Source organism: Capricornis sumatraensis, chromosome 4 (assembly GCF_032405125.1).
Source record: "Capricornis sumatraensis isolate serow.1 chromosome 4, serow.2, whole genome shotgun sequence".
Classification (NCBI taxonomy): domain Eukaryota; kingdom Metazoa; phylum Chordata; class Mammalia; order Artiodactyla; family Bovidae; genus Capricornis; species Capricornis sumatraensis.
Window position 1 is genome coordinate 146,845,385 of NC_091072.1, and position 229,622 is coordinate 147,075,006.

At 42.5% G+C, this 229,622-nt stretch overlaps 3 protein-coding genes across 3 annotated transcripts; all 3 read right to left on the reverse strand.

Moving 5' to 3' along the window:
• Positions 1-11,175: 11,175 nt before the first annotated feature.
• On the reverse strand, positions 11,176-81,569 carry LOC138077654 (antigen WC1.1-like). Its single transcript, XM_068969761.1, has 20 exons — positions 81,497-81,569; positions 77,431-77,751; positions 67,681-67,989; positions 67,270-67,587; positions 63,024-63,116; positions 62,632-62,946; positions 61,209-61,523; positions 55,404-55,718; positions 37,385-37,693; positions 36,983-37,291; positions 27,321-27,413; positions 26,930-27,244; positions 25,494-25,808; positions 17,121-17,162; positions 16,719-17,033; positions 16,438-16,470; positions 15,754-15,891; positions 15,278-15,367; positions 14,273-14,410; positions 11,176-11,321 (listed from the first exon to the last, which is right to left on the reverse strand). The coding sequence occupies exons 1-20, from the start codon at positions 81,567-81,569 to the stop codon at positions 11,176-11,178; spliced, it is 4,302 nt and encodes a 1,433-aa protein (XP_068825862.1).
• A 13,274-nt stretch (positions 81,570-94,843) lies between these two features.
• LOC138077655 (antigen WC1.1-like) lies at positions 94,844-154,423 on the reverse strand. Its single transcript, XM_068969763.1, has 20 exons — positions 154,351-154,423; positions 150,268-150,588; positions 138,266-138,574; positions 137,855-138,172; positions 130,954-131,046; positions 130,562-130,876; positions 129,141-129,455; positions 123,316-123,630; positions 118,692-119,000; positions 118,290-118,598; positions 106,173-106,265; positions 105,783-106,097; positions 104,350-104,664; positions 101,228-101,269; positions 100,825-101,139; positions 100,542-100,574; positions 99,869-99,997; positions 99,392-99,481; positions 98,379-98,516; positions 94,844-94,989 (listed from the first exon to the last, which is right to left on the reverse strand). Exons 1-20 carry the CDS (start codon positions 154,421-154,423, stop codon positions 94,844-94,846), a joined length of 4,293 nt encoding a protein of 1,430 aa, XP_068825864.1.
• A 12,576-nt stretch (positions 154,424-166,999) lies between these two features.
• Positions 167,000-221,349, reverse strand: LOC138077656 (antigen WC1.1-like). The gene is made up of 20 exons (XM_068969764.1): positions 221,277-221,349; positions 216,053-216,373; positions 210,523-210,831; positions 210,112-210,429; positions 206,332-206,424; positions 205,941-206,255; positions 204,411-204,725; positions 194,641-194,955; positions 187,970-188,278; positions 187,569-187,877; positions 178,452-178,541; positions 178,061-178,375; positions 176,659-176,964; positions 172,524-172,565; positions 172,120-172,434; positions 171,836-171,868; positions 171,150-171,287; positions 170,682-170,771; positions 169,682-169,819; positions 167,000-167,145 (listed from the first exon to the last, which is right to left on the reverse strand). The coding sequence occupies exons 1-20, from the start codon at positions 221,347-221,349 to the stop codon at positions 167,000-167,002; spliced, it is 4,290 nt and encodes a 1,429-aa protein (XP_068825865.1).
• Between the last annotated feature and the right edge of the window lie 8,273 nt (positions 221,350-229,622).

Consider the following 229,622-nt stretch of genomic DNA (forward strand, 5'->3'; position numbering starts at 1 on the left):
TGGATTCAATCCCTGGGTCGGGAAGATCCCCTGGAGAAGGAAATGGCAACCCACTCCAGTACTCTTGCCTGGAGAATTCCATGGACTGAATGGCCTGGCCAGCTACAGTCCACCGTGTCGAAATGAGTTGGGCATGACTAAGTGACTAAACAATGAAAACAAGAAAATTATACTTTAGAAAGACTAAAGTTTTCTAAACCCCACATGTACCCCCTTTATATGCTGAGAGTATGGTTTGATAAGATTCAGGATACATTTGTATTTTAAACCATAACTAAAGAAGACGCAAAATATAATTTAAGGGAACAGCTCCTGAGAGATGGCGAAATAGAAAGTGTGCTACATGATAGCTCCAGGCACAGGGCAAAGAAGGGGTGAGTGAAGCAGAGAAGAGAAAGGGGTTCATGCTGCCTGAAACCACCAATGAACCCACCTCCTCTGTTCTGCATTTAAGAGGAAAGGTGGTGGCAACAATGGAAGCCCAGGTGGGCTGAGGGGACAGATCCAAGCAGAAGGGATGGTGTCCAGTGTAGCCATTGCTGCCTTGTTCTGTTTCCACTCATCAGAGAAGCTCCCAGATGCTCCCCCAGAAGGTACCCCAGGGATGAATAGAGAGACTGAGAAGGGCCATAAGGGATGCAAGACAGAGCTCCCCCATCGAAATTCAAGGTCACTAATGTGCTGCCCCCTTTGCTCATGCCCCCTCAGGTTCAAGATTTCCATGATGCAGCCCTGTGGTCCACACAAGCCCACCTTGAGGGCCCCTCACCCTGACTCCATCTTTTCAGCACAGACGTGGAAGGAAACATCTGTGACACACAGGCCCCAGAGTCCCCACCAGAGCTCAGAGACAGCTTCAAGAGCCACCCACGGCCCCCCTTAAGGTCTCAGTAGGGCCAACACTGAGGGCAGCTGCAGGTTAGTCCACAGCCCTGCCACATGCCCCACCAGAGGGACCCCTCATCCCAGTCAGGAGACACAACTTCTCTATCCCGCCATGCCTGTCCTTCCTACTTAAGACTTGGGAGAAAAGACAGTTGAACACATGCTTTTCTTCCTCTAAATAGGCTAATATGTACCCATCATTGATGCAAGAATCACTTCCTTGTCATCTGGTCCTCTCACTCTCAAGCCCCATGACTGTACCTGACCCCACCTCCTTCTATATCTGGACCTTTAACAGATTAATCATAAAAACTGATTATAAATATCAAAATCAAAATTTAAACTCAGTTGCTGAAGTAAGACCAGGATCTGCTTAGTCACTTGGAATTGATGCTGTACTCCCTCTGGCCCCAGAGTCATCATTCCTTACCCAGTTATGGACTCCACACCATCACCAGAAACCATCAGACAGACACCTAGAACACAGGACATGCTTCCTGGGGTCCAGTATCCCTCCCACAGGATGACACAGGTTTGTGTTTAGTGAACCAGGTACACATGGTCTCAATTTGGGATGGAGATCTCACAGGTGAGATGCTGTTAGCAGCTCCAGACACTTTATAGAAAGAGGTGGGCTATAAGGAATGGCAAACTCAGGGCTGGCAGCCTGCCCACAGCACCCTCTGCCCCAGAGCTGGGGGTGCAGGGTCAACATGGACCGACTCCCCCTTGGATGAAGCTACATCTTTATGACACAGAAAGGAATCTCAGTATCCAATCTCATCAAAGATTTGAAGGAGGAAAGTTTTAGGGAGGACATTAACCCAGCTGTGTCCACAATGAACATGAGAGAGTGCAGTACAGGGGTCAGGAAAACAGGCTCGAGAGACAGACTGCCTGGTCTTGACTCACAGTTTAGCCACATGCCAAGTGTGGGCCTTGAACAGTGTTCTTACACTCTCTGATTAGTAAAAGGAGGGTTATGATCCTACCAAGATGACTGATTATGGTGAGAATTAAGTGAGTTGGCATTAGTATGTGATATGACAACACTAGTTAACAGTAGTGCATGTGCTTATGCTGATGTGTTCACTCGTGGCCAACACCTTGTGAACCCATGCCAGGTTCCTTTGTCCATGGAACTTTCCAGGCAATAGCAGTAGCACATAGTAGTAGTATTATGTACTACTGTTAACCTGCTTTCCTGATGGCTCAGATGATAAAGAATCTGCCTGCAATGCAGGAGATCTGAGTTCGATCCCTGGGTCAGGGAGATTCTCTGGAGAAGGAAATGACAACCCACTTCGGTATTCTTTCTGGGGAAATCCCATGGACAGAGGAGCCTGGAGGGGACACAGTCCATGGAGTCACAATGAGTTGGTCACAGCTGAGCGACTAACACACACACACACACACACACACACACACACACACACATAGTAGTAGGGAAGCAGTGTTAGGGCATCTCCACCATCCCATCCCGGGAATCCCAGGACTCTAGACCAGGAATTCCATTCTGTTACCTGGAGCCTTGACCGAGGCTGTCAGAGCTCTCCCAGGAGCCACATGCTGTGATGATCATTGGTGCCATTCAGAGTTGTGAGTCTTCCACACGTCACCCCTTCTCTCTGTGTCCCATGTAACTGCTCAAGAACCTCAACCTTACCATTGGTGAGCTTTTGTGAATTAAGTTGTTTACTTAATCATTTTACTTTATAAACTCAAATGTACTTGGTAAAACATTTTGTGTCTAATTCACCTCCACATCCCCAGTGCTTGGCTAAATAAAAATTGTAATGATGTCTCTTGTATACCTGAATGAATGAATATCAGCCTGGTATTTTACACAAATCATTTCAATCAAAAAGAAATCTTTTCAGAAATAATTTAACTTGTTGTGAGGATGCAACAGCACAATGCAAGCTGCATCATTCATTTGAATGATATTTCCATACTGTTAAATGGTATGAGCTATATGTGGTTCACTTCAACACCTTTCTACAATGAATGCAGTAAGTTGCAATAAGTAGAAATAACCTAGCCCCAGCACAAGAGCAGTGCTGAGAGAGCCAACTCTAAACATGCATAAACGCTGCAAATTTCTCACTCTATCTGGAGATAAAGAAGACAAACCACAGCACACTGACAGGTGAGGACCATGAAGCCTCCTGTTCTGTGTTAATCAGATACGGCCGAGTGGTCAGGATGTTTATGTATTTATCATCTGGCATATTTTCAATTCAAACCACACACAACTGTAACAGGAAGAAATTTTGTTGTGAAAAAATTTAAACATCTTCCATGTTGAATTAGAAGCACAGAAGTAAAGAGCAGAAAAAATCTTGTTCTTTTACTTAGGCTAACTATTTGTCCTTATGGATTCTAAACACAACATATAGCATTATTATTCCCAAATCACCATGAGAAAATGGTGGTCAGAGGTTCAGTAATCTCTTTGCCAGGAAAGTTAATAATTAAACCTGCTTGCTTGAGGAAAATTTCCTCAGGACCAATCAGACAGACTAAAATACAAAATATTTTTAAATTAAAAAAGAGGTATACATGTTTCAATGCCATTCTCCCAAATCATTACTGGGAGGGATGAGGGAGAGGGGTTCAGGATGGGGAACACGTATATACCTGTGGCGGATTCATGTTGATGTATGGCAAAACCAATACAATATTGTAAAGTAATTAACCTCCAATTAAAATAAATAAATTTATATTTTAAAAAAGAGGCAAAACAATACAATATTGTAAAGTAAAAAATAATGATAATAGTAAAATAAAATCTGAAAAAAAAAGAGGTATACAACTCTAAAGGAAAATTATTAACTGAGTTGTTACACCAAAGCGCTGGAGACCTCCTTCACCATCTGCGTTCCTTGCATGGATGGGACCAAGGTTAGCAAACACTCCTTTACCAAAGACCACCTCATCAGAAGAGCATGAGGGAAAGAGCAAGGTCATGAGCTGGCTGAGGTCCAGCCCATCATCTCTGTTCAGCCCTTTACAGTCTATAACCAGAAACATCAAACAAAGAGTGTGCCACTGAACTGGCCTCATTCATTCCTCCATAGTGCAACATCAGATACCCAAAGACAGAGCAGATCAAAGCTGCTAAATCAAAAACAAGCAGATTCTAAGTGGAGAGCATGCAGACAAAGGGGCCTTCCCTGCTGCTATTGGAAAGGAAGAAGCCCTCCCACCCCAGACATCATCTGTGGGAGGAGAGACAAGAAGACGCCTCCTGAAATAGAGGAAAACCAGTCTCAGCAGGGAGCTTGAACTAGAAATGACAAGACAGTTATTACCATGAACCTGAACTAAGTTGAGGTATAAATTTTAAAGGAGAGAGTCTGTGTTAACTTTATGGAACTTTCAATCCACACATACATGCCTTGCTAGTGCACAAGATGAAATCAGTGATAAAAATAGAGAATATTACATTTATGTTATTTCAATTCTAGAGGACACATTTTTAAGCCCACTACAGAAAGAAAATTCATAAATCTTGTTTTTAAAAGCACAGAGTTGTCACATCTGTGAATTCCTTCTAATACCTCCAGCTCAAAATTACTGCTGTGTTTATTTAATCTGTAAAACCTTGCTCACTGTCTCTAAAGTAGGGGCTTCTTGAGAGGAAGTATTGTGTCTTACTCTTCAATATCTCTTTAAAGTCAAGTAAAGACACAGAGAGAGAGCTTAACAAATAGTGGATAAATAAAGAAATGAATGCATAAACAAATGCTGAAAATCACCCTGCAGTTAGTGATGCTGAGTGGGGAGGGTGCTGGCGGCAGGGGAGACACGAATCTGACTACTACCACTCAGCACACAGAAGTCGAGTAAGGAGTCAAAGACCCACCAGACGAAGGAACCAGATACAGAAGGTCTTCATATCCCATTCTGGGCGTGGTCTAATGACTTTTACTTTCTGCACAAAATTGTACCTCAGAAACTTCACCAAGGCAAGGAAAAAAAAACACTGACAGCATTGCTACCAAGGATGTGACATCAATAGTAATATTTATCAAATAGCAGTTTTTCTATCTCCCAGTGACTCATTCTGGCCAAGGAAACGTGGGTGTTGGCACCTGTGTCACTTCTGAGCAGAGGCATGGAAACCCCATGCAACTCTCTAGTTTCTCTCTTTCCTGCCCCAGCAGCTGTGTGTTCCACGTGGTACACGTGTGAGCCTATGGAGCCTCACTGCCCACAGCACATTTGCAGGTTGGTCATGAATGTGTGTATGCATGTGTGTGTTCCTTCTGAGACTTGGGAGTCAGTTGTTCCAGCCTCAGATCAGAGCCTATTCTGAAGACTTGAAAGGAAGACAGAATCTGTCCCGTGAAGCAGGTCCTTTCCTGGATCTCCTCTTCCTTCTGTGTCTTCACCCCAAGCTGCTCCCTCAGGTCCCACCTTGATTCCTCTTGGGGGCTTGGTTGATTCCTAGCCACCAACTGACTGACCAACAACTAGATCTAAACTTCCGTTTAAGAGCGTCCACAGCTGGTGCAGCCCCTCTTCCCTTTACATCAGTCTGTGCTGACAGCTGTGCTTCCATTTCCCCATTTTTGTCTCTGAGCATCTTGACCTTCATCCTGAAACAGCTCTCCTTTGCTCTGAGTTAGTCAGTTCATCATCTTTGATCTTATTTTTACACTCCACCAATCCTGTACTAGTGAAAAAGCAGCATGTACTTTGCAAACCTCTTCTGTTTCTTGATTTCCGGAACAAATCTGATTCCTGGATTTAGTTCGCCATGTAGTTAATTAAATTCTTCACCTTTGGGTAAGAAATAATTTTGCTGAGGTATTTTTTCCCTCACTGAACAAAATGGCACATTCAAAATCTATCTCCTTGTGACCATGTAACCGAAAGTTATGTGTGGGGGGTCTGACTGCTAACCGCTCAAAAGCCGTATACAGGCCAGGTTGGTGGAAAGGAAAGTGTTTTATTTCAGATGCCAGCAACTGGCGGGGAGGGTGGTGGACATCTGAACAGGGCCGACTCTGCCCACCCCATGACAAGAAGAGGGTGAGAGCTTCTATAGACAGAGCTGGGGTGGGAGGAGGTTATATGCAGAAACAGCACAGTCATCTCTAACAGGCACCTTCTAATTGGTCATCAGTGGTCTGATTAGCATCATCTCGGTTGTTTTCAGTTCAGTTCAGTCACTCAGTCGAGTCCGACTCTTTGCGACCCCATGGGCTGCAGCACACCAGGCTTCCCGGTCCATCACCAACTCCTAGAGCTTGCTCATACTCCATCCAAAACATCCACTGATTGTTTTAGGTACAGTTAATCTTTTGCTCCCATTTCTTTGCGGTCAGTTCTCAGGACTGTGGATGCTCAAGTCCTGGGTACAGTGTGGTCATCATGTAGTCACTGCTCCACCTGGTGTTCTGTATCTATAAGAAGCTCCCAGGACATGGCTCAGAATATCATGCATAACCCTTGAGAAAGAACTAAAGGTCCTTACTGTGCTTAATGACTACATTATTATTATTTAGACTCCTCTGAATGTTTTCCTTTGTTTCCAGGTTTCTCGCTTCTCCAATTAAACATATCCTTTGACTAAAGTTTTCCACAGGCAAAAGGCAGGCAGAAGACACAGTGAAGGGCAGGGATCATAGAGTCTTCTCAGTTTCAACCACAGCCCTGGGGCCCCCTTGGGACTTGGAGGGGGCTGGAGCAAGGAGAGGCTCTAAATAACATGCTTCATTAACTTCATGATTCACCCACCTCTGCTCAGAGCTGATGTAATTACCAACTGCAGAGCTATTGAGCTCTTGTAGGTGGTGATTCTTAAACCACTGCAACCTAAGGTTAGTGCCTCTGGGGTGGCACTCAGAGTTCAAAGCCTGAGTGATTGCTCAGACTCAAAGTCTATGAACTGAAGCTCTGTTGCATGTGGAGCTTTGGTGCAGCTGAGTCCTGCCTGCAGACCAGCCTAAGAACACTGGAAATACAGCAAAATGTCTTCTTCCTTTAACATCAAAGACTCTGTGAACAGATCTCTTTTCCTTGTCATCGAATGCTTCCCAATCTGCGCATGCTAACCAAGGTGCCCTCAGTCTGCAGGCATTGTCTGAGGCCTTGCCAGGGCCCAGGATTGGAGTAAGACCTGTGCCTGTGTATATGCTCTGTATTTCCCCTCTCTATAACTTAACAGATGCTCACCTATTATTTATTGAATGGCTGAGTGGCACTGTACTAAATGTTGAAGAGAAACTGTCTTAAATATAAAGAAATGTTTCTGAGAACATCATTTAGCTAATATTTTTTAAAGCATTTGTTTCTTGCAATAAGCAAGGAAAGATTTGATTTTCAAAAACAAGCAGCTTATCACCAACAAATATGTCACAACGAACACTGCAAATCTCTATCTCTGAGGATACACAAGACAAACCACAAAGTACCTACATGTGGCTTCTTAATGTCTTAATCAAACCCAGCTGAGGAGACAGGATATTCATATGGCTTATCATTGGCAGTTTTTTTCATTAAAATCACACAGCAATATCAGAGGAAGAAAATTTGCGATTAAAAAAGTACAGCTGCACCATCGATATGACATAAGGAAGGAGATGAGGGGCCAGATGATATGGGGTGGGAGGTGGGAGGGGTGTTCAGGACTGGGAATTCATGTACACCCATGGCAGATTCATGTCAATGTATGGCAAAACCAATACAGTATTGTAAAGTAAAATAAAGTAAAAATAAATATTTAAAATAACAGACAGCTTAATTAGTCTTTCACTTTTTGAAGGAGAGTCCTCTTGGGCTGATCTTGAAAGATGATGTGGAGACCAGGACAACTCAACTGTTCTGCACAGCAGTTAGAACTGTGAACTGATAATTTTGGATAATGTTGCACTTTGAGTCCCTTCTTGTTACTTTCTGTGAATCTACTGTAGGTTTTTACATTTTTGTTGCCACGTGGCTCACATAAAACATCTTAGAGGGACAACGGTATATACTACACTGATATCAAGTTAATTCCAATGACATGCAAAAGCTCTACCTTTTATCCCGTTCTATGCATTTTGTTTTTGATGTCAATTTACCTCTCTCTATATTGTGTATCCACTAGCAAAATATTTTCCTCTATAGCTATTTTAATGCTTTCTTTAGACTAAAGCTAACTGGTTAGCACACTACCATATTTCAGCGTTAGAGTGTGCGGAATTGGGTTCAGTATTTACATTTACAAGTCTGTTGCATATTTCTACTTCTTTCATATAAAAATCAGCATCCTTCATTTAGTTTGGAGAATTGCCCTCAGCAATCTTGTAAGACAAACCTAATGTTGGTGAATTCCCTCAACTGTTATTTCCCTCAACAGGATATTCATGATTTGACTTTATATCGGGAAAGTCTTTATATCATCTTCACTTATGAAAAACAACTTTCCTGAGAAAATTATTCTTGGTTGGTAGGTTTTGTTTTTTTTTTTTCATAAGATTGAATATATCATCCTTTCTCTCATGGACTGTCAGGTTTCTATTCAGAAGTCCACTGATATTTTTAAGGGAATTTCTCTTTTGTGAGCATTTACTTTTCTCTTGCTGCTTACAGAATTCTCTCTTTTTCTTGATTACAAGTAATGTGTCTTGGGGATGATCATTTTGAATGACCTCTGAGGAGTGACCTATTAGCTACATGAACTTGGATGTCTAAATCTCATCAGATTTGGGACTTTTCTGGTATTATTTCTTGAAGTACAATCTCTGTCCCTTTCTCCCTCTCTTCTCCTTCCAGGACTCCAATACTGTGCAGGTTGTTTCTGTGAATGTTGCCCCACAGTTCGCACAGGTTCTTCCACACTTGGTCATTCCTCTTTTCCTTTGTCCCCTGGCTGGGTAGCCTCAGCGGTCCTTCCTTCTGAGTTACAGGGTCTTCTGCTGTTGTTGATGCTCTAGGTAGCATTTTTCATTTTGTTGCATGTCATTCATTGCAGCCTTAAGCAACTGATCCAACCAGTTTACCCAAAAGGAAGTCAGTCCTGAATATTCATTGGAGGACTGATGCTGAAGCTGAAACTCCAATATTTTGACAACCTGATGCGAAAAACTGACTCATTAGGAAAGACCCTAATGCTGCGAAAGATTGAGGGCAGGAGGAGAAGGGGACAACCGGAGATGAAATGGTTGGATGATGGCATCACCGACAATGGACATGAGTTTGGGCAAGCTCTAGGAGTTGGTGATGGACAGGGAAGACTGGCATGCTGCAGTCAGTCCATGGGGTCGCAAAGAGCTGGACACGACTGAACCACTGAACTGAACTGAATCTTAAGCATCTGAATTTCTGACTGGTTCATTTTTCGGTTTTGTTCCTTCTATTATTCTCTTTGTCTCACTGCAAAGCTTGAGGGATCTCAGTTCCCCTACTGGCATTGAATCCAGACCATAGCAGCAAATTCATCGAATCCTAACCACGAAACCATCAGCAAACTCCCTGTTTACTTCCTTTTTTATGATTTCTATCTCTGTTAAAAAAATATGAATTTATTCTGTGAAGTAACACCCTAGCTCAACAATTACTGAGCCCTAGCTCAACAATTACTGAGCCTGAGCTCTAGGACCCGCAAATCACAAGTAGGAGGCGATGCTGCAATCCCTGAAGCCTGGGTGCCTAGACCCTGTTCACAATAAGAGAAGCCCTTGCACAGAGAAACCTGCTGCCCAAAAAGAAGAGTAGTGCCTGCTTGCTGCATTCAGAGAAAGCCCATGTGCAGCAACAAAGACTCAGTGCAACCAAAAATTAAAAACAATAATAATGATGATGATAATTTTTAATCTTATTTTCTTCATATAGTGTCTTCCTGAATTTAATCGTTTATCTGTGTTTTCTTGGAGTTCACTGAGCTTCTTGCATGTGTGCCTTATTTCATCATATATCATCTATTTCATCACTTCCCAAGTGAATAGCCATGTGAGCTGCCCTGGAAGAAGCCCTGGGCATCTTCCCATCCCCAAGCACAGCCTAGAACTATGAAGAGTGCAAGCGTGAGTGGAGGTTGGAGCCCTAGAAATCATCCAGAGTCATCAACCAAGAAACTGCGTGGGTCCAGCTCACAATCAGGCCAGCACTCTCAGGTTTTGTCTTAGTTCAGCAGCTTCTCCAGATGTCCACAACGGAATTGGCCGGGGGGTGGGGGTTGCAGGGGTTTGCGGGGGTAGTGCTGTGTAAACATAATCTTTACTTTGTCACTTCTTCATGACAGCTCTCTCTACCCTGAGGAGTCACAGCAGGATCACAATTACATTTTCAGTAGTAACCAGATTAAAGCAACCTTGAAACACTCTTGAAACATCTGAATAATAGATGTTTTCAAAGAAGCCCCTTGGTCTGAAATTCTTCCTCTAAGAGATCAGTCATGTCAGATGCCTCCATCCATATCTCTGAAACATAAATAGCCAAATGTTCCTGATCTTTCTATCTACATCCATTCCTCCGGATCCCCTCTGCCTAGGTCTCCACTTTCTTGCCCTCTTGTCCCACCTGAATACAGGGTGTGGGTGAGAACCAAGTTGCCTTCCATCAACGTGAAGATGTATATGAACTGATATAATTCACTTAGAAGGAGAGATCCTTGGAGAGACAAGAAATAGCAGCATCCTGAAGAAACAGAAGGAAGAGATGGAGAAGAAAGAATGGATTTATAAGGATTGGATAATCAAATAGACATGGGAGACGAGCAAAGAGGTGTTTGTAAAGGAATAAATGAGAGATGAAAAAGGAAGAGGTAGTTATGTACAGTTAGAGTTTTAATTGGCCTGTGAATATTGAGGCAGGATAAGGAAAGCTATATCCATTCTTTCCCACCAGCCAACCTTCCACTTTGAAGCTCACACCCAGTCTGGTGTTCAAGAACAAGTTACAAACTCAGAGATGTTTAGAACTGTTATTTTTTTTTTTCCCCCATGAGTTCCTCTTGTTAGGAAGGGGTGTGTGAATGTAGACCAAGTTTACATCCTTTTCTAAATAAGAGTGACCTGGAGCACTTTTGATCATGCCCTCATTAGCCTCTAAGATAGGTGAGAAAGTAGGTCAGCTCACTCATCTTGCCTTTCCTTTGAGGAAGATGGCATTTGAGGACCAATCCTCTAAAAGCATTTCGCATGGAGCTTGCTAAATTAACAGCACAGCAAAAAGTTAATTCACTCAGAATATTTCATTTTGAGCAATTTTCATATGACACAATTACAGGTCAGCACTACTCTATTGAAATACAGGCAATTAGAATATCTGAGGCTTCATCTCATATTTAATACAGCATCACGAGAAAGTCACTGGGGATGTTCCCAGGGCACTGAGTTCAACATCATCGTACCCAGCGTTCCCTTTCTTCCCCTGGAGCAGCCAGAGGCTCTCTTCTCCTTCCCCAGGATCAGCAGCCTCTCTGGAGAAGTTCAGACAAGAGCCTGAAATAGAAAAGAGAAGTTTGATTAGAACTGAGACACGAGGATGGGACAGAATCCTCTGGTGGAAGGGAGTCAAGCAAGTGCTTATGACAAAGCATCCCTGGGACCCAGGTGTGGGGAGGGAGGCTCAGGCTATTTCACATGAGTCCCAGTGAGGATGGATCCCAGCTGTGCTCTCAGATCAAGTTCATGTCGTCTCCTGGGCCTCAGTGCATGTGGAAATCCTGCATCACAGGAGACCTGTGCTCAGGAGCTCTGGGAGACCTGCTTCCAGGCAACACAGTAGCAAGGAGATGCCCAGCAATGGTAAGAATCATAAAAAGGAATTTAAATGTTATCCTTTCACAGGTGATAGATGCTAACTCACAATAAGAGGGAGACTGGAAACAGGAAAAATCTGAATTCCTCACTCACAACCCAAGTCTGCTCTTAGCTGACTTGACTCCTGTTCCCAAATGTCCACTGATAGTATCACAGGTGCAGCCACAGATATCTCCTCCCCAGAAACTACACAGGCCTTCAGATGGAGAACTACTCTTTTCTAGAGAATGAGTGTCTTCTCGCAGCCACTGAAATATCAGTTTGTTGTGATACACACAGTCAAAGGCTTTGGCATAGTTAATAAAGCAGAAATAGATGTTTCTCTGGAACTCTCTTGCTTTTTCGATGATCCAGCAAATTTTGGCAATTTGATCTCTGATTTCTTTGCCTTTTCTAAGTCCAGCTTGAACATCTAGAATTTCATGGTTCATGCCCTGTTGAAGCCTGACTTGGAGAATATTGAGCATTACTTTGCTAGCGTGTGAGATGAGTGCAATTGTGCAGTAGTTTGAACAATCTTTGGCATTGCCTTTCTTTGGGATTGGAATGAAAACTGACCTTTTCCAGTCCTGTGGCCACTGCTGAGTTGTCCAAATTTGCTGGCATATTGAGTGCAGCACTTTCACAGCACCATCTTTTAGGATTTGAAAGAACTCAACTGGTATTCCAACACCTCCACTAGCTTTGTTCATAGTGATGCTTCCTGAGGCCCACTTGACTTCACATTCCAGGATATCTGGCTCTACGTGAGTGATCACAGCTTCATGATTATCTGGGTATTAAGATTTTTTTGTATAATTCTTCTATGTATTCTTGCCACCTCTTCTTAGTATCTTCTGCTTCTGTTAGGTCCACAACATTTCTGTCCTTTATTGAGCCCATCTTTGCATGAAACATTCCCTTGGTATCTGTAATTTTCTTGACAAGATCTCTAGTTTTTCCCATTCCATTGTTCCTTCTGTTTCTTTGTATTGATCAGTGAGGAAGGCTTTCTTATCTCTCCTTGCTATTCTTTGGAACTCTGTATTCAAATGGATATATCTTTCCTTTCTCCTTTGGTTTCACTTCTCCTGTTTTCTCAGATATTTGTAAGGCCTCCTCAGACAGCCATTTTGCCTTTTTGCGTTTCTTTTTCTTGGGGATGGTCTTGATCCCTGTCTCCTGAACAATGCCACAAACCTCCATCCATAATTCATCAGACACTCTGCCCATCAGATGTAATCCCCTGAATCTCTTTGTCACTTCTACTGTATAATCATAAGGAATTTGATTTAGGTCATACCTGAATGGTCTAGTGGGTTTCTTTACTTTCTTCAATTTAAGTCTGAATTTGGCAATAAGGAGTTCATGATCTGAGCCACATCAACTCCTGGTCTTGTTTTTGCTGACTGTATAGAGCGTCTCCATCTTTGGCTGCAAAGAATATAATCAATCTGATTTTGGTACTAACCATCTGATGATGTCCACATGTAGAGTCCTCTCTTGTGTTCTTGGAAGAGGGTGTTTGTTATGACCAGTACATTCTCTTGGCAAAACGCTATTAGCCTTTGCCTTGCCTCACTTTGTACTCCATGGCCAAATTTGGCTGTTACTCCAGGTATCTCTTGACTTCCTACTTTTGCATTCCAGTCCCTTATAATGAAAAGGACATCTTTTTTAGGTCATAGTTCTAAAAGGTCATGTAGGTCTTCCTAGAATGGCAACTTCAGCTTCTTCAGCATTACTGATTCAGCATAGACCTGGATTATTGTGATAATGAATAGTTTGCCTTCATGTATGTGACAGTGCAAAGATATTATTAAAACACTTGTTCCACCTTTGAATTTGGTTCAGTTCAGTTCAGTCGCTCAGTCATCCCTGACTCTCTGTGACCCCATGGACTGCAGCACACCAGACTTCCCTGTCTATCAACAACTCCCAGAGCTTCCTCAAACTCATATCGATTGAGTCAGTGATGCCATCCAACCATCTCATCCTCTGTCATGTCCTTCTCCTCCTGCCTTCAATCTTTCCCAGCATCAGGGTCTTTTCTAAGAATCAGTTCTTCTCATCAGTTGGCCAAAGTATTGGAGCTTCTACTTCAGCTCAGTCCTAGCAATGACTATTCAAGATTGATTTCCTTTAAATTGACTGAGTTGATCTCCTTGGCATCCAAGGGTCTCTGAAGTGTCTTCTCAAACATTACAGTTCAAAAGCATCAATTCTTCAGCACTTAGCTTTCTTTTAAATATGCTCAATTAATCGATAAGCTTCTCTTTTGGCCATGACACAATGCTTGCTGGATATTAGTTCCTTGACTAGGGTTGAACCTAGGCCCTAGCAGTGAAAGTGCAGAATCCTAACCTCTGGACCACCAGGAAATTCCCTAATCTATAAATCTTCATGCAAGTATATCACATATAAAGTGATAAGTTTATGTCACATTATGGAGGCATAAATGCCAAAAGCAGAGTGATTCCTCACTCCTTGCAAGGAGTCTGACAGCATTAAATATGGCATATGGTCAAGAGATGCTACCAAATGTATGAGATTACTTATATTTTGAGTCTCTAGGGAGGCTGGGCATTGAGGAGCACAAATTCACTCTTTCCAGATGGAAAGATTGCTGGAGATCAACTGACCCCACTCACCTGTCTGAGAGAACCTCACCCCATCCTCCTTCTCTGGGGGCACTTCCTCCTCGCTCCCCTGAGAGGCAGGAGGAGTTCCAGGCACTGGTACTTCTTCAGCATCATCATAATTTTCAGCAGGGACATCAGTCCTCTGATCTGGGGGTTCCAAGAGCAGACAAGGGAGTGTATGAAACCCCAGTAAGTGGGTTGTTCTGGGGAATACCTAAGGTACCTTCTGACCGAGAGTTTCTGAGTTTCTGAATAGAGGCACCAGTCACTCCGTGTTTCAAAAGACTTTTTTCTCTAAGACCATGTTTCATTTTGATGTGTCTTTAAGCCAAAACATGATTTTACATATCTTAATATTTTCTGGTGGAAACTACAGATCTCAAAGCAACTTTTTCACCCTTGAGCATTGCTAAAGGACTTTGACAAATTGTGCTTTACAGATGTTATTTTTTAAAAACATTGTGTGCCTGTGGTGATTTTGGACCCAGAGAGACCAGCGCCGACATGAGACATCACAGAACAGCCAGAGAAGGAGAAGAATGAACCCCATCTGGACACAAGGGATGCCTCTGGTCCGTCAAAGGAAAACCATCCCCCTTAAGTCTCCTCTGAGAAAAACTCTCCTCCCCAAAACCCAGCTGAGGCAAGTCCATCTCTCTTTCCTGGAGCGGATCTGTAGTCACTGTTGTCCTCACCATCTCTGGTGTAATATGGCAGTTTAGTCAGTGAGAAATCTGACGGGAAAGCCTCATGCGGAGACAAACATCACACAACACACCGAATGCCCCTCCCGACACCCACGACCTGTGTTAAGGCTGAGAAGGGACAGGCCTGGCTTCTGCAGTGCAGACAGAGGCTGGGAGATCACGGGGCTCTGAGAGGCCATCCTGCCTCTCTCGAGGAGCCGTCTCTGTGAGCCTGGGGCACACATGGTGTCTGCAGATGCTGAGAAGATGTGCACAGCCAGGGGGTGGTGACAACAAGAGATCCCAGGAGGGCAGATGAGACACTCACCTGGGCCGCCCAGACCTTCCTTCTGTGTCAGAAGGTAATCGAGCTCCTCATACTCAGCTTCAGCAAGAGCATCTTCATAGCTAGATAAGGCTGAGAGATCACCCAGCAGGTCAGAGAAGCTCCCCCAGATACCCCGATCCAGCCAGCCCACCTTCATCTCCCTGGTGCTCACATGGGGGCTGCCAGGACCTCAGCGTCGTCTCCTATCCCATGCACCATGTCAGCACCTTCTCCCCTCGTCTGACCCTGATTACAGCTCAGCACCAACTCTGTCTGGTCTCACAGGAGAGGCCATGACTCATGAGAGTTCACAGCCCAGTCCTAAGAACTTCTGTCTACTCAGCCCTTAGAGCTCAGCACGGAGCACATGGAGTCTGCAACTCAGAACAGTACCTGGCCCAGGTTCCCTCCTCACACCTGCCCCATCTCCTGCCTCCACACACTCTCCCTGGTCCCCAGGTCCCCCTGCAGCCCACCTCTGCGCTCTGCTCTCCATCTGAGCAGCTGAGTCACCAGGATGATGAGGACCAGGAAGAGAAGGGACCCCAGGATGAGGCAGAGGACCCCAGGCAGGGAGAAGATGCCAGGGAGAGAATTCGAGGTTGTTCTGGTCCCTAAGGAGAACAGGGAAAAGGGCTGGAGATAGTCTTGGGCACAGAAAAATCTCCTGTGTCAGCATTTTCAGGAGCTCCGCACAATGGCATCTCAGCCTCAGACAGTGTCAGGGCTCCCTGGGGTCTCGTCCTGAGACAAGTCAACTCCACTCTGGCCAGTGGGGCCCCGAGGCAGAGATGGGGATTGTCAGGGAGCTGCCCTGCCGAGACAGCCTCTGAGGACCCAGCTCATCCCCTCTCCTTGGGCTTCAGGAGACAGAGCATCAAACATCCAGGGACCTGCACCCCACAGATGAGGAGCAACACTCAAGGGCAGGAGGGAGTTCCTCAGATTCTCCAACATGGGAACCAGACGTCCTTGGCCCCGGGCATGAGAACATTTGACCCAGGACATCAAGGCAGGGGATTGCCCCAGTGTAATGCCCTGGCTGCTCCCCAACAGCCATGGCTCCTCAGACTCTTTCCTCTTCTGAGCTGTCAGAGAGCCCGAAGAACAGGTTCCCAGTATTTGAGTATTCTCCCCTGCCCGTGGATGGATCACAGTACCTGCTATAGTCGTGGGCAATGTTGTCCTTACACCTAAAGAGAAAAACAGTAGTGTGGGGAGGAAGAATTGGCCAGAACGCAGGCAAACCTTTTCCTTCCTGAACCTGAAATCACCCCTCAGTCTCCGCAACATCAGTGTCCAGTCCTCCCAGCTCCCCCATCCTAGATCAGAGCCCCAGCACCCGGGATGTCTGAACACAAACTCCTCACCTTGCCCGGCCCAGCCCACTGCCCCTGCACTGCCCCAGCTCACCCAGGGTGGACCCGATCCCATCGCTCACCAGAGCACCTCACACCAGCATCCTCCTCGTGCTTGCAGTCGCTCTGCCCCCAGGGCTCCGCAGCACAGTCCCACAGGGAGGACTCCCGGCCCCCGCAGCGCACCTCATCCAGCCAGATGCTCCCATTTCCAGGGCCGAATGTCGCGGCCCGCACGGCTTCTAGGGCCTGGCCACAGCCCAGCTGCTGACACACCACCTCGGCCTCTGCCAGGCTCCAGGAGTCATCGCACACGGTGCCCCAGGAGCCGCTGTGCCAGACCTCCACCCGCCCTGAGCACTCGCTGTCTCCTCCCCTGAGCCGGAGCTTCTCCCTGTCTGAAAAGGCGTCAGCCCCTCCTGTGACTCCCCTGGAGAGAGGAAGGAGACCCTGGGAGCCACAGGGGAAGGGCAGGGCTGATGTACCTGTGCAGGGGAGAGCAGTTGGACAGCTCTTTGGTCTTCTTCCTGCAAACAACAGGGAAACAGTGGATCGGGAACAGCTGAGGGTGTTCCTGTCCCCACATAAGATTATCTAAGGTCCACGGCACCCCACTCCAGTACTCTTGCCTGGAAAATCCCATGGACGGAGGAGCCTGGTAGGCCGCAGTCCATGGGGTCGCTAAGAGTCAGGCACGACTGAACGACTTCACTTTCGCTTTTCACTTTCATACATTGAAGAAGGAAACGGCAACCCACTCCAGTGTTCTTGCGTGGAGAATCCCAAAGACAGAGGAGCCTAGTGGGCTGCTGTCTATGGGGTCACACAGAGTTGGACACGACTGAAGCCACTTAGCATCAGGGGCATGGCTCAGTGCAAATGAGATGTGAAAACACAGGCTTATTATCTCCTGGGCTGAAACATTCACTGCATCTGATCACCAGCTGAAATTACTTTAAATATTTACTTGTTTATCAGTCTTCACACCCCACACCAAATATAAACACAGACATCTACAAATGTTCACACACTCCTCTGAGAGAAAGGTCCATTAGAAGAAGGACCTTGTATATCTTATATGTGCCTTGTTTCTGCTATTAGGACAGTGCCTGCACATTGTATGCACTCATTCAACAAATATCTATGGAAAACCATTTCTAAATACCTAGATAGAGGCTTGATAAATATTTATTAAATGAATGAATAGACAAATAAAATTCAGTGAAATAAAATATCTTTTTTTTAATTCATACTAATCAGTGAAATAGTAAACCAAATATAAATTAATGGTAGCAGTCTATGATAATAGTTCACATTAAAAATAATCAGTCCAGAAGCACAGAGTCAATTTAAATTCAAAATCCCATGTACATAATTTTAATGGAAAATTATTGGATAGATTATAAACTACTCTTACCTATTATTCAGTGTGACAGTGGGCAAGTGAAGACTACTGTTGTGAAAGGGAACCCTCTTTTCAAATTTATTTTTAATTGGGAGATAATTGCTCCACAATGTAGTGTTGGTTACGTGTGTGTCTGTTAGTCGCTCAGTCATGTCCAACTCTTTGTGACCCTGTGGACTGCAGCCCACCAGGCTCCTCTGTCCATAGGATTTTCCAGACAAACATACTGGAGTGGATTGCTATTCACTTCTCCACTGGATCTTCCCTACCCAGGGATCAAACCCAGGTCTCCTGCACTGCAGGCAGTTTCTTTGCTGTGTGAGCCACCAGAAAAGCCCATAGTGTTGGTTAGGAATCTCTCAAAAAGGAAATATACAGGAAAGACTTAGTAGAATTCTGAGAAGACATATGGACACATATATGTACACACTGAGTAAGCCAGAAATTTTTGCAATAGTTGAAAAAAGCCTACTGAGAAAAATTTGTATTGAGAAGATGCAGAAATAATAAACAAAAGACTGAAAATATATATAAAATAATTGAAGCTGACAGAAATAAATGTAAATTCAAAAAAACCAGAAGGGTAAATAGTACCTGTCATAAAGTATCAATATTTCCATATTCTTTACAGATCATCCTATCAAAACTCCTACCTACTCTATGCAGAGAACCTCTGAGAAAATGATGGCAGGACCTCTGTGAGCAGGTTGCTCATTTTCATGGTCAAAGACTTTACCATCTCTCAATTCACAGGGTTTAATTGTAGGAAAAACATCATCAATAAAAGGTCTCACATACAGATGGCTAACAAACACATGAAAAGATGCTCAACATCACTCATTATCAGAGAAATGCAAATCAAAACCACAATGAGGTACCATTTTACACCAGTCAAAATGGCTACAATCCAAAAGTCTACAAGCAATAAATGCTGGAGAGGGTGTGGAGAAAAGGGAACACTCTAACACTGTTGGTGGGAATGCAAACTAGTACAGCCACTATGGAGAACAGTGTGGAGATTCTTTAAAAAATTGCAAATAGAACTGCCATATGACCCAGCAATCCCACTGCTGGGCATACACACCGAGGAAACCAGAATTGAAAGAGACACATGTACCCCAATGTTCATCGCAGCACTGTTTATAATAGCCAGGACATGGAAACAACCTAGATGTCCATCAGCAGATGAATGGATAAGAAAGCTGTGGTACATACACACAATGGAGTATTACTCAGCCGTTAAAAAGAATTCATTTGAATCAGTTCTGATAACATGGATGAAACTGGAGCCAATTATACAGAGTGAAGCAAGCCAGAAAGAAAAACACCAATACAGTATACTAACACATATATATGGAATTTAGAAAGATGGTAATGATAACCCTGTATGCAAGACAGCAAAAGAGACACAGATGTATAGAATGGACTTTTGGACTCTGAGGGAGAAGGAGAGGGTGGGATGATTTGGGAGAATGGCACTGAAACATGTATACTCTCATGTAAGAAACTAGTCGCCAGTCTATGTTCGATGCAGGATACAGGATGCTTGGGCTGGTGCATGGGGATGATCCAGAGAGATGATATGGGGTGGGAGGTGGGAGGGGGGTTCAGGATTGGGAACTCATGTACACCCATGGTGGATTCATGTCAATGTATGGCAAAACCAATACAGTATTGTAAAGTAAAATAAAGTAAAAATAAAAATTAAAAAATAAATAAATAAAAAATAAAAGGTCTCATAGTTTAATGCCTCTTTGGCCTTCAAATCAAAAAGACAAAGAGATGAGCAAAGAGAGAAAAGGAGGGGAGTGAGCCTCTGCTTTTGAAGTATCTGATCCCACATTCTCTTAGCTTTGGGTTCAGGCAACATCCAGCATACCATTCAAGGTTTACCTGAATGGGGTGTGTGTGTGTGTGTGTATGTGGAAGGGGAGGGAAGGAGAAAGAAACAGAGAGAGAAATGTTGAAGGAATAAGGTGCTATAGTTTGACTATTTGTCGCCCTTGCCAAAATTATTTATTTCATTCAAAATTTATTGCTGAAATCTCAATTTCCAATGTAACAGTATTTAGTGGGGGAGCCTTCTCAAATTCTTCCAAAAACAGAAGAAAAGAACACTTCCAAATTCATTTTCTGAAGTCAACATTAGTCTGATACCAAAGCCAGACAAGGACACCATGAGAAAAGAAAATTACGGGCTAATACTCTGATAAATACAGGTGCAAAAATAATCAACAAAATATTAGAAAACTGAATTTGACAATACACTAAAAGAATCATACATGATGATGAAGTGATATTTGTCCCAAGGATACAAGGATAGTTCAACATTCATAAATTAATCAATGTGATAAACCAAATAATAAAATGAAGGTAAAAATAAAATCCTCAAAGGATGCAGAAAAAGTGTTTGACAAATTCAACATCCACTTACAGTAAAAACTCTTTTACAAAGTAGGTATGGAAGGATTGCATCTCAACATAATTAAGGCCATATGAAAAGTACACAGCTAACATCATCAGTTCAGTTCAGTTCAGTCGCTCAGTCATGTCCGACTCTTTGTGACCCCATGAATCACAGCACACCAGGCCTCCCTGTCCATCACCATCTCCCAGTGTTCACTCAGACTCATGTCCATCGAGTCCGTGATGCCATCCAGCCATCCCATCCTCTGTCGTCCCCTTCTCCTACTGCCCCCAATCCCTCCCAGCATCAGAGTCTTTTCCAATGAGTCAACTCATCATACTTGACTGTAAAAAACCAAAAGCTTTTCCTCTGAAATCAGACACAAGACAAAAATGTCTACTCTCACCACTTTTATTCAACTTAGTTTTGGTAGTTCTGTCCAGATCCTTCAGGCAATAAAAAGAAAATCAAGATATCCAAATCTGAAAGGAAGAGGCAAAATTGACACTATTTGCAGACTGAAAAGTGAAAGTGTTAGTCACTCAGTCGTGTCTGACTCTTTACAACCCCAAGGACTGCAGCCTGCCAGGCTCCTCTGTCTACTGGGATTCTCCAGGCAAGAATACTGGAGTGGGTTGCCATTCCTTCCTCCAGGGAATCATCCTGACCCAGGGACTGAACCTGGATCTCTTGCATTGCAGACAGATTTTCTACCATCAGAGCCATGAGGAAAGAAACCCCCTTACATGATATTATATGCAGAAAACACTAAAGACTTCAGCAAAAATATGAGAACCAATACACTCAGTAAAGTTGTAGAAGAAACATCTGTATACAAAAATCAGTTGCATTTCTTTACACTAACAACAAACTGCTATAGGGAGAAACTGATAAAACAATTCTATTTACATTTGTATGAAAATGAATAAAATACCTAGGAATAAATTTAACCAAGGAGGTGAAAGCCCTGTACACTGAAAACTATAAACACAGTGATGACAGAAACTGAAGATGACTCAAATAAATGGAAAGATATTCTGTGCTCATGGATTGGAAGATCTAACATTATTAACATGCCCATACTACCCAAAGCAATCTACAGATTCTCTGCAATCCTTATCAAAATTCCAATGGAAATTTTCACAGATACAGAAGAAACAATCCTAAAATTTGCATGGAACCACAAAAGATGCTCAATACCAAAGCAATCTTCAGAAAGATAAACAAAGCTAGAGGTGTCATGCTTCTTGTTTTCAAATTATATTACAAAGCTATATTAATCAAAACAGTATGTGGTTGGTATAAAAATGAACATGGAGATCAATGGAACAGAACAGAGAGTCCATAAATAAACCCACATTTCTATGGTCAATTAATTTTTGACAAAGAAGCCAAGAATATACAGTGGGAAAAGGACAGTTTTTTTCAGTAAATGGCATTGGGAAAACTGGACAGCCACGTGCAAAAAATGAAACTGGACCACTAGCTTACACCATTCACAAAAATTAACTCAAAATAAATTAAAGACTTGATCACAAGTCCTGAAGCCATAAAATTTCTACAGGAAAACACAGAAAATAAAATCCTTGACACCAGTCTTTGTGATGATTTTTTGGATTTGGCACCAAAAGCAAAGGGAACAAGAGTGAAAACAAGCAGTTGTGATGAAAAAGGCTAAAAAGCTTCTGCCCAATTAAGGAAACCATCAACAAAGTGAAAAAGCAACCTATGGAATTGGAGAAAATACTTGCATATTATATTTCTGGTGAGGATTATTATCCAAAATACACAAGGAACTCATACAACTCAGTAGCGAAAAACAATCTGATTTTTTAAAATTGGGCAGAGAACCTGAACAGACTTTTTTTTTAAGAATACATACAACTTGCCAATATGCATGAAAACATACTCAACACTATTACTCATTAGAAAATACAAATCAAAACCACAATGAGATATCACCTCATATCCTCTAGAAAGGCTTTTATCCAAAAGAAGAAATAACAGGAGTTGAGGAGAATGTGAAGAGACAGGAAAGCTTTTGCACACTTAGAGGGAATGTAAGTTGATACAGCCCCTATGGAAACAGTATTGAGGTGCATCAAAAATTAAAAATAGAACTGCCATATGATTTAGCAATTTCACTTTGGAGTATTTATCTGAAGGAAACAAAAACACTAACTTGAAAACCCAGTGTTTACTGCAGCAACATATCTCCAGTTGCTAGGTTGTATCAGACTCTTTGCAACCCCATGGACTGCAGCACGCCAGGCTCCTCTGTCCTTCACTATCTCCCAAAGTTTGCTCAAATTCATGTCCACTGAACTGGTGATGCTATCTATCTCATCCTCTGTGGCCCTCTTCTTCTTTTGCCTTCAATATTTCCCATCATCAGGGTCTTTTCCAATGAGTCAGCTCTTCTCATCAGGTGGCGAAAGTATTGGAGCTTCAGCTTCAGCATCAGTCCTTCCAATGAATATTCAGTGTTGATTTTCTTTAGGATTGATTGGTTTGATCTCCTTTCTGCCCAAAGTACTCTCAATTCAACTGTGGCATCCAAGCACCACAATTCAAAAGAATCAACTCAAAAAATTGCAAATAGAACTGCCTTATGACCCAGCAATCCCACTGCTGGGCATACACACCGAGGAAACCAGAATTGAAAGAGACACATGTACTCCAATGTTCATCGCAGCACTGTTTATAATAGCCAGGACATGGAAACAACCTAGATGTCCATCAGCAGATGAATGGATAAGAAAGCTGTGGTACATATACACAACGGAGTATTACTCAGCCATTAAAAAGAATACATTTGAATCAGTTCTGATGACATGGATGAAACTGGAGCCGATTATACAGAGTGAAGTAAGCCAGAAAGAAAAACACCAATACAGTATACTAACACATATATATGGAATTTAGAAAGATGGCAATGACGACCCTGTATGCAAGACAGCAAAAAAGACACAGATGTGTATAACGGACTTTTGGACTCAGAGGGAGAGGGAGAGGGTGGGATGATTTGGGAGAATGGCATTGAAACATGTATACTATCATGTAAGAATCGAATCGCCAGTCTATGTCCGATGCAAGACACAGGATGCTTGGGGCTGGTGCACAGTGATGACACAGAGAGATGTTATGGGGAGGGAGGTGGGAGGGCAGTTCATGTTTGGGAACGCATGTACACCCATGGTGGATTCATGTCAATGTATGGCAAAACCAATACAGTATTGTAAAGTAAAATAAAGTAAAAATAAAAATTTTTTAAAAATCAAAAAAAAAAAAAAAAAGAATCAACTCTTTTTAGCTTCTCCTATAACCCGGCTCTCACATCCAGAGATGACTACTAGAAAAAATATAGCTTTGACCATATGGACCTTTGTCAGCAATGCAGTGTCTTTTTCTAATACCCTGTCTAGGTTTGTCACAGAGAAGCAAGCCTCCTTTAATCTTGTGGCTGCAGTCACTGTCAGCAGTGATTTGGGAGTCCAAGAAAAGAAAATCTGTCACTGTTTCCACTTTCACCCCTTTTATTTGCCATGAAGTGCTGATGATCTTAGTTTTTAGAATGTAAATGTTTAGCTGTAAGCCAGCTTTTTCACTCTCCTCTTCCACCCTCAATGAGAGGCTCTTTAGTTCCTCTTTGCTTTCTGCCATTAGAGTGGTAGCATCTGTGTATCTGAAGTTGTTGATATTTCTCACAGTAATCTTGATTCCAGCTTGTGATTCATCCATCCTGGCATTTCCTATGATGTTCTCTGCATATACGTTAAATAAACAGGGTGACAATATACGACCTTGACGAACTCTTTCCCCAATGTAGAACTAGTCGGTTGTTTCATGTCCAGTTCCAACTGCTGCTTTTTGATCTTCATACAGGTTTCTCAGGAAGCAGGTAAGGTGCTCTGGCATTCTCATCTCTTCAAGAATTTTTCACAGTTCATTGCGATCCACATGGTCAAAGGCTTTATGTAGTCAATGAAGAAGATGTTTTTCTGGAATTCTCTGGCTTACTCTAGGATCCAACAAGTGTTGGCAATTTGATCTCTGGTTTCTCTGCCTTTTCTAAACCCAGCTTATACATCTCGGAAGTTCTCAGTTCACTTACTCCTGAAGCCTAGCTTGAAAGACTTTGAGCATAACCTTGCTAGCATGTGAAATGAGCACAACTGTGAGGTGGTCTGACCATTCATTGACACTGCTCTTCTTTGAGATTGAAATGAAAACAGACCTTCTCCATTCCTATGGCCACTGATGAATCTTCCAAATTTGCTGACGTATTGACTGCAGCACTTTAACAGTATTACCTTTTAGTATTTTATAGCAATATATATGAGTCAAACAATGTAAGTCTTCACTGATGAATGGATAAAGAAAATGTAATATAGACTTATATTCACCCATAAAAAAGAAAAAATCTTGCCAGTTTCAACAACATGGATGGACCTCGAGGGCATTATGTTAAGTGAAATAAATCAGACAGAGAAGGAAAAATACCATGTAATCTCATTTATATGTGTAATATTAAAACAAAAAGCAAGTTCAGAGATGCTGAGTCATTGGTGGCTGCCAGAGGTGGGGGATTGGTGCAGGCAAAGGTAATCAAAAGGTATAAATTTGAATTATAAAATTAATAGGTGAAGAGATATAACATACAGCATGTTGACTATAGTGAATACTGCATTGTCTATTTGAAAGATGGCAAGAAAATACATCTTAAACATTCTCATCTTGTAAGAAAAATATTTAACTATATATATGGATCCATATAGAGAGATATAACTAGACTTACTGTAGTGATCATTTATCAATACACACAAACATATAAGCATTATGTTGTACACAACAAAAAATATAATGTTGTATCAGTTATATCAATTAAAAACTTTTAAAAAGAAAGTGGGAACATGTAGATTAAATTAGCTCCATCCAAACTTCATTTTATAAACTCAACTTAAACACATCACTTAGATTTTAAAATATCAAATCTCACTAACTTTCTACAGAATTGGGAAAGACACAGAAACAGACATAAGTCACCTGCACAGGAGATGTAGGCTTCCTCCTTTGAAGAACATGAACTGTATTTCCATGGGCCAGAAGGACACTGCCAGAGAGAGGTATCAGTTTTCCGACACTGAATTAAATCTACCCACCGGGGTCTAGAACCTTCCCTGAGACCAACAGAGGTGTTGACACTTCCACTGTCCCCACAGCCAAGCTGACTGCAGATGATGGACACGGTGACATCATCCATGGGGCTGCGGCAGACACTGCCCCAGGTCCCGTTGTAGAAAACTTCCAGCCACCCAGCACACTGCTGGTCCTCGCTGACCATCCTGAGGGCCAGGAACTCTGAGATTGAAAAGGAGGAGACAGGACACAGTGAGCACCCCACTCAGTGCTCTGGATTTTCCTCTCTCCCCAAAATTGTGAACATTCATTCTGTGACCCAGGTGAGGAAGCAAATTCATTAGATGACCAGAGGGAAACCTGTCTCCTTTTCACCTGACTTTGTCCATTTGTGTCTATCTTTCTAAATACTTCTACCACCATGATGTAGTGGATATGAACTGAGAGGAAGACCAACCTGGACACCTGCAGGGAGAGGGAGCTGACACCTGCTTCCTGACAAAACATCTAAGAGAGTGTATGAAAGGGATGTGATGTGGACAGTGTGGAGGCAGATAGAATAATGGACCCACAGATGTCTACATGGAAGCTGTGTCTGTGTTTCCTTATCTGGCAAAAGGGACTTTACATATGTGATTAAGTTATGGTCCTTGGGATGGTAAGAGTAACCTGAAAGATGACAGATTAACCACCTGAGCACAGTCTAATCACATTCTTAGACTCACTATCCTTTAAAGTGGAACCTTTTCCTGATTCCGGTTAGAGGGAGATGTGAATATGGATAATGGTCAGAGAGGTGGAGCGTTGCTGGTCTGATGATGAACAGAAGGGGGTTATGAGTGAAGGCAGGCAGGCAGCTTCTAGAAGCTTGAAAAGACAGGAAACAGATTCTTTCCTAGGGGCTCAGAAGTGACGTGGCCCTGCTGAAACTTTTATCGCAGTCCAGTGAGATCCCTGCTGGACATCTAGGGTAGAGAAGTGTAAGGAAATAAATATGTTGTTTTAAACCACTAACAATGTAGCAACTTGTTATAGAACAAACAAAAACTAGCACAGTGGCTTGAAGACTTCTCTACCCTATGCACCAGAAGGCTGAGCCCTGATTTCAAGAAAAACTGTGAGAAAAGGCTCTTCCAGGAAACACTACTGAGAAGAAAGGACCAGAATCTCAGCTGCTGCAGGAGGCAGTGAAAGCACCTCGTCTTCACGTCTGCTGGAAAGACAGGCTCCATGCGAGGAAGACTCCTTCTCTGGTCCTTTCAGCATCTCTCCCTCAGGGCTCATAGCCTCGTCCTCCAGGGCCCCACCCCTCCTCCAGCCTGTGGACAGTGTGGAGTGCTGACCTGAGCAGATGACCCCAGCGTCCTCCTTGTGTCTGCAGTCGTGCTGCCCCCAGCCCCGGGAAGGGCACCTCCACACCTGGGACTCATTTCCAGCACAGTTCAGGTCGTCCAGCCAGATGGGCCCTGATCCCGCCCCAAAGTGAGCAGACCCCATGGCACTGAGGGCTTCTCCACAGCCCAGCTGCCTGCACACCACACGGGCATCTTCCAGGTCCCAGCCGTCATCACAGATGGTGCCCCAGGAGCCCTGGTCAAGGATCTCCACTCTCCCGGCGCAGGGACCGCCCCCGTCCACCAGGCGGAGCTGCCTGCTGTCTGAGGAGACAGAAATGGGACAATGGGGTGTGGACCTGGGGAATGAGAAGGGTCTTCTGCCCTGTGGGACCCTCACCTGAGCAGTAGGGGGCGCTCTCCTCTGAGGCTGCAGAGTCTGCTGGTTCAGACACAAAGTAGTCGCACTGGGGCAGCATTTGGGTCTGGTTTCCTGAAGAAAAACCGATGATTTGAGGGTTGGGAGGGTTGAAGAACAGGAACATCAGTTAAATAATTTTTAGGAAGGGAGGGAATTTTGGAGGGAAATGGATCCATGTATACAAATGGCCGAGTCCCTGGCCGTTCACCTGAAACTATAACAACATTGTTAATCAGCTAAACCCCAATACTAAATAGAAAGTTCAAAAGAAAAAAAAACAATGACCTAGTGATGGAGCTGAGATGAAAGCTGAAATGTACTGGTAAAGTTACCAGAATCTTAGTGTTCCCTTTCTCCATGAAGAGCCCTGGTCCTGACAATGGCATGATTCCTGTTTTAAGCCAAGCTTTGCCCTAAAAATGAGTTAAACAAGTTGTTCTATCCTTAATCCACCCCTAAATAGAAGAAGAAAAACAAAGGTCTTTCTGAAGTTGTACAATTATTTATCAACAAAGTTGTGGTTTTAATAATACTGATGTAAAAGAGATCTCATGGAACACCAGAGCAAAAAGAAACATTAAAAAAATTCCCAGGGTATTTGGCTCTTAAATTTACCTGACAGATAATTTGTTTTATTTAATTTTATTTGAGCATAATTTCTTTACAATATTGTGGTAGCCTGTGCTGTTCAACAAATTTAGTAAGTTATACATATACATAAGGGCTTCCCAGGTGACTCAGTGGTAAAGAATCTGTCTGCCAAACATGAGAGTGGGGTTCCATCCCTGGGCTGGGAAGAGCCTTTGGAGAAAAAAATCGCAATCCACTCCAGTATTCTTGCCTAGAATTCCTATGGACAAAGGAGCATGGCAGTCCATGAGGTCACAAAAGAGTCAGACACAACTCAGCGACTAAAGAACAACAACTACATCTATCTGTCTCTCTCTCTCTCTCTCTCTCTCTCTATATATATATATATATATATATATATATATATATATATATATATATATATATATATATGTATGTATGTATGTATGTCAATCTAATCACACTAGGACCACAGCCTTGTCTAACTCAATGAAACTAAGCCATGCCTGTGGGGCAACCCAAGACGGGTGGGTCATGGTGGAGAGGTCTGACAGAATGTGGTCCACTGGAGAAGGGAATGGCAAACCACTTCAGTATTCTTGCCTTGAGAATCCCATGAACAGTATGAAAACACAAAATGATATGATAATGAAAGACGGACTCCCCAGGTCAGTAGGTGCCCAATATGTTATTGGAGGTCAGTGGAGAAATAACTCCAGAAAGAATGAAGGGATGGAGCCAAAGCAAAAACAACACCCAGCTGTGGAGGTGACTGGTGATAGAAGCAAGGTCTGATGCTGTAAAGAGCAATATTGCATAGGAATCTGGAATGTCAGGTCCATGAATCAAGGCAAATTGGAAATGGTCAAACAAGAGATGGAAAGAGTGAATGTCGATGTTCTAGGAATCAGCGAACTAAAATGGACTGGAATGGGTGAATTTAACTGAGATGACCATTATATCTACTACTGCGGGCAGGAATTCCTCAGAAGAAATGGAGTAGCCATTATGGTCAACAGAAGAGTCTGAAATGCAGTACTTGGATGAAATCTCAAAAACGACAGAATGATCTCTGTTCCTTTCCAAGGGAAACTGTTCAATATCACAGTTATCCAAGTCTATGCCCCAACCAGTAACGCTGAAGAAGCTGAAGTTGAATGGTTCTATGAAGACCTACAAGACATTTTAGAACTAACACCCAAAAAAGACGTCCTTTTCATTATAGGGGACTGGAATGCAAAAGTAGGAAGTCAAGAAACACCTGGAGTAACAGGCAAATTTGGCCTTGGAATGTGGAATTAAGCAGGGCAAAGACTAATGGAGTTTTGCCAAGAAAATGCACTGGTCATAGCAAACACCCTCTTCCCACAACACAAGAGAAGACTCTACACATGGACATCACCAGATGGTCAACACCGAAATCAGATTGATTATATTCTCTGCAGCAAAAGATGGAGAAACTCTATACAGCCAACAAAAACAAGACCGGGGGCTGACTGTGGCTCAAATCATGAACTCCTTATTACCAAATTCAGACTGAAATTGAAGAAAGCAGGGAAAACCGCTAGACCATACAGGTATGACCTAAATCAAATCCCTTATGATTATACAGTGGAAGTGAGAAATGATTTAAGGACCTAGATCTGATCAATAGAGTGCCTGATGAACTATGAAATGAGGTTCGTGACACTGTACAGGAGACAGGGATCAAGACCATCCCCATGGAAAAGAAATGCAAAAAAGCAAAATGGCTGTCTGGGGAAGCCTTACAAATAGCTCTGAAAAGAAGAGAAGCGAAAAGCCAAGGAGAAAAGGAAAGATATAAGCATTTGAATGCAGAGTTCCAAAGAATAGCAAGAAGAGATAAGAAAGCCTTTTTCAGTGATCAATGCTAAGAAATAGAGGAAAACAACAGAATGGGAAGGCCTAGAGATCTAATCAAGAAAATTACAGATACCAAGGGAACATTTCATGCAAAGATGGGCTCGATCAAGGACAGAAATGGTATGGACCTAACAGAAGCAGAAGATATTATGAAGAGGTGGCAAGAATACACAGAAGAACTGTACAAAGAAGATCTTCACGACCCAGATAATCATGATGGTGTGATCACTCATCTAGAGCCAGACATCCTGGAATGTGAAGTCAAGTGGGCCTTAGAAAGCATCACTATGAACAAAGCTAGTGGAGGTGATGGAATTCCAGTAGAGCTATTTCAAATCCTGAAAGATGATGCTGTGAAAGTGCTGCATTCAATATGCCAGCAAATCTGGAAAACTCAGCAGTGGCACAAGACTGGAGAAGGTCAATTTTCATTCCAATCCCTAAGAAAGGCAACGCCAAAGAATGCTCAAACTACCGTACAATTGCATTCATCTCACATGCTAGTAAGGTAATGCTCAAAATTCTCCAAGCCAGGCTTCAGCAATACGTGAACCATGTACTTCCAGATGTTCAAGCTGGTTTTAGAAAAGGCAGAGGAACCAGAGATCAAATTGCCAACATCCGCTCTATCATGAAAAAAGCAAGAGAGTTCCAGAAAAACATCTATTTCTGCTTTATTGACTATGCCAAAGCCTTTGACTGTGTGGATCACAATAAACTGTGGAAAATTCTGAGAGAGATGGGAATGCCAGACCACCTGACCTGCCTCTTGACAAACCTGTATGCAGATCAGGAAGCAACGGTTAGAATCAGACATGGAACAAAAGACTGGTTCCAAATAGGAAAAGGAGTACATCAAGGCTGTATACTGTCACCCTGATTATTTAACTTATATGCCGAGTACATCATAAGAAATGCTGGACTGGAAGAAACAGAAGCGGGAATCAAGATTGCTGGGAGAAATATCAATAACCTCAGATATGCAGACGACACCACCCTTATGGCAGAAAGTGAAGAGGAACCAAAAAGCCTCTTGATGAAAGTGAAGGAGGAAAGTGAAAAAGTTGGCTTAAAGCTCAACATTCAGAAAACAAAGATCATGGCATCCGGTCCCATCATTCCATGGGAAATAGATGGGAAACAGTGGAAATAGTGTCAGACTTTATTTTTTTGGGCTCCAAAATCACTGCAGATGGTGACTGCAGCCATGAAATTAAAAGACACTTACTCCTTGGAAGAAAAGTTATGACCAACCTAGATAGCATATTCAAAAGCAGAGATATTACTTTGCCGACTAAGGTCCGTCTAGTCAAGGCTATGGTTTTTCCAGTAGTCATGTATGGATGTGAGAGTTGGACTGTGAAGAAGGCTGAGAGCCAAAGAATTGATACTTTTGAACTGTGATGTTGGAGAAGACTCTTGAGAGTCCCTTGGACTGCAAGGAGATCCAACCAGTCCATTCTGAAGGAGATCAACCCTGGGATTTCTTTGGAAGGAATGATGCTAAAGCTGAAACTCCAGTACTTTGGCCACCTCATGGAAAGAGTTGACTCATTGGAAAAGACTCTGATGCGGGAGGGATTGGGGGCAGGAGGAGAAAGGGAGGACAGAGGATGAGATGGCTGAATGGCATCACTGACTCGATGGACATGAGTCTGAGTGAACTCCGGGAGTTGGTGATGGACAGGGAGGCCTGGCGTGCTATGATTCATGGGGTCGCAAAGAGTCAGACATGACTGAGCGACTGAACCGAACTGAACTGAACTGATACATGTCCCCTCTTTCTTGGATTTACTTCCTATTTAGTCACCACAGAACACTGAGTAGAGTTCCCTGTGCTATAAAGAAGTTATTATTTGTCTATTTCTGTGTGCATGCATGCTAAGACACTTCAGTGGTGTCTGAATCTGTGACACTATGGATTGTAGCCCATCAGGTCCATGTCTATGGGATTCTCTAAGCAATATCTATTTTATAGTTAGTATCAATAGTGTAGGGCTTCTGAGTCTGGTGGCTCAGACAGTAAAGAATCCGCCTGCAATGTGGGAGACCTGGATTTGATCCTTGGGTTGGAATGTCCCCTGGAGGAGGGCATGGCAACCCACAGTAGTTGTACCAATTTACATCCTCATATGTAGGAGGATTCCCTTTTCTCCACATCCTCTCCAGCATTTATTTGTGGATTTTTTCATGAAAGACATTCTAACTGATGTGAAATATTACCTGACTGTACTTTTGACTTGCGTCTTTCTAATAATTCGTGATGTTGTATTTGTTAGCCATCTGTATGTCTGGAAAAAATGTCTGTTTAGGTCTTTTTCCCATTTTTTCATTGGATTGTTTGCTTTGTTGATTGAGTTGTTTGTGTATTTTGAAGATTAGCCCTTGTTAATTACTTCATTTGCAAATATTTACTCCCATTCTGAGAGTTGTCTTTTTGTTCTGTTTATGGTTTCCTTTGATATGTAAAAGGTTTAAGTTTAATTAGATCCTATTTTTTTTTTGGCTTTTATTTTCTTTAGGAATTTGATCAAAAAAGATCTTGTTGCAATTTATGTCAAAGAATATTCTGCCTATGTTTTCCTGTAAGAGTTTTATAGTCTGAAAGAGAATTTAAATAACCATGAATAAAGTGCACAAAGAATTAATTAACATGATGTGTATCTTGGCAGAGGAATGAAAACAAAAACAAATGAAAATAGTGTTTATTATTTTTCTCTAATAATAGTGGGGTATGCATAGGATTAAATTTTGAAAAATAGAGACAAACAAATAAAAGAAAACTGCCTGTTAAAAAAAAGAAAGAAAGAAAGAAAAAAAGAAAATTATACAGCAGAAAAAGTTAACAGCTGAAATTAAGAACTAGAGAATGAGTGTATCAGCACATTAGATCAACATAAAGTAGAAATAGTAAAATGAAAAATCAGAGGATAAATTTTCCTCTATTTAGAAATGCTGGTCCTATGGTAAGTGCCTGGTTAATAATGCTATATAACAAAATTTCCCCCAAAACTTAGTAGTTGAAGGAATTTATTTTTAAATTTTGCTCATGATTTCCCAGGTGAATAAGTTGGGAAAGACTCAACTTGGCAGTTCTATCTTTGGGGTTTCTCATGTGGTTGCATTTAGATGTCATCAGGGACTGACATCTCTAAAGGTTTAATTGAACTGTGGTTATGTAAGGAAATTTCCAGAAGTACTTTTGATGTTGTTGGGAGGGAGGGATAAAGGAGCATCATGTCTGCAACCTAATCCAGAAAGATTTTACAGACTCAGGGAGAAACAGGGCAGGAGAGGGACAAATAAGGAGAGAAAGGGAAAGCTAGAGCAAGAGAGAGAGAGAAAAGAAAGGAAGAAGGATTAAAGCAAAATACTAATCCAACATTTGGGGAATCCAGGTAAAGTTCAGAGAGAATTCATTCCTAGAAAACCTTCACTAAAGGAAATACTAATAACATCAAACCAATAAAATGCCTAGGAGAAACCCTAGTTAAAGATGTGCAAAACATCTGAGAGAAAGTCAAGACCTAACTGAATGAAGGGATATATTTTGTCAGTGAATTGGGAAACTCAATGTTGTCAAAGTCAGTCATTCTCAAATTTATATACAGATTAAATCTAACCTCAATCAAATTCCCTTGTGCTTTTGTATGTCTGAAACATGACAAACTGATTCAAAATTTACATTGCTGTTCAGTCACTTAGTCATGTCTGACTCTTTGTGACCTCAAGGACTGCAGCACACCAGGCTTCCCTGTCCATCATTGACTCCTGGAACTTGTTCAAACTCATTTCCTTTGAGTCAGTGATGCCATCCAACCATCTCATCCTCTGTCATCCTCTTCTCCTCCTGCCTTCAGTCTTTCCTAGCATCAGGGTCTTTTCTAGTGAGTCAGCTCTTCGCATCAGGTGGCCAAAGTATTGGAGCTTCAGCTCAATAATATATACAAAATAAAAAAATAAAAAAAAAACAACCAAGACTGACCAAAGCCGTTGGCAAGAAAAGCAGCAACATAACTTCTTTAAATTAAAGTTACCCAGAATTACTATGTGTGCTTAGTCACTCAGTCCTGTCCAACTCTTTGTGACCCCATAGACTGTAGCATGCCAGGCTCCTCTGTCCACGGGGATTCTCCAGGCAAGAATACTGGAGTGGGTTGCCATGCCCTTCTCCAGGGGATCTTCCCAACCCAGGGATCAAACCCAGGTCTCCCACCTTGCAGGCAAATTCTTTACTCTCTGAGACACCAGGGAAGGTTCAAGACTTACTATAAAATTACAATAATTAAGGAAATGTGGTACAGGGGCAAGGAGAGACAAAGGATACAGTGGAACAGAACAGAGGGTCTAAACAATGCGTTCAGACATATGTGCCCTTTCGCTTATCACACAGGTGGCACTGCAGTGGGGAATAGTCTTTTCAGAAAAAGATTTTGAGTCAACTGGATACCCATATGAAAACAGGACACTTGACCCTTATCCTACACAGATGTCAATCCTAGAAGCAATGTACAATTATATGCAAAAAAAGTAATTATACTTCTGTGAGATACTCTCAGAGAACATTTTTGTAATTTTTGAGTAGACAAAGTTCATTTTAGAGGAATATAAGGAGTTCTAGGGACTGGATCAATGGACTAGTTCAAAACTGAGACAGAAGTACGTCAAGGCTGTATATTGTCACTCTGCTTATATAACATATGCAGAGTACATCATGTGAAATACTGGCCTGGATGAAGCACAAACTGGAGTCAAGATTGGTGGGAGAAATATCAATAACCTCAGATACGCAGATGACACCACCCTTATGGCAGAAAGTGAGGAGAAATTAAAGAGCCTCTTGATGAAACTGAAAGAGGAGAGTGAAAATGTTGGCTTAAAACTCAACATTCAAAAAACTAATATCATGGTACCTGGTCCCATCACTTTATGGCAAAAAGATGGGGAAACAGGGACAGACTTTATTTTCTTGGGCTCCAAAATCACTACAGATTATGTCTACAGCCATGAAATTGAAAGATGCCTGATGCTTGGAAGAAAAGCTATGACCAACCTAGTCAACATATTAAAAAGCAGAGACATTACTGACAAAGGCCCATCTAGTCAAAGGTATGATTTTTCCAGTAATCATGTATGGATGTGAGAGTTGGACCTTAAAGAAAGCTGAATGCTGAATAATTGATGCTTTTGAACTGTGGTGTTGGAGAAGACTCTTGACAGTCCCTTGGATGGCAAGGAGGTCCAATCAGTCAATCCTAAAGGAAATCAGTCCTGAATATTCATTGGAAGAACTGATGCTGAAGCTGAAGCTCCAATACTTTGTTACATGATGAGAAGAACTGACTCATTGGAAAAGACCCTGAAGCAGAGAAAGATTGAAGGCAGGAGGAGAAGGGGATGACAGAGAATCAGATGACTGGATGGTTTCACCAACTCAATGGATATGAGCTTGAGCAAGGTCCAGGAGATGGTGAAGGACAGGAAAGCTTGGCATGCTGCAGTCCATGGGGTTGCAAAGAGTCAGACATGGCTGAGTGATTGAATGGAACTGACTGACTGAAAGAGAACTACATGGACAGAAAAAATGTTGATAAGTCAAACCTAAGATGAGTTACTTGGCTCACTGAAGTACAGCATACCATTAAAAAAATAAAAATATAAGACCAAGAATTAAACACACAAAAATCATAATAAATACTTTTGCCAAAGGCCATCGTCATAGTAATTTGCCCCATTGTATTTGTAATAGTCAAGAACTGGAAATAAACTCACAACTCTGCCATTAGTTGAATGGTTCAATGCATGGTGATGTGATCATCCAAAGGCATACTCTATAATAAGAAAAATGAATGAAATGTTGCCATAAACAACATCATGAGTGAATCTCAACACAGTTTGGAGTCAAAGAAATTAGACACAAAGAAAACATACTGTATGATTTTACATAAAGTTCAAAAACTGAGAAAATATTCTATGGCAGTACAAGTCTTAGGTAAGCAGTCTTCCCTGGAGAGGAGGAGGACACGGCTATTGGGAGGCAATAGTGATTCTGTGGTGCTGTGAATGTTCTCTTTGTAGATCTAGGTTGGAGAACATGACCTAGATATACACTTACTGTTTGTACATTGTTCTCTATTATTATCCTTAAATAATAATGTTTCATAAAAATATTATTCATCTAAGCATTTCTTTCCCTGACATAGCACTTCTTAGCATTTCTTAGCACTTATTTCCCCTGAAAAAAATGAGTGAACAATGAGAATGCTATGGAGCAGGACCTTACAGAGCCTTCTCAGGAGAGACCACCCTCATTTCCTCCACCTGCCTCTGTTTGTAGAAAAACCTAGCTAAAGAATAAATTTGATCACAGAAATGAAAAAAAAATCAGAAACAAAGGAAAACAGTCAGATAGGACAAAATAATAATAGTTTGCCCTAAACAAATTCAAGGACCTTTAGTTCCTTCTCATGGGCTATAGATAACATTCTGAGCCAAATCTTTTGAGCTATTTTGCAGATATTGAAATCCCAAACAGGTGGTTGAAATCAATTACATGATGACCAGACTAGTGGGATGCCATTCCCTTCTCCAGGAGATCTTCCCAAACCAGGGATCAAACCCGAGACTGTTGCATTGCAGGCAGGTTCTATACCATCTGAGCCAACAGGGAAGTTCATAATCTTCATCTTACACAATTCCAAGATTGGTCTCAAGGAAATGGGAACAGACCAACACTAGAACTGATGATTAACTGTAATTCAAACAATAAAAGTGACACTGATCAGACCTATTTCAAGATGATTATCGGAGCTAGCTGTGCTATTCTGCAGGTAAACTGTCCCCAACTTCCACCTGTGCACTCCTGAAATTCCCATTTAAAACACTCACCACTGATCAGCAAGGAGGAGCTGGTTCTTTGGTACATTAGTTCTCTATCTCCCCAGAACTGCTGGTTTCCTCAACAAAGCTGTCTTTAATTTTACCCCACACTTGTCTCTCAGTATTGGATTCTTGAGTAATGAGCAGCTGAAACCCGAGTTCAGTAACAAGATTAAACATTCACTACAGAATATCTTTCTTTTTAAGCCTGTTTTCCCTTACTCTCTGCTCTGGGGAAATTTCACTCCAGGAGCATCCTAAGTATAGTAGCCCTTTCCCTGTCTTACCTGAGCAGATCACAGAGGCCGTGTTGCCATGGGAACAGTCAGGAACACCCAGGGCAGTCACAGGGCATTTCCATAGGAAGGACTCAGTCCCTGAGCAGTGAAATCGGGCTTTCCAGAGTTGATCACTTCCTTCTGCTCCGTTTGGGGTGGAGATGGCGACTCCACAGCCGAGCTGACGACAGACAACATTGGCATTGGCCAGACTCCAGTGGGAGGCACAGAGCGCTCTCCATCGTCCAGAAATGTTCATCTCCACCTGCCCCTCACACTGAGAGGAGCCGTTTGTCACAAGCCGGACATCTGTGTACACTGATAGAAACAGACAGGATTTCAGAAAAATCTTATTTCTTGTTTAGCTTGAAGTGAGTGTACACAGAGGCTAAATCCTGACGTGCATCTCACCTGAACAGACAACCTGAACAGCTCCACTGTGGTGACAAGTGCCCCCTGGACAGGACACTCTGGGGCAGACCCAGAGCTCAGGCTCCTCCCCCTCACACCTGAACTCTTCAGCCCAGACCCGGCCATCGGACTCTCTGAAGGGTACTTGTCCCAGGACAGACACAGCCTTGCCACACCCCAGCTCTGCACAGATGACCTGGGCAGTGGGGAGTGTGAAGTTTCCATCAGACACTGGGATCCAGGCTTCTCCAGAATACACTTCTACTCGCCCTGAGCAGGGTCCATCCCCTCCAGCCAGACGCACAAATCCTAAGAGAAACAAAGAACAACAAACCCAGTGAGTGTTCATGAACCTGGCTTGACGATTGTAGACAACATCTCACAGGCAATGGTGTGAAAGGTTTTCTTTTCACAGTGGAATAAGACGGGATACGAAGAGAGAATTTGACTGTCGTTGTCAAATTGCATTTTCATGAGCAAGTTTCTGCAGAGATATTCAGAAGGATTGCAGGGTCAGTTTGGAATGGCTGGATCCTGAGAATACATATTGGTTAGGAATGTTAATTCTTATCTGTGGGCCTGGAAACTACAAGGCCCAAAGAAACTGCACAGTCGTAAACATTCAAACTTGAGTGCAGAGTTTAACTAACTGAGAGTGAAAAAAGATCGTGGGATTTGAGAGGTTAGAGGCCTAAGAGCCAGCGAAGTTTAGAAGGTCATCCTGAAATTTCTGGGGCTAGAATTTTGGGCAGTTTTCTCTAAGCCAATTTTCAAGTCACTGGGTATGGGAACATCATGCGGGCTGGATCTGAGTGCAGGCATTAGGTCACAATTAGGTAACCTAATTGTGAAAGAAGTTGTTCACAGATAAGTTTGAAAATGATGAAAGTTCAGATAGTCATAGGAGAGGGAGGGAATGATCCTAGCCATCTTTTTAAAAACCTAGGATTTATGGAGAAGGAAATGACAACCCACTCCAGTGTTCTTGCCTGGAGAATCCCAGGAATGGGGGAACCTGGTGGGCTGCCGTCTATGGGGTCCAACAGAGTCGGACACGACAAAAGCTACTTAGCAGCCTGAACACACCTGAGAGAAAGTGGAGTCTCAGTGGGGTTATGCAAGACAACTGAGTTAGTTGATTATTTCACCCTAGACATGAGATTCTTAGCAAATGTGAAGGAGTGATGATAATTTAATATATTCTAACTCCAGGTCAGTAGGTGCCCAATATGCTATTGGAGATCAGTGGAGAAATAACTCCAGAAAGAATGCAGGGATGGAGCCAAAGCAAAAACAATACCCAGCTTGGATGTGACTGGTGATAGAGGCAAGGTCTGATGTTGTAAAGAGCAATATTGCATAGTGACCTGGAATGTCAGATCCATGAATCAAGGCAAATTGGAAGTGGTCAAACAAGAGATGGCAAGAGTGAACATCGACATTCTTGGAGTCAGCGAACTAAAATGGACTGGAATGGGTGAATTTAACTCAGATGACTATTATATCTACTACTGCGGGCAGGAATTCCTCAGAAGAGATGGAGTAGCCATCATGGTTAACAAAAGAGTCCAAAATGCAGTACTTGGATGCAATCTCAGAAACGACAGAATGATCTCTGTTCCTTTCCAGGGAAAACCATTCAATATCACAGTTATCCAAGTCTATGCCCCAACCAGTAATACTGAAGAAGCTGAAGTTGAACGGTTCTAAGAAGACCTACAAGACCTTTTAAAACTAACACCCAAAAAAGATGTCCTTTTCATTATAGGGGACTGGAATGGCAAAGTAGGAAGTCAAGAAACACCTGGAGTAACAGGCAAATTTGGCCTTGGAATGGGAATGAAGCAGGGCAAAGTCTAATGGAGTTTTGCCAAGAAAATGCACAGGTCATAGCAAACACCCTCTTCCCACAACACAAGAGAAGACTCTACACATGGACATCACCATACTTTCAACAGTGAAATCAGACTGATTATATTCTTTGCAGCCAAAGATGGAGAAACTCTACACAGTCAACAAAAACAAGACCAGGAGCTGACTGTGGCTCAGATCATGAACACCTTATTCTCAAATTCAGACTCAAATTGAAGAAAGTAGGGAAAACCGCTAGACCATTCAGGTATAATCTAAATCAAATCCCTTTTTATTATGCAGTGGAAGTGAGAAATAGATTTAAGGGCCTAGATCTGATAGATAGAGTGTCTAATGAACTATGGAATGAGGTTCGTGACATTGTACAGGAGACAGGGATCAAGACCATCCCCATGGAAAAGAAATGCAAAAAAGCAAAATGGCTGTCTGGGGAGGCCTTACAAATAGCTGTGAAAAGAAGAGAGGTGAAAAGCAAAGGAGAAAAGGAAAGATATACGCATCTGAATGCAGAGTTCCAAAGAATAGCAAGAACAGATAAGAAAGCCTTCCTCACTGATCAATGCAAAGAAATAGAGGAAAACAACAGAATGGAAAAGACTAGAGATCTCTTCAAGAAAATTAGAGATACCAAGGGAATATTTCATGCAAAGATAGGCTCGATCAAGGACAGAAATGGTATGGACCTAACAGAAGCAGAAGATATTAAGAAGAGGTGGCAAGAATACAGAGGAACTGTACAAAAAAGATCTTCATGACCTGGATAATCATGACGGTGTGATCACTCATCTAAAGCCAGACATCATGGAATGTGAACTCAAGTGGGCCTTAGAAAGCATCACCACAAAAAAAGCTAGTGGAGGTGATGGAATTCCAGTTGAGCTATTTCAAATCCTGAAAGATGGATCTGTGAAAGTGCTGCAATCAATATGCCACCAATTTGGAAAACTCAGCTGTGGCCACAAGACTGGAAAAGGTCAGTTTTCATTCCATTCCGAAAGAAAGGCATTGCCGTAGAACGCTCAAACTACCACACAATTGCACTCTTCTCACATGCTAGCAAAGTAATGCTCAAAATTCTCCAAGCCAGGATTCAGCAATACATGAACCGTGAACTCCCTGATGTTCAAGCTGGTTTTAGAAAAGGCAGAGGAACCAGAGATCAAATTGCCAATATCTGCTGGATCATCGAAAAAGCAAGAGAGTTCCAGAAAAACATCTATTTCTGTTTTATTGACTATGCCAAAGCCTTTGACTGTGTGGATCACAATAAACTGTGGAAAATTCTGAGAGAGATGGGAATGCCAGACCACCTGACCTGCCTCTTGAGAAATCTATATGCAGGTCAGGAAGCAACTGTTAGAACTCGACATGGAACAACAGACTGGTTCCAAATAGGAGGAGTCCGTCAAGGCTGTATATTGTCACCCTGCTTATTTAACTTATATGCAGAGTATATCATGAGAAACGCTGGACTGGAAGAAACACAAGCGGGAATCAAGATTGCCAGGAGAAATATCAATAACCTCAGACATGCAGATGACACCACCCTTATGGCAGAAAGTGAAGAAGAACTAAAAAGCCTCTTGATGAAAGTGAAAGAGGAGAGTGAACAAGTTCACTTAAAGCTCAACATTCAGAAAACAAAGATCATGGCATCCGGTGCCACCACTTCATGGGAAACTGATGGGGAAACAGGGGAAACAGTGTCAGACTTTATTTTTTTGGGCTCCAAAATCACTGCAGATGATGACTGCAGCCATGAAACTAAAAGATGCTTTCTCTTTGGAAGAAAAGTTATGACCAACCTAGATGGCATATTCAAAAGCAGAGACATGACTTTGCCGACTAAGGTCCGTCTAGTCAAGGCTATGGTTTTTCCTGTGGTCATGTATGGATGTGAGAGTTGAACTGTGAAGAAGGCTGAGTGCGGAAGAATTGATGCTTTTGAACTGTGGTGTTGGAGAAGACTCTTGAGAGTCCCTTGGACTGCAAGGAGATCCAACCAGTCCATTCTGAAGGAGATCAACCCTGGGATTTCTTTGGAAGGAATGATGCTAAAGCTGAAACTCCAGTACTTTGGCCACCTCATGAGAAGAGTTGACTCATCGGAAAAGACTCTGATGCTGGGAGGGATTGGGGGCGAGAGGAGAAGGGGACGACAGAGGATGAGATGGCTGGATGTCATCACAGACTTGATGCACATGAGTCTGAGTGAACTCCGGGAGTTGGTGATGGACAGGGAGGCCTGGCGTGCTGCGATTCATGGGGTCGCAAAGAGTCGGACACAACTGAGCGACTGAACTGGACTGAACTGAACACTATATGCCAACTGCATATTCCTTTCCTATTTGGATTTCTGAGATAAGAAGCCAGTAAGCTATGATAAAGGGGAGTGAGAGGAAGATAGCAGAGTGCAAACAAGCCGTATATATTTTAGAAATTTCTAAACTGCAAAAGCCTCAATAGTGTTGAAACATAGGTTTGGAAACCAAATACTTGTTCAACAAGATTTTAACACCTTTTATCCCCTGTGCTTCTCCCATTTTCACCTAACACTGCTACCCTTTCCCAATTCCCCCACCAATGCAGAAAAGAAGAAATGATCTCAAGAGCTACAAATAGATGGAAAGGACACTCCACAAGGGAAGAGCTTCTGTGGGGAGTGAGGTGGTGTGAGTGGTAGGTTAAACGGGGAGTGGATGGAGTAAGAGAGAGACCAAGGAAAAGACTCATGATCATGATTTCATCCTTCAGAGACCCTATTTGGACAGAGAAAAGGTAATCCAATGGGAAAAAAAAACCCTACAAATCATAAAGAACACTTTTTAAAATAATTTGCCTGGTTTCTGAGTGTGCTCATGGTTATGTACCTAATGGTGGAATCTGTCCCGGTCAAGGACTCTGAGTGCATAAGTATGTGAACTTTGAAGTCTCAAAAAGAAGGATGTAACAGAATAAAAATCTACTAGAGAGAGCAGGAGAGAACAGAAAAGACACCACAGAAATCAAAGAACTGAAGGATTAGCCTGACCACTGATATAAGAATGAATGATGAGGGAGAGGATGATCTGCTTGCCTTCTATTATTTATCCATTTCCATCTCCCCAGAGAGGCCCAGGTTAGGAGCCCTAGCCTCCCCTGGCTTGGAGTTTGGTTACATGCTATGGATTCTAATTAAAGCATTTTTGTTTAACTGGTTGTTTTTGTTGCTCAGTCACTCAGTCGTGTCCAACTCTTTGTGACCCCATGGACTGCAACCCTCCAGGCTTCCCTGTCCTTCACTATCTCCCTGAGTTTACTCAAACTCATATCCATTGAGTCATTGATGCCATCCAACCATCTCATCCTCTGTCATCCCCTTCTTCTCCGGTCTTCAATCTTTCCCAGCCTCAGGGTCTTTTCCAATGAGTCATTTCTTCTATCATGTGGCCAAAATATTGGAGCTTCAGCTCCAGCGTACATTCTTCCAATGAGTTATTCAGGGTTGATTTCTTTAGGATTGACTGATTTGATCTCCTTGCTGTCCAAGGGACTCTCCAGAGTCTTCTCCAGCACCACAGTTCAAAAGTATCAACTCTTTAGCGCTCAGCCTTCTTTATGATCCAACTCTCACGTCCATACATAACTACTGGGAAAAAAAACTATAGCTTTGAAGATATGGACATTTGTCACAAAGTAATGTCTCTGCTTTTTAATATGCTGTCTAGGTTTGTCAAAGCTTTTCTTCCAAGGAGCAAGCGTCTTTTAATTTCATGGCTGCAGTCACAGTCTACAGTGATTTTGGAGCCCAAGAAAATAAAGTCTATTGCTGTTTCCATTTTTTCCTCATCTCTTTGCCATGAAGTGATGGGACTGGATGCCATGATATTAGTTTTTTGAATGTGGAGTTTCAAGCCAGCTTTTTCACTCTTCTCTTCCACTTTCATCAAGAGGCTCTCCTCTGTTCCTCTTTACTTTCTGCCATTAGGGTGGTGTCATCTGCATATCTGAGGTTACTGATATTGTTATAATAATTCTATGAGATTAAAAATTTAGAAAGAACAAGAAAAAGGTATTTCTTGTATTCTGTTTTATATACCCTGATACCTGTGAAATACTCAAATATATGCTGAATAATCAATAAAGTCTTATACGTATCAGGATAGAGACTTCTGAGATATAGTATATCTTTTTTATTTTCTCCTTGATTTTAAAGTTTACATGGAAGAATAAGTGTGTGATAATTCCAAGAAAATTATTAAATAGAAGGCAGATGTGAGTGAAGATATTAAATATAGTAAAGACATATCCTTGTCTGGTCTCTTGCTGTGTACACATCCTGCGTCCTTAGCCACACGTAGCATCCTTCACACCACACTTGGCCCCTCAGTGCTGCTCAGAGAACCTCACACTTGCCTTCATCAGCTCCCTTTGCGATTCTCCTTCCTCCCAGCTACTATAAAACCTTTTCCAACTTCTTCAAAAATTATATTTGTCCACTTACTCCAAATAAGCCCTCAAATGCAATTCTCTTATATCATTGAAGTCATCAAATATAAACTATATAATCTCTTAACATAAAACACAGAAATTCAAGTTTTATTACCACCACCTTTGACTTGTCAGTGCATGGCTAAGTGTTCCTCCAAAGTTTACACTTATACAGCTATTTTAAAGGAAAAATTTGAGAGAGAGACTTTTCTAGGAACAATGGAAGAATATATGACTCAGACCATTCCATCAGCAATTCTCTACCATCAAAGAACTATGAACATTTATGTCTAAATTTGCAAAGGAATCTTGAAATCTGGCACAAATCCATAAGAATCTCTGATCTGTTAAATGATAACCCCTGTAGGGATACACCCTCTCCACATGTAAATGATATCCTCCTACAGTAGGAGTAGCCTCCACTCATACTGACCTAGTGCAAAATAATGTCTCACACTGTCTGTATAGAAACAACTCCACCCAGGAAAGTACATCCTCATTTTTTGTCCCTCCCACTCATAGCCTTCCCGTGCAAAGGGAGTGTGCATGTGTCTGTTAGCAAATGTTTCACTCTTACAAAAAGTGAATAATGAAAAAAAATGATGAGGATTTATTTAACTGGGAGAATAAGTAAAGCTATTTTAGTGTCAGGTAAGAGCACTGGAGAAGAACAGAATAGCAGAGACTTGTAAGAGGAAAGTATATGAAGCTCATTGCTCACAGCTACAGGGCACTCAGGGAGGATGGGTAGTTGTCTTGGTCCTCTCTAGCTCACCAGTCCGCTATTGTCCCTCTGATCAGACACCAGCTTTCTTGGAACTTTCCATTCTCCTAGCTAGTGGGCATGAACTGACCATACCTGAGCAGATGACTCCTGCATCCTGGCTGTGATCACAGTAGTGCTTTCCCCAGCCCCAGGAAGAGCACCTCCACACGTGGGACTCCTTTCCTGTGCACTTCACGTTGTTCAGCCAAATGGGCCCTGATCCCGCCCCAAAGGAAGAAGAAACAGTGGCTTGGAGGGCTTTTCCACAGCCCAGCTGTCTGCACACCACGCGGGCATCATCCAGGTCCCAGCTGTAATCACAGATGGTGCCCCAGGAGCCCTGGTCAAGGATCTCCACTCTCCCGGCGCAGGGACCGCCCCCGTCCACGAGGCGGAGCTGTCTGCTACCTGAGGAGAGAGAAATGGGACACCGGGCGTTGACATGGAGAATGAGAAGGGTATTCTGTCCTGTGGGACCATCACCTGAGCAGTAGGAGGCGCTCTCCTCTGAGGCTGCAGACTCTGCTGGTTCTGATATGGAGTCTTTGCACTCGTGCAGAAGGCAATGGCAACCCACTCCAGTGCTGCCTGGACAATCCCATAGACAGAGGAGCCTGGTAGGCTGCAGTCCATGAGGTCGCTAAGAGTCTGATAAGACTGAAGGGACTTAGCAGCGGCAGCAGCAGCATTGCACTGGGCAGCAGCTGGGTCTAGTTTCTTATAGCAGTGGCAAGAGAATTAATAAGGTTGAAAAGTAGGAGGAAAGGTTAAAAAAAAAGTAGGTAAAGAAAAGTTAAATAATGTCTATCTGTGCTGCACTTTAAGTAAATAATGAAGTAGAGAATTAAACCTAAAATTTTCCATTTACAGGGAGAATGGAGGAGTTCACAGCAGGCCAATGTGTCTTGCTCGGTCTTTCTAGATACAACTTTAAAAGCTGGAAAATGTTTTCTAAGAAACAGTAAGTGTATTTGACATTTGTTAACACAACATGGACTAAATATGCCAAAATTCTAAAGAGTGGAGATTATTTCAATGTTAGTCCAGGATCTATAGCTTCTTTTTCTCTGTGGGAATTTGCCAGTTCATTGCATAAATTAATGATTCAGAATCTGGGCTCCAACAAGCAGAAGACTACTGTTGTGACAGGAAGCCAGGATAATCTGGGGTTTACCTGGTGCTAGAGAGACAAAATTAGAGTCTTGAGAGCATCTCTCACACAGCAGGTTTTCTCCTCAAATATTTGCCCAGTATATAAGCTGTGAAGGGCAGAAAGCTAGAGAACTATATAAAAAGACTTGGAAAGCTGAGTCTTTCTCATTATTTTGAGTACTTAGCTACCAAAGAATATAGGCTCTGAACTGAAATCTCTGAAAGCCTATGTCATAGGGACAGAGAAATCAGAGGTGGACTGAGTGCTACCAAAACTGCAACCCATACTTGTTACAGCTCAGTTTTAGGTTCTATTTAGATGTTTGGGTGGTACACACCCCTTCCCCCTACCTGCCTAGGAAAACAAAGGGTAAATCCTTTCAGGTGTTAGAAAATGTATCAGGAGTATCTTACTTTTTCATATATAATTTATAGCACTCAATAAAAAGTGACATGACATTTGACAAGCTAGGATAACATGACAAATGACCAAAGTGAAAAAAGATAAGAGAATATAGAGACACACATGATAGAAATGCTGGACTTAGCAGATAAGGGTTTTGACTACAATCAATGTATTTAGGGGAAATGAGAGAAGAAGAGAATAAGCAGGTAAAAAGATGAAAAAAATAACAAATAATTATAAATAAATAAAAATGTTTAAGGAACTATTGCCAACCTAAAATAAAATATCTAGGTTTAAAAAGTGAATGAATAAGTTAAAACAATTTTATATAGAACTTAGAATATAGTGATTAGAGGAGTCCGGTGACTGCAGCCATGAAATTAAAAGACACTTACTCCTTGGAAGGAAAGTTATGACCAACCTAGACAGCATATTCAAAAGCAGAGACATTACTTTGCTGACTAAGGTCCATCTAGTCAAGGCTATGGTTTCCCAGTAGTCATGTACGGATGTGAGAGTTGGACTGTGAAGAAGGCTGAGCGCCAAAGAATTGATGCTTTTGAACTGTGGTGTTGGAGAAGACTCTTGAGAGTCCCTTGGACTGCAAGGAGATCCAACCAGTCCATTCTGAAGGAGATCAACCCTGGGATTTCTTTGGAAGGAATGATGCTAAAGCTGAAACTCCAGTACTTTGGCCACCTCATGAGAAGAGTTGACTCATCGGAAAAGACTCTGATGCTGGGAGGGATTGGGGGCGAGAGGAGAAGGGGACGACAGAGGATGAGATGGCTGGATGTCATCACAGACTTGATGCACATGAGTCTGAGTGAACTCCGGGAGTTGGTGATGGACAGGGAGGCCTGGCGTGCTGCGATTCATGGGGTCGCAAAGAGTCGGACACAACTGAGCGACTGAACTGGACTGAACTGAACACTATATGCCAACTGCATATTCCTTTCCTATTTGGATTTCTGAGATAAGAAGCCAGTAAGCTATGATAAAGGGGAGTGAGAGGAAGATAGCAGAGTGCAAACAAGCCGTATATATTTTAGAAATTTCTAAACTGCAAAAGCCTCAATAGTGTTGAAACATAGGTTTGGAAACCAAATACTTGTTCAACAAGATTTTAACACCTTTTATCCCCTGTGCTTCTCCCATTTTCACCTAACACTGCTACCCTTTCCCAATTCCCCCACCAATGCAGAAAAGAAGAAATGATCTCAAGAGCTACAAATAGATGGAAAGGACACTCCACAAGGGAAGAGCTTCTGTGGGGAGTGAGGTGGTGTGAGTGGTAGGTTAAACGGGGAGTGGATGGAGTAAGAGAGAGACCAAGGAAAAGACTCATGATCATGATTTCATCCTTCAGAGACCCTATTTGGACAGAGAAAAGGTAATCCAATGGGAAAAAAAAACCCTACAAATCATAAAGAACACTTTTTAAAATAATTTGCCTGGTTTCTGAGTGTGCTCATGGTTATGTACCTAATGGTGGAATCTGTCCCGGTCAAGGACTCTGAGTGCATAAGTATGTGAACTTTGAAGTCTCAAAAAGAAGGATGTAACAGAATAAAAATCTACTAGAGAGAGCAGGAGAGAACAGAAAAGACACCACAGAAATCAAAGAACTGAAGGATTAGCCTGACCACTGATATAAGAATGAATGATGAGGGAGAGGATGATCTGCTTGCCTTCTATTATTTATCCATTTCCATCTCCCCAGAGAGGCCCAGGTTAGGAGCCCTAGCCTCCCCTGGCTTGGAGTTTGGTTACATGCTATGGATTCTAATTAAAGCATTTTTGTTTAACTGGTTGTTTTTGTTGCTCAGTCACTCAGTCGTGTCCAACTCTTTGTGACCCCATGGACTGCAACCCTCCAGGCTTCCCTGTCCTTCACTATCTCCCTGAGTTTACTCAAACTCATATCCATTGAGTCATTGATGCCATCCAACCATCTCATCCTCTGTCATCCCCTTCTTCTCCGGTCTTCAATCTTTCCCAGCCTCAGGGTCTTTTCCAATGAGTCATTTCTTCTATCATGTGGCCAAAATATTGGAGCTTCAGCTCCAGCGTACATTCTTCCAATGAGTTATTCAGGGTTGATTTCTTTAGGATTGACTGATTTGATCTCCTTGCTGTCCAAGGGACTCTCCAGAGTCTTCTCCAGCACCACAGTTCAAAAGTATCAACTCTTTAGCGCTCAGCCTTCTTTATGATCCAACTCTCACGTCCATACATAACTACTGGGAAAAAAAACTATAGCTTTGAAGATATGGACATTTGTCACAAAGTAATGTCTCTGCTTTTTAATATGCTGTCTAGGTTTGTCAAAGCTTTTCTTCCAAGGAGCAAGCGTCTTTTAATTTCATGGCTGCAGTCACAGTCTACAGTGATTTTGGAGCCCAAGAAAATAAAGTCTATTGCTGTTTCCATTTTTTCCTCATCTCTTTGCCATGAAGTGATGGGACTGGATGCCATGATATTAGTTTTTTGAATGTGGAGTTTCAAGCCAGCTTTTTCACTCTTCTCTTCCACTTTCATCAAGAGGCTCTCCTCTGTTCCTCTTTACTTTCTGCCATTAGGGTGGTGTCATCTGCATATCTGAGGTTACTGATATTGTTATAATAATTCTATGAGATTAAAAATTTAGAAAGAACAAGAAAAAGGTATTTCTTGTATTCTGTTTTATATACCCTGATACCTGTGAAATACTCAAATATATGCTGAATAATCAATAAAGTCTTATACGTATCAGGATAGAGACTTCTGAGATATAGTATATCTTTTTTATTTTCTCCTTGATTTTAAAGTTTACATGGAAGAATAAGTGTGTGATAATTCCAAGAAAATTATTAAATAGAAGGCAGATGTGAGTGAAGATATTAAATATAGTAAAGACATATCCTTGTCTGGTCTCTTGCTGTGTACACATCCTGCGTCCTTAGCCACACGTAGCATCCTTCACACCACACTTGGCCCCTCAGTGCTGCTCAGAGAACCTCACACTTGCCTTCATCAGCTCCCTTTGCGATTCTCCTTCCTCCCAGCTACTATAAAACCTTTTCCAACTTCTTCAAAAATTATATTTGTCCACTTACTCCAAATAAGCCCTCAAATGCAATTCTCTTATATCATTGAAGTCATCAAATATAAACTATATAATCTCTTAACATAAAACACAGAAATTCAAGTTTTATTACCACCACCTTTGACTTGTCAGTGCATGGCTAAGTGTTCCTCCAAAGTTTACACTTATACAGCTATTTTAAAGGAAAAATTTGAGAGAGAGACTTTTCTAGGAACAATGGAAGAATATATGACTCAGACCATTCCATCAGCAATTCTCTACCATCAAAGAACTATGAACATTTATGTCTAAATTTGCAAAGGAATCTTGAAATCTGGCACAAATCCATAAGAATCTCTGATCTGTTAAATGATAACCCCTGTAGGGATACACCCTCTCCACATGTAAATGATATCCTCCTACAGTAGGAGTAGCCTCCACTCATACTGACCTAGTGCAAAATAATGTCTCACACTGTCTGTATAGAAACAACTCCACCCAGGAAAGTACATCCTCATTTTTTGTCCCTCCCACTCATAGCCTTCCCGTGCAAAGGGAGTGTGCATGTGTCTGTTAGCAAATGTTTCACTCTTACAAAAAGTGAATAATGAAAAAAAATGATGAGGATTTATTTAACTGGGAGAATAAGTAAAGCTATTTTAGTGTCAGGTAAGAGCACTGGAGAAGAACAGAATAGCAGAGACTTGTAAGAGGAAAGTATATGAAGCTCATTGCTCACAGCTACAGGGCACTCAGGGAGGATGGGTAGTTGTCTTGGTCCTCTCTAGCTCACCAGTCCGCTATTGTCCCTCTGATCAGACACCAGCTTTCTTGGAACTTTCCATTCTCCTAGCTAGTGGGCATGAACTGACCATACCTGAGCAGATGACTCCTGCATCCTGGCTGTGATCACAGTAGTGCTTTCCCCAGCCCCAGGAAGAGCACCTCCACACGTGGGACTCCTTTCCTGTGCACTTCACGTTGTTCAGCCAAATGGGCCCTGATCCCGCCCCAAAGGAAGAAGAAACAGTGGCTTGGAGGGCTTTTCCACAGCCCAGCTGTCTGCACACCACGCGGGCATCATCCAGGTCCCAGCTGTAATCACAGATGGTGCCCCAGGAGCCCTGGTCAAGGATCTCCACTCTCCCGGCGCAGGGACCGCCCCCGTCCACGAGGCGGAGCTGTCTGCTACCTGAGGAGAGAGAAATGGGACACCGGGCGTTGACATGGAGAATGAGAAGGGTATTCTGTCCTGTGGGACCATCACCTGAGCAGTAGGAGGCGCTCTCCTCTGAGGCTGCAGACTCTGCTGGTTCTGATATGGAGTCTTTGCACTCGTGCAGAAGGCAATGGCAACCCACTCCAGTGCTGCCTGGACAATCCCATAGACAGAGGAGCCTGGTAGGCTGCAGTCCATGAGGTCGCTAAGAGTCTGATAAGACTGAAGGGACTTAGCAGCGGCAGCAGCAGCATTGCACTGGGCAGCAGCTGGGTCTAGTTTCTTATAGCAGTGGCAAGAGAATTAATAAGGTTGAAAAGTAGGAGGAAAGGTTAAAAAAAAAGTAGGTAAAGAAAAGTTAAATAATGTCTATCTGTGCTGCACTTTAAGTAAATAATGAAGTAGAGAATTAAACCTAAAATTTTCCATTTACAGGGAGAATGGAGGAGTTCACAGCAGGCCAATGTGTCTTGCTCGGTCTTTCTAGATACAACTTTAAAAGCTGGAAAATGTTTTCTAAGAAACAGTAAGTGTATTTGACATTTGTTAACACAACATGGACTAAATATGCCAAAATTCTAAAGAGTGGAGATTATTTCAATGTTAGTCCAGGATCTATAGCTTCTTTTTCTCTGTGGGAATTTGCCAGTTCATTGCATAAATTAATGATTCAGAATCTGGGCTCCAACAAGCAGAAGACTACTGTTGTGACAGGAAGCCAGGATAATCTGGGGTTTACCTGGTGCTAGAGAGACAAAATTAGAGTCTTGAGAGCATCTCTCACACAGCAGGTTTTCTCCTCAAATATTTGCCCAGTATATAAGCTGTGAAGGGCAGAAAGCTAGAGAACTATATAAAAAGACTTGGAAAGCTGAGTCTTTCTCATTATTTTGAGTACTTAGCTACCAAAGAATATAGGCTCTGAACTGAAATCTCTGAAAGCCTATGTCATAGGGACAGAGAAATCAGAGGTGGACTGAGTGCTACCAAAACTGCAACCCATACTTGTTACAGCTCAGTTTTAGGTTCTATTTAGATGTTTGGGTGGTACACACCCCTTCCCCCTACCTGCCTAGGAAAACAAAGGGTAAATCCTTTCAGGTGTTAGAAAATGTATCAGGAGTATCTTACTTTTTCATATATAATTTATAGCACTCAATAAAAAGTGACATGACATTTGACAAGCTAGGATAACATGACAAATGACCAAAGTGAAAAAAGATAAGAGAATATAGAGACACACATGATAGAAATGCTGGACTTAGCAGATAAGGGTTTTGACTACAATCAATGTATTTAGGGGAAATGAGAGAAGAAGAGAATAAGCAGGTAAAAAGATGAAAAAAATAACAAATAATTATAAATAAATAAAAATGTTTAAGGAACTATTGCCAACCTAAAATAAAATATCTAGGTTTAAAAAGTGAATGAATAAGTTAAAACAATTTTATATAGAACTTAGAATATAGTGATTAGAGGAGTCCGGTGACTGCAGCCATGAAATTAAAAGACACTTACTCCTTGGAAGGAAAGTTATGACCAACCTAGACAGCATATTCAAAAGCAGAGACATTACTTTGCTGACTAAGGTCCATCTAGTCAAGGCTATGGTTTCCCAGTAGTCATGTACGGATGTGAGAGTTGGACTGTGAAGAAGGCTGAGCGCCAAAGAATTGATGCTTTTGAACTGTGGTGTTGGAGAAGACTCTTGAGAGTCCCTTGGACTGCAAGGAGATCCAACCAGTCCATTCTGAAGGAGATCAACCCTGGGATTTCTTTGGAAGGAATGATGCTAAAGCTGAAACTCCAGTACTTTGGCCACCTCATGAGAAGAGTTGACTCATCGGAAAAGACTCTGATGCTGGGAGGGATTGGGGGCGAGAGGAGAAGGGGACGACAGAGGATGAGATGGCTGGATGTCATCACAGACTTGATGCACATGAGTCTGAGTGAACTCCGGGAGTTGGTGATGGACAGGGAGGCCTGGCGTGCTGCGATTCATGGGGTCGCAAAGAGTCGGACACAACTGAGCGACTGAACTGGACTGAACTGAACACTATATGCCAACTGCATATTCCTTTCCTATTTGGATTTCTGAGATAAGAAGCCAGTAAGCTATGATAAAGGGGAGTGAGAGGAAGATAGCAGAGTGCAAACAAGCCGTATATATTTTAGAAATTTCTAAACTGCAAAAGCCTCAATAGTGTTGAAACATAGGTTTGGAAACCAAATACTTGTTCAACAAGATTTTAACACCTTTTATCCCCTGTGCTTCTCCCATTTTCACCTAACACTGCTACCCTTTCCCAATTCCCCCACCAATGCAGAAAAGAAGAAATGATCTCAAGAGCTACAAATAGATGGAAAGGACACTCCACAAGGGAAGAGCTTCTGTGGGGAGTGAGGTGGTGTGAGTGGTAGGTTAAACGGGGAGTGGATGGAGTAAGAGAGAGACCAAGGAAAAGACTCATGATCATGATTTCATCCTTCAGAGACCCTATTTGGACAGAGAAAAGGTAATCCAATGGGAAAAAAAAACCCTACAAATCATAAAGAACACTTTTTAAAATAATTTGCCTGGTTTCTGAGTGTGCTCATGGTTATGTACCTAATGGTGGAATCTGTCCCGGTCAAGGACTCTGAGTGCATAAGTATGTGAACTTTGAAGTCTCAAAAAGAAGGATGTAACAGAATAAAAATCTACTAGAGAGAGCAGGAGAGAACAGAAAAGACACCACAGAAATCAAAGAACTGAAGGATTAGCCTGACCACTGATATAAGAATGAATGATGAGGGAGAGGATGATCTGCTTGCCTTCTATTATTTATCCATTTCCATCTCCCCAGAGAGGCCCAGGTTAGGAGCCCTAGCCTCCCCTGGCTTGGAGTTTGGTTACATGCTATGGATTCTAATTAAAGCATTTTTGTTTAACTGGTTGTTTTTGTTGCTCAGTCACTCAGTCGTGTCCAACTCTTTGTGACCCCATGGACTGCAACCCTCCAGGCTTCCCTGTCCTTCACTATCTCCCTGAGTTTACTCAAACTCATATCCATTGAGTCATTGATGCCATCCAACCATCTCATCCTCTGTCATCCCCTTCTTCTCCGGTCTTCAATCTTTCCCAGCCTCAGGGTCTTTTCCAATGAGTCATTTCTTCTATCATGTGGCCAAAATATTGGAGCTTCAGCTCCAGCGTACATTCTTCCAATGAGTTATTCAGGGTTGATTTCTTTAGGATTGACTGATTTGATCTCCTTGCTGTCCAAGGGACTCTCCAGAGTCTTCTCCAGCACCACAGTTCAAAAGTATCAACTCTTTAGCGCTCAGCCTTCTTTATGATCCAACTCTCACGTCCATACATAACTACTGGGAAAAAAAACTATAGCTTTGAAGATATGGACATTTGTCACAAAGTAATGTCTCTGCTTTTTAATATGCTGTCTAGGTTTGTCAAAGCTTTTCTTCCAAGGAGCAAGCGTCTTTTAATTTCATGGCTGCAGTCACAGTCTACAGTGATTTTGGAGCCCAAGAAAATAAAGTCTATTGCTGTTTCCATTTTTTCCTCATCTCTTTGCCATGAAGTGATGGGACTGGATGCCATGATATTAGTTTTTTGAATGTGGAGTTTCAAGCCAGCTTTTTCACTCTTCTCTTCCACTTTCATCAAGAGGCTCTCCTCTGTTCCTCTTTACTTTCTGCCATTAGGGTGGTGTCATCTGCATATCTGAGGTTACTGATATTGTTATAATAATTCTATGAGATTAAAAATTTAGAAAGAACAAGAAAAAGGTATTTCTTGTATTCTGTTTTATATACCCTGATACCTGTGAAATACTCAAATATATGCTGAATAATCAATAAAGTCTTATACGTATCAGGATAGAGACTTCTGAGATATAGTATATCTTTTTTATTTTCTCCTTGATTTTAAAGTTTACATGGAAGAATAAGTGTGTGATAATTCCAAGAAAATTATTAAATAGAAGGCAGATGTGAGTGAAGATATTAAATATAGTAAAGACATATCCTTGTCTGGTCTCTTGCTGTGTACACATCCTGCGTCCTTAGCCACACGTAGCATCCTTCACACCACACTTGGCCCCTCAGTGCTGCTCAGAGAACCTCACACTTGCCTTCATCAGCTCCCTTTGCGATTCTCCTTCCTCCCAGCTACTATAAAACCTTTTCCAACTTCTTCAAAAATTATATTTGTCCACTTACTCCAAATAAGCCCTCAAATGCAATTCTCTTATATCATTGAAGTCATCAAATATAAACTATATAATCTCTTAACATAAAACACAGAAATTCAAGTTTTATTACCACCACCTTTGACTTGTCAGTGCATGGCTAAGTGTTCCTCCAAAGTTTACACTTATACAGCTATTTTAAAGGAAAAATTTGAGAGAGAGACTTTTCTAGGAACAATGGAAGAATATATGACTCAGACCATTCCATCAGCAATTCTCTACCATCAAAGAACTATGAACATTTATGTCTAAATTTGCAAAGGAATCTTGAAATCTGGCACAAATCCATAAGAATCTCTGATCTGTTAAATGATAACCCCTGTAGGGATACACCCTCTCCACATGTAAATGATATCCTCCTACAGTAGGAGTAGCCTCCACTCATACTGACCTAGTGCAAAATAATGTCTCACACTGTCTGTATAGAAACAACTCCACCCAGGAAAGTACATCCTCATTTTTTGTCCCTCCCACTCATAGCCTTCCCGTGCAAAGGGAGTGTGCATGTGTCTGTTAGCAAATGTTTCACTCTTACAAAAAGTGAATAATGAAAAAAAATGATGAGGATTTATTTAACTGGGAGAATAAGTAAAGCTATTTTAGTGTCAGGTAAGAGCACTGGAGAAGAACAGAATAGCAGAGACTTGTAAGAGGAAAGTATATGAAGCTCATTGCTCACAGCTACAGGGCACTCAGGGAGGATGGGTAGTTGTCTTGGTCCTCTCTAGCTCACCAGTCCGCTATTGTCCCTCTGATCAGACACCAGCTTTCTTGGAACTTTCCATTCTCCTAGCTAGTGGGCATGAACTGACCATACCTGAGCAGATGACTCCTGCATCCTGGCTGTGATCACAGTAGTGCTTTCCCCAGCCCCAGGAAGAGCACCTCCACACGTGGGACTCCTTTCCTGTGCACTTCACGTTGTTCAGCCAAATGGGCCCTGATCCCGCCCCAAAGGAAGAAGAAACAGTGGCTTGGAGGGCTTTTCCACAGCCCAGCTGTCTGCACACCACGCGGGCATCATCCAGGTCCCAGCTGTAATCACAGATGGTGCCCCAGGAGCCCTGGTCAAGGATCTCCACTCTCCCGGCGCAGGGACCGCCCCCGTCCACGAGGCGGAGCTGTCTGCTACCTGAGGAGAGAGAAATGGGACACCGGGCGTTGACATGGAGAATGAGAAGGGTATTCTGTCCTGTGGGACCATCACCTGAGCAGTAGGAGGCGCTCTCCTCTGAGGCTGCAGACTCTGCTGGTTCTGATATGGAGTCTTTGCACTCGTGCAGAAGGCAATGGCAACCCACTCCAGTGCTGCCTGGACAATCCCATAGACAGAGGAGCCTGGTAGGCTGCAGTCCATGAGGTCGCTAAGAGTCTGATAAGACTGAAGGGACTTAGCAGCGGCAGCAGCAGCATTGCACTGGGCAGCAGCTGGGTCTAGTTTCTTATAGCAGTGGCAAGAGAATTAATAAGGTTGAAAAGTAGGAGGAAAGGTTAAAAAAAAAGTAGGTAAAGAAAAGTTAAATAATGTCTATCTGTGCTGCACTTTAAGTAAATAATGAAGTAGAGAATTAAACCTAAAATTTTCCATTTACAGGGAGAATGGAGGAGTTCACAGCAGGCCAATGTGTCTTGCTCGGTCTTTCTAGATACAACTTTAAAAGCTGGAAAATGTTTTCTAAGAAACAGTAAGTGTATTTGACATTTGTTAACACAACATGGACTAAATATGCCAAAATTCTAAAGAGTGGAGATTATTTCAATGTTAGTCCAGGATCTATAGCTTCTTTTTCTCTGTGGGAATTTGCCAGTTCATTGCATAAATTAATGATTCAGAATCTGGGCTCCAACAAGCAGAAGACTACTGTTGTGACAGGAAGCCAGGATAATCTGGGGTTTACCTGGTGCTAGAGAGACAAAATTAGAGTCTTGAGAGCATCTCTCACACAGCAGGTTTTCTCCTCAAATATTTGCCCAGTATATAAGCTGTGAAGGGCAGAAAGCTAGAGAACTATATAAAAAGACTTGGAAAGCTGAGTCTTTCTCATTATTTTGAGTACTTAGCTACCAAAGAATATAGGCTCTGAACTGAAATCTCTGAAAGCCTATGTCATAGGGACAGAGAAATCAGAGGTGGACTGAGTGCTACCAAAACTGCAACCCATACTTGTTACAGCTCAGTTTTAGGTTCTATTTAGATGTTTGGGTGGTACACACCCCTTCCCCCTACCTGCCTAGGAAAACAAAGGGTAAATCCTTTCAGGTGTTAGAAAATGTATCAGGAGTATCTTACTTTTTCATATATAATTTATAGCACTCAATAAAAAGTGACATGACATTTGACAAGCTAGGATAACATGACAAATGACCAAAGTGAAAAAAGATAAGAGAATGCAGAGACACACATGATAGAAATGCTGGACTTAGCAGATAAGGGTTTTGACTACAATCAATGTATTTAGGGGAAATGAGAGAAGAAGAGAATAAGCAGGTAAAAAGATGAAAAAAATAACAAATAATTATAAATAAATAAAAATGTTTAAGGAACTATTGCCAACCTAAAATAAAATATCTAGGTTTAAAAAGTGAATGAATAAGTTAAAACAATTTTATATAGAACTTAGAATATAGTGATTAGAGGAGTCCGGTGACTGCAGCCATGAAATTAAAAGACACTTACTCCTTGGAAGGAAAGTTATGACCAACCTAGACAGCATATTCAAAAGCAGAGACATTACTTTGCTGACTAAGGTCCATCTAGTCAAGGCTATGGTTTCCCAGTAGTCATGTACGGATGTGAGAGTTGGACTGTGAAGAAGGCTGAGCGCCAAAGAATTGATGCTTTTGAACTGTGGTGTTGGAGAAGACTCTTGAGAGTCCCTTGGACTGCAAGGAGATCCAATCAGTTCATTCTGAAGGAGATCAGCCCTGGGATTTCTTTGGAAGGAATGATGCTAAAGCTGAAACTCCAGTACGTTGGGCACCTCATGTGAAGAGTTGACTCATTGGAAAAGACTCTGATGCTGGGAGGGATTGGGGGCAGGGGGGAAGGGGACGACAGAGGATGAGATGGCGGGATGGCATCACTGACTCCATGGGCGTGAGTCTGAGTGAGCTCTGGGAGTTGGTGATGGACAGGGTGGCCTGGCGTGCTGCGATTCATGGGGTCACAAAGAGTTGGACATGAGTGAGCGACTGAACTGAACTGAACTGAAAGATGAGAGATGAGAAAGAGAAGAGAGAGGAGGAGGAGAGGGAGAAGAGATACAGAGACAGACAGACAGAACTGCAGAACTAATATCTGAAGATATAACAATAGAGAATATTTTTAAAAATAAATGGAGGAGTATGAAAACCCCCACTCCTAGTAAAGGTGCTGAAAATCAAAAGGAAAAAGGAAAATCTAGAATAATAACAGATTTATTTAATGTAAAAGGAGGGGGGAAAGGAGATAAAAAGGAACATAAAGCATGTGGATCAATTAAAAGCAAATGGCAGATACCAACACATCAATATCAGTAACTGCATTTACAGTGAATGCATTAAGATAAAACAACATTGACACAAATGTTACTTGCAAAATGCCCACCTTATATTATGAAAGCAAAGAATGGCTGAAAGTAAAATGATGGAAAAAATGTACTAACTGTAACAAAACTGGAGTAGCTATATCGATGTCCCAGAAAGTAGACTTTAAGCCAAGATACACTGAATTAAAGAGGGAATTTTCATGATTATAATGAGATGCACCCTTAATAAAGATATTTTAGACAACAAAATTCAAGAAAGGTAACAGAACGTAACTTTGAAACATACTTGACAGAGTGAAAAGAAGAAATAGACAAAATCACAATCAAAATGGGGGATTATTACCAGATCTTTTTCAGTAGCATGCAGACCAAACATACAAAAAACAGAGAAGAATTCAGTAGATGTACAACAACATAGTCAGCACGTTTAGCTAAGTAACACATAGAGCAACACACCCAACAACGCAAGAGTTCACATTACTGTACATGCACTCGGAACTTTTATCAAAGTGACCGTATAATAGGACAAAATCTTTCACTCTTTGAATTCATACAGAATATTTACTCTGACCAAGGTGGAATAAAATTTAAAACTAATAAGGAAATATTTATAGCCACCTCTATTTGGGGAAATTCAGCAAGATCCTTCCCAACAGCACCTGAGTCTAGGAATAAATTTAAAACATAAAATATTGTGAAATAATGACAATAAACACAAAATAAAGGTATGATAAATTCTTCTAATGAAACTCAATTAGTGTCTAAGGGAAGTTTGCTACTGCTGCTAAGTCACTTCAGTCGTGTCTGACTCTGTGCGACCCCATAGACGGCAGCCCACCAGGCTCCCCTGTCCCTATGATTCTCCAGGCAAAAACAGTGGAGTGGGTTGCCATTTCCTTCTCCAAAGGGAAATTTATACCCTGTGCTTACCTTCTTTTCCATTAATTTTTGTTCCTTTTTTTAAAATTAACCCCAACATTCTACATTCTTTAGACATTCTCATCTAGTTTCTTAATTGGAATCTTACTTTTTTCACTTTCAGTCTTTCCTCTTGTCTAAATCAAGGGAAGTTAAAAAAAGTAAGATTCCAATTAAGAAACTAGATGAGAAAGTCTAAAGAATGTAGAATGTTGGGGTTAACATGTGTGAGATGATACCTCTTTGTGGTTTTAATTTACATTTCCCTGATGACTGACAATGTCAAGCATTTTTTCATATACCTATTGCCATTTGTATGTCTTCTTTAGAGAAATGTCTATTCAAGCCCTTGGCCAATTTTTTAATTGAGTTATTAGGTTTTAAGTTTGTTGGGTTTTTTTTTTCCCTTAAGTTATAGGAGTTCCTTATTATGTTTGGAAATTAATACCTTATATAATTGTGCTAGCTTGCTTTTTCATTCTGTTGATCTTTCATTTGGTTTGTGGAAGCTTTTTATTTGATATATTCCCACTTGTCTATTTTTGCTTTGTTGCCTGTACTTTTGATGTCATATCCATGAACTCATGAAACTATGTGCTTTTATTTTGTGATGGAGCTAAGATATCACATATCTAAAATGCAATTCTTACCTGGTGATGATGTTACACCATCTCACATAGTAAAATCAATTCAGATAAATAAATAAATTTGAAATTAGGTTTTGAATATTCTTTAGTGGGACTACAAAATTGTTTGCAGAAAATAAAACGAGCTAAGATATCACATATCTAAAATCCAATTCTTACCTGGTGATGATGTTACACCATCTCACATATTAAAATCAATTCAGATAAATAAATAAATTTGAAATTAGGTTCTGAATATTCTTTAGTGGAACTATAAAGTTGTTTGCAGGAAATAAAACTTGATTCAATGTTATTTTGAGATTAAAAAATGGCATTTGAAACATTGCACTAAAGGCAGCAGTTAAAAAAGTAAAACATTACAGATTTGACCACATAACCAATCCATACACATATACAACCTTTAAAATATATGTAAAATATGGGGAAAATCTTACAAAAATATTTAAGAAAAACAGTTAAGTGATGTTTGTTTTTAAAGAGTTCCTATGAATAAATAAGAAATCTTAAAACATTCTAGAGAAAAAATATTGTCATGAAAGATATCTTAAGACAGTATATAAGAAAGAAGATAATATTTTTGTATACAGTGTTTGTGAAAGTCACTCAGTCATGTCCAACTCTTTGCAATCCCCTGGAGTATAGAGTCCATGGAATTCTCCAGGCGAGAATACTGGAAGGGTAGGCATTCCCTTCTCCAGGAAGTCTTCCCAACCCAGGGATCAAACCCAGGTCTCCCACATTGCAGGCAGATTCTTAACCAGCTGAGTCATAAGGGAAGCATAAGAATACTGTAGTGAGTAGCCTATCCTTCTCCAGCGGATTTTCCCTGCTCAGGTATCAAACCAGGGTCTCCTGCATGGCAGGCAGATTCTTTACCAGTTGACCTACCAGGGAAAACCTTATGTGGGTAAAAAACCATGATGCTATGAAGAAAATAAGACTCTCTTTTAAAATTAACTATTTATTTGGTTGTGCTGGGTTTTAGTTGCAGCATGCAAATTCTTACTTGTGGGATCATAAGAGAAAAAAATTGTAACTGCATGTGGTGATGGATATTACTGTATGTGTGGTGATTTACCAATATGTACAAACACATAAACACTATGTTTTATACTTAGAACTAATATAATGTTATGAGAATTACATCTCAATTAAAAAATTTAACAAACAAGATTGGAATATATGTATTAAATGTTTCATTATTACCTCATTTAAGCTTCTCTGGTGGCTCAGACAGTAAAGAATCTGACTGCAGTATAGGAGACCCGATTTTCATACCTGGGTCAGGATGACCCCTGGAGAAGGGAATGGTAACCCATTCCAGCATTCTTGCCTGGAGAATCCCATGGACAGAGGAGCCTGGCAGGCTACAGTCCATGTGGTCACAAAGAGCACAACTGAGCAATTAACATTTTCACTTTTCATCATTTTGTGGACCCAAATTAAACTCATCACTTAGATTTTAAAATATCAAATCTCACTGCATCCTACAGGGCTGGGACAGACACACAGAAACAGACAGTAAGTCACCTGCACATGAGATATAGGCTTCCTCCTTGGGAGAGCATGAAGTGTAATTCCAAGGGTCAGAAGGACACTGCCAGAGAGAGGCGTCTGTTTTCCGACAGTGGATTCCATCCACCCACCGGGGTCTAGAACCTTCCCTGAGACCAACAGAAGAGTTGAGGGTTCCACTGTCCCCACAGCCAAGCTGTCTGCAGATCACGGACACAGTGATGTCTTCCATGGGGCTGTGGCAGACACTGCCCCAGGTCCCGTTGTAGAAAACTTCCAGCCACCCAGCACACTGCTGGTCCTCGCTCACCATCCTGAGAGTCAGGAACTCTAAGGTTGAAAGGGGAGGAGACAGGACACAGTGAAAACTTGGCTGGATGTTCTAGGTTTTCCTTTCTTCTAGAAATGGTGAACAGTCATCTCTGACCTTGTTCAAGAGACACCCACTAGATGACAAGACTGACATCGCCTCCATTTTAACTGACTTTGTCCATTTGTGTCTGTCTTTCTATTTCTACCACAATGGTGTAGTGGATATGAACTGAGAGGAAGACCAAACTGCATGGGCACTAGTCAGGGAGGGGCAGCTGAATCCTGCTTCCTGATGAAATCTTTAAAGACTATATCAAAGGGATGTGATGTGGATATTAGGGAGATAGGGATAATAATTAATCAAAAATGTCCACATCCCAATCTCTGCAACCTGTGAATATGTTACCATACCTGACAAGAGGGATTTACTGATGTGATTAAGGTAAGGACCTCGGGATGGTGAGATGATATATTAACAATATGAGCCCAGTCTAATCACATCCTTAGACCCACTATGCTTAAACGTGGAATATTTTTCTTAGCACCGGCTAGAAAGAGAGATGTGACTCTGGATAATGGTTGGAGGCCTGCAGCATTGCTGGTCTGATAATGGATGAAGGGTGCTGTGAAGGAAGGAATGTAGGTGGTTTCAAGAACTTAGAAAAGGCAAGAAACAGATTCTCCCCTAGAGTCGCAAAAGTGATGCGGCCCTGCTGAAGCCTTGATCCCAGCCCAGTGAGACCCCTGCTGGACATCTAAGCTAGAGAAGAGTAAGCAAATAAATATATGCTGTTGTAAACCACTAGTTGGTAAATTGTTAGGGAAGCAAACAGAAACTAGTACCGTGGGTTTAAATTTTTTCTATGTAACTGGAGAGAGAGCCCTGCTTTCAAGAAAAACTGTAAGAAACGGCCCTGCCAGGAAACACTGCTGAGAAGAAAGGACCAGAACCTCAGCTGCTGCAGAAGGAAGTGAAAGCACCTTGTTTTCACATCTGCTGGAAAGACAGCTTCATGAGAGGAAGCTTCCTTCTCTGGTCCTTTCAGCATCTCTCCCTCAGGGCTCAGACCCGCGTCCTCAAGGGCCCCACCCCTCCCCCAGCCTGCGGACAGTGTACAGCGCGGACCTGAGCAGATGACCCCCGCGTCCTGCTTGTGTCTGCAGTCGTGCTGCCCCCAGCCCCGGGAAGGGCACTTCCACACGTGGGACTCCTTTCCTGTGCAGTTCAGGTCGTCCAGCCAGATGGGCCCTGATCCTGCCCCAAAGTGAGCAGACCCCGTGGCATTAAGGGCTTCTCCACAGCCCAGCTGCCTGCACACCACGTGGGCATCATCCAGGTCCCAGCCGTCATCACAGATGGTGCCCCAGAAGCCCTGGTCAAGAATCTCCACTCTCCCGGTGCAGGGACCGCCCCCGTCCACCAGGCGGAGCTGTCTTCTGTCTGAAGAGAGAGAAATGGGACAATGGGGCAGTGACCTCAGGGGTTGAGTAGGGTCTTCTGTCCTGTGGGATCCTCACCTGAGCAGTAAGGGGTGCTCACCACTGAGGGCGCAGAGCCTGCTGGTTCAGACACGGAGTCGTTGCACTGGGGCAGCACCTGGGTCTGGTTTCCTGAAGAAACAACAATGATCAGAAGTCTGGAAGGGTTGAAGAACAGGAAACTGAATTAAGGAAAATAATGACCTAAGATGGAGCCTAAGATGAAAGCTGTAACCCAGCAGTAAAGTTATCATACTCTTAGTGCTCACCTTCTCCCTGGAGAGTTCTGTTTCTGACAGTACCACAGTTTCTGTTCTAACCCAAGCGTTTGCTGTAAGAATGAGTTAAGTAAGTTGTATCCCTAAATGTATCCCTGTGCTGTGCTTAGTCGCTCAGTCATGTCCGACTCTTTGTAACCCCTTGGAGTATAGCCCACCAGTATCCTCTGCCCATAGGATTTTTCAGGCAAGATAGTGGAGTGGGTTGCCAAGCCCTCCTCCAGGGGATCTTCCCAACCCAGGGATCACACCCAGGTCTTCCGCACTGCAGGCAGACTTTTTACCATCTGAGGCACCCAAGGAGCCCAAAGCTATCCCTAAGTAAAAGCAAAACAAAATTCTTTCTGAAGGATTTCTACAATTTCTTCAATGTGTATCTTTAGAACAAACACTTATATAAAATAGATTTCATGAAAAACAGAAAGGAAAAAGGAGACATTAGAAAGAATTTCCCAGGGTGTTCAGCTGCTAGAGTTACCTGACGAGAATATATATAGCCACGGTTAAAGTGCTTATGGAATTAATTGACAAAATGTGCATCTTTGCAGAGAAATGATAACAAAAACCAAATACTTCTAGAGCTGAAAAACTTGTTAGCTGCAATTAAGACTAAAGAATAAGTGTAGCCGCACATTAGCTCAGCATAAAGTTGAAACATCAAATGCAAAATCAGAAGATATTCTTCAATTAATTCAGGTCACTTAGCAAGAGTTCTGGTTATATTGTTGTATGGCAGTTTTTCCAAAAAAACTTGGTTCGCTTCAGTTCAGTCCCTCAGTCATGTCCAACTCTTTGTGACTCAATTAACTGCAGCTTGCCTGGCTTCCCTGTTCTTCACCAACTTCTGGAGCTTGCTCAAACTCATGTCCATCAAGTCGGTGATGCCATCCAACCATCTCATGCTCTGTCATCCTCTTTTCCTCCTGCCCTCAAGCTTTCCCACCATCAGGGTCTTTTCCAGTGAGTCAGCTCTTTACATCAGGTGACCAAAGTAGTGAAGATTCAGCTTCAGTATCAATCCTTCCAATGAATATTCAGGACTAATTCCCATTAGGATCCACTGGTTTGATCTCCTTGCAGCCCAGGGGACTCTCAAGAGTCTCCTCCAACACCACAGTTCAAGAGCATCAGTTCTTCGGTGCACAACTTTCCTTATGGTCCAACTCTTACATCCATACATAACTACTGGAAAAATCACAGCTTTGACCAGATGGACCTTTGTCAGCAAAGTAATATGTCTGCTTTTTAATATGCTGTCTAGGTTGGTCATAGCTTTTCTTCCAAGGAGGAAGCATCATTTAATTTCATGGCTGCAGTCACCATCTGCAGTGATTTTGGAGCCCAAGAAAATAGTCTGTCACTGTTTCCATTGTTTCCTCATCTATTTGCAATGAAATGATGGGACCGGATACTATAATTTTTTTTTTTAATGTTAAGCCAGTGTTTTCACTCTCCTCTTTCACGTTTATCAAGAGGCTGTTCAGTTCCTGTTTGCTTTCTGCCATAAGGGTGGTGTCATCAGCATATCTGAGATTATCGATATTTCTCCTGACAATCTTGATTCCAGCTTGTGCTTCATCCAGCCCAGCATTTCACGTGATGTACTCTGCATATAAATTAAACAAGCAGGGTGACTATATACAGTCTTGATGTACTCCTTTCCCAATTTGGAAACAGTCTGTTTTCCATGTCCAATTCTAATTGTTGCTTCTTGACCTGCACACAGATTCATCAGGAGGCAGGTAGGTGGTCTAGTATTTCCATTTCTTTAAGAATTTTCCACAGATTGTTGTGATCCACAAAGTCAAAGCCTTTGGCAGAGTCAATGAAGCAGAAGTAGAGGTTTTTCTGGAACTCTCTTGCTTTTTCTGTGATCGAACAGATGTTGGCAAATTGATCAATATGAAAAGGTAAAACTTAGTAGCTGAAGAAAAAAACATGTACTCAATTTTGCTTATAACTTTGGGTCATTAATCAGGAAAAAACTCAGTTTGGCAGTCTCTCAGTGGGGTCTTTCAGTGCTGCAATTAGATGTCACCTGGAGCTGAAGTCATTTAAAGACTTGACTGAACTCTGGTTCTGTAAGGAAATTCCCAGAACTGGTCTAAGGATAAAGGAACATCATGTCTTCAACTGAATTCAGAAAGAATTTACATATTCAGGAAGAAATGGGGCAGAAGGAGAACAGAGAAGGAAGGACACACACACACACACAGATTAAAGCAAATATTGATACCAACAATTAGAAACCAAGGTAAAGGTCATAAAGGATTTTTTATATTGTTTTCCCAACATTTTTATGTCTCAACATACATTAAAACTGGAAGAATTAAAAGATGAAAACAAGTCAAAGAGAATTCATTGCCAGGACACTTTCACAAAAATACTCATGACATCAAAAATAAAATACCTAGGAGAAGTCCTAGTAGAAGATGGGGAAAATCTCTGAAATTCAGGATGTAACCGAATGGAGGGATGTATTATGGCAATGATTTGGTAAACTCAACATTGTCAATGTCAATCATCCTCAAATTTCTATGTCTACTCTCAAATTTTTAAATCTAATCTCAATGATACCCTTAAGCTTTTCTTTTGGTGAAAATGACAAGCTGACTTCTAAATTCATACAAAGTGTAAGCAACCAATAATGAGCAGCACAGTTGGTAACAAAAGCAATGATATTAGAAGAGTTAATATAAAGTAACTCTTGTAAATTATTCAGACTAACTACAAAGTTTGATATTCAGGGAGATTGTGAAGGACAGGGAAGTCTAGTGTGCTGTAGTCCATGGGGTCACAGAGTCAGACATGACATAGGGATTGAACAACAACAACTATGAAGTTATGATAATTAAGAAATGCAGTATTTGTGCAAGGATAGACAAATGATAACATGGAACAGGATAGAGAGTCTCAAATGAGGCAGACATACTTGCCCTTCTGCTTATAATGAAGGCAGCACTGCAGTGGGGAAGAGTCTTTTCAGAAAAAGATTCTGAGTCAATTGGATGTCCATATGAAACCTGACCCTTATCTTACACAGATATCAATCCCAGAAGGAATGCACAATAATATGCAAGAGAAAATGATAAAACTTCCATAAGATACTCTTAGAGAATGTTTTTAAGATCTTTGAGTAGATGGCAGCCTACCAGGCTCCTCCGTCCATGGGATTTTCCAGGCAAAAATACTGGAGTGGGTTGCCATTTCCTTCTCCTTTACAGGATATAAGAAGCATAAAGTGTACAGAAAAATGTTGGTAAGTTATATTTACATAAGAAATGAGTTCATCAAAGGACACCATTTGAATAAGAAAATGAAAATAAAAGACCAAGGGTTAAACATGGAAAATAAGTAACACATATTTGCGTCCAAAGACATTGTCATGGTAAGTAGTAGTATACCATATTTGTAATAGTCAAGAACTGGAAATAACTCAGATTTACTCTGTCAGTAGAAGTGATCAGTACATGGCCATGTGATCATTCAAAGCATACTCTACACTAATAAAAGAAAGTGCTACAATATACAACATCATGTGTGAATCCCAAACATAATTTTGAGTCTATGAAATTAGATTAAAAAGATGAAACATACGGCATCATTTTATATAAAGTTCAAACATTGATGAAACTCTCTATGTTAGTAGAAGCTAGGTAAGCGCTATTTTCCCTGTCGAGGAGGGAAGACACAGACACTGGGGACGACAGTGACTGTGGTGCTGGGACACTCTCCTTGCTGCTCTGGGCGGGGCTTCATACTGAGGTCTACACTTCCTGCTCCTACAGTGTTCTCTATGATTACATGTGAGCAACAATGGTGCTTAAAAATATATTATTCCCCTTCACACTTCTTGCCCTGACCTGAAAAATGAATGAACAATGAGAAGATCCATATTTCACCACAAAATCTTTGACTTTGAAGCCCATTTAACCTCAGTCTCTACTCTTGGAGACATTTCACTCCAGGAGCATCCTGAGTACCAGTAGCCCCTCCCTCTCTCTTACCTGAGCAGATCACAGAGGCCGTGTTGCCATGGGAACAGTCAGGACCACCCAGGGCAGTCACAGGACAACTCCACAGGAAGGACTCTGCCCCCGAGCAGTGAAATCGGGCTGTTGAGATCTGATCACCTTCTTCCATATAGTGTGGTCCTCCAGGGGTGGAGATGGCAACTCCACAGCTGAGCTGACGACAGACAACATTGGCATTGGCCAGACTCCAGTGGGAGGCACAGAGCGCTCTCCATCGTCCAGAAATGTTCATCTCCACCTGCCCCTCACACTGAGAGGAGCCGTTGGCCATGAGCCGGACTTCTGAGTATGCTGGTAGAAGAAGACAGAGTTTCAGCAAAATCACATGACTTTCTCACCTGAACAGGGTGTTCACAGAGGTGAAAGGCCTGACCTGCATCTCACCTGAACAGACAACCTGAGCAGCTCCACTGTGGTGACAAGTGCTCCCTGGACAGGGCACTCTGGGGCAGACCCGCAGCTCAGGCTCCTCCCCCTCACACCTGAACTCTTCAGTCCAGACCTGGCCATCGGACTCTCTGAAGAGCTCATGTCCCAGGACAGACACAGCCTTGCCACACCCCAACTCTGCACAGATGACCTGTGCAGTGGGGAGTGTGAAGTTCCCATCAGACACTGGGATCCAGGCTTCTCCAGAATACACTTCTACTTGCCCTGAGCAGGGTCCATCCCCTCCAGCCAGACGCACAAATCCTAAGAGGAAACAGCAACAAAACCAGTGAGTGTTCATGGTACTGACTTGGCAACTGGAAACCGCACGTCACAGGCAGTGGAGTGAAAGTTTTTCTTTTTAGGAGTGGAGCATGTAGAGAGTCTTTGACAGTGTCATAGTTGAATTTTCATGAGCAAGTTTCTAAAGAGAAATCCAGGAGGATTACAAAGTCAGTTTGGAGTGGTTGAATCCCAAGAACATACACTTTGAGACTGGTTAGAAATGTGACTTCTTTGGTCTAGGAGCCTGGAAACTACAGAGCCCAATTCAGATCATTGGAATGGCTGAATACTGGGAACACGTGTTTTAGCATTGGTTGGAGAAGTGAATTTCTCACTTAGCAGCCTAGGACCTACATACAGATCCAAGGACACTGTATAATATTTAGGCACTTAAACTTGAACATAGAGATATGCAGACCAGAAGCCACCCAGAGGAAGATGGGCTATGACATGAGAGACCTAGCATCCAGACAAGCTTAGAAAGCTTTCATGGGAATTGTGGGGCTAATATTCTGACCAGCTTTCTCTCCCAGAAGCTAGTCCTCAAGTGACATAGGTTAAGGAAAGTCCTGAGGCTGGATCCATGAGGGGATGCCAACCTGTAGATGAGTGACAGCTCCAGAGAAGAAATATAGACACTATCATTAATTCACATTTATGTCATCACATCTTGTCTTTCTGATACTTTTTGATGCCAAAAAATTCCATGAATTCTTTCAGTGACCTCAGTGGGAAGGAAAATGAGTTAAGAAAACTCAGAGAGTCATAGAGAGAGAGTCCCAGCCATCTCTCTTGAAATCCTAGGATTTGCCAAAGAATCTTGGGGAGAGTGTGATCTCAGTGCGAGTTTACCAGATAGCTGAGTTTCCACATCGTCTCCTATTAAAGGTTTTTTCTCTCAAACAGGACTCATAGAAAATGCTAAGGGCTGATAATAATTGATTTTACTACTATCATTGTACTAATTCTAACCACAGAAAAATATGCATTTTTCTCAAGCACACATGGAATAGTCTCCAGGCTAGGTTACAAATAAGCCGTAACTAATTCAAAAATATTAAAATTATTCCAAGTATCTTACATGACCATAATGGAATGGAACTAAAATTCAATAATGATCAGAAAACAGGAATTCATGAATATATAAAAATTAAACCACACACTCATATTTAAGATTGTTTTCCTATTACTATAAAGAATGGTATTTAGATATAATTGCATTAAATCTATAGAGCACTTTGAGAAGTACAGGCATTTTAACAATACTAATTCTTGCAGGCCAGAAACACAGAAGGACTTTCCATTGATCATATTGTCTTTAATTTCTTTCATGAATGTTTTAGAATTCTAAAAGAAGATGGCATGTTGCCAAAAAGAACGAAGAAGAAGGAGGAGGAAATGAGCAAACAAGCCATAATTTGGAGAGTTCCAAGTTGAAAAAGCCTCAATATGGATAAATATGCAAATATTTGTGGGAAACACTCATTGAGTAGGTTGTTAGCATACTACATCACCCTCTGCTCCTCCCATCCACCGCCTAAACTGCTCTCCTTTCTCATTCCTCCCACTTCAGACAAGCAAACACCATTTTAAAAATTACACATGGATGGAAAAGAAAATCAGAAAGGATAGCTACTGCTGAAGTAGGGTGTAGGTAGGGCATATGGCATGCAAGGTGGGATCAAGGAAGTTTTGAAACTAAAGGAGGAAAACCAAAATAAGAGTTCATCGTTTGGCCATCAAAGGAACACATATGAACTGAGTGAAGAGAACCCAATGAAACAACTTTATTTAATTCATCAAGGACAATTCCCTGATTTCTGGGTGTGTTCTGATTATTTACTTCTGAAGTTCTTCCTGATAAAGGACTGCTTAGTGATGCCCAACATCCAAGCAAACAATTATTAGAATTTCCAAAAGAGAGAAACGTAACCCATAACACATTTTTTAAAAACAATCAGACAGAAAAAGAGACACCAGTGCATAGAACAGTATTTTGGACTCTGTGGGAGAGGGAGAGGGTGGGATGATTTGGGAGAATGGCATTGAAACATGTATAATATCATATAAGAAACAAATTGCCAGTTCAGGTTCTATGCATGGACAGGATGCTTGGGGCTGGTGCACTGGGATGACCCAGAGGAATGGTATGGGGAGGGAGGAGGGTTCAGGATGGGGAATACGTGTATTCCCGTGTGCGGATTCATGTTGATGTATGGCAAAACCAATACAATAAGGAACAGTAATTAACCTCCAATTAAAATAAATAAATTTATATTAAAAAATCATTTAAAGCAGCTTCAGAAATGACAGAAATTATTGAATTGGCTGAAGAGCTCCTTAAAACCCTAATACCAATATGCTTAATGGAGCATAAAAATAAACAGGGAGAAAAACTAGGAAAAATAAACAAATGAGACTTCTGAAACTGAAAAATATAGTACTGGAATGAATAATTATTTGGATAATTACACAAGAGATTAGACATTGCAGAATAAAAGAACTGGAAAGTAAAACACAGCAGTAGAGACTATCTAAACTGAACCAAAGAGAGTAAAAAGGCAGAGAAATATGAATGGAAACACAGTGGCATGTAGGATAATATAAAAATATATAAAATATGTGTATTTGGAGATTCAGATTAAGGGATGTGCAGAAAAATATTAGGAAAAGATAAATGACATTTTCCCAAAGTTATTGAAAACCGTAAACCCACTGATCCAAAAAGCTAAACAAACCCCAAACAAGATAATGAAACCGTTCTCAGAAAACTTGACAATGTAATTACTGAAATTCATTGGTAAAGAAACAAACAAAATATGTTAAGCCAGGGAATTTTGACACATTATATACAGGGAACAAAAGGATAAGTATTACTTACTGACTTTTTGTTGGAGGCAATGAAAGTCAGATGACAATGTAAGAACATATTTAAAGTATAGGGATTGGGCATTTGTTACCCTAAAATTGAATCAGCTATGAAAATACTTTTCAAAACTGAATGAAATTAAAATGATATACCCGTGGCAGATTCATGTTGATGTATAGCAAAACCAATACCATATTGTAAAGTAATTAACCTCCAATTAAAATAAATAAATTTATATTAAAAAAATAAAATAAAATGATTTCAGGTAAATGAGAGATGATAGAATTGGAGGCCACCAGACACACACTACACAAAACTGCCTCAGGAAGTTCTTCAAGCTAAAGGGAGATGACAGCGGATGAAAACATGGATCCTCTCAAAGCTATAGAGACTGTGCTAAATGTTGATTCTCTATTAGAAGATTTAAGGCAAAAATATTAGCAGCAAACTATAAGATTCATAATAAATTTATAAATAGAATGTATGACAATGATAGCACCAATGACAAGAACAGGAATGTGGAAGAAAAGTATAGTGACTGACATTGCATGTTGTGACATAATATCATTTCAAGATGAAATGTAATTGAAGATTAATAATTCAACATTGGGCTTCCCAGGTGGTTTAGTGGTGAAGACTCCACCTGACAATGCAGGAGACGTGGGTTCAATCCGTGGTCTAGGAAAATCCCACATACCACAGAGCCACTAAGCGCGTGCACCACAACTAGCGAGCCTGTGCTCCAGAGCCCAGGGGCCACGCCTACTGAAACGTGCACCATAGAGCCTGTGCACTATAGCAAGAGAGGCCACCGCAATGAGAAAACTCGTGCCTGCAACTAGACATTACCCTCGGATCTCCACAACTAGAGAAAAGCCCATGCAGCAGTAAAGACCCAGCCAGCAAAAAATAAAAATTACTTTAAACTAAAAAAAATTAAACATTATAATCACCTAAAAATCAGATGCGATTAATAAACCAATACAGTATTTAAATTGAAATATAATTTAAACTGGTAAAATATACTCGAAAATTAAAAACAAAGATATAACATATAGCAGCTGCTGCTGCTACTGCTGCAAAGTCACTTCAGTCATTTCCGACTCTGTGCAACCCCATAGACGGCAGCCCACCAAGCTCCCCTGTCCCTGGATCCTCAAGGCAAGAACACTGGAGTGGGTTGCCATTTCCTTCTCCAATGCATAAATGCAAAAAGTGAAAGTGAATCTGCTCAGTTGTGTCTGACTCTTAGTGACCCCATGGACTGCAGCCTACCAAGCTCCTCCATCCATGGGATTCTCCAGGCAAGAGTACTGGAGTGGGTTGCCATTTGCCTTCCGACAAATAGCAGGCAAGTACACTTAAATCCAATTGTGTCAATAATTACATTAAATGTGAATAATTTAAGTACTGCAAATAAAAAACAAGATAATCAGACCAGATAAAATAAGACACAACAATATACTATCTACAAACTTTCATGTGTTTAAATATAAACACAGAAACAAACTAAAGAGGTAAAAATTACATACCATGCAAACACAAATCAGTGAAAACTGTATATAATATCTAAATTAATATCATACAAAGTCAGACGATAAGACAAAGAATTCATTCAGAGAAAAAGAAACATTTTATGATAATAAAATACAAAAGAAATTATATAGTATTGAAACTGGTGGGTTAAAAATAAAGTGATGCTTAGAAGAAAATTTAGAACCTTGATGCTTCCTTGATGATTACGTTAGAATAAAAATAGAAACAGAAGGAAATGATCCAAGACTCCACCTCAAGAATCTACAAAAGCAACCACAATCATAACTGAAAAAGAGAAAAGAAATCTGAGCATAGAAATCAATTAAGAAGAAAGCAAATACACCATCAAGAAAACCAATACAGTCCATTAGTGAGTCTCTTAAAAAGAACATTTACACGGATAATCTTCTAGCAAACCAATTAAGAAAAAAGAGGGAACACATTAGCAGCACCAGTAACAAAAGGAGGAATATCATTGTAGATCTTCCCAACATATACAGGTATGAGATATGACCCAGTGTTACTAATTTGAAAATTTTTTGTAAAATGGACCAAGTCCTTAAAAACACATTACTTGTGAAACACAACTCACCAAAATCTGATACAAAAAAAGAGAAAAATATGAGTAAACTTATTTGTTAAACAAACAGAATCCATATTATAAAAATTCTCCACTAAGAAAACTGCCAGCTACAAATGCTAGCACTTCGACAGAGCTCAGAAATGACTCCCACAGCCAGATAAAGGAAGAGAGGGAGGGAAGGAATGGGGGCAGGGAGGAAGTGTGACACAGAGGCTGTGGTGAATGGACAAGCTGACTGCATCTTTCCAACCCTCCCCTCCTGCAATCCTTGCAGCTTCATCCCCTCACCATTCTGCACTTCAGTACTGTAGTCCCTGGTGGCTCAGAAGATAATCAAGACTCTGCCTGCAATGAGGGAGACCCAGGTTTGATCCCTGGGTGAGGAAGATCCCCTGGAGAAGGAAATGGCAACCCACTCCAGTATTCGTGCCTGGAGAATCCTATGGTCCATGGGGTCACAAAGAGTAGGACAGGACTGAAGCAACCTGGAACGCTTGCACCACAGTCCTTCACAATTTGTGTGTTCCCTCCCAGATCTTCCAGGTGAATTCCATGAAATCTCCTTGTTATTTCAAACAAGCTTCGCTACATTCTCCTCTGGTCATTGTTTCCACTCTAGATTTATCCTAAAGTGGTACTTCACTTCCAGCAATCCACTACTGAGGCTGAAATTTCTCTTCCATACCTGACTCCTAAGGTTGAGCAGAAGAAACTCCAAGAGTTTTGATTAAGATAATGAAAACACATGCTATTCTAATCTTATTTCTGCTATATCACCACCACTTTGACTTATCTTCACACCATTAAAATATGTCTGAAAATACAGAAAAAAACAGACCAGGAGGAGGAAACTAGTGACCAAAAGAGAAATAGGAGGAACCTGGAACCGTTCATAAAAATGTGAGAGTCTAAGTTAGAGCAATGGTAGTCAGAGTGTACAAACCACGGTCAGGGTTTAAATATTAGTTCAGTCAGTTCAGTTCAGTTCAGTTCAGGTGGTCAGTCATGTCTGACTCTTTGCGACCCCATGAATCACAGCATGCCAGGCCTCCCTGTCCATCACCAACTCCCGGAGTTCACCCAAACTCACATCCATCGAGTCGGTGATGCCATCCAGCCATCTCATCCTCTGTCGTCCCCTTCTCCACCTGCCCCCAATCCCTCCCAGCATCAGAGTCTTTTCCTATGAGTCAACTCTTCACATGAGCTAGCCAAAGTATTGGAGTTTCAGCTTTAGCATCAGTCCTTCCAATGAACACCCAGGACTGGTCTCCTTTAGAATGGACTGGTTGGATCTCCTTGCAGTCCAACGGACTCCCAAGAGTCTTCTCCAATACCACACTTCAAAAGCATCAATTCTTTGGTGCTCTGCTTTCTTCACAGTCCAACTCTCACATCCATACATGACCACGGGAAAACCATAGCCTTGACTAGACAGAACTTTGTTAAATATCAGAGCACTTCCAAGTCTCTACTTCTAAGTATATCTTAACTGGAATTAATAACAAGACATCAGTTTTCTTAGGATAACATTGGGAGTTCTAATTTCACACAAAGTTTCAACATCACACACTCCATTTTCACTCAGATGCTGATTTATCAAAATATGGTAGAGACACCTGTAGTATTTCCACAAATTTATCTTCAGGTGGAACCATGATTATGACATTGTGACAGTGAGGAAGGTTACTTGAGATGCCAGAAAACAGGTTTGTTTAAAACAAAAGTTTCTAACTAACATTCAAATTCACCTTCAAAATAATTATTTTTAATAAGAGTGATAAAGAGAATGGAAGAAAACATTTTGAAGAGATGAATAGATTTATGACATAAGTGCTGTAGTGGTTTCACAAATGCATGCTTATCAAGCAGTCTTGTATGTAGGACATACCTCAATAAAGTACTTTTTAAAAAGGAAAATAATTGTTTCCTTAAGGGCATCAGCTAGAATCATCAAAGATCTGCTGAAGGTGAGATTAGAAGAGATCACTTTTCCAATGATCTTCCTGTACATAAACACCCAAGAGCTGATTGGCTGTGGCTGTTAAGGACCTACTGCAGAGGTCTTCAGGGCTCTCCTGTCCCACCATCCCATTAGATGGGGTGATACTATCCTAAGTCCAGCCTTCTGCATTAGGGAATTCACTGTGATAACTGACAATATCTTCCTCCAGTCCAGTTGTTCTGATGTGATTAATAACCTGGACATCCAATCTGCAATTGTGATAACAACTAGAAGCATCTCTGTCAGATACTGTGAGCACCCACTCACACCCTAGTTTCACTGCTGTCTTTCCTGCATGCACTTTGGCATAGGTCGAACACACTTAGGTAGCACTGAGTAATTCTTAGGAGTCACATCAGGTCCTCTTAGCTTCGATTCAGTTCAGTTCAGTTCCTCAGTCATGTCTGACTCTTTGTAACACCATGAACTGCAGCATGCCAGGCCTCCCTGTCCATCACCAACTCCCGGGGTTTACTCTAACTCATGTCTATTCAGTCGGTGATGCCATCCAACCACCTCATCCTGTCATCCCTTGCTCCTGCCACCTTCAATCTTTCCCAGCATCAGGGTCTTTTCCAATGAGTCCGTTCTTCACGTCAGGTGGCCAAAGTACTGGAGTTTCAGCTTCAGCATCAGTCCTTCCAATGAATGTGCAGGACTGATTTCCTTTAGGAGGGACTGGTTGGATCTCCTTGCAGTCCAGGGGACTCTCAAGAGTCTTCTCCAACACCACAGTTCAAAAGCATCAATTCTTCGGTGCTCAGCTTTCTTTATAGTCCAACTCTCACATCCATACAGGACTACTAGGGAAACCATAGCTTTGACTAGACCAGTCTTTGTTGGCAAAGAAATGTCTCTGCTTTTTAATATGCTGTCTAGGTTGGTCATAGCCTTTCTTCCAAGGAGCAAGCGTCTTTTAATTTCACGGCTGCAGTCACCATCTGCAGTAATTTTGGAGCCAAAAAAAAAAAAAAAAGTTGTCACAATTTCCACTGTTTCCCCATCTATTTGCCAGGAAGTGATGGGACCAGATGCTATGATCTTAGTTTCTGAATGCTGAAAGCCAACTTTTTCACTCTCCTCTTTCACTATCATCAAGAGGCTCTTTAGTTCTTGGCCTTTGGCCATAAGTGTGATGTCATCTGCATCTAAGGTTATTGATATTTCTCCCGACAATCTTGATTCCACCTTGTGCTTCATCCAGTCCAACATTTCTCATGATGTACTCTGCAAAGAAGTTAAATAAGCAGGGTGACAACATACAGCCTTGACGTACTCCACCGATTTGGAACCAATCTTTTGTTCCATGTCCAGTTCTAACTGTTGCTTCTTGACCTACATACAGATTACTCAGGATGCAGGTCAGATGGTCTGGTATTCTCATCTCTTGAAGAATTTTCCAGTTTGTTGTAATTCACACAGTTAAAGGCATTGGCATAGTCAATAATGTAGAAGTAGGTGTTTTTCTGGAACTCTTTTGCATTTTCAGTGATCAAACGGATGTTGGCAATTTGACCTCTGGTTCCTCAGTTCTTTCTAAATCCAGCTTGAACATCTGGAAGTTCACAGTTCATAGACCACAGCCTTGTCTAACTCAAGGAAACTGTCAGCCATGCCATGTAGGGCCACCCGAGACAGATGGGTCTTAGTGGAGAGTTCTGACAAGACATGGTCCATGGAGAAGGAAAGGCAAACCACTTCAGTCCTCTTGCCTTGAGAACCCCAGGAACTCCTAGCTTCACTGCCTCTTATACGTGATGTGCTTCAGCTGCTGTGTTGTAAACCTCAAGACTGCATTTCCCGGTTCCCTCAACATCCCTGCAAATATGGTGTGAGCTCTCCATTTGATTCATCAGGTACACCAGTGTAATGAGATTTTCCCTGCCACAAGTCCCGCTTCTGGCCTCCTCTGACTGTGACCTAGGGACATTTAAATGCACCACTGAATTTCTCTCACACCTTTTCCTGTGTAACTGCACCATGACTTCAGGTATGGTCACTTGTCCATGGGTCTTCACATGCCCTTTTGGGGTCACCATTGCTGGGTTGAGGCTGTTCTATTGGCACATCACCCACATACCAACCTGATGGAGTGTGTGACTGACTTTTAGGACCAATGAGGATAATAAACCTTGTTGCCTACAACTCTCTATGACATCCCCCTCCCACAACAATGTAGCCACACCTTACTGAGCATATGTCAAAGAATACAGAACAATTACCATGCTGAGACTGTGTCACAGAGGTCGAATCCAGAAGCTGAATCTGTATGAAACTTTTGACCTCACCTCTGCCTCCTGCAACACATCACAAAGACCCTTCACCCAAGCATGTTCTAAAGGCTGTATCCATAATCTTGAGTCATTCTGGTGATAAGACAGAGGCTTTTCCTGCTAGAGATACCCACACAGACTAGACAGGACTTACCTGAGCAGACTACTCCAGCATCCCAGTCATGGATAAAGCTATCATTACGATAGTCTTTAATATTAGAATGCCTACAGTCACTGACAGTTGACTCCACCCCTTCACATGAAGTATACAAAAGCCAAATGGGGCCAACTCCTGGTCCAAAATAAGCCTGTTTAGGAATACCAACGGCAACTCCACACCCCAGCTGTCTGCACACTACAGATGCATCCTTCCAGCTCCAGTCCGTATCATCCACTGTGCCCCATTCTCCCTGGTGCTTCACTTCCACTCTCCCCTCACAGCGGTGGGCTCCATCCTTCAGCCTCAGCTCCAGTACTGCAAATAAAGACACACGACAGGAAAGATTTTAGGAGACTTAGAGTGGTACAATATTTAAAACATTAGCTCTCTGAGGAGCAAAACAGTGCATGGGATATAGTATTTCCTGACCTCTGTAGTATAAACATTCCCAGCGTGGCCAACTCTAAGCCCCCTATGTGCCATCACTGAACACGGAGCAGGAAGGGAGGCACCAGGTATTTCTCAGGCGCCTGTAGAACCAGCTCCAGAGACACCACCAAGGACAGGCCTTCAGAGACTCTGGATGCAGCCCTCCCTGTAGATGCACCCAAGGCTCCTAGGGCCCAGCTTTCCCATCTCAGTTAAGCTCATGGCCCGGAAAACAGGGAGGAATCCTCCTTCTCCTTCCCTGTCCATAGGAAGACTCTCATCCAGCCTAGGAACAGAGGGCTGGGTAACAGGCTCTAAAATGTCTGGTTATTCCTGCCATCTGGTGTTCATGTCTTTGTGTAATTCCACACTCCAGTGTACCTGTAACACGCATCTAACAAATGGAATTTGACAAAAGTGATCAGATGTCACTTTAGTGATTAAGTCATAAGATGACTCTGGTTTCTGCATATAAAAAGGAGTTCATTAGTAGGAACATCATAGATGGAGACATTACCAGTGTTCAGTTCAGTTAAGTTCAGTTCAGTCACTCAGTCATGTCTCTTTCTTTGAGACCCAATGGACTACAGTATGCCAGGCCTCCCTGTCCATCATCAACTCCCAGAGTTTACTCAGACTCATATCCATTCAGTCAGTGATGCCATGCAAGCATCTCATCCTCTGTTGTCCCCTTCTCTTCCCACGTTCAATCTTTCCCAGCATCAGAAGACTATTTTTTTTTAAGAACTAACCAGATATTTTGTGATTCTCTGATAGCTCAATTGGTAAAGAATCCACCTGCAATGCAGGAGACCCTGGTTCAATTTCTGCGTTGGGAATATCTGCTGGAGACGGAATAGGCTCCCCACTCCAGTATTTTGGTCTTCTCTTGTGGCTCAGCTGGTAAAGAATCAGTCTGCAATACGGGAGACCTGGGTTTGATCCTTGGGTGGGGAACACCCCCTGGAGAAGGGAGAGACTACCCACTCCAGTAAGGCCTGGAGAATTCCATGGACTGTGTACCCATGGGGTCACAAAGAGTCAAGCATGACTGAGTGACTTTCACTTCTTCAATTCTTCAACCAGATATTTTGAAGCTGAATAATAAATGAATGGGCTTCCCAGGTGGCACTAGTGGTAAAGAACCTGTCTGCAAGTTCAGGAAATGTAAGACACTCGGGTTCAATCCCTGGGTCCGGAAGATCCCCTGGAGGAGTGCATGGCAACCCACTTCAGTATTCTTGCCTGGAGAATCCTGTGGACAGAGGAGCCTGGTGGGCTACAGTCCATAGGGTCACAAAGAGTCAGACATGACTGAGGTGACTTAACATGCACAAAACAATGAGTAAACTGAAGAATCCAACACAGAGATTCAACAACAGACTTGACCAAGGGAAAGAAAAAGACAAAAGAATCAATGTGTTAGAAGAAAGATTAGTTGAAAGCATCCAAATCGAGGAGCCAAAAGAGAATGAAAGGAATATAGAAAGCCAGTGGACACCATAAAGAGAAACAATGTACGGACTGGAGTCACGGCAGAAGAAGTGAAGGAGAAAAGAATTAAGGTCTGAGGACTTCCTTGGTGGTGTAGTGGTTAAGAATCCACCTGCCAATGCAGGGGACATGGGTTCAATCCCTGGTCCAGGAAGATGCCACATGCCGCAGAGCAGCTACGCCAGCGTGCGACAGCTGCTGAAACGTGCGCACCCAGAGCCTGTGCTCTGCACCAAGAGAAGCCCCTGCAGTGAGAAGCCTGTGCACTGCAGCGAGGAGCAGCCCCTGCTCACCACAGCTAGAGAAAGCCCGCGGGCAGCAAGGAAACCTAGCACAGCCAAAAGTAAATAATTAAAACAGGAAGACAGGCTGCGAATTTCCAAACCTGGGGAAAGATCTGGACATCCTAGTTAAAGAAGCTAATAAGTCACCCCAAAATTTCAATCCAAAACAACCTTCTACAAGACTCACAGAGTAAACTGTTCAAATGCAAAGGGAAAGAGAGAATTCTAAGTCTAAAGAGAAGAAAAAAGTTCTGTCACCCAAGAGGACTCCCATAAGGAGATCAGCGGATTTGTCCAAAGAAACCCTGCAGACCATGAGGAAGGATTGGTAACATACCCCACCCTCACTCAGGGGAAAGCAGCTCCAGGGAGGGACAGGAGAGGGCACGGAGAAAGGGCTCCCTATAGAGTCACAGCAGATCCTGGGAGGGGAAAGGACCGTCCCAGGCCCCCAGCACATCAGGAAATGAGTCATGGGGACCAGGGCAGGGACTTGGGAACTTATACACGTGGGGCTGCACATCAACTGATCTTTACAGACAGAGGGACAAGTCATTCATTGGAAGGACTGATGTGGAAGCTGAAACTCCAATACTTTGGCCACCTTATGTGAAGAGCTGACACATCTGAAAAGACCCTGAAGCTGGGAAAGAGAGAAGGTGGGAGGAGAAGGGGACAACAGAGGATGAGATGGTTGGATGGCGTCACCGACTCAATGGACATGAGTTTGGGTAGACTCCGGGAGTTGGTGATAGACAGGGAGGCCTGGCGTGCTGCAGTCCATGGGATCACAGAGTCAGACACCAGTGAGCGACTGAACTGAACTGAACCGAACTGAACAGACAAGAGGGCCCCTCTCCTGGATGCGGGCTTCTCTGCTCCCTAATGGAAACCTGGTGGGAACAGGTGAGGCCAGCAGGCAGAGCCTCTCACAGAGCCCAGTGCTAGACAGACATGGCAACAAGCAGAGGGGAGCCCGAGAGGTGGGGCAGAGGAGCCAGAGAGAGGCAGGCAGATGCACGATTATCTCTGATCCAGTTACATGCAGCGGCCGTGACACCCAGCCCTGTGGACACCCTGTGTGCTTCACAGACCAACGGACTCAGTCCCTGCTCAGCAGCTCTGTTCCTTTGACACAGACAGGCTCCACCTCCCCTCACACACACACACAGGCTCACATACTCCCCCCCGTACACACACCCTCACACACCCTCACACACTCCTCACTCACCCTCACTCACCCACACTCACCCACACATACTCCCCATACACCTTAATACATCACTTGCACACTCCTCACACACTCCACAAACACATACACTCTTCACACCCACATACACCCTCACACATACACACCCTCACACACTCACACACACACACTCTTCACACCCTCACACACACACACCCTCACACACACACACCCTCACACACTTCTCACCTGCACACACACACACACACACACACAATCACAGAGCCTACAGGAGCACAGACACAGGAAACACGGGGACCCAGGGGCAGTGCTCACACACCAGGCATGTGGAGCGTGTGGGAACAGCCCAGAGTCCCCGCTGAGCTCAGTCGCTGGACCTTCCACACACTGGGAGCCACTGGGACTCCTAGAAGCTCCCTGAGAACAAGGGAGACAGTGGAGGGGACTCAGGCTGACCCAGCTCAGTCCAGACAAAACCTCACTGCTCTGCAAAATCTGCCGCTATGACAAATGGACCCCCTCCCCAATAGGAGAGGGACCAATATTCACATCAGCATGGTTTTTGTTCAGAAACACTGAGGCTCAGCTCCAGAACTCCAGACACCTGCCTGCTGTGGACCCAGGACAGAGGGGTAGCTCTTACCTTGACCACCCACCACGGTGCCGAGGAGGAGGACACAGAGTCCCCACAGGGAGAGGCGTCTGCCCAGAGCCATCCTGACCCCACGTCCTCAAGGTCACAGTCCCAGCTGCAGGATCAGCCTGCGAGGAGGCGTCAGGGTGCCGACTGGGGTCTATATAGACCACCCCTTACACCCTCCCTCCTGAGAGCCAATAGCGACACCTCTCACCATTTCAGGCACTATCGGAGGCTGCATCAGCCACTTTCTGAAGCTCAGACACCAATGAGCTTCTGAATCTTCAACATCTCCTTATATGAACAACACGGTCCTTGACCTCCTGCTTCCATGGTCCTGAGAGCCGGGTCCCATGACCAGGACTGGGATAGAAAAGGTGCATCAAAAATCATGAGTGTTTTTCTTCTCCCCAGATCACCCTACTCAATATCTGAAGACTGTGAGATCTCACAGGGTCTGGGTGTGGGATCTGTTGACTCGTGGAGAATAACTTTTGTAGAATCAAGTATTGATCTTCCCTGGCACTGAGCTCAGGGTGGAAGCAGAGAACTACAAGAAGTCTATTTTTTTTAAGTTTTTAGCTTTTTAATTTGATGTATAGCATACATACAAAAAAGTGCCCAAAGCATAAATTTTCAGTTCAGTAAATTATTATAAGTTGAAAATCAATATGTGCATAGGTATGTGTATATATGCATGCATATAAATGTTTTTGAGAAGCACAACTTGAAATATGAGTGTATTCATATATATGGAATTTAGAAAGATGGTAAAGATAACCCTGTATGCGAGACAGCAAAAGAGACACAGACGTATAGAACAGACTTTTGGACTCTGAGGGAGAGGGAGAGGGTGGGATGATTTGGGAGAAGGGCATTGAAACATGTATACTATTATGTGGGAAGCGAATCACCAGTCTATGTTCGATGCAGAGTGCAGGATGCTTGGGGCTGGTGTGCGGGGATGATCCAGAGGGGTGGTGTGGGGTGGGAGGTGGGAGGGGGGTTCAGGGTTGGGAGATCATGTACACCCGTCGCGGATTCATGTCAATGTATGGCAAAACCAATACAGTATTGTAAAGTAAAATAAAGTAAAAATAAAAGTTTTTTAAAAATAAAATAAAATAAAACATACACATAATGCAAAAAAAATGAAAATAAAAAATAAAAACAGCTTAGTCTTGTTAATCTTTTAAAATTGTTTTTCTAGTGTTTATTTCTGCTCTTATCTCTATTATTTCCTTCTTTTGGTTCACTTTGGGGTTAGTTTGCTCTTTTCCTAGTTTTTTAATGTGTGTAGCTATTTACTTGAAATATTTTTTCACCTATGTTAATATGTGTTTATCACTATAAAATTCCCTCTTAGAACTGCTTTTTACTACATCTCACAAGTTTTGGTATGTTCAGTTTCCATGTTCATTTGTTTCAAAATTTTTTAAATTTCCATTTTGATTCCTTCTTTGATTCATTGGTTGTTCAAGGGTATGTTTTTTTTAATATAAATTTATTTATTTAATTGGATGTTAATTATTTACAGTATTGTATTGGTTTTGCCATACATTGGCATGAATCCACCACGGGTATACACATGTTCCCAGTCCTGAGCCCCCCTCCCACCTCCCTCCCTGTACCATCTCTCTGGGTCATCCCAGTGCACCGGCCCCAGGCATCCAGTGTCATGCATTGAACCTGGACTGGTGATTCATTTCATATATGATATTATACATGTTTCTGTGCCATTCTAATAGCCAGGACATGGAAGCAACCTAGATGTCCATCAACAGATGAATGGATAAGAAAGCTGTGGTACATATACACAATGGAGTATTACTCAGCCATTAAAAAGAATACATTTGAATTAGTTCTAAAAAAAGAAAAAGAAGAAGAAATATGAGTGTATTTATCAGGTCAGCAGAAAATGAGGACCAGGAGTACAGAAATTCACAGGTGACTGTGAAGGCATGAAGTGAGACCCACCAAGTTGGGGGGATGAGATTGCAGGGTTTTCCCCCGTCTCAGAATGATCTGGAGACTGGGTCCTGGAGCAAGTGCCTGCATGCTCAGTCGTGTCTGACTCTTTGCCACCCATGGACTGTAGCTCGCCAGCCTCCTCTGTCCAATGGATTTCCCAGGCAAGAATACTGGAGGGGGTTGCCATTTCCTTCTAAAAGGATCTTTCTGACTCAAGGATCCAATCTGCTTCTCCAGCATTGGCAGGCGGGTTCCCTATAGGGACATTCAGACGGGTTAAATCCCTTTCCCTTTATTGCATTTCATTTTATGTGAAGTATCTCTTTCAGCTAGTCACTAAATGATGCTGACAGAGAGAAAGAGATTGCTCTTAAAGGAAACAAAGAGAAGGTAGGAGTCGTCATTCAACTCTAGCCCACCAAAATAGGAGCAGGGATCTCTAGAAGAAAACAGGGGTCTTCACTGATGGCTCAGCAGGAAAGAATCCGCCCACAAAGCAAGAGACGTGGATTCAATCCCTGGGTCAGGAAGATCCCCTGGAGAAGGAAATGGCAACCCACTCCAGTACTCTTGCCTGGAGAATTCCATGGACAATATGGCCTGGCCAGCTACAGTCCAACGTGTCTAAATGAGTTGGGCGCAACTAAGTGACTAAACAATGAAAACACGAAAATTCTACTTTAGAAAGACTAAATATTTCTAAACTTCACATGTACCCTCTTTATATGCTGAGAGTATGGTTTGATAAGATTCAGGATACATTTGTATTTTAAACCATAACTAAAGAAGACGCAAAATATAATTTAAGGGAACAGCTCCTGAGAGATGGCGAAATAGAAAGTCTGCTACATGATAGCTCCAGGCGCGGGGCAAAGAAGGGGTGAGTGAAGCAGAGAAGAGAAAGGGGTTCATGCTGCCTGAAACCACCAATGAACCCACCTCCTCTGTTCTGCATTTAAGAGGAAAGGTGGTGGCAACAATGGAAGCCCAGGTGGGTTGAGGGGACAGATCCAAGCAGAAGGGATGGTGTCCAGTGTAGCCATTGCTGCCTTGTTCTGTTTCCACTCATCAGAGAAGCTCCCAGGTTCTCCCCCAGAAGGTACCCCAGGGATGAATAGAGAGACTGAGAAGGGCCATGAGGGATGCAAGACAGAGCTCCCCCATCGAAATTCAAGGTCACTAATGTGCTGCCCCCTTTCCTCATGCCCCCTCAGGCTCAAGATTCCCATGATGCAGCCCTGTGGTCCACACAAGCCCACCCTGAGGCCCCCTCACCCTGACTCCGTCTTTTCAGCACAGATGTGGAAGGAAGCATCTGTGACACACAGGCCCCAGAGTCCCCACCGGAGCTCAGAGACAGCTTCAAGAGCCACCCACGGCCCCCCTTAAGGTCTCAGTAGGGCCAACACTGAGGGCAGCTCTAGGTTAGTCCACAGCCCTGCCACATTCCCCACCAGAGGGACCCCTCATCCCAGTCAGCAGATACAGCTACTCTGTCCCGCCATGCCTGTCCTTCCTACTTGAGACTTGGGAGAAAAGACAGTTGAACACATGCTTTTCTTCCTCTAAATAGGCTAATATGTACCCATCATTAATGCAAGAATCGCTTCCTTGTCATCTGGTCCTCTCACTCTCAAGCCCCATGACTGTACCTGACCCCATCTCCTTCTATATCTGGACCTTTAATAGATTAATCATAAAAAGTGATTATAAATATCAAAATCAAAATTTAAACAGTTGCTGAAGTAAGACCGGGATCTGCTTAGTCACTTGGAATTGATGCTCTACTCCCTCTGGGCCCAGAGTCATCATTCCTTACCCAGTTATGGACTCCACACCATCACCAGAAAACACCAGACAGACAGACACCTAGAACACAGGACATGCTTCCTGGGGTCCAGTATCCCTCCCACAGGATGACACAGGGATGTGTTTAGTGAACCCGGTACACATGGTCTCAATTTGGGATGGAGATCTCACAGGGAAGATGCTGTTAGCAGCTCCAGACACTTTATAGAAAGAGGTAGGCTATAAGGAGTGGCAAACTCAGGGCTGGCAGCCTGTCCCCACAGCACCCTCTGCCCCAGAGCTGGGGGTGCAGGGTCAACATGGACCAACTCCCCCGTGGATGAAGCTACATCTTTCTGACACAGAAAGGAATCTCAGTATCCAATCTCATCAAAGATTTGAAGGAGGAAAGTTTTAGGGAGGACACTAACCCAGCTGTGTCCACAATGAACATGAGAGAGTGCAGTACAGGGGTCAGGAAAACAGGCTCGAGAGACAGACTGCCTGGTCTTGACTCACAGTTTAGCCACATGCCAAGTGTGGGCCTTGAACAGTGTTCTTACACTCTCTGATTAGTAAAAGGACGGTTATGATCCCACCAAGATGACTGATTTTGGTGCGGATTAGGTGAGTTGGCATTAGCATGTGATCTGACAACACCAGTTAACAGTAGTACACGTGCTGATGCTGATGTGCTCAGTAGTGGCCAACACCTTGCGAACCCATGCCAGGTTCCTGTGTCCACGGAACTTTCCAGGCAATAGCAGTAGCACATAGTAGTATTATTATGTACTACTGTTAACCTGCTTTCCTGATGGCTCAGATGATAAAGAATCTGCCTGCAATGCAGGAGATCTGAGTTCGATCCCTGGGTCAGGAAGATTCTCTGGAGGAGGAAATGACAATCCACTTCGGTATTCTTTCCGGGGAAATCCCATGGACAGAGGAGCCTGGAGGGGCCACAGTCCATGGAGTCACAATGAGTTGGTCACAGCTGAGTGACTAACACACACACACACACACACACACACACACACACACACACGTAGTAGTAGTAGAGAAGCAGTGTTAGGGCATCTCCACCATCCCATCCCAGGAATCCCAGGACTCTAGAACAGGAATTCCATTCTGTTACCTGGAGCCTTGACCGAGGCTGTCAGAGCTCTCCCAGGAGCCACATGCTGTGATGGTCATTGGTGCCATTCAGAGTTGCGAGTCTTCCACACGTCACTCCTTCTCTCTGTGCCCCATGTAACTGCTCAAGAACCTCAAGCTTACCATTGGTGAGCTTTTGTGAATTAAGTTGTTTACTTAATCATTTTACTTTATAAACTCAAATGTACTTGGTAAAACATTTTGTGTCTAATTCACCTCCACATCCCCAATGCTTGGCTAAATAAAAATCGTAATGATGTCTCTTGTATACCTGAATGAATGAATGTCAGCCTGGTATTTTACACAAATCATTTCAATCAAAAAGAAATCTTTTGAGAAATAATTTAACTTGTTGTGAGGATGTAACAGCACAATGCACCCTGCATCATTCATTTTAATGATATTTCAATACTGTTAAATGGTATGAGCTATATACGGTTCACTTCAACACCTTTCTGCAGTGAATGCAGTAAATTGCAATAACTAGAAACAACCTAGCCCCAGCACAAGAGCAGTGCTGAGAGAGGCAGCTCTAAACATGGATGAACGCTGCAAATTTCTCTATCTGGAGATAAAGAAGACAAACCACCGAACCCTGACAGGTGAGGACCATGAAGCCTCCTGTTCTGTCTTAATCAGATATGGCCAAGTGGTCAGGATGTTTATGAATTTATCATTTGGCACATTTTCAATTCAAACCACACACAACTGTAACAGGAAGCAATTTTGTTATAAAAAATGTGAACAGCTTCCGTTTGAATTAGAAGTGCAGAAGTAAAAAGCAGAAAAAATCTTGTTCTTTCACTTAGGCTATTTGTCCTTATGGATTCTAAAGCAATACAACATGTAGCATTATTATTCCCAAATCACCATGAGAATATGGTGGTTTCAGAGGCTAATAATTAAACCTGCTTGCTTGAGGAAAATTTCCTCAGGACCAATCAGAGTGACTAAAATACTAAATATTTTTTAATTAAAAAAGAGGCATACAACTCTAACGGAAAATTATTAATGGAGTTGTTATACCAAAGCATTGGAGACCTGCCTCACCATCTGTGTTCCTTGCATGGATGGGACTAAGGTTCGTAAAGACTCCTTTACCAAAGACCACTTTATCACCAGGGCATGAAGGAAAGCAAGGTTATGAGCTGGTGATGTCCAGCCCATCACCTCTGTTCAGCCCTTTACAGTCTATAACCAGAAACATCGAAGAGGGTGGCACAGAATTGGCCTCATTCATTCCTCCATAGTGCAACATCAGATACCAGAGACAAGAGCAGATCAAAGCTAATAAATCAAAGACAAGCAGATTCTAAGTGGAGAGCATGCAGACAAAGGGGCCTTCCCTGCTGCTGTTGGAAAGGAAGAAGCCCTCCCACCCCAGACACCATCTGTGGGAGGAGAGACAAGAAGGTGCCTCCGTAAATAGAGAAAAATCAGTCTGAGCAGGGAGCTTGAACTAGAAATGACAAAACAATTATTACAATGAACCCGAGCTAAGTTGAGGGACAAATTTTAAATGGGAGAGTCTGTGTTAACTTTATGGAACTTTCAGTCCACACAAACATCCCTTGCTAGGGCACAAGATGAAATCAGTGATAAAAAGAGTATATTACATTTATGTATATTTGAATTCTAGAGGGCACATTTTTAAGCCCACTACAGAAAGAAAACTCATAAATCTTCTCATTTTTAAATGCACTCTAATTTCCCCAGCTCAAAATTACCACTGTGCCTATTTAATCTATAAAATCTTGTCCACTGTCTTCAAAGTGGGGGCTTCTTGAGAGCAAGTATTGTGTCTTACTCTTCAATATCTCTTTAAAGTCAAGTAAAGACATAGAAAGATCTTAACAGGGTTATCATTACCAGATTCATGTTGATGTATGGCAAAACCAATACAATATTGTAAAGTAGTTAACCTCCAATTAAAATAAATAAGTTTATATTTTAAAAAATAAAAAAAAGAAAGAGCTTAACAAATAGTGGATAAATAAAGAAATGAATGCATGAACAAATGCTGAAAATCACCCGGAGTTAATGATACTGAGTGAGAAAGGGATAGGGGAGACACGAATCTGACTAATCCCACTCGGCACAGACTGAAGTGGAGTAAGGAGTCAGAGACACACCAGACCAAGGAAGCAGATAGAAAACACTTTCTTCAAATCTCACTCTGGGGAGGGTCCAATCACATTTAATTTCTGCACAAAGCTGTAGCTCAGAAACTTCACCAAGGCAAGGAAAAAACTGACAGCATTGCTACCAAGGATGTGGCATTGACAATAATACTCATCAAACAGCTGTTTTTCTAGCTCCCAGTGACTCATTCTGGCCAATGAAATGTGGGTGGTGCCACATGTGTCTCTTCCGAGTGGAGACATGAAAACCCCGTGTGACTCCCTAGCCTCTCTCTTTTCTGCCCCAGAAGCTGTGTGTTCCCAGGGGTGCACACGCCAGCTGATGCTGCCTCGCTGACCACGGTGCATGTGTAGGTTGGTGATGCATGTGTGTACGCATGTGTGTGTTGCCTCTGCGATTTGGGGGTCAGTTGTTCCAGTAGCAGAACGGAGTCTATTCTGACAGATCCAAAGGGGAAGGAAGACTTGAAAAAAAGACAGAGGCTGTCACATGAGTCAGGTGCTTTCCCGGATCTCCTCTTCCTCTGTGTCCTCATCCCAAGATACTCCCTCAGGTGGTCAGCTTGCATCCTCTCTTGGGCCTGGTTGGTCCTCAGTCACCATTTCTGGTTGACCAACAACTAGATCTCAGTCCTGTTTAAGAGTGCCCGCCCCTGGTGCATCTCCTGTTCCCTCTACATCACTCTGTGCTGACAGTCAGGCTCAGGTTCCCAAATGTGTCTCTTAGCATCTCGACCTTCATCCTTAAACAGCTCTCCTTTGCTCGAGTTAGTCAGCTCATCATGTTTTTACTTTCCACCAATCCTGTACTAATGAAAAGGCAGCATGTACTTTCTAAACCTCTTCAGTTTCTTCTTGATTTCCAGAACAAATCTCATTCCTGGATGTAGTACTCTATGTAGTTAATTAATTTCTTCACCTTTGGGTAAGAAATAATTTTGCTGAATTTTCTTCCCCTCAACTGAAGAAAATGGCACATTCAAAGCCTATCTCTTTGTGACCATGTTACCGAAAGGTATGTGTGTGGGGTCTGGCTGCTCACTGCTTAAAAGCCAGTAAACAGGTCAGGTTGGTGGAAAAGAAAGTTTGCTTTATTTCATATGCCAGCAACTGGCAGGGGCAGTGGCAGACATCTGTTCAAAGGCCAGCGTTCACCCCCCATGACAAGCAGGCTGTGAGAGTTTTATAGACAAAGTGGGAGGGGGGTTACATGCAGAAATAGTACAGTCATCTTCACATTGGTCATGAGTGGTCTGACGAGTGTCATCTTGGTTACTTTCAATTCAGTTCAGTCGCCCAGTCATGTCTGACTCTTTGCTACCCCATGGACTACAGCACACCAGGCTTCCCTGTCCATCACCAACTCTTGGAACTTGCTCAAACTCATGTCCATTGAGTCGGTGATGCCATCCAAAACACCCATGGGTTGTTTTAGGTACAGTTAATCTTGAGTGCTGGGGTGGACTTGTTCCCATGTCTTTGTGGTCAGTTCTCAGAACTGTGGATGCTCAAGTTCTGGGTACAGTGTGGTCATCACGTAGTCACTGCTCCACCTGGTGTTCTGTATCTATAAGAAGCTCCAGGACATGGCTCAGAATATCATCTATAACCCTTGAGAAAGAACTAAAGGTCCTAACTGTGCTTAATGACTAATTTATTATTATTTGGTCTCCTCTGAATGTTTTCCTTTGCTTCCACTTTTCTTGCTTTTCCAATTAAACGTATTCTTTTATTGAAGTTTCCCACAGGCAAAAGGGAGACAGAAGACACAGTGAGGGGCAAGGATCATAGAGTCCTCTCTGTTTCAACCACAGCCCTAGGGCCACTTTGGGACTTGGAAGGGGCTGGTGCAAGGAGAGGCTCTGAAGAACACGCTTCATTAACTTCATTATTAATCCACTTCTGCTCAGAACTGACGTAACTACCAACTGCAGAGCTATTGAGCTCTTGTGGGTGGTGATTCTTAAACCACTGAGACCTAAGGTTAGTGCCTCTGGGGTGGCACTCAGAGTTCAAAGCCTGAGTGACTGCTCAGACTCAAAGTCTATGAACTGAGGCTCTGTCACTTGTGGAGCTTTGGTGCAGCTGAGTCCTGCCTGCAGACCAGCCTAAGAACACTGGAAATACAGCAAAATGTGTTCCTCCTTTAACATCAAAGACTCTGTGAACAGATCTCTTTTCCTTGTCATCGAATGCTTCCCAATCTGGGCATGCTAACCAAGGTGCCTGCAGTCTGAAGGCATTGTGTGAGGCCTTGCCAGGGCCCAGGATTGAAGTGAGGCCTGTACCTGTGTATAAGCTCTGTATCTCCCCTCTCTATAACTTAATAGATGCTCAGCTAATATTTATTGAATGGCTGAATGGCATTGTACTAAATGTTGAAGAGAAATTGTCTTAAATATAAAGAAATGTTTCTGAGAACATCACTTAGCTAATTTTTATGTTTTAAAGGCATATGTTTCTTGCAATTAGCAAGGCAAGATTTGATTTTCACAAACAAGCAGCTTATCACCAACAAATATGTCACAACGAACACTGCAAATCTCTATCTCTGAGGATACACAAGACAAACCACAAAGTACCTACATGTGGCTTCTTAATAAGTCTTAATCAAACCCAGCTGAGGAGACAGGATATTCATATGGCTTATCATTGGCAGTTTTTTCATTAAAATCACACAGCAATATCAGAGGAAGAAAATTTGCGATTAAAAAAGTACAGCTGCACCATCGATATGACATAAGGAAGGAGATGAGGGGCCAAAAGACTTCTTTGGCTTAAAATAACAGACAGCTTAATTAGTCTTTCACTTTTTGAAGGAGAGTCCTCTTGGGCTGATCTTGAAAGATAATGTGGAGACCAGGACAACTCAACTGTTCTGCACAGCAGTTAGAACTGAGAACTGATAATTTTGGATAATGTTGCTCTTTGAGTCCCTTCTTGTTACTTTCTGTGAACCTACTGTAGGTTTTTACATTTTTGTTGCCACATGGCTCACATAAAACATCTTAGAGGGACAACAGCATATACTACACTGATATCAAGTTAATTCCAATGACATGCAAAAGCTCTACCTTTTATCCCCTTCTACGCATTTTGTTTTTGATGTCAATTTACCTCTCTCTGTATTGTGTATCCACTAACAAAATATTTTTCTTTATAGTTATTTTAATACTTTAGACTGAAGCTAACTGGTTAGCACACTACCATATTAATGATAAATTGAATTCAGCATTTACATATACAAGTCTGTTGCATATTTCTATTTCTTTCATATAAAAATCAGCATCCTTCACTTAGTTTGAAGAATTGCTCTCAGCAATATTGTAAGACAAACCTAATGTTGGTGAATTCCCTCAACTGTTATTTCCCTCAACAGGATATTCATGATATGACTTTATATCGGGAAAGTCTTTATATCGTCTCCATTTATGAAAAACAACTTTCCTGAGAAAATTATTCTTGGTTTGTAGGGTGTTTGTTTGTTTGTTTGTTTTTTCCCCCATAAGATTGAATATATCATCCTTTCTCTCCTGGACTGTCAGGTTTCTACTCAGAAGTCCACTGATATTTTTAAGGGAATTTTTTTTTTTGTGAGCATTTACTTTTCTCTTGCTGCTTACAGAATTCTCTCTTTTTCTTCATTACAAGTAATGTGTCTTGGGGGTGATCATTTTGAATGACCTCTGAGAAGTGACCTATCAGCTACATGAACTTGGATGTCTAAATCTCATCAGCTTTGGGACTTTTCTGGTATTATTTCTTGAAGTACAATCTCTGTCCCTTTCTCCCTCTCTTCTCCTTCCGGGACTCCAATAATGTGCAGGTTGTTTCTGTGAATGTTGCCCATAGTTCGCACAGGTTCTTTCACACTTGGTCATTCCTCTTTTCCTTTGTCCCCTGGCTGGGTAATCTCAATGGTCCTGCCTTCTGCCTTCTACCGGGTCTTCTGCTGTTGTTGATGCTCTAGGTAGCATTTTTCATTTTGTTGCATTTCGTTCATTGTAGCCTTAAGCAACTGATCCAACCAGTCCATCCTAAAGGAAATCAGTCCTGAATATTCATTGGAAGGACTGTCGCTGAAGCTGAAACTCCAGTATTTTGACAACCTCATGCAAAAAACTGACTCATTAGGAAAGACCCTAATGCTGTGAAAGATTGAGGGCAGGAGGAGAAGGGGACCACAGGGGATGAAATGGTTGGATGATGGCGTCACCGACTCAATGGACATGAGTCTGGGCAAGCTCTAGAAGTTGGTGATGGACAGGGAAGTCTGGCGTGCTGCAGTCCATGGGGTCGCAGAGTCGGACATGACTGAACCACTGAACTGAACTGAATCTTAAGCATCTGAATTTCTGTTTGGTTCATTTTTCTGTTTTGTTCCTTCTGTTATTCTCTTTGCCTCACTGCAAAGCTTGAGGGATCTCAGTTCCCCTAGTGGGATTGAATCCAGACCACAGCAGCATGTGCATCAAATCCTAACCATGAAACCATAAGCAAACTCCCTGTTTACTTCCTTTTTTATGATCTCTATCTCTGTTAAAAAAAAATCTGAATTTCTTCTGTGAAGTAACACCCTAGCTCAACAATTACTGAGCCCTAGCTCAACAATTACTGAGCTTGAGCTCTAGGACCCGCAAATCACAAATAGGAGGCAATGCTGCAACCCCTGAAGCCTGGATGCCTAGAACCTGTTCACAATAAGAGAAGCCCTCACATAGAGAAACCTGCTTGCTGCATTTAGAGAAAGCCCATGTGTGCAGCAACAAAGACTCAGTGCAACCAAAAATTAAAAACAATTATAATGATGATAATTTTTTTTAAATCTTATTTTCTTCATATAGTGTCTTCCTGAATTTAATCGTTTATCTGTGTTTTCTTGGAGTTCACTGAGCTCCTTGCATGTGTGCCTTATTTCATCATATGTCATCTATTTCATCACTTCCCAAGTGAATAGCCATGTGAGCTGCCCTGGAAGAAGCCCTGGGCATTTTCCCATCCCCAAGCATAGCCTAGAACTATGAAGAGTGCAAGCGTGAATGTAGGTTGGAGCCCTAGAAACCACCCAGAGTCATCAACCAAGTAGCTGGGTGGGTCCAGCTCACAATCAGGCCAGCACTCTCAGGTTTTATAAGAGTTCAGCAGCTTCCCCACATGTCCACAGTGGAATTGGCAAGGTGGGGGAAGGGGGGCGGTGCAGCGGGGGTGGCAGAAGTAGTGCTGTGTAAACGTAATCTTTACTTTGCCACTTCTTCATGACAGCTCTCTCTAGCCTGAGGAGTCACAGCAGGATCACAATTACATTTTCAGCAGTAACCAGATTAAAGCAACCTTGAAACAGTCTTGAAACATCTGAAGAATAGATGTTTTCAAAGAAGCCCCTTGGTCTGAAATTCTTCCTCTAAGAGATCAGTCATGTCAGATGCCTCCATCCATATCTCTGAAACATAAATAGCCAATTGTTCCTGATCTTTCTATCTACATCCATTCCTCCGGATCCCCTCTGCCTAGGTCTCCACTTTCTTGCCCTCTTGTCCCACCTGAATGCAGGGTGTGGGTGAGCACCAAGTTGTCATCCATCAACTTGAAGATGTATATGAACTGATATAATCCTCTTAGAAGGAGAGATCCTTGGAGAGACAAGAAATAGCAGCATCCTGAAGAAACAGTAGGAAGAGATGGAGAAGAAGGAATGGATTCATAAGGATTGGATAATCAAATAGACATGGGAGACGAGCAAAGAGGGGTTTGTAAAGGAATAAATGAGAGATGAAAAAAGAAGAGGCAGTTATGTATAGTTAGATTTTTAATTGGCCTGTGAATATTGAGGCAGGATAAGGAAATCTGTATCCATTCTTTCCCACCAGCCAACCTTCCACTTTGAAGCTCACACCCAGTCTGGTGTTCAAGAACAAGTTACAAACTCAGAGATGTTTAGAATTGTTATTTTTTTCCCCCATGAGTTCCTCTTGTTAGGAAGGGGTGTGTGAATGTAGACCAAGTTTACATCCTTTTCTAAATAAGAGTGACCTGGAGCACTTGTGAGCATGTCCTCGTTAGCCTCTAAGACAGGTGAGAAAGCAGGTGAGCTCACTCATCTTGCATTTCCTTTGAGGAAGATGGCATTTGAGGACCATTTGCCATGGAACTTGCTAAATTAAGAGCACAGAAAAAGTTAATTTATTCAGAATATTTCATTTTGAGCAATTTTCATATGACACAATTACAGGTCAGCACTACTCTACTGAAATACAGGCAATTAGAATATCTGAGGCTTCATCTCATATTTGATACAGCATCATGAGAAAGTCACTGGGGATGTTCCCAGGGCACTGAGTTCAACATCATCGTACCCAGCGTCCCCTTTCTTCCCCTGGAGCAGCCAGAGGCTCTCTTCTCCTTCCCAAGGATCAACAGCCTCTCTGGAGAAGTTCAGACAAGAGCCTGAAATAGAAAAGAGAAGTTTGATTTGAACTGAGACATGAGGATGGGACGGAACCCTCTGGTGGAAAGGAGTCAAGCAAGTGCTTATGACAAAGCATCCCTGGGACCCAGGTGTGGGGAGGGAGGCTCAGGCTATTTCACTTGAGTTCCAGTGAGAATGGATCCCAGCTGTCCTCTCAAATCAAGTTCATGTGGTCTCCTGGGCCTCAGTGCATGTGGAAATCCTGCATTACAGGAGACCTGTGCTCAGGGCTCTGGGAGACCTGCTTCCAAGCAACACAATACCAAGGAGATGCCCAGCAATGGGAAGAATCATAAAAAGGAATCTAAATTGTTCTCCTTTCAAGGTGATAGATGCAAATTCACAATAAGAGGGAGATTGGAAACAGGAAAAATCTGAATTCCTCTCTCACAACCCAAGTCTGTTCTTAGTTGTCTTGACTCTTGTTCCCATATGTCCACAAATAGTATCACAGGTGCAGCCACAGATATCTCCTCCCCAGGAACTACACAGGCCCTCAGATGGAGAAACACTCTTTTCTAGAGAATGAGTATCTTCTTGCAGCTACTGAGATATCAGTTTATTGGGATACACACAGTCAAAGGCTTTGGCATAGTCAATAAAGCAGAAATAGATGTTTCTCTGGAACTCTCTTGCTTTTTCCAAGACCCAGCAGATGTTGGCAATTTGATCTCTGGTTCCTCTGCCTTTTCTAAAACCAGCTTGAACATCAGGAAGTTCATGATTCACATATTGCTGAAGCCTGGCTTGGAGAATTTCGAGCATTACTTTTCTAGTGTGTGAGATGAGTGCAACTGTGTGGTAGTTTGAGCATTCTTTGGCACTGCCTTTCTTTGGGATTGGAATGAAAACTGACCTTTTCCAGTCCTGTGTCCACTGCTAAGTTTTCCAAATTTGCTGGCATATTGAGTGAAGCACTTTCACAGCATCATCTTTCAGGATTTGAAAGAACTCAACTGGTATTCATCACCTCCACTAGCTTCGTTCATGGTGATGCTTCCTAAGGCCCACTGACTTTACAGTCCAGGATATCTGGCTCTAGGTTAGTGATCACACTATCATGATTATCTGGGTCATGAAGATTTTTTTGTATAGGTCTTCTGGGTATTCTTGCCACCTCTTCTTAATATCTTCTGCTTTTGTTAGGTCCATAAAATTCTGTCCTTCATTGTACCCTTCTTTGCATGAAATATTCCCTTGGTATCTGTAATTTTCTTGATGAGATCTCTAGTCTTTCCCATTCCATTGTTTTCCTCTGTTTCTTTGCATTGATCAGTGAGGAAGGCTTTCTTATCTCTCCTTGCTATTCTTTGGAACTCTGTATTCAAATGGATATGTCTTTCCTTTTCTCCTTTGGTTTCACTTCTCATCTTTTCTCAGCTATTTGTAAGGCCTCCTCAGAGGAGGCCTCTGAGGAGGCCATTTTGCCTTTTTGCATTTCTTTTTCTTGGGGATGCTCTTGATCCCTGCCTCCTGTACAATGTCACAAACCTCCGTCCATAATTCATCAGGCACTCTGCCCATTAGACTTCATCCCCTGAATCTATTTGTCACTTCTACTGTATAATCATAAGGAATTTGATTTAGGTCCTACCTGAATGGCCTAGTAGGTTTCTCTATTTTTTTCAGTTTAAGTCTGAATTTGGCAATAAGGAGTTCATGATCTAAGCCACAGTCAGCTCCTGGTCTTGTTTTTGCTGACTGTATAGAGCATCTCCATCTTTGGCTGCAAAGAATATAATCAATCTATTTTGGTACTGACCATCTGATGATGTCCACGTGTAGAGTCCTCTCTTGTGTTCTTGGAAGAGGGTGTTTGTTATGATCAGTGCATTCTCTTGGCAAAACTCTATTAGCCTTTGCCTTGCCTCATTTTGTACTCCATGGCCAAATTTGGCTGTTACTCCAGGTATCTCTTGACTTCCTACTTTTGCATTCCAGTCCCTTATAATGAAAAGGACATCTTTTTTAGGTCATAGTTCTAAAAGGTCATGTAGGTCTTCCTAGAATGGCAACTTCAGCTTCTTCAGCATTACTGATTTGGCGTAGACCTGGATTACTGTGATATTGAATGGTTTGTCTTCATGTATGTGACAGTGCAAAGATATTATTAGAACACTTGTTCTACCTTTGAATTTGGTTCAGTTCAGTTCAGTCAGTCATGCCTGATTCTCTGCGACCCCATGGACTGCAGCACACCAGGCTTCCCTGTCTATCACCAACTCCCAGAGCTTGCTCAAACTCATATCCGTCGAGTTGGTGATGCCATCCAACCATCTCATCCTCTGTCATCTCCTTCTCTTCCTGCCTTCACTCTTTCCCAGCATCAGGGTCTGTTCTAAGGAGTCAGTTTTTCACATCAGTTGGCGAAGGTATTGGAGCTTCTACTTCAGCTCAGTCCTAGCAATGAATATTAAAGATTGATTTCCTTTAATTGACTGGGTTGATCTTGTCATCCAAGGGTTTCTGAAGAGTCTTCTCAAAAACTAAAGTTCAAAAGCATCAACTCTTCAGCACATAGCTTTCTTTTCAGTTCAGTTCAGTCGCTCAGTCGTGTCCGACTCTTTGCGACCCCATGAATCACAGCATGCCAGGCCTCCCTGTCTATCACCAACTCTCGGAGTTCACTTAGACTCATCCATCGAGTCAGTGATGCCATCCAGCCATCTCATACTCTGTCATCCCCTTCTCCTCCTGCCCACAATCCTTCCTAGCATCAGAGTCTTTTCCAATGAGTCAACTCTTTGCATGAATTGGCCAAGTTACTGGAGTTTCAGTTATAGCATCATTCCTTCCAAAGAAATCCCAGGGCTGATCTCCTTCAGAATGGACTGGTTAGATCTCCTTGCAGTCCAAGGGACTCTCAAGAGTCTTCTCCAACACCACAGTTCAAAAGCTTCAGTTCTTCGGCACTCAGCCTTCTTCACAGTCCAACTCTCACATCCATACATGACTACTGGAAAAACATGCTCAATTAATCGACAAGTTTCTCTTTTGGCCATGACACAATGCTTGCTGGATCTTAGTTCCTTGACCAGGGTTGAACCTAGGCCCTAGCAGTGAAAGTGCAGAATCCTAACCTCTGTACAACCAGGAAATTCCCTAATCTATAAACCTTCATGCAAGTATATCACATATAAAGTGATAAGTTTATGTCACATTATGGAGACATAAATGCCAAAAGCAGAGTGATTCCTCACTCCTTGCAAGGAGTCTGACAGCATTAAATATGGCATATGGTCAAGAGATGCTACCAAATGTATGAGATTACCTATGTTTTGAATCTCTAGGGAGGCTGGGCATTGAGGAGCACCAGTTCACTCTTTCCAGATAGAAAGATTGCAGGAGATCAGCTGACCCCACTCACCGGTCTGAGAGGACCTCACCCCATCCTCCTTCTCTGGGGGCATTTCCTCCTCGCTCCCCTGAGGGGCAGGAGGAGTTCCAGGCACTGGTGCTTCTTCAGCATCATCATAATTTTCAGCAGGGACATCAGTCCTCTGATCTGGGGGTTCCAAGAGCAGACAAGGGAGTGTATGAAACCACAGTAAGTGGGTTGGCCTGGGGAATACCTAAGATACCTTCTGACCCAGAGGTTCTGAGTTTCTGAATGAAGACACCAGTCACTCCTTGTTTCAAAAGACTTTTTTCTCTAAGACCATGTTTCATTTTGATGTGTCCATAAGCCAAAACATGATTTTACATATCTTTATACTTTCTGGTGGAAACTACATATCTCAAAGCAACTCTTTTACCCTTGAGCATTGCTAAAGGACTTTGACAAATTGTGCTTTACAGATGTTATTTTTTAAAAACATTGTGTGCCTGTGGTGTTTCTGGACACAGAGATACCATCCCCGACATGAGAATTCACAGATCAGCCAGAGAAGGAGGACGAGCCCCATCTGGACACAAGGGATGCCTCTGGTCCCTTCCAGGTCCATCACTGGAAAACCACTCCCCTTACATCTCCTCTGAGGGAAACTCTCCTCCAAAAGCCCAGCCGAAGCAGCTCCACCTCTCTTTCCTGGAGCGGACCTGTAGTCACTGTTGTCCTCACCATCTCTGGTGTAATACGACAGTTTAGTCAGTGAGAAATCTGACGGGAAGCCTCATGTGGAGACAAACATCACACAACACACAGAATGACCCGCCCCACGCCCACGGGACCTGTGTTAAGGCTGAGAAGGGACAGGCCTGGCTTCTGCAGTGTAGACAGAGGCTGGGAGATCACGGGGCTCTGAGAGGCCATCCTGCCTCTCTCGAGGAGCCATCTCTGTGAGCCTGGGGCACACATGGGGTCTGCAGATGCTGAGAAGATGTGCACAGCCAGGGGGTGGTGACAACCAGAGATCCCAGGAGGGCAGATGAGACACTCACCTGGGCTGCCCAGACCTTCCTTCTGTGTCAGAAGGTAATCGAGCTCCTCATACTCAGCTTCAGCAAGACCATCTTCATAGCTAGATAAGGCTGAGAGATCACCCAGCAGGTCAGAGAAGCTTCCCCAGATACCCTGATCCAGCCAGCCCACTGTCATATCCCTGGTGCTCACATGGGAGCTGCCAGGACCTCAGCATCATCTCCTACCCCGTGCACCATGTCAGCATCTTCTCCCCTCGTCTGACCCTCATTAAAGCTCAGCACCAACTCTGTCTGGACTCACAGGCGAGGCCATGACTCATGAGAGTTCACACCCCAGTCCTAAGAACCTCTGTCTACTCAGCCCTTAGAGCTCAGCACGGAGCACATGGAGTCTGCAGACTCAGAACAGTACCTGGCCCAGGTCCCCTCCTCACACCTGCCCCATCTCCTGCCTGCACACACTCTCCCTGGTCCCCAGGTCCCCCTGCAGCCCACCTCTGCGCTCTGCTCTCCATCTGAGCAGCTGAGTCACCAGGATGATGAGGACCAGGAAGAGAAGGGCTCCCAGGATGAGGCAGAGGACCCCAGGCAGGGAAAAGATACCAGGGAGAGGACTTGAGGTCCCTAAGGAGAACAGGAAAAAGGGCTGGAGACAGTCTTGGGCACAGAAAAATCTCCTGTGTCAGCATTTTCAGGAGCTCCGGACAATGGCGTCTCAGCCTCAGACAGTGTCAGGGCTCCCTGGGGTCTCATCCTGAGACAAGTCAACTCCACTCTGGCCAGTGTGGCCCCGAGGCAGAGCTGGGGATTCTCAGGGAGCTGCCCTGCCGAGACAGCCTCTGAGGACCCAGCTCATCGCCTCTCCATGGGCTTCAGGAGACAGAGCATCAGTCCTGAGACCTGCACCTCACGAATGAGGAGCAACACACAGGGGCAGGTGGGAGTTCCTTAGATTCTATAACATGGGAACCAGACTTCCTTGGACCACGAGCATGAGAACATTTGACCCTGGACATCAAGGCAGGGGATTGCCCCAGTGTAATGCCCTGGCTGCTCCCCAACAGCCACGGCTCCTCAGACTCTTTCCTCTTCTGAGCTGTCAGAGAGCCCACAGAACAGGTCCCCAGTATTTGAGTATTCTCCCCTGCCCATGGATGGATCACAGTACCTGCTGTAGTCGTGGGCAATGTTGTCCTTACACCTAAAGAGAAAAACAGTAGTGTGGGGAAGAAGTATTGGCCAGAATGCAGGGCAAACCTTTTCCCTCCTGAGCCTGAAATCACCACTCAGTCTCCACAACATCAGTGTCCAGTCCTCCCAGCTCCCCTGTCCTAGATCAGAGCCCCAGCACCCGGGATGTCTGAACACAAACTCCCCACCACCCCCGGCCCAGCCCACTGCCCCCACGCTGCCCCTGCTCACCTAGGGTGGACCCCGATCCCCTCGCTCACCAGAGCACCTCACACCAGCGTCCTCCTCGTGCTTGCAGTCGCTCTGCCCCCAGGGCTCCGCAGCACAGTCCCACAGGGAGGACTCCCGGCCCCTGCACCGCACCTCATCCAGCCAGATGCTCCCATTTCCAGGGCCGAATGTCGCAGCCCACACGGCTTCCAGGGCCTGGCCACAGCCCAGCTGCTGACACACCACCTCGGCCTCTGCCAGGCTCCAGGAGTCATCGCACACGGTGCCCCAGGAGCCGCTGTGCCAGACCTCCACCCGCCCTGAGCACTCGCTGTCTCCTCCCCTGAGCCGGAGCTTCTCTCTGTCTGAAAAGGCAGCAGCCCCTCCTGTGACTGCCCTGGTGGGAGGAAGGAGCCCCTGGGAGCCACAGGGGAGGGGGCGGGGCTGATGTACCTGTGCAGGGGGCAGCAGTTGGACAGCTCTTGGGTCTTCTTCCTGCAAACAGCAGGGAAACAGCGGATCAGGACAACAGCTGAGAATGTTCCTTCTCCACATAAGATTATCTAAGGTCCATGGCTCAGTGCAAATGACATGTGAAAACACAGGCTGATTATCTCCTGGGCTGAAACATTCACTGCATCTGATCACCAGCTGAAATTACTTTAAATATTTACTTGTTTATCAGTTTTACACCCCACAGCAAATATAAACACAGACATCTACCAATTTACACACTCTCCTCTGAATGAAAGTTCCATTAGAAGAAGGACCTTGTATATCTTATATGTGCCATATTTCTGCTATTACGACAGTGCCTGCACATTGTATGCACTTATTCAACAAATATCTATGGAAAACCTTTTCTAAATACCTAGATAGGGGCTTGTAAATATTTGTTAAATGAATGAATAGACAAATAAAATTCAGTGAAATAAAATTTCTTTTTTTAAATTCATACTAATCAGTGAAATAATAATCCAAATATAAATTAATGGTAACAGTCTATGATAATAGTTCACATTAAAAAATAACCAGTCCAGAAGCACAGAGTCAATTTATATTCAAAATCTCATGTACATAATTTTAATGGAAAATTATTGGATAGATGATAAACTACTCTTACCTATTATTCGGTGTGGCAGTGGGCAAGTGAAGACTACTGTTGTGAAAGGAAAGTCTCTTTTCAAATTTATTTTTAATTGGAAGATAATTGCTCCACAATGTAGTGTTGGTTGTGTGTGTGTGTGTGTGTGTGTGTGTGTGTGTGTGTGTGCTAGTCACTCAGTCATGTCCAACTCTTTGTGACCCTGTGGACTGCAGCCCACCAGGCTCCTCTGTCCATAGGATTTTCCAGACAAACATACTGGAGTGGATTGCCATTCACTTCTCCACTGGATCTTCCCTACCCAGGGATCAAGCCCAGGTCTCCTGCACTGCAGGCAGTTTCTTTGCTGTGTGAGCCAAAGAAAAGCCCGTAGTGTTAGTTAGGAATCTCTCAAAAAGGAAATATACAGGAAAGACTTAGTAGAATTCTGAGAAGACATATGGACACATATATGTACACACTGAGTAAGCCAGAAATTTTTCCAACAGTTAAAAAATGCCTACTGAGAAAATTTTTTATTGAGAAGATGCAGAAATAATAACCAAAAGACTGAAAATATATATAAAAGAATGGAAGCTGACAGAAATAAATATAAATTAAAAAAACAGAAGGGTAAATAGTACCTGTCGTAAAGTATCAATATTTCTATATTCTTTCCAGATCATCCTATCAAAACTCCTACCCACTCTATGCAGAGAACCTCTGAGAAAACGATGGCAGGACCTCTGTGAGCAGGTTGCTCATTTTCATGGTCAAAGACTTTACCACCTCTCAATTCACAGGGTTTAATTGTAGGAAAAACATCATCAATAAAAGGTCTCATAGTTTAATGCCTCTTTGGCCTCCAAATGAAAAAGACAAAGAGATGAGCAAAGAGAGGCAAGGAAGGGAGTGAGCCTCTGCTTTTGAAGTATCTGATCCCACATTCTCTTAGCTGTGGGTTTCAGGCAACATCCAGCATACCATTCAAGGTGTACCTGAATGGGGTGTGTGTGTGTGTGTGTGTGTGTGTGTGTGTGTGTGTGTGTGTGTAGGGGGAGGGAAAGAAAAAGAGAAACAGAGAGAGAAATGTTGAAGGAATAAGGTGCTATATTTGACCATTTGTTGCCCTCACCAACATTTATTTATTTCATTCAAAATTTATTGCTGAAATTTCACTTCCCAACGTAACAGTATTTATTGGTGGAGCCTTCTCAAATTCTTCCAAAAACAGAAGAAAAGAACACTTTCAAATTCATTTTCTGAAGCCAACATTAGTCTGATATCAAAGCCAGATAAGGACACCATGAGAAAAGAAAATTACGGGCTAATACTCTGATAAATACAGGTGCAAAAATCATCAACAAAATATTAGAAAACTGAATTTGACAATACACTAAAAGAATCATACACCATGATCAAGTGATATTTGCTCCAAGGATACAAGGATAGTTCAACATTCACAAATTAATCAATGTGATACACCAAAGGTAAAAATCACATCCTCAAAGGACGCAGGAAAAGTGTTTGACAAATTCAACATGCACTTACAGTAAAAACTCTTTTACAAAGTAGGTATAGAAGGATTGCATCTCAACATAACAAGGCCATATGAAAAGTACACAGCTAACATCATACTTGACTATAAGAAACCAAATGCTTTTCCTCTGAAATCAGACACAAAACAAAAACGTCTACCCTCACCACTTTTATTCAACTTAGTTTTGGTAGTCCTATCCAGATCCATCCGTATTTTATAGCAATATATTTGAGTCAAACAATGTAAGTCTTCACTGATGAATGAATAAAGATAATGTAATATAGACTTATATCCACCCATAAAAAAGAGGAAAATCTTGCCAGTTTCAACAACATGGATGGACCTCGAGGGCATAATGCTAAGTGAAACAAATCAGATAGAGAAAGAAAAATACCATATAATCTCATTTATATGTGTAATATTAAAACAAAAAGCAAGTTCAGTGATGCTGAGTAGTTGATGATTGCCAGAAGTGGGGGATTTGGTGCAGGCATAGGTAATCAAAAGGTATAAATTTGAATTATAAAATTAATAGCTGAAGAGATATAACATACAGCATGGTGACTATAGTGAATACGGTATTGTCTATTTGAAAGATGGCAAGAAAATACATCTTAAAAATTATCATCATGTAAGAAAAATATTTAATTATATATATGGATCTATATATATGGATCCATATAGAGAGATATAACTAGACTTACTGTAGTGATCATTTAGCAGTACACACAAACATAAGCATTATGTTGTACACAGCAAAAAATATAATGTATCAGTTATATCAATTAAAAAATTTAATAAAGAAAGTTTGGAACATGTAGATTAAATTAGCTCCATCCAAACTTCATTTTATGAACTCAACTTAAACCCATCACTTAGATTTTAAAATATCAAATCTCACTAATAACATCCTACAAAGTTGGGAAAGACACAGAAACAGACATAAGTCACCTGCACAGGAAATGTAGGCTTCCTCCTTTGGAGAGCATGAACTGTATTTCCATGGGCCAGAAGGACACTGCCAGAGAGAGGTATCAGTTTTCCGACACTGAATTAAATCTACCCACCGGGGTCTAGAACCTTCCCTGAGACCAACAGAGGTGTTGACACTTCCACTGTCCCCACAGCCAAGCTGTCTGCAGATGATGGACACGGTGACATCATCCATGGGGCTGCGGCAGACACTGCCCCAGGTCCCGTTGTAGAAAACTTCCAGCCACCCAGCACACTGCTGGTCCTCGCTGACCATCCTGAGGGCCAGGAACTCTAAGATAGGAAAGGAGGAGACAGGACACAGTGAGCACCCCACTCAGTGCTCTGGGTCTTCCTCTCTCCCCAAAATTGTGAACATTCGTCTGTGACCAGGCTGAGGAAGCAAATCCATTAGATGACCAGAGGGAAACTTGTCTCCTTTTCACCTGACTTTGTCCATTTGTGTCTATCTTTCTAAATATTTCTACCACCGTGATGTAGTGGATATGAACTGAAAGGAAGACCAACCTGGACACCTGCAGGGAGAGGGAGCTGACACCTGCTTCCTGACAAAATATCTAAGAGAGGGTATGAAAGGGATGTGATGTGGACAGCGTGGAGGCAGATAGAGTAATGGACCCACAGATGTCTACATGGAAGCTGTGTCTGTGTTTCCTTATCTGGCAAAAGGGACTTTACATATGTGATTAACGTATGGTCCTTGGGATGATAAGTCACCTGAAATATGGTGGATTAACCACCTGAGCACAGTCTAATCACATTCTTAGACTCACTACCCTTTAAAGTGGAATCCTTTTCCTCGTTCTGGTTAGAGGGAGATGTGAGCATGGATAATGGTCAGAGAGGGGGAGCGTTGCTGGTCTGATGATGAACAGAAGGGGGTTATGAGTGAAGGAAGGCAGGCAGCTTCTAGAAGCTTGAAAAGACAGGAAACAGATTCTTTCCTAGAGGCTCAGAAGTGACGTGGCCCTGCTGAAACCTTGATCCCAATCAGTGAGATCCCTGCTGGACATCTAAGCTAGAGAAGTATAAGGAAATAAATATGTCGTTCTAAACCACTAACAATGTAGCAATTTGTTATAGAACAAACAAAAACTAGCACAGTGGCTTGAAGACTTCTCTACTCTATGTACCAGAAGGCTGAGCCCTGATTTCAAGAAAAACTGTGAGAAAAGGCTCTGCCAGGAAACACTGCTGAGAAGAAAGGACCAGAATCTCAGCTGCTGCAGGAGGCAGTTAAAGCACCTCGTCTTCACGTCTACTGGAAAGACAGGCTCCACGGGAGGAAGCCTCCTTCTCTAGTCCTTTCAGCATCTCTCTCTCAGGGCTCAGACCCCCGTCCTCCAGGGCCCCACCCCTCCTCCAGCCTGTGGACAGTGTGGAGTGCTGACCTGAGCAGATGACCCCAGCGTCCTCCTTGTGTCTGCAGTCGTGCCGCCCCCAGCCCCGAGAAGGGCATCTCCACACATGGGACTCATTTCCAGCGCAGTTCAGATCGTCCAGCCAGATGGGCCCTGATCCTGCCCCGAAGTGAGCAGACCCCGTGGCATTGAGGGCTTCGCCACAGCCCAGCTGCCTGCACACCACGCGGGCATCGTCCAGGTCCCAGCCGTCATCACAGATGGTGCCCCAGGAGCCCTGGTCAAGGATCTCCACTCTCCCGGCACAGGGACTGTCCCCGTCCACCAGACGGAGCTGCCTGCTGTCTGAGGGGAGAGAAAAGGGACAATGGGCCCATGACCTGAGAATGAGAAGGGTCTTCTGTCCTGTGGGACCCTCACCTGAGCAGTAGGGGGCGCTCTCCTCTGAGGCCGCAGATCCTGCTGGTTCAAACACAAAGTGGTCGCACTGGGGCAGCACCTGGGTCTGGTTTCCTGAAGAAACAGCGATTATTAGAGAGTTGGGAGGGTTAAAGAACAGGAAAGTCAGTTAAATTAAATAATTTTTAGGAGGGGAGGGAAGTTTTGGGGGAAATGGATACATGTATATGTATGGCCGAATCCCTGGCTGTTCACCTGAAACTATAACAACATTGTTAATCGGCTATACACCAATACAAAGTAGAAAGTTCAAAAGAAAAATAATAATAATAAAAAAAATGAACTAGTGATGGAGCTGAGATGAAAGCTGTAACACACTGGTAAAGTTACCATAATCTTAGTGTTCCCTTTCTCCAGGAAGAACCCTGGTCCTGACAATGGCATGATTCCTGTTTTAAGCCAAGCTTTGCCCTAAGAATGAGTTAAACAAGTTGTTCTATCCTTAATCCACCCCTAAATAGAAGAAGCAAAACAAAGCATTTTCTGAAGGAGTTGTACACTTATTTATCAACAATGTTTGTGGTTTTAAAAATACTTATATAAAAGAGATCTCATGGAACACCAGAGCAAAAAGAAACATTAAAAAATTTCCCAGGGTATTTGGCTCTTAATGTTACCTGACAGAGAATTTATTTTATTTTATTAATTTTTATTTGACTATAATTGCTTTACAGTGTTATGGTAGCTTCTGCTGTTCAGCAAATTTAGTAAGTTATACACATACATATGGGCTTCCCAGGTGACTCAGTGCTAAAGAATCTGCCTGCCAAACAGGAGAGTGGGGTTCCATCCCTGGGTTGGGAAGAGCCTTTGGAGAAAAAAATGGCAATCCACTCCAGTATTCTAGCCTAAGAATTCCTATGGACAAAGGAGCATGGCAGTGCATGAGGTCACAAAAGAGTCAGACACAACTCAGTAACTAAACGACAACAACTATATCTATCTATCTATTTATATTTACAAATACACACACTCACACACATACACACACACACGCACACACACATCTCCCCTCTTTCTTGGATTTACTTCCTATTTAGTCAACACAGAACACTGAGTAGAGTTCCCTGTGCTATAAAAAAGTTATTATTTATCTATTTCTGTGTGCATGCATGCTAAGACACTTCAGTCGTGTCTGACTCTGTGACACTATGGATTGTAGCCCATCAGGCTCCATGGCTATGGGATTCTCCAAGCAAAATCTATTTTATACTTAGTATCAATAGTGTAGGCCTTCTGAGTCTGGTGGCTCAGACAGTAAAGAATCCGCCTGCAATGTGGGAGACCTGGATTTGATCCTTGGGTTGGAATGTCCCCTGGAGGAGGGCATGGAAACCCACAGTAGTTGTACCAATTTACATACTCATATGTAGGAGGATTCCCTTTTCTGGACATCCTCTCCAGGATTTATTTGTAGATTTTTTAATGAAAGACATTCTAACTGGTGTGAACTATTACCAGCCTGAAGTTTTGACTTGCATCTCTCTAATTATTAGTGATGTATTTGTTAGCCATCTGTATGTCTAGAAAAAAATGTCTATTTAGGTCTTTTGCCATTTTTTCATTGGATTGTTTGGTTTGTTGATTGAGTTGTCTGTGTATTTTGAAGATTAACCCCTGTTAATTACTTCATTTGCAAATGTTTTCGCCCTTTCTGAGAGATGTCTTTTTGTTCTGTTTATGGTTTCCTTTGATATGTGAAAGCTTTTAAGTTTAATTAGATCCTGTTTTTTTGTTTTTATTTTCTTTAGGAATTTGATCAAAAAATATCTTGTTGCAACTTATGTCAAAGAATGTTCTGCCTATGTTTTCCTCTAAGAGTTTTATCGTCTGACACAGAATTTAAATAGCCATGATTAAAGTGCACAAAGAATTGATTAACATGACGTGCATCCTGGCAGAAAAAAAGATAACAAAAACAGTGTTTATTATTTTTCTCTAATAATAGTGGGGTATGAATGGTATTAAATTTTGAAAAATAGAAACAAACTTACAGAATAAAAGAAAACTGCCTTTAAAAAAAATTTTCTACAGCTGAAATTAAGAACTAGAGAATGAGTGTAACACCACATTGAGTTCAGTTCAGTTCAGTCACTCAGCCGTGTCCAACTCTTTGTGACACCATGAACTGCAGCACACCAGGCCTCCCTGTCCATCATCAACTCCCAGAGATCACTCAGACTCACGTCCATCGAGTCAGTGATGCCATCCAGCCATCTCATGCTCTGTCGTCCCCTTCTCCTCCTGCCCCCAATCCCTCCCAGCATCAAAGTCTTTTCCAATAAATCAACTCTTTGCATGAGGTGGCCAAATACTGGAGTTTCAGCTTTAGCATCATTCCTTCCAAAGAAAGCCCAGGGCTGATCTCCTTCAGAATGGACTGGTTGGATCTCCTTGCAGTCCAAGGGACTCTCAAGAGTCTTCTTCAACACCACAGTTCAAAAGCATCAATTCTTTGGCACTCAGCCTTCTTCACAGTCCAACTCTCACATACATACATGACCACAGGAAAAACCATAGCCTTGACTAGATGGACCTTAGTTGGCAAAGTAATGTCTCTGCTTTGAATATACTATCTAGGTTGGTCATAACTTTTCTTCCAAGGAATAAGTATCTTTTAATTTCATGGCTTCCGTCACCATCTGCAGTGCTTTTAGAGCCCAAAAAAATAAAGTGTGACACTGTTTCCACTGTTTCCCCATCTATTTGCCATGAAGTGATGGGACCGGATGCCATGATCTTCATTTTCTGAATGTTGAGCTTTAAGCCAACTTTTTCACTCTCCTCTTTCACTTTCATCAAGAGGCTTTTTAGTTCCTCTTCACTTTCTGCCATAAGGGTGGTGTCATCTGCATATCTGAGGTTATTGATATTTCTCCCAGCAATCTTGAGTCCAGCTTCTGTTTCTTCCAGTCCAGCATTTCTCATGATGTTCTCTGCATATAAGTTAAATAAGCAGGGTGACAATATACAGCCTTGACGGACTCCTCTTCTTATTTGGAACCAATCTGTTGTTCCATGTCCAGTTCTAACTGTGGCTTCCTGACCTGCATACAGATTTCTCAAGAGGCAGGTCAGGTGGTCTGGTATTCCCATCTCTTTCAGAATTTTCCACAGTTGATTGTGATCCACACAGTCAAAGGCTTTGGCATAGTCAATAAAGCAGAAATAGATGTTTTTCTGGAACTCTCTTGCTTTTTCCATGATCCAGCAGATGTTGCCAATTTGATCTCTGGTTCCTCTGCCTTTTCTAAAACCAGCTTGAACATCAGGAAATTCACGGTTCATGTCTTGCTGAAGCCTGGCTTGGAGAATATTGAGCATTACTTTAGTAGCATGTGAGAAGAGTGCAATTGTGCGGTAGTTTGAGCATTCTTTGGCATTTTCTTTCTTTGGGATTGGAATGAAAACACCTTTTCCAGTCTTGTGGCCACTGCTGGGTTTTCCAAATTTGCTGGCATATTGAGTGTAGCACTTTCACAGCATCATCTTTCAGGATTTGAAATAGCTCAACTGGAATTCCATCACCTCTGCTAGCTTTGTTCATAGTGATGCTTTCTAAGGCCCACTTAACTTCACATTCCAAGATGTCTGGCTCTAGATGAGTGATCACACCATCATGATTATCTGGGTCATGAAGATCTTTTTTGTACAGTTCTTCCATGTATTCTTGCCACCTCTTCTTAATATCTTCTGCTTCTGTTAGGTCCAGACCATTTCTGTCCTTTATCGAGCCCATCTTTGCATGAAATGTTCCCTTGGTATCTCTAATTTTCTTGAAGAGATCTCTAGTCTTTCCCATTCTGTTTTTTTCCTCTATTTCTTTGCCTTGTTCGCTGAAGAAGGCTTTCTTATCTCTTCTTGCTATTCTCTGGAACTCTGCATTCAGATGCTTATATCTTTCCTTTTCTCCTTTGCTTTTCACCTCTCTTCTCTTTTCACAGCTATTTGTAAGACCTCCCCAGACAGCCATTTTGCTTGTTTGCATTTCTTTTCCATGGGGATGGTCTTGATCCTTGTCTCCTGTTCAGTGTCATGAACCTCATTCCATAGTTCGTCAGGCACTCTATCTATCAGATCTAGGCCCTTAAATCTATTTATCACGTCTATTGTATAATCATAAGGGATTATATTTAGATCATACCTGAACGATCTAGCTGTTTTCCCTAGTTTCTTCAATCTGAGTCTGAATTTGGTAATAAGGAGTTCATGATCTGAGCCACAGTCAGCTCCTGGTCTTGTTTTTGTTGACTGTATACAGCTTCTCCATCTTTGGCTGCAATGAATAATGGTGTTGACCATCTGGTGATGTCCATGTGTAGAGCCACGCACAGGCGGCTGCGACCTGGTGCACTAAGCGCGGCCGAGAGGAGTTACCCCGTGTCTGAGGTCAGGGGCAGCTGCCGAGAGTGCCAGGCTGTGACAGCGCAGGAACGGCCGAGAGGAGCTGCCCAAGTCCAGGGTCAGGGGCGGCGGCCGGGAGGAGCTACCCCGCGTCTCAGGTCAGTGGCAGCTGGGAGGAGACACCCTGTGTCCGAGGTCAGAGGCAGCCAAGAGAAGCCATCTCATGCCCAAGGCCAGGGGCAGTGGCTCTGTGGAGCCACCCCGTGCCCGAGGCCAGGGACAGCAGCCAGGAAGATCCACCCCACGCCCGAGGTCAGGGGCAGCAGCCGGGAGGAGCAACCCGAGGAGTGGTGGCTGCACGGGTGCAGGAGGGCCTAGAGGAGCTCTCCCACGTTGAAGGTCAGGAACAGCGGCAGTAACGAGATACCCCTCATCCAATGTAAGGAGCAGCGGCTGCGCTTTGCTGGAGCAGCTGTGAAGAGATACCCCACGCCCAAGGTAAGAGAAACCGAAGTAAGATTGTAGGTGTTGCAAGAGGGCATCAGAGAGCAGACACACTGAAACCATAATCACAGAAAACTTGTCAATCTAATCACACTAAGACCACAGCCTTCTCTAACTGAATGAAACCAACCCATGCCTGTGGGGCAACCCAAGATGGGCGGGTCATGGTGGAGAGGTCTGACAGAATGTGGTCCACTGGAGAAGGGAATGGCAAACCACTTCAGTATTCTTGCCTTGAGAACCCCATGAACAGTAGGAAAAGGCAAAATGATAGGATACTGAAAGAGGAACTCCCCAGGTTAGTAGGTGCCCAATATGCTACTGGAGATCAGTGGAGAAATAACTCCAGAAAGAATGAAGGGATGGAGCCAAAGCAAAAACAATACCCAGCTGTGGATGTGACTGGTGATAGATGCAAGGTCTGATGTGGTAAAGAGCAATATTGCATAGGAACCTGGAATGTCAGGTCCATGAATCAAGGCAAATTGGAAGTGGTCAAACAAGAGATGGTAAGGGTGAACGTCGACATTCTAGGACTCAGAGAACTAAAATGGACTGGAATGGGTGAATTTAACTCAGATGACCATTATATCTACTACTGTGGGCAGGAATCCCTCAGAAGAAATGGAGTAGCCATCACGGTCAACAAAAGAGTCCGAAATGCAGTACTTGGATGCAATCTCAAAAATGACAGAATGATCTCTGTTCGTCTCCAAGGCAAACCATTCAATATCACAGTTATCCAAGTCTATGCCTCAACCAGTAATGCAGAAGAAGCTGAAGTTGAACGGTTCTATCAAGACCTACAAGACCTTTTAGAACTAACACCCAAAAAAGATGTCCTTTTCATTATAGGGCACTGGAATGCAAAAGTAAGAAATCAAGAAACACCTGGAGTAACAGGCAAATTTGGCCTTGGAATGTGGAATGAAGCAGGGCAAAGACTAATGGAGTTCTGCCAAGAAAATGCACTGGTCATAGCAAACACCCTCTTCCAACAACACAAGAGAAGACTCTACACATGGACATCACCAGATGGTCAACACCGAAATCAGCACATTAGATCAACATAAACTAGAAATAGTAAGATGGAAAATCAGAGGATAAATATTCCTCTATTTAGAAATGCTGGTCCTATGGTAAGTGCCTGGTTAATAATGCTATATAACAAAATTTCCCCCAAAACTTAGTAGTTGAAGAAATTTAGTTTTAAATTTTGCTCATGATTTCTCGGGTCAGTAAGTTGGGAAAGACTAAACTTGGCAGCTCTATCTTTGGGGTTTCTCATGTGGTTGCATTTAGATGTCATCTGGGACTGACATCTCTAAAGGTTTAACTGAACTGTGGTTATGTAAGGAAATTCCCAGAAGTATTTTTGTTGTTGTTGGGAGGGAGGGATAAAGGAACATCATGTCTGTAACCTAATCCAGAAAGATTTTACATACTCAGGGAAAAAGAGGGCAGGAGGGGAACAAATAAGGAGAAAAAGGGAAAGCTAGAGCAAGAGAGAGACAGAAAAGAAAGGAAGAAGGATTAAAGCAAAATACTAATCTAACATTTGGGGAATCCAGGTAAAGTTCAGAGAGAATTCATTCCTAGAAAACCTTCACTAAAGGAAATACTAATAACATCAAACCAACAAAATGCCTAGGAGAAAACCTAGTTAAAGATGTGCAAAACATCTGAGAGAAATTCAAGACCTAACTGAATGAAGGGATATATTTTGTCAGTGAATAGGGAAACTCAACGTTGTCAAAGTCAGTCATTCTCGAATTTATATACAGATTAAATCTAACCTCAATCAAATTCCCTTGTGCTTTTATATGTCTGAAACATGACAAGTTGATTCAAACTTTACGTTGCTGTTCAGTCACTTAGTCATGTCTGACTCTTTGTGACCTCAAGGACTGCAGCACACCAGGCTTCCCTGTCCATCACCAACTCCTGGAGCTTGTTAAAACTCATGTCCTTTGAGTCAGTGATGCCATCCAACCATCTCATCCTCTGTCATCCTCTTCTCCTCCTGCCTTCAGTCTTTCCTAGCATCAGGGTCTTTTCTAGTGAGTCAGCTCTTCGCATCAGGTGGCCAAAGTATTGGAGCTTCAGCTCAATAATGTATACAAAATACAAAAACCAAGACTGACCAAAGCAGTTGGCAAGAAAAGCAGCAACATAACTTCTTTAAATTAAAGTTACCCAGAATTACTATGTGTGCTTAGTCACTCAGTCCTGTCCAACTCTTTGTGACCCCATAGACTGTAGCATGCCAGGCTCCTCTGTCCACGGGGATTCTCCAGGCAAGAATACTGGAGTGGGTTGCCATGCCCTTCTCCAGGGGATCTTCCCAACCCAGGGATCAAACCCAGGTCTCCCACCTTGCAGGCAAATTCTTTACTCTCTGAGACACCAGGGAAGGTTCAAGACTTACTATAAAATTACAATAATTAAGAAAATGTGGTACAGGTGCAAGGAGAGACAAAGGATACAGTGGAACAGAACAGAGAGTCTAAACAATGCGTTCAGACATATGTGCCCTTTCGCTTATCACACAGGTGGCACTGCAGTGGGGAATAGTCTGTTCAGAAAAAGATTTTGAGTCAACTGGATACCCATATGAAAACAGGACACTTGACCCTTATCCTACACAGATGTCAATCCTAGAAGCAATGTACAATTACATGCAAAAAAAAAAGTAATTACACTTCTGTGAGATACTCTCAGAGAATATTTTTGTAATTTTGGAGTAGACAAAGTTCATTTTAGAAGAATATAAGAAGTTCTAGGGACTGGATCAGTGGACTAGTTCAAAACTGAGACAGAAGTACATCAAGGCTGTATATTATCACTCTGCTTATTTAACTTATATGCAGAGTACATCATGTGAAATGCTGGGCTGGATGAAGCACTAACTGGAGTCAAGATTGCTGGGAGAAATATCAATAACCTCAGATATGCAGATGACACCACCCTTATGGCAGAAAGTGGGGGGAAATTAAAGAGCCTCTTGATGAAACTGAAAGAGGAGAGTGGAAATGTTGGCTTAAAACTCAATATTCAAAGAACTAATATCATGGTACCTGGTCCCATCACTTTATAGCAAAAAGATGGGGAAACAGGGACAGACTTTATTTTCTGGGGCTCCAAAATCACTACAGATTATGTCTACAGCCATGAAATTGAAAGATGCCTGATGCTTGGAAGAAAAGCTATGACCAACCCAGTCAACATATTAAAAAGCAGAGACATACTGACAAAGGGCCATCTAGTCAAAGCTATGATTTTTCCAGTAATCATGTATGGATGTGAGAGTTGGACCATAAAGAAAGCTGAATGCTGAATAATTGATGCTTTTGAACTGTGGTGTTGGAGAAGACTCTTGACAGTCCCTTGGATGGCAAGGAGGTCCAATCAGTCAATCCTAAAGGAAATCAGTCCTGAATATTCATTGGAAGAACTGATGCTGAAGCTGAAGCTCCAATACTTTGGTTACACGATGGAAAGAACTGACTCATTGGAAAAGACCCTGAAGCTGAGAAAGATTGAAGGCAGGAGTAGAAGGGGACGACAGAGAATCAGATGACTGGATGGTTTCACCAACTCAATGGATATAGCTTGAGCAAGATCCAGGAGATGGTGAAGGACAGGAAAGCTTGGCATGCTGCAGTCCATGGGGTTGCAAAGAGTCAGACATGGCTGAGCGATTGAATGGAACTGACTGACTGAAAGAGCACTACATGGACAGAAAAAAGTTGATGAGTCAAACCTAAGATGAGTAACTTGGCTCATTGAAGTACAGCATACCATTAAGAAAATAAAAATATAAGGCCAAGAATTAAACACACAAAAATCATAATAAATACTTTTGCCAAAGGCCATCATCATAGTAATTTGCACCATTATATTTGTAATAGTCAAGAACTGGAAATAAACTCAAAGCTCTGCCATTAGTTGAATGGGTCAATGCATGGTCATGTGATCATTCAAAGGAATACTCTATAATAATAAAAATGAATGAAATGTTGCCATAAACAACATCATGAGTGACTCTCAAACACAGTGGAGTCAAAGAAATTAGACACAAAAGAAAACATACTGTATGCTTTTACATAAAGTTCAAAAACTGAGAAAATATTCTATGGCAGTACAAGTCTTAGGTAAGCAGTCTTCCCTGGAGAGGAGGAGGACACAGCTATTGGGAGGCAATAGTGATTCTGTGGTGCTGTGAATGTTCTCTCTGTAGATCTGGGTTGGAGAACATGACCTAGGTATACACTTATTGTTTGTACGTTGTTCTCTATTATTATCCTTAAATAATAATGTTTCATTAAAAAATAGTATTCATCTAGCTGTTTCTTTCCCTGACATAGCACTTCTTAGCATTTCTTAGAACTTCTTTCCCCTGAAAAAATGAGTGAACAATGAGAATGCTATGGAGCAGGACCTTACAGAGCCTTCTCAGGACAGACCACCGTCACGTCCTCCACCTGCCTCTGTTTGTAGGAAAACCTAGCTAAAGAATAAATTTCATTACAGAAATTAAAAAAAAAATCAGAAACAAAGGAAAACAGTCAAATATGACAAAATAATAATAGTTTAGCCCTAAACAAATTCAAGGACCTTTAGTTCCTTCTCATGGGCTATAGACAACATTCTGAGCCATATCTTTTGAGCTATTTTGCAGATACTGAAATCCCAAACAGGTGGTAGCAATAAATTACAAGATGACCAGACTAGTGGGGTGCCATTTCCTTCTGCAGGGGATCTTCCCAACCCAGGGATCAAACCCAAGACTCTTGCATTGCAGGCAGGTTCTTTACCATCTGAGCCAACACGTAAAATCATAATCTTCATCTTTCACAATTCCAAGATCGGCCTCAAGGAAATGGGAACAGACCAACACTAGAACTGATGATTAACTGTAATTCAAACAATAAAGGTGACACTGATCAGACCTATTGCAAGATGATTGTCGGATCTAGCTGTGCTATTCTGCAGGTAACCTATCTCCAACTTCCACCTGTGCACTCCTGAAATTCCCATTTAAATACACTCACCCGTGATCAGCAAAGAGGAGCTGGTTCTTTGGTACATTAGTCCTCTGTCTCCCCAGAACTGCTGGTTTCCTCAACAAGTTCAGTTCAGTTCAGTCGCTCAGTTGTGTCCGACCCTTGAGACCCCATGAATTGCAGCACACCAGGCCTCCCTGTCCATCACCAACTCCCAGAGTTCACTCAAACTCACATTCATCAAGTCGGTGATGCCATCCAGCCATCTCATCCTGTCATCGCCTTCTCCTCCTGCCCCCAATCCCTCCCAGCATCAGAGTCTTTTCCAATGAATCAACTTTTTGCATGAGGTGGCCAAAGTACTGGAGTTTCAGTTTTAGCATCATTCCTTCCAAAGAAATCTCAGGGCTGATCTCCTTCAGAATAGACTGGTTGGATCTCCTTGCAGTCCAAGGGACTCTCAAGAGTCTTCTCCAATACCACAGTTCAAACGCATCAATTCTTCGGTGCTCAGCCTTCTTCACAGTCCAACTCTCACATCCATACATGACCACAGGAAAAAGCATAGCCTTGACTAGACAGACCTTAGTTGGCAAAGTAATGTCTCTGCTTTTGAATATACTATCTAGGTTGGTCATAACCCTTCTTCCAAGGAGTAAGCATCTTTTAATTCCATGGCTGCAATCACCATCTGCAGTGATTTTGGAGCCAAAAAAATAAAGTCTGACACTGTTTCCACTGTTTCCCCATCTATTTGCCATGAAGTGATGGGACCGGATGCCACGATCTTCGTTTTCTGAATGTTGAGCTTTAAGCCAACTTTTTCACTCTCCTCTTTCACTTTCATCAAGAGGCTTTTTAGTTCCTCTTCACTTTCTGCCATAAAGGTGGTGTCATCTGCATATCTGAGGTTATTGATATTTCTACCAGCAATCTTGAGTCCAGCTTCTGTTTCTTCCAGTCCAGTGATTCTCATGATGCACTCTGCATATAAGTTAAATAAGCAGAGTGACAATATACAGCCTTGATGGACTCCTTTTCCTATTTGGAACCAGTCTGTTGTTCCATGTCCAGTTCTAACTGTGGCTTCCTGACCTGCATACAGATTTCTCAAGAGGCAGGTCAGGTGGTCTGGTATTCCCATCTCTTTCAGAATTTTCCACAGTTGATTGTGATCCACACAGTCAAAGGCTTTGGCATAGTCAATAAAGCAGAAATAGATGTTTTTCTGGAACTCTCTTGCTTTTTCCATGATCCAGCAGATGCTGCCAATTTGATCTCTGGTTCCTCTGCCTTTTCTAAAACCAGTTTGATCATCAGGAAGTTCACAGTTCACGTATTGCTGAAGCCTGGCTTGGAGAATATTGAGCATTACTTTAGTAGCATGTGCAATTGTGCGGTAGTTTGAGCATTCTTTGGCATTACCTTTCTTTGGGATTGGAATGAAAACTGACCTTTTCCAGTCCTGTGGATCACTGCTGAGTTTTCCAAATTTGCTGGCATATTGAGTGCAGCACTTTCACAGCATCATCTTTCAGCATTTGAAAGAGCTCAACTGGAATTCCATCACCTCCACAAGCTTGGTTCATAGTGATGCTTTCTAAGGCCCACTTGACTTCACATTCCAAGATTTCTGGTTCTGGATTAGTGATCACATCATCATGATTATCTGGTTCGTGAAGATCTTCTTTGTACAGTTCTTCTGTGTATTCTTTCCACCTCTTCTTACTATCATCTGCTTCTGTTAGGTTCAGATCATTTCTGTCCTTTATCGAGCCCATCTTTGCATGAAATGTTCCCTTGGTTTCTCTAATTTTCTTGAAGAGATCTCTAGTCTTTCCCATTCTGTTGTTTTCCTCTATTTCTTTGCCTTGTTCGCTGAAGAAGGCTTTCTTATCTCTTCTTGCTATCCTTTGGGACTCTGAATTCGATGCTTATATCTTTCCTTTTCTCCTTTGTTTTTCACCTCTCTTCTTTTCACAACTACTTGTAAGGCCTCCCCAGACAAAACTTTCCTCAACAAAGCTGTCTTTAATTTTACCCCACACTTGTCTCTCAGTGTTGGATTCTTGAGTAATGAGCAGCTGAAAACCGAGTTCAGTAACAAGATTAAACATTTCACTACAGAATATCTTTCTTTTTAAGCCTGTTTTCCCTTACTCTCTCCTCTGGGGACATTTCACTCCAGGAGCATCCTAAGTACAGTAGCCCTTCCCTCTCTTACCTGAGCAGATCACAGAGGCCGTGTTGCCATGGGAACAGTCAGGAACACCCAGGGCAGTCACAGGGCATTTCCACAGGAAGGACTCTGTCCCTGAGCAGTGAAATCGGGCTTTCCAGAGTTGATCACTTCCTTCTGCTCCATTTGGGGTGGAGATGACGACTCCACAGCCGAGCTGATGACAGACAACATTGGCATTGGCCAGACTCCAGTGGGAGGCACAGAGCGCTCTCCATCGTCCAGAAATGTTCATCTCCACCTGCCCCTCACACTGAGAGGAGCCGTTTGTCACGAGCCGGACATCTGTGTACACTGATAGAAACAGACAGGATTTCAGAAAAATCTTATTTCCTTTTTAGCTTGAAGTGAGTGTACACAGAGGCTAAATCCTGACGTGCATCTCACCTGAACAGACAACCTGAACAGCTCCACTGTGGTGACAAGTGCCCCCTGGACAGGGCACTCTGGGGCAGACCCGGAGCTCAGGCTCCTCCCCCTCACACCTGAACTCTTCAGCCCAGACCCGGCCATCGGACTCTCTGAAGGGTACTTGTCCCAGGACAGACACAGCCTTGCCACACCCCAGCTCTGCACAGATGACCTGGGCAGTGGGGAGTGTGAAGTTTCCATCAGACACTGGGATCCAGGCTTCTCCAGAATGCACTTCTACTCGCCCTGAGCAGGGATCATCCCCTCCAGCCAGATGCACAAATCCTAAGAGAAACAAAGAACAACAAACCCAGTGAGTGTTCATGAACCTGGCTTGGCATTGGAAACAACATCTCACCAGCAACGGTGGGAAAGTTTTTCTTTCCATAGTGGAATAAGACGGGATACGAAGAGAGAATTTGACTGTCATTGTCAAATTGCATTTTCATGAGCAAGTTTCTGAAGAGATATCCAGAAGGATTGCAGGGTTAGTTCGGAAGGGCTGAATCCAAGAATATATACTGGTTAGGAATGTTAATTCTTCTCTGGGGGCCAGGTAACTTCAAGGCCCAAAGAAACTGCACAGTGGAAAACATTCAAACTTGAGTGCATAGCTGAACTAAATGAGAGTGAAAAAAGATCATGGGATTCGAGAGGTTAGAGGCCTAAGAGCCAGAGAAGTTTAGAAGGTCATCCTGAAATTTCTGGGGCTAGAATTTTGGGCAGTTTTCTCTGAGCCAATATTCAAGTCACTGGGGGTGGGAACATCATGCGGGCTGGATCTGAGTACAGGCTTAGGTCACAATTAGGTAACCTAATTGTGAAAGAACTTGTTCACAGATAAGTTTGGAAATGATGAAAACTCAGAGAGTCATAGAAGAGGGAGGGAATGATCCTAGCCATCTTTCTTAAAAACCTAGGATTTATGAACGCACCTGAGAGAAAGTGAAGTCTCAATGGGATTATGCAAGACAACTGAGTTAGTTGATTACTTCATCCTAGACATGAGATTCTTAGCAAATGTGAAGGAGTGATGAGAATTTAATGTATTCAGAGGAAAACAACAGAATGGGAAAGACTCGAGATCTCTTCAAGAAAATTAGAGATACCAAGGGAACACTTCATGCAAAGATGGGCTCGATAAAGGACAGAAATGGTATGGACCTAACAGAAGCAGAAGAGGTGGCAAGAATACACAGAAGAACTGATGCTTTTGAGCTGTGGTGTTGGAGAAGACTCTTGAGAGTCCCTTGGACTGTAAGGAGGTCCAACCAGTCCATTCTGAAGGAGATCAGCCCTGGGTGTTCTTTGGAAGAAATGATGCTAAAGCTGAAACTCCAGTACTTTGGCCACCTGATGCGAAGAGTTGACTCATTGGAAAAGACTCTGATGCTGGGAGGGATTGGGGGCAGGAGGATAAGGGGACGACAGAGGAAGTTGGATGGCATCACTGACTCGATGAACGTGAGTTTGGGTGAATTCCGGGAGTTGGTGATGGACACGGAAGCCTGGTGTGCTACGATTCATGGGGCCGCAAAGAGTCGGACACAACTGAGCGACTGAACTGGACTGAACTGAACCGAACTGAACCCTATCTATATGCCAAATGCATATTCCTTTCCTATTTGGATTTCTGAGATAAGAAGCCAGTAAGCTACAAAAAAAGAGAGTGAGGGGAAGATAGCAGAGAGCAAACAAGTCGTATATATTTTAGAGATTTCTAAATTGCAAAAACTTCAATAGTGATGAAACATAGACTTGGAAACAAAATACTTGTTCAACAAGATTTTAACACCTTTTATCCCCTGTGCTTCTCCCATTTGCCACCTAACACTGCTACCCTTTCCCAACTCCCCCAATGCAGAAAAGAAGAAATGATCTCAAGAGCTACAAATAGACGGAAAGGACACTCCACAAGGGAAGAGCTTCTGTGGCGAGTGAGGTGGGGTGAGTGGTAGGTTAAACGGGGAGTGGATGGAGTATGATAGAGACCAAGGAAAAGACTCATGACCATGATTTCATCCTTCAGAGACCATATTTGGACAGAGAAAAGGTAATCCAATGGGGAAAAAAAAAAACCCTGCACATCATAAAGAATAATTTTTAAAATAATTCGCCTGGTTTCTCAGTGTGCTCATGGTTATGTACGTAATGGTGGAATCTGTCCTGGTCAAGGACTCTGAGTGCATAAGTATGTGAACTTTGAAGTCTCAAAAAGAAGGATGTAACAGAATAAAAATCTACTAGAGAGAGCAGGAGAGAACAGAAAAGACACCACAGAAATCAAAGAATTGAAGGATTAGCTTGACCACTGATACAAGAATGAATGATGAGGGAGAGGATGATCTGCTTGCCTCTTATTATTTATCCACTTTCATCGCCCCAGAGAGGCCCAGGTCAGGACCCCCAGCCTCCTCTGACTGGGAGTTTGGTCACAGGCTACACATTCTGATTAAAACATTTTTGTTTAACTGGTTGTTTTTGTTGCTCAGTCACTCAGTCGTGTTCGACTCTTTGTGACCCCATGGACTGCAACCCTCCAGGCTTCCCTGTCCTTCACTATCTCCCTGAGTTTACTCAAACTCATGTCCATTGAGTCAGTGATGCCATCCAACCATCTCATCCTCTGCCATCCCCTTCTTCTCTGGTCTTCAATCTTTCCCAGCCTCAGGGTCTTTTCCAATGGGTCATTTCTTCTTATCATGTGGCCAAAGTATTGGAGCTTCAGCTCCAGCATACATCCTTCCAATGAGTTACTCAGGGTTAATTTCCTTTAGGATTGACTGACTTGATCTCCTTGCTGTCCAAGGGACTCTCCAGAGTCTTCAAGCACCACAGTTCAAAAGCATCAATTCTTCAGCACTCAGCCATCTTTATGATCCAACTCTCACGTCCATACATAACTACTGGAAAAAAAGCATAGCTTTGACTATATGGACATTTGTCACAAAGCAGTGTCTCTGCTTTTTAACATGCTGTCTAGGTTTGTTATAGCTTTTCTTCCAAGGAGCAAGTGTCTTTTAATTTCATGGCTGCAGTCACAGTCTGCAGTGATTTTGGAGCCCAAGAAAATAAAATCTGTTGCTGTTTCCATTTTTCCCTCATCTCGTTGCCATGAAGTGATGGGACTGGATGCCATGATATTAGTTTTTTGAATGTGGAGTTTCAAGCCAGCTTTTTCACTCTTCTCTTCCACTTTCATCAAGAGTCTCTCCTCTGTTCCTCTTTACTTTCTGCTACTAGGGTGGTGTCATCTGCATATCAGGGGTTATTGATATTGTTATATTAATTCTGAGATTAAAAATTTAGAAAGAACAAGAAAAAGGTATTTCTTGTGTTCTGTTTTATATACCCTGATACCTGTGAAATATTCAAATATATGCTGAATAATCAATAAAGTCTTATGCATACCAGATAGAGACTTCTGAGATATAGTATATCTTTTTTATTTTCTACTTGATTTTAAAATTTACATGGAAGAATAAGTGTGTGATAATTCCAAGAAAATTATTAACTAGAAGGCAGATGTGAGTAAAGATATTAAACATAGTAAAGACATATCCTTGTCTGGTCTCTTGCTGTGTACACATCCTGCGTCCTTAGGCACACGTAGCATCCTTCACACCACACCTGGTCCCTCAGTGCTGCTCAGAGAACCTCACGCTTGCCTTCATCAGCTCCCATTACCATTCTCCTTCCTCCCAGCTACTATAAAATCTTTTCCACCTTCTTCAAAAATTATATTTGTCCACTTACTCCAAATAAGCCCCCAAATGCAATTCTCTTATATCATTGAAGTCATCAAATATAAACTATATAATCTCTTAACATAAAACACAGAAATTCAAGTTTTATTATCTCCACCTTGGACTTGTCAGTACATGGCTAAGTGTTCCTCCAAAGTTTGCGTTTATACAGATATTTTAAAGGAAAAATTTGAGAGAGAGACTTTTCTAGTAACAATGGAAGAATATAAGACTCAGAGCATTCCATCAGCAATTCTCTACCATCAAAGAACAATGAACATTTATGTCTAAATTTGCAAAGGAAACTTGAAATCTGGCACAAATCCATTAGAATCTCTGACCTGTTAAATGATATCCTCTGTAGGGATACCCTCTATACCTCTAAATGATATCCTGCTATTGTAGGAGTAGCCTCCACTCATACTAACCTAGTGCAAAATAATGTCTCACACTGTCTGTATAGAAACAATTCCATCCAGGAAAGTACATCCTCATTTTTTGTCCCTGCCTCTCATAGTCTTCCTGTGCAAAGGGAGTGTGCATGTGGCTGTTAGCAAATGTTTCACTCTTACAAATAGTGAATTATGAAAAAAAATGATGAGGATTTATTTAACTGCGAGAATAAGTAAAGCTATTTTAGTGTCAGGTAAGAGCACTGGAGAAGAAAAGAATAGCAGAGACTTGTAAGAGGAAAATATATGAAGCTCATTGCTCACAGCTACAGGGCACTCAGGGAGGATGGGTAGTTGTCTCAGTCCTCTCTAGCCCACCCGTCCCCTACTGTCCCTCTGATCAGACACCAGCTTTCTTGGAACTTTCCATTCTCCCCGCTGGTGGGCATGAACTGACCATACCTGAGCAGATGACTCCTGCATCCTGGCTGTGACCGCAGTAGTGCTTTCCCCAGCCCCAGGAAGGGCACCTCCACACATGGGACTCCTTTCCTGTGCACTTCACGTTGCCCAGCCAAATAGGCCCTGATGCCGCCCCAAAGGAAGAAGAGAGAGTGGCTTGGAGGGCTTTTCCACAGCCCAGCTGTCTGCACACCACGCGGGCATCATCCAGGTCCCAGTTGTAATCACAGATGGTGCCCCAGGAGCCCTGGTCAAGGATCTCCACTCTCCCGGCGCAGGGACCACCTCCGTCCACCAGGCGGAGCTGTCTGCTACCTGAGGAGAGAGAATTTGGACACGGGGCGTTGACCTGGAGAATGAGAAGGGTCGTCTGTCCTGTGGGACCCTCACCTGAGCAGTAGGAGGCGCTCTCCTCTGAGGCTGCAGACTCTGCTGGTTCTGATATGGAGTCTTTGCACTCGTGCAGAAGGCAATGGCAACCCACTCAGTACTCTTGCCTGGACAATCCCATGGACAGAGGAGCCTGGTAGGCTGCAGTCCATGGGGTCGCTAAGAGTCGGACACGATTGAAGCGACTTAGCAGCAGCAGCAGCAGCATTGCACTGGGCAGCAGCCGGGTCTGGTTTCTGATAGCAGTGGCAAGAGAATTAATAAGGTTGAAAAGTAGGAGGAAAGGTTTAAAAAAAAACAAGTAGGTTAAGAAAAGTTAAATAATGTCTACCAGTGCTGCACTTTAAGTAAATAATGAAGTAGAGAATTAAACCTAAAATTTTTCACTTCCAGGGAGAATGGAGTTCACAGCAGGCCAATGTGTCTTGCTGGCTCTTTCTAGATACAACTTTAAAAGCTGGAAAATGTGTTTTAAGAAACAGTAAATGTATTCGACATTTGTTAACACAACATGGACTAAAGATGCTAAAATTCTAAAGAGTGGAGATTATTTCAATGTTAGTCCAAGATCTATAGCTTCTTTTTCTCTGTGGGAATTTGCCAATTCATTGCATAATTTAATGATGCAGAATCTGGGCTCAGACAAGCAGAGGACTACTGTTGTGACAGGAAGCCAGCATAATCTGGGGGTTACCTGGAGAGACAAAATTAGACTTTTGAGAGCCTCTCTCACACAGCAGGTTTTCTCCTCAAATATTTGCCCAGTATATAAGCTGTGAAGGGCAGAAAGCTAGAGAACTATATAAAAAGACTTGGAAAGCAGTCTTTTTCATTATTTTGGGTACTTACCTACCAAAGAATATAGGCTCTGAACTGAAATCTCTGAAAGCCTATGTCATAGGGACAGAGAAATCAGAGGTGGACTGAGCGCTACCAAAACTGCAATCCATACTTGTTACAGCTCAGTTTTAGGTTATATTTAGATGTTTGGGTGATACACACCCCCTCCCCCTACCTGCCTAGGAAAACAAAGGGCAAATCCTTTCAGGTGTTAGAAAATGTATCAGGAGTATCTTACTTTTTCATATATAATTTATAGCATCCAATAAAAAATGACATGACATTTGAGAAGCTAAGATAACATGACAAATGACCAAAGTGAAAAAAGATAAGAGAATGCAGAGACACACATGATAGAAATGCTGGACTTAGCAGATAAGGATTTTAAGTACAATCAATGTATTTAGGGGAAAAGGGAGAAGAAGAGAATAAGCAGGTAAAAAGATGAAAAAAATAACAAATAATCATTAATAAATAAATTATGTCTAGGAACTATTGCCAACCTAAAATAAAATATCTAGGTTTAAAAAGTGAATGAATAAGTTAAAACAATTTTATATAGAACTTAGAATATAGTGATTTAGAGGAGTCCGGTGACTGCAGCCATGAAATTTAAAGATGCTTGCTCCTTGGAAGAAAAGTTATGACCAACCTAGACAGCATATTCAAAAGCAGACATTACTTTGCCAACTAAGGTCCGTCTAGTCAAGGGTATGGTTTTTCCTGTGGTCATGTATGGATGTGAGAGTTGGACTGTGAAGAAGGCTGAGCGCCAAATAATTGATGCTTTTGAACTGTGGTGTTGGAGAAGACTCTTGAGAGTCCCTTGGACTGCAAGGAGATCCAACCAGTCCATTCTGAGGGAGATCAGCCCTGGGATTTCTTTGGAAGGAATGATGCTAAAGCTCAAACTCCAGTACATTGGCCACCTCATGTGAAGAGTTGACTCATTGGAAAAAACTTTGATGCTGGGAGGGATTGGGGGCAGGAGGAGAAGGGGACGACAGTGGATGAGATGGCTGGATGGCATCACTGACTCGATGGACATGAATCTGAGAGAACTCCGTGAGATGGTGATGGACAGAGAGGCCTGGCGTGCTGCGATTCATAGGGTTGCAAAGAGTCAGATTCAATTGAGCAACTGAAATGAACTGAACTGAACTGAAAGATGAGAGATGAGAAAGAGAAGAAAGAGGAGGGGGGGGAGAAGAGATACAGAGACAGAGAGACTGAACTGCAGAAGTAATATCTGAAGATATAACAACAGAGAACTTTTTAAAAAAATAAATGGAGGAGTATGAAAACCCCCGCTCCTAGTAAAGCTGCTGAAAATCAAACGGAAAAAGGAAAATCTGGAATAATAACAGATTTATTTAATACAAAAGGAGGGGGAAAAAAGGAGACAAAAAGGAACATAAAGCATGTGGATTAATTAAAAGCAAATGGCAGATACCAACACATCAATATCAGTAGTTGCATTCACAGTGAATGGATTAAGATAAAACAAAACTGACACAAATGTTACTTGCAAAATGCCCACCTTATATTATGAAAGCAAAGAATGGTTGAAAGTAAAATGATGGAAAAAATGTACTAACTGTAACAAAACTGGAGTAGCTATATCGATGTCCCAGATAGTAGACTTTAAGCCAAGATACACTGAATTAAAGAGGGAATTTTCATGATTATAATGAGATGCACCCTTAATAAAGATATTTTAGACAACAAAATTCAAGATAACGGGACATAACTTAGAAACATACTTGACAGAGTCAAAAGAAGAAATAGACAAAATCACAATCAAAATGAGGGATTATTACCAGATCTTTTTCAATAGCATGCAGACCAAACATACAAAACACAAAGAAGAATTCAGTAGATGTACAACAACATAGTCAGCACGTTTAGCTAAGTAACACATAGAGCAACGCACCCAACAACGCAAGAGTTCACATTACTGTACATGCACTCGGAACTTTTACCTAAACGACCACATAATACGACAAAATCTTTCACTCTTTGAATTCATACTTCGAATATTCGGATTCATACAGAATATTTGCTCTAACCACAGTGGAATAAAATTAAGAATTAATAAGGAAATATTTATAGCCACCTCTATTTGGGGAAATTCAGCAAGATCCTTCCAAACACCACCTGAGTCTGGAAATAAATTTAAAACTTACAAAATATTGTGAAATATTGATAATAAACACAAAATAATGGTATGATAAATTCTTCTAATAAAACTCAAGTAGTGCCTAAGGGAAGTTTATAGCCTAGATTTAGAGAAGAGGAAAGACTGAAAGTGAAAAAAAGTAAGATTTCAATTAAGAAACTAGATGAGAAAGTCTAAAGAATGTAGAATGTTGGGGTTAATTTAAAAAGGAACAAAAATTAATGGAAAAGAAAGTAAGCATAAGATAGAAAATATGGAAGAAAACCCTTTAAACGTGGCTCATTGAAAATTGATGAACACTGAGCAATACTAATGCAGAGCAGAGAGAAAATGCAGCTAACAATACGAAGAATGAACAGGGACATCAGTATAGATCAGACAGATGTTTTGGTCATAGTTTTTGTGCTGTTGTTTGTTTGTTTGTTGGCTGTGCTGTTGCTCATGGGCTCATAGTTCCCAGGTCAGGGTTGAACCTGGACCCATGACAGTGAAAGCCCAGAGATTTAACCCCTGGATTACATAGTTTTATTAGTACATTTTATACATTTAATGTGGATAAGTACAGATAGAGTGTCAATTTCTCCATAGCCTTGCCAACACTAAGTGTCTTTAAAAAAAAAAAAAAACAGTCATTCTGACATGTGTGAGATGATATCTCTTTGTGGTTTTAATTTAAATTTCCCTGATGACTGACAATGTCAAGCATATTTTCATATACCTATTGCCATTTGTATGTCTTCTTTAGAGAAATGTCTATTCAAGCCCTTGGCCAATTTTTTAATTGAGTTATTAGGTTTTAAGTTTGTTGGGTTTTTTTTTTCTCTTAAGTTATCGGAGTTCCTTACTATTTTTGGAAATTAAAACCTTATATAATTTGTGCTAGCTTGCTTTTTCACTCTGTGGATCTTTCATTTGGTTTGTGGAAGCTTTTTAGTTTGATATATTCCCACTTGTCTATTTTTGCTTTGTTGCCTGTACTTTTGATGTCATATCCATGAACTGATGAAACCATGTGCTTTTATTTTGTGATGGAGCTAACATATCACATATCTAAAATGCAATTCTTACCTTGTGATAATGTTACACCATCACAAATAATAAAATAAATTCAGATAAATAAATAATTTGAAATTAGGTTTTGAATATTCTTTAGTGGAGCTATAAAATTGTTTGCAGAAAATAAAACAATTCAATGTTATTTTGAGATAAAAAATGGCATTTGAAACATTACACTAAAGGCAGACGTCAAAAAAGTAAAGCATTACAGATTTGACCATATAACCCACCAATACACATATACAACCTTAAAAATATATGTAAAATATGGGGGAAATCTTACAAAAATATTTAAGAAAAACAGTAAGTGATGTTTGTTTATAAAGAGTTCCTATGAATAAATAAGAAATTTTAAAACATTCTAGAGAAAAACTATTGTCATGAAAGATATAAGACAGTATATAGAAGATAATACTTTTGTACATAGTGTTTGTGAAAGTCACTCAGTCATGTCCAACTCTTTGCAACCCCATGGAGTATAGAGTCCATGGAATTCTCCAGGCGAGAATACTGGAGTGGGTAGCTATTCCCTTCACCAGGGAGTCTTCCCAACCCAGGGATCAAACCCAGGTCTCCCACATTGCAGGCAGATTCTTTACCAGCTGAGTCACAAGGGAAGCCCAAGAATACTGTAGTGAGTAGCTTCTCCTTCTCCAGCAGATTTTCCAGACTCAGGAATCAAACCAGGGTCTGCTGCATGGCAGGCGGATTCTTTACCAGTTGACCTACCACGGAAGCCCTTATGTGGATAAAAAATCATGATGTTATGAAGAAAACTATACTCTCTTTTAAAATTAAGTATTTATTTGGTTGTGCTGGGTTTTAGTTTCAGCATGCAAATTCTTACTTATGGGATCATCAGAGAAAAAAATTGTAACTGCATGTGGTCATGAATATTACTGTATGTGTAGTGATTTTATACATAAACACTATGTTTTACACTTAGAACTAATATAATGTTACGAGAATTACGTCTCAATTAAAAATTTTAATAAACAAGGTTGGAATATGTGGATTAAATTAGTTTCATTCTTACCTCATTTAAGCTTCTCTGGTGGCTCAGACAGTAAAGAATCTGACTGCAGTATAGGAGACCTGATTTCATACCTGGGTCAGGATGACCCCCTGGAGAAGGGAATGGTAACCCATTCCAGCATTCTTGCCTGGAGAATCCCATGGACAGAGGAGCCTGGCAGGCTACAGTCCATGTGGTCACAAAGAGCACAGCTGAGCAATTAACATTTTCACTTTTTATCATTTTGTGAACCCAAATTAAACTCATCACTTAGATTTTAAAATATCAAATCTCACTGCATCCTACAGGGCTGGGACAGACACACAGAAACAGACAGTAAGTCACCTTCACACGAGATATAGGCTTCCTCCTTGGGAGAGCATGAAGTGTAATTCCAAGGGTCAGAAGGACACTGCCAGAGAGAAGTGTCTGTTTTCCGACAGAGGATTCCATCCACCCACCGGGGTCTAGAACCTTCCCTGAGACCAACAGAAGAGTTGAGGGTTCCACTGTCCCCACAGCCAAGCTGTCTGCAGATCACAGACACAGTGATGTCTTCCATGGGGCTGCGGCAGACACTGCCCCAAGTCCCGTTGTAGAAAACTTCCAGCCACCCAGCACACTGCTGGTCCTCGCTCACCATCCTGAGGGCCAGGAACTCTAAGGTTGAAAGGGGAGGAGACAGGACACAGTGAAAACTTGGCTGGATGTTCTAGGTTTTCCTTTCTTCTAGAAATGGTGAACAGTCATCTCTGACCTTGTTCAAGAGATACCCACTAGAGGACAAGACTGACATCGCCTCCCTTTTAACTGACTTTGTCCATTTGTGTCTGTCTTTCTATTTCTACCACAATGGCATAGTGGATATGAAATGAGAGGAAGACCAACCTACATGGGTGCTATTCAGGGAGGGGCAGCTAAATCCTGCTTCCTGATGAAATCTTTAAAGAGTATGTCAAAGGGATGTGATGTGCATATTAGGGAGATAGGGATAATCATTAATCCAAAAATGTCCACATCCCAATCTATGCAACCTGTGAATATGTTACCATACCTGACAAGAGGGATTTACAGATGTGATTAAGGTAAGGACCTCGGGATGGTGAGATGATGTATTAACAATATTAGCCCAGTCTAATCACATCCTTAGACCCACTATCCTTAAATGTGGAATACTTTTCTTAGCTCCAGCTAGAGAGATGTGACTCTGGATAATGGTTGGAGGCCTGCAGCATTGCTGGTCTGATAACGGATGAAGGGTGCTGTGAAGGAAGGAATGTAGGTGGTTTCAAGAACTTAGAAAAGGCAAGAAACAGATTCTCCCCTAGAGTCGCAAAAGTGATGCGGCCCTGCTGAAGCCTTGATCCCAGCCCAGTGAGACCCCTGCTGGACATCTAAGCTAGAGAAGAGTAAGGAAATAAATATATGCTGTTGTAAACCACTAGTTGGTGAATTGTTAGGGAAGCAAACAGAAACTAGTACCATAGGTTGAAATTTTTTGTATGTAACTGGAGAGAGAGCCATGCTTTCAAGAAAAACTGTGAGAAAAGGCTCTACCAGGAAACACTACTGAGAAGAAAAGATCAGAACCTCAGCTGCTGCAGGAGGAAGTGAAAGCACCTTGTCTTCACATCTGCTGGAAAGACAAGCTTCATGGGAGGAAGCTTCCTTCTCTGGTCCTTTCAGCATCTCTCCCTCAGGGCTCAGACCCGCGTCCTCCAGGACCCCACCCCTCCCCCAGCCTGCGGACAGTGTACAGCGCGGACCTGAGCAGATGACCCCCGCGTCCTGCTTGTGTCTGCAGTCGTGCTGCCCCCAGCCCCGGGAAGGGCACCTCCACACGTGGGACTCCTTTCCTGTACAGTTCAAGTCGTCCAGCCAGATGGGCCCTGATCCTGCCCCGAAGTGAGCAGACCCCATGGCACTGAGGGCTTCTCCACAGCCCAGCTGCCTGCACACCACGTGGGCATCGTCCAGGTCCCAGCCATCATCACAGATGGTGCCCCAGGAGCCCTGGTCAAGGATCTCCACTCTCCCGGCGCAGGGACCGTCCCCGTCCACCAGGCGGAGCTGTCTGTTTTCTGAGGAGAGAGAAATGCGACAATGGGGCAGTGACCCCAGGGGTTGAGAAGGGTCGTCTGTCTTGTGGGACCCTCACCTGAGCAGTAGGGGGCGCTCTCCTCTGAGGCCGCAGAGCCTGCTGATTCTGCCATAGAGTCGTTGCACTGGGGCAGCACCTGGCTCTGGTTTCCTGAAGAAACAACAATGGTCAGAAGTCTGGAAGGGTTGAAGAACAGGAAACTGAATTAAGGAAAATAATGACCTACTGATGGAGCCTATAATGAGAGCTGTGACCCAGCAGTAAAGTTATCATACTCTTAGTGCTCACCTTCTCCCTGGAGAGTTCTGCTTCTGACAGTACCACAATTTCTGTTTTAACCCAAGTGTTGCTGTAAGAATGAGTTAAGTAAGTTGTATCCCTAAATGTATCCCTGTGCTGTGCTTAGTCGCTCAGTCATGTCCGACTCTTTGTAACCCCTTGGACTATAGCCCAAAGTATCCTCTGCCATAGGATTTTTCAAGCAAAAATATTGGAGTGGGTTGCCAAGCCGTCCTCCAGGGGATCTTCCCAACCCAGGGATCAAACCCAGGTCTTCCGCACTGCAGGCAGATTTTTTACCCTCTGAGCCACCAGGGAAGCCCAAAGCTATCCCTAAGTAAGTAAGTAAAGTTGCTCAGTCATGTCCGACTCTTTGTGACCCTGTGGACTGCAGCCCACCAGGCTCCTCAGTCCATGGGATTCTCCAGGCAAGAATACTGGAGTGGGTTACCATTTCCTCTCCAGGGGATCTTCCCGACCCAGGGAACAAACCCAGGTCTCCTGCATTGGAAGAAGATGCTTTAACCTCTGAGCCACCAGGGAAGCCCTAAAAGAATCTATCCCTAAGTAAAAGCAATACAAAATTCTTTCTGAAGGATCTCTACAATTTCTTCAATGTGTATCTTTAGAACAAACACTTATATAAAATAGATCTCATGAAAAACACAAAGGAAAAAGGAGACATTAGAAAGAATTTCCCAGGGTGTTCAGCTGCTAGAGTTACCTGACGAGAATATATGTAGCCACGGTTAAAGTGCTTATGGAATTAATTGACAAAATGTGCATCTTTGCAGAGAAATGATACCAAAAACCAAATACTTCTAGAGCTGAAAAACTTGTTAGCTGCAATTAAGAACTAAAGAATAAGTGTAGCCTCACATTAGCTCAGCATAAAGTTGAAACATCAAAATGCAAAATCAGAGGATATTCTTCAATTAATTCAGGTCACACAGCAAGAGTTCTGGTTATATTGTTGTATGGCAGTTTTTCCAAAAAACTTGTTTCACTTCAATTCAGTCCCTCAGTCATGCCCAACTCTTTGTGACCCAATTAACTGCAGCTTGCCTGGCTTCGCTGTTCTTCACCAACTTCTGAAGCTTGCTCAAACTTATGTCCATCAAGTCGGTGATGCCATCCAACCATCTCATGCTCTGTCATCCTCTTTTCCTCCTGCCCTCAAGCTTTCCCACCATCAGGGTCTTTTCCAATGAGTCAGCTCTTCTCACCAGGTGGCCAAAGCAGTGAAGATTCAGCTTCAGCATCAGTTCTTCCAATGAATATTCAGGACTAATTCCCATTAGGATCCACTGCTTTGATCTCCTTGCAGTCCAGGGGACTCTGAAGAGTCTCCTCCAACACCACAGTTCAAAAGCATCAGTTCTTCGGTGCACAACTTTCCTTATGGTCCAACTCTTACATCCATACATAACTACTGGAAAAATCACAGCTTTGACTAGATAGACCTTTGTCAGCAAAGTGATGTCTCTGCTTTTTAATATGCTGTCTGAGTTGGTCATAGCTTTTCTTCCAAGGAGCAAGCATCATTTAATTTCATGGCTGCAGTCACCATCTGCAGTGATTTTGGAACCCAAGAAAATAGTCTGAGGAACCCATTGTTTCCTCATCTATTTGCAGTGAAATGATGGGACCAGAAACCATGATCTTTGTTTTTTGAATGTTGAGTTTTAAGCCAGTGTTTTCACTCTCCTCTTTCACTTTCATCAAGAGTGAAATTTCAGTTCCTGTTTGCTTTCTGCCATAAGGGTGGTGTCATCAGCATATCTGAGATTATTGATATTTCTCCTGACAATCTTGATCCCAGCTTGTGCTTCATCCAGCCCAGCATTTCACCTGATGTACTCTGCATATAAGTTAAATAAGCAGAGTGACTATATACAGTCTTGACGTACTCCTTTCCCAATTTGGAAACAGTCTGTTGTTCCATGTCCAATTCTAACTGTTGCTTCTTGACCTGCACACAGATTTATCAGGAGGCAGGTAGGTGGTCTAGTATTTCCATTTCTCTAAGAATTTTCCATAGATTGTTGTGATCCACAAAGTCAAAGCCTTTGGCATAGTCAAAGAAGCAGAAGTAGAGGTTTTTCTGGAACTCTTTTTTGCTTTTTCTGTGATCCAACAGATGTTGGCAATTTGATCAATATAAAAAGGTAAAACTTAGCAGATGAAGAAAAAAATATGTACTTAATTTTGCTTATGACTTGGGGTCATTAATCAGGAAAAAACTCCGTTTGGCAGTCTTTCAGTGGGGTCTTTCTGTGCTGCAATTAGCTGTCACCTGGAGCTGAAGTCATTTAAAGACTTGACTGAACTCTGGTTCTGTAAGGAAATTCCCAGAACTGGTCTAAGGATAAAGGAACATCATGTCTTCAACTGAATTCAGAGAGAATTTACATATTCAGGAAGAAATGGGGCAGAAGGGGAACAGAGAGGGAACGATACACACACAGAGAGAGATTAAAGCAAAATATTGATACTAACATTTAGAAACCCAGGTAAAGGTCATAAAGGAATTTTTATATTGTTTTCCCAACATTTTTATGTCTCAACATGCATCAAAACTGAAAGAATTAAAAGGTGAAAACAAGTCAAACAAAATTCATTGCCAAGACACTTTCACAAAAATACTCATAACATCAAAAATGAAATACCTAGGAGAAGTCCTAGTAGAAGATGGGGGAAATCTCTGAAATTCAGAATGTAACCAAATGGAGGGATGTATTATGGCAATGATTTGGAAAACTCAACATTGTCAATGTCAATCATCCTCAAATTTCTATGTCTACTCTCAAATTTTTTAAGTCTAACCTCAACTATACACTTAAGCTTTTCTTTTGGTGAAAATGACAAGCTGAGTTCTAAATTTATGCAAAATACAAGCAGCCAAGAATGAACAGCACAGTTGGTAACAAAAGCAATGATATTAGAGGAGTTAATATAAAGTAACTCTGTAAATTAAAATTATTCAGACTAACTACAAAGTTTGAAATTCAGGGAGACAGTGAAGGGCAGGGAAGCCTGGTGTGCTGTAGTCCATGGGGTCACAAAGAGTCAGACATGACTCAGCGATTGAACAACAACAGCTACAAAGTTATGATAATTAAGAAAATGCAGTATTGGTGCAAGGATAGACAAATGATAACATGGAACAGGATAGAGAGTCTCAAATAAGGCAGACATACTTGCCCTTCTGCTTATGACGAAGGCAGCACTGCAGTGGGGAAGAGTCTTTTCAGAAAAAGATTCTGAATCAATTGGATGTCCATATGAAATCTTACCCTTATCTTACACAGATATCAATCCCAGAAGGAATGCACAATAATATGCAAGAGAAAAATGATAAAATTTCCATAAGATACTCTTAGAGAATGTTTTTACAATCTTCGAGTAGATGGCAGCCTATCAGGCTGCACTGTCCCTGGGATTCTCCAGGCAAGAACATTGGAGCGGGTTGCCATTTCCAGTCCAATGCATGAAAGTGAAAAGTGAAAGTGAAGTCGCTCAGTCGTCTCTGACTCTTAACCACCCGATGGACTGCAGCCTACCAGGCTCCTCCATCCATGGGATCTTCCAGGCAAAAATACTGGAGTGGGTTGCCATTTCCTTCTCCTTTAAAGAATATAAGAAGCATGAAATGTACAGAAAAATGTTGGTAAGGTATATTTACATAAGAAATGAGTTCATCAAAAGAAACCATTTGATTAAGCAAACGAAAATAAAAGACCAAGGGTTAAACATGGAAAATAAGTAACACATATTTGCCACCAAAGACATTGTCATGGTAAGTTGTAATATCATATTTGTAACAGTCAAGAATTGGAAACACAACAGAAGACTCTACACATGGACATCACCAGACGGTCAACACCGAAATCAGATGACTATATTCTTTGCAGCCAAAGATGGAGAAGCTCTATACAGTCAACAAAAACAAGACCAAGAGCTGACTGTGGCTCAGATCATGAACTCCTTATGACCAAATTCAGACTCAAATTGAAGAAAGTAGGAAAAACCGTTAGACCATTCAGGTATGACCTAAATCAAATCCCTTATGATTACACATACAGTGGAAGTGAGAAGTAGATTTAAGGCCCTAGATCTGATAGATAGAGTGCCTGAAGAATGAAGGAATGAGGTTCGTGACACTGTACAGGAGACACGGATCAAGACCATCCCCGTGGAGAAGAAATGCAATAAAGCAAAATGGCTGTCTAAGGAGGCCTTACAAATAGCTGTGAAGAGAGGCAAAAAGCAAAGGAGAAAAGGAAAGATAGAAGCATCTGAATGCAGAGTCCCAAAGAATAGCAAGAAGAGACAAGAAAGCCTTCTTCAGCAATCAATGCAAAGAAACAGAGGAAAACAACAGAATGGGAAAGACTAGAGGTCTCTTCAGGAAAATTAGAGATACCAGGGGAACATTTCATGCAAAGATGGGCTCGATAAAGGACAGAAATGGAAGGGACCTAACAGAAGCAGAAGATATTAAGAAGAGGTGGCAAGAATACATGGAAGAACTGTATAAATAAGATCTTCATGACCCAGATAATCATGATGATGTGATTACTAATCTAGAGCCAGACATCTTGGAATGTGAAGTCAAGCGGGCCTTAGAAAGCATCACTATGAACAAAGCTAGTGGAGGTGATGGAATTCCAGTTGAGCTCTTTCAAATCCTGAAAGATGATGCTGTGAAAGTGCTGCACTCAATATGCCAGCAAATTTGGAAAACCCAGCAGTGGCCACAGGACTGGAAAAGGTCAGTTTTCATTCCAATCCTAAAGAAAGGCAATGCCAAAGAATGCTCAAACTACTGCACAATTGCACTCTTCTCACATGCTACTAAAGTAATGCTCAAAATTCTCCAAGCCAGGCTTCAGCAATACATGAATCGTGAACTCCCAGATGTTCAAGCCTGTTTTAGAAAAGGCAGAGGAACCAGAGATCAAATTGCCAACACCTGCTGGATCATGGAAAAGGCAAGAGAGTTCCAGAAAAACATCTATTTCTGCTTTACTGACTATGCCAAAGCCTTTGACTGTGTGGATCACAATCAACTGTGGAAAATTCTGAAAGAGATGGGAATACCAGACCACCTGACCTGCCTCTTGAGAAATCTGTATGCAGGTCAGGAAGCAACAGTTAGTACTGGACATGGAACAACAGACTGGTTCCAAATAGGAAAAGGAATGCGTCAAGGCTGTATATTGTCTCCCTGCTTATTTAACTTATATGCAGAGTACATCATGAGAAACGCTGGACTGGAAGAAACACAAGCTGGAATCAAGAGTGCCGGGAGAAATCTCAATAACCTCAGATATGCAGATGACACCACCCTTATGGCAGAAAGTGAAGAGGAGCCTCTTCTCTTGATGAAAGTGAAAGAGGAGAGTGAAAAAGTTGGCTTAAACTCAACATTCAGAAAACGAAGATCGTGGCATCAGGTCCCATCACTTGATGGGAAATAGACAGGGAAACAGTGGAAACAGTGTCAGACTTTATTTTGGGGGGCTCCAAAATCACTGCACATGGTGATTGCAGCCATGAAATTAAAAGACACTTACTCCTTGGAAGAAAAGTTATGACCAACCTAGATAGTGTATTCAAAAGCAGAGACATCACTTTCCTGACTAAGGTCCATCTAGTCAAGGCTATGGTTTTTCCTGTGGTCATGTATGGATGTGAGAGTTGGACTGTGAAGAAGGCTGAGGGCTGAAGAATTGATGCTTTTGAACTGTGGTGTTGGAGAAGACTCTTGAGAGTCCCTTGGACTGCAAGGAGATCCAACCAGTCCATTCTGAAGGAGATCAGCCCTGGGATTTCTTTGGAAAGAATGATGCTAAAGCTGAAGCTCCAGTACTTTGGCCACCTCATGTGAAGAGTTGACTCACTGGAACAGACTCTGATGCTGGGAGGGATTGGGGGCAGGGGGAGAAGGGGACAACAGAGGATGAGATGGCTGGATGGCATCACGGACTCAATGGACATGAGTATGAGTGAACTCTGGGAGATGGTGATGGACCCAGAGGCCTGACGTGCTGCTATTCATGGGGTCATAAAGAGTTGGACATGACTGAGTGACTGAACTGAACTGAATACTGTCAGTAGAATGGATCAGTACATGGCCATGTGATCATTCAAAGCACAATCTACTCTAATAAAACAAATAAAGTGCTACAATATACAACATCATGTGTGAATCCCAAACATAATTTTGAGTCTATGAAATTAGATACAAAAGATGAAACATATGGCATCATTTTATATAAAGTTCAAACATTGATGAAACTCTCTATGTTAGTAGAAGCTAGGTAAGCGCTATTTTCCCTGTCGAGGAGGGAAGACACAGACACTGGGGACGACAGTGACTGTGGTGCTGGGACACTCTCCTTGCTGCTCTGGGCGGGGCTTCATACTGAGGTCTACACTTCCTGCTCCTACAGTCTTTTCTATGATTACATGTGAGCAACAATGGTGCTTAAAAATACATTATTCCCCTTCACACTTCTTGCTGTGACCTTAAAAATGAATGAACAATGAGAAGATCCATATTTCACCACAAAATCTCTGACTTTGAAGCCCGTTTAACCTCACTCTCTACTCTTGGAGTCATTTCACTCCGGGAGCATCCTGAGTACCAGTAGCCCTTGTCCCACGCTCTTACCTAAGCAGATCACTGAGGCCGTGTTGCCATGGGAACAGTCAGGACCACCCAGGGCAGTCACAGGACAACTCCACAGGAAGGACTCTGCCCCCGAGCAGTGAAATCGGGCAGTTAAGATCTGACCACCTCCTTCCACCAAGTGTGGTCCTCTGGGGGTGGAGATGGCAACTCCACAGCCGAGCTGATGACAGACAACATTGGCATTGGCCAGACTCCAGTGGGAGGCACAGAGCGCTCTCCATCGTCCAGAAATGTTCATCTCCACCTGCCCCTCACACTGAGAGGAGCCGTTTGTCACGAGCCGGACTTCTGAGTATGCTGGTAGAAGAAGACAGAGTTTCAGCAAAACTACATGACTTTCTCACCCGAGCAGGGTGTTCACAGAGGTGAAAGGCCTGACCTGCATCTCACCTGAACAGACAACCTCAGCAGCTCCACTGTGGTGACAAGTGCCCCCTGGACAGGGCACTCTGGGGCAGACCCGCAGCTCAGGCTCCTCCCCCTCACACCTGAACTCTTCAGCCCAGACCCGGGCACTGGACGCTCTGAAGAGCTCATGTCCCAGGACAGACACAGCCTTGCCACACCCCAGCTCTGCACAGATGACCTGGGCAGTGGGGAGTGTGAAGTTCCCATCAGACACTGGGATCCAGGCTTCTCCAGAATACACTTCTACTCGCCCTGAGCAGGGTCCATCCCCTCCAGCCAGACGCACAAATCCTAAGAGGAAACAACAACAAAACCAGTCAGTGTTCATGGTACTGACTTGGTAACTGGAAACCACACGTCACAGGCAGTGGGGTAAAAGTTTTTCTTTTTAGGAGTGGAGCATGAAGAGAGTCTTTGACAGTTAGTGTCATAATTGAATTTTCATGAGCAGGTTTCTAAAGAGAAATCCAGGAGGATTACAAGGTCAGTTTGGAGTGGTTGAATCCCAAGAACATACACTTTGAGACTGGTTAGAAATGTGAATTCCTTGGTCTAGGAGCCTGGAAACTACAGAGCCCAATTCAGATCACTGGAATGGCTGAATACTGGGAACACGTGTTTTAGCATTTGTTGGAGAAGTGAATTTCTCATTTAGCAGCCTAGGACCTACATACAGATCCAAGGACACTGTATAATATTTAGGCACTTAAACTTGAATATAGAGATATGCAGACCAGAAGCCACCCAGAGGGATGTGGGCTATGAGATGAGAGACCTAGCATCCAGACAAGCTTAGAAAGCTTTCATGGGACTTGTGGGGCTAATATTCTGACCAGTTTTCTCTCCCAGAAGCTAGTCCTCAAGTGACTTAGGTTAAGGAAAGTCCTGAGGCTGGATCCATGAGGGGATGCCAACCTGTAGATGGGTGACAGCTCCAGAGAAAAAATATAGACACTATCATTAATTCACATTTATGTCATCACATCTTGCCTTTCTGTTACTTTTTCATGCTAAAAAATTGCATGAATTCCGTCAGTGACCTTAGTGGGAAGGAAAATGAGTTACAAAAACTCAGAGAGTCATAGAGAGAGAGTCCCAGCCATCTCTCTTGAAATCCTAGGATTTGTCAAAGAATCTGGGGGAGAGTGTGCTCTCAGTGGGAGTTTACCAGATAGCTGAGTTTCCACATCGTCTCCTATTAAAGGTTTTTTCTCTCAAACAGGACTCACAGAAAATGCTAAGGGCTGATAATAATTGATTTTAATACTATCATTGTACTAATTCTAACCACAGGAAAATATGCATTCTTCTCAAGCACACATGGAATAGTCTCCAGGCTAGGTTACAAATAAGCCTTAACAAATTCAAAAATATTAAAATAATTCCAAGTATCTTACATGACCATAATGGAATGGAACTAAAATTCAGTAATGATCAGAAAACAGGAATTCATGAATATATAAAAATTAAACCACACACTCATATTTTAAGATTGTTTTCCTATTTATATAAAAAATGCTATTTAGACAGGAATTGCATTAAATCTATAGAGGACTTTGAGAAGTACAGGCATTTTAACAATACTAATTCTTGCAGGTCAGAAACACAGAATGACTTTCCATTAATCATATAGTCTTTAATTTCTTTCATGAATGTTTTACAATTCTAAATGAAGATGGCATGTTGTCAAAAAGAAGGAATAAGAAAAAGGAGAAGGAGGAGGAAATGAGCAAATAAGCCATAATTGGAGAGTTCCAAGTTGAAAAAGCCTCAGTATGGATAAATATGCAAATATTTGTGGGCAACACTCGTTGAATAGGTTGTTAGCATACTACATCACCCTCTGCTCCTCCCATCCACCACCTAAACTGCTATCCTTTCTCATTCCTCCCACTTCAGACAAACAAACGCCACTTTAAATGATACAGATGGATGGAAAAGAAAATCAGAAAGGATAGCTACTGCTGAAGTAGGGTGTAGGTAGGGCATATGGCATGCAAGGTGGGATCAAGGAAGTTTTGAAACTAAAGCAGGAAAACCAAAATAAGAGTTCATCATTTGGCCATCAAAGAAACACATATGAACTGAGTGAAGATAACCCAATGAAAAATACTTTACTTAATTCATCAAGGACAATTCCCTGATTTCTGGCTGTGTTCTGATTATTTACTTCTGAAGTTCTTCCTGGTAAAGGACTGCTTAGTGATGCCCAACATCCAACCAAAAAATTATTAGAATTTCCAAAAGAGAGAAATGTAACCCATAACACATTTTTTAAAAACAATCAGAGAGCAAAAGAGACACCAATGTATAGAACAGTCTTTTGGACTCTGTGGGACAGGGCGAGGGTAGGATGATTTGGGAGAATGGCATTGAAACATGTATAATATCATATAAGAAACGAATCACCAGTCCAGGTTCGATGCATGATACTGGATCCTCGGGGCTGGTGCACTGGGACCACCCAGAGGGATGGTATGGGGAGTGAGGGGGGTTCAGGATGGGGATCATGTGTATACATGTGGCGGATTCATGTTGATGTATGGCAAAACCAATACAATATTGTAAAGTAATTAACCTCCAATTAAAATAAATAAATTTATATTAAAAAAGACAATCATTTAAAGCAGCTTCAGAAATTACAGAAATGATTCAATTGGCTGAAGAGCTCCTTAAAACCCTAATATCAATATGCTTAATGAAGCATAAAAATAAACAGGGAGAGAAACTAGGAAAAATAAACAAATGAGACTTCTGAAACTGAAAAATATAGTACTGGAATGAACAATTATTTGGATTAATTACACAAGAGACTAGACATTGCAGAATAAAAGAACTGGAAAGTAAAACACAGCAGTAGAGACTATCTAAATTGAACCAAAGAGAGTAAAAAGGCACAAAAATATGAATGGAAACACAGTGGCATGTAGGATAATATCAAAATATATAAAATATGTGTATTTGGAGATTCAGATTAAGGGATGTGCAGAAAAATATAAAGAGAAGATAAATGACATTTTCCCAAAGTTATTGAAAACTGTAAACCCACTGATCCAAAAAGCTAAACAAACCCCAAACAAGATAATGAAACTGTTCTCAGAAAACTTGACAATGTAAATACTGAAATACATTGGTAAACAAAGAAACAAAAATATGTTAAAAGCAGCCAGGGAAGTTTGACACATTATATGCAGGGAACAAAAGGATAAGTATTATTTACTGACTTTTTGTTGGAGGCAATGAAAGTCAGATGACAATGTAAGAACATATTTAAAGTATTGGGATTGGGCATTTGTTATGCTAAAACTGAATCAGCTATGAAAATACTTTTCAAAACTGAATGAAAATTAAAATGATATACCCGTGGCAGACTCATGTTGATGTATGGCAAAACCAATACCATATTGTAAAGTAATTAACCTCCAATTAAAATAAATAAATTTATATTTTAAAAAAATGAAATGATTTCAGGTAAATGAGAGATGATAGAATTGGAGGCCATCAGACACACACTACACAAAACTGCCTCAAAAAGTTCTTTAAGCTAAAGGGAGATGACAGCAGATGAAAACATGGATCCTCTCAAAGCTATAGAGATTGTGCTAAATGTTGATTTTCTATTAGAGGATTTAAGGCAAAAAATATTAGCAACAAACTATAAGATTCATAATAAATTTATAAATAGAATTATGACAATGATAGCATCAATGACAAGAATAAGAAAGTGGAAGAAATGTATAGTGACTGACATTGCATGTTGTGACATAATATCGTTTCAAGGTAAAATGTAATTTAAAATTAATAATTCAATGTTGGGATTTCCTAGTGGTTCAGTGGTGAAGACTCCACCTGACCATGCTGGAGACATGGGTTCAATCCGTGGTCTAGGAAAATCCCACATACCACAGAGCCACTAAGCCTGTGCACCACAACTAGTGAGCCTGTGCTCCAGAGCCCAGGGCCCACAACTACAGAAGCTTGTGCCCCATAGAGCCTGTGCACCACAGCAAGAGAAGCCACCGCAATGAGAGCCTCATGCTGCAGCTAGAGAGGAGCCTCTGATCACCACAACTATAGAAAAGCCCATGCAACAATGAAGACCCAGCCAGCAAAATATAAAAATTACTATAAACTAAAAAATTAAACATTATAATCACCTAAAAATCTGATATGATTAATAAACCAATACAGTATTTATTTGGGGGGTGTTTTCTTTTTTTTTTTTAATTTTAATTTTTACTTTATTTTACTTTACAATACTGTATTGGTTTTGCCATACATTGACATGAATCCGCCACGGGTATACATGAGTTCCCAATCCTGAACCCCCCTCCCACCTCCCTCCCCATATCATCTCTCTGGATCATCCTCATTCACCAGCCCCAAACATCCTGTATCCTGTATCAAACACAGACTGGAGATTCGTTTCTTACATGATAGTATACATGTTTCAATGCCATTCTCCCAAATCATCCCACTCTCTCCCTCTCCCTCTCCCTCAGAGTCCAAAAGTCCATTCTATACATGTGTCTCTTTTGCTGTCTCACATACAGGGTTATCATTACCATCTTTCTAAATTCCATACATATGTGTTAGTATATTGTATTGGTGTTTTTCTTTCTGGCTTACTTCACTCTGTATAATCAGCTCCAGTTTCATCCATGTCATCAGAACTGATTCAAATGTATTCTTTTTAATGGCTGAATAATAATCCATTGTGTATACGCACCACAGCTTTCTTATCCATTCATCTGCTGATGAACATCTAGGTCGTTTCCATCTCCTGGCTATTATAAACAGTGCTGCGATGAACATTGGGGTGCACGTGTCTCTTTCAATTCAAGCATGGAAATTGAAACTGTAATCAGAAATCTTCCAGCAACCAAAAGCCCAGGTCCAGGTGGCTTCACAGCTGAATTCTACCAAAAATTTAGAGAAGAGCTAACACCTGTCCTACTCAAACTCTTCCAGAAAATTGCAGAGGAAGGTAAACTTCCAAACTCATTCTATGAGGCCACCATCACCCTAATACCAAAACCTAACAAAGATGCCAAAAAAAAAAAAAAAAAAAGAAAGAAAACTACAGGCCAATATCACTCATGAACATGGATGCAAAAATCCTCAACAAAATTCTAGCAATCAGAATCCAACACCTTAAAAACATCATACACCATGACCAAGTGGGCTTTATCCCAGGGATGCAAGGATTCTTCAATATCCGCAAATCAATCAATGTAATCCACCACATTAAAAAATTGAAAAATGAAAGCCATATGATTATCTCAATAGATGCAGAAAAGGCCTTTGACAAAATTCAACATCCATTTATGATAAAAATTCTCCAGAAAGCAGGAATAGAAGGAACATACCTCAACATCATAAAAGCTATATATGACAAACCCACAGCAAACATTATCCTCAATGATGAAAAATTGAAAGCATTTCCCCTAAAGTCAGGAACAAGACAAGAGTGCCCACTTTCACCACTACTATTCAACATAGTTCTGGAAGTTTTGGCCACAGCAATCAGGGAAGAAAAAGAAATAAAAGGAATCGAAATTGGAAAAGAAGAAGTAAAACTCTCACTGTTTGCAGATGACACGATCCTCTACATAGAAAACTCTAAAGACTCCACCAGAAAATTACTAGAGCTAATCAATGAATATAGTAAAGTTGCAGGATATAAAATCAACACTCAGAAATCCCTTGCAATTCTATACACTAATAATGAGAAAGTAGAAAAAGAAATTAAGGAAACAATTCCATTCACCATTGCAACAAAAAGAATAAAATATAGGAATATATCTACCTAAAGAAACTAAAGACCTATATATAGAAAACTATAAAACACTGATGAAAGAAATCAAAGAGGACACTAATAGATGGAGAAATATACCATGTTTATGGATCAGAAGAATCAATATAGTGAAAATGAGTATACTACCCAAAGCAATCTACAGGTTCAATGCAATCCCTATCAAGCTACCAGCCATATTTTCCACAGAACAAGAACAAATAATTTCAAGATTTGTATGGAAATACAAAAAACCTCGAATAGCCAAAGCAATCTTGAGAAAGAAGAATGGAACTGAAGGAATCAACTTGCCTGACTTCAGGCTCTACTACAAAGCCACGGTCATCAAGACAGTATGGTATTGGCACAAAGACAGAAATATAGATCAATGGAACAAAATAGAAAGCCCAGAGATAAATCCACACACCTATGGACACCTTATCTTTGACAAAGGAGGCAAGAATATACAATGGAGTAAAGACAAAGTGGTGCTGGTAAAACTGGTCAACCACTTGTAAAAGAATGAAACTAGATCACTTTCTAACACCACACACAAAAATAAACTCAAAATGGATTAAAGATCTAAATGTAAGACCAGAAACTATAAAACTCCTAGAGGAGAATATAGCCAATACATTATTTAAATTAAAATGGTAAAATATACTCGAAAATTAAAATAAGAACAATGATATAACATATAGCAGCTGCTGCTGCTACTGCTAAGTCATTTCAGTCATGTCCAACTCTGTGCGACCCCATAGACGGCAGCCCGTCAGGCTCCCCTGTCCCTGGAATTCTCAAGGCAAGAACACTGGAGTGGGTTGCCATTTCCTTCTCCAATGCATAAAAGCAAAAATGAAAGTGAATTTGCTCAGTCGTGTCTTACTCTTAGCTACCCGTGGACGGCAGCCTACCAGGCTCCTCTGTCCATGGTATTTTCCAGGCAAGAGTACTGGAGCGGGTTGCCATTGCCTTCTCCGACAAATAGCAGGCAAGTACACTTAAACCCAATTATGTCAATAATTACATTAAATATGAATAATTTAAGTACTGCAAATAAAAAACAAGATAATCAGACCAGATAAAATAAGACAAAACAATATGCTATCTACAAACTTTCATGTGTTTAAATATAAACACAGAAACAACCTAAAGAGGTAAAAATTACATACCATGCAAACATAAATCAGTGAAAACTGTATATAATATCTAAATTAATATCATACAAAGTCAGACGATAAGACAAAGAATACATTCAGAGAAAAAGAAACATTTTATGATAATATAATACAAAAGAAATTATATAGTATTGAAACTGGTGGGTTAAAAATAAAGTGATGCTTAGAAGAAAATTTAGAACCTTGATGCTTCCTTGATGATTACGTTAGAATAAAAATAGGAACAGAAGGAAATGATCCAAGACTCCACCTCAAGAATCTACAAAAGCAACCACAATCATAACTGAAAAAGAGGAATGAAAACTGAGCATAGAAATCAATTAAGAAGAAAGCAAATACACCATCAAGAAAACCAATACAGTCCATTAGTGAGTCTCTTAAAAAGAACATTTACACGGATAATCTTCTAGCAAACCAATTAAGAAAAAAGAGGGAACACATTAGCAGCACCAGTAACAAACGGAGGAATATCACTGTAGATCCTCCCAACATATAAAGATATGAGATATATTTATATCTCTCTCAGTGTTACTAATTTGAAATTTTTTGTGAAATTGGCCAAGTCCTTAAAAACACATTACTTGTGAAACACAACTCACCAAAATCTGATACAAAAAAATAAGAGAAAAATATGAGTAAACTTATTTGTTAAACAAACAGAATCCATACTATAAAAATTATCCACTAAGAAAACTGCCACCTACAAATGCTAGCACTTTCAGAGAGCTCAGAAATGACTCCCACAGCCAGATAAAGGAAGAGAGGGAGGGAAGGAATGGGGGCAGGAAGGAAGTGTAACACAGAGGCTGTGGTCAATGTACGAGTTGACTGCATCTTTCCAACCCACCTCTCCTGCAATCCTTGCATCTTCATCCCCTCACCATTTTGCACTTCAGTACTGTAGTCCCTGGTGGCTCAGAAGATAATCAAGACTCTGCCTGCAATGCAGGAGACCCAGGTTTGATGCCAGTGTGAGGAAGATCCCCTAGAGAAAGAAATGACAACCCACTCCAGTATTCGTGCCTGGTCCATGGGGTCACAAAGAGTAGGACAGGACTGAAGCAACTTGGAATGCTTGCACCACAGTCCTTCAAAATTTGTGTGTTCCCTCCCAGATCTTCCATGTGAATTCCATGAAATCTCCTTGTTATTTCAAACAAGCTTCTCTACATTCTCCTCTGGTCATTGTTTCCACTCTAGATTTATCCTAAACATGGTACTTCACTTCCAGCAATTCACTACTGAGGCTGAAATTTCTCTACCATACCTGACTCCTAAGTTTGAGCAGAAGTACTCCAAGAGTTTTGATTAAGATAATGAAAACACATGCTATTCTAATCTTATTTCTGCTACATCACCACCACTTTCACTTTTCTTCACATCATTAAAATCTGTCTGAAAGTACAGAAAAAAACAGACCAGGAGGAGGTAACTAGTGAGTAAAAGAGAAATAGAAGGAACCTGGAACCGTTCATAAAAATGTGAGAGTCTAAGTTAGAGCAATGGTAGTTAGGGAGTACAAACCACAATCAGGGTTTAAATATTAGTTCAGTTCAGTTCAATTCAGTTCAGCCACTCAGTCATGTCTGAGTCTTTGTGACCGCATGAATGACAGCACGCCAGGCCTCCCTGTCCATCACCAACTCCCAGAGTTCACTGAAACTCACGTCCATCGAGTCAGTGATGCCATCCAGACATCTCATCCTCTGTCGTCCCCTTCTCCACCTGCCCCCAATCCCGCCCAGCATCAGAGTCTTTTCCAATGAGTCAACTCTTCACATGAGCTGGCCAAAGTATTGGAGTTTCAGCTTTAGCATCAGTCCTTTCAATGAACACCCAGGACTGGTCTCCTTTAGAATGGACTGGTTAGATTGCCTTGCAGTCCAAGGGACTCTCAAGAGTCTTCTCCAACACCACACTTCAAAAGCATCAATTTTTCAGCACTCTGCTTTCTTCACAGTTCAACTCTTATCCATACATGCCCACGGGAAAACCATAGCCTTGACTAGACAGAACTTTGTTAAATAGCAGAGCACTTCCAAGTCTCTATATCTTAACTGGAATTAATAACAAGACATCAGTATTCTTAGGGTAACATTGAGAGTTCTAATTTCACACAAAGTTTCAACATAACACACTCTATTCTCACTCAGATGCTCATTTATCAAAATATGGTAGAGACACCAGTAGTATTTCCACAAAGTTATCTTAAGGTGGAACCATGGTTATGACATTGTGACTATGAGGGTTACTTGAGATGCCAGAAAACAAGTTTGTTTAAAACAAAAGTTTCTAACTAAAATTCAAATTCACCTTGAAAATAATTATTTTTAATAAGAGTGATAAAGAGAATGGAAGAAAACATTTTGAAGAGATGAATAGATTTATGACATAAGTGCTGTAGTGGTTTCACAAATGCATGCTTATCAAGCAGTTTGGTATGTCAGACATACCTCAATAAAGTACTTTTTAAAAAGAAAAGAATTGTTTCCTTAAAGGCATCAACTAGAATCATCAAAGATCTGCTGAAGGTGAGATTAGAAGAGATCACTTTTCCAATGATCTTCCTGTAATAAACACCCAAGAGCTGATTGGCTGTGGCTGTTAAGGACCTGCTGCAGAGGTCTTCAGGGCTCTCCTGCCCCACCATCCCATTAGATGGGGTGACACTATCCTAAGTCCAGTCTTCTACCTTAGGGAATTCACTGTGATAACTGACAATATCTTCCTCCAGTCCAGTTGTTCTGATGTGATTAATAACCTGGACATCCAATCTGCAATTGTGATAACAACTAGAAGCATCTCTGTCAAATACTGTGAGCACCCACTCACAGCCTAGTTTCACTGCTGTCTTTCCTGCATCCACCTTGGCTATAGGTCAAACACACTTAGGTAGCACTGAGTAATTCTTAGGAGTCACATCAGGTCCTCTTAGCTTCAATTCAGTTCAGCTCAGTTCCTCAGTCATGTCTGACTCTTTGCAACACCATGGACTGCAGAATGCCAGGCCTCCCTGTCTATCACCAACTCCCGGGATTTTCTCTAACTCATGTCCATTCAGTCGGTGATGCCGTCCAACCACCTCATCCTCTGTCATCCCTTTCTCCTGCCACCTTCAATCTTTCCCAGCATCAGGGTCTTTTCCAATGAGTCGGTTCTTCACATCAGGTGGCCAAAGTACTGGAGTTTCAGCTTCAGCATCAGTCCTTCCAATGAATGTTCCGGACTGATTTCCTTTAGGAGGGACTGGTTGTATCTCCTTGCAGTCCAATGGACTCTCAAGAACCTTCTCCAACACCACAGTTCAAAAGCATCAATTTTTCGGTGCTCAGCTTTCTTTATAGTCCAACACTCACATCCATACAGGACTACAGGAAAAACAGTAGCTTTGACTAGACCGGTCTTTGTTGGCAAAGAAATGTCTCTGCTTTTTAATATGTTGTCTAGGTTGGTCATACCTTTTCTTCCAAGCAGCAAACATCTTTTAATTTCATGGCTGCAGTCACCATCTGCAGTAATTTTGGAGCAAAAAAAAAAAAAAACAAAAACAGTCTGTTAACTATTTCCACTGTTTCCCCATCTATTTGCGAGGAAGTTATGGAACCAGATGCTATGATCTAGTCTCTGAATGTTGCATTTGTAAGCCAACTTTTTCACTCTCCTCTTTCACTATCATCAAGAGGCTCTTAGTTCTTTGCTTTTGGGCCATAAGTGTGATATAATCTGCATCTAAGGTTATTGATATTTCTCCTGACAATCTTGACTCCAACATGTGCTTCATCCAGCCCAACATTTCTCATGATGTAGTCTGCATAGAAGTTAAATAAGCAGGGTGACAATATACAGCCTTGATGTACTCCTTCCCCGATTTGGAACCAATCTTTTGTTCCATGTCCAGTTCTAACTGTTGCTTTTTGTCCTACACACAGATTTCTCAGGATGCAGGTCAGATGGTCTGGTATTCTCATATCCTGAAGAATTTTCCAGTTTGCTGTAATCCACACAGTTAAAGGTGTTGGCATAGTCAATAAAGTAGAAGTAGATGTTTTTTGGAACTCTCTTGCATTTTCAGTGATCAAACGGATGTTGGTAATTTGACCTCTGGTTCCTCTGTCTTTTCTAAATCCAGCTTGAACATCTGGAAGTTCACAGTTCATGGACCACAGCCTTGTCTAACTCAATGAAACTATGAGCCATGCCATGTAGGGCCACCCAAGACAGACGGGTCTTAGTGGGGAGTTCTGACAAGACATGGTCCATGGAGAAGGAAAGGCAAACCACTTCAGTATTCTTGCCTTGAGAACCCCAGGAACTCCTAGCTTCACTGCCTCTTATCCGTGATGCGCTTCAGCTGCTGTGTTGTAAACTTCAAGACTGCATTTTCCTGCTCCCTCAACATGCCTGCAAATGTGGTGTGAGCTCCCCCACTCGATTCATCATGTACACCAGTGTGATGAGATTTTCCCTGCCATGAGTCCCACTTCTGGCCTCCTCTGACTGTGACCTAGGGATATTTAAATGCACCACTGAATTCCTCTCACTCATTTTCCTGTGTAACTGCACCATGACTTCGGGTATGGTCACTTGTCCATGGGTCTTCACATGCCCTTTTGGGGTCACCATTGCTTGGTTGAGCCTGTTCTATTGGCACATCACCCACATACCAACCTGATGGAGTGTGGTGACTCTGACTTGTAGGACCAATGAGGATAATAAACCTTGTTGTCTACAACTCTCCTATGAAACACCCCCCATCAATGTAGACACACCCTACTGACCATTATGTCAAAGAATACAGAATAATTATCCTGCTGAGACTGTGTCACAGAGGTCAAATTCAGAAGCTGAATCTGTATGAAACTTTTGACGTCACCTCTGCCTCCTGTGTCACATCACAAAGACCCTTCACCCAAGCATGTTCTAAAGGCTGTATCCATAATCTCGAGTCATTCTGGTGATAAGACAAAGGCTTTTCCTGCTAGAGATACCCACACAGACCAGACAGGACTTACCTGAGCAGACTACTCCAGCATCCCAGTCGTGGATATAGCTATCATTACGATAGTCTTTAATATTAGAATGCCTACAGTCACTGACAGTTGACTCCACCCCTTCACATGAAGTATACAAAAGCCAAATGGGGCCAACTCCTGGTCCAAAATAAGCCTGTTTAGGAATACCAATGGCAGCTCCACACCCCAGCTGTCTGCACGCTACAGATGCATCCTTCAAACTCCAGCTGCCATCAACCACTGTGCCCCATTCTCCCTGGTGCTTCACTTCCACTCTCCCCTCACAGCGGTGGGCTCCATCCTTCAGCCTCAGCTCCAGTACTGCAAAAGAGACACACGACACGGAAAAGATTTTAGGAGACTTAGAGTGGTACAATATTTAAAACATTAGCTCTCTGAGGAGCAAAACAGTGCATGGGATATAGTATTTCCTGACCTCTGTAGTATAAGCATTCCCACCATGGCCAACTCTAAGCCCCCAATGTGCCATCACTGAACACGGAGAAGGAAGGGAGGCACCAGGTATTTCTTAGGAGCCTGTAGAACCAGCTCCAGGGACACCACCGAGGACAGGCCTTCAGAGAGTCTGGATGCTGCCCTCCCTGTAGATGCACCCAAAGCTCATAGGGCCCAGCTTCCCCATCTCAGTTACAGCTCATGGCCCGGGATCCAGGGAGGAATTCTCCCTCTCCTTCCCTGTCCGTAGGGAGGATCTCATCCAGCCTAGGAACAGAGGGCTGGTAACAGGCCCTAAAATGCCCTGGTTATTCCTGCCATCTGGTATTCATGTCTTTGTGTAATTCCACACTCCAGTGTACCTGTAACACGCATCTAACAAATGGAATTTGGCAAAAGTGATCAGATGTCACTTTAGTGATTAAGTCATAAGATGACTCTGGTTTCTGCATATAAAAAGGAGTTCATTAGTAGGAACATCATAGATGGAGACATTACCAGTGTTCAGTTCAGTTCAGTTCAGTTCAGTTCAGTTTAGTCACTCAGTCATGTCTGAGACTTTGAGACCCCATGGACTACAGTACGTCCAGCCTCCCTGTCCATCACCAACTCTCAGAGTTTACTCAGACTCATATCCATTCGTCAGTGATGCCATCCAAGCATCTCATCCTCCGTCATCCCCTTCTCTTCCCACCTTCAATCTTTGCCAGCATCAGAAGACTACTAAAAAACAAACAAACAAACAAAGAAATAACCAAATATTTTGTGATTCTCTCATCGCTCAGTTGGTAAAGAATCCACCTGCAATGCAGGAGACCCCGGTTCAATTCCTGGGTCAGGAATATCTGCTGGAGAAGGGATAGGCTACCCACACCAGTCTTCTCTTGGTCTTCTCTTGTGGCTCAGCTGGTAGAGAATCAGTCTGAAATGCTGAGGACCTGGGTTTGATCCTTGGGCTGGGAAGACCCCCTGGAGAAAGGAAAGACTACCCACTCCAGTAAGGCCTGGAGAATTCCATGCACCGTGTACCCATGGGGTCACAAAGAGTCAAACATGACTGAGTAACTTTCACTTCTTCAATTCTTCAACCAGATATTTTGAAGCTGAATAATAAATGAATGGGCTTCCCAGGTGGCACTAGTGGTAAAGAACCTGTCTGCAAGTTCAGGAAATGTAAGACACTCGGGTTCAATCCCTGGGTCCGGAAGATCCCCTGGAGGAGTGCATGGCAACCCACTTCAGTATGCTTGCCTGGAGAATCCTGTGGACAGAGGAGCCTGGTGGGCTACAGTCCATAGGGTCACAAAGAGTCAGACATGACTGAGGCGACTTAACATGCACAATACAATGAGCAAACTGAAGAATTCAACACAGAGACTCAACAACAGACTTGACCAAGGGAAAGAAAAAGAAAAAAGAATCAATGTGTTAGAAGGAAGATTAGTTGAAAGCATCCAAATCAAGGAGCCAAAATAGAATGAAAGGAATATAGAAAGCCAGTGGACACCATAAAGAGAAACAATGTACGGACTGGAGTCACAGCAGAAGAAGTGAAGGAGAAAATAATTAAGGGCTGAGGACTTTCCTGGTGGTGTGGTGGTAAAGAATCCACCTGCCAGTGCAGGGAACATGGGTTCAATCCCTGGTCCAGGAAGATGCCACATGCCACAGAGCAGCTACGCCAGCGTGCCCCAGCTGCGGACACATGTGCACCCAAAGCCCGTGCTCTGCACCCAGAGGAGCCCCTGCAGCGAGAAGCCTGCGCACTGTGGCGAGGAGTAGCCCCTGCTCACCACAGCTAGAGAAAGTCCACAGGCAGCAAGGAGACCCAGCACAGCCAAAAGCGAATAATTAAACAGAAAGACAGGCTGCGAATTTCCAAACCTGGGGAAAGATCTGGACATCCAAGTTCAAGAAGCTAATAAGTCACCCCAAAATCCCAAGCCAAAACCACCTTCTCCAAGACTCACAGAGTAAACTGTTCAAATGCAAACAGAAAGAGAGAATTCTAAAAGTCTAAAGAGTAGAAAAGAATTCTGTCACCCAAGAGGACTCCCATAAGGAGATCAGCCGATTTATCCAAAGAAACCTTGCAGACCATGAAGAAGGATTGGTAACATACCCCACCCTCACTCAGGGGAAATAGCTCCAGGGAGGAACAGGAGAGGGCACGAAAGAAAGGGCTCCCTACAGAGTCACAGCAGATCCTGGGAGGGGAAAGGACCATCCCAGGACCCCAGCACATCAGGAAATGAGTCACGGGGACCAGGGCAGGGACTTGTGAACTATACATGTGGGGCTGCACGTCAACTGATCTTTACAAACAGAGGGATAAGTCATTCATTGCAAGGACTGATGTTGAAGCTGAAACTCCAATTCTTTGGCCACCTTATGTGAAGAGCTGACATGTCTGAAAAGACCCTGAAGCTGGTAAAGAGAGAAGGTGGGAGAAGGGGATAACAGAGGATGAGATGGTTGGATGGCGTCACCGACTCAATGGAAATGAGTTTGGGTTGACTCCGGGAGTTGGTGATGGACAGGGAGGCCCTGGCTTGCTGTGGTCCATGGGATCACAGAGTCAGACACCAGTGAGTGACTGAACTGAACTGAACTGAACTGAACAGACAAGAGGCCCCTCTCCTGGATGCAGGCTTCTCTGCTCCCTAATGGAAACCTGGTGGGAACAGGTGAGGCCAGCAGGCAGAGCCTCTCACAGAGCCCATTGCTAGGCAGACATGGCAACAAGCAGAGGGGAGCCCAAGAGATGGGGGAGAGGAGCCAGAGAGAGACAGACAGGTGCACGATTATCTCTGATCCAGTTACATGCAGCGGCCGTGACACCCAGCCCTGTGGACACCCTGTGTGCTTCACAGACCAACGGACTCAGTCCCTGCTCAGCAGCTCTGTTCCTCTCACACAGACAGGCTCCACCTCCTCTCTCTGACACACACACACACACATACACACACACACACAGAGGCTCATACACTCCCCTCCTCACACACAGCCTTACACACCCTCACACACCCTCACTCACCCACACTCACCCACACATACTCCTCACACACCTTAATACATCACTTGCACACTCCTCACTCACTCCACAAACACATACACTCTTCACACCCACATACACCCTCACACATACACACCCTCACATTCACACACACTCTTCATACCCTCACACACACACACCCTCACACACTCCTCACCTGCACACATACACACACATACACACACACAATCACAGAGCCTACAGGAGTGAAGACACAGGAAACACAGGGGCAGTGCTCACACACCGGGCACATGGAGCATGCGGGAACAGCTCAGAGTCCCCGGTGAGCTCAGTATCTGGACCTTCCACACACTGGGAGCCACTGGGACCCTAGAAGCTCCCTGAAAACAAGGGAGACAGTGGAGGGGACTCAGGCTGACCCAGCTCGGTCCAGACAAAACCTCAGTGTTCTGTAAAATCTGTCGCTACGACGAATGGACCCCCCCCCCCCATAGGAGAGGGACCAGTATTCACATCAGCATGGTTCTTTTTTGGTCAGAAACACTGAGGCTCAGCTCCAGAGCTCCAGACACCTGCCTGCTGTGGACCCAGGACAGAGGGGCAGCTCTTACCTTGACCACCCACCACGGTGCCGAAGAGGAGGACACAGAGTCCCTGCAGGGAGAGGCGTCTGCCCAGAGCCATCCTGACCCCACGTCCTCAAGGTCACAGTCCCAGCTGCAGGATCAGCCTGCGAGGAGGTGTCAGGGTGCCGACCGGGGTCTATATAGACCACCCCTTAGACCCTCCCTCCTGAGAGCCAATAGCGATGCCTTTCACCATTTCAGGCACTATTGGAGGCTGCATCTGACACTTTCTGAAGCTCAGACACCAATGAGCTTCTGAATCTTCAACATCTCCTTATATGAGCATCACGGTCCTTTAACCTCCTGCTTCTGTAGTCCTAAGAGCTGGGTCCCACCACTGGGACTGGGTAGAAATGGTTCATCAAAAATCATGAGTGCCTTTCTCTCCCCTGATCACCCTGGTCAATATCTGCAGACTGTGAAATCTCACAGGGTCTGGGTGTGGGATATGTTGACCCGTGGAGAATAACTTTTGTAGAATCAAGTATTGATCTTCCCCGGCACTGAGCTCAGGGTGGAAGCAGAGAACTACAGTAAGTCTATTTTATTTTTTTTAGTTTTTTTAGTTTTTAGCTGTTTAATACAAAAAAGTGCCCAAAGCATAAATTTTCAGTTCAGTGAATTATTATAAATTGAAAATCAATATGTGTATAAGTAAGTAAGTAAAGCCACTCAGTCATGTCCGACTCTTTGTGACCCCATGAACTGCAGCCCACCAGGTTCCTCAGTCCATGGGATTCTCCAGGCAAGAATACTGGAGTGGGTTGCCATTTCCTTCTCCAGGGGATCTTCCCGATCCAAGGATCGAACCCAGATCTCCCGCATTGGAGGCAGATGCTTTAACCTCTGAGCCACCAGGGAAGCATATATATGCATATATATATATGTTTTTGAGAAGCACATATATATATGTTTTTGAGAAGCACACCTTGAAATACGAGTGTATTTATCAGGTCAGCAGAAAATGAGGACCAGAAGTACAGGAATTCACAGGTGACTGTGAAGGCATAAAATGAGACCCATCAAGTTGGGGGGATGAGATTGCATGGTTTTCCCCTGTCTCAGAATGATCTGGAGACTGGGTCCTGGAGCAAGTGCCTGCATGCTCAGTCGTGTCTGACTCTTTGCAACCCATGGACTGTAGCTCGCCAGCCTCCTCTGTCCAATGGACTTCCCAGGCAAGAATACTGGAGGGGGTTGCCATTTCCTTCTAAAGGAATCTGTTTGACTCAAGGAACAAATATGCTTCTCCTGCATTGGCAGGCGGGTTCCCTATAGGGACATTCAGACGGGTTAAATCCCTTTCCCTTTATTGCATTTCATTTTATGTGAGGTATCTCTTTCAGCTAGTCACTAAATGATGCTGACAGAGAGAAAGAGATTGCCATTAAAGGAAACAAAGAGAAGGTAGAAGTCGTCAGTCAACTCTAGCCCACCAAAATAGGAGCAGGGATCTCTAGAAGAAAACAGGGGTCTTCACTGATGGCTCAGCAGGAAAGAATCCGCCCACAAAGCAAGAGACGTGGATTCAATCCCTGGGTCAGGAAGATCCCCTAGAGAAGGAAATGGCAACCCATTCCAGTACTCTTGCCTGGAGAATTCCACGGACAGAATGGCCTGGCCAGCTACAGTCCACTGTGTCGAAATGAGTTGGGCATGACTAAGTGACTACACAATGAAAATAAGAAAATTATACTTTAGATACACTAACGTTTTCTCAACCTCACATGTACCCCCTTTATATGCTGAGAGTATGGTTTGATAAGATTCAGGATACATTTGTATTTTAAACCAAAACTAAAGAAGACGCAAAATATAATTTAAGGGAACAGCTCCTGAGAGATGGCGAAATAGAAAGTCTGCTACACGATAGCTCCAGGCACGGGGCAAAGAAGGGGTGAGTGAAGCAGAGAAGAGAAAGGGGTTCATGCTGCCTGAAACCACCAATGAACCCACCTCCTCTGTTCTGCATTTAAGAGGGAAGGTGGTGGCAAGAATGGAAGCCCAGGTGGGCTGAGGGGACAGATCCAAGCAGAAGGGATGGTGTCCAGTGTAGCCATTGCTGCCTTGTTCTGTTTCCACTCATCAGAGAAGCTCCCAGATGCTCCCCCAGAAGGTACCCCAGGGATGAATAGAGAGACTGAGAAGGGCCATAAGGGATGCAAGACAGAGCTCCCCCATCGAAATTCAAGGTCACTAATGTGCTACCCCCTTTCCTCATGCCCCCTCAGGTTCAAGATTCCCATGATGCAGCCCTGTGGTCCACACAAGCCCACCCTGAGGCCCCCTCACCCTGACTCCGTCTTTTCAGCACAGACGTGGAAGGAAGCATCTGTGACACACAGGCCCCAGAGTCCCCACCGGAGCTCAGAGATGGCTTCAAAGCCACCCACAGCCCCCCCACTTAAGGTCTCAGTAGGGCCAACACTGAGGGCAGCTGCAGGTTAGTCCACAGCCCTGCCACATGCCCCACCAGAGGGACCGCTCATCCCAGTCAGCAGACACGACTTCTCTGTCCCGCCATGCCTGTCCTTCCTATTGAGACCTGGGAGAAAAGACAGTTGAATACATGATTTTCTTCCTCTAAATAGGCTAATATTTACCAATTATTTATGAAAGAATCACTTCCTTGTCATCTGGTCCTCTCACTCTCAAGCCCCATGACTGTACCTGACCCCATCTCCTTCTATATCTGGACCTTTAACAGATTAATCATAAAAACTGATTATAAATATCAAAATCAAAATTTAAACTCAGTTGCTGAAGTAAGACCAGGATCTGTTGAGTCACTTGGAATTGATGCTGTACTCCCTCTGGGCCCAGAGTCATCATTCCTTACCCAGTTATGGACTCCACGCCATCACCAGAAACCATCAGCCAGACACCTAGAACATGGGACATGCTTCCTGGGGTCCAGTATCCCTCCCACAGGATGACACAGGGATGCTTTTAGTGAACCAGGTACACATGGTCTCAATTTGGGATGGAGATCTCACAGGTGAGATGCTGTTAGCAGCTCCAGACACTTTATAGAAAGAGGTGGGCTATAAGGAGTGGCAAACTCAGGGCTGGCAGCCTGTCCCCACAGCACCCTCTGCCCCAGAGCTGGGGGTGCAGGGTCAACATGGACCGACTCCCCCGTGGATGAAGCTACATCTTTATGACACAGAAAGGAATCTCAGTATCCAATCTCATCAAAGATTTGAAGGAGGAAAGTTTTAGGGAGGACATTAACCCAGCTGTGTCCACAATGAACATGAGAGAGTGCAGTACAGGGGTCAGGAAAACAGGCTCGAGAGACAGACTGCCTGGTCTTGACTCACAGTTTAGCCACATGCCAAGTGTGGGCTTTGAACAGGGTTCTTATACTCTCTGATTAGTAAAAGGAGGGTTATGATCCTACCAAGATGACTGATTATGGTGCAGATTAAGTGAGTGGCATTAGTATGTGATCTGACAACACTAGTTAACAGTAGTACATGTGCTGATGCTGATGTGCTCATTCATGGCCAACACCTTGTGAATCCATGCCAGGTTCTTTGTCCATGGAACTTTCCAGGCAATAGCAGTAGTACATAGAAGTAGTATTATGTACTACTGTTAACTTGCTTTCCTGATGGCTCAGATGATAAAGAATCTGCCTGCAATGCAGGAGATCTGAGTTCGATCCCTGGGTCAGGAAGATTCTTGGGGAAGGAAATGACAACCCACTTCGGTGTTCTTTCCGGGGAAATCCCATGGACAGAGGAACCTGGAGGGGCCACAGTCCATGGAATCACAATGAGTTGATCACAGCTGAGCGACTAACACACACACACACACACACACACATAGTAGTAGGGAAGCAGTGTTAGGGCATCTCCACCATCTCATCCCAGGAATCCCAGGACTCTAGACCAGGAATTCCATTCTGTTACCTGGAGCCTTGACTGAGGCTGTCAGAACTCTCTCAGGAACCACATGCTGTGATGGTCATTGGTGCCATTCAGAGTTGCGAGTCTTCCACACGTCACCCCTTCTCTCTGTGCCCCATGTAACTGCTCAAGAACCTCGACCTTACCATTGGTGAGCTTTTGTGAATTAAGTTGTTTACTTAATCATTTTACTTTATAAACTCTAATGTACTTGGTAAAACATTTTATGTCTAATTCACCTCCATATCCCCAATGCTTGGCTAACTAAAATTCGTAATGATGTCTCTTGTATATCTGAATGAATGAATGTCAGCCTGGTATTTTACACAAATCATTTCAATCAAAAAGAAATCTTTTTAGAAATAATTTAACTTGTTGTGAGGATGCAACAGCACAGTGCAAGCTGCATCATTCGTTTGAATGATATTTCCATACTGTTAAAAGGTATGAGCTATATGTGGTTCACTCCAACACCTTTCTGCAATGAATGCAGTAAATTGCAATAACTAGAAACAACCTAGCCCCAGCCCAAGAGCAGTGCTGAGAGAGCCAGCTCTAAACATGCATAAACGCTGCAAATTTCTCTCTCTATCTGGAGATAAAGAAGACAAACCACAGCACACTGACAGGTGAAGACCATGAAGCCTCCTGTTCTGTCTTAATCAGATACGGCCAAGCGGTCAGGATGTTTATGTATTTATCATCTGGCATATTTTCAATTCAAACCACACACAACTGTAACAGGAAGAAATTTTGTTATAAAAAAATTTAAACATCTTCCATGTTGAATTAGAAGTACAGAAGTAAAGAGCAGAAAGAATCTTGTTCTTTTACTTAGGCTAACTATTTGTCCTTATGGATTCTAAACAACACAACATATAGCATTATTATTCCCAAATCACCATGAGAAAATGGTGGTCAGAGGTTCAGTAATCTCTTTGCCAGGAAAGTTAATAATTAAACGTGCTTCCTTGAGGAACATTTCCTCAGGACCAATCAGACAGACTAAAATACAAAATATTTTTAAATTAAAAAAGAGGTATACATGTTTCAATGCCATTCTCCCAAATCATTACTGGGAGGGATGAGGGAGGGGGGTTCAGGATGGGGAACACGTGTATACCTGTGGCGGATTCATGTTGATGTATGGCAAAACCAATACAATATTGTAAAATAATAAACCTCCAATTAAAATAAATAAATTTATATTTTAAAAAAGAGGCAAAACAATACAATATTGTAAAGTAAAAATTAATGATAATAATAAAATAAAATCTGAAAAAAAAAGAGGTATACAACTCTAAAGGAAAATTATTAACTGAGTTGTTACCCCAAAGCGCTGGAGACCTCCTTCACCATCTGCGTTCCTTGCGTGGATGGGACCAAGGTTAGTAAAGACTCCTTTACCAAAGACCACTTCATCACAAGAGCATGAGGGAAAGAGCAAGGTCATGAGCTGGCTGAGGTCCAGCCCATCATCTCTGTTCAGCCCTTTACAGTCTATAACCAGAAACATCAAACAAAGAGTGTGCCACTGAACTGGCCTCATTCATTCCTCCATAGTGCAACATTAGATACCAGAGACAAGAGCAGATCAAAGCTGCTAAATCAAAAACAAGCAGATTCTAAGTGGAGAGCATGCAGACAAAGGGGCCTTCCCTGCTGCTGTTGGAAAGGAAGAAGCCCTCCCATCCCAGACACCATCTGTGGGAGAAGAGACAAGAAGACACCTCCTGAAATAGAGGAAAACCAGTCTTAGCAGCGAGCTTGAACTAGAAATGACAAGACAGTTATTAATGAACCCGAACTAAGTTGAGTTATAAATTTTAAATGGGAGAGTCTGTGTTAACTTTATGGAACTTTCAATCCACACATACATGCCTTGCTAGTGCACAAGATGAAATCAGTGATAAAAATAGAGAATATTACGTTTATATATATTTCAATTCTAGAGGACACATTTTTAAGCCCATTACAGAAAGAAAATTCATAAATCTTGTTTGTAAAAGCACAGAGTTGTCACATCTGTGAATTCCTTCTAATACCTCCAGCTCAAAATTACTGCTGTGTTTATTTAATCTGTAAAACCTTGCTCACTGTCTCTAAAGTGGGGGCTTCTTGACAGGAAGTATTGTGTCTTACTCTTCAATATCTCTTTAAAGTCAAGTAAAGACACATAGAGAGAGCTTAACAAATAGTGGATAAATAAAGAAATGAATGCATAAACAAATGCTGAAAATCACCCTGCAGTTAGTGATACTGAGTGGGGAGGGTGGGAGCAGGGGAGACACGAATCTGACCACTCCCACTCAGCACAGTCAGAAGTGGAGTAAGGAGTCAAAGACACACCAGACGAAGGAACCAGATACAGAAGTCCTTCATATCCCATTCTGGGGACGGTCTAATGACTTTTACTTTCTGCACAAAATTGTACCTCAGAAACTTCACCAAGGCAAGGAAAAAAAAAAACTGACAGCATTGCTACTAAGGATGTGGCATCAATAGTAATATTCATCAAATAGCTGATTTTCTATCTCCCAGTGACTCATTTGGCCAATGAAACGTGGGTGTTGCCACCTGTGTCACTTCTGAGCAGAGGCATGGAAACCCCATGCAACTCTCTAGTTTCTCTCTTTCCTGCCCCAGAAGCTGCATGTTCCACGTGGTACACGTGTGAGCCTATGGAGCCTCACTGCCCACAGCACGTTTGCAGGTTGGTGATGAATGTGTTTGTGCACATGTGTGTTCCTTCTGAGACTTGGGAGTCAGTTGTTCCAGCCTCAGATCAGAGCCTATTCTGAAGACTTGAAAGGAAGACAGAATCTGTCCCATGAAGCAGGTACTTTCCTGGATCTCCTCTTCCTTCTGTATCTTCACCCCAAGCTGCTCCCTCAGGTCTCACCTTGATTCCTCTTAGGGGCTTGGTTGATTCCTAGTCACCATGACTGATTGACCAACAACTAGATCTAAACTTCTGTTTAAGAGCGTCCACAGCTGGTGCAGCCCCTCTTCCCTTTACATCAGTCTGTGCCGACAGTTGTGTTTCTATTTCCCCATTTTTGTCTCTGAGCATCTTGACCTTCATCCTGAAACAGCTCTCCTTTGCTCTGAGTTAGTCAGTTCATCATCTTTGATCTTATTTTTACATTCCACCAATCCTGTACTAGTGAAAAAGCAGCATGTACTTTGCAAACCTCTTCTGTTTCTTCTTGATTTCCGAAACAAATCTGATTCCTGGATTTAGTTCTCCATGTAGTTAATTAAATTCTTCACCTTTGGGTAAGAAATAATTTTTCTGAGGTTTTCTTCCCTCAACTGAACAAAATGACACGTTCAAAATCTATCTCCTTGTGACCATGTAACCGAGAGTTATGTGTGAGGGGTCCGACTGCTAACCGCTCAAAAGCCAGTATACAGGCCAGGTTGGTGGAAAGGAAAGTGTTTTATTTCAGATGCCAGCAACTGGCGGGGAGGGTGGTGGACATCTGTACAGGGCCGACTCTGCCCACCCCATGACAAGAAGAGGGTGAGAGCTTCTATAGACAGAGCTGGGGTGGGAGGAGGTTATATGCAGAAACAGCACAGTCATCTCTAACAGGCACCTTCTAATTGGTCATCAGTGGTCTGATTAGCATCATCTCGGTTGTTTTCAGTTCAGTTCAGTCACTCAGTCAAGTCCGACTCTTTGCGACCCCATGGGCTGCAGCACACCAGGCTTCCCAGTCCATCACCAACTCCTAGAGCTTGCTCATACTCCATCCAAAACATCCACTGGTTGTTTTAGGTACAGTTAATCTTTTGTTCCCATGTCTTTGTGGTCAGTTCTCAGAACTGTGGATGCTCAAGTCCTGGGTACAGTGTGGTCATCATGTAGCCACTGCTCCACCTGGTGTTCTGTATCTATAAGAAGCTCCCAGGACATGGCTCAGAATATCATGCATAACCCTTGAGAAAGAACTAAAGGTCCTTACTGTGCTTAATGACTACATTATTATTATTTAGACTCCTCTGAATGTTTTCCTTTGTTTCCAGGTTTCTCGCTTCTCCAATTAAACATATCCTTTGACTAAAGTTTTCCACAGGCAAAAGGCAGACAGAAGACATGGTGAGGGGCAAGGATCATAGAGTCCTCTCTGTTTCAACCACAGCCCTAGGGCCCCCTTGGGACTTGGAAGGGGGTGGAGCAAGGAGAGGCTCTGAAGAACACGCTTCATTAACTTCATGATTCACCCACCTCTGCTCAGAGCTGATGTAATTACCAACTGCAGAGCTATTGAGCTCTTGTGGGTGGTGATTCTTAAACCACTTAAACCTAAGGTTACTGCCTCTGGGGTGGCACTCAGAGTTCAGAGCCTGAGTGATTGCTCAGACTCAAAGTCTATGAACAGAGGCTCTGTTGCACGTGGAGCTTTGGTGCAGCTGAGTCCTGCCCGCAGACCAGCCTAAGAACACTGGAAACACAGCAAAATGTCTTCCTCCTTTAACATCAAAGACTCTGTGAACAGATCTCTTTTCCTTGTCACTGAATGCTTCCCAATCTGGGCATGCTAACCAAGGTACCTGGAGTCTGCAGGCATTGTCTGAAGCTTTGCCAGGGCCCAGGATTGAAGCGAGGCCTGTGCCTGTGTATAAGCTCTGTATTTCCCCCCTCTATAACTTAACAGATGCTCACCTATTATTTATTGAATGGCTGAGTGGCACTGTACTAAATGTTGAAGAGAAATTGTCTTAAATATAAAGAAATATTTCTGAGAACATCATTTAGCTAATATTTTTTAAAGCATTTGTTTCTTGCAATAAGCAAGGCAAGATTTGATTTTCACAAACAAGCAGCTTATCACCAACAAATATGTCACAACGAACACTGCAAATCTCTATCTCTAAGGATACACAGCACAAACCACAAAGTACCTACATGTGGCTTCTTAATAAGTCTTAATCAAACCCAGCTGAGGAGACAGGATATTCATATGGTTTATCATTGGCAGTTTTTTCATTAAAATCACACAGCAATATCAGAGGAAGAAAATTTGCAATTAAAAAAGTACAGCTGCACCATCGATATGACATAAGGAAGGAGATGAGGGGCCAGATGATATGGGGTGGGAGGTGGGAGGGGTGTTCAGGACTGGGAATTCATGTACACCCATGGCAGATTCATGTCAATGTATGGCAAAACCAATACAGTACTGTAAAGTAAAATAAAGTAAAAATAAAAATTTAAAATAACAGACAGCCTAATTAGTCTTTCACTTTTGAAGGAGAGTCCTCTTGGACTGATCTGGAAAGATGATGTGGAGACCAGGACAACTCAACTGTTCTGCACAACAGTTAGAACTGTGAACTGATAATTTTGGATAATGTTGCACTTTGAGTCCCTTCTTGTTACTTTCTGTGAATCTACTGTAGGTTTTTACATTTTTGTTGCCACATGGCTCACATAAAACATCTTAGAGGGACAACGGTATATACTACACTGATATCAAGTTAATTCCAATGACATGCAAAAGCTCTACCTTTTATCCCCTTCTACGCATTTTGTTTTTGATGTCAATTTGCCTCTCTCTGTATTGTGTATCCACTAACAAAATATTTTTTCTTTATAGTTATTTTAATACTTTAGACTGAAGCTAACTGGTTAGCACACTACCATATTAATGATGAATTGAATTCAGTATTTACATATACAAGTCTGTTGCATATTTCTACTTCTTTCATATAAAAATCAGCATCCTTCATTTAGTCTGAAGAATTGCCCTCAGCAAACTTGTAAGACAAACCTAGTGTTGGTGAATTCCCTCAACTGTTATATCCGTTAACAGGGTATTCATGATTTGACTTCATATCAGGAAAGTCTTTATATCATCTTCATTTATGAAAAACAACTTTCCTGAGAAAATTATTCTTGGTTGGTAGGTTTTTTGTTTTTTTTTCATAAGACTGAATATATCATCCTTTCTCTCCTGGACTGTCGGGTTTCTACTAAGAAGTCCACTGATATTTTTAAGGGAATTTCTTTTTTGTGAGCATTTACTTTTCTCTTGCTGCTTACAGAATTCTCTCTTTTTCTTGATTACAAGTAATGTGTCTTGGGGGTGATCATTTTGAATGACCTCTGAGGAGTGACCTATTAGCTACATGAACTTGGATGTCTAAATCTCATCAGCTTTGGGACTTTTCTGGTATTATTTCTTGAAGTACAATCTCTGTCCTTTTCTCCCTCTCTTCTCCTTCCGGGACTCCAATACTGTGCAGGTTGTTTCTGTGAATGTTGCCCCATAGTTCGCACAGGTTCTTTCACACTTGTTCATTCCTCTTCTCCTTTGTCCCCTGGCTGGGTAATCTCAATGGTCCTGCCTTCTAAGTTACAGGGTCTTCTGCTGTTGTTGATGCTCTAGGTAGCATTTTTCATTTTGTTGCATTTCATTTATTGTAGCCTCAAGCAACTGATCCAACAAGTCCATCCTAAAGGAAATCAGTCCTGAATATTCATTGGAAGGACTGATGCTGAAGCTGAAACTCCAATGTTTTGACAACCTGGTGTGAAGAACTGACTCATTAGTAAAGACCCTAATGCTGTGAAAGATTGAGGGCAGGAGGAGAAGGGGACGACAGGGGATGAAACGGATGGATGATGGCATCATCGACTCAATGGACATGAGTCTGGAAAAGCTCTAGAAGTTGGTGATGGACAGGAAAGCCTGGCGTGCTGCAGTCCATGGGGTCGCAGAGTCGGACACAACTGAACCACTGAACTGAACTGAATCTTAAGCATCTGAATTTCTGATTGGTTCATTTTTCTGTTTTGTTCCTTCTATTATTCTCTTTGTCTCACTGCAAAGCTTGAGGGATCTCAGTTCCCCTACTGGCATTGAATCCAGACCACAGCAGCAAATGCATCGATCCTAACCATGAAACCATCAGCAAACTCCCTGTTTACTTCCTTTTTTATGATTTCTATCTCTGTTTAAAAAAACCTGAATTTATTCTGTGAAGTAACACCCTAGCTCAACAATTACTGAGCTTGAGCTCTAGGACCTGCAAATCACAAATAGGAAGTGATGCTGCAACCCCTGAAGCCTGGGTGTCTAGAACTTGTTCACAATAAGAGAAGCCCTCAGATAGAGAAACCTGCTTGCTGCATTTAGAGAAAGCCCATGTGCAGCAAAAAAGACTCAGTGCAACCAAAAATTAAAAACAATAATAATGATGATGATAATTTTTTAAATCTTATTTTCTTCATATGTTGTCTTCCTGAATTTAATCGTTTATCTGTGTTTTCTTGGAGTTCACTGAGCTTCTTGGCATGTGTGCCTTATTTCATCATATGTCATCTATTTCATCACTTCCCAAGTGAATAGCCATGTGAGCTGCCCTGGAAGAAGCCCTGGGCATCTTCCCATCCCCAAGCACAGCCTAGAACTATGAAGAGTGCAAGCGTGAGTGGAGGTTGGAGCCCTAGAAACCATCCAGAGTCATCAACCAAGTAACTGGGTGGGTCCAGCTCAGAACCAGGCCAGCACTCTCAGGTTTTATAAGAGTTCAGCAGCTTCTCCACATGTCCACAATGGAATTGGCCAGGGGGTAGAGGTGCAGGGGGTTTGCGGGGGTAGGGCTGTATAAACATAATTTTTACTTTGCCACTTCTTCATGACAGCTCTCTCTACCCTGAGGAGTCACAGCAGGATCACAGTTCCATTTTCAGTAGTAACCAGATTAAAGCAATCTTGAAACAATCTTGAAACATCTGAAGAAATAGATGTTTTCAAAGAAGCCCCTTGGTCTGAAATTCTTCCTCTAAGAGATCAGTCATGTCAGATGCCTCCATCCATATCTCTGAAACATAAATAGACAAATGTTCCTGATCTTTCTATCTACATCCATTCCTCTGGATCCCCTCTGCCTAGGTCTCCACTTTCTTGCCCTCTTGTCCCACCTGAATACAGGGTGTGGGTGAGCACCAAGTTGTCATCCATTAACTTGAAGATGTATATGAACTGATATAATCCTCTTAGAAGGAGAGATCCTTGGAGAGACAAGAAATAGCAGCATCCTGAAGAAATAGTAGGAAGAGATGGAGAAGAAAGAATGGATTTAGAAGGTTTGGATAATCAAATAGACATGGGAGGTGAGCAAAGAAGTGTCTGTATCCACTAAAGGAATAAATGAGAGATGAAAAAGGAAGAGGTAGTTATGTACAGTTAGATTTTTAATTGGCCTGTGAATATTGAGGCAGGATAAGGAAAGCTATATCCATTCTTTCCCACCAGCCAACCTTCCAATTTGAAGCTCACACCCAGTCTGGTGTTCAAGAACAAGTTACAAACTCAGAGATGTTTAGAACTGGTTTGGTTTTTTTCCCCCCATGAGTTCATCTTGTTAGGAAGGGGCGTGTGAATGTAGACCAACTTTACATCCATTTCTAAATAAGAGTGACCTGGAGCACTTGTGAGCATGCCCTTATTAGCCTCTAAGACAGGTGACAAAGCAGGTCAGCTCACTCATCTTGTATTTCCTTTCAGGAAGATGGCATTTGAGGGCCAATCCTCTAAAAGCATTTGCCATGCAACTTGCTAAATTAAGAGCACAGCAAAAAGTTAATTTATTCAGAATATTTCATTTTGAGCAATTTTCATATGACACAATTACAGGTCAGCACTACTCTACTGAAATACAGGCAATTAGAATATCTGAGGATTCATCTCATATTTGATACAGCATCACGAGAAAGTCACTGGGGATGTTCCCAGGGCACTGAGTTCAACATCATCGTATCCAGTGTCCCCTTTCTTCCCCTGGAGCAGCCAGAGGCTCTCTTCTCCTCCCCCAGGATCGGCAGCCTCTCTGGAGAAGTTCAGACAAGAGCCTGAAATAGAAAAGAGAAGTTTGATTTGAACTGAGACATGAGGATGGGACAGAATCCTCTGGTGGAAAGGAGTCAAGCAAGTGCTTATGACAAAGCATCCCTGGGACCCAGGTGTGGGGAGGGAGGCTCAGGCTATTTCACATGAGTCCCAGTGAGGATGGATCCCAGCTGTGCTCTCAGATCCAGTTCATGTGGTCTCCTGGGCCTCCGTGCATGTGGAAATCCTGCATCACAGGAGACCTGTGCTCAGGAGCTCTGGGAGACCTGCTTCCAGGCAACACAATACCAAGGAGATGCCCAGCAATGGTAAGAATCATAAAAAGGAATCTAAATTGTTCTCCTTTCACAGGTGATAGATGCAAATTCACAATAAGAGGGAGACTGGAAACAGAAAAAATCTGAATTCCTCACTCACAACCCAAGTCTGCTCTTAGTTGACTTGACTCCTGTTTCCAAATGTCCACAAATAGTATCACAGGTGCAGCCACAGATAGCACCTCCCCAGAAACTACACAGACCCTCAGATGGAGAAATACTCTTTTCTAGAGAATGAGTATCTTCTTGCAGCTACTGAAATATCAGTTTATTGGGATACACACAGTCAAAGGCTTTGGCATAGTCAATAAAGCAGAAATAGATGTTTCTCTGGAACTCTCTTGCTTTTTCGATGATCCAGCAAATTTTGGCAATTTGATCTCTGGTTCCTCTGCCTTTTCTAAAACCAACTTGGACATCTGGAAGTTTACGGTTCACATATTGCTGAAGCCTGGCTTGGAGAATTTCGAGCATTACTTTACTAGCGTGTGAGATGAGTGCAATTGTGTGGTAGTTTGGGCATTCTTTGGCATTGCCTTTCTTTGGGATTGGAATGAAAACTGACCTTTACCAGTCCTGTGTCCACTGCTAAGTTTTCCAAATTTGCTGGCATACTGAGTACAGCACGTTCACAGCATCATCTTTTAGGATTTGAAAGAACTCAACTGGTATTCATCACCTCCACTATCTTTGTTCGTAGTGATGCTTCCTAAGGCCCACTGACTTCACATTCCAGGATATCTGGCTCTAGGTTAGTGATCACACTATTGTGATTATCTGGGTCATGAAGATTTTTTTGTATAGTTCTTTTGTATTCTTGCCACTTCTTCTTAATATCTTCTGCTTTCGTTAGGTCCATAACATTTCTGTCCTTTATTGTACCCATCTTTGGCTGAAATATTCCCTTGCTTGGTATCTGTAATTTTCTTGATGAGATCTCTAGTCTTTCCCATTCCACTGTTTTCCTCTGTTTCTTTGCATTGATCAGTGAGGAAGGCTTTCTTATCTCTCCTTGCTAGTCTTTGGAACTCTGTATTCAAATGGATATATCTTTCCTTTTCTCCTTTGGTTTCACTTCTCATCTTTTCTCAGCTATTTGTAAGGCCTCCTCATGTGTGAGGAGGCCTCTGAGGAGGCCATTTTGCCTTTTTGCATTTCTTTTTCTTGGGGATGGTCTTGATCCCTGCCTCCTGTACAATGTCATGAACCTTCGTCCATAATTCATCAGGCACTCTGCCCATCAGATGTAATCCCCTGAATCTCTTTGTCACTACTACTGTATAATCATAAGGAATTTGATTTAGGTCATACCTGAATCATCTAATGGGTTTCTCTACTTTCTTCAATTTAAGTCTGAATTTGGCAATAAGGAGTTCATGATCTGAGCCACAGTCAGCTCCCGGTCTTGTTTTTGCTGACTGTATAGAGGGTCTCCATCTTTGGCTGCAAAGAATATAATCAATCTGATTTTAGTACTGACCATCTGATGATGTCCACGTGTAGAGTCCTCTCTTGTGTTGTTGGAAGAGGGTGTTTGTTATGACCAGTGTGTTCTCTTGGCAAAACTCTATTAGCCTTTGCCTTGCCTCATTTTGTACTCCATGGCCAAATTTGGCTGTTACTCCAGGTATCTCTTGACTTCCTACTTTTGCATTCCAGTCCCTTATAATGAAAAGGACATCTTTTTTAGGTCATAGTTCTAAAAGGTCATATAGGTCTTCCTAGAATGGCAACTTCAGCTTCTTCAGCATTACTGATTTGGCGTAGACCTGGATTACTGTGATATTGAATGGTTTGCCTTCATGTGTGCAACAGTGCAAAGATATTATTAAAACACTTGTTCCACCTTTGAATTTGGTTCAGTTCAGTTCAGTCACTCAGTCATGCCTGACTCTCTGTGACCCCATGGACTGCAGCACACCAGGCTTCCCTGTCTATCAACAACCAGGAAATTCCCTAATCTATAAATCTTCATGCAAGTTTATCACATATAAAGTGATAAGTTTATGTCACATTATAGAGACATAAATGCCAAAAGCAGAGTGATTCCTCACTCCTTGCAAGGAGTCTGACAGCATTAAATATGGCATATGGTCAAGATGATGCTACCAAATGTATGAGATTACCTATGTTTTGAATCTCTAGGGAGGCTGGGCATTGAGGAGCACAAATTCACTCTTCCAGATAGAAAGATTGCAGGAGATCAACTGACCCCACTCACCGGTCTGAGAGGTCCTCACCCCATTGTCCTTCTCTGGGGGCACTTCCTCCTCACTCCCCTGAGAGGCAGGAGGAGTTCCAGGCACTGGTACTTCTTCAGCATCATCATAATTTCCAGCAGAGACATCAGTCTTCTGATCTGGGGGTTCCAAGAGCAGACAAGGGAGTGTATGAACCGCAGTAAGTGGGTTGTTCTGGGACATACCTAAGAAACCTTCTGATCCAGAGTTTCTGAGTTTCTGAATAGAGGCACCAGTCACTCTTTGTTTTAAAAGACTTTTTTCTCTAAGACCATGTTTCATTTTGATGTGTCTTTAAGCCAAAACATGACTTTACATATCTTAATATTTTCTGATGGAAACGACATATCTCAAAGCAACTCTTCCACCCTTGAGCATTGCTAAAGGACTTTGACAAATTGTGCTTTACAGATGTTATTTTTTTAAAAACATTCTGTGCCTGTGAATCTGGACACAGAGAGAGCAGCCCCGACGTGAGACATCACAGAGCAGCCAGAGAAGGAGGATGAAGCCCATCTGGATACAAGGGATGCCTCTGGTCCGTCAAAGGAAAACAATTCCCCTTAAATCTCCTCTGAGGGAAACTCTCCTCCCCAAAGCCCAGCCGAAGCAGCTCCACCTCTAATTCCTGGAGTGGACCTGTAGTCACTGTTGTCCTCACCATCTCTGGTGTAATACGGCAGTTTAGTCAGTGAGAATCTGACGGGAAAGCCTCATGCGGAGACAAACATCACAAATGACACAGAATGACCCTCCCCACACCCACGGGACCTGTGTTAAGGCTGAGAAGGGACAGGTCTGGCTCCTGCAGTGTAGACAGAGGCTGGGAGATCACGGGGCTCTGAGAGGCCATCCTGCCTCTCTGGAGGGGCCGTCTCTGTTAGCCTGGGGCACACATGGGGTCTGCAGGTGCTGAGAAGATGTGCACAGCCAGTGGGTGGTGACAACCAGAGATCCCAGGAGGGCAGATGAGACACTCACCTGGGCTGCCCAGACCTTCCTTCTGTGTCAGAAGGTAATCGAGCTCCTCATACACAGCTTCAGCAAGAGCATCTTCATAGCTAGATAAGGCTGAGAGATCACCCAGCAGGTCGCAGAAGCTTCCCCAGATACCCCGATCCAGCCAGCCCACCTTCATCTCCCTGGTGCTCACATGGGGGCTGCCAGGACCTCAGCATCGTCTCCTACCCCGTGCACCATATCTGCACATTCTCCCCTCATCTGACCCTGATTACTGCTCAGCGCCAACCCTGTCTGGTCTCACAGGAGGGGCCATGACTTATGAGAGTTCACACCCCAGTCCTAAGAACCTCTGTCTACTCAGCCCTTAGAGCTCAGCACAGAGCACATGGAGTCTGCAACTCAGAACAGTACCTGGCCCAGGTTCCCCTCCTCACACCTTCCCCATCTCCTGCCTGCCCATACTCTGGGGACCAGGGGGAAGCCCACCTCTGCGCTCTGCTCTCCATCTGAGCAGCTGAGTCACCAGGATGATGAGGACCAGGAAGAGAAGGGACCCCAGGATAAGGCAGAGGACCCCAGGCAGGGAGAAGATACCAGGGAGATGATTCGAGGCTGGTCTGGTCCCTAAAGAGAACAGGAAAAAGGGCTGGAGATAGTCTTGGGCACAGAGAAATCTCCTGTGTCAGCATTTTCAGGAGCTCCGGACAATGGCGTCTCAGCCTCAGACAGTGTCAGGGCTCCCCCGGGTCTCATACTGAGACAAGTCAACTCCACTCTGGCCAGTGTGGCCCTGAGGCAGAGCTGGGGATTGTGAGGGAGCTGCCCTGCCGAGACAGCCTCTGAGGACCCAGCTCATCGCCTCTCCTTCGGCTTCAGGGGACAGAGCATCAAACAGTCCTGGGATCTACACCTCACTGATGAGGAGCAACACACAGGGGCAAGTGGGAGTTCCTTAGATTCTACAACATGGGAACTAGACTTCCTTGGACCCCGGGCATGAGAACATTTGACCCTGGACATCAAGGCAGGGGATTGCCCCAGTGTAATGCCCTGGCTGCTCCCCAAGAGCCACAGCTCCTCAGACTCTTTCCTCTTCTGAGCTGTCAGAGAGCCCACAGAACAGGTCCCCAGTATTTGAGTATTCTCCCCTACTGGTGGATGGATCACAGTACCTGCTGCAGTCGTGGGCAATGTTGTCCTTACACCTAAAGAGAAAAACAGCAGTGTGGGGAAGTGGAATTGGTCAGAATGCAGGGCAATCCATTTTTCCCTCCTGAGCCTGAAATCACCCCTCAGTCTCCACAACATCAGTGTCCAGTCCTCCCAGCTCCCCTGTCCTAGGTCAGAGCCCCAGCACCCGGGATGTCTGAACACAAACTCCCCACCATGCCCGGCCCAGCCCACTGCCCCCATGCCGCCCCAGCTCACCTACATGGACCCCGAGCTCCTCACTCACCAGAGCACCTCACACCAGCATCCTCCTCGTGCTTGCAGTTGCTCTGCCCCCAGGGCTCCGCAGCACAGTCCCACAGGGAGGACTCCCGGCCCCTGCACCGCACCTCATCCAGCCAGATGCTCCCATTTCCAGGGCCGAATGTCACGGCCTGCACGGCTTCCAGGGCCTGGCCACAGCCCAGCTGCTGACACACCACCTCGGCCTCTGCCAGGCTCCAGGAGTCATCGCACACGGTGCCCCAGGAGCCGCTGTGCCAGACCTCCACCCGCCCTGAGCACTCGCTGTCTCCTCCCCTGAGCCGGAGCTTCTCCCTGTCTGAAAAGGCAGCAGCCCCTCCTGTGACAGTCCCTGGTGGGAGGAAGGAGCCCCTGGGAGACACAGGGGAGGGGGCGGGGCTGATGTACCTGTGCAGGGGGCAGCAGTTGGACAGCTCTTGGGTCTTCTTCCTGCAAACAATGGGGAAACACTGAATCAGAAACAGCTGAGGGTGGTCCTGTCCCCACATAAGATTATCTAAAGTCTGACTCAGTACAAATGACACATGAAAATACAGGCTCATTATCTCCTAGGCTGAAACATTCACTGCATCTGATCACCGGCTGAAATTACTTTAAATATTTACTTGTTTATCAGTCTTCACACCCCACAGCAAATATAAACACAGACATCTACCAATTTACACACTCTCCTCTGAATGAAAGTTCCATTAGAAGAAGGACCTTGTATATCGTATATGTGCCATGTTTCTGATATTAGGACAGTGCCTGCACATTGTATGTACTCATTCAACAAATATCTATGGAAAACCTTTCCTAAATACCTAGATAGAAGCTTGACAAATATTTATTAAATGAATGAATAGACAAATAAAATTCAGTGAAATAAAATTTCTCTTTTAAAATTCATAATCAGTGAAATAGTAAACCAAATATAAGCCAAAGGTAACAGTCTATGATAATGGTTCATATTAAAAATAATGTCCAAAAGCACAGAGTCAATTTATATTCAAAATCTCATGTACATAATTTTAATGGAAAATTATTGGATAGATTATAAACTACTCTTACCTACTATTCAGTGTGACAGTGGGGAAGTGGATACTACTGTTGTAAAAGGAACCCCTCTTTTCTAAATTTATTTTTAATTGGAAGGTAATTGCTCCACAATGTAGTGTTGGTTATGTGTGTGTGTGTGTTAGTCTCTCAATCATGTCCAACTCTTTGTGACCCTATGGACTGCAGCACACCAGGCTCCTCTGTCCATAGAATTTTCCAGACAAACATACTGGAGTGGATTGCTATTCACTTCTCCACTGGATCTTCCCTACCCAGGGATCAAGCCCAGGTCTCCCGCACTGCAGCAAGTTTCTTTGCTGTCTGAGCCACCAGAAAAGCCCGTAGTGTTGATTAGGAATCTCTTAAAAAGGAAGTATACTTACTAGAGCTAATCAATGAATATAGTAAAGTTGCAGGATATAAAATCAACACACAGAAATCCCTTGCATTCCTATACACTAATAATGAGAAAGTAGAAAAAGAAATAAGGAAACAATTCCATTCACCATTGCAATGAAAAGAATAAAATACTTAGGAATATATCTACCTAAAGAAACTAAAGACCTATACATAGAAAACTATAAAACACTAATAGATGGAGAAATATACCATGTTCATGGATTGGAAGAATCAATATAGTGAAAATGAGTAGACTACCCAAAGCAATTTACAAATTCAACGCATCCCTATTAAGCTACCAGCCATATTTTTCACAGAACTAGAACAAATAATTTCAAGATTTGTATGGAAATACAAAAAACCTTGAATAGCCAAAGCAATCTTGAGAAAGAAGAATGGAACTGGAGGAATCAACTTGCCTGACTTCAGGCTCTACTACAAAGCCACAGTCATCAAGACAGTATGGTACTGGCACAAAGACAGACATGTAGATCAATGGAACAAAATAGAAAGCTCAGAGATAAATCCACACACATATGGACACCTTATCTTTGAAAAGGAGGCAAGAATATACAATGGAGTAAAGACAATCTCTTTAACAAGTGGTGCTGGGAAAACTGGTCAACCACTTGTAAAAGAATGAAATTAGATCACTTTCTAACACCACACACAAAAATAAACTCAAAATGGATTAAAGATCTAAACATAAGACCAGAAACTATAAAACTCCGAGAGGAGAATATAGGCAAAAGACTCTCTGACATAAATCACAGCAGGATCCTCTATGATCCACCTCCCAGAATACTGGAAATAAAAGCAAAAATAAACAAATGGGATCTAATTAAAATTAAAAGCTTCTGCACAACAAAGGAAAATATAAGCAAAGTGAAAAGACAGCCTTCTGAATGGGATAAAACAATACCAAATGAAGCAACTGACAAACAACTAACCTCAAAAATATACAAGCAAGTTATGCAGCTCAATTCCAGAAAAATAAACGACCCAATCAAAAAATGGGCCAAAGAACTAAATAGGCATTTCTCCAAACAAGACATACGGATGGCTAACAAACACATGAAAAGATACTCAACATCACTCATTATTAGAGAAATGCAAATCAAGACCACAGTGAGGTATCATTTCACACCAGTCAGAATGGCTGCGATCCAAAAGTCTACAACAGTAAATGCTGGAGAGGGTGTGGAGAAAAGGGAATCCTCTTACACTGTTGGTGGGAATGCAAACTAGTACAGCCACTATGGAAAACAGTGTGGAGATTCCTTAAAAAATTGAAAATAGTACTGCCTTATGACCCAGCAATCCCACTGCAGGGCATACACACCGAGGAAACCAGAATTGAAAGAGACACATGTACCCCAATGTTCATCGCAGCACTGTTTATAATAGCCAGGACATGGAAACAACCTAGATGTCCATCAGCAGATGAATGGATAAGAAAGCTGTGGTACATATACACAATGGAGTATTACTCAGCCATTAAAAACAATACATTTGAATCAGTTCTGATGACATGGATGAAACTGGAGCTGATTATACAGAGTGAAGTAAGCCAGAAAGAAAAACACCAATACAGTATACTGACACATATATGGAATTTAGAAAGATGGTAATGATGACCCTGTATGCGAGATAGCAAAAGAGAACAGATGTATAGAACAGACGTTTGGACTCAGAGGGAGAGGGAGAGGGTGGGATGATTTGGGAGAATGGCATTGAAACATGTATACTATGATGTAAGAAATGAAGTGCCAGTCTATGTTCGATACAGGATACAGGATGCTTGGGGCTGGTGCATGGTGATGATCCAGAGAGATGATGGGGTGGGAGGTGGGAGGGGGATTCAGGATTGGGAGCTCGTATACACCCATGGCGGATTCATGTCAATGTATGGCAAAACCAATACAGTATTGTAAAGTAAAATAAAGTAAAAATAAAATTAAAAAAAAAAAGAATTTTCCACAGTTCATTGTGATTCACATGGTCAAAGGCTTTATGTAGTCAATGAAGCAGATGTTTTCCTGGAATTCTCTGGCTTATTCTATGATCCAACAAATGTTGGCAATTTGATCTCTGGTTTCTCTGCCTTTTCTAAACCCAGCTTGTACATCTCAGAAGTTCTCAGTTCACTTACTGCTGAAGCCTAGCTTGAAAGACTTTGAGCATAACCTTGTTAGCATGTGAAATGAGCACAACTGTGAGGCAGTTTGACCATTCATTGGCATTGCCCTTCTTTGAATTTAAATGAAAACTGACCTTCTCCAGTCCTGTGGCCACTGATGAATCTTCCAAATTTGCTGACGTATTGACTGCAGCACTTTAACAGTATTACCTTTTAGTATTTTATAGCAATATATATGAGTCAAACAATGCAAGTCTTCACTGATGAATGGATAAAGAAAATGTAATATAGACTTATATCCACCCATAAAAAAGAGGAAAATCTTGCCAGTTTCAACAACATGGATGGACCTCAAGGGCATTATGTTAAGTGAAACAAATCAGACAGAGAAAGAAAAATACCATGTAATCTCATTTATATGTGAAATATTAAAACAAAAAGCAAGTTCAGAGATGCTGAGTAGTTGGTGGCTACCAGAAGTGGGGGATTTGGTGCAGGCATAGGTAATCAAAAGGTATAAATTTGAATTATAAAATTAATAGGTGAAGAGATATAACATACAGCATGGTGACTATAGTGAATAGTGTATTGTCTATTTGAAAGATGGCAAGAAAATACATCTTAAACATTCTCATCATGTAAGAAAAATATTTAAATATATATATGGATCCATATAGAGAGATATAACTAGACTTACTGTAGTGATCATTTAGCAGTACACACAAACATATAAGCATTATGTCATACACAGCAAAAAATATAATGTTGTATCAGTTGTATCAATTTAAAAATTTAATAAAGTTTGGAACATGTAGATTAAATTAGCTCCATCCAAACTTCATTTTATAAACTCAACTTAAACCCATCACTTAGATTTTAAAATATCAAATCTCACTAATAACTTCCAACAGAGTTGGGAAAGACACAGAAACAGACATAAGTCACCTGCACATGAGATGTAGGCTTCCTCCTTTGGAGAGCATGAACTGTATTTCCACGGGCCAGAAGGACACTGCCAGAGAGAGGTATCAGTTTTCTGACACTGAATTAAATCTACCCACCGGGGTCTAGAACCTTCCCTGAGACTGTTGACACTTCCACTGTCCCCACAGCCAAGCTGACTGCAAATGATGGACACGGTGACATCATCCATGGGGCTGCGGCAGACACTGCCCCAGGTCCCGTTGTAGAAAACTTCCAGCCACCCAGCACACTCCTGGTCCTCGCTGACCATCCTGAGGGCCAGGAACTCTGAGATTGAAAGGGAGGAGACAGGACACAGTGAGCACCCCACTCAGTGCTCTGGATTTTCCTCTCCCCTCCAAATTGTGAACATTCATCTGTGACCCGGCTGAGGAAGCAAATCCATTAGATGACCAGAGTGAAACTTGTCTCCTTTTCACCTGACTTTGTCCATTTGTGTCTGCCTTTCTAAATATTTCTACCACCGTGATGTGGTGGATATGAACTGAGAGGAAGACCAACCTGGACACCTGCAGGGAGAGGGAGCTGACACCTGCTTCCTGACAAAACATCTAAGAGAGTGTATGAAAGGGATGTGATGTGGACAGTGTGGAGGCAGATAGAATAATGGACCTATGACTGTTTCCTTAACTGGCAAAGGGGACTTTACAGAAGTGATTAAGGTAAGGACTGAGATTACCCTGAAATATGATGGATTAACCACCTGAGCACAGTCTAATCACAGTCTTAGACTCACTATCCTTTAGGGTGGAACACTTTTCCTCGTTTTGGTTAGAGGGAGATGAATATATGGATAACAGTTAGAGAAGTGGAGTGTTGCTGGTCTGATGATGAACAGAAGGGGGTTATGAACGAAGGCAGGCAGGCAGGCAGTTTTTAGAAGCTTGGAAAGACAAGAAACAGATTCTTTCCCAGAGGCTCAGAGGTGATGTGACCCTACTGAAACCTTGAACCCCATCCAGTGAGATTCCTGCTGGACATCTAAGCTACAGAAGTATAAGGAAGTAAATGTGTTGTTTTAAACCATTAACTATGTGGTAACTTGTTACAAAACAAAAAAACTAGCACCTTGGCTTTAAGACTTCTCTACCATATGTACCAGAAGAGTGAGCCCCGATGTCAAGGAAAACTGAGAAAAGGCTCTGCCAGGAAACACTACTGAGGGGAAAAGACCAGAATCTCAGCTGCTGCAGGAGGCAGTGAAAGCACCTGGTCTTCAAGCCTGCTGGAAAGACAGGCTCCATAGGAGGAAGCCTCCTTCTCTGGTCGTTTCAGCATCTCTCCCTCAGGGCTCAGACCCCCGTCCTCCTGGGCACTCCCCTCCCCTCCACTGTCCACACTGTGGACCGTTTGCAGCGTGGACCTGAGCAGATGACCCCTGCGTCCTCCTTGTGTCTGCAGTCGTGCTGCTCCCAGCCCCGGGAAGGGCACCTCCACACGTGAGACTCCTTTCCTGTGCAGTTCAGGTCGTCCAGCCAGATGGGCCCTGATCCTGCCCCGAAGTGAGCAGACCCCGTGGCATTAAGGGCTTCTCCACAGCCCAGCTGCCTGCACACCACGCGGGCATCTTCCAGGTCCCAGCCATCATCACAGATGGTGCCCCAAGAGCCCTGGTCAAGGATCTCCACTCTCCCCGCGCAGGGACCGCCCCCATCCACTAGGCGGAGCTGTCTACTGTCTGAGGAGAGAGAAATGGGACAATGAGGCCTTGACCTGAGGAATGAAAAGGGTCTTCTGTCCTGTGGGACCCTCACCTGAGCAGTAGGGGGCGCTCCCCTCGGAGGCGGCAGACCCTTGATCAGACATGGAGTCATTGCACTGGGGCAGCACCTGGGAGTAGTTTCCTGAAAAAAAGCGATGATTAGAGGGTTGGGAGGGTTGAAGAACAGGAAACTCAGTTAAGCAAAATAATTTTTAGGAGGGGAGGGGAGGGGAATTTGGGGGGAAATGGTTACATGTATATATATGGTTGAGTCCCTGCCTGTTCACCTGAAACTGTAACAACATTGCTAATCGGCTAAACCGAATACAAAGCAAAAAGTTCAAAAATAGTAATAATAATAATAATGAGCTAGTGATGGAGCTGAGATGAAAGCTGTAACATACCAGTAAAGTTGCCATAATCTTAGCGTTCCCTTTCTCTATGAACAGCGCTACCTGACAATGCCATGATTCCTGTTTTAAGCCAAACTTTGCCCTAAGAATGAGTTAAATAAGTTGCTCTATCCTTAATCTACCCCTAAATAGAAGACGCGAAACAGAATCCTTTCTGAAGGATTTGTACAACTTTTTATCTACAGTGTTTGTGATTTTAAAAACACAAAGAAAAATAATAATAATTAATTTTTTTAAAAAAGAGATCTCATGGAAAACAAGAGGAAAAAGAAACATTAAAACAATTTCCCAGGGTATTGGGCTCTTAGACTTACCTGACAGAGAGTATATTTTATTCATTTTCATTAATTTTTATTTGAGTATAATTGCTTTACAACGTTGTGGTAGCTTCTGCTGTACAGCAAATTTAATACGTTATATATACATGTAAGGGTTTCCTAGGTGACTCAGTGGTAAAAAAAAAAAAATCTGCCTGCCAAATAGAAGACTGGGGTTCCATCCCTCGTTGGAAAGATCCTCTGGGGAAAGAAATGGCAACCAACTCCAGTATTCTTGCCTGGGAAATCCTATGGACAAAGGAGTGTCACAGGCTAGTCCTTTGGGTAACAAAAGAGTCAGACGCAACTCAGCGACCAAACAACAATGACACATATATAAATAAATATCCCCTCTTTCTTGGACTTACTTCCTATTTAGGTCATCACAGAGCACTGAGTAGAGTTCCCTGTGCTATACAATAGGTTAGTATTTATCTGTTTTATGTGTTCAGTTCAGTCGCTCAGTAGTGTCCGACTCTTTACGACCCCATGAACAGCAGCACGCCAGGCCTCCCTGTCCATCACCAAATCACGGAGTCCACCCAAACCCATGTCCATCGAGTCGATGATGCCATCCAACTATCTCTTCCTCTGTCGTCCCCTTCTCCTCCTGCCCTCATCTTTCCCACCATCAGTGTCTTTTCCAATGAGTCAGCTCTTTGCATCAGGTGACCAAAGTATTCGAGCTTCAGCTTCAACATCAGTCCTTCCAATGAACACCCAGGACTGATTTCCTTTAGGATGGACTGGTTGGATCTCTTTGCAGTCCAAGGGACTCTCAAGAGTCTTCTCCAACACCACAGTTCAAAAGCATCAATTCTTTGGCGCTCAACTTTCTTTATCGTCCAACTCTCACATCCATTCATGTCCACTGGAAAAACCATAGCCTAGACTACATAGACCTTTGTTGGCAAAGTTTATGTGTGTGTGCATGCTAAGTCACTTCAGTTGTGTCTGACTCTGTGACACTATGGATTGTAGCCCATCAGGCTCCATGTCTATGGGAGTCCCCAGGCAATATCTATTTTATAATTAGTATCAATAGTGTAGTGTTTCTGAGTCTGGTGGCTGAGGCAGTAAGAATCCGCCTGCAATGCAAGAGACCTGGATTTGATCCTTGTGTTGGGAAGATCCCCTGGAGGAGGGTATGGCAACCCACTCCACAATTCTTTCCTGGAGAATCCCTGTGGACAGAGGAGCCTGGCGGGCTACAGTCCATGGGGTTGCAAAGAGTTGGATATGACTAATCGCACAGCACAGCACATCAATAGTGTGTATATGTCATATACGTCAATCTCAAGGTCCCAATTCATCCCACTCTTCATTTCCCCTCTTAGTATCCATATGATGTTCTCTAGGTTGGTGTCTCTATTTCTCCTTTGCAGCAAGTTCATCTCTACCATTTTTCTAGATTCCACATATAAATGATGTTATACAGTATTTGTTTTTCTCTTTCTGATTTACTTCATTCTACATAACAATCCTAACTCAAATCCTAAAAGATGATGCTGTGAAAGTGCTGCAAGCAATATGCCAGCAAATGTGGAAAACATAGCAGTGGCCACAGGACTGGAAAATGTCAGTTTTCATTTCAATCCCAAAGAAAGACAATGCCAAAGTATGCTCAAACTACCGCACAACTGCACTCATCTCACTAGCAAAGTAATGCTCAAAGTTCTCCAAGTCATGGTTCAACAACACGTGAACCATGAACTTCCAGATGTTCAAGCTGGTTTTAGAAAAAGCAGAGGAACCAGAGATCAAATTGTCAACCTCCGCTGGATCATTGAAAAAGCAAGAGAGTTCTGGAAAAGCATCTATTTCTGCTTTATTGGCTATGCCAAAGCCTTTGACTGTGTACATTACAAGAAACTGGAAAATTCTAAAACAGATGGGAATACCAGACCACCTGACCTTCCTCTTGAAAAATCTGTATGCAGTCAGGAAGCAACAGTTAGAACGGTACATGGAACAACAGACTGGCTCCAAACAGGAAAAGGAGTATGTCAAGGCTCTATATTGCTACCCTGCTTATTTGACTTATATGCAGAGTACATGAGAAATGCTGGGCTGGATGAAGCACCAGCTGGAATCAAGATTGCTGGGAGAAATATCAATAACCTCAGAAATGCAGATGACACCACCTTATGGCAGAAAGGGAAGAGGAACTAAAGAGCCTCTTGGTGAAAGTGAAAGACTAGAGTGAAAAAGTTGGCTTGAAGCTCAACATTCAGAAAACAAAGATCATGGCATCCAGTCCCATCACCTCATGGCAAATAGATGGGGAAACAGTGGAAACAGTGGCTGACTTTATTTTTTTGAACTCCAAAATCGCTGTAGATGGTGACTGCAGCCATGAAATTAAAAGACACTTACTCCTTGGAAGAAAAGTTATGACCCAGCCTAGATAGCATATTAAAAAGCAGAGACATTACTTTGCCAACAAAGGTCTGTCTAGTCAAGGCTATGGTTTTTCCAGTAGTCATGTATGGATGTGAGAGTTGGACTATAAAGAAAGCTGAGTAATGGAGAATTGATGCTTTTGAAGTGTGGTGTTGGAGAAGACTCTTGAGAGTCCCTTGGACTGCAAGGAGATCCAACCAGGAAATCAGTCCTGAAGGTTCATTGGAAGGACTGATGCTGAAGCTGAAGCTCCAGTACTTTGGCTACATGATGTGAAGAACTGACTCATTTGAAAAGACCCTGATGCAGGGGAAGACTGAAGGCGAGAGGAGAAGGGGACAACAGAGGATAAGATGGTTGGATGGCATCACCAACTCAGTGAACATGAGTTTGTGTAATCTCCAGGAGTTGGTGATGGACAGGGAGCCCTCTTGTGCTACAGTCAATGGGGTCGCAAAGAGTCGGACATGACTGAGAGACTGAACTGAACTAAACCGAACATAACAGTCTCTAGGTCTATCCATGTCTCTGCAAATTCTGCAGCTTTATTCTTTTACAACTGAGTAATATTCCATTTTATATATGTGGAACATCTTCTCTATCCACTCCTCCTGTGAGGGACATTTAGGTTGCTTCCGTGTCCTGGCTGTTGTAAATAGTGCTGCAGTGAACATCAGGATGAATGTGTCTCTTTGAATGATGATTCTCTCCAGGTATGTGCCCAGGAATGGGATAGCTGAGTCATACGACAGTTCTATTTTTAGTTTTTTGAGGAACCTCCATACTGTTCTCCATAGTAGTTGTGCCAATGTACATACCCATATGTAGGAGGATTCCCTTTTCTGCACATTCTCTCCAGAACTTATTGTTTGTAGACTTTTTAATGATAGACATTCTGACTGGCGTGAAGTAATACCTGACTGCAGTTTTGCATCTCTCTAGTAATTAATGATGCTAAAGATGAAACTTCAGTACTTTGGCCACCTCATGCGAAGAGTTGACTCATTGGAAAAGACTCTGATGTGGGAGGGAATGGGGGCAGGAGGAGAAGGGGATGACAGACGATGAGATGGCTGAATGGCATCACTGACTCAATGGATGTGAGTCTGGGTGAACTCCGGGAGTTGGTGATGGACAGGGAGGCCTGGCATGCTGCGATTCATGGGGTCGCAAAGAGTCAGACATGACTGAGCGACTGAACTGAAATGAACTGAGTAATTAGTGATGTTGAAAATCTTTTCATATATTTGTTAGCCATCTGTATGTCTGCAGAAATGTCTGTTTGTCTTTTTCCCATTTTTCAATCGGGTTGTTTGGTTTGTTTATATTGAGTTGTTTGAGCATTTTGAAGATTAGTCGCTTGTTAGTTGTTCGTTTTAGTAGCAAATACTTTCTCCCATTCTGACAGTTGTCTTTTTGTTCTGTTTACTTTTTCCTTTGCTATGCAATACCTTTTAAGTTTAATCGGGTCCTACTTGTTTATTTTTGTTTTTATTTTCTTTACTCTAGAAGATTGGTCAAAAGAGATCTGTTTGCCATTTATGTCAAAGAATTTTCTGCCTATGTTTTCCTCTAAGAGTTTTATAGTCTGACAGAGAATTTAAATAGCCAGGATTAAAGTCTTCAAATAATTAATTAACAAGATGTGTGTCTTGGCAGAGAAATGATAACAAAAACAAATGAAAATTCTACAGCTGAAATTAAGAACTAGAGAATGAGTCTATCGGCACATTAGATCATTATAAAGTAGAAATAGTAAAATGGAAGATGAGAGGACAAATATTCCTCTGTATAGAAAATTGGTTACATGGTAAGTGCCTGGTTAACAATACTGTATAACAAAGTTTCCCCCCAAACTTAGCAGTTGAAGGAATTTTTTTTTTAATTTTGATCATAATTTCCTGGTCAGTAATTTGGGAAAAACTCAACTTGGCAGTTCTATCTTTGGGGTCTCTCATGTGGTTGCACTTAGATGTTATCTGGGGCTGATATGTCTAAAGGTTTGATTGAACTGTGGTTATATAAGGAAATTCCCTGAAGTATTTTTTTGTTGTTGGGGAGGGGGAGGGATAAAGGAGCATCCTGTCTGCAACTTAATCCAGAAAGATTTTACATACTCAAGGGGAAAATGGGGCAGGAAAGGGAAAAGGAGGAGAGAGAGGGAAAGCTAGAGCAAGACAGAGAAAGAGAGAGAAAACTAGAGTGAGAGAGGGAGGGAGAGAAAAGAAAGAAAGAAGGATTAAAGCAAAATACTAAGCTAACATTTGGGGAATCCAGATAAAGTTCAGAGAGAATTCATTCCCAGAAACCTTCACTAAAGGAAATACTAGTAACATCAAACCCATAAAATGCCTAAGAGAAAACCTAGTTAAAGATGTGCAAAACATCTGAGAGATATTCAAGACCTAATTGAATGAAGGGATATATTTTGACAATGAATTGAGAAACTCATGTTGTCAAAGTAAACCATTCTCGCATTTATATACAGATTAAAGCTAACCTCAGTAAAATTCCCTGATGCTTTTGTGTGTGTGTGTGAAACATGACAAGATGATTCAAAATTTATGTTGTTCAGTCACTCAGTCATGTCTGACTCTTTGCAACCCCATGGACTGCAGCACGCCAGGCTTCCTTATCCATCACCAACTCCCAGAGTTTACCCAAACTCATGTCCATTGAGTCAGTGATGCCATCCAACTATCTCATCTTCTGTTGTCCTCTTCTCCTCCTGCCTTCAATCTTTCCAAGCATCAGGGTCTTTTCTAATCAGTCAGCGATTCACATCAAGTGCCAAAGTATGGAGCTTCAGCTCAAAAATATATACAAAATACAAAAACCAAGAATGACCAAGGCAGTTAGGAAGAACAGCAACAACATAACTTCTTTACATTAAAGTTACCCAGACTTACTATGTGTGCTTAGTCACTCAGTCATGTCCGATTCTTTGTGACCCCATAGACTATAGCCCACCAAGCTCCTCTCTCCATGGGGACACTCCAGGCAAGAATACTGGAGTGGGTTGCCATGCACTTCTCCAGGGGATCTTCCCAACCCAGGGATCAAACCCAGGTCTCCCGCCTTGCAGACAGACTCCTTATCATCTGAGCCACCAGGGAAGGTTCAAGATTTACTATAAAGTTACAATAATTAAGAAAATGTGGTACAGGTGCAAGGATAGACAAATGACACAGTGGAACAGAATAGAGAGTCTAAAAGAAGTACCCAGACATATGTGCCCTTTCGTTTACTACAAAAGTGGAACTGCAGTAGGGAATAGTCTTCCAGAAAAAGATTTTGAGTCGACTGGATGCCCATATGAAAACACGACATTTGACCCTTAGGCTACACAGTTATCAATCCTGGAAGCAGTATATAATTATATGCAAAAGAAAAGTAATTACACTTCTGTGATACTCTCAGAGAACATTTTTTTGATTTTGGAGTAGACAAAGTTGTTTCTAGAAGGATATAAGGAGCTCTATGGACTGGAACAATGGACTGGTTCAAAACTGAGACAGGAGTAAGTCAAGCCTGTATATTGTCACCCTGATTATTTAACTTCTATGCAGAGCACGTCATGCGAAATGCCGGGATGGATGAAACACAAGCTGGAGTCAAGACTGCCGGGAGACATATCAGTAACCTCAGATGACACCAGATGACAGATGGCAGATGACACCACCCTTATGGCAGAAAGTGAAGAGGAACTAAAGAGCCTCTTGATGAAGGTGAAAGAGGTGAGTAAAAATGTTGGCTTAAAACTCAACGTTCAGAAAAGGAAGATCATGACATCCGCTCCCATCACTTCATGGCAAATAGATGGGAAACAATGAAAACAGTGACAGACTTTATTTTCTTGGACTCCAAAATCACTGCAAATGGTGATGGCAGCCATGAAATTAAAAGATGCTTGCTCCTTGGAAGAAAAGCTATGACAAACCTAGATAGCATATTAAAAAGCAGAGAAGTTACTTAGCCGACAAAGGTCCAACAAAGCTATAGTTTTTCCAGTAGTTATATATGGATGTGAGAGTTGGACCATAAAGAAAGCTGAGCACTGAAGAATTGATGCTTGTGAACTATGGTGTTGGAGAAGACTTTTGAGAGTCCCTTGGACTTCAAGGATATTAAACCAGTAGTCCTAAACGAAATCAGTCCTGAATATTCATTGGAAGGACTGATGCTGAAGTTGAAGCTCTAATACTTTGGCCACATGATGGGAAGAACTGACTCATTGGAAAAGACCCTGATGCTGAAAAATACTGAAGGCAGGAGGAGAAGGAGATGACAGAGGATGACATGATGCGTAGTATCACCAACTCAAAGGATATGAGCTTGAGCAAGCTGCAGGAGAGGATGAAGGACAGGGAAGCTTGATGTGCTGCAGTCCATGGGGTTGCAAAGAGTTGAACATGACTGAGTGACTGAATGGAACTGACTGACTGAAGAAGCACTACATGTACAGTAAAAAAGGTAATAATTCAAACTTTAGATTAGTAACTTGGCTCATTGAAGTACACCATACCATTAAGAAAATAAAAATATAAGATAGAATTAAACACAAAAAAAACATAATAAATATTTGTTCCAAAAGTCATCATCATGGTAATTTGCCCCATTGTGTTTGTAATAGTCAAAACCTGGCAACAAACTCAAAGCTCTGCCACAAGCTGAATGGATCAATGCATGGTCGTGTGCTCATTCAAAGGAATACTCTATAGTAATAAAAATGAATACAGTGTTGCCATAAACAACATCACGAGTGAATTTCACACACAGTTTGAAATCAAAAAAATTAGACATGAAAGAAAACATTCTGTATGGTTATACATAAAGTTCAAAAACTGAGAAAATATTCTATGGCAGTACAAGTCTTAGGTAAGCAGTCTTCCCTGGAGAGGAGGACACAGCTATTGGGAGGCAATAGTGATTCTGTGGTGCTGTCAATGTTCTCTTTGTAGATCTGGGTTGGAGAACATGACCTAGGTATACACTTATTGTTTGTACTTTGTTCTCTATTATTATCCTTAAATAATAATGTTTCATAAAAATATTATTCATCTAAGCATTTCTTTCCCTGACATAGCACTTCTTAGCATTTCTTAGCACTTCTTTCCCCTGAAAAAATAAGTGAACAATGAGAATGCTATGGAGCAGGACCTTACAGAGCCTTCTCAGGACAGACCACCCTCATGTCCTCCACCTGCTTCTGTCTGTAGAAAACCCTTAGCCAAAGAATAAATTTAATCACAGAAATGAACAAATTTCAGAAACAAAGGAAAACAGTCAAATAGGACAAAATAATAATAGTTTAACCCTATACAAAGTCAAGGATTTTTAGTTCCTCCTCATGGCTATAGCTAACATTCTGAGCCGTATCCCTTGAGCTGTTTTGCAGATGCTGAAATTCCAACCAGGTGGTAGAAGAAAATACATGATGCCCAGACTAGTGGGATGCCATTTCCTTCTCCAGGGGATCTTCCCAACCCAGGATCAAGCCTGAGTCTCTTGCATTGCAGGCAGGTTCTTTACCATCTGTGCCAACAGGGAAGCCCATAATCTTCACCTTACACAATTCCAAGAATTGGCCGCAAGGAAGTGGGAACAGACCAGCACTAGAACTGGTGATTAACTGCATTTCAAACAATAAAGGTGACACCGATCAGACCTATTCCAAGATGATCGTCAGAGCTAGCTGTGCTATTCTGCAGGTAACCTGTCCCCTACCTCCACCTGTGCACTCCTGAAATTCCCATTTAAAAACTCTTGTCCCTGATCAGCAAGGGGGAGCTGGTTCTTTGGTACATTAGTCCTCTGTCTCCTCAGAACTGCTGGTTTTCTCAATAATGCTATCTTTAAATTTACCCCACGCTTGTCTCTCAGTGTTGGATTCTTGAGTAATAAGCAGAGGAAACCTAAGTTCCATGATTTCACTACAGAATATCTTCCTTTTAAAGCCTGTTTTCCCTTACTCTCTGCTCTGGGGACATTTCACCCCAGGAGCATCCTAAGTACAGTAGCCCTTCCCTGTCTTACCTGAGCAGATCACAGAGGACGTGTTGCCACGGGTACAGTCAGGACCACCCAGGATAGTCACAGGGCATTTCCATAGGAAGGACTCAGTCCCTGAGCAGTGAAATCGGGCTTTCCAGAGTTGATCACTGCCTTCTGCTCCATTTGGGGTGGAGATGGCAACACCACAGCCAAGCTGACGACAGACAACATTGGCATTGGCCAGACTCCAGTGGGAGGCACAGAGCGCTCTCCATTGTCCAGAAATGTTCATCTCCACCTGCCCCTCACATTGAGAGGTGCCATTCGTCATGAGCCGGACATCTGTGTACACTGATAGAAAAGGACAGGATTTCAGCAAAATCTGACTTCTTTTTAGCTTGAACTGAGTGTACATGGAGGTTAAGTCCTGATGTGCATCTCACCTGAACAGACAACCTGAGCAGCTCCACTGTGCTGACACGTGCCCCCTGGACAGGGCACTCTGGGGCATGACCAGAGCTTAGGCTCCTCCCCCTCACATCTGAACTCTTCAGCCCAGACCCGGCCATCAGGCTCTCTGATGGGCACATGTCCCAGGACAGACACAGCCTTGCCACACCCCAGCTCTGCACAGATGACCTGGGCAGTGGGGAGTGTGAAGTTCCCATCAGACACTGGGGTCCAGACTTCTCCAGAATACACTTCTACTCGCCCTGAACAGGGTCCATCCCCTCCAACCAGATGCACAAATCCTGAGAAACAAAGAACAACAAACCCAGTGAGTGTTCATGAACCTGGCTTGACAATTGCAGAAAACATCTCACAGGCAGTGATGTGAAAGCTTTTTTTCCAACAGTGGAATAAGAGGGGATAAGAAGAGAGAATTTGACAGTCATCGTCAAACTGCATTTTCATGGGCAAGTTTCTGAAGAGATATCCAGAAGGATTGAAGGATCAGTTCAGAATGGCTGAATCTCAAGAATATATATTTTGATTACAAATGTTAATTCCTATCTGGGGGCCTGGAAACTACAGTGCCCAAAGAAACTGCACCTTGGTAAACATTCAAACGTGGGTGCAGAGCTGAACTGAGAGTGAAAAAGGTCCATGGGATTCAAATGGTTACAGGCCTCAGAGCCAGAGAAGTTTACAGGACCATCCTGAGATTTCTGGGGCTAAAATTCTGGCCAGTTTTCTCTGAGAGCCAATATTCAAGTCACTGAGGACAGGGAAAATCACACGGGCTGGATCTGAGTGCAGGTATTATAATCTAATTGTGAAAGAAGTTGTCCACAGGTAAGTTTCAGTTCAGTTCAGTTCAGCTGGGTTCAGTCGTTCAGTCATGTCCAACTATTTGCGACCCCATGAATTGTAGCACGCCAGGCCTCTCTGTCCATCACCAACTCCTGGAGTTCACTCAGACTTGCATCCATCGAGTCAGTGATGCCATCCAGCCATCTCATCTGCTGTCGTCCCCTTCTCCTCCTGCCCCCAATCCCTCCCAGCATCAGAGTCTGTTCCAATGAGTCAACTTTTCGCATGAGGTGGCCAAAGTACTGGAGTTTCAGCTTTAGCATCATTCCTTCCAAAGAAATCCCAGGGTTGATCTCCTTCAGAATGGACTGGTTGGATCTCCTTGCAGTCAAATGGACTCTCAAGTGTCTACACCAACACCACAGTTCAAAAGCATCAATTCTTCAGCACTCAGCCTTCTTCACAGTCCAACTTTCACATCTATACATGACCACAGGAAAAACCATAGCCTTGACTAGACGGACCTTAGTTGGCAAAGTAATGTCTCTGCTTTTGAATATGCTCTCTAGGTTGATCATAACTTTTCTTCCAAGGAGTAAGCGTCTTTTAATTTCATGGCTGCAGTCACCATCTGCAGTGATTTGGGAGCCCAAAAAAATAAAGTCTGACACTGTTTCCACTGTTTACCCATCTATTTGCATGACGTAATGGGACCGGATGCCATGATCTTCGTTTTCTGAATGTTGAGCTTTAAGCCAACATTTTCACTCTCCACTTTCACTTTTTTCAAGAGGCTTTTCAGCTCCTCTTCACTTTCTGCCATAAGGGCGGTGTCATCTGCATATCTGAGGTTATTGATATTTCTCCCAGCAATCTTGATTCCAGCTTGAGTTTCTTCCAGTTCAGGGTTTCTGATGATGTACTCTGCATATAAGTTAAATAAGCAGGGTGACAATACACAGCCTTGACGGACTCCTTTTCCTAATTGGAACCAGTCTGTTGTTTCATGTCCAGTTCTAGCCGTTGGTCCCTGGCCTGCATACAGATTTCTCAAGAGGCAAGTCAGGTGGTCTGGTATGCCCATCTCTTGAAGAATTTTCCACAGTTTATTGTGATCCACACAAACGCTTTGGCATAGTCAATAATGCAGAAATAGATGTTTTTCTGGAACTCTATCTGTTTTCCCATGATCCAGCAGATGCTGGCAATTTGATCTCTGGTTCCTCTGCCTTTACTAAAACAGGCTTGAACACCAGGAAGTTCACGGTTCACATATTGCTGAAGCCTGGCTTGGAGAACTTTGAAAATTACTTTACTAGCACGTAGGATGAGTGCAATTGTGCAGCAGTTTGAGCATCCTTTGGTATTGCCTTTCTTTGGGATTGGAATGAAAACTGACTTTTTCCAGTCCTGCGGCCACTGCTGAGTTTTCCAAATTTGCTGGCATATTGAGTGCAGCACTTTCACAGCATCATCTTTTAGGATTTGAAATAGCTCTACTGGAATTCCATCACCTCCACTAGCTTTGTTCATTGTGATGCTTTCGAAGGCCCACTTGACTTCACATTCCAGGATATCTGGCTCTAGATGATTGATCACACCATTGTGATTATCTGGGTTGTGAAGATCTTTTTTGTCCAGTTCTTCTGTGTATTCTTGCCACCTCTTCTTAATATCTTCTGCTTCTGTTAGGTCCAGACCATTTATGTCCTTTATCGAGCCCATCTTTGCATGAAATGTTCCCTTGGTATCTCTAATTTTCTTGAAGAGATCTGTAGTCTTTCCCATTCTGTTGTTTTCCTTTATTTCTTTGCATTGATCATTGAAGAAGGCTTTCTTATCTCTTCTTGCTATTCTTTGGAACTCTGCATTCAGATGCTTATATCTTTCCTTTTCTCCTTTGCTTTTCACCTCTCTTCTTTTCACAGCTATTTGTAAGGCCTCCCCAGACAGCCAGGTAAGTTTAGAAATTACAAAAGATCAGAGAGTCATAGGAAACGCAGGGAATGGTCCTAGCCATATTTCTTGAAAACCTAGGATTTATCAAAACACCTGGGAGAAAGTGAGGTCTCAGTGGGATTATGTAAGACTATTGAGTTAGTTGATTACTTCATACTAGACATGAGATTCTCAGAAAATGTGAAAGAGTAATGATAATTTAATGTATTCTAATCTTATCTATATGCTAACTGCATATGCCTTTCCTATTTGGATTTCCGAGATAAGAAGCCAGCAAGCTATAAAAAAGGAGAATGAGAGGAAGAGAGAGGACAGCAAACAATCCATATATACTTTCAGTTCAGTTCAGTCAATCAGACGTGTCCGACTCTTTGTGACCCCATGCATCAGAGCACGCCAGGCCTCCCTGTCTATCACCAACTCCCAGAGTTCACCCAAACTCATGTGCACCGAGGCAGTGATACCATTCAGCCATCTTATCTTCTGTCATCCCCTTTTCCTCCTGCCCCCAATCCCTCCCAGCATCAGAGTCTTTTCCAATGAGTCAAAGCTTTGCATGAGGTGGCCAAAGTATTGGAGTTTCAGCCTCAGCATCAGTCTTTCCAATGAACACCCAGGACTGGTCTCCTTTAGAATGGACTGGTTAATCCCCTTGCAGTCCAAGGGACTCACAAGATTCTTCTCCAACACCACAGTTCAAAAGCATCAATTCTTTGGCACTCAGCTTTCTTCACACTCCAACTCTCATGTCCATACATGACCACTGGAAAAACCATAGCCTTGACTAGACGGATCTTTGTTGGCAAAGTAATATCTCTGCTTTTTAATATGCTATCTAGGTTGGTCATAACTTTCCTTCCAAGGAGTAAGCATCTTTTAATATATACTGTAGAGATTTCTAAATTGCAAAAGCCTCAATAAGAATAAAACATAGAAAGATTTGGGGGGAAAAAAGACTCGTTCAACAAGATTTTAACACTTTTTATCCCCTGTGCTCCTCTAATTTGCCACATAACCCTGCTCCCCTTTCCATTTCTCCCAACGCAGAAAAGAAAAAACAAGCTTAACAGCTACAAATAGATGAGACTCAAAGGAGACTCCAAAAGGAAGGAACTTCTGTAGGGAGTGAGGTGGAGTGAGTGGCAGGTTAAACAGGGAGTGGATGGAGCATGAGAGAGAGACCAGAGAAAAAACTCATGATCATGATTTCATCCTTCAGGGACCCTATTTTGGACAGAGAAAAGGTAATCCAATAGGGGAAAAGACCTGCACATCAGAAAGAACAACTTTTTAAATCATTTTCCTGGTTTCTGAGTGGGCTCATAAGTATTTATGTACATGGTGGAATTTGTTCTGGTGAAGGATTCTGATTGCATAAGTTTGTGAACTTTGAAGCCTCAAAAAGAATAATGTAACAGAGAGCAGGCAGAGAAGGCAATGGCAACCCACTCCAGTGTTCTTGCCTGAAGAATCCCAGGGACGGCAGAGCCCGGTGGGCTGCCGTCTATGGGGTCGCACAGAGTCGAACATGACTGAAGCAACTTAGCAGCAGCAGCAGCAGCATAGAGAGCAGGAGAGAACAGAGAAGGCGCTGCAGAAATTAAAGAACTGAAGGGTTAGCTTGACCACTCATACAAGAAGGAATGATGAGAGACAGGATGATCTGCTTGCCTTTTATTATTTATCCATTTCCATCTCCCCAGAGAGGCCCAGGTTAGGACTCCTAATCTATTCTGGCTGGAAGTTTGGTCACAGGCTACACATTCTAGATAAACCATTTTTATTTAACTGGTTGTTGTTGTTGTTGTTGCTCAGCCACTCAGTCATGTCCGACTCTTTGCTACCCCATGGACTGAAGAATGACAGGCTTCCCTCTCCTTCACTATCTCCCTGAGTTTGCTCAAACTCATGTCCATTGAGTCAGTGATGCCATCTAACCATCTCATCTTCTGTCATCCCCTTCTCCACCAGCCTCCAATCTTTCCCAGCATCAGGGTCTTTTCCAGTTCTTCATATCAGGTGGCCACAGTATTGGAGCTTCAGCTTCAGCATCAGTCCTCTCAGTGAATATTCAGGGTTGATTTCCTTTAGGATTGGGTAGTTTGATCTCTTTGCAGTTCAAGGGACTCTCAAAAGTCTTCTCCAACACTACAGTTCAGTAGCATCAGTTTTTCAGTGTTCAACTGTCTTTATGGTCCAACTCCCACATCCATACATAACTACTGAAAAAACCACTGCTTTGACTAGATGGACATTTGTCTCAAAGTAATGTCTCTGTTTTTAAAATATTGCCTAGGTTTGTCATAGCTTTTCTTCCAAGGAGCAAGTATCTTTTAATTTCATGACCGCAGTCACTGTCGACAATGATTTTGGAGCCCAAGAAAATAAAGTCTGTCACAGTTTCCATTTATCCCCCATCTGTTTGCCATGAAGCAATGAGACAAGATGCCATGATCTTAGTTTTTTGAATGCTGAGTTTCAAGGCAGCTTTTTTACTCTCCTCTTTCACTTTCATCAAGAGTTCCTCTTCACTTTCTGCCATTTAGGGTGATGTCATCTGCATATCTGAGGTTGTTGATATTGTCATATTAATTCCACGAGATTAAAAATTTAGAAAGAAAAAGAGGAAGTATTTCTTGTATTCTGTTTTATATACCCTGATAAAAGTTAAATATTCAAATATGTGCTGGATAATCAAGAAAGTCTTAGGATATATTAGGATAGAGACTTCTGAGATATATTATTTCTTTTTTATTTTCTACTTGATTGTAAAATTTACGTGGAAGAATAAGTGTGAAAATTCCAAGAAAATAATGAAATAGAGGTGGATGTGAATGAGTAAAGATACTAAATATAATAAAGATCTATCCTTGTCTGGTCTCTTGCTGTGTAGACATCTTGTGTCCTTGGGCACACATGGCATCTTCCACACCACACCTGGACCTTCAGTGCTGCTCAGAGAACCTCACAGTTGCCTTCATCAGCTCCCATTGCCATTCCCCTTCCTCCCAGCTACTATAAAACCTTTTCCACCTTCTTCAAAAATTACATTTGTCCTCTTGCTCCAAATAAGCCCCTAAACACAAGTCTATATCAATGAAATCATTAAATATAAACTAAATAATCTCTTATCATAAAACACACAAATTCATGTTTTATTACCTCCACCTTTGACTTGCCAGTGCATGGCTAAGTGTTCTTCTGAAGTTTGCATTTGTACAGATATCTTAAAGGAAAATTGGGGAGAGAGACTTTTCTAGTAACAGTGAAAGAATATATGACTCAGAGCATTTCATTCACAGTTCTCTAGTTCTAGCATCAAAGAACTATGAACATTTACATCTAAATTTGCAAAGGAACTTGAAATCTGCCACAAATCCATAAGAATCTCTGACTTGTTAAATGATAACCCTCTAGGGATCATCTCTATATATGTAAATGATATCTTCCTACAGTAAGAGTAACCTCCACTCCTACTAGTCTAGTGCAAAATAATGTCTCACATTGTACAGAAACAACTCCACCCAGGAAAGTATATCCTCATTTTTGTCCTTCCTTCTCATAGCCTCCCTGTGCAAAGAGAATGTGTATGTGGCAGTTAGCAAATGTTACACTCTTTAAAAAGTGAGTTATGAAAAAAAAAATGAGGATTTATTTTAATTGGGAGAATAAATAAAGCTATTTTGGCGTCAGGTAAGTCCACTGGAGAAGAAAGACTAGCAGAGACTTATAAGAGGAAAGTAAATGAAGCTCATCAGTCACAGCCACAGTGCACTCAGGGAGGATGGATAGGCGTCTCAGTCCTCTCTAGCCCACCTATCTCCCATTGTCCTGCTGATCAGACAGCAGCTTTCTTGGAACTTTCCATTTTGTCAGCCGGTGGACAAAGAACTGACCATACCTGAGCAGACGACGCCTGCATCTTCTTCATGATTGCAGTTGTGTTGCCGCCATCCCCAGGAAAGGCACCTCCACACTTGGGACTCCTCTCCTCTGCAGCTCACTTCATCCAGCCAGATGGGCCCTGATCCCTTCCCGAAGTAAGAAGAAACAGTGGCCTTGAGGGCTTCTCCACAGCCCAGCTGCCTGCACACCACGCGGGCATCTTCCAGGTCCCAGCCATCATCACAGACGGTGCCCCAGGAGTCCTGGTCAAGGATCTCCACTCTTCCGGAGCAGCGACCATCTCCATCCACCAGGCGGATCTGTCTGCTGTCTGAGCAGAGAGAAATGGGACATGGGGTGATGACACCAGGGGTTAAGACTCTTCTGTCCTGTAGGACCCCCACCTGAGCAGTAGGGGGCGCTCTCCTCTGAGGCTGCCGACCCTGCTGGTTCAGACACGGAGTCATTGCACTGGGGCAGCAGCTGGGGCTGGTTTTTTATACCAGTGGCAAGAGAATAATAAGGTTGAAAAATAGGAAGAAAATAAAACAGGAAATATTAAGTTGAAAACACTCTAGTGAGTAGTCTGAGACAGAATGGGGTACAAGGTCCTATCAGAGTTAACATTCTGATCTGTAGAGTTCTGCACAGCATCAGAGAAAGAGTTACAGGAAATGTTAGTCTCTCTACCCGGAGCAGTTAAATGAGTTCAGAGTCACAGGAATGAGCTGGCAGCTGGATGGATCCCTTTAAAAGCACACACATTTTGATGTGATTGACCTGAGTTAAAGGGGTTGATTAAAGGGAATGGAGTCAGGAACTGGCCTTATCAGATGCCTTAGGTAGCAGCCATGAATTCTCTACCATTAGAATCCTTCTCCTTGGTACAGTCATTCAGAACTGAAAAACAAATGGATTCTGTGATATCTTGGTTTACCCCAGAATATTTCATTTGTGGTTCTAAGCTTCAGACTTCAGATCTGGATACTTACTTTCAAACAATGTGATCTCTTTGAGTAGACTGAACAGCATCGCATGAGAGATGATGTCAGGGAACATCGACACTGGCCAGATTCCACTGGGAATCATAGAATGTTGCTTCTTCTCCCCCAAAAATATAATCCCTCCTTGGACTTTGTGTCAAGAATCTCTGTTATTCAAATTTTGGAGTTATGTGATCTTTAGGGGGAAATAGTGTCTATGTTTGCTTAGTCAATTCAGTCATGTTCAACTCTTTAAGACCCTATGAACTATAGCCCACCAGGCTCCTCTGCCCACGGGATTCTCCAGGCAAGAATACTGCAGTGGGTGGCCACGCCCTCCTCCAGGTGGTCTTCCTGACCCAGCGATCTAACCAGTGTCTCCTGCATTGCAGGTGGATTCTTTACAACTGAGCCACCAGCAAAACCTTCTAGTTCCATCACAGAGCAGAAATAGGTCACATTGCTGCAAGCCCTTGAACAAATAACATTAACAGGCTCACTGTATTCTCCTCTCCTTTTACACATAAAAGTGCTGTAAAGAAAGGTTAAAGAATGTCTGTCAGTGTTGCACTTCAAGTAAATGATGAAGTAGAGAATTAAACCTAAAATCTTCCACTTCCACAGAGAATGGAGTTTACAGCAGGCCAATGTGTTTTGCTGGGTCTTGCTGGATACAACTTAAAAAGCTGGAAAATGTTTTTTAAGAAACAGTAAAAGTATTCAACATTTGTTGACACAACATGGACTGCTGCTGCTGCTAAGTCACTTCAGTCGTGTCTGACTCTGTGTGACCCCATCGACGGCAGCGTACCAGGCTCCCCCATCCCTGGGATTCTCCAGGCAAGAACACTGGAGTGGGTTGCCATTTCCTTCTCCAATGCGTGAAAGTGAAATCACTCGGTCGTGTCTGACCCTGAGCAACCCCATGGACTGCAGCCTTCCAGGCTCCTCCGTCCATGGGATTTTCCAGGCAAGAGTACTGAAGTTGGGTGCCATTGCCTTCTCCGACAACATGGACTAAATATGCTAAAATTCTAAAGAGTGGATGTTATTTCAATGTTAGCCAAGGATCTATAGCTTCTTTTTCTCTGGGAATTTGCTGATTCATTGCATAATTTAATGATTCAGAATCTGGGCTTGGGCAAGCAGAAGACTATTGTTGTGACAGGAAGCCAGCATAATTTTGGGGTTACCTGGTGCTGGAGTGACAAAATTAGAGTCTTGAGAGCCTCTCTCACACAGCATGTTTTCTCCTCAAATATCTGCCCAGTATATAAGCTGTGAAGGGCAGGAGGCTAAAGAACTACCTAAAAAGACTTGGAGAGCGGAGTCTTTCTCATTCTCTTGGGTACTGAGCTACCAAAGAATCCAGGCTCTGAACTGAAATCTCTGAAAGCCCCTGTCATAGGGGCAGAAATATCAGAGGTGGACTGAGTGCAACGAAAGCTGCAACCCACACTTATTACAGCTCAGTTTTAGGTTATATTTGGATGTTTGAGTGATATACACCCCAACCCCCTATCTGCCTAGCAAAACAAGGGGTAAATCCTTTCAGGTATTAGAAAATGTATCAGGAGTATCTTACTTTTTCATATATAATTTATAGCACTCAATAAGAAATGACATGACATTTGACAAGTTAGGATAACATGACAAAAGACCAAAGTGAAAAAAAGAGATGAGAGAATGCAGAGACACACATGATAGAAATGCATAAGGATTTTAACTACGACCAATGTGTTTAGGGGGAAAGAGAGAAGGGGAAAATATACAGGAAAAAGATGAAAAAATTAACAAATAATCATAAACAAATAAATAATAGCAATGGAACCATTGCCGACCTAAAATAAAATATCTACGATTAAAAGTGAATGAATAAGTCAAACAAATGTTAGATAGAACTTAGAATACAGTGATTTCGAGGAGTCATAAAGATGAGAGATGAGAAGGAAAAGAAAGAGTAGAAGAGGGAGAAGAGATACAGAGACAGAGAGACAGAACTACAGAAGTCATATCTGAAGATATAATGATAGAGAATTTTTTTAAAATATAAATGGAAGAGTTTTCATACTCTTCCTAGTGAAGCTGTTGAAAATCAAAAGGAAAAAGGAAAATCTGATATAACAACAGATTTATTTAGTACTAAAGGAAGAAAAAGAAAGGAGAGAAAAAGGAACATAAAGCATGTGGATCTATTAAAAGCAAATGGCAAATACCAACACATCAATATCAGTAATTGCATTTATAGTAAATGGATTAAGATAAAACAAAACTGACACAAATGTTACTTGCAAAATGATCACCTTATAGTATGAAAACAAAGAAAGGTTGAAAGTAAAATAATGGAAAAAATGTACTAACTCTAAGAAAACTGGAGTAGTTTTATCGATGTCCCAGAAAGTAGACTTTAAGAAAAGATACACTAAAAGACAGTAGTGCTGAGAGAGGGCATCAGAGGGCAGACAGACTGAAACCACAATCACAGAAAACTAGCCAACCTGATCATATGGACCACAGCCTTGTCTAACTCAGTGAAACTAAGCCATGATGTGTAGGGCCAACCAAGATGGACGGGTCATGGTGGACAGTTCTGACAAAATGTGGTCCACTGGAGAACGGAATGGCAAATCACTGCAATATTCTGGCCTTGAGAACCCCATGAACAGTATGAAAAGGCAAAAAGGTAGGACACTGAAAGATGAACTCCCCAGGTCAGTTGGTGCCCAATATGCTACTGGAGATCAGTGGAGAAATAACTCCAGAAAGAATGAAGGTAGGGAGCCAAGGCAAAAACAATACCCAGTTGTGGATATGACTGGTGATAGAAGCAAGGTCTGATGCTGTAAAGAGCAATATTGCATAGGAACCTGGAATGTTAGGTCCTTGAATCAAGGCATATTGGAAGTGGTCAAACAAGAGATGGCAAGAGGGAACGTCGACATTCTAGGAATCAGCGAACTAAAATGGACTGGAATGGGTGAATTTAACTCAGATGACCACTATATCTACTACTATGGGCAGGAATCCCTTTGAAGAAATGGAGTAACCATCATAGTCAGCAAAAGAGTCTGAAATGCAGTACTTGGATGCAATCTCAAAAACAACAGAATGATCTCTGTTCATTTCCAAGCCAAACCATTCAATATCATGGCAATCCAAGTCTATGCCCCAACCAGTAATGCTGAAGAAGCTAAAATTGAATGGTTTTATGAAAACCTACATGACCTTTCAGAACTAACACCCAAAAAAATGTCTTTTCATTACAGGGACTGGAATGCAAAAGTACGAAGTCAAGAAACACCTGGAGTAACAGGCAAATTTGACCTTGGAGTACAGAATGAAGCAGAGCAAAGGCTAATAGAGCTTTGCCAAGAGAACACACTGATCATAGCAAACACCCTCTTCCAATAACACAAGAGAAGACTCTACACATGGACATCACCAGATGGCCAACACCAAAATCAGATAGCTTATATTCTTTGGAGCCAAAGATGGAGAAGCTCTATACAGGCAGCAAAAACAAGACCAGGAGCTGACTGTGGCTCAGATCATGAACTCCTTAATGCCAAATTCAGAATAAAGTGGGGAAAACCAATAGATCATTCAGGTATGACTTAAGTCAAATCCCTTATGACTATACAGTGGAAGTGAGAAATAGATTTAAGGGACTAGATCTGATAGAGTGCCTGATGAACTATACACGAAGGTTCATGACATTGTACAGGAGACAGGAATCAAGAGCATCCTCAAGAAAAAGAAATGCAAAAGCAAAATGTCTGTCTGAGGAGGCCTTACAAATGGGTGTGGAAAGAAGAGAAGCAAAAAGCAAAGGAGAAAAGGAAAGATATACCCATTTGACTGCAGAGTTCCAAAGAATATCAAGGAGAGATAAGAAAGCCTTCCTCAGCAATCAGTGCAAAGAAATAGAGGAAAACAATAGAATGGGAAAGACTAGAGATCTCTTCAAGAAAATTAGAGAAACCAAGGGAACATTTCATGCAAAGATAGGCTTGATAAAGGACAGAAATGGTCTGGACCTAACAGAAGCAGAAGATATTAAGAAGAGGTGGCAAGAATACACAGAAGAACTGGACAAAAAAGATCTTCATGACCCAGACAATCACAATAGTTTGATCACTCACCTAGAGCCAGACATCCTGAAATGTGAAATCAAGTGAGCCTTAGGAAGCATCACTATGAACAAAGCTAGTGGAGGTGATGGAATTCCAGTTGACCTATTTCAAATCCTAAAAGATGATGCTGTGAAAGTGCTGCAAGAAATATGCCAGCAAATTTGGAAAACTCCACAGTGGCCACAGGACTGGAAAAGGTCACTTTTCATTCCAATCCCAAAGAAAAGCAATGCCAAAGAATGCTCAAACTACCACACAATTGCACTCATCTCACACACAAGTAAAGTATTGCTCAAAACTCAGCAAGCAGGCTTCAGAAATACGTGAACTGTAAAATTCCAGATGTTCAAGCTGGATTTAGAAAAGGCAGAGGAACCAGAGATCCAATTGCCAACATCCGCTGGATCATCGAAAAAGCAAGAGAGTTCCAGAAAAACATCTATTTCTGCTTTATTGCCTATGCCAAAGCCTTTGATGGTGTGGATCACAATAAACTCTGGAAAATTCTGAGAGAGATGGGAATACCAGACCACCAGACCTGCCTCTTGAGAAACCTGTGTGCAAGTCAGGGAGCAACAGTCAGAACTGGACATGGAAAAACAGACTGGTTCCAAATTAGGAAAAGAGTACATTAAGGCTGTATATTGTTATCCTGCTTATTTAACTTATATACAGAGTACATTATAAGAAACTCTGGGCTGGCTGAAGCACAAGCTGGAATCAAGATTGCTGGGAGACATATCAATAACCTCAGATATGCAGATGACACCACCCTTATGGCAGAAAGTGAAGAAGAACTAAAGAGCCTCTTGATGAAAGTGAAAGAGGAGAGTGAAAAAGTTGGCTTAAAGCTCAACATTCTGAAAACTAAGATCATGGCATCTGGTTCCATCACTTCATGGCAAATAGATGGGGAAACAGTTGAAACAGTGGCTGACTTTATTTGGGGGGGATCCAATCACCACAGATGGTGACTGAAGCCAAGAAATTAAAAGACGCTTGCTCCTTGGAAGGAAAGTTATGACCAACCTAGATAGCATATTGAAAAGCAGAGACATTACTTTGCCAACTAAGGTCTGTCTAGTCAAGGCTATGGTTTTTCCAATAGTCATGCATGGATGTGAGCGTTGGACTGTGAAGAAAGCTGAGAACTGAAGAACTGATGCTTTTGAACTGTGGTGTTGGAGAAACTCTTGAGAGTCCCTTGGACTGCAAGGAGATCCAACCAGTTCATCCTAAAGGAGATCAGTCCTGCGTGTTCACTGGAAGGACTAATGCTGAAGCTGAAACTCCAGTATTTTGGCCACCTGATGTGAAGAGCTGACTCATTTCAAAAGACCCCTATGCTGGGAAAGATTGGGGGCAGAAGTAGAAGGGGAGACAGAGGATGAGATTGCTGAATGGCATCACTGACTCAATGGACATGAGTCTGAGTGAACTCCGGGAGTTGGTGATGGACAGGGAGGCCTGGCATGCTGCAGTCCATGGGGTCACAAAGAGTCGGACATGACTGAGTGGCTGAACTGAACTGAAAATAACACTAATTGAATTAAGGAGGGAATTTTCATGATTATAAGGAGGTGCACCCTTAATAAAGATTTAGACATCAAAATTCAAGAAAGGAAACAGAACATAGCTTTGAAATATACTTGACAGAATGAAAAGAAAAAATAGGCAAAATCACAGTCAAAATGGGGGATTTTTACTGTATCTTTTTCAATAGCATACAGACCAGGCATACAAAAAACAAAGGATACAGTAGATGTACAACAACATAGTCAGCACATTTAACCAAGTAACACATAGAGCAACGCACCCAGCAACGCAAGAGTTCACATTACTGTACATGCACTCGGAACGTTTACCAAAACGACCACATAACGGGACAAAATCTTTCGCTCTTTGAATTCATACAGAGTATTTACTCTGACCACAGTGGAATAAAATTAAGAATGAAAAAGAAATATTGTTAGCCATCCCTATTTTGGGAAATTCAGCAACATCCTTCCAAAAAACACCTGAGTCTGGGAATAAATTTAAAATTTACCAAATATTGTGAAATAATGATAATAAAAATACAATAATAATGACAATAAACACAAAATAATGATATTATCATAAATTCTTCTAATGGAACTCAAGTAGTGCCTAAGGAAAATTTATACCCTAGATTTAGAGAAGAGGAAAGACAGAAGGGGAAAAAATGTAAGCTTCCAAGTAAGAAACTAGGAGATGAGAAAGCCCAAAGAATATAGAACGTTGGGGTTAATTTAAAAAGGAACAAAAATGAATGGAAAACAAGGTAAGCATAAGATAGAAAACATAGAAGAAACCCCTTTAAACGTGGCTCATTGAAAATTGAGGAACACTGATTAATACTAATGAAGAGCAAAGAGTAAATGTAGTTAACCATACCAAGAACAAAAAGGGACATCACTATAAATCACACAGAATTTTTGGTCATAGTTTTTGTGTTGTTGTTTGTTTTTGGCTGTGCTGTGACCCGTGGGATCTTAGTTCCCAGGTCAGGGATTGAACCTGGACCATGACAGTGAAAGTCCAGAGATTTAACCCCTGGATTGCATAGCTTTATTAATACAATTTATACATTTAATGTGGATAAGTACACAGAAAGTGTCAATTTCTCCACAGCCTTGCCAACACTTAAGTGAGTTTTTAAAAAAACAGTCATTTTGACATGTGTGAGATGATATCTCTTTCTGGTTTTGATTTACATTTTCCTGATGATTGACAATGTCAAGCATTTTTCATATACCCATTGGCCATTTGTATGTCTTCTTTAGAGAAATATCTATTCAAGCCCTTGGCCAATTTTTTAATTGAGTTATTAGGTTTTGGATTTTTTTTTCTTGAGTTGCAGGAGTTCCTTATTTGTTTGGAATTTAACACCTTATATAATTTGTGCTAGCTTACTTTTTCACTCTGTTGATGTTTCCTTTGGCTTGAAGAACCTTTTTAGTTTGATATATTCCCCCTTGTCTATTTTTGCTTTGAAATCATGAAGCAATGTGTTTTTATTTTGTGATGAAGCCTTCACATATCTAAAATATAATTTTTATCTGGTGATGATGTTACACAATCACACATAGTAAAATAAATTCAGATAAATAAATGAATTCCAAATTAGGTTTTGAATATTCTTTAGTGGAAGTGTAAAATTATTTGCAGAAAATAAAACTTGATTCAATGTTATTTTGAGATTAAGACTGGCATATAAAACATTTCATTAAAGGCAGAAGTCAAAAAAGTAAACTATTATAGATTTGATAACATAACCCCCTCCATTCACATATATAAACTTAAACACATAAGCAAAAAATGGAGGAAATATTTACAAAAATATTTAAGAAAGAGTAAGTGATGTTTCTTCATAAGACTATAAAGAAAGATAAGCACCTAAGAATTGATGCTTTTGAACTGTGGTGTTGGAGAAGACTCTTGAGAGTCCCTTGGACTGCAAGGAGATCCAACCAGTCCATCTTAAAGGAGATCAGTCCTGAGTGTTCATTGCAAGGACTGATGTTGAAGCTGACACAACTGAGCAACTGAACTGAAGTGATCTTTGTTTATAGAGAGTTCCTATAAATAAATAAAAATTTTTTAAACATTCTAGAGAAAAAACATTGTCATGAAAGATATCTTAAAACTGTAATATAGGAAAGAAGATAATATTTTTGTATATAGTGTTTGTGAAAGTCACTCAGTCATGTCCAACTCTTTATGACCCCGTGGAGTACACAGTCCATGGAATTCTCCAGGCCAGAATACTAGAGTGGGTAGCCTTTCCCTTCTCCAGGGGTCTTCATAAGCCAGGGATCACACCTAGGTCTCCCACAGGCAGCAGGCAGATTCTTTATCTGCTGAGTCATCAAGGAAGCCCAAGAATACTGCAGTGAGTAGCCTATCCCTTCTCCAGTGTATCTTCCCGACCCAGGAATCAAACCGGAGTCTCCTGCATTGTAGGCAGATTCTTTACCAGCTTAGCTGCCAGGGAAGCCCTAATGTGGATTTTTTTTAAAAAATGATACATGTTCTTATGTCAAGACTATGAAGAGAATAATACTCTCTTTTAAAATTAATTATTTATTTGGTTGTGCTGGGTCTTAGTTGCAGTATGCAAATTCTTACCTGTGGGATCATAAGAAAAAAAATTGTAACTACATGTGGTGATGGATATTACTGTATGTATGGTGATGTACAAAAATATAAACACTATGTTTTACACTTAGAACTAATGTAATGTTACAAGAATTCCATCTCAATTAAATATTTTAACAAGTAAGATTGGAATATGTGGATAAACTTAGTTCCATCCTTACCTGATATAGGCTTCTCTGGTGGCTCAGACGGTAAAGAATCTGACTGCATTGTGGGACACTCAATTGTGATACCTAGGTTAGGATGATCCCCTGGAGAAGGGAATGGAAACCCATTCCAGTATTCTTGCCTGGAGAATTCCCTGGACAGAGGGGCCTGGCAGACTATAGTCCATGCAGACACAAAGATTCGGACATGACTGAGAAACTAACATTTTCACTTAATGTCATTTTGTGGACCCAAATTAAACTCATCACTTAGATTTTAAAACACCAAATCTCACTGCATCCTACAGGGTTGGGACAGACACACAGAAACAGACAGTAAGTCACCTGCACACGAGATATAGGCTTCCTCCTTTGGAGAGCATGAAGTGTAATTCCAAGGGTCGGAAGGACACTGCCAGAGAAAGGTGTCAGTTTTCCGACACCGGATTCCATCCACCCACCGGGGTCTAGAACCTTCCCTGAGACCAACAGAAGAGTTGAGGGTTCCACTGTCCCCACAGCCAAGCTGTCTGCAGATCACGGACACAGTGATGTCTTCCATGGGGCTGCGGCAGACACTGCCCCAAGTCCCATTGTAGAAAACTTCCAGCCACCCAGCACACTGCTGGTCCTCGCTCACCATCCTGAGGGCCAGGAACTCTAAGGTTGAAAGGGGAGGAGACAGGACACAGTGAAAACTTGGCTGGATGTTCTGGTTTTCCTTTCTTCTAGAAATGGTGAACAGTCATCTCTGACCTTGTTCAAGAGATGCCCACTAGATGACAAGACTGACATCACCTCCCTTTTAACTGATTTTGTCCATTTGTATCTGTCCTTCTATTTCTGCCACAATTGGTGTAGTGGATATGAACTGAGAGGAAGACCAAACTGTGGGCACTAGTCAGGGAGGGGCAGCTGAATTCTGCTTCCTAACAAAATCTTTGAAGAGTATGTTAAGGGATGTGATGTGGATATTCAGGAGATAGGCAAAAGAATTAACCCCAAAATGTCCACATCCAAATCTCTGCAACCTGTGAATATGTTACAACACCTGACAAAAGGGATTTACAGGTGTGATTAAGATAAGGACATTGGGATGGTGAGATTAAGCTAGAATATTGTATTAACAATGTGAGCCCAGCCTAAGCACATCTTTAGATGCACTATCCTTAAACATGGAATATATTTCTTAGCTCTGCCTGGAGAGAGAGATGTGACTCTGGATAATATCTGGAGGCCTGCAGCACTGCTGGTCTGATAATGGATGAAGGGGGCTGTGAACCAAGGGATGTAGGCGGTTTCTAGAAGCTTGAGAATTCCATGGACAGAGGGGCAGATTAGGATACAGTCCATGGGATCCCAAAGAGTCAGACACGACTGTGTGACTTTTTTTTTTTAATCTAGAAGATTGAAAAGACAAGAAATAGATTCTCCCCAGAACCGCAGAAGTGATGCAGCCCTGCTGAAGCCTTGATCCAGGCCCAGTGAGATCCCTGCTGGACATCTAAGCTACAGAAGTTTAAGGAAATAAATTTATGTTGTCTTAAACCACTAATTGGTAGACTGCTACTGAAGCAAATGGAAACTAATACCGTGGGTTTAAGTTTTTTGTATGTAACTGGAAAGAGAGCCCTGCTTTCAAGAAAACCTGTAAAAAACGGTTCTGCCAGGAAACACTGCTGAGAAGAAAGAACCAGATCCTCAGCTGCTGCAAGAGGAAGTGAAAGCACCTCCTTTTATGTCTGCTGGAAAGACAGGCTTCATGGGAGGAAGCCTCCATCTCTGGTCCTTTCAGCATCTCTCCCTTGGGGCTCAGACCCCTGTCCTCCAGGGCCCTACCCCTCCCTCAGCCTGTGCACAGTGTGCAGCGCAGACCTGAGCAGATGACCCCCGCGTCCTGCTTGTGTCCGCAGTCGTGACGCCCCCAGCCTCGGAAAGGGCATCTCCACACGTGGGACTCCTTTCCTGTACAGTTCAGATCGTCCAGCCAGATGGGCCCTGATCCTGCCCCAAAGTGAGCAGACCCTGTGGCATTGAGGGCGTCTCCACAGCCCAGCTGCCTGCACACCACGCGGGCATCGTCCAGGTCCCAGCCGTCATCACAGATGGTGCCCCAGGAGCCCTGGTCAAGGATCTCCACTCTCCCGGCGCAGGGACTTCCCCCGTCCACCAGGCGGAGCTGCCTGCTGTCTGAGGAGAGAGAAATGGGACAATGGGGCGGTGACCTGGGGAATGAGAAGGGTCTTCTGTCCTGTGGGACCCTCACCTGAGCAGTAGGGGGCGCTCTCCTCAGAGGCCGCAGAGCCTGCTGGTTCAGACAGCGAGTCGTTGCACTGGGGCAGCACCTGGGTCTGGTTTCCTGAAAAACAACAATGATCAGAAGTCTGGAAGGGTTGAAGAACAGGAAACTGAATTAGTTAAAACTGAATTAATAATGACCTAGTGATGGAGCCTAAGATGAAAGCTGTGTTCAGTTTACTTCAGTTCTGGTGCTCAGTCGTGTCTGACTCTTTGGGACCCAATGAACCGCAGCACGCAAGGCCTCCCTGTCATCACCAACTCCCTGAGGCCACCCAAACCAATGTCCATCGAGTCACTGATACCATCCAACCATCTCATCCTCTGTCCTCCCCTTCTTCTCCTGCCCTCAATCATTCCTAGCATCAGGGTCTTTTCAAATGAGTCAGCTCTTTGCATCAGCTGACCAAAGTATTGGAGTTTCAGCTTCATCAGTCCTTCCAATGAACACCCAGGACTGATCTCCTTTAGGATGGACTGGTTGGATCTCCTTGAAGTCTGAGTTCTGGTTACATTGTTGTATAGAAGATTTTCCCCCAAAATTTAGCTCAGTTCAGTTCAGTCGCCCAGTCAGGTCCCACTCTTCGTGTCCATTTACTGCAGCTCACCAGGCTTCCCTGTCCATCACCGACTCCCAGAGCTTGCTCAAACTCATCTTCATCAAGTTGGTGATGCCATCCAACCATCTCATCCTCTGTCATCCCTTTCTTCTCCCACCCTCAATCTTACAGCATCAGGGTCTTTTCCGAGTCAGTTCTTCTCATCAGGTGGCCAAAGTATTGGAGCTTCAGCTTCAGAATCAGTCCTTCCAATGAATATTCATTACTGATTTCCATCAGGATCCACTGGTTGGATCTCCTTGCAGTACAGGGGACTCTGAACAGTCTTCTCCAACACCACAGTTCAAAAGCATCAGTTCTTCAGCACTCAGCCTTCTTTATGGTCCAACTCTTACATCCATACATGACTATTGGAAAAGCCATAGATTTGACTAAATGGACATTTGTCAGAAAAGTAATGTCTCTGCTTTTTAATGTGCTGTCTAGGTTTGTCATAGCTTTTCTTCCAAGGAGCAGATGTCTTTTAATTTCATGGCTGCAGTCACCATCTACAGTGATTTCGGAGCCCAAGAAAATAAAGTCTGTCACTGTTTCCATTGTTTCCCCATCTATTTGCCATGAAGTGATGGGACTGAATGCCTTGATCTTCGTTTTTGAACGTTGAGTTTTAAGTCAGCTTTTTCACTCTACTCTTTCACTTTCATCAAGAGGCTCTTCAGGTCCTCTTTGCTTTCTTACATAAAGGTGGTGTCATCAGCATATCTGAGGTTATTGATATTTTTCCCAGAAATCTTGATGCCAGCTCACGCTTCATCCAGCCCAGAAGTTCACATGATGTACTCTGCATATAAGTTAAACAAGCAGACTGACAACATACAGCCTTGACATACTCCTTTCCCTATTTGGAACCAGTCTGTTTTTCCAAGTCCAGTTCTAACTATTGCTTCTTGATCTGCATACAGATATCTCAAGAGGCAGGTCAGGTGGTCTGGTATTCCCATCTCTTTAAGAATTTTCCACAGTTTGTTATGATCCACACAGTCAAAGGTTTGGCATAGTCAATAAAGCAGAAGTCAATGTTTTTTCTGGAACTCTCTTGTTTTTTCTGTGATTCAACGGATGTTAGCAATTTGATCAATATGAAAAGACAAAACTTTTAGCTGAAGGAAAAGAATATATACTTCATTTTGCTTATATTTTGAGTCATTAATCAGAAAAAGACTCAGTTTGGCAGGCTTTCACTCGGGTCTTTCAGTGCTGCAATTAGCTGTCACCTGGAGCTGAAGTCATTTAAAGACTTGACTGAACTCTGGTTCTGTAAGGAAATTCCCAGAAGTGTTCTAAGGGTAAAGGAACATCATTTCTTCAACTTAATTCAGAAATATTTTACATATTCAGGAAAAATGGGGCAGAAGGGGAATCGAGAAGGAAAGACACTCACATACACACAGAGATTAAAGCAAAATGTTGATATTGACGTTTAGAAACCCAAGTAAAGGTCATAAGGGAATTTTTATATTACTTTCTCAACATTTTAATGTCTCAAATGACATCAAAATTTAAAAAATTAAAAGATGAAAACAACTCAAAGAGAATTCATTGCCAGGACACTTTCACAAAAATGCTCATAATATCAAAAATAAAATACCTAGGAGAAGTCCTAGTAGAAGATGGGCAAAATCTCTGAGGAAAATTCAAGATCTAACTGAATGGAGGGATGTATTATGTCAATGATTTTGAAAACTCAACATTGTCAATGTCAATCATCCTGAAATTTCTTTGTCTCCTCTCAAATTTTTAAATCTAATTTGAATGAAAATACCCTTAAGCTTTTCTTTTGGTGAAAATGACAAGCTGATTTCTAAATTCATACAAAATACAAGCAACCAAGAATCACCATCACAGTTGGTAAGAAAAGCAACAAAGTTAGAAGAGTTAATATAAAGTAACTTTTGTAAATTAAAATTATTAAGACTTACTACAAAGTTTGAAACTCTGGGAGATAGTGAAGGACACAGAAGGCTGGTGAGCTGTAGTCAATGGGGTCACAAAGAGTCAGACATGACTTAGCGATTGAACAACAACAACAACAAAGTTATAATTAAGAAAATGCAGTATTGGTGCAAGGATAGACAAATGATAACATGGAACAGAATAGAGAGTCTTAAAAAGGACAGACATAATTGCCCTTCTGCTTATGATGAAGGTGGCACTGAAGTGGGGGAAAGAGTCTTTTCAGAAAAAGATTCAGTCAGTTGGATGTCCATATGAAACCTGACCTTATCTTACACCAATATCAATCCCAGAAGGAATGCACAATTATATCCAAGAGAAAAATAATACAATTTCCATAAGACACTCATGGAGAATGTTTTTAGGATCTTGGAGTAGGCAAAAATTCTTTGTTAAAAGCTATAAGAAGCATTAAATGTACAGGGAAAAGTTAGCAAGTTATGTTTCCATGAGATTAAGAAATGAGTTCATCAAAGGACACCATTTGATTAAGAAAAAGAAAATAAAAGACCAAGGATTAAACATGGAAAGTAAGTAACACATATTTGCATCCAAAGACATTGTCAATGTAAGTTGTAGTATCATATTTGTAATAGTCAAGAATTGGAAACAACTCAGATTTATACTGTCAGTAGAATTGATCAGTACGTGGATGTGATCATTCAAAGGCATACTCTACAGAAATAAAACTAAATAAAGTGCTACAATATACAACATCATGAGTGAATCCCAAACATAATTTTGAGTCTAAGAAATTAGATACAAAAGTTGCAACATACTGCATCATTTTATAGAAAGTTCAAACATTGATAAAACTCTCTACGTCAGTAGAAGTTCGGTAAGTGCTTTTCCCTGTTGAGGAGAGGGGACGACAAGGATTGTGATGCTGGGGACATTTTCTTTGCTGCTCTGGGTTGGGGTTCATACTGAGGTCTGTACTTACTGCTTATACATTGTTCTCTATGATTACATGTGAGCAACAATGTAGCTTAAAAATATATTATTCCCTTTCACACTTCTTGCCCTGGCCTGAAAAATGAAGGAACAATGAGAAGATCCACATTTCACCACAAAATATCTGACTTTGAAGTCCATTTTCCCTCCCTCTCTGCTCTTGGGGACATTTCACTCCAGGAGCATCCTGAGCACCAGTAGCACTTGTCCCTTGCTCTTACCTGAGCAGGTCACAGAGGCCGTGTTGCCATGGGAACAGTCAGGACCACCCAGGGCAGTCACAGGACAACTCCACAGAAAGGACTCTGCCCCTGAGCAGTGAAATCGGGCTGTTAGGATCTGATCACCTTCTTCCATATAGTGTGGTCCTCCGGGGGTGGAGATGGCGACTCCACAGCCGAGCTGACGACAGACAACATTGGCATTGGCCAGACTCCAGTGGGAGGCACAGAGCGCTCTCCATCGTCCAGAAATGTTCATCTCCACCTGCCCCTCACACTGAGAGGAGCCATTTGTCATGAGCCGGACTTCTGAGTATGCTGGTAGAAGAAGACAGAGTTTCAGCAAAATCACATGACTTTCTCACCTGAACAGGGTGTTCACAGAGGTGAAAGGCCTGACCTGCATCTCACCTGAACAGACAACCTCAGCAGCTCCACTGTGGTGACAAGTGCCCCCTGGACAGGACACTCTGGGGCAGACCCGCAGCTCAGGCTCCTCCCCCTCACACCTGAACTCTTCAGCCCAGACCCGGGCACTGGACTCTCTGAAGAGCTCACGTCTCAGGACAGACACAGCCTTGCCACACCCCAGCTCTGCACAGATGACCTGGGCAGTGGGGAGTGTGAAGTTCCCATCAGACACTGGGATCCAAGCTTCTCCAGAATACACTTCTACTCGCCCTGAGCAGGGTCCATCCCCTCCAGCCAGATGCACAAATCCTAAGAGGAAACAACAAAACCAGTGAATGTTCATGGTACTACTGACTTGGCAACTGGAAACCGCATGTCACAGGCAGTGGAGTGAAAGTTCTTTCTTTTTAGGAGTGGAGCATGAAGAGAGTTTTTGACAGTTAGTGTCATAATTGAATTTTCATGAGCAGGTTTCTAAAGAGAAATCCAGGAGGATTACAAGATCAGTTTAGAATGGCAGAATCCCAAGAACCTTGAGACTGGTTAGAAATCTGAATTCCTTGGTCTAGGAGCCTAGAAACTACAGAGCCCAATTCAGATCATTGGAATGGCTGAATACTGGAAACACATCTTTTAGCATTGGTTGAAGAAGTGAATTTCTCATTTAGCAGCCTAGAACCTACAAATCCAAGGATAATGTATAATATGCAGGCACTTGAAAGTAGAAATATGCAGAAGAGAACTCACCCAGAGGGACATGGGCTATGAGATTAGAGACCTAGCATCCAGACAACCTTAGAAAGCTTTCCTGGTACTTGTGGGGCTAATATTCTGATCAATTTTCTCTCCCAGGAACTAGTCTTCAAGCGACTTAGGTGAGGGAAAGTCTTGAGGCTGGATCCATGAGGGGATGCCAACCTGTAGATGGGCGATGGCTCCAGAGAAGAAATATAGACGCTATCAATAGTTCATGTTTATGACATCTTGTCTTCTCAATGGCAAAAATTACATGAATTCATTCAGTGACCTCAGTGGGAAAGAAGATGAGTTAAGAAAACTCAGAGAGTCATAGAGAGACCCAGCCATCTCTCTGGAAATCCTAGGATTTATCAAAGAATCTGGTAGAGTGTGTGTTCTCAGTGGGAGCTTACCCTACAGCTGAGTTTCCAGATCATCTCCTATTAAAGGTTTTCTTCTGAAACAGGACTCATAGAAAATGCTAATTGATTTTAATACTATCATTGTACTACTTCTAACCACAGGAAAATATGCATTCTTCTCAAGCACACATGGAATATTCTCCAGGCTAGGTTACAAATAAGTCTTAACAAGTTCAAAAATATTAAAATAATTCGAAGTTTCTTTCATGACCATAATGGAATGGAACTGAAACTCATTAGTGATAAGGAAACAGGAAATTCATGAATATATAAAAATTAAACCACACACTCCTAAGATTGTTTTCTCTGTTTCTATTAAGAATGCCATTGGGATTTAGATAGGAATTGCATTAAAACTGTAGATCACTTTGACAAGTACAGGCATTTTAACAATATTACTTCTTCCAAGACAGAAGCACAGAATGACTTTCCATTGATAATAATGGCTTTAATTTCTTTCACGGATGTTTTACAATTCTAAAAGAAGATGGCATGTTGAATGTTTTACAATTCTAAAAGGAGGAAAAAGAAGGAGAAGGAAGAGGAAGTGAGCAAACAAGCCATAATTTGGAGAGTTCCAAGTTGAAAAAGCCTCAATACAGACAAAATATGTAAATATTTCTGGGAAATACTTGTTGAATAGGTTGTTAGCATATTACATCACCCTCTGCTCCTCCCGTCTACTACTTAAGCTGCTATCCTTTTTCATTTCTCCCACTTCAGACAAGCAAACACAATTTTAAAAGACACAGATGAATGGAAAAGAAAATCAGAAAGGATAGCTACTGCTGTGGAAGTAGGGTGTAGGTGGGGCATATGGCAGGCAAGGTGGGATCAAGGAAGTTTTAAAACTAAAGGAGATGTTATGGGGAGGGAGGTGGGAGGGGGGTTCATGTTTGGGAACACATGTAAGAATTAAAGATTTTAAAATTAAAAAAATAAAAAAATAAAAAATAAAATAAAATAAATAAATAAATAAAAGTAAAACTAAAGGAGAGAAACCAAAATAAAAGTTCATAATTTGGTCATCATAGGAACACATTTTGAACAGAATGAAAATAACCCAATGAAAAACCTTTACTTGATTCATCAAGTACAATACCCTGATTTTTAGATGTGTTCTCATTATTTATTTCTAAATTTCTTACTGGTAAAGGACTGGTAAAGGATGTTAGTGATGCCCAACATCCAACCAAAACATTATTAGAATTTCCAAAGGGGAAAAATGTAAACCATAACACATTTTTTTAAATAATCATTTCAATCACCTTCAAAAATTACAATTCAAATGACTGAATTGGCTGAAGAGATCTTTAAACCACTAATATCAATATGCTTAATGAATAAAAATAAACAGGGAGGAAAACTAGGAAAATAAACAAATGAGACTTCTAAAACTGAAAAAATATAGTATTGGAATGAACAATTATTTGGATTAATTACACAAGAGACTAGACATTGTAGAATAAAAAAATTGGGAGGTAAAACACAACAATAGAGACTATCAAAACTGAACAGAAGAGAGTAAAAAGGCAGAGAAATATGAATGGAAACACAGTGGCATGTAGGATAATATAAAAACAATTAAAATATGTGTATCTGGAGATTCAAAATAAGGGCTGTGCAGAAAAATATTAAGAAAAGATAAATGAAATTTTTTGCAAATTTATTGAAAACTATAAATCCACTGATTCAAAAAGCTAAACAAACCCTGAACAAGGTAATGAAATCATCTCAAAAAACATGACAATGTAAATACTGAAATTCAGTGGCAGACAAACAAACGAAAATATCTTAAGAGCGGCCAGGGAAATTTGACACATTATATACAGCAGACCAAAAGGATAAGTATTATTTACTGACTTTTTGCTGGAGGCAGTGAAAGTCAGATGACAATGTAAAAACATATGTAAAGTATTGGGGTTGGGCACTTGTTACTCTAGAATTGAATCACCTATAAAAATACTTTTCAAAACTGAATGAAAATTAAGTTGACTTCAAGTAAATGAAAAAATGATATAATTGGAGGCCACGAGACACAGCTACACAAAACTGCCTCAGAAAGTTCTTCAAGCTAAAGGGAGATGACAGCAAATGAAAACAGGGATCCACTCAAAGGTATAGAGTCTCTGCTAAATGTTGATTCTCTGTTAGAAGATTTAAGGCAAAAATATTAGCAACAAACTATAAGATTCATAATAAATTTATAAGTAGAATGTGTGACAGTGATAGCACCAATGACCAAAGTGGAAGAAAACTACAGTGACTGACTTTGCATGTTGTGATGTAACGTCATTTCAAGGTGGAATGTAGTTAAAGATTAGTAATTCAGCATGGGCTTCCCCAGTGGTTCAGTGGTGAACAATCCATCTGCCAGTGCAGGAGATGCGGTTTTGATCCCAGGTCTAGGAAAATCCCACATACCACGGAGCAACTAAGCCCGTGCACCACAGCTAGTGAGCCTGTGCTCTAGAGCCCAGGGGCCACGACTGCTGAAGCTTGAGCACCATGGAGCCTGTGCTCCACAGCAAGAGAGGCCGCCGCAATGTGAACCTCATGCACTGCAACTAGAGAGGAGCCTCTGATCTCTGCAACTAGAGAAAAACCTATGCAGCAATGAAGACCCAGCACAGCCAAAACTAAATAAAAATTATTTTAAAATACATAAATTTATATTTTAAAAAATAAGTAATTCTACATTATTTATTATCACCTAAAAATCTGATACAATTAATAAGCCAATAGAGTTTGAAGATAAAATAATATACTCAAAGATTAAAATAGGAACCAAGATATAACAAATAGCAGGCAAGTACACTTAAACCCAATTATATCAATAATTACATTAAATGTAAATACTTTAAGTACTCCAAATAAAAACCAAGATGATCAGACCAGATAAAATAAGATGTAACAATATACTGTCTATAAATATATATGTGTTTGAATATAAACACAGAAACATACTAAAAAGGTAAAAAATTATATACTATGCAAATACAAATCAGAGAAGGCTGTATACAGTATCTATATTAATATCATACAAAGTCAGACTATAAGACAAAGAATACATTCAGAGAAAAAGAAACATTTTATGGTAATAAAATACAAAAGAAATTATATACTAGCAAAACGGGTGGCTTAAAAATAAAGTGATGCTTAAAAGAAAATTTAGAACCTTGATGCTTCCTTGATGCCTACATTAGAATAAAAATAGAAACAGAAGAAAATGATCCAAGACTCAAGAATCTACAAAAGCAACAACAATCATAACTGGAAAGTGAAAGTCGCTCAGTCGTGTCTGACTCTTTGTGACCCCATACCCAAGAGCTGATTGGCTGTGGCTGCTAGGGACCTACTGCAGATGTCCTCAGGGCTCCATTGTCCCAGGATCACATCAGACGGGGTGATTCTTGCCTAAGACCAGCTTCCTACTTGAGGGAACGCACTGTGATAACTGACAATATCTTCCTCCAGTCCAGCTGCTCTGATGGGATTAATATCCTGGACATCCAATCCACAATTATGATAACACCTAGAAGCCTCTGCCAAATACTGTGACCACCCACTCACACCCTAGTTTCACTGCTGTCTTTCCTGCATCCACCTTGGCACAGATCAAACACATAGACAGCACTGAGCACTTCATAGGAGTCGCTTCAGGTCCTCTGAGCTTCACTGCCTCTTACACGTGATGCGCTTCAGCCGCTGTGATGTAAACTTCAAGACTGCATTTCCCTGCTCCCTCAACATCCCTGCAAATGTGGTGTGAGCTCCCCACTCAGTTGATCAGGTGCACCAGGGTGATGAGACTGTTTTCTGCCACAAGTCCCACTTCTGGCTTCCTCTGACTCTGACCTAGAGACATTTAAATGCACCAGTGAAATCCCCTCACACCTTTTCCTTGTGTAACTGCACCCTGACCCCAGGTATAGTCACTTATCCACGGGTCTGCACATGCCCTTTTGTGTCACCATTGCTTGGTTGAGCCTATTCTATTGGCATCTCCTCCACATACCAACCTGATGGAGTGTGTGACTCTGAGTTTTAGGACCTATGAGTATGATAAACCTTGTTGCCTACAACTCTCCTGTGACCACCCCTCCCCCACCATGTAGCCACACCGTACTGACCATTATGTCAAAGAATACAGAACAATTACCATGATGAGACTATGTCACGGAGGTCAAACACAGCAGCTGTATCTGTATGAAACTTTTGACCTGACTTCTCTACCTTCTGTGACGCATCACACAGACCCTTCACCCAAGCATGTTCTAAAGGCTATAATCCATAATCTCGAGTCATTCTGGTGATAAGACAGAGGCTTTTCCTGCTGGAGATCCCTTCCCAGATCAGACAGGACTTACCTGAGCAGACTACTCCAGCATCCCGGTTGTGGTAATAGCTATCATTACGATAGTCTTTAATATCAGAATGCCTACAGTCACTGACAGTTGACTCTGTCCCTTCACATGAAGTATACAAAAGCCAAATGGGGCCAAGTCCTGGCCCAAAAGGAGCCCTTCCAGGAAAACCAATGGCAGCTCCACACCCCAGCTGTCTGCACACTACAGATGCATCCTCCAATCTCCAGCGGTAATCACCCACTGTGCCCCATTCTCCTTGGTGCTTCACTTCCACTCTCCCCTCACATCGGTGCGCTCCATCCTTCAACCTCAGCTCCAGAGCTGCAAGAGAGAACAGACACAGGACACAGGAGAGATTTTAGGAGGCTTGCAGTGATATAATATTTAAAATCTAAGTTCTCTGAGGAGTGAAAGAGTGCATGGGATATAGTATTTCTTGACCTCTGTGGTATAAACATTCCCACCATGGCCAACTCAAAGCTCCCAATGTGCCATCACTGAACCTGGAGCAGCAAGGGAAGCACCAGGTATTTCTCACGATCCAGTTCCAGGGACACCACTGAGGACAAGCCTTCAGAGACTCTGGACGCAGCCCTCCCTGTAGATGTGCCCAAGGCTACTAGGGCCCAGCTTCTCTGTCTCAGTTACTGCTCGTGGCCCAGGATCCAGGGAGGAATCCTCCCTCTCCTTCCCTGTCCATAGGGAGCATCTCATCCAGCTCAGGAACAGAGGGCTGGGGTAACAGGCTCTGAAGTGTCCCAATTATTCCAGCTGCCTGGTGTTCATGTCCTTGTGTAATCCACACTCGAATGTACGTAGTAATATGCATCTAACAAATGGAATTTGACAAAAGTGATCAGATGTCACTTTAGCAATTAAGTTTTCAGACGACTCTGGTTTCTGTGTTAAAAAGGAGTTCATTTGTAGGAACATTATAGATGGAGACATTACTAGTGTTCAGCAACATTCAAAATTCTCTTTTTGTGAGCATGTGGAAATGGTAATACTTCCTTGCTTATTTGAAGTTAAGCGTAACCATGTGATCTGGCTCATTCAACAAAGTGGCAGAACAAATGATGTCACTTCCACATGGAAACATTTAAGAGCCAGTATATTTTTCTACCACAACAAATACTGCAGCCTTGTATTGCAGTGGGAGCATAATACAATGGTGGAGAATTCAACAACCTGAGTGCTTGAAGAATTACGATAGCAGAAGTCCTGCCAAAGTAAACAGAACATGTTATATAAGGACACATCTTGTTTTTTTTTACTACACCATACATATCTTACTTTTATTAAAATGGAAAATGACAGCAGAAAATTGACAGATAGAAAATTACTAAGATAAAGACTAGGTATATAAAATTGAGAAACATCTGTACTAACATCTAAAACCCCAAGAACAAAAAGAGATGTCAGGGTAGAGTAGACTGAAGCCTTAGATTCACTGAAAGAAAAAAATAAAATTGCCAATCTCAAATTCTATACTCAAAACCATTCTCTCAAAGAATAAAGACCTCAAATGTGCCATTACCAAAATGCTGCTGTAGGAGACAACAGCCTCCATCCTCTTAAAAAAGACCAAACTTAGACAGCGATCAGTAGCAAAAACAGCTCCAGAAAGATCTGGAGTACCCTAAGAAGTTTGACCATGCCAAGATACTATCATTTTGGAGGCATCATTACATCCTCCAAACCAAAATCACTCAGTGTCAAGGGTGCCAGGAGAGTTCCTCTCACCGGGAGGGTAAGAGCAGGCTGAGTAACCAGTGTCCCTAGCCTTTAGGGGAACCATATGAAAGTCCTGCTTCAGGTTCTCTTCACGCAGACCTGCAAAGCTCAGCCAGTCTTATAGAGCTGGCTAGGCATAAGAAAGAAGAGCAAAGACCAATAGCAACCACATGGCAGGAGAAATCACAGTTCACAGTGACCTGCTCTGCAGACAGAGGCAGCAGATTTTACCCCTGAAAGAATTAATAACCAGCACAGATGATGGTTCCCAGTAGTCATGTATGGATGTGAGAGTTGGACAGTAAATAAGGCTGAGCCCTGACGAATCGATGCTTTCAAACTGTGGTGCTTGAGAAGACTCTTGAGAGTTCTTTGGACAGAAAGGAGATAAAACCAGTCAATCCTTAAAGGAATCAACCCTGAATATTGATTGAAAGGACGGATGCTGAGGCTGAAGCTCCAATAATTTGGCCACCTGATGCAAAGAGCTGACTCATTGGAAAAGACCCTGATGCTGGGAAAGACTGAAGGACAAAGAGAAAGGAAGCACAGGATGAGATGTTAGACAGAACCACCAACTCAATGGACATGAGTTTGAGCAATGAGCCAGTGTTGGTCTCAGTCTTTGCTGCCTTCCTAGGCCTTCCCACAACCTGAGCACCTGCAACCATCATCTCCCCCACAGAGGCACCTGCAACAGGCCCCCAAAGCCAAGTGTGTGCACACCATTGGCTCTGGCCACCGCCACTGCTGGCCATGATCCCCAGGCTCTGGAACTGGAGGCACTGCTGAGAACACTAACTACCATTCCAGCAACGGCAGACCCCCTGCAACACTTGCCAAACACCACACAGTTGTCAAGGCTATGAATGTCAGCAGCCTGAGCCAAACAGCCTCATGCCCTCCCAGACCCAGTGCCACCTTATGCCTCTGCACTTGGCACCCTGCAGGATGCTCCAGTGTGCCGCTACCCAGAAGTGAAAGGCTTTTTCTACTGAAATCAGGACATGGAGTCTGGCAGAGGTGACAGCTTTTTTAAATGTGCAGACATCTACAAGAGAATAAGACATCAAGAAGAATCCGGGAAACAAAATCCCACCAGAGGAATACAGTAAACCTCTTGTAACCAGCTCAAATTAATGGAGATCCAAGAATTGCCTGACAAAGAATTCAAAATAATACTTCAAAAGATGCTCAGAGAGTTACAAGAAAATTCAAATATTCATTGATAACAGGAAAATAATACAAATAAAATAAGAGCAATAAAGACATATACTTAAAAAAAAAAAAGAACTAACCAGATATTTTGAAGCTGAATAATAAATGAATGGGCTTTCCAGGTGACACAAGTGGTAAAGAACCCGTCTGCCAGAACAGGAGATGTAAGAGACTCGGGTTCGATCCCTCAGTCTGAAAGATATCCTGGAGAAGTACATAGCAACCCACTCCAGTATTCTTGCCTAGTGAATCTCATGGACAGAGAACCCTGGTGGGCTACAGTCCATGGAGTCACAAACAGTCACACATGACAGAGGCGATTTAGCATGAACACAATACAATGAGTAAACTGAAGAATTCAGTACAGAGATTCAACAACAACTTGACCAAGGAAAAGAAAAAAAATAAAAAAGAACCAGTAAGTTAGCAGAAAGATCAGTTGAAAGTATCCAATTAGAGGAACAAAAAGAGAATGAAAAGAATATAGAAAGCAGTGGGAATATGTACACCATAAAGAGAAACAATGTATTGAACGGAGTCACAGGAGATGTGAAGGAGAAAAGAAATAATGGCTGAGGACTTTCCCGGTGGTGAAGTAGATAAGAATACTACTTCCCCCGCCCCAATACAGGGGACATGGGTTCAATCCCTGGTCCAGGAAGACTCCACATGCCGCAGAGCAGCTACGCCAGCGTGCCCCAGCTGCTGAACCCTGTGCACCCAGGGCCTGTGCTCTGCACCAAGAGAAGCCCCTGCAGTGAGAAGCCTGTGCACTGCAGCGAGGAGCAGCCCCTGCTCACCGCAGCTAGAGAAAGCCCGCGGGCAGCAAGGAGACCTAGCACAGAAAGAAAGATAGACTGAGAATTTCCCAAACCTGCGGGGAAATCTGGACATCTAGGTTCAAGAGCTAATAAGTCACCCCAAATTTTCTATTCAAAACAACCTTCCCAAGACGCACAGAGTAAACTGTCCAAAAGCAAAGACAATGAGAGAATTCTAAGTCTAAAGAGAAGAAAAAAGTTCTGTCGCCCAAGAGGACTCCCATAAGGAGATGAGCGGATTTGTCCAAAGAAACCCTGCAGACCATGAGGAAGGATTGGTAACATACTCCACCCTCACCCAGGGGAAAGCAGCTCCAGGGAGGGACAGGAGAGGGCACAGAGAAAGGGCTCCCTACAGAGTCACAGCAGATCCTGGGAGGGGAAAGGACCATCCCAGGCCCCCAGCACGTCAGGAAATGAGTCACGGGGACCAGGGATGGACTCCGGAACTTATACACCTGAGGCTATGCATCAGCTGATCTCCACAGACAAGAGGTCCCTTCTCCTGGATGCATGCTTCTCTGCTCCCTAATGACACCTGGTGGGAACAGGCGAGGCCAGCAGGCAGAGCCTCTCACAGAGCCCAGTGCTGGGCAGACATGTCAACAAGCAGAGGGAAGCCTGGGGGACGGGGGCGAGGAGCCAGAAAGAGGCGGGCAGGGGCACGATTATCTCTGATCCAGTTACAAGGAGTGGCCGTGACACCCAGCCCTGTGGACACCCAAGTGCTTCACAGACCAGCAGACACAGTCCATGCTCAGCAGCCCCGTTCCTCTCACGGAGACAGGCTCCATCCCCCTTGCACACACAGCCTCACACACTCCCACATACACACACATATTCTCACACAAATACACACAATCTCCCACGCAACTCAAACACTCCTCACACACCCTCACTCACCCTCACATACTCCTCACATACTCCACACACACACACACACACACACACACACACACACTCTTCACACCCTCACACACACACACTCCTCATACCCTCACACACTTCTTACCTGCATACACACACACATACACACACAAGCACAGAGCCTACAGGAGCACAGACACAGGAAACACGGGGACCCAGGGCAATGCTCACACACCAGGCACGTGGAGTGTGTGGGAACAGCCCAGAGTCCCCGCTGAGCTCAGTCGCTGGACCTTCCACACACTGGGAGCCACTGGGACTCCTAGAAGCTCCCTGAGAACAAGGGAGACAGTGGAGGGGACTCAGGCTGACCCAGCTCAGTCCAGACAAAACCCCACTGCTCTGTAAAATCTGCCGCTATGACCAGTGGACCCCGCACAGGAGACGGACCAGTGTTCACAGTCAGCGTGGCTACTTTTTGGTCAAAAACACTAAGACTGAGGCTCCACAACTCCATACACCTTTCCCTTCATCAAGGCATCCACCACCCTGCTGTGGACCCGGGACAGAGGGCCAGCTCTTACCTTGACCACCCACCATGGTGCCGAGGAGGAGGACACAGAGTCCCTGCAGGGAGAGGCATCTGCTCAGAGCCATCCTGACCCCACGTCCTCAAGGCCACAGTCCCAGCTGCAGGATCAGCCTGTGAGAAGGTGTCAGGGTGCCGACCGGGGTCTATATAGACCACCCCTTACACCCTCCCTCCTGAGAGCCAATAGCGACACCTCTCACCATTTCAGGCACTATCGGAGGCTGCATCTGCCCCTTTCTGCAGCTCAGACACCAATGAGCTTGTGCGTCTTCAACATCTCCTTATATGAGCAACACGGTCCTTTGACCTCCTGCTTCCGTGGTCCTGAGTGCCAGGCCCCATAATCAGGGCTGGAGTAGAAAACCTTTCTTTCCTCTGATCACCCTGGCCGATCCCCAAGGACTGTGAGATTTTGCAGAGTCAGGTTGTAGAATCGATTGGCCCGCTGGGAATAACTCTAGTGGAATCAAACACTGATCTTCCAAGTACTGACCTCAGGCTGGAAGCAGAGTACTACAAGAAGGTTTGAAATACAAGAATATTTATTGGACCAGCAGAAAATGAAGACAAGGATTGCAGGAATTCACAGGTGACCATGGAGAAGGTGAGGTGGAAACCATTAAGTTGAGGGAATGAGACTGCAGGTCTTTCTTCTCTTCTCAGAATGATCTGGAGACTGGGTCCTGGAGAAGGTGTATTTCTGCTCAGTTGTGTCCTACCCTTTGTGACCCCTGGGCTGTAACCCACAAGGCTCCTCTGTCCGTAGGATTTCCCAAGCAAGAATGCTAGAGTGGGTTGCCATTTCCTTCTTGAGGGGTTCCTCTCGACCCAGATCAAACCCACGTCTCCTGTGTCTCCTGCATTGACAGGCAGGTTCTTTATTGCTGAACCACGGGGAGGCCCTATAAGGGATTTTCACACAGGCTAAATCCCTTTCCCCTTATTGCATTTCCTATTATGTGAAATACCCCTTTCACCTAGTCAACAAATGAAGCTTCAGGAGAGAAAGAGATTGCTGCTACAGGAAACAAAGAGAAAGGAGTAGTCATCATTCAACCCTGGCCCTCCAAAATACGAGTGGGGATCTCTAGAAGAAAATATGTAGCTTAGACAGATTAACGTTTTCTAAACTTCACAATTTCCCCCTTTGGATATTGAGAGTTTGGTTTGATAGGATTCAGAACCCACCTGTGTTATAAGCCATAACTAAAGAAGATGCAAAATATTATTTAAGGGAACTGCCCCCAGACAGAAGGATAAATAGAAAGTATTCTGCTGCACAGTGGCTGCAGGCAAGGGGCAAAGAAGAGGCGAATGAAGCAGAAAAGAGAAGAGGGATCATTCGTTCTGAGCTCAAGAGGGAAGGTGGCAGCAAGAATGGAAGCCCAGGTGGGCTGAGGGCACAGAGCCAAGCAGAAGGGGCTGATGTCCAGTGTGGCCACTGCTGCCTTGCCGTGTCCCACTGATCAGAGAAGCTCCCAGATGCTCTCCAGAAAGCAGCCCAGGGATGAGTATAGAGACTGAGAAGGGCAGTAACAATGAAAGACAGAGCTCCCCCATCGAAATTCAAGGTCACTAACATACTGCCTCAGTCCTCATACTCCCTCGGGCTAAAGACTCTCATGATGCACCTTGTGGTCCACACGAACCCACCCTGAGGCCCCCTCACCCTGACTCTCTTCATTTCAGCACAAACTTGGGAAGGACCCGTCTGTGACACACATGCCCTGGAGTGCCCACCAGAGCCCCGACACGGCTTCACACCCTCCCCCACCCACACCTGAAGGTCTCATGAAGCCAACACGGAGGGAAGCTGTGGACCAGTCCACAGGCCTGTCACATCCCCCACTGGCAGGACCCTTCATCCCGGTCAGCAGACACCGCTTCTCTGTCCTGCCATACCCATCCTTCCTACTTGAGACTCAGGTAAACAGAAAGGGGGAAAAGTCAACTGAACACATGCTTTTCTCCCTCTAAATATGGTGATATTAACCTGTTATTTTATAACACTTCCTTGTCCTGTGTTCCTCTGACTTCCAAGCCCCCATCTGTGCATGAACCCCATCTCCTTCTGGATGCTCAACACAGGAGTGATAATCACTGATTATAAATGTCAGAACCAGAACGTAAACTCAGGCGCTGGAGTAGGAACAGGACATGCTCAGTCACTAGCGTCGATGCTCTACTCCCCCTGGGGCCCAGAGTCAGCACTCTTTACCCAGTTATGGACTCCACTCCACAGCATCACCAGAAACCACCAGACAGACACCTAGATACAGGATGCGCTTCCTGGAGTCCAGTCATTCCTCCCGCAGGATGACACAGGGACGCATTTAGTGAACCAGGTACACATGGTCTCACCTCAGGATGGAGACCTTGCAGGTAACATACTGTTAGGGACTCCATACCCTGCTATAAGGATGGAGTGGGCTGGAAGGAGGGGCTAAGCCAGCACTGGCAGGCTGTGCTCAGGGAGCACCTTCTACCCCAGAGCTGGGGATGCAGGGTCAGCAGGGAGCAACTCGCCCTCTGATGAAGGTTCGTCTTCTCTGACACATAAGGAAATCTCAGTGTCTAATCTCATCCAAGATTTGAAGGAGGGAAGCTTTAGGGAGGACACTAACCTAGCTGTGTCCATGTGAACTTCAGGGGTCAGGAGAACAGGCTCAGGAACCAGTCTGCCCCGGCCTGACTCAGAGCTCAGCCACATACCGTGTGTGTGACCTGGAACAGGGTCCTTACACTCTCTGTATGGTGGCTTTGTCTGTAAAAGGAGAGTTATACTTGTGTATAGATGACAGAGTTTTGGTTAGAATTAAATGAGTTGGCATTAGTAAGAGATATAACCACTAAGTCAACAGTAGTACCTCGTCTTGGTGGAGAAGCAATACTAGGGCCCCTCTCTCCATCCCCTCCCAGGAATCCCAGGACTCTAGAACAGGAATTCAATTCTGTTACCTGCAGCCTTGACTGGAGCTGTCAGAACTCTCCCAGGACACATGCTGTGACGGTGATTGGGGCCAGAGTTGTGAGTGTTCCACACATCGCCCCTTCTCCCTGTGCTCCAAAGAGAGGCTCATGAACCTCGACCTTACCAACTGTGAACCTCATGAATTAAGTTGTTTACTTGCTACTTTTACTTTATAAATCGACTTGGTAAAGGTTCTGTGTCTAATTCACCTCCTTATCCCCAATGCCTGCTAATTAAAAATCCTAAATGATGTCTATTGTATACCTGAATGAATGAATGTCAGCCAGGTATTTTGCACAAATCATTTCAATCAAAAGAAATCTTTTGAGAATAATTTAACTTGGTGTGAAGACCTAACAATACAATGCAACTTGTATCACTTGTTGTAATGCTATTTCAATATGATTAAATGGCATAAGCTAGGTATGGTTCACTTCTACACTTTTCTGCAATGAATGCAGTCAGTTGCAATACCAGAAACAAGGCTAGCCCCATTCCAAGAGCAGTGCTGAGGGAGCCAGTTCTAAATACGTATAAACACTGCATCTTTGTATATCTGAAGATAAAGAAGACAAACCTCAGCACACTGACAGGTGAACACCATGAAGCCTCCTGTTCTGGTCTTAATCAGATTGGCCATGTGGTCCAGATGTTTATATACTTATCTTTTGGCATATTTTCAGTTCAAACCACACATAACTGTAACAGGAAGAAATTCGGTTATAAAAAAAATTTAGTTTAACAGCTTCTGTATTGAATTAGAAGTGCAGAAGTAAAGACCAGGAGGAATCCTGTTCTTTAACTTAGACTGTTTATTTCATCTCATGGATTGTAAAGCAATACAATATGTAGCATTATTATGCCCAAATCACCATGAAAATATGGAGGTTTCAGAGGTTCAGTAATCTCTTTGCTGGAAAAATTAATAATTAAATATCCTTGGTAGAGGGACATTTTCAGGACCAATCAGAGTGACATATACAAAATATTTTTGGATTAAAAAATAACTATACAACTTTAAAAGGAAACAATTAATGATTTGTTACACAAAAGGTTTGGAGACCCACCTCACTGTCTGTGTTCCTTATACGGATGAGACCAAGGTTGGTAAAGGCTTCTTTACTAAAGACCACTTCATCACAAGGGCATGTGATGAGCTTGGTCATGAGCTGGCTGAGGTACAGCCCATCATCTCTCTTCAGCCCTTTACAGTCTATAACCAGCAACATCTAACAGAGAGAGTGGCAGAAACCAGAGGAATCAAAGCTACTAAATCAAAGACAAGCAGCTTCTAAGTGGAGAGCATGCAGACCAAGGACACTTCCCCACTGCTGTTGGGAAGGAAGAAACCCTCCCACGCCAGACACCATCTTGGGGAGGAGAGACAAGAAGATGTCTCCTTAAATACAGGAAAACCAGTGTCAGCAGGGAGCTTCAACTAGAGTTGACAAGATAATTATTACCATAAACCCAAGCTAACTTGGGGGACAAATTTTAAATGGGAGAGTCTGTGATTTTAAACAGGAGAGTCTGTGTTAACTTTGTGCAACTTTCAATTCATGCAAACACCACTTGCTACTGCACAAGATGAAATCAATTATAAAAATAGTGAATATTACATTTATGCATATTTGAATTCTGCTGCTGCTGCTGCTAAGTCGCTTCAGTCGTGTCCAACTCTGTGCGACCCCATAGACAGCAGCCCACCAGGCTCCCCCGTCCCTGGGATTCTCCAGGCAAGAACACTGGAGTGGGTTGCCATTTCCTTCTCCAGTACATGAAAGTGAAAAGTGAAAGTGAAGTCACTCAGTCATGTCCAACTCTGTGCAACCGCATGGACTGTAGCCCACCAGGCTCCTCCACCCATGGGATTTTCCAGGCAAGAGTACTGGGGTGGGGTGCCATTGCCTTCTCCAGTTGAATTCTAGAGGACACATTTTCAAGCCCACTACAGAAAGAAAATATGTGTATCTTTCCCTGTTTTTAGATGCACAGAGTTGGCACCTCTGTGAACTCTTTCTAATTCCTCCAGCTCAAAATTACTGCTGTGTCTCTTCAATCTGTAAAAACTTTCTTGTTGTCTCTAAAGTGGGGGCTTCTTGAGAGCAAGTATAGTGTCTTATTCTTCAGTGTCTCTATAAGGTCGAGTAAAGACACATAGAAGGGGTTTAACAAACATTGGATAAGAAATGAATGCATGAACAAATGCTGAAAATCACTATGCAGTGAGTGATACTGAGTGGGGAAGGAAGGTGGGGGCACAAATCTGACTGAACCCACCCGGCACAGACTAAGGTGGAGTAAGGAGTCAGAGACACACCAGCCAAAGGATCCAAACAGAAAATGCCTTCAAGCCCACTCCGGAGTGTCAGATCATGTTCAATCTCTGCACAAAGCTGTACCTCAGGAGCTTCTCCAAGGTGAGAAAAAACTGACAGCACTGCTCTCAGGAGTTCTACTGAAGGATGTGAATAGATAGTAATACTTGTCAAATAGCTGCATTTCTACTCCCCAGTGACTCATTGTGGCCAATGAAGTGTGGGTGGTGTCACCTGTGGCACTTCTGAGTGCAAGCCGGAAAAGCCCAAGTGTGACTCTCTAGTCTCTTTTTCCTGCCCCAGAGGCTGCATGTTCCAGATGGTACATATGCAACAGCCTCACTGATCACAAACATCTGTAGGTTGCGATGAGTGTGTGTGTGTATGAGTGTGTGTGTGTGTTTGTATGAGTGTGTATGTATGTGAGCATTTGTGTCTGTGTGTGTGTGTATATATATGTGTGTATGTGACTGAGATTTGCGGGTCACTTTTTCCAGCAGCAGAGCAGAGTCTCTTCTGATGGATACAGAGGAGAAAGAAGACTTGAAAAGAAGACAGAATCTGTCACGTGAAGCAGGTCCATTCCTGGATCTCCCCTTCCTTCTGTGTCTTCATCCCACGCTGCTCCCTCAGGCCTCACCTTGCTTCCTCTGTTGGGCTTGGTTGTTTCTCAGTCACCGTTTCTGATTGACCAACAACTAATGCAAGTCCTGTCTAACTGCACCCGCCCCTGGTGCATCTCCTGTTCCCTTTACATCACTCTGTGCTGACAGTCAGGCTCAGTTTCCCGAATTTGTCGCTTAGCACCTTGACCTTCATCCTTAAACAGCTCTTCTTTCCTCTGAGTTAGTCACTTCATCATCTTTGATCCTGTTTTTACCTTCCACCAATCCTGTACTAATGAAAAGGCAAGTATTCAGCATGTACTGTCTAAGCCCCCTAAGTCTTTTCTTGATTTCCTGAACAAATGTAATTCCTGGATTTAGTGCTTCATGCACTGAATAAACTACTTCACATTTGGTTAAGAAATGATTTTGCTGAACATTTTTCTTCATCTCAAGAAAATGGCTGTTTCAAAACCTATATCCTTGTGAGCACAGCCCTAGGGCTTCCCTCATGGGACTTGGAAGGGGCTGTTGTAAGGAGAGGCTGTGAAAGTGAAGCTTCATTAGCTTCATGATTAATCCACCTCTGCTCAGAGTTGATGTAATGACCAACTCCAGAGCTATTGAGCTCCTGTGGGTGGTCATTCTTAAGCCTCTTAAACCTAAGATTAGTGCCACTGGGATGGCCCTCATAGTTCAAAGGCTGTGGTTGCTCAGACTTGAGCTCTGTGAACTGATGCTCTATTACACGTGGAGCTTTGGTGCAGCTGAGACCAGCTTAAGACCCTGGAAACACAGCAAAATGTGTTCCTCCTTTAACATCTAGAAGTCTGTGAACAGATTCTCTTTTCTTTATCATCGAATCCGTCCACATCTGGGCATGCTCTCTAAGGCTCCTACAGGCTGCAGGCATCTGCTGAGGCCCTGCCAAGGCCCAGGATTGGAGTGAGGCCTGTTCCTGGGTATAAGCTCTGTATTTCCACTCTCTATAAGCTAATAGATGCTCAGTTTAGTTCAGTTCAGTTCAGTCACTCAGTCATGTCTGACTCTTTGCAACCCCATGAATTGCAGCATGCCAGGCATCCCTGTCAATCACCAACACCTGGACTTCACTCAAACTCATGTGCATCGAGTCAGTTATGCTATCCAGCTATCTCATCCTCTGTCATCCCCTTCTCCTCCTGCCCCCAACCCCTCCCAGCATCAGTCTTTTCCAATGAGTCAACTCTTCAGATGAGGTGGCCAAAGTACTGGAGTTTCAACTTTAGCATCATTCCTTCCAAAGAACACCCAGGGCTGATTTCCTTTAGAATGGACTGGTTGGATCTCCTTGCAGTCCAAGGGATTCTCAAGTGTCTTCTCCAACACCACAGTTCAAAAGCATCAATTCTCCAGCACTCAGCTTTCTTCACACTCCAACCCTCACATCCATACATGACCACTGGAAAAACCATAGCCTTGACTAATAGATGCTCAGCTAATGTTCACTGAATGACTGAATGGTACTATGCGAGACTTTTAAAAGAAAGTATCTTAAATATAAAGAACTAGTTTTGAGGACATCATTTAGCTAATTGATACCTTTGTTTTAAAGGCAAATGCTTTCAGCAATTAACAGGGCAAACTTTGATTTTCAAAAAGAAGGTGCATATCACCACCAGATACATCACAACGAACTCTGCAAATCTCTGTGTCTAAGGATACACAAAACAAACCACAACACACTCACATGTGGCTTCTTATTAAGTCTTAATCAGACCCAACAGAGGAGACAGGGTATTGGGATGATTTATGATTTGGCAGTTTTTCAATAAAAACCACACAGGAAAGTCACAGGATGAAAATTTGCAATTAAAAAAGTACAGCTGCACCATCTATAAGACACATGGAAGGAGATGAGGTGCAGAAAGAGTTCTTTGGCTTATAACAGACAGACTAATTAGTTTTTCACTTTGTGAAAGGAGAGTCCTCTGGGGCTGATCTTGAAGGATGCTGTAGAGGCAGGACAATTTGACTGTTCTGTACAACAGTTAGAACTGTGAACTGATGATTTTGGATAATGATGTGCTTTGATTTGTTTCTCTTTACTTTCTGTCAATCTACTACAGGTTTTTACATTTTTATTGACACATGGTTCACATAAAATATCTTATAGACACAGTAGTCTCTATTACATTGATAACAAATTCATTTCAATCACATACAATCCCCTCCCTGCACTTTCTGTTTTTGATGTCAGAATTTACCTTTCTTTATACTGTATATCACTAACAAAATATCTTTCTCTATTCTGAAAGAGATGGGAATACCAGACCACCTAACCTGCCTCTTGAGAAATCTGTATGCAAGTCAGGAAGCAACAGTTAGAACTGGACATGGAACAACAGACTGGTTCCAAATAGGAAAAGGAGTACATCAAGGCTGTATATTGTCACCCTGCTTAT

Excerpts from the sequence above, each read along its gene's own strand:
- LOC138077656 (XM_068969764.1), bottom strand. The coding sequence starts at position 221,349 with ATGGCTCTGAGCAGATGCCTCTCCCTGCAGGGACTCTGTGTCCTCCTC. Across the intron at positions 210,430-210,522 it reads TGCTGAGGTTGTCTGTTCAG|CATACTCAGAAGTCCGGCTC; the intron begins GTGAGATGCAGG and ends TTCTTCTACCAG. Across the intron at positions 204,726-205,940 it reads CGCGGGGGTCATCTGCTCAG|AGTTCCTGGCCCTCAGGATG; the intron begins GTCTGCGCTGCA and ends TTTCAACCTTAG.
- LOC138077654 (XM_068969761.1), bottom strand. The coding sequence starts at position 81,569 with ATGGCTCTGGGCAGACGCCTCTCCCTGTGGGGACTCTGTGTCCTCCTC. Across the intron at positions 77,752-81,496 it reads CACCGTGGTGGGTGGTCAAG|TACTGGAGCTGAGGCTGAAG; the intron begins GTAAGAGCTACC and ends CTTTATTTGCAG. Across the intron at positions 27,245-27,320 it reads GAGCGCCCCCTACTGCTCAG|ACAGCAGGCAGCTCCGCCTG; the intron begins GTGAGGGTCCCA and ends CTGTCTCCTCAG.
- LOC138077655 (XM_068969763.1), bottom strand. The coding sequence starts at position 154,423 with ATGGCTCTGGGCAGACGCCTCTCCCTGCAGGGACTCTGTGTCCTCCTC. Across the intron at positions 119,001-123,315 it reads TGCAGGAGTCATCTGCTCAG|GATTTGTGCATCTGGCTGGA; the intron begins GTATGGTCAGTT and ends TGTTTCTCTTAG. Across the intron at positions 94,990-98,378 it reads GGTGAGGTCCTCTCAGACCG|GCTCTTGTCTGAACTTCTCC; the intron begins GTGAGTGGGGTC and ends TTTCTATTTCAG.